This window comes from Coregonus lavaretus (assembly GCF_964263955.1).
Source record: "Coregonus lavaretus genome assembly, chromosome: 26".
Taxonomy (NCBI): domain Eukaryota; kingdom Metazoa; phylum Chordata; class Actinopteri; order Salmoniformes; family Salmonidae; genus Coregonus; species Coregonus lavaretus.
The window spans coordinates 23,409,548-23,672,272 of record NC_140013.1 but is presented as its reverse complement, the minus strand read 5'-3'; the positions used below and the strand labels follow the sequence as shown (position 1 = coordinate 23,672,272).

General features: G+C 45.3%; 4 protein-coding genes across 4 annotated transcripts; 2 read left to right on the top strand and 2 right to left on the bottom strand.

Moving 5' to 3' along the window:
* Positions 1-8,553: 8,553 nt before the first annotated feature.
* On the top strand, positions 8,554-19,325 carry LOC311101777 (Na(+)/citrate cotransporter-like; the record flags this gene model as incomplete). The annotated part of the gene is made up of 12 exons (XM_084142965.1): positions 8,554-8,655; positions 10,111-10,239; positions 10,471-10,607; positions 11,392-11,609; positions 11,834-11,990; positions 12,097-12,219; positions 12,339-12,551; positions 14,163-14,269; positions 14,386-14,507; positions 17,286-17,447; positions 18,817-18,954; positions 19,200-19,325. 12 exons carry the CDS (start codon positions 8,554-8,556, stop codon positions 19,323-19,325), a joined length of 1,734 nt encoding a protein of 577 aa, XP_083999091.1.
* A 17,409-nt stretch (positions 19,326-36,734) lies between these two features.
* Positions 36,735-38,058, top strand: LOC311101950 (multidrug and toxin extrusion protein 1-like; the record flags this gene model as incomplete). The annotated part of the gene is made up of 5 exons (XM_084143188.1): positions 36,735-36,801; positions 37,175-37,276; positions 37,498-37,566; positions 37,778-37,926; positions 38,049-38,058. The coding sequence occupies exons 1-5, from the start codon at positions 36,769-36,771 to the stop codon at positions 38,056-38,058; spliced, it is 363 nt and encodes a 120-aa protein (XP_083999314.1). The 5' UTR covers positions 36,735-36,768.
* Positions 38,059-53,255: 15,197 nt separating this feature from the next.
* Positions 53,256-66,132, bottom strand: LOC311101318 (multidrug and toxin extrusion protein 1-like; the record flags this gene model as incomplete). The annotated part of the gene is made up of 17 exons (XM_084142444.1): positions 53,256-53,558; positions 53,662-53,745; positions 53,929-54,023; positions 54,496-54,628; positions 54,885-54,954; positions 55,055-55,130; positions 55,283-55,391; positions 55,856-55,923; positions 56,056-56,169; positions 56,270-56,367; positions 56,525-56,622; positions 57,510-57,554; positions 57,744-57,786; positions 64,549-64,697; positions 64,853-64,921; positions 65,220-65,321; positions 65,965-66,132. 17 exons carry the CDS (start codon positions 66,130-66,132, stop codon positions 53,256-53,258), a joined length of 1,824 nt encoding a protein of 607 aa, XP_083998570.1.
* A 24,795-nt stretch (positions 66,133-90,927) lies between these two features.
* Positions 90,928-255,390, bottom strand: LOC311102158 (membrane-associated phosphatidylinositol transfer protein 3-like). The gene is made up of 20 exons (XM_084143397.1): positions 255,127-255,390; positions 213,075-213,170; positions 180,486-180,593; positions 153,108-153,178; positions 152,625-152,848; positions 145,019-145,208; positions 143,218-143,352; positions 141,930-142,123; positions 138,656-138,813; positions 136,855-137,025; positions 114,080-114,277; positions 113,148-113,296; positions 110,954-111,070; positions 101,325-101,441; positions 100,831-100,979; positions 100,377-100,526; positions 99,410-99,593; positions 98,660-98,788; positions 97,884-98,267; positions 90,928-93,680 (listed from the first exon to the last, which is right to left on the bottom strand). The coding sequence occupies exons 1-19, from the start codon at positions 255,149-255,151 to the stop codon at positions 97,944-97,946; spliced, it is 2,889 nt and encodes a 962-aa protein (XP_083999523.1). The 5' UTR covers positions 255,152-255,390; the 3' UTR covers positions 90,928-93,680; positions 97,884-97,943.
* Positions 255,391-262,725: the final 7,335 nt, after the last annotated feature.

Here is a 262,725-nt window from a genome sequence, read left to right as displayed (position 1 = left end):
GGCCGTGACCGGGAGACCCATGGGGCGGCGCACAATTGGTCCAGGGTAGGGGAGGGAATGGCCGGCAGGGATGTAGCTCAGTTGGTAGAGCATGGTGTTTGCAACGCCAGGGTTGTGGGTTCGATTCCCACGGGGGGCCAGTATGAAAAATGTATGCACTCACTAACTGTAAGTCGCTCTGGATAAGAGCGTCTGCTAAATGACTAAAATGTAAACATCCATATCGATCACACTATAACGGGTACATTTTTATATCTCTTGATCTGTTTGACTCAGAGTGATGACATTTGGCACACATGCTCAAGGATATGAGTCTCGCTAACCCACATGATATCTCAGAGACCACTGGCCCGATTTTGACTAAACTTGGGTCAATGACGCGTCTTGCCATAGAGATCCGTCATTTACAAAAGTACACTGATTGGCCCAAGGGGGGCGCTATAGTAATAAACTGTACATACCTTAGTCACAGGCGATTTTGACAAAGCTTAGGATGACATGCAGGGCCGGTGTTAGGGGTGGGCCTTAGGCGGGCCTTAGGGGGCCTGGCCCACCCCACCGTATCTCCTTGCCAACCAAATAAAATATAGAAATATTGATAATTTATTTGACCGAGACACATGCCGACAGAAATATGCATAAATCTCAGATAAAGCATCCGAGCGAGCGAAACAGCGCCCCTCTGTCATACTATTTCTGACCAGACAGCATCAGATACATGGGCTACATATAGTGACGACAGAGCGGCACTGTTTCGCTCACTCAGATGCTTTCTCCAGTGAGAGAGTTTCAGCAGAGAGGAAGAGGCGAAGCGAGAGGGCTCACTCTCGCCAAAATCTGTCCAGAATAAGCCCAATGTGTTTCTAGGGGCATAATATGTAGACCTAAACTTGTCGCCTGCCTTCCCGCCTTTGGGACAACGACTCCCATTGTTAGGGCGGAGACATGAGCATCTCGTCATTAGCCTATAAACAGATCTCTGGTTTCAGTCTCGCGAATTGGAAAGGAAAGTTGGTGGGTGCACTGTGCACTGTTATAATGCTGGCTTCCCCTAAAGTAAATTGATGTTTTGAAAAAATTATATAATTACTCCTGTCTAATTAAAAACATTCAAAATACTTCACCAGAGAGCATGACTTAGCCACAGAGGATCATTAGCTTCTTTAAATGTTTTTGCTGTGGATTGTTTCAAATCACGTGTGTAGGCCTATGCCTATTTGGGAATCCCGCAATTTGGGCAGCGTGCGTGGCAATATGTCTAACTGATTGAGTTGCGGCTGTCAGTAAAATGCATCTTAAATATATGTGAAGATAATGCGTCTTGAGTATAGTTTAAAAGGTTGCAACAAGAAGAAGGGGAGGGGTGTGTGGAGAAGATATGGCATGTATCTCTCCAGAATGCGCTCAGCTGTCTCGCGCCAATTCTTGCCCATTCATTGTTTCATTGTGTGAATTGTTTGCCCTTTGATGGTTTAGTTTTTTTTATCAATTCCCCATTACATGTCACCAGTAGGCCTAGTAAATGTACCGTTAATCCCTCACCATTTGGTTACATACATTTCTGTTAATGCATGTATTAATTACAGTCATTTACCATTCTCATTCTCGTAGTGGAAACGTGATTGTCTTAATGCACCACATCCACTACTAATAAACTGAGCTTCTCAGTAATTTTTTCTTCACTTCACACATTGTAAAATAAGTATATATATTTTTAAAAAAATATTACATCCATTGCAAATGATAGTTCCTCAGTATCTGAAAAGTCTTCCCAACACTCCCGGCCTCAATAATCACCAAGCCACGGTGTGAAAGAGCTAAATATCATGATCTGATGATCCCATACCTTATATCCAGTGGAAACTTCATAAAAAACAGCTGTCTGTCCCGAGCTCACTGGCAAAGAAACTTTAAGGGCCTGGAATAGGCTAGTTGATACAATGTTGCGCAAGTTCGCTAGCAACAGCTTCAGGCTGCATCCAGTTAATGATTTGATACAATGTTGCACTTCACTAGCAATAGCTCAAGTCAAGACATAGCAATGGATGCAGACAGGCGGAGTAGACAGATGAATGTGATTGAAAGAACCTGAATTTCCATCAGGATATTTTCTACTGTTGAAATTCCCCCTTAGGAGACTGAAAAGATTTGGCATGGGTCCCCAGATCCTCAAAAAGTTCTACAGCTGCACCACCGAGAGCATCCTGACCGGTTGCATCACCGCCTGGTATGGCAACTGCTCGGCATCTGACCGTAAGGCACTACAGAGGGTAGTGTGTGCGGCCCAGTACATCACTGGGGCCAAGCTTCCTGCCATCCAGGACCTATATACTAGGCGGTGTCAGATGAAGGCCCAAAAAATTGTCAAAGACTCCAGTCACCCAAGTCATAGACTGTTCTCTCTGTTACCGCACGGCAAGTGGTACCGGAGCGCCAAGTCTAGGTCCAAAAGGCTCCTTAACAGCTTCTACCCCCAAGCCATAAGACTGCTGAACAATGAATCAAATGGCTACCCAGACTATTTACATTGCCCCCCCTCCCCCTTGTTTTTACACTGCTGCTACTCACTGTTTATTATCTATGCATAGTCACTTTACCCCTACCTACATGTACAAATTACCTCGACTAACCTGTACACCCCGCACATTGACTCGGTACCGGTACCCCCTTTATATAGCCTCATTATTGTTATTTTATTGTGTTACTTTTTTAAATTGTAAATGTTTTACTTTAGTTTATTTTGTAAATGTTTTCTTAACTCTATTTTCTTAAAACTGCATTGTTGGTTAAGGGCTTGTAAGTAAGCATTTCACGGTAAGGTCTACACCTGTTGTATTCGGCGCATGTGACAAATACAATTTGATTTGATTTGACTGCCAGGTTTCTGATCTCCTCCCTATAGGCTGTCTCATCATTGTTGGTGATCAGGCCTACAATCGTTGTGTCGTCAGGAAACTTAATGATGGTGTTGGAGTCGTGCTTGGCCACGCAGTCGTGGGTGAACAGGGAGTACAGGAGGAGACTAAGTGCGCACCCCTGAGGGGCCCCGTGTTGAGGATCAGCGTGGCAGATGTGTTGTTGCCTACCCTTACCACCTGGGGGCGGCCCGTCAGAAAGTCCAGGATCCAGTTGCAGAGGGAGGTATTTAGTCCCAGGGTCCTTAGCTTAGTGATGAACTTTGTGGGCACTATGGTGTTGAACGCTGAGCTGTAGTCAATGAACAGCATTCTCACATATGTGTTCCTTTTGTCCAGGGAGGAAAGGGCAGTGTGGAGCGCAATTGAGATTGCGTCTTCTGTGGATCTGTTGGGGCAGTATGCGAATTGGAGTGGGTCTAGGGTTTTCGGAATGATGGTGTTGATGTGAGCCATGACCAGCCTTTCAAAGCACTTCATGGCTACAAACCTGAGTGCTACGGGACAGTAGTCATTTAGGCAGGTTACCTTGGCATTCTTGCGCACAGGGACTATGGTGGTCTGCTTGAAACATGTATGTATTACAGACTCGGTCAGGGAGAGGTTGAAAATGTCAGTGAAGACACTTGCCAGTTGGTCATGCTCTGAGTACACGTCCTGATAATCTGTCTGGCCCTGCGGCCTTGTGAATGTTGAACTGTTTAAAGGTCTCAATGAGCTACTCCTAAGATAAAGGAGGTTCATCTTGAAAATGGTGTGCATGGTAGTGTCCATATGGTTTAGTGTTATAAGGGTAATGACTAAACTGACTCTGACCTGGTTTACGAACTTCTGCCTGTCCTCGACTTGCCTCTTGCCTGCCAGACTCGAACCATCTGCCTTCCGTGTCTGCATCTGGGTCTCATCCTGTGTCGTTATAGTACGAACAGGCCATGACTGACCCAGGAGACTCGGACCAGCTCCGCAACACTGTCTCCCTGCATTGAGCCACCATTGGAAGACATGAGGAGCTACTCCAGAACCTTATGGAAGGACTCCATACTTTGGCGGAATGCCATGACCAGGGTTTCAAATCATTACTGGAGCAATCCCGTGGACTATCTATCAGGCAGCATGCCACTACGGAGACCTCCCGGACGCTCAGTAATCCCCCTACCAGTGGTGATTTTGTCCAGTCTACCCCGGCTTCCCGAGAACTCCGCTTACCTCCTCCGGAGCACTATGCTGGGGATCCTGGAACCTGCCGGGTGTTTCTTTCCCAGTGCTCCCTCATCTTTGAGCTGCAGCCCTCTTTGTTTCCTTTGGATCGCTGGAAGATAGCGTATCTCATAACGCTGATGTCTAGAAGGGCACTCACCTGGGCTACGGCGGTTTGGGAGTAACAATCCGCCATTTGCCTTCGTTTGGAGGATTTCGTGGCAGAGGTGAGGAAGGTGTTCGATTCTCCGGTGTCCGGGAGAGAGGCGGCCCGAAAGCTACTTCTATTTTGTCAAGACTCCCGTAGTGTGGCAGACTACGCGGTAGACTTTCGCACGTTGGCCGCCGAGAGTGCCTGGAACCCGGAGTCCTGGTAGACGTCTTTCTTCATGGATTATCGGAGGAGATTAAAGACGAGTTTTCAGCTCGGGAGTTATCCTTGGACCTCGACTCCCTCATAGCCTTAACCATAAGGATCGATGGGCGCCTACGGGAACGCAGGAGGGAGGGGAGGTCTGTTCTCACCCCCATACTCGCTCGCCCACGGCTGCTTTCTCGCCTCCCCCGACGTCTGCATCCTGAGCCTCCTCGGGAAACATCGGGGACAGGCGACTCATATACTCCAGAGCCTATGCAACTGGGCAGGGCTAGATTGTCGCTTAAGGAACGATTACGCAGGCTGAGCTCCAACAGTTGCCTGTATTGTGGTGCTACAGGGCATTACATATCCACCTGTCTAGTAAAAAGACCAGGCTCATCAGTTGGTACGAGTATGCAGGTGGGCCATACTGGGAGTCCTCTAACTCCTATTACTTGTATCCCTTTCCATGTTCTCCTGCTGTGGGGTGACCGGTCTAAATCTCTCCGGGTGCTCATTAACTCTGGGGCCGACTAGCGCTTCATGTATCTGAGCTGGGTATCTCCACTCAACTCCTCTCTGTTCCCATGGACGCCAGAGCACTGGATGGACGCTCCGTTGGCAGGGTCACTCACAGTACGGTTCCTATTAACCTGTGAGTGTTGTTCAATCACAGTCCATACAGCTTCTACTTATTGAATCTCCCCATGTTCCTGTTGTTTTGGGATGTTCATGGCTCCAGAGGCACAACCCCCTGATTGACTGGACCACTGGTTCTATCCTGGGTTGGAGCCCGTTCTGCCACTCACATTGCCTTAAGGTGGCGCAGCCTGCCCCGGGACGTCCTCCTGCGGGCTCTGGAAAAGCCTTGGATTTCTCTGCCGTTCCCAAGGAGTACCAGGACCTCCTGGAGGTTTTCAGCAAGGCTCGCGCCACCTCCCTTACTCTGCATCGTCCCTACGATTGCGCTATTGACCTCCTCCTGGGCACCACACCGCTTCGTGGTGGCTATATTCATTGTCTGTCCCTGAGACCAAGGCCATGGAGGAGTACATTGAGGACTCTCTGGCTGCTGGGAGCATTCGTCCTTCTGCCTCCCCTGCCGGCGCAGGTTTCTTCTTTGTGGAAAAGAAGGACTAGACCCTGCGTCCATGTATCGACTACCGGGGGCCTCAATGACATCACTGTTAAGAATCATTACCCTCTACCACTCCTCTCCTCGGCTTTCGAACCTCTCCAGGGGGCTACCATATTTTCTAAGTTGGACCTTCGGAACGCCTACCACCTAGTTCGGCTATGGGAAGGAGATGAGTGGAAGCCAGCCTTCAACACGGCTAACGGGCACTACCTATTCATGCCGTTTGGACTCACCAACGCTCCCGCAGTGTTCCAGGCCCTGGTCAATGATGTGCTCCGTGACATGTTGAATCGGTTTGTTTGTCTACCTGGATGACATCCTTGTTTTCTCCCGTTCTGCTCAAGAGCATGTCCTCCATGTCCGCCAAGTCCTTCAGCACCTCCTGGAGAACCAGTTGTTTGTGAAAGTAGAGAAGTGTGAATTCCATCGCTCCACTATCTCTTTTCTGGGATACGTCATCACTGAAAGGAACGTTCAGATGGATCCCGACAAGGTGAGAGCGGTGGTGGATTGGCCCCAACCCACCTCTAGAGTGCAGCTGCAAAGTTTTCTGGGATTTTCACATTTCTACCGCCGCTTCATTCGGGGCTACAGCACCCTGGCTTCTCCCCTCTCTGCACTCACCCCTCCTAAGTTGCCGTTCACATGGTCCCCAGCTGCTGACAGGGCATTTTTGGATCTTAAGCATCGTTTCACCACAGCCCCATCCTCATCCATCCGGACCCGTCCCATCAGTTCATGGTGGAGGTTGACACCTCGGACGTTGGAGTGGGGGCCGTTCTGTCCCAACGTTCGACCCAGCAACAACATTTGCACCCCTGCGCTTTCCTCTCTCATTGCCTGAATTCCGCTGAGCGGAACTATAATGTTGGTAATCGGGAACTTCTTGCGGTCAAGATGGTGCTGGAGGAGTGGAGGCACTGGCTTGAAGGCGCAGAACACCCATTATTGGTTTGGACCAACCATAAAAATCTTGAATATCTCCGCACCGCCAAATGCCTCAACAGCAGACAAGCTCGTTGGGCTCTGTTATTCACTCGGTTTAACTTCACCATCGCCTGCCACCCTGGGTCCAAGAATGTTAAGCTTGATGCTCTCTCTCTAGTCTGTATAGTTCTGCGGCTACACCATCAGACCCTGAGACCATCCTCCCTACCTCCTGTCTTGCTGCTACACTTGTCTGGGGAATCAAGAGCCTGGTCCATAAGGGGGGGGCCCGGCTAACCAGATGTTCGTCCCTGATTTGGCCCGCTCCCCGGTCCTGGAAGGGGCCCATTCCTCAAAGCTTACCTGTCATCCCGGCTCCCGCCGGACCCTGGCTTTCATCCGACAACGTTTTTGGTGGCCCACTATGGTTTCTGACGTCTCCACATTCGTCGCCGCCTGCACTGTATGCGCTCAGAACAAGACTCAGTGGCAAGCTCCAGCTGGCCTCCTTCAACCACTCCCTGTGCCTCATCGCCCCTGGTCCCATATATCCCTGGATTTTGTCACTTGTCTCCCTCCGTCTGATGGCAACACCACCATCCTTACAGTGGTGGATAGGTTTCTAAAGCCGCCCATTTCATTCCTCTCCCTAAGTTACCTTCAGCCAAGGAGACGGCCCAGCTCATGGTGCAGCATGTCTTCCGAATCCATGGACTTCCGGTCGACATGGTCTCCGATCGTGGTTCTCGTCCCGATTCTGGAAGGCCTTCTGCACCCTCATTGGGTCGTCGGCCAGCCTTTCATCCTCAGTCCAACGGGCAGTCGGAGCGTGCCAATCAGGACCTGGAGACGACTCTTCGGTGCCTCGTCTCGGCCAACCCACCACCTACAGCCAGCAACTCATGTGGGTGGAGTACGCACGGAACACCTACCCTGCTCGGCCACTGGGCTCTCGCCTTTTGAGTGTTCCCTGGGTTACCAGCCTCCGCTCTTCCCAGAGCAAGAGGAAGAGGTCCGCATCCCCTCAGCCCAGATTTCGTCCGTCGCTGTCGGCGTACCTGGAAGAGAGCCCGGTCCGCTCTTCTTTAGACCACCTCCAGGTATCGGCGACAGGCGGACCGCCACCGGACCCCGGCTCCCCGCTATCGTCTCGGGCAAAGGGTATGGCTCTCTATTCGGAATCTGTCCCTCAGAGTGGAATCCCGTAAACTTCCCCACCGCTTTATCGGCCCTTTTCCCATCTCTAAAATCCTTAGTCCCACTGCTGTTTGTCTTCTGTTGCCCCGCACCCTCTGTATACATCCCACTTTTCATGTGTCTAAGATTAAACCTTTGTCTCACAGCCCTTTGTCTCCTGTTTCCAGACTTTTACTCAAGTAGTATTTTACTGGGTGACTTTCACTTTTATTTGAGTAATTTTCTATTAAGAAATCTTTACTTTTACTCAAGTATGACAATTTGATACTTTTTCCACCACTGATTACTGCTGTCTGTGCAGGCCCAGAGGACAACACAGGGAAAGGTCAAATAACATCATTACACTAACATGTGTTGATATCTATGAGGTGTACAGCTAGTACAAGGTTTAATTTCATTTGAAAAATCTATAAGCTATAATCAAAGGTTCAATTTAATTATATAATAAATATTGAGATAATTAGTCATAGTTTACTTACATAATTGTTATCGATTGTTTAATCTCTCCGAGAGAAACAAAATCAGTCATTAATCTTAATTAATGTTAGCCTAATAATGTGATATTTAAAAAGTTGTAGTAAAGGTATTCAGGATCCCGCCACAATTAAATCTAGCTTTAGCCTTCTCTCTGTGTGTGAAAGGGGGAGGAACGGTGACTCCCATCATTATGTTCGTGAGCTCTCTTCACTCTTCTATTATCTGCTGCGGGACTCCCCGTTCCTCCCCCTTTCACTTCCTCCGCTCCCCCGACCTGCTCGAAGGTAAACGACGGTCCCTAGTACTCTAACTTTCTTTGCCACCGCATCGCCTCAAGTCAAAGGATGGCAGCATTTCTGAAATCCCTTCGGAATCTGAAGAATGAGATTGTTCTATTCTCTACCCCGTTACTTCTTCTCCCGCTGCCTTTAGTCATTGGAACGAAGGTATGTAAATTGTCACGTTTTGCACAGATTTAAACACACGTTTTTATATTGAAAATATATTGTATGTACAGTAAGCGGGTTTTATATTGTTGTTTAAATGATATTGTTTATTTGGTTAAATGCAAAAGGAGTTGGTAATTTCGGACTACTTTTCTGTATTATAATGATGTTTGTATAGTTATATTTATCATAAACCTTCAATTAGACACTGTACTGAAGCAGGTCTAACTGCAATATGTGGTTGAGAGTCATTGCATAGGTTTTGTTCAGCCTTGCACCTGTTGATGCAGCCTAAACAGTGAGTTGCAGCATTTAACCATTTTCTTAAAAATATATATATATTTAGCAGACACTCTTAACCAGAGCAACTTACAGGATCAATTAGGATTGAGTGCCTTGCTCAAGGGCACATTGACAGATTTTTCACCTAGTCAGCTCGGGGATTTAAACCGAATGTTACTGGTCCAACACTCCTAACCACTAGGCTACTTGCCACCCATCATCCCTGATCCTCAAGGCTGTCTCAAAGACAGTAGCCTAATGCTGTTGTTTTAACCGTATATGGCATGTCATATCCAGAGTGGGAACACTAGTTACACTGAATCCTCCTGTCATAGGTTCTGTCCCAAATGGCATCCTTTTCACTATAGTGCACTACTTTTGACCAGAGCCCCTAGTCAAAAGTAGTGCACTACATAGGGAATAGGGTGCCATTTGGAACGTAGACTTCACATGCTGCCAAAGCTGAGACTTTGTCCTAGTGTTGCCTCCACTGCATCACACATGGGGCTATTAGCATGTTATATTTGTCTTATCCTTGGTGTAGTTTCAGTGTATCAGAATCATTACTAACTATGTCATCACACCTAATCTGTCACACACACACACACACACATCATAGAGGACGGACTGCTGAGTGATGGTCTGAGTGGTGGTCTGATCAATGTACAGTTGAGTCTAACAGGTGCTGCAACACAGGATTACAACACAGTGATCTTTAACCCCAATCAACATATCTCAGTACCAATCAACTATAATCTCTCCCATTTATGATTATATAATGTGACTTTCCCTAACAACAGTACAGATCTGCTATCTTAATTTGATCACTCTGTTGTCGCAGAGAATATTCATGAGCAGCAGGAAATGCAAATTGTAGTGTATTCAAGGCTTGAAAAGGCTTCTAAAGTGTATAATTTCCATTTTAAAATGTCAGACTTGATTTGCCCTAAAAAAAAATGTATCCACCCCTAATTTTTTTTCTCCATTTAATTATAATTCAGACAATAATTCACATTTCCTGTTGCTGCAGGATTATTTTCCTGCAGTGAGAAGCAAGGTCAAATTAAGATATTGCATCTGTATGAGCCAGCAGTATTCATTCCCAGGTGTTGTGGTGTGTTGGATGTTCTGACCTGTTGGTGACCTTTTGGATCCTATGTATTTGTTGTGCAGGAGGCAGCATGTGCCTATGTGATCATTCTGATGGCAGTGTACTGGTGTACAGAAGCCTTACCACTGGCTGTCACTGCCCTGCTTCCCGCTGTCCTCTTCCCCATGTTTGGCATCATGCAATCCAAAGACGTAAGACAGCCTCTATTGCAAGCCGTGAAGACATCTTTCAATAACATGATCAATGAAACTACTATAAAACTGTACTAATCAAACTGTACTATAGTAGCCTACTGATATTCAATATACTTCACGGTGGTGTCTGCACATTGTTTTAGTAGATACAGTATTGGTAGATGTTTGCATGTGCATACACAAATACACTGTGGACCCATGAGTCACTTGTCTGTGGGTGTCTTCCAGGTGTGTATGCAGTACCTGAAGGACACCAACATGCTGTTTGTGGGAGGACTGATGGTGGCGGTGGCAGTGGAGCACTGGAACCTGCACAAACGCATTGCCCTCCGAGTGCTGCTCTTTGTAGGGGTGCGCCCCGCTCTGTAAGTGACCCTCAACTAACTAACTAACTAACTAACTAACTAACTAACTAACTAACTAACTAACCCATCAATACAAATCCCCTGCTATGTTTGGGACTATATCAATCTCTAGATAAGGGAAATCAGTTAATCTTTATGACTATCTATATTGTATTGACCTTGCCATTATACATGTGGAAATATTACCTAACGTTTCACTCTCTCTGTGTCAGAGGGTATTCTGCCTTTTACTTGGTCTGATCCATCTCAGTAAAGCCCTTTGAGAGACTTTGACAATTTTATGCATACCCTCTTAGAAAAAAAGGTGCTATCTAGAACCTAAAAGGGTTATTCGGCTGTCCGCATAGGAGAATCCTTTAAAGAACCCTTTTTGGTTCTAGGTAGAACCCTTTTGGTTCCAGGTAGAACCCTTTTGAGTTCCATGTAGAACAATTTCCAGAGGGTTCTACATGGAACCCAACATAGTTCTAACTGGAACCAAAAAGGTTTCTAATTGGAACCAAAAAGGGGTCTCCTATGGGGACTGCCGAAGAACCCTTTTGGAACCCTTTTTTCTAAGAGTGTAGATGAATATAACATTTTATAAGCCTTGTTATAAGACCTTCTACAAGCTCATACGTGCTTATAACAAGTTATAAAGTATTAAACCTGTATGCTATGCTTTAAGTGAAGTGTTACATAATATTCGTATTCCACATTTCTTTGCTGAGGCCTGTGTTTCCTCCATATAGGTCCTGTAATTCCTATGATTCTCTATGTCTTCTATGGTTTCCTCAATTTCCAGTCTCATGCTGGGCTTCATGGGGGTGACAGCCTTCCTGTCCATGTGGATCAGTAACACAGCCACCACAGCCATGATGGTGCCCATCGTCCAGGCTGTTCTGGAGCAGCTCAACAACTACTCAGAGACTGAGATGCCTGTGATCCTCAGCACTGAGGAGGACACCCAGCCTCAGGACACCACTGACAGCAAACAAACAGAGAAACAGACAGAGGGACATGGTGAGCACTGAGCAGAGAAGGACAAATTAATGAACAGTTCATTTGTGAGTTTATTGAAAGGGGTTATTATCCATTGAATGAACTCGGGGACCATGTAAGCTTATTAGGGAGCATATGTATGAGCAGTGTGCATTGCAAATTAGTTTTCTTTGCTTTGAGATTATTTGGGCTATGTTAATGTTCCTATTTGGACTGTGTTTGTCCAGTTGTGGTGACCTGTTTAGACCCGTTTATGGAGGCAATCCGGCGTAAGGAGGCTGCAGACAAGAAGAAGATGTGTAAGGGCATGACGCTGTGTGTCTGCTACGCTGCCAGCATTGGGGGCACCGCCACCCTCACAGGGACTGGCCCCAACCTGGTGCTCAAGGGCCAGATGAACCAGTGGGTACCTTCAGCTATGGATTGTGTCCTCAGTGTATTTCAGTATCGTTCAAATCATATTTTTCTTTATGTGCTAATGTTAATAATATTTCATGTTTCCCTCAAGGCTGTTTCCTAACAATGGAGATGTCATCAATTTTGCGTCCTGGTTCGGCTTTGCTTTCCCCAACATGATCCTGATGCTGACCCTGGCTTGGCTCTGGCTGCAGTTTGTCTTCATGGGATTCAAGTGAGTTTCAGATTAAAAGAAGATGTTTTATCTTTCAGTCAGAGATCATCCTACTGAATTCAGTTTACTACTGAAGTCACCCTTTAAGCCTTAACCCCTTTCTCTTCCTTCATTCCCAGTTTTAAGAAGACGTGGGGCTGTGGGGCAGCGAAGACAGAGAAAGAGATAGCTGTGTATAATGTGATCAAGGAGCAGCATCGTCAGCTGGGCTCCATGTCTTTTGGAGAGCTGAGTGTGCTGGGTCTGTTCAGTTGTCTTGTGGTTCTGTGGTTCACCAGAGATCCTGGCTTCGTGGCAGGCTGGGCCACATACATCTTCAACGCTGATGCAGAGTACGGCCCTCTACTGTTTATAAATACTACACTGTACATGCACAGCATATTACACAGGCCTAGTATGCTTTCCAAATGGCATCCTATTCCCTTTATAGTGCACTGCTTTGGACCAGGGCCCATTTAGCTCTGGTCTAAAGTAGTGGGCCATAAAGGGAAAAGGGTGCCATTTGAGACGCAACCCTATTAGGGAAAAGGGTGCCATTTGAGACGCAACCCTAATCAATACAAAGAAGACATGAGACTGTTACAAAAACATTAGATTGACACTATATATACAAAAGTATGTGGCACCCCTTCAAATTAGTGGATTCGGCTATTTCAGCCACACCCGTTGCTGACAAGTGTATTAAATCAAGAACACATCCATTGAATCTCCATAGATAAACATTGGCAGTAGAATGGCCATACTGAATGGCCATACACAATGACTTTCAACGTGGCACTGTCATAGGATGCCACCTTTCCAACAAGTCAGTTCGTCAAATTTCTGCCCTGCCAGAGCTGCCCTGGTCAACTGTAAGTGCTGTTATTGTGAAGTGGAAACGTCTAGGAGCAATATCGGATCAGCTGCGAAGTGGTAGGCCACACAAGCTCACAGAACGGGACCGCCGAGTGCTGAAGTGTGTAGCGCGTAAAAATTGTCTGTCCTCGGTTGCAACACTCACTACCGAGTTCCAAACTGCCTCTGGAAGCAACGTCAGCACAATAACTGTTCATTGGGAGCTTCATGAAATGTGCTTCCATGGCCGAGCAGCCGCACACAAGCATAAGATCACCATGCGCAATGGCAAGCGTAGGCTAGAGTGGTGTAAAGCTTGCTGCCATTGGACTCTGGAGCAGTGGAAACGCGTTCTCTGGAGTGATGAATCACGCTTCACCATCTGGCAGTCCGACGGACTAATCTGGGTTTGGCGGATGCCAGGAGAACGCTACCTGCTCCAATGCATAGTGCCAACTGTAACGTTTGGTGAAAGAGGAATAATGGTCTGGGGCTGTTTTTCATGGTTCGGGCTAGACCCCTTATTTTCCAGTGAAGGTAAATCTTAACGCTATAGCATACAATGACATTGTAGACGATTCTGTGCTTCCAAATTTGTGGCAACAGTTTGGGGAAGGCCCTTTCTTGTTTCAGCATGACAATGCCCCCGTGCACAAAGCGAGGTCCGTACAGAAATGGTTTGTCATGATCGGTGTGGAAGAACTTGACTGGCCTGCACAGGGCCCTGACCTCAACCCCATCAAACACCTTTGGGATGAATTAGAACGCTGACTGCGAGCCAGGCCTAATCACCCAACATCAGTGCCCGACCTCACTAATGCTCTTGTGGCTGAATGGAAGCAAATCCCCGCAGCAATGCTCCAACATCTAGTGGAAAGCCTTCCCAGAAGAGTGGAGGTTGTTATAGCAGCAAAGGGGGGACCAACTCCATATTAATGCCTATGATTTTGGAATGAGATGTTCAGATGTCCACATACTTTTGGTCATGTAGTGTATCTCACTTCCCACATACTTCAACACTTCACAAGAAAAAATAAGCAAGAAAACATCAATTGTGTGTCTGAATGTTGAAAGATAGGGTGACTATCTTTATCCGTTCTTCCCTCCAGGTATGTAACTGATGCCACAGTGGCATTGTTCATCGCTGTCCTTCTCTTTGTCCTGCCTTCCAAGGCCCCACGCTTCTGCTGCAGGAGGTCCCAAAGCTTTGACACTGGTAAACCATGTTTAGTACCTGATCTTGAGTATGCTACTTTAGTATCTAAGGATATGAAGACTTGAAGACCATTACAATGGCATGTCTGTAACAGTGATTTGTTAACCCCTCTACAGAGCACCAGCACCTGGCTGGCCCCACACCAGCTCTGCTTACCTGGAAGGTGGCCCAGAAGAAGTTACCCTGGAGCATCGTTCTCCTCTTGGGGGGAGGGTTCGCCCTGGCGAAGGGCAGCGAGGTGAGAGACAGGGCCTGTATGTACATACAGATGTAGGATTACCTTGTTACAGGAGAACTTTCCTGACATGCAGGAAATGTAAAACATGCAGTGTATTTGAGGTTTTAAAAGGCTTCTGAAGTTTGTACGAAAAATGTATCAACCCCTACAAAAAGTATTATTTCTCTGCTGTAGCAAACTGGCTCAAATTAAGATTCTATATCTGTACAGTGTAATCATTGGTTGATTTCCACAGAAACATTTTAACCAAAACAGTCAGATTCCCACTGAGAACTGAATCATCCCACATTTCATCAGGATCTTTGTGACAAATTTACATTTTTGATTTGTCAACACAGCTCCACCCTGTTCACTTCCCAAGTACGATCACACATATGGCATATCATGTGGGATCACACTGGTGACATATCAGCTGCTTACTTAGTCATGTCAGTGGAAATTAGTACACTAAAATCCACCTTTCTGTCTTTGCATACTGTACACAGTATGTACAGGTAACTGCCAAAATAAAGGAAAATGAAATACCAACATAAAGTGTCTTAATAGGGCGTTGGGCCACCACGAGCACAATGCACATTGGCATAGTTTCTACAAGTGTCTAGAACTCTATTGGTGGGATGCGACACCATTCTTCCACGAGAAATTCCATAATTTGGTGTTTTGTTGATGGTGGTGGAAAACACTGTCTATGGCGCCGCTCCAGAATCTCCCATATGTGTTCAATTGGGTTGAGATCTGGTGACTAGACACACACACACACACACACACACACACACAAATACACACACACACACACACACACACAAATACAAATACACACACACACACACACACACACACTTTGAACCCCGTATGCTCCTTTGAGACCCCTCTTTCAAAGTCACAGATCTCTTCTTCTAACCATGGTAGCCATAATAATGGGCAACTGGGCATTTTTATACATGACCCTAAGCATGATGGAATGTTAATTGCTTGTTTAACTCAGGAACCAAACCTGTGTGGAAGCACCTGCTTTCAACATACTTTATATCCCTCATTTACTCAAATGTTTCCTTTATTTTGGCAGTTGCCTGTACATCTGTAGATGTACAGTACCAGTCAAAAATATGGACACACCTACTCATTCAAGGGTTTTTCTTTATTTTTACTATTTACTACATTGTAGAATAATAGTGAAGACATCAAAACTATGAAATAACACATATGGAATCATGTAGTAACCAAAAAATTGTTAAACAAATCAAAATATATTTGATATTTTAGATTCTTCAAAGTAGCCACCCTTTGCCTTGATGAAAGCTTTGCACACTCTTGGCATTCTCTCAACCTGCTTCATGAGGTAGTCACCTGGAATGCATTTCAATTAACAGGTGTCCCTTGTTAAAAGTTAATTTGTGGAATGTCTTTCCTTCTTAATGCGTTTGAGCCAATCAGTTGTGTTGTGACAAGGTAGGGGGGGTATACAGATGATAGCCCTATTTGGTAAAAGACCAAGTCCATATTATGGCAAGAACAGCTCAAATAAGCAAAGAGAAACGACAGTCCATCATTACTTTAAGACATGAAGGTCAGTCAATACGGAACATTTCAAGATTTTGAACGTTTCTTCAAGTGCAGTCGCAAAAACCATCAAGCGCTATGATGAAACTGGCTCTCATGAGGACCGCCACAGGAATGGAAGACCCAGAGTTACCTCTGCTGCAGAGGATAAGTTCATTAGAGTTACCAGCCTCAGAAATTGCAGGCCAAATAAATGCTTCACAGAGTTCAAGTAACAGACACATCTCAACATCAACTGTTCAGAGGGGACTGTGTGAATCAGGCCATCATGGTTGAATTGCTGCAAAGAAACCACTACTAAAGGACACCAATAATAAGAAGAGACCTGCTTGGGCTAAGAAATACGAGCAATGGACATTAGACCGGTGGAAATGTGTCCTTTGGTCTGGAGTCCAAATTGGAGATTTCTGGTTCCAACCACTGTGTCTTTGTGAGACGCAGAGTAGGTGAACGGATGATCTCTGCATGTGTGGTTCCCACCATGAAGCATGGAGGAGGAGGTGTGATGGTGTGGGGGTTGCTTTGCTGGTGACACTGTCAGTAATTTATTTAGAATTCAAGGTACACTTAACCAGCATGGCTACCACAGCATTCTGCAGCGATACGCCATCCCGTCTGGTTTGGCTTAGTGGGACTATCATTTGTTTTTCAACAGGATAATAACCCAAAACACACCTCCAGGCTGTGTAAGGGCTATTTGACCAAGAAGGAGAGTGATGGAGGGCTGCATCAGATGACCTGGCCTCCACAATCACCCAACCTCAACCCAATTGAGATGGTTTGGGATGAGTTGGACCACAGAGTGAAGGAAAATCAGCCAACAAGTGCTCAGCATATGTGGGAATTCCTTCAAGACTGTTGGAAAAGCATTCCTCATGAAGCTGGTTGAGAGAATGCCAAGAGTGTGCAAAGCTGTCATCAAGGCAAAGGGTGGCTACTTTGAAGAATCTAAAATATCAAATATATTGTGATTTGTTTAACACTTTTTTGGTTACTACATGATTCCATATGTGTTATTTAATAGTTTTTGATGTCTTCACTATTATTCTACAATGTAGAAAATAGCAAAAATAAAGAAAAACCCTGGAATGAGTAGGTGTGTCCAAACTTTTGATTGGTACTGTATATGGATCTGGTAATGTATCCGACACCATAAGAAGAGTGTCATGGTTGTTTGAGACTGATTGTGTGGTTATGGTTATGTATGTGCCCCTGTAGGAGTCAGGTCTGTCTAAGTGGATGGGGGACCAGATGACTCCCCTCCACACCATCCCACCCTGGGCCATCGCTATCATCCTGTGTCTGCTGATCGCCATCTTCACAGAGTGCACCAGTAACGTAGCCACTGCCACTCTCTTCCTACCTGTCCTCGCCTCAATGGTAAGACTCAACACACAGCTCTGTAATAATAACACAATACTAGGCCCTACTACACAATACTACACTACTACACACCACTACAATACTACACAATACTACAATACTACACAATACTACAATACGACACTATGCTACACTACTACACTACAGTATTACACAACTGGAAGCAGGAATACAATAGCTGTCCAGTCTGGTAAACTGCTCTGACACTCAGACGTGTACAGTACATGCAGAAGCAGTAGTAGACTACTTGCAATGGGCTGCAACACTGTAGCTCCTTGATGTGAAGTACAGTACTTACCAATCTCCCCTATAGGAGTGCAGCATGGAAACTACTACCAGTGGAAGCTGGGCTACATGTCCTTGTTTGGCTGCCCTGGCCTGTAGTTGTTAGACAATACATTTGGTCCCCTTCCCTGGGCTCTTCCTTCTATAGCCACCCTGCCAAACACACCAATTGAGCTTCGTGGCTTGTCCTGGTGCCCACCCCCATCCACACTGACGAATGGTATCACTGTGCCCAGTGCCCAAGCACTCAGAGAGGACCCAAGCTGGGCAATGCCGGAATGTGCCAAGCTGAGGTATAGAGAGAGGGATTTATTGAGGTCAAAGCCAACAGGAGTGCATGAAGATGACATAAGTGTAGAAAAGGGTGAGTGAAAGAGGGAGAATGATACTGTAGGAAGAAAAATGGGGTTAGTGAACCAACTACTACTTACAGGGAAGTCTGGGAAAGAGAGGCTGCTAGGACGTGTGCTTTTGTTTCTAGCTGCTTGAATCCAACTAAATGATATAACATCCATTATATCCGTTGTGGAAGAGCATGACAGAGGGATGAGAATTCTGACATGAAAGATAATCTCAGCCAGTATTCATTTTCAAACTAATTACTGTCGTGTGAATTCTTTTGGGAGACTAAACAACTCTTCAGAGGCTTACATTTTAATCTTTGTTCTGCTATTACATTGTGGTTCTACACCGTTCTCGAGACATCTGTGGTGCGTTTCCATTTTGCCTGCCATGACTCAGACCCCAAACAACATAGCATGCATAAGAATTACATCTTAATTGCACACGCCTAATGGACGATTCTGAACCCTAGAATTACAAATACTAAAATCAGAGTTATGAGCAAGTAATTACGGTGCAGAAAAGCATCAGAGCAGACTAGAGTGTTGTCATTAGGTATACGTCCCAAATGGAACCCTATTCCCTATATAGTGCACTACTTTTGACTAGGGTGCATGGCCTCTGGTCAAAAGTAGTGCACTATGTAGGGAAAAGGGTGCCATTTGGGACTCACTCTAGGAGTCTCCTCCTTAGCCCAGGCTCAGACAGCTGAAGATGTGTGTCTGTGTGTTTATTTCAGTCCCAGTCCATTGGAATGAATCCTCTGTACGTCATGGTGCCTTGTACTCTCAGTGCGTCCTTTGCCTTCATGCTACCTGTGGCCACACCGCCCAATGCTATCGTCTTCTCATTTGGCTACCTCAAGGTTTCTGACATGGTGAGTTACAGTACACCATTTTACAAAGTGAATAATATCTACTGCATTGTCAATCTTATTATTAATTAACAAAAATAAATAATAACAAAAAATCCTCATCAATTTAGGAAACGTCTTATAGTGCCATTTACTAATAATTTGGTGACAGACCTATAGCTAATTTGATTGCCTTTTTTCAGTATCAATGATTGCTAACAGACCCTGAAATCACACCCAGTTGTACCTCCCCTCTCTCTCTCTCCCAGGCTAGGACAGGTATAGTGATGAACATCATCGGTATCCTGTGCATTACTCTGGCCATCAATAGCTGGGGCAGGGCCATGTTCCACCTAGACACCTTCCCTACCTGGGCCAACACTACTGGGGTGTGAGGACCTCGAGCGGCCCCGGGCCAGGCCATGGGGAACACATGGAGGGCACCTTATGTGCTAGGGATCTCTGGAGAGAAGAATGATGAAGGGTGAAAGTAGCACTACTCTACTTTTAATGCTGTAATGTGTTATACAAAGTATGTCCAGTCCCATTCAAAATGCCCAAGTATTATCTCTATCAAATGAACATGTTCTCAACTTCTCACTCTCAGGCGTAGGTTCTGACTCATATTTATTGGTCGGTTTATATCTCAAGACTCAGAGTTGCTTAAAATCCATTTGTGATTTAAGGTTTTTGCTAAACTGTTCATTTGCACAAAATAGCTTCTGAACTACACTACATGACCAAAAGTATGTGAACACCTGCTTGTCGAACATCTCATCCCAAAATCATGGGCATTAATATGGAGTTGGTCCCCCCTTTGCTGCTATAACAACCTCCACTTGTCTGGGAAGGCTTTCCACTAGATGTTGGAACATTGCTGCGAGGACTTGCTTCCATTCAGCCACAAGAACATTAGTGAGGTCGGGCACTGATGTTGGGCGATTAGGCCTGGCTCGGAGTAGGCGTTCCAATTCATCCCAAAGGTGTTCGATGGGGTTGAGGTCAGGGCTTTGTGCAGGCCAGTCAAGTTCTTCAACACCGATCTAGACAAACCATTACTGTATGGACCTCGATTTGTGCATGGGGGCATTGTCATGCTGAAACAGGAAAGGTCCTTCCCCAAACTGTTGCCACAAAGTTGGAAGCACATAATTGCATGTATGCTATAGGGTTAAGATTTCCCTTCACTGGAGCTAAGGGGGCTAGCCCAAACCATGAAAAACAGCCCCAGACCATTATTCCTCCTCCACCAAACTTTACAGTTGGCACTATGCATTCGGGCAGGTAGCGTTCTCCTGGCAATGGCCAAACCCAGATTTATCCGTCACTCCAGAGAATGCGTTTCCACTGCTCCAGAGTCCAATGGCGGTGAGCTTTACACCACTCCAGCCAACGCTTGTCATTGCGCATGGTGATCTTAGGTTTGTGTGCGGCTGCTCAGCCATGGAAACACATTTCATTAAGCTCCCGACGAACAGTTATTGTGCTGACGTTTGGTTCTAGAGGCAGTTTGGAACTCAGTAGTGAGTGTTGCAACCGAGGACAGATCATTTTTACGCGCTTCAGCACTCGGCGGTCCCGTTCTGTGAGCTTGTGTGGCCTACCACTTCGCGGCTGAGCAGTTGTTGCTCCTAGACGTTTCCACTTCAGAATAACAGCGCTTACGGTTGACCGGGGAAGCTCTAGCAGGACAGAAATTTGACGAACTGACTTGTTGGAAAGGTGGAATCCTATGACGGTGCCACGTTGAAAGCCACTGAGCTCTTCAGTAAGGCCATTCTACTGCCAATGTTTATCTATGGAAATTGCATGGCTGTGTGCTCGATTTTATACACCTGTCAGCAACAGGTGTGGCTGAAATAGCCGAATCCACTAATTTGAAGGACTGTCCACATACTTTTGTATATATAGTGTATGTTTCCATGACCAAACAATGTATGTCATCTTCTGTTTTTGCTAATCTATAGTCTTAGTCTTAGATTAACTTGTTTTGATTTTGCTAGTACTCAATGGTGAAACGTGGTGCATTGTACTTGAACTTTGAATACTGTATGACTGTACAACTAAACTTTAACCATTGGGGCTGGAAAATGTAAACATATTGAAAACTCAGATATGTGAAAATACTGTACAGTGGTTATTTACTGTGTGCTGACGTGTTGATGTTTCTACTTTGTTATATAATATAATTATTATAATATATCCGACACCATAAGAAGAGTATAAAATAATAATATGTAATTCAATAATTTTTTTATTGAATTATTGTAATATTATCTTGATCAAAGTTGAATATTTATGAGATGTAATATAGTTTATAGTGTATTGTAAATGGTGTTTGCTACTGCACACTCTGAAATGGCCAAAATGTCCAAGGAAATGTCTGGGCTGCTTGCATGTACAGTCAGAGATGGGCAAAAATTACAAGATACAATTACAAAATACCATAAAGGTCAATGTATCAAAATAAACTACAAAAGAATGGTATTTTGAAATGTATTTAATTAAAATACATGTATTTTATATTTTACAATACAGAAATAAATATGCAGGTAGCCGGCCCGAACAGCAACAACATTCTCAGTAACGGTTACAGAAACGTTTTATTTGCTATGACTGTGATATGTTGTTGTTTATCTTAGATGAATGCACTGACTGTATACACTACCAGTCAAAAGTTTGGACACACCTACTCATTCAAGGGGTTTTCTTTATTTTTACAATTTCTTACATTGTAGAATAATAGTGAAGACATCAAAACTATGAAATAACACAATGGAATCATGTAGTAACCAAAACAGTGTTAAACTTTTCAAAATATGTTTTATATTTGAGATTCTTCAAATAGCCACCCTTTGCCTTGATGACAGCTTTGCACACTCTTGGCATTCTCTCAACCAGCTTCATGAGGTAGTCACCTGGAATGCATTTCAATTAACAGGTGTGCCTTGTTAAAAGTTAATTTGTGGAATGTCTTTCCTTCTTAATGTGTTTGAGCCAATCAGTTGTGTTGTGACAAGGTAGGGGGGGGTATACAGATGATAGCCCTATTTGGTAAAAGACCAAGTCCATATTATGGCAAGAACAGCTCAAATAAGCAAAGAGAAACGACAGTCCATCATTACTTTAAGACATGAAGGTCAGTCAATACGGAACATTTCAAGAACTTTGAACGTTTCTTCAAGTGCAGTCACAAAAACCATCAAGCGCTATGATGAAACTGGCTCTCATGAGGACCGCCACAGAAATGGAAGACCCAGAGTTACCTCTGCTGCAGAGGATAAGTTCATTAGAGTTACCAGCCTCAGAAATTGCAGGCCAAATAAATGCTTCACAGAGTTCAAGTAACAGACACATCTCAACATCAACTGTTCAGAGGGGACTGTGTGAATCAGGCCATCATGGTCGAATTGCTGCAAAGAAACCACTACTAAAGGACACCAATAATAAGAAGAGACCTGCTTGGGCTAAGAAAGACGAGCAATGGACATTAGATCGGTGGAAATGTGTCCTTTGGTCTGGAGTCCAAATTGGATATTGTTATCGGCCTTGTTTCAGGGTCATGTCTAGATGGGATACAGCTTAACCTAATTCTCCTAACCTGCTACGAAAAGTCAGTTCATTTAGTTCATTTAGTAGAAGCTTTTATCACACCAAATTGCTATCAGACTTCTGATACCAATGCAAGGTGAAAGGGAGCCACAAAATGGTGAACCGCTATAAAAAAAGAAAATACAAATTACAGCTCTTGAAAGTATCTTGTTACAAAATACATTGGAGTGTAGTTCAGCCCATTGTAATACAAATTACAAAATACATTTCTGTGTACAGTGCTTTATAAGTTCATGCAATCATGTACACAGATTTCACTGGTTTGATACACTGTTACAAACTGATTGTGTGAAATAAATACATCTAAGAGGAAAATAAAATGGCCAAATATGTATTTTTTATTCATAATTACATTTACATTTACATTTACGTCATTTAGCAGACACTCTTCTCCTGAGCGACTTACAAATTGGTGCATTCAACTTATGATAGCCAGTGGGACAACCACTTTTCTTTTTTATGGGGGTGAGGGGGGGTGTAGAAGGATTACTGTTATACTATTCCAGGTATTCCTAAAAGAGGTAGGGTTTCAAGTGTCTCCGGAAGGTGGTCAGTGACTCCGCTGTCCTGGCGTCGTGGGGGAGCTTGTTCCACCATTGGGGTGCCTGAGCAGCGAATAGCTTTGACTGGGCTGAGCGGGAACTGTGCTTCCGTAGAAGTAGGGGGGCTAGCAGGCCAGAGGTGGATGAACGTAGTGCCCTCGTTTGGGTGTAGGGTCTGATCAGAGCCTGAAGGTAAGGAGGTGCCGTTCCCCTCACAGCTCCGTAGGCAAGCACCATGGTCTTGTAGTAGATGCGAGCCTCAACTGGAAGCCAGTGGAGTGTGCGGAGGAGCGGGGTGACATGAGAGAACTTGGGAAGGTTGAACACCAGACGGGCTGCAGCGTTCTGGATAAGTTGTAGGGGTTTAATGGCACAGGCAGGGAGCCCAGCCAACAGCGAGTTGCAGTAATCCAGACGGGAGATGACAAGTGCCTGGATTAGGACCTGTGCCGCTTTCTGTGTAAGGTAGGTTCGTACTCTGCGAATGTTGTAGAGCATGAACCTGCAGGATTGGGTCACCGCTTTGATGTTAGTGGAGAACGACAGGGTGTTATCCAGGGTCACGCCAAGGTTCTTTGCACTCTGGGAGGAGGACACAATGGAGTTGCCCGGGAGGAAGAGCAGCTCTGTCTTGCCGAGGTTCAGCTTGAGGCGGTGATCCGACATCCACACTGATATGTCTGCCAGACATGCAGAGATGCGATTCACTACCTGGTTTTCAGAAGGGGGAAAGGAGAAAATTAGTTGTGTGTCGTCTGTGTAGCAATGATAGGAGAGACCATGTGAGGATATGACAGTGCCAAGTGACTTGGTGTATAGAGAGAATAGGAGAGGGCCTAGAACTGAGCCCTGGGGGATACCAGTGGTGAGAGCACGTGGTGTGGAGACAGATTCTCGCCACGCCACCTGGTAGGAGCGACCTGTCAGGTAGGACGCAATCCAAGAGTGAGCAGCGCCGGAGATGCCCAACTCGGAGAGGGTGGAGAGGAGGATCTGATGGTTCACAGTATCAAAGGCAGCAGATAGGTCTAGAATGATAAGAGCAGAGGAGAGAGAGTTAGCTTTAGCAGTGCGGAGAGCCTCCGTGACACAGAGAAGAGCAGTCTCAGTTGAATGACCAGTTTTGAAACCTGACTGGTTTGGATCAAAAAGCTCATTCTGAGAGAGATAGCAGGAGAGTTGGCTAGAGACGGCACGCTCAAGAGTTTTGGAGAGAAAATAAAGAAGGGATACTGGTCTGTAGTTGTTGTGTAGGTTTTTTGAGGAGGGGTGCAACTCTCGCTCTCTTGAAGACGGAAGGGACATGGCCAGTGGTCAAGGATGAGTTGATGAGCGAGGTGAGGTAAGGGAGAAGGTCTCCGGAAATGGTCTGGAGAAGAGAGGAGGGGATAGGGTCAAGCGGGCAGGTTGTTGTGCGGCCGGCCGTCACAAGTCGCAAGATATCATCTGGAGAGAGAGGGGAGAAAGAAGTCAAAGCATAGGGTAGAGCAGTGTGAGCAGGACCAGCGGTGTCATTTGACTTAATAAATGAGGATCGGATGTCGTCAACCTTCTTTTCAAAATGGTTGACGAAGTCATCCACAGAGAGGGAGGAGGGAGGGGGAGGAGGAGGAGGATTCAGCAGGGAGGAGAAGGTGGCAAAGAGCTTCCTAGGGTTAGAGGCAGAGGCTTGACATTTAGAGTGGAATAAAGTGGCTTTAGCAGCAGAAACAGAGGAAGAGAATGTAGAGAGGAGGGAGTGAAAAGATGACAGGTCCGCAGGGAGTTATCCTCCATTTCCGCTCGGCTGCCCGGAGCCCTGTTCTGTGAGCTCGCAATGAGTCGTCAAGCCACAGAGCAGGAGGGGAGGACCGAGCCGGCCGGGAGGATAGGGGACATAGAGAGTCAAAAGATGCAGAAAGGGAGGAGAGGAGGGTTAAGGAGGCAGAATCAGGAGATCGGAGGGAGAAGGATTTACAGAGGGAAGAGATGATAGGATGGAAGAGGAGAGAGTAGCGGGAGAGAGAGAGCGAAGGTTGCGACGACACATTACCATCTGAGTAGGGGCAGAGTGAGTAGTGTTGGAGGAGAGCGAGAGAGAAAAGGATACAAAGTAGTGGTCGGAGACTTGGAGGGGAGTTGCAGTGAGATTAGTAGAAGAACAGCATCTAGTAAAGCTGAGGTCAAGCGAATTGCCTGCCTTGTGAGTAGGGGGGGACGGTGAGAGGGTGAGGTCAAAAGAGGAGAGGAGTGGAAAGAAGGAGGCAGAGAGAAATGAGTCAAAGGCAGACGTAGGGAGGTTAAAGTCACCCAGAACTGTGAGGGGTGAGCCATGCTCAGGAAAGGAACTTATCAAGGCGTCAAGCTCATTGATGAACTCTCCAAGGGAACCTGGAGGGCGATAGATGACAAGGATATTAAGCTTAAATGGGCTAGTGACTGTGACAGCATGGAATTCAAATGAGGAGATAGACAGATGGGTCAGGGGGAAAAGAGAGAATGTCCACTTGGGAGAGATGAGGATTCCTGTGCCACCACCGCGCTGACCAGATGCTCTCGGGGTATGCGAGAACACATAATCAGACGAGGAAAGAGCAGTAGGAGTAGCAGTGTTTTCTGTGGTAATCCATGTTTCCGTCAGCGCCAAGAAGTCGAGGGACTGGAGGGTAGCATAGGCTGAGATGAACTCTGCCTTGTTGGCCGCAGAACGGCAGTTCCAGAGGCTGCCGTAGACCTGGAACTCCACGTGGGTCTTGCGCACAGGGACCACCAGATGAGAGTGGCAGCAGCCACGCGGTGTGAAGCGTTTGTATGGCCTGTGCAGAGAGGAGAGAACAGGGATAGACAGACACATAGTTGACAGGCTACAGAAAAGGCTACAATAATGCAAAGGAGATCAGAATGAAATTAACTAAACGTCTGGGAAAGCGAGAGAGCGGGGCCTCCCTCACTTACGTTTCACTGAAACACTCAAATATAACTCTCTTAACTTCCACTTTAGAAATTATAATTGTTGTAAACTAATTGTTATGTGTATGTCTCTTCACTAAAAAGAACAGTACATTTTGTTAGTGTTGCCTGGGAAGCATAATATTACCTAACCTCAGTTGCTCCTAATAACTTCATTCAGCGATGTACCATTAGTTACATAATGAAATGTGAAATTGTTGGTTGTCTTGGAAAATGAATCACTAACCCAGGACAAATTCTTTCAAGGAGAATGGCACATGAAATGCTGTCCTTCCTGGAACATTGTGAAAACATACTGTACCATATCCACATTTCAGTCTGGACAGAAGCATTGTTAAATGCAGCCAAGAACACTGTGTACCTTTCTTTATATATAAAGGAATTACCTATTCTCATAAAAATAGATGAAAGACATTGCTTATCTCTACAGAGCGTGACTTACAGTGCAGTTTGAAATATATAGATGGAGGGGAGCTGTGCCAGCATGAATGCTCTTTGCATTATTTTGTTGGCTTGAGTTATGTTCTTCCCAGCAGGTCCTGGAATGTAAAGAAACCCATTGTAACCTTACATTCATTATAACCCCTATAGAATAAATAATTATATTTGTGACCTATAAACAACCATCGTAGGAATTAATGTTGTCAGTTATGGTCAAAGTAAGCCCTTTGTAAGAAATGCTGTACATTTAATCATATTCCTGACTAAATGTGGGGGAGATTCCAGGTTTCCTGATTTCCTGGTGCCTCCCTGTACGCAGATTATTTGACAGATATTATTTCAAAATAATATGAATGTACAGTTGAAGTCGGAAGTTTACATACACCTTAGCCAAATACATTTAAACTCAGTTTTTCACAATTCCTGACATTTCATCCAAGTAAAACTTCCCTGTCTTAGATCAGTTAGGATCAACACTTTATTTTAAGAATGTGAAATGTCAGAATAATAGTAGAGATAATGATTTATTTAAGCTTTTATTTATTTCATCACATTCCCAGTGGGACAGAAGTTTACATACACTCAATTAGTATTTGGTAGCATTGCCTTTAAATTGTTTAACTTGGGTAAAACGTTTCGGGTAGCCTTCCACAAGCTTCCCACAATAAGTTGGGTGAATTTTGGCCCATTCCTCCTGACAGAGTTGGTGTAACTGAGTCAAGTTTGTAGGCCTCCTTGCTCGCACAAGCTTTTTCAGTTCTGCCCACACATTTTCTATAGGATTGAGGACAGTGCTTTGTGATGGCCACTCCAATACCTTGACTTTGTTGTCCTGAAGCCATTTTGCCACAACTTTGGAAGTATGCTTTGGGTCATTGTCCATTTGGAAGACCCATTTGTGACCAAGCTTTAACTTCCTGACTGATGTCTTGAAATGTTGCTTCAATATATCCGCATAATTTTCCTTCCTCATGATGCCATCTATTTTGTGAAGTGCACCAGTCCCTCCTGCAGCAAAGCACCCCCACAGCATGATGCTGCCACCCCCGTGCTTCACGGTTGGGATGGTGTTCTTCGGTTTGCTAGTACCCCCTTTTTCCTCCAAAGATAACGATGGTCATTATAGCCAAACAGTTCTATTTTTGTTTCATCAGACCAGAGGACATTTCTCCAAAAAGTACGATCTTTGTCCTCATGTGCAGTTGCAAACCGTAGTCTGGCTTTTTTATGGCGGTTTTGGAGCAGTGGCTTCTTCCTTGCTGAGCGGCCTTTCAGGTTATGTCGATATAGGACTTGTTTTACTGTGGATATAGATACTTTTGCACCTGTTTCCTCCAGCATCTTCACAAGGTCCTTTGCTGTTGTTCTGGGATTGATTTGCACTTTTCGCACCAACGTACATTCATCTGTAGGAGACAGAACGCGTCTCCTTCCTGAGCGGTATGACGGCTGCGTGGTCCCATGGTGTTTATACTTGCGTACTATTGTTTGTACAGATGAACGTGGTACCTTCAGGCGTTTGGAAATTGCTCCCAAGGATGAACCAGACTTGTGGAGGTCTACAATTTTTTTCTGAGGTCTTGGCTGATTTCTTTTGATTTTCCCATGATGTCAAGCAACGAGGCACTGAGTTTGAAGGTAGGCCTTGAAATACATCCACAGGGACACCTCCAATTGACTCAAATGGTGTCAGTTAGCCTATCAGAAGCTTCTAAAGCCATGACATCATTTTCTGGAATTTTCCAAGCTGTTTAAAGGCACAGTCAACTTAGTGTATGTAAACATCTGACCCCACTGGAATTGTGATACAGTGAATTATAAGTGAAATAATCTGTCTGTAAACAATTGTTGGAAAGATTACTTGTGTCATGCACAAAGTAGATGTCCTAACCGACTTGCCAAAACTATAGTTTGTTAAAAATAAATGTGTGGAGTGGTTGACAAACAAGTTTTAATGACTCCAATTTAAGTGTATGTAAACTTCAGACTTCAACTGTATTTATTTTAAGACAATTATTGATGACATTAGTCAATAGTGCTACCTGTCAATGATTTTAGAGAACGGTATAATGATGATTTAAATGGTTTGACCATCCATATCTGTTTACACTTGATTGATATCCAGATACAATGAGTCCCTGACTACCTCCAGAGGTGGTCAGGAAGATCTGATTACAATCAGATCACAATGAGTCTTTAAATCATCCACACCTGTCTAAAAATGTGGACACAATCAGAATGTGGACAAGATCAAGACAAAGGATCAATGTTAGAAGCAGGTATAAACAGGGCTCTAGAGAACGTGTTTAAACAGCAAGCAGGAGATGACAAAGTTTCAGTAGCAGTCCTCTTTGGCTACTCCTTAGCTATTTCTCAATTTAATGACAAAAACATGCAGACTTTAACAGCTGACCCTGACAGTACTATTGTTTTCGTCTACTCCTTTTCTCAGTGATTTGTGGTTTGGTGCATAGGCCCACATGATCCAATAAACTTAGTGCACAGTACACCCACACAGCACAGGCTTTGGCTGAATGGCTCTAACTGGGGAGAGAGAACAGAATGTGTCACTGTCCCGTCACTGAGAGATTGCATGAACCTGGCTAGGTCAGGAGATACACTAGAAACCCTATATTGTTGTTCAGATAAAATAGTCAATTTCACAACCTCCTATTGATAGTCTCCAGGGCTATAGCTCCCATTCATTATAACACACAGTAGAGACCTGGTGAGAATATCTCACTAACATGGAAGAATCGTATAGAGATGGTATGTTTCACAGTCTAGACAAGAAAGCAGACAGTTCACAGACACTACAGGTTTTTAATGGTTGAATCCTACAAGACGATATGGCCATTGACAGCTAAAAACATCCCAAAACTGCACTTTATTGTTGCCTATAGAAACCTCAAAAGGCAGAGAGGAGACTGAGAAAGGAAATAAATAAAATATAACATATTAGCTAAGCTCTGACCTTGACCACAGAGTCTCTGGCATTTAAAATGTTAGACGCTTAAAATCTTTTAAGGATCAGACCCTTTTTTTCAATTTTCGCCTAAAATGACATACCCAAATCTAACTGCCTGTAGCTCAGGACCTGAAGCAAGGATATGCATATTCTTGATACCATTTGAAAGGAAACACTTTGAAGTTTGTGGAAATGTGAAATTAATGTAGGAGAATAAACACATTAGATCTGGTAAAAGATAATACAAACAAAAAAACATGCGTTTTCTATTTATTTTTTTGTTCCATCATCTTTGAAACGCAAGAGAAAGGCCACAAAATAATATTGTAGTTTAGGCGCAATTTAGATTTTGTCCACTAGATGGCAGTAGTGTGTGTGCAAAGTTTCAGATTGATACAGTGAAGCATTGCAATACTGGACTATTTTGTATCAAGTCTGCCCAAATGTGCCAAATTGGTCAATTGATGCAGTTGAAGTCGGAAGTTTACATACACCTTAGCCAAATACATTTAAACTCAGTTTTTCACAATTCCTGACATTTAATCCTAGTAAAAATTCCCTGTCTTAGGTCAGTTAGGATCAACACTTTATTTTAAGAATGTGAAATGTCAGAATAATAGTAGAGAGAATTATGTATTTCAGCTTTTATTTCTTTCATCACATTCCCAGTGTGTCAGACGTTTACATACACTCAATTAGTATTTGGTAGCATTGCCTTTAAATTGTTTACCTTGGGTCAAATGTTTTGGGTAGCCTTCCACAAGCTTACATTATTTTCTTTAGGAATGTAGTGAAGTAAAAGTAAAAGTTGTCAAAAATATAAATAGTAAAGTACAGATACCAAAGAAAACTACTTAAGTAGTACTTTAAAGTATTTTTACTTAAGTACTTTACACCACCGCCCAGCAGCGTTGCAGTTCTTGACACAAACCGGTGTGCCTTGTACCTACTCTTGCCCCTTCTCCCTCTGAATGGCACACATCCACAATCCACGTCTCAATTGTCTCAATGCTTTAAAATTATTCTTGTCTCCTCCCCTTCATCTACACTGATTGAAGTGGATTTAACAAGTGACATCAATAAGGGATCAAAGCTTTCACCTGGATTCACTTGGTCAGTCTATGTCATGGAAAGTGCAGGTGTTCCTAATGTTTTGTATACTCAGTTTATGTCTCCATCCCATTATAAGAGCTGTTGTGAGCATGAACATGAAACAAAACAAAGAAAAACACTGTATGTCAGCGGTGGTCGGTGGCGTTGAAGATGAGGGAGGACGAGAATTTATTTTATGAGCATGGCCTTCTTTCTATTACATCATATTGGATGACTGTCATTCATATTCCATTCACCCAGCTCAATATAACATCGATAGGTTTAGGCTACTACATGATACTACAATTTTCTAGTATCTATATCCATCATGAGGTTGCTACAACCTGGCCTATGAATGAAAGTTTACATTGTAGGTGCACAGGTCGAGAGAAATCTGAGTAATTAAGGTGACAGACATTGACACATTCAATACCGCCTTGCACACTCTTGCTTGCATCTAGCTGATCTAGGGTGTAATCATTAGTCCAACAGTTGCAAACAAGAGTTTCGACTGGACAAATTCAGGTATGTTTATCCCTGTTTCGTTCCGTTTGCTTCTGTTTAAGAAACTTTTTTCAACAGAATCAGTAGAATGAATACACCCCTGATCACACGCAAACACAGTTCACTTTCATAGCAGCCACATTAAAATAACATGATCCCTTTGATCATTGTATTCCTTCTCACATCTACACGCCCTCCTCTCACCTTTTCCCTTCGCTTGTGGACTTCAGTGCACAACACATCAGCTTTCTGTGACCAGGCAAAAAAAACTTCCCAATTCAAACCATATCATAACCGCTAACTGCTACACACAAGTCTACATCGATGTCACCATATTAACGTCATAGTCAACATAGGAACTACAACTAACGCGTTAGTAAACCCGCTACAATCATGCAGTACAGTGTACAGTCAGCAGCAAGCAGTTTAGCAGTTACACCGGTGGCAATAAATTAATAAAACCAAAAGCTTACCTTGACTTGGAAGCGTTCCAGTGTTGGATAGCTATAGCCAGCTAGCTAACATAGCACCCCTCTCTGTTTGAGCCGGGTTTTTGAGTAGGCTAAACTAGCTAGCTGCATTCACTAGCTAAGTAAGTGAAAGTGAAAGTGAAAAAAGATACAAAATATAACAAAATCTCTCTCTCGCTCTCGCTCTCTCTCTCTCGCTTCTTCATATTTGAATAAATATTTTTTTTCAAAACGATTAAACTATTGTCTTTCTCTCTCTTTTAGTCAACTACTCACCATATGTTATGCACTACAGTCCCAGCTAGCTGTAGCTTATGCTTTCAGTACTAGATTAATTCTCTGATCCTTTGATTGGGTGTACAGTACCAGTCAAAGCTTTGGACACACCTACTCATTCAAGGGTTTTTCTTAATATTTACTATTTTTTACATTGTAGAATAATAGTGAATACATCAAAACTATGAAATATCACATATGGAATCATGTAGTAACCAAAGAAGTGTTAAACAAATCAAAATATATTTTATATTTGAGATTCTTCAAATAGCCACCCTTTGCCTTGATGACAGCTTTGCACACTCTTGGCATTCTCTCAACCAGCTTCACCTGGAATGCTTTTCCAACAGTCTTGAGGGAGTTCCCACATATGCTGAGCACTTGTTGGCTGCTTTTCCTTCACTCTGCCGTCCGACTCATCCCAAACCATCTCAATTGGGTTGAGGTCGGGGGATTGGGGAGACCAGGTCATCTGATGCAGCACTCCATCATTCTCCTTCTCTGTCAAATAGCCCTTACACAGCCTGGAGGTGTGTTTTGGGTTATTGTCCTGTTGAAAAACAAATGATGGTCCCACTAAGCCCAAACCAGATGGGATGGCGTATCGCTGCAGAATGCTGTGGTAGCCATGCTGGTTAAGTGTGCCTTGAATTCTAAATAAATCACAGACAGTGTCACCAGCAAAGCCTCCCCAAATCATAACACCTTCTCCTCCATGCTTTACGGTGGGAAATACACATGCGGCGATCATCCGTTCACCCACACCCGTCTCACAAAGACACGGCTGTTTGAATCAAAAATCTCAAATTTGGACTCCAGACCAAAGGACACATTTCCACCGGTCTAATGTCCATTGCTCGTGTTTCTTGGCCCAAGCCAAGAAAGGTGTCCTTTAGTAGTGGTTTCTTTGCAGCAATTCGACCATGAAGGCCTGATTCACACAGTCCCCTCTGAACAGTTGATGTTGAGATGTGTGTTACTTGAACTCTGTGAAGCATTTATTTGGCCTGCAATTTCTGAGGCTGGTAACTCTAATGAACTTATCCTCTGCAGCAGAGGCAACTCTGGGTCTTCCATTCCTGTGGCGGTCCTCATGAGAGTCAGTTTCATCATAGCGCTTGATGGTTTTTGCGACTGCACTTGAAGAAATGTTCAAAGTTCTTGAAATGTTCCGTATTGACTGACCTTCATGTCTTAAAGTAATGATGGACTGTTGTTTCTCTTTGCTTATTTGATCTGTTCTTGCCATAATATGGACTTGGTCTTTTACCAAATAGGGCTATCTTCTGTATACAGCCCCTACCTTGTCACAACACAACTGATTGGCTCAAACGCATTAAGAAGGAAATAAATTCCACAAATTAACTTTTAAGAAGACACACCTGTTAATTGAAATGCATTCCAGGTGACTACCTCATGAAGCTGGTTGAGAGAATGCCAAGCATGTGCAAAGCTGTCATCAAGGCAAAGGGTGGCTATTTTAAGAATATAAAATACATTTTGATTTGTTTAACACTTTTTTGGTTACTACATGATTCCATATGTGTTATTTCATAGTTTTGATGTCTTCACTATTATTCTGCAATGTAAAAAATAGTAAAAATGAAGAAAAACCCTTGAATGAGTAGGTGTGTCCAAACTTTTGACTGGTAGTGTACAACATGTCAGTTCATGTTGCAAGAGCTCTGATAGGTTGGAGGACGTCCTCCGGAAGTTGTCATAATTACTGTGTAAATCTATGAAAGGGGGTGAGAGTCAATGTACCCAGAGGAGGACGGAAGCTAGCTGTCCTCCGGCAACACCATGGTGCTACCCTACAGAGTGCAGTTGAGGCTACTGTAGACCTCCATTACAAAACAGTGTGTTTTAATAAATTATTTGGTGATGTGAATATATTTAGTACAGTTTTATCTAAAAATGATAACTTTTCTAACGTTTCACTATATTTATTTTTATGAAATTCACTCTGGAGGATGGTCCTCCCCTTCCTCCTCTGATGAGCCTCCACTGCGGTACATATAGTGTCAAACAAAATGTAGGACTACAGTATACACTCTTAGAAAAAAGGGTTCCAAAAAGGTTATGTGGCTGTCCAATAGGAGAACCCTTTTTGGTTCCAGGTAGAGCCCTCTGTAAAAATGTTTTATTTTATTTTTTATTTTACCTTTATTTAACTAGGCAAGTCAGTTAAAACAAATTATTATTTGCAATGACGGCCTACACCAGCCAAACTCAGACGACGCTGGGCCAATTGTGCGCCGCCCTATTGGACTCGGCTGTGATACAGCCTGAAATAGAACCAGGGGGTCTGTAGTGACACCTCAAGCACTGAGATGCAGTGCCTTAGACCACTGCACCACTCAGGAGCCCAAATGATTCTACAAGGAACCCAAAAGGGTTCTACCTGGAACCAAAATGGTTCTTCCTGGAACCAAAATGGGTTCTTCAAAGGGTTCTCTGATGGGGACAGTCGAAGAACCTGTTTTCGTTCTAGATAGCACCTTCTAAGAGTGTATGATACCTATTGCTCATGGTTTAAGTGTGTTTTAAACATATTTGAAATTGTCTTAGAGGCCCATTAGGCTGCCAGGTCTCTGTTACATTTATACAGATACTATTATCTACTGTGTTCACTGGGCCATACGCAGAGTCTACAGTAAGGTACCAGAGGAAGTGTCACCCCTCAGATGTCTAGTGCCTCATATGTTTGATCTTTCAACTGATGGGACTGTAACCTACAGTGGGGAAAAAAAGTATTTAGTCAGCCACCAATTGTGCAAGTTCTCCCACTTAAAAAGATGAGAGAGGCCTGTAATTTTCATCATAGGCACGCGTCAACTATGACAGACAAAATGAGAAAAGAAAATCCAGAAAATCACATTGTAGGATTTTTAATGAATTTATTTGCAAATTATGGTGGAAAATAAGTATTTGGTCAATAACAAAAGTTTCTCAATACTTTGTTATATACCCTTTGTTGGCAATGACACAGGTCAAACGTTTTCTGTAAGTCTTCACAAGGTTTTCACACACTGTTGCTGGTATTTTGGCCCATTCCTCCATGCAGATCTCCTCTAGAGCAGTGATGTTTTGGGGCTGTCGCTGGGCAACACAGACTTTCAACTCCCTCCAAAGATTTACTATGGGGTTGAGATCTGGAGACTGGCTAGGCCACTCCAGGAACTTGAAATGCTTCTTACGAAGCCACTCCTTCATTGCCCGGGTGGTGTGTTTGGGATCATTGTCATGCTGAAAGACCCAGCCACGTTTCATCTTCAATGACCTTGCTGATGGAAGGAGGTTTTCACTCAAATCTCATGATACATGGCCCCATTCATTCTTTCCTTTACACGGATCAATCGTCCTGGTCCCTTTGCAGAAAAACAGCCCCAAAGCATGATGTTTCCACCCCCATGCTTCACAGTAGGTATGGTGTTCTTTGGATGCAACTCAGCATTCTTTGTCCTCCAAACACGACGAGTTGAGTTTTTACCAAAAAGTTATATTTTGGTTTCATCTGACCATATGACATTCTCCCAATCCTCTTCTGGATCATCCAAATGCACTCTAGCAAACTTCAGACGGGCCTGGACATGTACTGGCTTAAGCAGGGGGACACGTCTGGCACTGCAGGATTTGAGTCCCTGGCGGCGTAGTGTGTTACTGATGGTAGGCTTTGTTACTTTGGTCCCAGCTCTCTGCAGGTCAATCACTAGGTCCCCCCTTGTGGTTCTGGGATTTTTGCTCACCGTTCTTGTGATCATTTTGACCCCATGGGGTGAGATCTTGCGTGGAGCCCCAGATCGAGGGAGATTATCAGTGGTCTTGTATGTCTTCCATTTCCTAATAATTGCTCCCACAGTTGATTTCTTCAAACCAAGCTGCTTACCTATTGCAGATTCAGTCTTCCCAGCCTGGTGCAGGTCTACAATTTTGTTTCTGGTGTCCTTTGACAGCTCTTTGGTCTTGGCCATAGTGGAGTTTGGAGTGTGACTGTTTGAGGTTGTGGACAGGTGTCTTTTATGCTGATAACAAGTTCAAACAGGTGCCATTAATACAGGTAACAAGTGGAGGACAGAGGAGCCTCTTAAAGAAGAAGTTACAAGTCTGTGAGAGCCAGAAATCTTGCTTGTTTGTAGGTGACCAAATACTTATTTTCCACCATAATTTGCAAATAAATTCATTAAAAATCCTACAATGTGATTTTCTGGATTTTTTTCTCTCAATTCATCTGTCATAGTTGACTTGTACCTATGATGAAAATTACAGGCCTCTCTCATCTTTTTAAGTGGGAGAACTTGCGCAATTGGTGGCTGACTAAATACTTTTTTTCCCCACTGTACCATCAACTTTCTTTCAGAGGCTTTTACAGCTTTAGACCTTTGTGAATGTCATTGTTAAAAGTGCCTAGTTGTGTTTGAAATCGACTACATTGCAGTCGGTGACAAAAGACTGACTGATCTACAAATCATCCTAAATGACTACTCATTATTTGTAGATGTGCCAGTCTGCTCAGTCGTTGATCAGCTATTGAGCAAAATTGATGCTCTCAAGCATGGCCTCAGAGAAAAAATACTTTATTTTCAAACCATGTTGAAGTTTGCAGAGTTCATAAGGAAAGAGCTCCATCATCTGGTGCAGTTGCAGAATTGACAAAATACTGTGAACTTTGTCCAGCAGTGGATTGGTAATCATGTTTAACAATGCTAGTTGAGATTGCCAGTGTACAGCTAAATCAGAGACAGGAAGTGACATAGGACGTCATAAGATAGGAAGTCTCACTCTGGCAGCTGGTAGCTAGAATACCACCTTGATCTTACTTGACCATGCAGACTTTTCTGAGTGACAGTCTTTAGAAATGGATACTAATGGAATTGTAGAGAGCAGGACGAATCGGAATGAAAGTTCTTCACATTCATTGACAATATGTGGGAACTGTTTGTGATGTATTCGCAGGTTGATTCCTGTTGACTTCAAAAAAGAAATGATTGAATTAACAACAATGGCTGGGCCTTTGGTAAGAAACATCTTCATTACATTTTTTGTGTCCACAATTAGTTCAGAGTTATATGAAACCGTACATTTCTAGATTCAATTATTATTGTTAATTAGCAGTGTTGCTTATATAATACTGAATTCACTTAAAGGCTCTGGCACACTGGCTAATTATAGGTTAGCCTTGATCTGGCACACTTGATATGTTTTTTCATCACTTCATCTATCACTTGGCCTGTTTAACCTGAATTACTTTTAATGACCTCAAACCATACATTTGATGCATGTATAACACTTCAGAGTGTTAGGCCTATTCTCTACACATATTCCTGATAGTATGTACAACTACATCAACTGAACTGATTTATCAAATGTTGTGGTTGTATCGGCACCAGGTTATGGCTCAGCTCATGGTCTTTTTAGTGAGTTTCGTCAGTACAGTTTTCTGTGGCCATTTGGGGAAGACAGAACTGGCAGGGGTGGCTCTCGCCATTGCTGTAAGTATTGATTGATTACAACAATTGTGGGTAATATTATACTGGGTACCAGTCTGTTTGTGCCATAATGTGACTTCTGCCACTCCGTGTCATGCCAAACATGATGGCAAAAACAGACTGGTACCTAGTCGTGATAATATTGCATAACCGTTTAAAATACAGCACACTATGAAATTGACATTTTCAACCAATTTCTCAAAATCTCTGTTCTGGTCTTCCAGGTGATTAATGTTACAGGTATCTCCATTGGGTCTGGTTTATCATCAGCGTGTGACACACTCATATCTCAGGTAGGTATGAAACCTAGTCTGTTTCCTCCTCCTAACTCAGACCACTGTCCCAAAAATGTTTCCAAAAGCAGCGTCATCCTAGCTCTGGTCCATGGGGTCACACATGGCTTGCTATCGCTCAGCATCAGCAAGCTGCATGTAACGCACTGGACAAGAGCTACATTATCCTGCCGTGCCACTCAAAGATGAACTTGATTATTGCTCCCTGTAGACCTTTGGGAGCCGCAACCTCCTGAAAGTTGGGGTCATTCTACAGAGAGCCATCCTCATTCAACTTCTGGCCTGTTTCCCATGCTGGGCTATTCTCATCAACACAGACCCCATCCTCCTGGCTGTCAAACAGAGCCCAGAGGTCGCCTGGTAGGTCAGACCCCTCCAGTCACTGCACACAGTTACCCCAGATCTAATAGACGTCTAAAATAGGGTACCATTTGGGACGCAGACTATATCTCTGAATGTGTCTGTTTTCTGTCATTCACAAGTGACATGTAGAGATTGGTTTGTAGAATGTGATTACTGTTTTGGATCATTCTGATAGAGCTCTCTTATGTCACTTTAGGTTGTCTCAGATCTATGTGAAGATTTTTATGCCAGCACTCCCAGTGAGTACATCTATGGCGGTCTGTGTATATTTGTAAACAACAGCTGGTGCACAAAATCAAATACTAAGGAAGTCTCGAGGTTTTGCTCGCCTGAGGTAGAGTATCTTATGATAAGCTGTAGACCACACTATTTACCAAGAGAGTTTTCATCTATATTTTTCATAGCTGTCTATTTACCACCACAAACCAATGCTGGCATTAAGATTGCACTGAATGAGTTGTACAAGGCCATAAATCAACAGGAAAACGCTCATCCAGATGCAGCGCTCCAAGTGGCCGGGGACTTTAATGCAGGGAAACTTTAAATCCGTTCTACCAAATTTCTACCAGCATGTTAAATGTGCAACCAGAGGAAAAAAAACTCTAGACCACCTTTACTCCACACACAGAGACGCATACAAAGCTCTCCCTCGCCCTCCATTTGGCAAATCTGACCATAACTCTATCCTCCTGATTCCTGCTTATAAGCAAAAACTAAAGCAGGAAGCACCAGTGACTTGGTTAATAAAAAAGTGGTTAGATGACGCAGATGCTAAGCTACAGGACTGTTTTGCTAGCACAGACTGGAACATGTTCCGTGATTCTTCAGACAGCATTGAGGAGTACACCACATCAGTCACTGGCTTCATCAATAAGTGCATCAATGATGTCGTCCCCACAGTGACCGTACGTACATACCCCAACCAGAAGCCATTGTTACGAACCCCGTGGCTTTAAACGTCTAGGGTGGATGGAGAAGAGACTCGTAACATAATTCATGCAAATTAGAATGATGACATGGAACAGTGAGAACAAAAACTACACGACAACCATAAACTACCGTCAAACATAAAAGGTTTATTTTTAAACACACTGTAAAGGTTTGGGAAAAAGGGCTGAGCAGGACCCAAGAAATGAAACAATAGTGTAAAACACCCCTAAACTGATCTTGCCTGCCGCAAGAACCGCTAAGCTACTGCTAATCATACAAAGTACAGTGGGTGGTCCGCTCAGGTCTAACTTGTGTTTTTAGACAGATTTCTTCCTACGGGTAATGTACGCCCAAGGGCAACTTGCTTAAATTCCCCTTTTCCCAGAAACACACAAAGTTACCAAACAGAGTAACCAGCAAATGAGTGAGTACACAAAAACACAGGACACCACAGTATCCATACTCACATACGAAAAGTAGTCTAACAAAGTTACCAAACAGAGTAACCAGCAACTTAGTGAGTAAACAAAACACAGGACACCACAGTATCCATACTCACATACGGAAATAGTCTCTAACAACTGACCGGCTTTTAAACAATGGGATGTGTGATCGAAAAACCAGCAACAGGTGGTGCAATGCAGAGGAATGTTCACTGATTGGTCCACCTTAGCAATCAGCAGACACCCCAACGACCACCAATCAGGAACATACAGGACACCTGTGATTAGGGCAGAAGGAGAGGAAAAACACAAAAAGACACAGGATACCTGTATCCGTAACACTCCCACCCTTAAAAGAGCAAACCACAATGGTTTGCGACACACGTACCATCACAACACCCAAAATTCAAAAATCATCCTGCCGGGATAACAAAAAAAACCTAGATCATTAAACACGAGACAAAGCATCTGCCAACACATTATCCAACCCCTTTTTGTGGCGGATCTCCAAATTATAATTTTGCACGACAAGTGCCCAACGCATAAGGCGTTGGTTCTGGTTGTACATCCGGTGGAGAAAAACTAAGGGGTTATGGTCAGTATACACTATCACTGGTAATGCACTGGAACCAACATAAACTTCAAAGTACTGCAGAGCTAACAACAAAGCTAGAGCTTCTTGTTCAATGGTGGAATAGTTTCTGACATTTGTTAAATTTCCGTGAAAAATAACAGACAGGATGGTCCACTCCACTCTGGTCCTGCTGCAGTAGAACAGCACCAGCACCTCTGGCACTTGCATCTACCTCCAGTTTAAACGGTCGTTCAAAATCTGGCGCAGCAAGAACAGGAGTACTAGATAAGAGTGCTTTAGCAGTGTTGAAAGCAGTACGACAATCTTCAGACCATACACATTTTCTCGCCGGACTGAGCAAATCCGTTAATGGAGCAACTACCGCAGAGACATTTTTACAGAAACTACGGTAGTAGCCAACCATCCCTAAAAAATGGCGTAGCTCTCTTCTGGTGGTAGGTGCGGGAAATGCATTTATAGCTGAGTGCTTGGCATCTAGAGGGCGCACCTGACCATGGCCGACCTGTTTACCAAGATAAGTAACAGTGGCCTTCCCAAACTCGCACTTTGCTAAGTTCAGGGTTAGAGAAGCGGCTGCTAGACGTTCACACACTACCCTTAGAGTGTTAACATGATCAGACCACTCAGTTGAATAAATTCAAACCATCTCCGTCCACATCATTAACATGACCTCCCACTACAGCCGTAGCAGCCATAGAGACAGCCGACTCGGCCAGTTTCTCTGGACTGTCTATCTGAGTGACGGGTCTGGTGTGGTATGTCTTCAACATGTTAACGTGGCACACACGAGATTGGCGTTTTCTATCAGGAGTCTGTATCACGTAGTCAGTTTCACTTAGTTTCTTTTCAATGACATAAGGACCAGAGAAACGTGCTGACAATGACGCTCCTGGCACAGGCAACAATGCAAGAACTTGGTCACCTGGCTGCAGTGAACGAGAAACAGCCTGTGTGTCATAGTGTCGTTTCATCCGTTTCTGTGAGGAAGACAGCGCTTCCTTTGCTAGAGCACAGGCACCATGTAGGCGGTCACGAAAGCGACTAACGTAGTCCAACACATTTTCTTTCACACACAACTCTTGTGATAAAAACTGATCCTTAAGGACTTTCATAGGTCCTCTCATGGTGTGTCCAAACACCAGTTCAGCTGGGCTGAACCCTAGGGATTCCTGTACTGTCTCACGGACAGCAAACAAAACTAGAGGAACTCCCTCATCCCAATCCTTCTCAGATTCCAAGCAATATTTACGGAGCATAGACTTCAGTGTCTGATGCCAACGTTCAAGCGCACCCTGAGACTCTGGGTGATATGCGCTTGACACACGGTGTGTAACTGACAAGGATTTTAACACTTGTTTGAAAAGTTTAGAAAGGAAATTCGTACCCTGATCAGTTTGTATCACCTTAGGTCACCCAAAAGTTGAGAAGAATTTGATCAACGCTTTACTCACCACCGGAGCAGTAATCCTTCGCAGAGGAATGGCCTCTGGGTACCTGGTGGCCACACACATAATCGTCAACATAAACTGGTTACCAGATTTTGTCTTTGGTAATGGTCCAACACATGTTCGAATGGTTCACCTATGGCCGGTATGGGACAAAGAGGCGCGGGGGAAATAACCTGGTTCGGTTTCCCAATTACTTGACAGGTGTGGCAAGTCCGACAGAACTGAGCCACATCTTGATTTAAAGCAGGCCAAAAGAAATGTCGCAAAACTCGATCATAAGTCTTGGTGACTCCCAGATGTCCGGACCACTAGTGATCATGAGCGAGGGATAAAACATTTTGTCGAAAGGCTGTAGGAATCACTATTTGGTAAACAGCATTCCAATCTCCGCCAGCGTCAACATGGGATGCCCATTTACGCATGAGGAGATTACCATCAATGAAGTATGCCATGTTTTTCTTCTTTAGCTCCTCCTCTGAGACAACACTAGAAAAACATTTAGCCAGGCTAATGTCAACCTTTTGGTTAGCGATCAGCTGCTCACGAGTGACTGGTAACTGTATTGCCTCAGCAACAAGTTCCACATCCTTCTTCCTTTCTCTGGACTGTTGGTCAGACTGCACCAGCTTACCAGAGGTAGCACCCGAACTATCCTCTGGGTCACACTCTCTGAATAGAATCGTGTCCGACAAATCTATCACTTCACCCACTTGTCGTGCTTGAGCACGTGTGACAGCACAAGCAGGGAACACATCTGGATAACCCTGTGCCAGCTCCTCGGAGAGAGACTGGTCACTTTTATCCAATACCTCCAATACGGGCATTACCTTTCCTCCGGCAATATTGTTGCCCATTATAAATGTCACACCTTTTACTGGCAACATAGGACGTACGCCAACTCTGAACACTCCACTGACTAACTCAGAGTGTACGTTCACAAAGTGTAATGGCACGAATCCCATTTCAATTCCTTGTACTAACACACTGGAACCACAATATGTATTATTGGACAAGGGCAACACATCAGATAGTATGAACGACTGCGCCGCACCAGTATCTCTGAGGATTCTAACTGGACGCTGAGACGCTTCGTCATCTGATATAGAAACAAACCCCTCAAAAATGAACGGTTCATAACTGTGATCTGGGACAGGGACTTTCAAACCACATTCACTATGAGGCCTCCGTCTTGATTCCGGCCTTACAACCGTACGAATCAGCCCAACACCCATTGGCGGCCTGGCGTGCTGAGGCATCCCCTGTTTGCTTTTAGGTAGAAAGCAATCATTAACCATATGTCCCACCTTATGACAATAGAAACAGCGACGCACATCTTTTGGGCGTGCTGGATGTACTGCTGGTCGACTAGGACTAAAAGTTAAAAACTCTGCGGCCCTGCTCTCCGTACGAGCCGAAAACACGCTCTTATGCGTCAACACAAACTCGTCTGCCAATACAGACGCTTCCGACAGTGAGGAGACCTTCTGTTCATTCAGATAAACTACAATGCGTTCGGGTAAGCAATTTTTAAACTCTTCTAACAAGATTAACTCCCGTAGAGAGTTAAAATCAGTTACCTTACTAGCACTGTGCCATTTGTCAAACATATTTCCTTTGTCTCTAGCAAACTCCACATAAGTCTGAGTAGAAGCCTTTTTATGAGACCTAAATCTCTGTCGTTATGCCTCAGGAACAAGCTCATAGGCACGAAGAACAGTAGCTTTGACCACGTCATAATTAAAGCTGTCTTCAAGAGGTAGCGCTGACCAGAGCATATGAGCGGAGTGGAGCAGGAGCGAGCGTGGAGCGTGAGCGGACGGATTTTGAACAGAGCGCAGAGCGGCATTTTTAAAAGGACGGAGCGTCGCCCTATGTCCCGCTCCAATTTCGCTCGCTCACACCACGAGTCTGAAGCATGCTCAAGCCTGACCCAGAATCCATCTGTTTAATTTAATTTGTGTCGTCCATGAATTTGTATTTTATAGAGCGAGAGGAGCAGCAGCAGCAACAAGAGAAAAGGGTTGAGGAATTCAAAAGTTTATTCACTGCACGCAAAGGCCCAACCATAACAAGGGAGAGAAAAAGAGAGCTGGATGTAGCATTTTTTGAAATGATTTTCATGGACTATGAACCGCTGAGTAAAGGAGAACGCGAAGGGATGCAACACTTCGCCAGCGCAGCTCAACCGGGCTACACCCCCCCAAGAAACTATGATAAATCAGTACTTTACTTTGTCAAATTTACATCTGAGATGCCCCATTCACATGCTTTAGCTGGCGATCAAAAACGCCTTTAACGAGCACGACAACATTAATAGGCTGTTAGTGAAAGTCGGGCACCTGGTGAAAAGTGTACGCAAGAGCACAGAGGAAACCGACCAATTAGGTGTCCGCCCCACAAATGCCTGCGCCATTCGATGGAGCAGCCAGCTGCGGATGATTCAGTCGTTCATCCGGTTGTTCCAAAAATACCCGTTATGGCAAAACAAACTCAAGTCTAATGTTGCTAACATCACCCTGAATCAAGTACGGCAGCTGACGCACCTTGTCAGTGTGCTGACACCACTAGCAGATCTCACAGACAAAATGAAGAAGGAGCTGGGGAACCTGGGGATGATCCTCCCTGCTGTCACAGAAATCAAATCCCTGCTCACCGATTACACTCACGCTGCACTTCCAATGGGCATCGCTGCTTTTGCAGAAACATTGGCAAACAACGTGTCAATTCGCTATGGAATATACTATACTGATTAACATCTCATTTTAGCGTCAGTGTTAGATCCCCGTTTCAAGACAGAATGGATAATCCGAGATGAGTCTGTCTGCAACAAATTCGGGGAGATAAAGTAAGGCTGTGGTTTAAGCTAAAAGTGAAATACATGCAGATTTTGTTCCTTTTTTGGAGTGAGCGGGGGGCGATTTGAGTGGAGCGCGATGCAAACTGCGTTGAGCACTGAGCGATAATGAGCGGACTGGCCTGATGTGGCTTTGAGCGGGGGGAGCGGAGGGGTGAACAGCTCCGTGAGCGAGGAGCTGAGATTCTCACCGTTCCACTCCGCTCATATGCTCTGGCGCTGACAGAACCTCTTGGGCTTTACCTGTTAATTTACACTGAAGTAATAGGCACCATACCTCTTCGGGCCATTTCAATGCTACTGCTATACGTTCAAAAACACTGAAATAGGAATCAACCTCTGACTCCCTAAACACAGGTACCAAGGTGATCTGTCTACTAATATCAAAAGTAGCAGACGACACAGCTGGTGAGGACGGCTCACTAGAAAGCATAGTACGAGCAGAGACTAACCTCGCTGTTTCTGCCTCTAGTTCCATTTTACGCATCTCCAGTTCCATCTTACGCGTCTCCTGTTCTGCCTCTAGTTCCATCTTACGTGTCTCCAGTTCCTGATCAAGCCTACGCGTCTCCAGTTCCTGATCAAGCCTACGCGTCTCCAGTTCCATCTTACGCGTCTCCAGCTTGTCTTGCCTGATCTGTGCTCGCTCTTCCGCCTCCATTTGGAGCCGTGTCGAACGGACATCCATCCTAGCATCACTGTCAGTCAGTGGGGAGAGTGGGTCAAAACGGGGCAATGTGGCTGGAGCCTCGTCCTCAGACACCGATGGGCTTACAGGAGCAGCAACCACATCCCCTACAGGAGCAGCAGACTCAGGCGGCGGTAACTCAAGCACTCGCTCGTTCAACAATATCTCTAACACTGCTTTCCTCACTTCAGCTTTCACTAAAACCCTTGATATGGGTACAGAAAAGTGGTCAGCCAAAGCCTGTAGATCCACTCTACGGCAATTCTCAAAAACCTCCCACGTAGGGTTTTCCAAAAATGCATCCAACTCAAAAGTAGCCATCCTAAACTAGCAACACGAGCCGTCGAATACTGAACACAAAAAAAACTGGTAGTTACAGCTGCCAAGCTCAACACTGAACCAGACACTAACTAATTTGCATGAGTATCAATGAGAATCATCCCAGACGAGCCCCCACATTATGTTACGAACCCCGTGGCTTTAAACGTCTAGGGTGGATGGAGAAGAGACCCGTAACATAATTCATGCATATTAGAATGATGACATGGAACAGTGAGAACAAAAACTACACGACAACCATAAACTACCGTCAAACATAAAAGGTTTATTTTTAAACACACGGTAAAGGTTTGGGAAAAAGGGCTGAGCAGGACCCAAGAAATGAAACAATAGTGTAAAACACCCCTAAACTGATCTTGCCTGCCTCAAGAACCGCTAAGATACTACTAATCATACAAAAGTACAGTGGGTGGTCCGCTCAGGTCTAACTTGTGTTTTTAGACAGATTTATTCCTATGGGTAATGTACGCCCAAGGGCAACTTGCTTAAATTCCCCTTTTCCCAGAAACACACAAAGTTACCAAACAGAGTAACCAGCAAATGAGTGAGTACACAAAAACACAGGACACCACAGTATCCATACTCACATACATACAAAAAGTAGTCTAACAAAGTTACCAAACAGAGTAACCAGCAACTTAGTGAGTAAACAAAACACAGGACACCACAGTATCCATACTCACATACGGAAATAGTCTCTAACAACTGACCGGCTTTTAAACAATGGGATGTGTGATTGAAAAACCAGCAACAGGTGGTGCAATGCAGAGAAATGTTCACTGATTGGTCCACCTTAGCAATCAGCAGACACCCCAACGACCACCAATCAGGAACATACAGGACACCTGTGATTAGGGCAGAAGGAGAGGAAAAACACAAAAAGACACAGGATACCTGTATCCGTAACAGCCATGGATTACAGGAAACATCCGCACTGAGCTAAAGGGTAGAGCTGCCGCTTTCAAGGAACGGGACTGTAACCCGGACGCTTATAAGAAATCCCGCTATGCCCTCCGACGAACCATCAAACAGGCAAAGAGTCAATACAGGACTAAGATTGAATCGTACTACACTGGCTCTGACGCTCGTCGGATGTGGCAGGGCTTGAAAACTATTACAGACTACAAAGGGAAGCACAGCCGCGAACTGCCCAGTGACAAAAGCCTACCAGACGAGCTAAACCACTTCTATGCTCGCTTCGAGGCAAGCAACACTGAAGCATGCATGAGAGCACCAGCTGTTCCGGATGACTATGTGATCACACTCTCCGTAGCCGATGTGAGTAAGACTTTTAAGCAGGTCAACATTCACAAGGCCGCAGGGCCAGACGGATTACCAGGACGTGTACTCTGAGCATGTGCTGACCAACTGGCAAGTGTCTTCACTGACATTTTCAACATGTCCCTGACTGAGTCTGTAATACCAACATGTTTCAAGCAGACCACCATAGTCCCCGTGCCCAAGGACTCTAAGATAACCTGCCTAAATGACTACCGACCCGTAGCACTGACGTCTGTAGCCATGAAGTGCTTTGAAAGGCTGGTCATGGCTCACATCAACAGCATTATCCCAGAAACCCTAGACCCACTCCAATTTGCATACCGCCCCAACAGATCCACAGATGATGCAATCTCTATTGCACTCCACACTGCCCTTTCCCACCTGGACAAGAGGAACACCTACGTGAGAATGCTATTCATTGACTACAGCTCAGCATTCAACACCATAGTGCCCTCTAAGCTCATCACTAAGCTAAGGATCCTGGGACTAAACACCTCCCTCTGCAACTGGATCCTGGACTTCCTGACGGGCCGCCCCCAGGTGGTAAGGGTAGGTAACAACACATCTGCCACACTGATCCTCAACACGGGGGCCCCTCAGGGGTGTGTGCTCAGTCCCCTCCTGTACTCTGTTCACCCATGACTGCATGGCCAGGCACGACTCCAACACCATCATTAAGTTTGCCGACGACACAACAGTGGTAGGCCTGATCACCGACAACGATGAGACAGCCTATAGGGAGGAGGTCAGAGACCTGGCCGTGTGGTGCCAGGACAACAACCTCTCCCTCAACGTGACCAAGACAAAGGAGATGATTGTGGACTACAGGAAAAAAAAGAGGACTGAGCACGCCCCCATTCTCATCGACGGGACTGTAGTGGAACAGGTTGAGAGCTTCAAGTTCCTTGGTGTCCACATCACCAACAAACTATCATGGTCCAAACACACCAAGACAGTCGTGAAGAGGGCACGACAAAGCCTATTCCCCCTCAGGAGACTGAAAAGATTTGGCATGGGTCCTCAGATCCTCAAAAAATTCTACAGCTGCACCATCGAGAGCATCCTGATTGGTTGCATCACCGCCTGGTATGGCAACTGCTTGACCTCCGACCGCAAGGCACTACAGAGGGTAGTGCGTACGGCCCAGTACATCACTGGGGCCAAGCTTCCTGCCATCCAGGACCTCTATACCAGGCGGTGTCAGAGGAAGGCCCTCAAAATTGTCAAAGACTCCAGCCACCCTAGTCATAGACTGTTCTCTCTGCTACCGCACGGCAAGCGGTACCGGAGTGGCAAGTCTAGGTCCAAAAGACTTCTCAACAGCTTCTACCCCCAAGCCATAAGACTCCTGAACAGCTAATCATGGCTACCCGGACTATTTGCACTGCCCCCCCACCCCATTCTTTTTACGCTGCTGCTACTATGTTAATTATTTATGCATAGTCACTTTAACTCTACCCACATGTACATATTACTTCAACTACCTCAACTAGCCGGTGCCCCCGCACATTGACTCTGCACCGGTACTCCCCTGTATATATAGCCTCCCTACTGTTATTTTATTTGACTTCTGCTCTTTTTTTTCTCAACACTTTTTTTGTTGTTGTTTTATTTTTACATTTTTTGTTAAAAATAAATGCACTGTTGGTTAAGGGCTGTAAGTAAGCATTTCACTGTAATGTCTGCACCTGTTGTATTCGGCGCATGTGACCAATAAAATTTGATTTGATTTGATCTATCTACCCAGACACACGTGCACACAGTCGATTAAGCAGTGGTGTAAATTAAAAATACTTAAAAGTACTACTTAAGTAGTTTTTTGGGGTATCTGTACTTTACTATTTATATTTTTGACTACTTTTACTTCACTACGTTCCTAATGAAAATAATGTACTTTATACTCCATACATTTTCCTGACAACCAAAAGTACTCGTTACATTTTGAATGCTTAGCAGGTCAGGAAAATGGTCCAATTCACGCACTTATCAAGAGAACATCCTTGGTCATCCCTACTGCCTCTGATTTGGTGGAATCACTAAACACAAATTCTTCATTTGTGTTGGAGTGTGCCCCTGGTTATCTATAAATTACAAAAACCAAGAAAATTGTGCCTTCTGGTTTGCGTAATATAAGCAATTTGAAATGATTTATACTTTTACATTTGATACTTAATTATATTTTTGCAATTACATTTACTTTTGATACTTACAGTGGGGAGAACAAGTATTTGATGCACTGCCGATTTTGCAGGTTTTCCTACTTACAAAGCATGTAGATGTCTGTAATTTTTATCATAGGTACACTTCAACTGTGAGAGACGGACAATCACATTGTATGATTTTTAAGTAATTAATTTGCATTTTATTGCATGACATAAGTATTTGATCACCTACCAACCAGTAAGAATTCCGGCTCTCACAGACCTGTTAGTTTTTCTTTAAGAAGCCCTCCTGTTCTCCACTCATTACCTGTATTAACTGCACCTGTTTGAACTCATTACCTGTATAAAAGACACCTGTCCACACACTCAATCAAACAGACTCCAACCTCTCCACAATGGCCAAGACCAGAGAGCTGTGTAAGGACATCAGGGATACAATTGTAGACCTGCACAAGGCTGGGATGGGCTACAGGACAATAGGCAAGCAGCTTGGTGAGAACGCAACAACTGTTGGCGCAATTATTAGAAAATGGAAGAAGTTCAAGATGACGGTCAATCACCCTCGGTCTGGGGCTCCATGCAAGATCTCACCTCGTGGGGCATCAATGATCATGAGGAAGGTGAGGGATCAGCCCAGAACTACACGGCAGGACCTGGTCAATGACCTGAAGAGAGCTGGGACCACAGTCTAAAAAAATAACATTAGTAACACATTACGCCGTCATGGATTAAAATCCTGCTCAAGCCAGCGCATGTCCAGGCCCATCTGAAGTTTGCCAATGACCATCTGGATGATCCAGAGGAGGAATGGGAGAAGGTCATGTGGTCTGATGAGACAAAAATAGAGCTTTTTGGTCTAAACTCCACTCGCCGTGTTTGGAGGAAGAAGAAGGATGAGTACAACCCCAAGAACACCCTCCCAACCGTGAAGCATGGAGATGGAAACATCATTCTTTGGGGATGCTTTTCTGTAAAGGGGACAAGACGACTGCACCGTATTGAGGGGAGGATGAATGGGGCCATGTATCGCGAGATCTTGGCCAACAACCTCCTTCCCTTACTAAGAGCATTGAAGATGGGTCATGGCTGGGTCTTCCAGCATGACAACGACCCGAAACACACAGCCAGGGCAACTAAGGAGTGGCTCCGTAAGAAGCATCTCAAGGTCCTGGAGTGGCCTAGCCAGTCTCCAGACCTGAACCCAATAGAAAATCTTTGGAGGGGGCTGAAAGTCCGTATTGCCCAGCGACAGCCCCGAAACCTGAAGGATCTGGAGAAGGTCTGTATGGAGGAGTGGGCCAAAATCCCTGCTGCAAAAAAAGTGTTTGCCCCCTTCCTGATTTCTTATTTGTTTGCATGTTTGTCACACATGTTTCAGATCAAACACATTTTAATATTAGTCAAAGATAACAAGTAAACACAAAATGCAGTTTTGAAATGAAGGTTGTTATTATTAAGGGAAAACAAAATCCAAACCCACATGGCCCTGTGTGAAAAAGTGATTGCCCCCTACAACCTAATAACTGGTTGGCCCACCCTTAGCAGCAACAACTGCAATCAAGCGTTTGCAATAACTTGCAATGAGTCTTTTACAGCGCTGTGGAGGAATTTTGGCCCACTCATCTTTGCAGAATTGTTGTAATTCAGCCACATTGGAGGGTTTTCGAGCATGAACTGCCTTTTTAAGGTCATGCCACAGCATCTCAATAGGATTCAGGTCAGGACTTTGACTAGGCCACTCCAAAGTCTTCATTTTGTTTTTCTTCAGCCATTCAGAGGTGGACTTGCTGGTGTGTTTTGGATCATTGTCCTGCTGCAGAACCCAAGTTCGTTTCAGCTTCTTTTTCAACATTCTCCTTCAGGATTTTTTGGTAGACAACAGAATTCATGGTTCCATTTATCACAGCAAGTCTTCCAGCTCCTGAAGCAGCAAAACAGGCCCAGACCATCACACTACCACCACCATATTTTACTGTTTGTATGATGTTATTTTTCTGAAATGCGGTGTTACTTTTACGCCAGATGTAATGGGACACACACCTTCCAAAAAGTTCAACTTTTGTCTCGTCAGTCCACAGAGTATTTTCCCAAAGGTCTTGGGGATCATCAAGATGTTTTCTGGCAAAAATGAGACAAGCCTTAATGTTATTTTTGCTCAGCAGTGGTTTTCGTCTTGGAACTCTGCCATGCAGGCCATTTTTATCCAGTCTATTTCTTATGGTGGAGTCATGAACACTGACATTAACTGAGGCAAGTGAGGCCTGCAGCTCTTTGGATGTTGTTGTGGGGTCTTTTGTGACCTCTTGGATGAGTCGTCGCTGCGCTCTTGGGGTAATTTTGGTCGGCCGGCCACTCCTGGGAAGGTTCACCACTGTTCCATGTTTTCGCCATTTGTGGATAATGGCTCTCACTGTGGTTCGCTGGAGTCCCAAAGCTTTAGAAATGGCTTTATAACCTTTTCCAGACTGATGGATCTCAATTACTTTCTTTCTCAATTGTTCCTGAATTTCTTAAATTCCATTCCTTACTAGATTTGTGTGTATTGGGAATATGTTGTGAAATTGTTAGATATTACTTGTTAGATATTACTGCACTGTCGGAGCTAGAAGCACAAGAATTTCGCTACACCCGCAATAACATCTGCTAAACACATGTATGTGACAAATAACATTTTATTTTATTTTATGTAGTCTATGGTAATTTTCCACTCCAGATTTGTTTCTGTGGCTTTGGCTTTGGGATCTGTTGATCGTCGCCATGACTTTGCAGTTTGTTGTGTTTTACTACAATCCTGGTGTGTTGTAATGTATTGTTAACACCAGATCTGTGTATGAGCGTGAACATTGACAACCTTTCTCTATGATATAGCTAAGTCTGTCACTTTAATACAGAAGTACACAGTCATGAACTTTGCTTACATATTCCTTCACACTTTAACTATGGTGAGATGTCTCTGTCATTGATTCTACATAACTGAATGTATTTCATCCCCCTGAATATCTACCAACAGGCAGATCAGAGAGAGGGTTGCTCAAGTTATGGCTTTCTACGCTGCTTTTCTTCTGTTAGACGCAATATCAGTAAGGAGTCAATGCTGCTACTGTATCACAACGTATAACTCCCTTTACTTATCACAATATGGATCCACGCTTTGTAATATCAAAGGTATTATTGGAACATGTACAGTGCATTCGGAAAGTATTCAGAGCCCTTGACTTTTTCCACATTTTGTTACATTACAGGAAAGGAGCCAAGGGATTATTTATTCTGGGGCTTTTCATTTCTCATCTGAATGAAACTGTATCACACTGTCTGAGCTAATTACACAAACCAATCAAACCTAATGTTTTCTCACGGTAGTATGATATATTGCAAACCAAAAAGTAAAGATAGACTCACACTGTACAATCCCAAATATTTGTATTCCATTCTATTAATTAATTCCAAAAACAGTGGTGTTATACAGATTTCTCCTGTTTTTAAATTTTTCTGATAAAACAATTAAAATGAACTACTTAACATAATTATTTATAACAAGATCTATCAGAGGTATTTTGCGGAGGGGGCACACTGACTGGACCAGTACCCCTCCCCCATTCTTCCTAGTAAGTGGTTCCTTCCAAGGTGCACAGAGCAAAGAGATGCCTGAGCAAGAAGCTAGATACCCTAGTGCGTGCAGTATCATCAGTGGAGGAGGAGAGAGTGTAGAGTGACACACACATCGTTTGATTTGATTTTGCTGCCGGTGATAGGCAGAAGGGTATGTTTGTAAATTAATTTGATCAAGCTGTGTAGCCTATTGATTCCTTCTTGATGAATAAATAAAATGAAAATGTTTTGTTGTTTCTCTGTAATAATAGCCACCTAGCAATTTTATGAAGTTGGCATTAGCCAGCTAGATAGGTTCCCAATCTCCCAACCTCATAACTACACTCAAAGAAAAAAGGGTTCCAAAACGGTTCTGCGGCTGTCCGCATAGGAGAACCCTTTTTGCCATTTTTGGTTCCAGGTAGAACTCTTTTCGGTTCCATGTGGAACCCTCTGTGGAAAGGGTTCTACATGGAACTCAAAAGGGTTCTACCTGGAACTAAAAAGGGTTCTACCTGGAACCAAAAAAGGTTCTTCAAAGGGTTCTCCTTTGGAGACAGCCGAAGAAGCCTTTTTGGTTCTAGATAACACCTTTTTTTCTAAGAGTGTAGCTACCAAGCCATTTCAGGCTATCAATCAAGTTAGAGTATCTTGTCTAACTACGCATCTTAGCTGGCATGCCTGCTGACAAGGTTGCTGGACTTTAGAAAAGCAAGCAATTGCTAAATGTACTAAAGGCATAAACGTTTTTAAAGAATCAATGTGCATCAATAATTAAAATGACAATTGAACAGGTAAAGAGGAATGCTTAGAAAACCTATGCAGAAAAAATAATATATTTTTTACATAGAATTAGGCATAATGATTATGGCTCTAGATTGAAGGAAAAAGCTGTTTCAGGTGTAATAATTTGTGTAATAACAGATTCACTGACACAGCACGTCTATGACTTAATTGCCTTGCTACAGGGTCTGTTCTGGTTCCCCCAGGTATTATTCTTAGATGAGAACTGTTGACGGGACCAATTCAGGGGGGGAGGTAGTGGTAAAGGTAGTATTGCTCCAGTCTACACTCAGATTGCTCCATGAGCTGATTGGTAGAGGCAGGAGAAGATGGACACTGGTCCCCACAGCCAGGATGACAATGGCAGCCAGTAGAGTGAGACCTCTCCTCAGGACCAGCTGGGTGGTGGAAAGCAGTCCACTGGGGCTCCCATCCTCCCTCTGCACCTCTGGGGTCCTATTGCTTCCCCTGAGGTGACCCTGGCCCTCAGCACTCACTAAAATGTATCCATTCACTGTCTGGGTGTGGAAGCAGGCACAATCTGGGTTAGAACAATGTTATTCGAAAGAGTATAGTATAAATAATATAAAACATAGGACTGAGCAACATGTTTCTACTCACCCTCCCATTGTTCTCTGTGTGGTCAGGTGCAACTATACTCCTCATTGACACCATATGTCCAGCCTTTCCAGCTCGTTTCACAGCCTGTCACAAACAGATCAACTCCATGATGCTTTCAATTGACAGCAAACAATTTCCTTCACCCGCCCCAGGCGACTACTATGCTTCATAGAAACCATAAAGATAGAGGTGTGTGCTGTCAGTCTCTCAATCACCTGAGCCCCTGTATGTTCCAGATAGGGAAGTGAAAAGCCATTGGTGACCTACCTTCTCTGTCATTCTCTTCCAGTTGAGCCTGAAGATGACAGTGATGAAGAAGGTGGACTGTAGAATGACACAGATGAACAGGCCTAACCAGAACCCTGTGTAGAGGGAGGAGAGGAGAACAGAGAATATGCGAGGAGAAGAGAGAAAAGAAAAGAGAAGAGAAGAGAAGAGGAGAGGAGAGGAGAGGAGAGGAGAGGAGAGGAGAGGAGAGGAGAGGAGAGGAGAGGAGAGGAGAGGAGAGAAGAACAGAATAGGAGAGGAGAACAGAGAATAGGAGAGGGGAGGAGAACAGAGAATAGGAGAGGGCAGGAGAGGAGAAGAGAGAAGAGGAGAGGAGAGGAGAGGAGAGGAGGTTAGACTGGCTTTGACCAAAGACACAGAACATTGTGTCATCTTCAATACAGAATACCCCCGCTATTCATGTTCTTGATTGCTAGTGAAAGCAATTTGATCATGACCATACTTCTGTTGCAAGTATGTGGCAAGGCAGTAAGCATGAGCAAAGACCTCTGGTCTTCAAAAGGAAGTCTAAAATTATGTTTGGTTTTCATAAAAATGAGTACATACCTAGGACCCTAAGGCCAGCTGCGAACATCAAAGAGATGCCCAGTGGAAGGCCCACACAGTAGTAGGTGATGAGATTAGCCATTGCTGCTATCTTCTGTTTGCCCGTGCCCAGGATGATGCCCATGCACACACACTGGGACAGACAGACAAATCTCAGATTAGTGGGTGTTTACAGAGAGAGACAAACAGTGTTGGCTGTCACCACGTTTCATGTCTTATAACTCATTCAACCAGTGTTCCCGGGTCCTGGAAAATTACACAGACTATCTCCCTTATTCCGCTGTATATTAATGATTTAGCAGTACTATTAATGATTTAACTGTAGCAGTACTATTGTATAAAATGTTATTCCTTTTTTCAATGGTTACAAACCACTTGAGTGCACTTACCACTAGCCCATCAAAGAACTGAAGGACACAGTACACGTTGAGAAGTTGAGCGACCAGATCTATTATCTGCCTGAAAAGGAAAGACATAATCGTTATTGAGATGGTCAAGTTCCAATTTGTGACTGTCTTGATTTGATTTATTATGTTGACTATATGTACACTCTACTTACTCATCAGAAGTAAACATGAAGGCGATCACTGTTTTAGTAGAGATCAGCACGATTCCCTGAATTACTGCCATTGAACCTAGAGCATGAGATGGAGGAAAATACATGCACTACTGCAAAATAAGTACTAGTTTGTCAACGTAATTATTATCATTTTAGTTCACCATAGTTTACTGTAGTTGTGATGGTTGAAATAAGGGCCATATGAGCTAGAGTGAGTGTGTGACTGACCTGCGAGGGCGAGGGACACCTTGCTGGTGAGGATGGCCCCGGCTGTGTCTCCGGCCCCTAGGGCATTCCCCACACGAACACATGCTGCAGCCTGGATCCCCAGGGGGAACTTTACCCACACAACACAACACGTTAACGAGATGCCTCATAAACAGCTTGCTGTCTTAGTCTAACCATGCCTCAAACAAAGTTAATGTGTGCTTTTGCGTCAGATTTTACTTTGACCTGTAGCCTACATTTACAGTACATTTTGGGTTATTCTTCAACCTATTAGAATTTGGACTGCATAGCCAGGGCATGCTCAAACAAAGTTAATGTCTGCTTTTGACTCAGATTTAATGTTGATCTGTAGCCTATATGTACAGTACATATACAAAAAAAAAATATGTATGCACGCATGACTGTAAGTCGCTTTGGATAAAACCGTCTGCTAAATGGCATATTATTATTATTATTATTTTGGGTTATTCTTCAACTTATTTGGACTGGATAACCAGGGCATTGGGTTTCGTTTGGTTTCCATGATAGGACTAAATGTTAGAGTGGGTGTGTAAAGAGGTCTGTACACAGTACCATGTAGTTGATGAAAGCCAGCATTATGACCACATGTTGAGCAGCCAGGTCCACTTCACTCAGCATGCCTGAGAAAGAGAGAAGGAAAGAGAGAGGGGGAAGAATGCAGAGATGGATGTTACATAGATATGGTTGTTTTGGCCTTTTCAATGTGACTGCTCATTGGTTCATTGGTGTTAACCTTAAGAGCTGAAGTGTACCTGCAAGGAATCCCCCAAGCTCATAGATCCACCATTCGAAACATAACATCAGTGTACTTGGGATGGCCAGTTTCATATAAGAGCCCCACTCCTGCAGTGCTTCTGTGGTCCAACCTGTAGGGGGAGACAAAGGCCTGTTCATCCCAACACAAACCGGTCTATTTCAATGGGTCACATTCATCAGGCACAATCAGAGGGATGGACTTTCTCTTACCTCCCCATGTTTTCACATGTAGCTTCTTCCAACAAATGTAAGCAAACAAGAAAGAACATATGTAGAGCTGGGAAAGCGTATTAGCTGCTGCAGACCCTCTATAAAACAAACACACAAACAAAAACACACACTCCATGAATTGATAATGAGCATTGCATAATTACAGTAGTTGGTACATAATTGATACTCTAACTACATTACTGACTGTTAAGAATATGGCACTGTTATCAATGTTTCTTGTGTGAGCACACCTACATAACTCCCAGGTCCATCCAGTAGAGCAGGATATAGTTTGTCACCACATTGGCGATGTTGGCCGCGGCTGCTGTGTACATCTGAGGCAGTATTATCCCCTGAGCACAGAAACACACTAGTTGATATGATCATAGACATCAGATTCCCACCTAACCTAGATTACTGCACTCCTAGATGGCTGTTTTACTCCTTAACTCAGATGACACAAGAGACTGGGATGAGGATGCTATCATAGAAATAAGAATGAATAGAAAGGACATCTCCATTCAAGTCAATGATGGCATAATGGGTGGACTGGCAGCCATGTTGAGTGTACCCATGCCAGGAAGTAAAATCAGGAAGTGTACCCTTCAATCTGTGCTGTGATTTGTTGAGTCAACTCAACTGACATTACAAAAAATACATTCCATTGCATGAGCCACATCAGTTAGCATCATTAGTCTCCTGTAGCTATAATATAATAATAATATGCCATTTAGCAGACGCTTTTATCCAAAGCGACTTACAGTCATGCGTGCATACATTTTTGTGTATGGGTGGTCCCGGGGATCGAACCCACTACCTTGGCGTTACAAGCGCCGTGCTCTACCAGCTGAGCTACAGAGGACCAGTTGGTAGAGCATGGCGCTTGCAACGCCAGGGTTGTGGGTTCGTTTCCCACGGGGGGCCAGTAGGAAAATGTATGCACTCACTAACTGTAAGTTGCTCTGGATAAGAGCGTCTGCTAAATGACTACAATGTAAAATGAATGAATATTCTACATTACCATGGCAATCCAGCATCACTTGATAGAACATTCCAAAATACCATGAAAATTATTGCATCACAATACCAGGCAGCCATTGCGAGTGTACCTATGAGTTTACCAGTCAATTGCCAGGGTTAGAGCTTCCAAGGCTGTTCTATTCATTCTCATTTCTAGGGATGCGATGAGGTGTGAGGAACAAAACAAGTCATTTGTAGCACAGCAGCACGGTCAGTGTACCTGGTTCTGGAGATAAGAAGCCTGAAGTTGATGTAGGAAAATAGCCTGAAAGAAAGAGATACAGAGTAAATTAGAAAGACAGGGAGAAGAGTATGTTTTATGCAATTTAATGAGAAAACACTAAATGTACTATTCATCTGATAAGAATAGGTTAGTGGAGCCAGCGAGTTGAAAACTCAGACAAAATTGAAGCCACTCTAAACAAGTGGGTGTTAGATAAAACAGATGACTCACTGGCACTGCAGGTAGGTAGGCGATGACATACAGCTGTGCTATTCTGAAATACAGAGCATGTATTCGCTGTTAAATCACACACTATTACTACACCTGTTTCCATGTCTTTACCCTATACACACCACATACTGCTACACTCTATCCATTTACCATGATGTTGTCCGTAAAAATCACCTATTCAGGCAGCAGTGTCAGAATGTTTAATGTGTAACAAACTAACAGCAATCTGTACATCTCATTGAGTAGGTCAATTGGCTATGAAAACATTGCTGTCGTTTCCACTGAATGGAGTGTTTGGGGAATTGCCAGGGGCCACATTTGATGCCGAGACCAGCCAGAGATGGTGTTATTGCAGCTAAGAGAATGAGGAGTTCTGTTCTCCCCAATTAGCATACAAACAACCACATTATCTTTTTCCAGCATCAGAGGTACAATACTGTGCATCGGCTGTATCTGTGCTGTGCTCAGGTCTGAGTCATACAGTGTGAGTAGGGCCTCATATTTTTCCTGAGAATGTGACCTGATCAGGAACCAGGAATACGACTTTCCCGAAGCAGATCCTTTGTTTGCTCTCCCCAGGGCAATTGAACTGATTCCAGCGGCTGACCCAAAACATCGCCGGCGGAGGAGAGGCACTCGGAGCGGCCTGCTGGTTCGATTTAGGAGGCGCACACACCATCCACCGCTTTCAAGTATACTACTCGCTAATGTTCAGTCTTTGGATAACAAGATCGACGAGCTCAGGCAACGATTTCTTTACAGAGAGACATCAGGGCCTGTAACATACTTTGTTTCACGGAAAAATGGCTCTCTGGAGATATTCTGTCGAAATCGGTCCAGCCAGATGGGTTCTCAGATCATCGCGCAGACAGAAATAAATATCTCTCCGGGAAGCAGATGGGCGGAGGTGTGTGTTACATGATTAACGACTCATGGTGTAATTGTAGTAACATACAGGAACTCAAGTCCTTTTGTTCACCCAACCTAGAATACCTCACAATCAAATGCCGACCGTATTATCTCCCAAGAGAATTTTCTTCGGTTATAGTCACGGCCGTGTATATCCCCCCTCAAGCCGTACCACTGGACTTTATGCAAACTGGAAACCACATATCCTGAGGCTGCATTTATTGTACCCGGGGATTTTAACAAAGCAAATTTGAGGACTAGACTGCCGAAGTTCTATCAACATATCGACTGTTGTACTCGGGCTGCTAAAGTCCTCGACCATTGCTATTCAAACTTCCGAGATGGTTATAGGGCCCTCCCCCGCCCTCCTTTCAGCAAATCTGACCACGACTCAATTTTGCTAGGCAAGGATCATATCACCTCTACCTTACCTGTCAGCCTAGACCCACTTCAATTTGCTTACCACCCCAATAGATCCACAGACGATGCAATTACCATCACACTGCACACTGCCCTATCCCATCTGGACAAGAGGAATACCTATGTAAGAATGCTGTTCATTGACTATAGCTCAGCATTCAACACCATAGTACCCTCCAAGCTCATCATTAAGCTCGAGGCCCTGGGTCTGAACCCCGCCCTGTGCAACTGGGTCCTGGACTTCATGACGGGCCGCCCCCAGGTGGTGAAGGTAGGAAACAACATCTTCACTTCGCAGATCCTCAACACAAGGGTGCGTGCTCAGCCCCCTCCTGTACGCCCTGTTCACCCCATGACTGCGTGGCCAAACACGTCTCCAACTCAATCATCAAGTTTGCAGACGACACAACAGTAGTAGGCTTGATTACCAACAATGACGAGACAGCCTACAGGGAGGAGGTGAGGGCTCTGGGAGTGTGGTGGCAGGAAAATAACCTCTCACTCAACGTCAACTAAACAAAGGAGATGATCGTGGACTTCAGGAAACAGCAGAGGGTGCACCCCCCTATCCACATCGACGGGACCGCAGTAGAGAAGGTAGAAAGCTTCAAGTTCCTTGGCGTACACATCACTGACAAACTGAAATGGTCCAACCAGGCAGACAGTGTGGTGAAGAAGGCGCAACAGAGCCTCTTCAACCTCAGGAGGCTGAAGAAATTTGGCTTGGCACCTAAAAACCTCACAAACTTTTACAGATGCACAATTGAGAGCATCCTGTCGGGCTGTATCACCGCCTGGTACGGCAACTGCACCGCCCCGCCTGCAACCGCAGGGCTCTCCAGAGAGTGGTGCGGTCTGCCGAACACATTACCGGGAGCAAACTACCCGCCCTCCAGGACACCTACAGCACCCGATGTCACAGGAAGGCCAAAAAGATCATCAAGGACATCAACCACCCGCGCCACTGCCTGTTCACCCCGCTATCATCCAGAAGGCGAGGTCAGTACAGGTGCATCAAAATTGGGACTGAGAGAATGAAAAACAGTTTCTATCTCAAGGCCATCAGACCATTAAATAGCCATCACTAGCACATTAGAGGCTGCTGCTGCCTATTGAAATCACTGGCCACTTTAAGAAATTGAACACTAGTCACTTGAATAATGTTTTCATATCTTGCACTACTCATCTCATACAGTGCCTTGCAAAAGTATTCATCCCCCTTGGCGTTTTTCCTATTTTGTTGCATTACAACCTGTAATTGAAATTGATTTTTATTTGGATTTCATGTAATGGACATACACAAAATAGTCCAAATTGGTGAAGTGAAATGAAAAAAATAACTTGTTTCTAAAAAACTCAAAAAAATAAATAACGGAAAAGTGGTGCGTGCATATGTATTCACCCCCTTTGCGATGAAGCCCCTAAATAAGATCTGGTGCAATCAATTACTTTCAGAAGTCACATAATTAGTTAAATAAAGTCCACCTGTGTTCAATCTAAGTGTCACATGATCTGTCACATGATCTCAGTATATACAGTAGGGAGAACAACCTACAGTTGTTGCCTTCTCACCAAGCTGCTTGCCTATTGTCCTGTAGCCCATCCCAGCCTTGTGCAGGTCTACAATTTTATCCCTGATGTCCTTAGACAGCTCTCTGGTCTTGGCCATTGTAGAGAGGTTGGTGTCTGTTTGATTGAGTGTGTGGACAGGTGTCTTTTATACAGGTAACGAGTTCAAACAGGTGCAGTTAATACAGGTAATGAGTGGAGAACAGGAGGGCTTCTTAAAGAAAAACTAACAGGTCTGTGAGAGCCGGAATTCTTACTGGTTGGTAGGTGATCAAATACTTATGTCATACAATAAAATGCAAATTAATTACTTAAAAATCATACAATGTGATTTTCTGGATTTTTGTTTTAGATTCTGTCTCTCACAGTTGAAGTGTACATATGATAAAAAATTACAGACCTCTACATGCTTTGTAAGTAGGAAAACCTGCAAAATCGGCAGTGTATCAAATACTTGCTCTCCCCACTGTATACACCTGTTCTAAAAGGCCCCAGAGTCTGCAACACCACTAAGCAAGGGGCCCCACCAAGCAATCGGCACCATGAAGACCAAGGAGTTCTCCAAACAGGTCAGGGACAAAGTTGTGGAGAAGTACAGATCAGGGTTGGGTTATAAAAAAATATCAGAAACTTTGAACATCCCACGGAACACCATTAAATCCATTATTAAAAAATTGAAAGAATATGGCACCACAACAAACCTGCCAAGAGAGGGCCGCCCACCAAAACTCACGGACCAGACAAGGAGGGCATTAATCAGAGAGGCAACAAAGAGACCAAAGATAACCCTGAAGGAGCTGCAAAGCTCCACAGCGAAGATTGGAGAATCTGTCCATAGGACCACTTTAAGCCGTACACTCCGCAGAGCTGGGCTTTACGGAAGAGTGGCCAGAAAAAAGCCATTGCTTAAAGATAAAAATAAGCAAACACGTTTGGTGTTCGCCAAAAGGCATGTGGGAGACTCCCCAAACATATGGAAGAAGATACTCTTGTCAGATTAGACTAAAATTGAGCTTTTTGGCCATCAAGGAAAACGCTATGTCTGGCGTAAACCCAACACCTCTCATCACCCAGAGGACACCATCCCCACAGTGAAGCATGGTGGTGGCAGCATCATGCTGTGGGGATGTTTTTAATTGGCATGGACTGGGAAACTTGTCAGAACAGTTATGCATGCCCAAGTTTTCTGTTTTTTTGTGTTATTTCTTGTTTGTTTCACATTTATTTTTATTTTGCATCTTCAAAGTGGTAGGCATGTTTAAATCAAATGATACAAACCCCCCAAAAATTCATTTAAATTCCAGGTTGTAAGGCAACAAAATAGGAAAAATGCCAAGGGGGGTGAATACTTTCGCAAGCCACTGTATGTATATACTGTATTCTATAATATTCTACTGTATCTTAGTCCATGCCGCTCTGTCGTTGCTTGTCCATATACAGTGGGGGAAAAAAGTATTTAGTCAGCCACCAATTGTGCAAGTTCTCCCACTTAAAAAGATGAGAGAGGCCTGTAATTTTCATCATAGGTACACGTCAACTATGACAGACAAATTGAGAATTTTTTTTCCAGAAAATCACATTGTAGGATTTTTAATGATTTTTTTTGCAAATTATGGTGGAAAATAAGTATTTGGTCACCTACAAACAAGCAAGATTTCTGTCTCTCACAGACCTGTAACTTCTTCTTTAAGAGGCTCCTCTGTCCTCCACTCATTACCTGTATTAATGGCACCTGTTTGAACTTGTTATCAGTATAAAAGACACCTGTCCACAACCTCAAACAGTCACACTCCAAACTCCACTATGGCCAAGACCAAAGAGCTGTCAAAGGACACCAGAAACAAAATTGTAGACCTGCACCAGGCTGGGAAGACTGAATCTGCAATAGGTAAGCAGCTTGGTTTGAAGAAATCAACTGTGGGAGCAATTATTAGGAAATGGAAGACATACAAGACCACTGATAATCTCCCTCGATCTGGGGCTCCACGCAAGATCTCACCCCGTGGGGTCAAAATGATCACAAGAACGGTGAGCAAAAATCCCAGAACCACACGGGGGGACCTAGTGAATGACCTGCAGAGAGCTGGGACCAAAGTAACAAAGCCTACCAATAGTAACACACTACGCCGCCAGGGACTCAAATCCTGCAGTGCCAGACGTGTCCCCCTGCTTAAGCCAGTACATGTCCAGGCCCGTCTGAAGTTTGCTAGAGTGCATGTGGATGATCCAGAAGAGGATTGGGAGAATGTCATATGGTCAGATGAAACCAAAATAGAACTTTTTGGTAAAAACTCAACTCGTCGTGTTTGGAGGACAAAGAATGCTGAGTTGCATCCAAAGAACACCATACCTACTGTGAAGCATGGGGGTTGAAACATCATGCTTTGGGGCTGTTTTTCTGCAAAGGGACCAGGACGACTGATCTGTGTAAAGGAAAGAATGAATGGGGCCATGTATCGTGAGATTTTGAGTGAAAACCTCCTTCCATCAGCAAGGGCATTGAAGATGAAACGTGGCTGGGTCTTTCAGCATGACAATGACCCCAAACACACCGCCCAGGCAACAAAGGAGTGGCTTCGTAAGAAGCATTTCAAGGTCCTGGAGTGGCCTAGCCAGTCTCCAGATCTCAACCCCATAGAAAATCTTTGGAGGGAGTTGAAAGTCTGTGTTGCCCAGCGACAGCCCCAAAACATCACTGCTCTAGAGGAGATCTGCATGGAGGAATGGGCCAAAATACCAGCAACAGTGTGTGAAAACCTTGTGAAGACTTACAGAAAACGTTTGACCTGTGTCATTGCCAACAAAGGGTATATAACAAAGTATTGAGAAATGTTTGTTATTGACCAAATACTTATTTTCCACCATAATTTGCAAATAAATTCATTAAAAATCCTACAATGTGATTTTTCTTGAAAGAAAATTCTCATTTTGTCTGTCATAGTTGAAGTGTACCTATGATGAAAATTACAGGCCTCTCTCATCTTTTTAATTTGGAGAACTTGCACAATTGGTGGCTGACTAAATACTTTTTTTCCCCACTGTATGTATATATTCTTAAATTCCATTCCTTACTTAGATTTGTGTGTATTGGGTATATGTTGTGAAATAGTTAGATATTACTTGTTAGATATTACTGCATTGTCAGAGCTAGAAGCACAAGCATTTCGCTACACCCGCAATAACATCTGCTAAACACGTGTATGTGATAAATACAATTTGATTTGATTTGATTTGAGTCAGGAACAACTCTGTAGCTAGTCATAGGGTATAACCAGGGTCAGGAACAACTCTGGAGCTAGTTATAGGGTATAACCAGGGCCCAGAGTTTTCTCTAGTCAGGAAAAACTCCTGGCCCTAATATAAGTGGTATTGTACGATAGTGTGAGTCAGACTCCAGGCCATCAGACTGTAATAGTCACCACTAGCCAGCCTTCCAGTACCCTGCCCTGAACTTAGTCACTGTTACTAGCCGACTACCACCCGGTACTCTACCCTTCACCTTAGAGACTGCTGCCCTATGTAGCCTACATAGTCATTGAACACTGGTCACTTTAATCATGTTTACATAGAGTCCTTTTTTACCCACTTCATATGTATGTAGTGTATTCTAGTCAAGGCTCATCCTATATAACTACTGCTGTACACACCTTTTCTATTCATATACTGTCCATACAGCCTATACACACCATCATATACATATATATTTATATTCCGGACTCTGACATTGCTTGTTCTGATATTTCTTAATTCCTTTCTTAAAATGTGTGTGTATTGTTTTGTATAGTTAGGTATTACTGCACTGTTGGAGCTAGAAGCATAAGCATTTCGCTGCACCTGCAATAACATCTGCAAAATATGTGTACGCGACCAATAACATTTGATTTGATTTTGACAGTTTAGTTGATACCTGGCCACCTCAGGCTCCTGGCCCAGAGCCAGCAGGATAGACTGGGTGTTGAGGAGCATGGCCCAGCAGGGCAGACAGAAGAGCAGTAGGATCAACACACTCCTCTGCAGGATCACCCCCACACGCTGCAGGTTCCTACCACCAAATGTCTGCTCAGACACACACACACACACACACACACACACACACACACACAGCATGAATGATATGAGACATTATCGCTAGGGTCACATACTGTGACAGTTGCATATATTTGAACTGGAACATATACTTCAACTGCATGTTTCAAAATATATTTACGTACCTGAGATACCAAAGTGTCACATGCTAAGGCAAGTCCACCTCCTGTTGCTGCAGTCGTAACATTAATAGTCTGAAGAAGATGATCATCAAACACATTTACAGCACACGATTACATAAAGATTTACATTCTTACGGTATGTCTGTACATTTTATTTTTTAATTTTTTTTATGAGAATTGATTAAATCATTGCTATCCCCTCCCTTGTGGTTCTTCAAAGGAACACCAGAATCTGTGGGGACCTGAGGTGATGTTGTAATCTTTCTTTCCATTCTCCCTCTCCTCTCTAACCACATGCAGACGAGCCATTTTCTTATCTAAGCTGATAGACCCTAGCAGATTACACAACATAGCCAGAGGACTGACTCACCGCGCAGGCCAGGCCGTAGCCAGCTAATACTGCATTCCCCAGGCGACCACAGAACATAGTGATGACAAACGGAAGCAGGTAGTTTAGGATTCGAGACAGCAGCTAGGGGAAGAAGACGTGCATAAACAATAACAAACCCCCCACTGGGCAAAAACTGGTTGAATCAACATTGTTTCCACATAATTTCAACCCCAAAAATCTATGATTCTTTGAAAACTCATTGGATTTGCAAAAAGTCATCAATGTAAGGACATTTTACCTCACTTTGCACCTAAATCCAATGACATGGTGACATTTTTTGTTGATTTCACACAGAATTCACAATATTTGACAACTCAACCAAATGTAAATCAAAACTAGACGCTGAACTGACGTCTGTGCCCAATGGGACAGACATTACTTCTAAGTCAATAAAGATAAATATACTTGAAACACTAGTTCTGATGGGCTTTAGTGGCCCTCGGAGTGTACTTTAAAGAAATCATAGAGCCATTAGTATGCACTGCACAGTTCATCCTTTAGCCTAGTATTTCACTCTCACAGAGTAGTCTACCTATAACCCTAGCAACAGAGCTATCCACTTCCAAACAGGGCCACACAATAGTTGTGTCCCTAATGGCACCCTATATTCCCTATATAGTGCACAACCTGGTCAAAAGTAGTGTTCTATATAGAGAATATATGGTGCCATTTGGGAAACACACAATAACGCACAACAGGTTAGGTGGGCAGTGCCAGTCCTTACCAAGGGTCCAGTCATCCGAAGAATGTGGTAGAGCTCCTCTCTGAGTGCCAGGGGGATTCTGTGCCTTACCCAGCGGCAGCAGAACAGTTTTGCACTAGACTCCTCCATTATGGGTGGATTAGAATTAGAAGTGGTCCCAGATGCCAGCGTAGGCCCAGAGTCTTCCATCCCAGCCTCTGTGTCTGTGTGTGCCCCCTCTCAGTCCTCTGTCGTGTTACTGTTGGTACAGTGCTGTAACTCCACTGTCACTGTCAGACAGACAGCTCCTCTGCAGCTGTGTAAGCACTGCTCTGGTCAGCAGGTCACCAATGCAAAGTTTCAACATCCCAAAAGGCTTACTCATTAAATACAAGTGTGAGACATCTCAAGTGCCTTGGCATTGCATAATAGAAGGACTCAGGTAAATTCTACCCAAAATACATCAACAAGGACCAAGCTGTAAGAGATACAGACCAATAAATACCACTATTTCTTTATATAAACCCTATGACAGGTCTTTTAACGGAATGGCTAATACTTGTTGGGTATTTATGCTTTGTTTGTATCTCAGGGATGAGGGGGGTGGAGTTGAGTGAATCATTATGTGTGTGCCAGAGAGCAACATAATGACTTACAAAGTGGTATAGATGCAATTAACCTTATCCTCTTCCTCTGTACTCAATGTGAATAGAAATTAGATAGGTGATTAAAAGCATACAATGGTTGTGGATAATATTTTTATGACAACAAACTTAGCTTCTGACCAAGCAATCAACCTCAACCCCAAAGTCAATTTCAGACTATTCAACCAGATGTGTGTTTATCATTGGGAAGGATGTAGCATCAAACATTAACGTGTCTGACAATCTCCCTCATCAGAGCATCAAAGATCACCCAGTCAGTACACTGGCCTATTGCAACAGAAGATGCAGCCTGTGGTATTGGCAGGGGAAAGCTTCATTTACCTGGCCATCTGTAACACTGCGACAGCAGACGGTAATGCAGATGGGAAAAAGAATACTGTATCTTACGGATGGAATATATCCTTATATTCTCATAAAAACTTCATGGAAATGTGACTGTTGTCTGAAGTTCGTTTTTGGAGGAGAATTAGAAACCAAAACCAGTAGACACACCCACAAACTATAAAGACACCTATCAGGTAGAGAGAACTGATGACAGTGACAGGGAGATGTAGTATCTATCTGCACTCCCACTCTCTCAGCACTGGAGGGGGCAACAGGGCTGTAAATACCTGGAGGGATGAAAGCTGTCTAAAATCTCAACAGCTATCAAAAGGTTCCAAAAGGGTTCTTCGGCTGTCCCCATAGGAGAACCCTTTTTGATTCCAGGTAGAACCAATTTGGGTTCCATGTACCATGTAGAACCCTTCTACATGGAACCCAAAATGGGGTTCTTCAAAGGGCTCTGCTATGGGGACAGCCGAAGAACCCTTTGGTTCTAGATAGCACCTTTTTTTTCTAAGCTTGTACTGTGTCAGTCTCTGGACCGTCCCAGGCTCTAGCCTGACTAAATCAATCAGGCTACATCAGACATCATGTGCTGTGTCACTTGTCATCTTGTTGTTTTCCCTCTGATGCCCATCTGTTATCGTGTTGTTCACAAACTGCTGGACTGATGGCACTTCATATCCCTGCTCGCCTTGCCTCTCTCTCTCTGCCTCTCTCTTGTTTGGACAGCTTAGAAACACAGGGACATGTGAAGAGGAGACACAGTGGGAAGAATGGATGCAGCGCGGGGATCTAACCCTCTGGTCTCCGTTGTCGTTATATAACTGATGTGCTAAGAGCTGGCAGTGTTACCACTTGACCACAGACACTGCAGAGGGAAGCTATTTCTGTCAGCTATGACATATTATTGTCCCCTGGTTTCCTCCTCTAGCTCTCCAGCCTTCAAGATGAAAATGAACCCCCTGATAAGAGCCCTTCATTCCAAAAAAACACTACCAATATCTACCTTTCCGCCATGAAAACTATCCCCTTTCATCACTAAGATAATGTTTTTCCAGCACAGTGAGTACCAGAGCTTGGTGTATAATTAATTGACCCTATTATAGATGGGTATGTGTCATGTCTGAGGTGTGAGTATATACAGTGTGAAACAGGACACACTTCAACAAAATAGAACAGAAGAATAAAAGCCTTGGAGGAAAGCCAACACGAGTCACCCAACCTAATTATAGGATTTCCATAAATGATATTGTCTTTCATGCGGCATGTCACAGTCAGATGGCACAAATTACACACAGAAAGAAATAGCTACTGTAAGTACATTACAAACACCCATGTACTGTAATCATGTCTGGTGTTTTTATAATGGTACTATAACTAATCCCATTGTTCTCGTCTTGGATGTGCTGTAGGGACCCAATTCCGACATAGGAAATGTAGTTGGTATTCAGACTTACCTTATGCAGGTGCATAACGGGCATAGCCACGGGAAGATGTTTGGAGGTGGGGGTGCTGCGATTTCTTCTCAGAGGGGGGTGCAGAATATATATATATATATATATATATATATATATATATATATATATATATATATACATTGAGGGAAAAAAGTATTTGATCCCCTGCTGATTTTGTACGTTTGCCCACTGACAAAGAAATTATCAGTCTATAATTTTAATGGTAGGTTTATTTGAACAGTGAGAGACAGAACAACAACAAAAAAATCCAGAAAAACGCATGTCACAAATGTTATAAATTGATTTGCATTTTAATGAGAAAGAATTCTGGCTCCCAGGTGTTTTTTATACAGGTAACGAGCTGAGATTAGGAGCACACTCTTAAAGGGAGTGCTCCTAATCTCAGCTTGTTACCTGTATAAAAAAAACACCTGTCCACAGAAGCAATCAATCAATCAGATTCCAAACTCTCCACCATGGCCAAGACCAAAGAGCTCTCCAAGGATGTCAGGGACAAGATTGTAGACCTACACAAGGCTGGAATGGGCTACAAGACCATCGCCAAGCAGCTTGGTGAGAAGGTGACAACAGTTGGTGCGATTATTCGCAAATGGAAGAAACATAAAAGAACTGTCAATCTCCCTCGGCCTGTGGCTCCATGCAAGATCTCACCTCATGGAGTTGCAATGATCATGAGAACGGTGAGGAATCAGCCCAGAACTACACGGGAGGATCTTGCCAATGATCTCAAGGCAGCTGGGACCATAGTCACCAAGAAAACAATTAGTAACACACTACGCCGTGTAGGACTGAAATCCTGCAGCACCCACAAGGTCCCCCTGCTCAAGAAAGCACATATACATGCCCGTCTGAAGTTTGCCAATGAACATCTGAGTGATTCAGAGGAGAACTGGGTGAAAGTGTTGTGGTCCAAAATCGAGCTCTTTGGCATTTTTTGGAGGAGGAGGAATGCTGCCTATGACCCCAAGATCACCATCCCCACCGTCAAACATGGAGGTGGAAACATTATGCTTTGGGGGTGTTTTTCTGCTAAGGGGACAGGACAACTTCACCGTATCAAAGGGACGATGGACGGGGCCATGTACCGTCAAATCTTGGGTGAGACCCTCCTTCCCTCAGCCAGGGCATTGAAAATGGGTCGTTGATGTGTATTCCAGCATGATAATGACCCAAAACACACGGCCAAGGCAAAAAAGGAGTGGCTCAAGAAGAAGCACATTAAGGTCCTGGAGTGGCCTAGCCAGTCTCCAGACCTTAATCCCATAGAAAATCTGTGGAGGGAGCTGAAGGTTCGAGTTGTCAAACGTCAGCCTCGAAACCTTAATGACTTGGAGAAGATCTGCAAAGAGGAGTGGAACAAAATCCCTCCTGAGATGTGTGCAAACCTGGTGGCCAACTACAAGAAACATCTGACCTCTGTGATTGCCAACAAGGGTTTTGCCACCAAGTACTAAGTCATGTTTTGCAGAGGGGTCAAATACTTATTTCCCTCATTAAAATGCAAATCAATGTATAACATTTTTGACATGCGTTTTTCTGGATTTTTGTTGTTGTTATTCTGTCTCTCACTGTTCAAATAAACCCACCATTAAAATTATAGACTGACCATGTCTTTGTCAGTGGGCAAATGTACAAAATCAACAGGGGATCAAATACTTTTTTCCCTCACTGTATATATTTTGCTCTACATCGGTCCCCTAATACAGGACTAGTAAAGGCCCAGTGCACTATTTTTGTGAAGAAAAACTAAAAAAATAAATTATCATTTGTATTAATATTTTGGGTTTAATTCAGATTTTCCTGTGGCTATGTTAATGAATTTTGCAGGCGTGGTTCCCTTGCACACGTTGAATACATTTAATTCAACCACTGGAAACCCTCCCACTTGCTAGCAACAGATTTTCTCGTGGAGTTTTCATTCAATGGGGTTTTCAGTACATTTATCTTAAGCCATCCCTTAAAATATGGTGTACCTGTAATTAGAATTTTGTTGACAAACTAGAATATATAGGGAGAACTGGCTCAGAATATACTGTAGGTATCAATTAAAGAAAGCCATGTAAATATATGCATATTTGTCTCAGTTTAAGCACCAACTGTTAGATTTAAAAATACTGTGATCTTGTAGATTATTTAGGCAAATGTTAGGGTTAGGAAAGTATGTATGGATCATCAAAAAAATACAGGTTTGGAGATCATTTGCGCATAAAATATATTGATGAATCAAAAATTCAGTGGTTTGATTCATCCTGAAAGTTGTCATATTCAAGTTCAATCCATTAAATATTGGAAGGTGGAAAAAAGTGTACAATAAGGGTTGAACAATAGTCCTATACATCTACCCTAATACTCACTAGTAATGTAACTATATGACGCTTGAGTCATTGTGAACCATGTGCCAGGCTCCAGGTTTAACCTGCTATGTGTGGTCTGAGTTCCATAATGATTCAAATAGGCTATTTGTCCCAAATTATTGCACAATGTTAGCGACCCTCAGGAACAACTACACAGACGTGAAAAAGTGAGAATAGAATACCCACATAAATGTATGTGGGTATTACTGATGGTGGATCCTGATAGTGGCTAATAATTCACATGATACAAATTGTAAAATAAAATGGAAAAAAGCCCTGGTATATAATAAAACAATTCTAAAGCGCATACATCAACTCTGCAGGTTCAGCCCTACAGAAGCCTATAGCTTGGGTCTCCAAATTTCATCCACGCAAATTATGAGGGCACACAATTAAAATTCGGAATAACAGCACAGCTATTTATAGCCTACTGTCATGTTGATATGATTTTCAGTTTGCTTCCATATGACTGGTTTCACATTCGTCTCCAGGGATCATAAGGAAAAATAATCTAAAACAATTGCTATGTGTATTTACAATCCCCTTCCAAACGGATTACTAATTTACCTAGCTGTTATCAATAGCTCCTATCAATTTATAAATTACAGTGCATGGAGAATGGTGTTATTTCTATCTGAAAAAAATATTTAGATGCTTTTCCCACTTGGAACCGGCAGGTTCGCTCAACCTTATTCATGGTTTCCTTGCGTGTGAATGTGGTGGAATTAAGTCAAGGTCAGAATACGGGGTATCGGTAGACACCTCCGCCTCACATTCATTTCTTAGATCTCCACCCGAACGAATAGCGGGTGAATAGCATTCTATTGTCATACTTAAGTTCAAGGTCAGAATACAGATAGAGAGAAGTGCATAAAAAGGGAATTGTCTTCCACTTACACGTGCTTAACTTGGGTCAGAATCAGCCCCTAGGAGTGGTGAAGGTGCTGATAGGCCCGGCGGGTGATGTGGGGCACGGAGACCGGGACGTGGGGTGGATACACTCCAATCTGGAGGGTACGGTGTCTCTGAGCAGCCAGGTGGAGAGGGCGTGGACAGGGGGAGGAGGATCTGCAGTGGTACCAGTCAGGGCTGCAGGTTAGTCTCAGTAAAGGAAGGGAACATGCTCAACTCTAAATCTTCTTCTGTTAAAAAGTAATAAGGGTGCTTGGAACCAGAAATCTTTCACATGAAAAACAAAAAGAGCCAGCACAAACTATGATTTGCGATTTAAGCTTTGTGTTTATTTTCTTTAACTCATAGAAGCAACATGTGTTATTAAACCACACGCATAGGTTTGGACTTATGCCTTCCTCAGGTTAACCTGGCCCAGGGGAACAGGGTGAACGTCAGCAGTCTGTGTGTACAGGACGTGTATCAGGCCAACCACCAGGTCACCTTCACCTGCCAGCTAAAGAGAGACCCCAGCATCAAAGCCTCTGTGATGCTGATTGTCCACTGTGAGTACTGATGGACAGACATATGTCATACTCCGAGTTCTCATTCACAGGAAGAACCAACAGCATGGATAAGAATATGAGAGAATTAAGCATGAGTGCTCACTCATACAGTTGAAGTTGGAAGTTTACATACACCTTAGCCAAATACATTTAAACTCAGTTTTTCACAATTCCTGACATTTAATCCTAGTAAAAATTCCCTGTCTTAGGTCAGTTAGGATCACCACTATACTTTAAGAATGTCAAATGTCAGAATAATAGTAGAGAGAATGATTTATTTCAGCTTTTATTTCTTTCATCACATTCCCAGTGGGTCAGAAGTTGACATACACTCAATCCCCCTTCCCCTCTCTCCTCCCTCTCTGTGGATGACTTCGTCAACCATTTTGAAAAGAAGGTTGACGACATCCGATCCTCGTTTGTTAAGTCAAATGACACTACTGGTCCTGCTCACACTGCCCTACCCTATGCTTTGACTTCTTTCTCCCCTCTCTCTCCAGATAAAATCTTGCGACTTGTGATGACCGGACGCCCAACAACCTGCCCGCTTGACCCTATCCCCTCCTCTCTTCTCCAGACCATCTCCGGTGACCTTCTCCCTTACATCACCTCGCTCATCAACTCATCCTTGACCGCTGGCTATGTCCCTTCCGTCTTCAAGAGAGCGAGAGTTGCACCCCTTCTCAAAAAACCAACACTCAATCCCTCTGATGTCAACAACTACAGACCAGTATCCCTTCTTTCTTTTCTCTCCAAAACTCTTGAGCGTGCCGTCTCTAGCCAACTCTGTTGCTATCTCTCTCAGAATGACCTTCTTGATCCAAACCAGTCAGGTCTCAAGACTGGTCATTCAACTGAGACTGCTCTTCTCTGTGTCACAGAGGCTCTCCGCACTGCTAAAGCTAACTCTCTCTCCTCTGCTCTTGTCCTTCTAGACCTGTCTGCTGCCTTTGATACTGTGAACCATCAGATCCTCCTCTCCACCCTCTCCACCCTCTCCGAGTTGGGCATCTCCGGCGCGGCTCACTCTTGGATTGCGTCCTACCTGACCGGTCGCTCCTACCAAGTGGCGTGGCGAGAATCTGTCTCCGCACCACGTGCTCTCACCACTGGTGTCCCCCTATTCCTATTCTCGCTATACACCAAGTCAAATCAAATCAAATCAAATTTTATTGGCCACATGCGCCGAATACAACAGGTGCAGACGTTACAGTGAAATGCTTACTTACAGCCCTTAACCAACAGTGCATTTAATAAAACAACAACAAAAAAAGTGTTGAGAAAAAAAGAGCAGCAGTAAAATAAAATAACAGTAGGGAGGCTACATATACAGTGGGGTACCGGTACAGAGTCAATGTGCGGGGGCACCGGCTAGTTGAGGTAGTTGAAGTAATATGTACATGTGGGTAGAGCTAAAGTGACTATGCATAAATAATTAACAGAGTAGCAGCAGCGTAAAAGGATGGGGTGGGGGGGCAATGCAAATTGTACGGATAGCCATGATTAGCTGTTCAGGAGTCTTATGGCTTGGGGGTAGAAGCTGTTGAGAAGTCTCTTGGACCTAGACTTGGCACTCCGGTACCGCTTGCCGTGCGGTAGCAGAGAGAACAGTCTATGACTAGGGTGGCTGGAGTCTTTGACAATTTTGAGGGCCTTCCTCTGACACCGCCTGGTATAGAGGTCCTGGATGGCAGGAAGCTTGGCCCCAGTGATGTACTGGGCCGTACGCACTACCCTCTGTAGTGCCTTGCGGTCGGAGGCCAAGCAGTTACCATACCAGGCGGTGATGCAACCAGTCAGGATGCTCTCGATGGTGCAGCTGTAGAATTTTTTGAGGATCTGAGGACCCATGCCAAATCTTTTCAGTCTCCTGAGGGGGAATAGGCTTTGTCGTGCCCTCTTCACGACTGTCTTGATGTGTTTGGACCATGATAGTTTGTTGGTGATGTGGACACCAAGGAACTTGAAGCTCTCAACCTGTTCCACTACAGCCCCGTCGATGAGAATGGGGGCGTGCTCAGTCCTCTTTTTTTTCCTGTAGTCCACAATCATCTCCTTTGTCTTGGTCACGTTGAGGGAGAGGTTGTTGTCCTGGCACCACACGGCCAGGTCTCTGACCTCCTCCCTATAGGCTGTCTCATCGTTGTCGGTGATCAGGCCTACCACTGTTGTGTCGTCGGCAAACTTAATGATGGTGTTGGAGTCGTGCCTGGCCATGCAGTCATGGGTGAACAGGGAGTACAGGAGGGGACTGAGTACGCACCCCTGAGGGGCCCCCGTGTTGAGGATCAGTGTGGCAGATGTGTTGTTACCTACCCTTACCACCTGGGGGCGGCCCGTCAGGAAGTCCAGGATCCAGTTGCAGAGGGAGGTGTTTAGTCCCAGGATCCTTAGCTTAGTGATGAGCTTTGAGGGCACAATGGTGTTGAATGCTGAGCTGTAGTCAATTAATAGCATTCTCACGTAGGTGTTCCTCTTGTCCAGGTGGGAAAGGGCAGTGTGGAGTGCAATAGAGATTGCATCATCTGTGGAATTGTTGGGGCGGTATGCAAATTGGAGTGGGTCTAGGGTTTCTGGAATAATGCTGTTGATGTGAGTCATGACCAGCCTTTCAAAGCACTTCATGGCTACAGACGTCAGTGCTACGGGTCGGTAGTCATTTAAACAGGTTATCTTAGAGTCCTTGGGCACGGGGACTATGGTGGTCTGCTTGAAACATGTTCGTATTACAGACTCAGTCAGGGACATGTTGAAAATGTCAGGGAAGACACTTGCCAGTTGGTCAGCACATGCTCACTTGTCACAAGTCACTTGGCTCTGTCATATCCTCACATGGCCTCTCCTATCATTGCTACGCAGACGACACACAACTAATCTTCTCCTTTCCCCCTTCTGATAACCAGGTGGCGAATCGCATCTCTGCATGCCTGGCAGACATATCAGTGTGGATGACGGATCACCACCTCAAGCTGAACCTCGGCAAGGCGGAGCTGCTCTTCCTCCCGGGGAAGGACTGCCCGTTCCATGATCTCGCCATCACGGTTGACAACTCCGTTGTGTCCTCCTCCCAGAGTGCGAAGAGCCTTGGCGTGACCCTGGACAACACCCACTCCCGTCTGGATTACTGCAACTCGCTGTTGGCTGGGCTCCCTGCCTGTGCCATTAAACCCCTACAACTCATCCAGAATGCCGCAGCCCGTCTGGTGTTCAACCTTCCCAAGTTCTCTCACGTCACCCCACTCCTCCGCACACCCCACTGGCTTCCAGTTGAAGCTCGCATCTGCTACAAGACCATGGTGCTTGCCTACGGAGCTGTGAGGGGAACGGCACCTCCGTACCTTCAGGCTCTGATCAGTCCCTACACCCAAACGAGGGCATTGCGTTCATCCACATCTGGCCTGCTGGCCCCCTTACCTCTGCGGAAATACAGTTCCCGCTCAGCCCAGTCAAAACTGTTCGCTGCTCTGGCACCCCAATGGTGGAACAAGCTCCCTCACGACGCTAGGACAGCGGAGTCACTCACCACCTTCCGGAGACACTTGAAACCCCACCTCTTTAAGGAATACCTGGGATAGGATAAAGTAATCATTCTACCCCCCTTTACCCCACCAAAAAAAAAAAAAAAAAACATTTTGTAAAGTTGTTATCCCACTGGCTATAAGGTGAATGCACCAATTTGTAAGTCGCTCTGGATAAGAGCATCTGCTAAATGACGTAAATGTAAATGTAAATATTTGGTAGCATTGCATGTAGCCTTCCACAAGCTTCCACAATAAGTTGGGTGAATTTTGGCCCATTTCTCCTGACAGACCTGGTGTAACTGAGTCAGGTTTGTAGGCCTCCTTGCTCGCACATGCTTTTTCAGTTCTGCCCACAAATGTTCTATAGGATTGAGGTCAGGGCTTTGTGATGGCCACTCCAATACCTTGACTTTGTTGTCCTTAAGCCATTTTGCCACAACTTTGGAAGTATGCTTGGGGTCATTGTCCATTTGGAAGACCCATTTGCGACCAAGCTTTAACTTCCTGACTGATGTCTTGAGATGTTGCTTCAATATATCCACATCATTTTCCTTCCTCATGATGCCATCTATTTTGTGAAGTGCACCAGTCCCTCCTGCAGCAAAGCACCCCCACAGCATGATGCTGCCACCCCCGTGCTTCACGGTTGGGATGGTGTTCTTCGGCTTGCAAACCCCTCACAATTGACTCAAATGATGTCAATTAGCCTATCAGAAGCTTCTAAAACCATGACATCATTTTCTGGAATTTTCCAAGCTGTTTAAAGGCACAGTCAACTTAGTGTATGTAAACTTCTGACCCACTGGAATTGTGATACAGTGAATTATAAGTGAAATAATCTATCTGTAAACAATTGTTGGAAAAATTAATTGTGTCATGCACAAAGTACATGTCCAAACCGATTTGCCAAAACTATAGTTTTTTTACAAGACATTTGTGGAGTGGTTGAAAAACGAGTTTTAATGATTCCAACCTAAGTGTATGTAAACTTCCGACTTCAACTGTATGTTCTACATTTATATTTTTACATTTAAGTCATTTAGCAGACGTTCTTATCCAGAGCGACTTACAGTTAGTGCATTCATCTTAAGATAGCTAGGTGGGACTACCACATCAAATCAAATCAAATCAAATTTTATTGGTCACATGCGCCGAATACAACAGGTGCAGACATTACAGTGAAATGCTTACTTACAGCCCTTAACCAACAGTGCATTTATTTTAAACAAAAAAGTAAGAATAAAACATCAACAAAAAAGTGTTGAGAAAAAAAGAGCAGAAGTAAAATAAAGTGACAGTAGGGAGGCTATATATACAGTAAAATAAAGTGACAGTAGGGAGGCTATATATACAGGGGGGTACCGTTGCATAGTCAATGTGCGGGGGCACCGGCTAGTTGAGGTAGTTGAGGTAATATGTACATGTGGGTAGAGTTAAAGTGACTATGCATAAATACTTAACAGAGTAGCAGCAGCGTAAAAAGGATGGGGTGGGGGGGCAGTGCAAATAGTCCGGGTAGCCATGATTAGCTGTTCAGGAGTCTTATGGCTTGGGGGTAGAAGCTGTTGAGAAGTCTTTTGGACCTAGACTTGGCACTCCGGTACCGCTTGCCGTGCGGTAGCAGAGAGAACAGTCTATGACTAGGGTGGCTGGAGTCTTTGACAATTTTGAGGGCCTTCCTCTGACACCGCCTGGTATAGAGGTCCTGGATGGCAGGGAGCTTTGCCCCAGTGATGTACTGGGCCGTACGCACTACCCTCTGTAGTGCCTTGCGGTCAGAGGCCAAGCAGTTGCCATACCAGGCGGTGATGCAACCAGTCAGGATGCTCTCGATGGTGCAGCTGTAGAATTTTTTGAGGATCTGAGGACCCATGCCAAATCTTTTTAGTCTCCTGAGGGGGAATAGGCTTTGTCGTGCCCTCTTCACGACTGTCTTGGTGTGTTTGGACCATGATAGTTCGTTGGTGATGTGGACACCAAGGAACTTGAAGCTCTCAACCTGTTCCACTACAGCCCCGTCGATGAGAATGGGGGCGTGCTCAGTCCTCTTTTTTTTCCTGTAGTCCACAATCATCTCCTTTGTCTTGGTCACGTTGAGGGAGAGGTTGTTGTCCTGGCACCACACGGCCAGATCTCTGACCTCCTCCCTATAGGCTGTCTCATCGTTGTCGGTGATCAGGCCTACCACTGTTGTGTCGTCGGCAAACTTAATGATGGTGTTGGAGTCGTGCCTGGCCATGCAGTCATGGGTGAACAGAGAGTACAGGAGGGGACTGAGCACGCACCCCTGAGGGGCCCCCGTGTTGAGGATCAGTGTGGCAGATGTGTTGTTACCTACCCTTACCACCTGGGGGCGGCCCGTCAGGAAGTCCAGGATCCAGTTGCAGAGGGAGGTGTTTAGTCCCAGGATCCACATATCTCAGTCATAGTAAGACATTTTTCCTCAATAAAGTAGCTATCAGCAAAGTCAGTGCTAGTGTTAGTTCACAAAAGGCTTTGGGGGAGGGGGAGGAGGGGGTGTGAGGGGGCTGCTGTGGGATTATTTAAGATACTTTTTGAAGAGGTAGGGTTTCAGATGTTTTCAGAAGATGGGCAGGGACTCTGCTGTCCTAGCTTCAGGGGGAACTGGTTTCACCATTGGGGTGCCAGGACAGGGAAGAGCTTGGACTGGGCTGAGTGAGAACTGCCCTCCTGTAGGGGTGGGAGGGCCAAGATACCAGGGGTGGCAGAACGGAGTACTCGAGTTGGAGTGTAGGGTTTGAGCATAGCCTGAAGGTAGGGAGGGGCAGTTCCTCTTGCTGCTTCGTAGACAAGCACCATGGTCTTGTAGTGGATGCGAGCTTCGACTGGAAGCCAGTGAAGTGTGAGGAGGAGCGGGGTGACATGGGAGAACATGAGAAGGTTGAACACCCGGCAGGCTGCAGCGTCAGGGATAAGTGCAAGGGTTTGACGGCACAAGCGGGGAGCCCAGCCGACAGCGTGTTGCAGTAGTCCAGACGGGAGACGACAAGTGCCTGGATTAGGACTTGCGCCACTTCCTGTGTGAGGTAGGGTCGTACTCTACGGATGTTGTAGAGCATGAACCTGCAGGAGCAAGCCACTGCTTTGATGTTTGCAGGTTGTTGTGCAGGGTCACGCCAAGGTTCTTTGGAGCGGGCAGGCCTTCCCTGGGAGGAAGTGTCCTGACTCGCTGCGGTATCACTAAAGATCCCATGACACTTATCGTAAGAGTAGGGGTGTTAACCCTGGTGTCCTGGCTAAATTCCCCTAATTATCCCCAGCTTCCAATTGGCTCATTCATCCCCCCTCCTCTCCCCTGTAACTTTTCAAATAAAATAAAATAAAATTGTATTTGACACAAGCGCCGAATACAAAAGGTGTAGACCTTACCGTGAAATGCTTACTTACAAGCCCAGGTTGTTGCTGTAAATTAGAAGGTGTTCTCAGCAGTGGCGACCCATCATTCAGGGCAAGTGGGGCAGAGCCACATTTGTTTTGAGCCCCACGTGTTTAGCTAAAAAAATTAATATATAGAGTACCAGTCAAAAGTTTGGACACACCTACTCATTTATTTATTTTTACTATTTTCTACATTGTAGAATAATAGTGAAGACATCAAAACTATGAAATAACATGTAGTCACCAAAAAAGTGTTAAACAAATCAAAATGTTTTTTTATATTTGAGATTCTTCAAATAGCCACCCTTTGCCTTGATGACAGTTTTGCACACACTTGGCATTCTCTCAACCAGCTTCAGGAGGTAGTCACCTGCAATGCATTTCAATTAACAGGTGTGCCTTGTTAAAAGTTAATTTGTGGAATTTCTTTCCATCTTAATGCGTTTGAGCCAATCGGTTGTGTTGTGACAAGGTAGGGGGGTATACAGAAGATAGCCCTATTTGGTAAAATACCAAGTCCATATTATGGCAAGAACAGCTCAAATAAGCAAAGAGAAATGACAGTCCATCATTACTTTAAGACATGAAGGTCAGTCAATACGGAACATTTCAAGAACTTTTAAAGTTTCTTCAAGTGCAGTCGCAAAAAACATCAAGCGCTATGATGAAATTGACTCTCATGAGGACCGCCACAGGAATGGAAGACCCAGAGTTACCTCTGCTGCAGAGGATAAGTTCATTAGAGTTAACTGCACCTCAGATTGCAGCCCAGATAAATGCTTCACAGAGTTCAAGTAACAGACACATCTCAACATCAACTGTTCAGAGGAGACTGCGTGAATCAGGCCTTCATGGTTGAATTATTGCAAAGAAACCCCTACTAAAGGACACTAATAAGAAGAAGAGACTTGCTTGGGCCAAGAAACACGAGCAATGGACATTAGACCGGTGGAAATCTGTCCTTTGGTCTGATGAGTCCAAATCTGAGATTTATGGTTCCAACCGCCGTGTCTTTGTGAGACGCAGATAGGTGAACGGATGATCTCTGCATGTGTGGTTACCACTGTGAAGAATGGAGGAGGAGGTTATACTATTATTCTACTATTATTCTACAGTGTAGAAAATAGTAAAAATAGAGAAAAACCCTGGAATGAGTCCTGTAGCTTAGCATCTGCTTCATCTGACCCCTTTTTTATTGACCGAGTCACTGGTGCTTCCTGATTTCGTTTTTGCTTGTAAACAGGAATCAGGAGCATAGAATTATGGTCAGATTTGCCAAATGGAGGGCGAGGGAGAGCTTTGTACGCGTCTCTGTGTGTGGAGTAAAGGTGGTCTAGAGTTGTTTTCCCTCTGGTTGCACATTTAACACGCTGGTAGAAATTAGGTAAAACGGATTTAAGTTTCCCTGCATTGAAGTCCCCAGCCACTAGGAGCGCCGCCTCTGGATGAGCGTTTTCCTGTTTGCTTATGGCCGTATACAGTTCATTGAGTGCAGTCTTAGTGCCAGCATTTGTGGTGGTAAATAGACAGCTACGAAGAATATAGATGAAAACTCTCTTGGTAGATAGTGTGGTCTACAGCTTATCATGAGATACTCTATTTCAGGCAAGCAAAACCTAGAGACTTCCTTAGATATCGTGCACCAGCTGTTGTTTACAAATATACATAGACCGCCACCCCTTGTCTTACCAGAGGCTGCTGTTCTATCCTGCCGATACAGTGTATAACCCACCGGCTGCATGTTATTCATGTCTTAGTTCAGCCATGACTCTGTGAAACATAAGATATTACCATTTTTAATGTCCCGTTGGTAGGATATACGTGCTTGTAGTTCATCCACTTTATTATCGAGCGATTGTAAATTGGCCAATAGTATCGATGGTAAAGGCAGATTAGCCACTCGTCGCCGGCTGCTGCATAAATGATGTAATATGCCAGGGAGATATGTATACTGTAGCTAAGAAAGCAGTACTAAGTGTATGTAGTGTAGTAAGCTGTTAGTAGCCCATGTGCCTCACCCTAATAATTTCTCCCTTTTGCCCTAATAACTTAGCCTACTGATCTGACTTGGTGGTGCACATTTAGCCTATAGCCTGTTTTAGAGAAATGTCATCATCGAATATTGCAAGAGCTTTCATTGTCTGCTTATATGCCCCCTTTATTTATCCTACGGTTCTGACTTGCTGTACAGGGAGAATACTGTAAGAACGGCCCATGTTCTGAATTCTGTCGCTGTACAGTCGTATTCAAAAGTTTTGAGAATGACACAAGTATTGGTCTTCACAAAGTTTGCTGCTTCAGTGTTTTTAGATATTTTTGTCAGATGTTACTATGGTATACTGAAGTATAATTACAAGCATTCCATAAGTGTCAAAGGCTTTTATTGACAATTACATTAAGTTTATGCAAAGAGTCAATATTTGCAGTGTTGACCCTTCTTTTTCAAGACCTCTGCAATCCGCCCTGGCATGCTGTCAATTAACTTCTGGGCCACATCCTGACTGATGGCAGCCCATTCTTGCATAATCAATGCTTGGTGTTTGTCAGAATTTGTGGGTTTTTGTTTGTCCACCTGCCTCTTGAGGATTGACCACAAGTTCTCAATGGGATTAAGGTCTGGGGAGTTTCCTGGCCATTGACCCAAAATGTTGATGTTTTGTTCCCCGAGCCACTTAGTTATCGCTTTTGCCTTATGGCAAGGTGCTCCATCATGCTGGAAAAGGCATTGGTCGTCACCAAACTGTTCTTGGATGGTTTGGAGAAGTTGCTCTCAGAGGATGTGTTGGTACCATTCTTTATTCATGGCTGTGTTCTTAGCCAAAATTGTGAGTGAGCCCACTCCCTTGGCTAAGAAGCAACCCCACACATGAATGGTCTCAGGATACTTTACTGTTGGCATGACACAGGACTGATGGTAGCACTCACCTTGTCTTCTCCGGACAAACGTTTTTCCGGATGCCGCAAACAATCGGAAAGGGGATTCATCAGAGAAAATGACTTTACCCCAATCCTCAGCAGTCCAATCCCTGTACCTTTTGCAGAGTATCAGTCTGTCCCTGATGTTTTATCCTGGAGATAAGTGGCTTCCTCGCTGCCCTTCTTGACACCAGGCCATCCTCCAAAAGTCTTTGCCTCACTGTGCATGCAGATGCACTCACACCTGCCTGCTGCCATTCCTGAGCAAGCTCTGCACTGGTGGTGCCCCGATCTCGCAGCTGAATCAACTTTAGGAGACGGTCCTGGCGCTTGCTGGACTTGCTTGGGCGCCCTGAAGCCTTCTTCACAACAATTGAAACTCTCTCCTTGAAGTTCTTGATGATCCGATAAATGGTTGATTTAGGTGCAATCTTACTAGCAGCAATATCCTTGCCTGTGAAGCCCTTTTTGTGCAAAGCAATGATGATGGCACGTGTTTCCTTGCAGATAACCATGGTTAACAGAGGAAGAACAATGATTTCAAGCACTACCCTCCTTTTAAAGCTTCCAGTCTGTTATTCTAACTCAATCATCACGACAGAGTGATCTCCAGCCTTGTCCTTGTCAACACTCTCACCTGTGTTAACGAGAGAATCACTGACATGATGTCAGCTGGTCATTTTGTGGCAGGGCTGAAATGCAGTGGAAAAGTTTTTTGGGGATTAAGTTCATTTTCATGGCAAAGAGGGACTTTGCAATTAATTACAATTCATCTGATCACTCTTCATAACATTCTGGAGTATATGCAAATTGCCATCATAAAAACTGAGGCAGCAGATTTTGTGAAAATTAATATTTGTGTCATTCTCAAAACTTTTGACCACGACTGTACATGTCAAAGGTGCTGAACAAATATTTATATTGACAACGTCCGTCCTCGCTCGCTCATTAATGTCTTAATCGAAATTACGGATTGCCTCTTATCTGCTTGTTGTCCCCTTATGCCATAGTTTGTAAATCTCAATTGCCAGTAGAAACCACATTTGTTTAAGAAAGTCAGCCATATCAGCTATGTTTTTTTTAAGCAGTAAATGAGGCTGAATTAACTGTTTCGCTGCCAGACAAGGCTCCGCTGATAGCCAGGTGTAGCAGCGGTAAGGTGTTGGGACTGCTTTATGTAGGCCCTAACTGTTTATGGGCACCGTTTGTCACCGTTATAGTGCAATTAATGTTTGTTTAGTGTTGGGCTTTGTTGGCATGAATATTTATATATTTATTTTTTTGAATTTGCCCAACCAAGATTTACATGCTAGAATCGCTACTTGTTCTCAGTCAACTTATTGGGTAAAAAAATAAAAACGTTTCTGTCTTTCACAGTGCTGGAAGTAAGAGATGTGCTCTACAACGGTACCTACACAGTTACGGAAATGTTGCAATTATTTTTTTTATTTTGTCTAACACCCTGCCGGTAAGAAACATCATGTATTTCCGAGCGGAAATGGAGGAAAACTAGACTCCCTGGGAACCTGGCATCTTTTCACTCCCTCCTCTCTACATTTTCTTCATCTGTTTCTGCTGCCAAGGCCACTTTCTACCACTCTAAATTCCAAGCATCTGCCTCTTACCCTAGGAAGCTCTTTGCCACCTTCTCCTCCCTGCTGAATCCTCCTTCCCCCCCCCCCCCCTCCCTCTCTGTGGATGACTTCGTCAACCATTTTGAAAAGAAGGTTGACGGCATCCGATCCTCGTTTGTTAAGTCAAATGACACTGCTGGTCCTGCTCACACTGCCCTACCCTATGCTTTGACTTCTTTCTCCCCTCGCTCTCCAGATAAAATCTTGCGACTTGTGACGGCCGGCCGCCCAACAACCTGCCCGCTTGACCCTATCCCCTCCTCTCTTCTCCAGACCATCTCCGGTGACCTTCTCCCTTACCTCACCTCGCTGATCAACTCATCCTTGACCGCTGGCTATGTCCCTTCCGTCTTCAAGAGAGCGAGAGTTGCACCCCTTCTCAAAAAACCAACACTCAATCCCTCTGATGTCAACAACTACAGACCAGTATCCCTTCTTTCTTTTCTCTCCAAAACTATTGAGCGTGCCGTCTCTAGCCAACTCTCTTGCTATCTCTCTCAGAATGACCTTGTTGATCCAAACCAGTCAGGTTTCAAGACTGGTCATTCAACTGAGACTGCTCTTCTCTGTTATCACGGAGGCTCTCCGCACTGCTAAAGCTAACTCTCTCTCCTCTGCTTGCATGTCTGGCAGACATATCAGTATGGATGACGGATCACCACCTCAAGCTGAACCTTGGCAAGACGGAGCTGCTCTTCCTCCCGGGGAAGGACTGCCCGTTCCATGATCTCGCCATCACGGTTGACAACTCCGTTGTGTCCTCCTCCCAGAGTGCGAAGAGCCTTGGCGTGACCCTGGACAACACCCTGTCGTTCTCCGCTAACATCAAGGCGGTGACCCGATCCTGTAGGTTCATGCTCTACAACATTCGGAGAGTACGACCCTGCCTTACACAGGAAGCGGCACAGGTCCTAATCCAGGCACTTGTCATCTCCCGTCTGGATTACTGCAACTCGCTGTTGGCTGGGCTCCCTGCCTGTGCCATTAAACCCCTACAACTCATCCAGAATGCCGCAGCCCGTCTGGTGTTCAACCTTCCCAAGTTCTCTCACGTCACCCCGCTCCTCCGCACACTACTCTGGCTTCCAGTTGAAGCTCGCATCTGCTACAAGACCATGGTGCTTGCCTACGGAGCTGTGAGGGGAACGGCACCTCCGTACCTTCAGGCTCTGATCAGTCCCTACACCCAAACGAGGGCATTGCATTCATCCACCTCTGGCCTGCTGGCTCCCCTACCTCTGCTGAAGCACAGTTCCCGCTCAGCCCAGTCAAAACTGTTCGCTGCTCTGGCACCCCAATGGTGGAACAAGCTCCCTCATGACGCCAGGACAGCGGAGTCACTCACCACCTTCCGGAGACATTTGAAACCCCACCTCTTTAAGGAACACCTGGGATAGGATAAAGTAATCCTTCTACCCCCCCTTACCCCACCCCAAAGAAAGAAAGAAAGAAAAAAAAAACATATTGTAAAGTGGTTATCCCACTGGCTATAAGGTGAATGCACCAATTTGTAAGTCGCTCTGGATAAGAGCGTCTGCTAAATGACGTAAATGTAAATGTAAATGTATTTGACCTGAGTAATAAAGAACTGAAGCCTAACAATACTTTGATTTCTGGTCGATTATAAAATGATTATGTGACTGAAGGAACTTATTTTCTATTATATTCTTTGCTTATTAAAAACTTGTCACCTTGCCAGGTCTTACCATGCCTGGGCTCTGGCAGACAAAGAGAATGATTCAGCTACATTCTCATGAATGTGATTCTATAAAGTTACATATTCATGGCCTGCATGCATAGTGAAAAGACAAGGGCTCCTCCTGCAGCTCTCCTATTGAGATCCAGGGGAATAAAACCATTAAAGTCAGTTAAATATTGATGGTTTTTGGTCAATAGCTCAAATCAGATCAGATGAGACCATGCAAACTGGCTGTCGAATCCAAAGACATAGCCAGTGTGGGAATCGTCTGATAAATGATAGGGACAGTTTTGTGGTTCCGGGTGCGTGACCTTTTTTTCTAAAGGGCATTTATTCAAATCCATTTTAAGGCAATTTATTTTTTGTCCACTGAGTTTAAATAGAAAGCAGAGACCAAATTAATTATATTTAAAGTGGTCCTCTGTAGCTCAGCTGGTAGAGCACGGAGCTTGTAACGCCAGGGTAGTGGGTTTGTCACGTTTGTTTAATGACGGGACAGACCAAGGCGCAGTGTGATATATGTACATGTTTATTTACTGATAAACACAACGACAAAACAACAAATGAAACGAAACGTGAAGTCCAAGGTAGCACACACAACATACCTTACACGGAACAAGATCCCACAACTCAGTAGTGCCCATAGGCTGCCTAAGTATGATCCCCAATCAGAGACAACGAGCGACAGCTGCCTCTGATTGGGAACCACACCGGCCAACATAGAAATACACATACCAGATAATAAACATAGAAAACACACAACAAAGAATATACACACCCTGACTCAACATTTAAGCGTCCCCTGAGTCAGGGCGTGACAGGGTTCGATCCCCGGGACCACCCATACACAAAAAAATGTGTGCACGCATGACTGTAAGTTGCTTTGGATAAAAGCGTCTGCTAAATGGCATATTATTAAAAATATAACATTTCCATTTAGAAAGTATTGTGATGGAAAACACTATATAAGAGTAAGTAATGAATACATAAAGTAATCTAAAGAATGAATTGCCAATATTATGCCCTTCTACAGTGTTGGAAACTAATAGTAGCCTCTGTAAAGAAAGCACAGCAGTATAGGTTTCCCACGCTGGATTGTCAGGGGAAACTTTATCTGTATGACCTTGCTGGGTTGGGGAATGTGCTTCAGCGGAGTGTGTGGTGTGTGAGAGAGAGAGTCTGGCTGGCCCTCAGAGGAATCTCTTTCTCTATCTCTCTCTCTGGGCTGCACTGGGCTGTTTATCTAAGCAGAGTTTAAAGCATGTCATCCTTGTTGTGGCATCACAGGACAAATTAAGCCTTGGATTGGTGTCCAGGAATAACAATTCCACTGATTCAGCACTTGCATGTGGTGACATGCTCTGTAACTACCTGACATAGAGAGGTTTAGTAGAGAGTTCTGCTGGTGCTAAATCATTCTGGCAATGTATGAGCTGTAATGTTACTGCTGTGCAAGTAGACCTACAGTTTATGTCCTGTAAATAACAATTCTGATATACTAGCCAATAATATTTTGCATGACTCACAATGAACAAAACATGATCTGCTGCTGCACGCCATCTGAGTTCTCCAATTCCCTGTTTGGCTGCTTTATTCTTCTGTTTCATAACCAAGACATGCAGACTGATATTTCTTCAGTCTTTATGAGCACTGAAGTGCTGTGCTGCTAGGGGCTATTTCAGTTCACATTCTACAAATCATAACAACCGCTTTCAGTGGGACTCCATAGGTGTCTTGAGACCACTTTCAATCAAATACATGGATTACCTAGCGTGTTACAAGGGTCACCTATTGTATCATACACTACATGACCAAAAGTATGTGGACACCTGCTCATCGAACATCTCATTCCAAAATCATGAGCATTAATATGGAGTTGGTCCCCCCTTTGCTGCTATAACAGCCTCCATTTTTCTGGAAAGGCATTCCACTAGATGTTGGAACATTGCTGCGGGGACTTGCTTCCATTTAGCCACAAGAGCATTAGTGAGGTCGGGCACTGATGTTGGGCGATTAGGCCTGGCTCACAGTCGGCATGCCAATTCATCCCAAAGTTGTTCGATAGGGGTTGAGGTCAGGGCTCTATGCAGGCCAGTCAAGTTCTTCCACACCGATCTCGACAAACCATTTCTGTATGGACCTCACTTTGTGCACAGGGAATTATCATGCTGAAACAGGAAAGGGCCTCCCCCAACCTGTTGCCACAAAGTTGGAAGCACAGAATCGTCTAGAATGTCATTGTAAGCTGTAGCGTTAAGATTTCCCTTCACTGGAACAAAGGGTCATAGCCCGAACCATGATAAACAGCCCCAGACCATTATTCCTCATCCACCAAACTTTACAGTAGCCATTATGCATTGGGGCAGGTAGCGTTCTCCTGGCATCCGCCAAACCCAGATTAGTCTGTCAGACTGCCAGATGGTGAAGCGTGATTTATGACTGCAGAGAACGAGTTTCCACTGCTCCAGCGTCCAATGGTGGCAAGCTTTACACCACTCCAGCCGACGCTTGGCATTGCGCATGGTGATTGTGTGTGGTTGCTTGGCCATGGAAATCCATTTCATGAAGCTCCCGATGAACAGTTCTTGTGCTGACATAAGGCCATTCTACTGTCATGTTTGTCTATGGAGATTGCATGGCTGTGTGCTCGATTTTATACACCTGTCAGCAATGGATGTGGCTGAAATAGCCAAATCCACTAATTTGAAGGGGTGTCCACATACTTCTGTATATATAGTTTATGTGCTGTGATGAGTGTGTGTGTTGAGTATGTTGTTCTCTTTCCAGTCCCCTCTCTCCCGCTGTGTGAGCCATATTTCAAAGTGATTGCATGATGGCCCTCTGCTGTGTTGTCGACCATTTAAGTGAATAGCTTTGCAGCCAAAGAATTCAAGAGCAGTTAATCAAACTGAATGAGATGGAAGTCACGACTCCTATCAAAGGCCAAAGGAACAACCCTGCCAGGTTTCAAAAAGCCTTTACAACTAAGGGAATTCTTTATGTGGCTAGAAGAGAGGTAATGGTGGAACTCTAATAAACTATTAGAAAGAACAATAGTTACTACATACTGTTAACTGTGAATGAGGATACATATAGTTGCAGTGATCACAATCCCTATACAATAAAGTCTAAAAAGCTTTTTGTATTTGATGGATAGGTCAATGTTTTGTTTGACTTTGGCATTACCAGTGACAATGAGTACATGAGTCTTATAGGGAAACTGCCTTGATTCCAGATATTGATCGGCCAGAGGGGGTTGGCAGTATGACAAATGGTGTCTAAAAGTAGGCACTGTTTTCTATAGACTTCCTGTGACCAAACTTTTCTCCCTATTTATATATCAAGGACAAATGAGATGCATAACACCAAGGATAAGGATACAGGAAGTCAAAATAAGAGTGTGATGGGGGAATTGGTTGCCTAGTTTTAAAAACCTCATTCAGCATTCAGGGTTACGTTTCACAATGCGGGCTATCTGGTGAAGCTTTCCAAATAGCTGTGGATTATCATAAATATTAAGAAGAGGTCTGCACAAAGATGTGTGATAATGGATAAGAGCGTCTGCTAAATGACTAAAATGTAAATGTAAATGCTTGATGGAGTCATTAGAATGATGGGATGAAGTGCCCAGGACTGATTATTAGAGCTGGAGAATAAACTGGAGGAGACAACTCAGACAACTCAGTTTATCACAGGCATCTCAGGTCACAGTACCAAACATATTTCGCTCAACTGTATAGTGTATTTAGCAGCTAGCTTTTCACTACAGGAATCAAGTCCCGAGGGTCTATAAGAGTAGCTTTGAAGGTGGTCCTCTGTAGCTCAGCTGGTAGAGCACGGCGCTTGTAACGCCAAGGTAGTGGGTTCGATCCCTGGGACCACCCATACACAAAAAATAAATAATGTATGCACGCATGACTGTAAGTCGCTTTGGATAAAAGCGTCTGCTAAATGGCATATTATTATTATTATAAGATAACTAAGAAACAAAAGCCAATGGAGTTTTAAAACCAAATTGAACCTTTGTCTGTGCTCTATCAGATCAGAGTAGCAAATGAATATACTTGTAGTTCATAGGTATTTGGCAGCTAGTACTTCACTACAGGGATTAGGTAGCTCTGATTGTCTCTGAATGGTAGCTTACTAGCTTTGAATGTTATTAATACAGACCAGTGGCGGTCGGTGCCGTTTAAGATGAGGACAATATTTATTTTAATGAGCATGGCCTTATTTCTATTACAGCATATTGGATGACTGTCATTCATATTCCATTCACCCAGTTCAATGTAACATCGATAGGTTTAGGCTACTATATAATACTATAATTTTCCCTGTACCCATCATGAGGTTGCTACAACCTAGCCTATGAATGAAAGTTTACAACGTATGTGCACACAGGTCAAGAGAAAGATTTGAGGTGACAGACAGACACATGGACAGACAGTGACACATTCAATACTGCCTAGCACAGTCTTGCCTGCATCTAGCTGATCTAGGATGTAATTATTAGTCCAACAGTTGCAAATGAGAGTTTCTATTGGACAAATTCAAGTATGTTTATCCCCGTTCTGTTCCGTTTGCGAAAAGTTTTTCAACAGAATCGGCGGAATGAATACACCTCTGATCACATGCAAACAGTTAACTTTCATAACCATATACAAACAACTCGTTGTGTTCCTTCTCGCATCTATGCGCTCTACTCCGAACACCTTTTCCTTTCGCTTGTGGACTTCAATGCACAACACATCAGCTGTCTGTGACCAGGCGAAAAAACCTTTCCAGGCCAAACCTTCATATCATAATCGCTACACACAGCCTACATTGTTGTCACCATATTAGCTAAAGTAACAACATAGCTAATAGAACTAACGCGTTAGTAAACCGCTACAATCATACAGTACAGTGTACAGTCAGTAAGCAGTTTAGCAGTTACACCGACAATAAATTAGTAAAACCAAAAGCTTACCTTGACTTGGAAGAGTTCCAGTGTTGGATAGTCATTGCCAGCTAGCTAACATAGCATCCCTCTGTTTGAGCCGGGTGTTTGAGTAGGCTAAACTAGCTAGCTGCATTTGCTAGCCAAGTAAGTGAAAGTTTAAAATAAATATAGCTAGCTCTTTCTCTCTCTCTGTTTCTTGCTCCTCCTTCATTTTTGAAGAAATGAATTTGTTCAAAACTGTTCAACCATTGTCTTTCTCTTTGTGTCTACTACTCACCATATTTTATGCACTGCAGTGCTAGCTAGCTGTAGCTTATGCTTTCAGTACTAGATTAATTATCTGATCCTTTGATTGGGTGGAAAACATGTCAGTTCATGTTGCAAGAGCTCTGATAGGTTGGAGGATGTCCTCCGGATGTTGTCATAATTACTGTGTAAGTCTAAGGAAGAGGGTGAGAACCACTTTTTTAATGTTTCTCTATTTCTATTTTTATGAAATTCACTGAGGAGGATGGTCCTTCCGTTCCTTCTCTGAGGAGCCTCCACTGATACAGACACAAGAGCACTGGAGTTTTAAAACCAAATTGAGCATCTGCCTGTGCTCTATTTCTTTTATTACTGACAGGATAGTGAGAGATGGTTGAAGTCCAATAACACAAATACAGGAAACCATATCATATAAACAAATGTTTACACTACATTAAATCTGTACAAAATGCTCAATAGGATTTCTGCAGCAGTGCAACTCTGACCATATAGTTTACATCAAGATAAAATAGCATGACAATAAATAAACAAATATCACTTCAATTACATAGATTATGTAAGATATTTAATGGCATTTTTTTTTGCCCTTCCCACCACATGTTATAGGAATTGGAATCACTGTAAATGTCTTACTGTACAACACCTATGGTAGTGTTGCTGAAAATACAGTGATTATCCTACAGTGTACAACACATTATATTGACAGGAATTATCAGTTAGACATTGCCATGATCAAGATACAAATCACAAGTCAAACTGTATATCATCCTTTCAACAGTATTCACCCAGACCAGGACATTGTTGCTGGTATGTTATTGACATGGAGATACTGGGACTTTTTGTTTTACATTCACATGTTTTAAATATAGCTACTGTTCTGTCATTAGTTTAGTAAGCTTAGATACTGGCCCAAAGGTGTGTTACTCTAGGTGGTTCAATAAAAGAGGAAAGCAAATAACTCTCTCTCTCTCTCTCTCTCTCTCTCTCTCTCTCTTTCGCTAAGCTTCTGATTTCAACCAACAGAGAGGATTCTTCTCCAGTCAATGGGTTTGAAACTAAACCCTGAGGTAACTCTAAAGCTCTTGCTCTTTCTTGACAGTTATAAACAACTTGCCAGTATAATCCTTGGTGAGACACTCATCTTGAATCTGAACCATATGACAACACACTACTCCTGCTTTTAACAACAGGCAACACTGAACAACCTTCGACTTTTCCTTCCAGAATACATGGTCTTTACTTACATGTTCAGGAGCATGTTGGAGCTCCAAGTATTTACACCATAAATACTTGACTATACAGGAACTTAATACTTGAATATACAGACATTTACACATAAGCACATACACACACACACTCCTGGTGCATGCATGATGCATGACTCCATTCTAGAATATACTTAAAATGTATACAAGACAAAATATCAAGTAGATACAATGTACTTTCTCATGAATGTCAAACTCATACTTTGGTCAAGCAATAAGGTTAATAATGTCATTTTCATAATTCTACACAACAACAAAATACATATTAAGGCAAAAGTAACTATCAGTCACGTTAAACAACAAAGTTTAAAAAACACACTTTTAAAATATTTCTGTACACAGTATTTCATCATAGAAAAATATGTGTGTTGCACAGAGTGGTGAGATCTTTTCCTAACCCACCATAGTACAATGTATGATAAGGTGACATGGTATCTCATATCAATAGACATACCCCTTCATTAGTCCCAATGACCCTCACAGTTCAAGATGTAGCTTTCCTAAAATGGATGCTAGCTATTGCATTCTGAATGATGTTATTTCACCTGAAAGGAAAGTTAGGATCTATTGCAAGATATAACATTAATAGGACTTATTCTCTTCCAATTGTCAGTTCCATGTCTTAGACTTTTGACCATAACAATATCAAATCATTTGTTTCATCAATCCTCATGGGAGGTTGTCATGACTACTCTGATGTCTGTGTCTATCTCATCACAAACCTGTAAACAATTTAGGTCAAATCAGTACAAGCATTCCCTCAAACAGCTATACAAAGCATATCATACTCAGCCCATCCATACAAGCCCAGAAACTCGACAGAGAAGGAGTAAAACATGTAGTTCAACATCTGGGGTCAGATATAAGATCACAACAGTAAGCAAATCCTGCTATTGTATCTGAGCCAGCAGGAGCAACAGCATTCCACAGGCATTGTCACAGTCTGCAGCGAGTGTGCTGAGATACAACGCAAGCTTTAGGATTGAGAAATACAGCCCTCCAAGCACCACAGTATACTGTAGTACTTAGATAGTGCAAGTCAGAGCAACCAGTGGCCATGGACCCCCTACCAGGCTGCTGTCTGAAGCCATGTTCTGCCTCACTGACTGACTGAATGAGAGAGGGAGAGATGTATGGATGGCTATAGGGCTGAGGCTTTAGTGGGGTTAGTTCAGGTCAGCCAGGCTGAGGAACATAAGGTTAATGTCCCCAGCTTGAAGCAGCCAGAGGCCCCACAGCGCTCCTGGGGACACAGACCATTGAGAGGGACAAGATGTCTGCCCTATTTACATAGAGGATAATTGCAGGAGTCAGTCAGTGTAGCTCTGCCACCTGTCAACACCGCAGGTCAATGAACACACTGTCTGGAGCAGCTCCTGATGGTGTATTGCTTGGGCTAGAACATTCCTCCATAGGTTTCAACAGGAGCTTCTCTGTTACTATTCCCAGTGGGGGACGAGAGGGAGTCTTCTGGCATACGACTGTGGTTGCGTCTGTGTGTTGATCTCCTGTTCTGCAGCAAGTGTTTCTGCACCATTATACAAATGACCAAAGTGTCTCTCTCTCTCTGCTTGACAAAAGATAACACATTGTTTCATTAGCACTGCCACTGAAAAAACTTTTGCCACATTGGACATAATTTGAGTTTGAGAGACAGCATTACGATTAATCCATGGCTGTTTCAAGCATTAGGCGAAAGCTTGAGGAATATTAGACATAATCTACTGAGTCCTGGGAGTTGAGAAGGCCTGCTGTTGAAGAAGTGTAGAGGGCCAAGCAGCCAAGCAGGAGGTTAACACAACTGATACCAGCAGAAGATCCAATATAGGTGACGACACTGCCAAAAAAAGAAAGATTCAGTTAGTATAGTGGTTCAAATTCCAATCAAAGCCCAAAGCCATATATATATATATACAGTGAGGGAAAAAAGTATTTGATCCCCTGCTGATTTTGTACGTTTGCCCACTGACAAAGAAATGATCAGTCTATAATTTTAATGGTAGGTTTATTTGAACAGTGAGAGACAGAATAACAACAAAATAATCTAGAAAAACGCATGTCAAAAATGTTATACATTGATTTGCATTTTAATGAGGGAAATAAGTATTTGACCCCCTCTCAATCAGAAAGATTTCTGGCTCCCAGGTGTCTTTTATACAGATAACGAGCTGAGATTAGGAGCACACTCGTAAAGGGAGTGCTCCTAATCTCAGCTTGTTACCTGTATAAAAGACACCTGTCCACAGAAGCAATTAATCAGATTCCAAACTTTCCACCATGGCCAAGACCAAAGAGCTCTCCAAGGATGTCAGGGACAAGATTGTAGACCTACACAAGGCTGGAATGAGCTACAAGACCATCGCCAGTCAGCTTGGTGAGAAGGTGACAACAGTTGGTGCGATTATTCGCAAATGGAAGAAACATAAAAGAACTGTCAATCTCCCTCGGCCTGTGGGTCCATGCAAGATCTCACCTCGTGGAGTTGCAATGATCATGAGAACGGTGAGGAATCAGCCCAGAACTACACGGGAGGATCTTGCCAATGATCTCAAGGCAGCTGGGACCATAGTCACCAAGAAAACAATTAGTAACACACTACGCCGTGTAGGACTGAAATCCTGCAGCACCCACAAGGTCCCCCTGCTCAAGAAAGCACATATACATGCCCGTCTGAAGTTTGCCAATGAACATCTGAATGATTCAGAGGAGAACTGGGTGAAAGTGTTGTGGTCAGATGAGACCAAAATCGAGCTCTTTGGCATCATCTCAACTCGCCGTGTTTGGAGGAGGAGGAATGCTGCCTATGACCCCAAGAACACCATCCCCACCGTCAAACATGGAGGTGGAAACATTATGCTTTGAGGGTGTTTTACTGCTAAGGGGACAGGACAACTTCACCGCATCAAAGGGATGATGGACCGGGCCATGTACCGTCAAATCTTGGGTGAGAACCTCCTTCCCTCAGCCAGGGCATTGAAAATGGGTCGTGGATGGGTATTCCAGCATGACAATGACCCAAAACACACGGCCAAGGCAACAAAGGAGTGGCTCAATAAGAAGCACATTAAGGTCCTGGAGTGGCCTAGCCAGTCTCCAGACCTTAATCCCATAGAAAATATGTGGAGAGAGCGGAAGGTTCGAATTGCCAAACGTCAGGCTCGAAACCTTAATGACTTGGAGAAGATCTGCAAAGAGGAGTGGGACAAAATCCCTCCTGAGATGTGTGCAAACCTGGTGGCCAACTACAAGAAACGTCTGACCTCTGTGATTGCCAACAAGGGTTTTGCCACCAAGTACTAAATCATGTTTTGCAGAGGGGTCAAATACTTATTTCCCTCATTAAAATGCAAATCAATGTATAACATTTTTGACATGCGTTTTTTTGGATTTTTTTGTTGTTATTCTGTCTCTCACTGTTCAAATAAACCTACCATTAAAATTATAGACTGATCATTTATTTGTCAGTGGGCAAACGTACAAAATCAGCAGGGGATCAAATACTTTTTTCCCTCACTGTATATACACAGTGCATTCGGAAAGTATTCAGACCCCATGACTTTTTCCAAATGTTGTTACGTTACAGTCTTATTCTAAAATTGAATAGGTTTTTTCCCTCACCAGTCTACACACAATACCCCATAATGACAAAGGTTTTCAGAAAATGTTGCAAATGTATAAAATAAAATAAATCTGAAATATCACATTTACATAAGTACTCAGTACTTTGTTGAAGCACCTTTGGCAGCGATTACAGCCTTGAGTCTTCTTGGGTATGACGCTACAAGCTTGGCACCTGTATTTGGGGAGTTTCTCCCATTCTTCTCTACAGATCCTCTCAAGATCTGTCAGGTTGGATGGGGAGTGTTGTTGCACAGCTATTTTCAGGTCTCTCCAGAGATGTTCGATCGGGTTCAAATCCGGGCTCTGGCTGGGCCACTCAAGGACATTCAGAGACTTGTCTCAAAGCCACTCCTGCGTTGTCTTGGCTGTGTGCTTAGGGTCGTTGTCCTGTTGGAAGGTGAACCTTCGCCCCAGTCTGAGGTCCTGAGCGCTCTGGAGCAGGTTTTCATCAAGGATCTCTCTGTACTTTGCTCCGTTCATCTTTCTCTCGATCCTGATTAGTCTCCCAGTCCCTGCCGCTGAAAAACATCCCCACAGCATGATGCTGCCACCACCATGCTTTACCATAGGGATGGTGCCAGGTTTCCTCCAGAAGTGATACTTGGCATTTAGGCCAAAGAGTTCAATCTTGGTTTCATCAGACCAGAGAATCTTGTTTCTCATGGTCTGAGAGTCCTTTAGGTGCCTTTTGGCAAACTCCAAGCGGGCTGTCATGTGCCTTTTACTGAGGAGGGGCTTCTGTCTGGCCACTCTACCATAAACGCCTGATTGGTGGAGTGCTTCGGAGATGTTTGTCCTTCTGGAAGGTTCTCCCATCTACACAGAGGAACTCTGGAGCTCTGTCAGAGTGACCATTGGGTTCTTGGTCACCTCCCTGACCAAGGCCCTTCTCCCCCGATTGCTCAGTTTGGCCGGGCGGCCAGCTCTAGGAGGAGTCTTGTTGGTTTCAAACTTCTTCCATTTAAGAATGATGGAGGCCACTGTGTACTTTGGGACCTTCAACGCTGCAGAATTTTTGGGGGGACAATTCCTTCGACCTCATGGCTTAGTTTTTGCTCTGACATGCACTGTTAACTGTGGGACCTTATATAGACAGGTGTGTGTCTTTCCAAATCATGTCCAATCAATTGAATTTACCACAGGTGGACTCCAATCAAGTTGTAGAAACATCTCAAGGATGAAAAATGGAAACAGGATGCACCTGAGCTCAATTTTGAGTCTCATACCAAAGGGTCTGAATACTTTTGTAAATAAGTTATTTCTGTTTTTCATTTTTAATACATTTGCAAAAATTTCTAAAAACCTGTTTTCGCTTTGTAATTATGGATTGTGTAGATTGATGAGGAAAAAAATTCATTTAATACATTTTAGAATAAGGCTGTAACTTAACAAAATGTGGAAAAAGGGAAGGGCCTGAATACTTTACGAATGCACTGTAAGTGAACAGTGAATTCTCCCATACACCTGGGCATTATCATGACCAACAAAAGCCAACTATACTGAACAAAAATATAAACGCAACATGCAACAATTTCTAAGATTTTGCCGCGTTACAGTTCATATAAGGAAATCAGTAAATATAAATAAATTAGGCCCTAATCTCCTTAATTGCAGAAACACTATTCCCAAATCTAGAAATGAGTGGATTTCGTGCTTGACTGGACACTCCAGTTGTAGCTCATCAGGCCCTCTGTTAAATCGGAAAATAGGAGGCATTGGGCTTTGAAAATAAAGGAGCTGTTCCTAATAATAGCACAGCTACCTCAGGTTCCTGCATGAATATTTATGAGGGAGTATACAGACTGATCTCTGCTCTCTCTCCATTTATCTCTGTCTGCTCACCCCCCTCTCTCTATTTCTTCCTGTCTGCTTTTTTTCTCCATCCCTCGCTCTCTTTCTTTCTATCTTTCATCTCTCTCCATCTTTCTGACTGCAGTCTCTCTCTCCATGTTTCACTCTTCTCTCACTCTCCTCTCTGCCCCTCTCTCCTTCTCTCAGACAGTAGCTGTGATGACCCTTGTGTATCACACCACAAAACATAACAAAATCAAGGTGAACATTTATTGAATGCACCAGAGTACAATAGGAGCAAAGCAAATCAATCTGTGTTGGAGTCAAAGCTTTCCAAAGCCTTGTGTTCTCAAAGGCAGGACACAATGCTGAAGAGCCAAAAGTGAATGTCTAAATGATTCAAAATGAATTAATTTATTCACATTACATAATTACCAATATGCTGCAGTAAAGTCTACACAAATTACACAATGGAAGAGGGAACAAGGTATTTTCACAGCCTCAAGTACACCAACACAGAAACAGGTTCTGGGGGGGATATTTTTCAGTTTGTTGCAATTTAGAGAGACAGTATGATCATAGGAGTATAATATAAGGAAACCTAAACCATTTAAGTGTGAATGCTAACCTTGACACTGAGACCCCTGTCCTCCTCCTCTTCCATCCTCCCTCCATCTCTCTCTGTCCGTCAGGGTGTGGTGTCTCCACGGTGCATGGAGGCCCGCCCCCAGACACCATGGCCGCCACTCCCTCCTCCTCCCCCAGGGTCCTGGTCAGACTCTGGTTGGCTCTGGGCCCGCTCAGGCTTGGGGTTAGGTGTGCAGGGAGGGTCAGGGTGCTGGACAGACATGGTCCTCCTCAGGTGGGTGCGTTTACACAGGAAGTCAGGCTTGGCAGAGAGGCCGAAGGAGCCTTTCTTCAGGACCATGCGGACTGAGGGGGTCTTCTTTGGTCTGGCCCGGTGGCCAAACTGCAGTGAGGAGAGATGCACTGCATAGCCATCACTTAGGAACTATGAGAGAGAGAGAGAGAGAGAGAGAGAGAGAGAGAGAGAGAGAGAGAGAGAGAGAGAGAGAGAGAGAGAGAGAGAGAGAGAGAGAGAGAGAGAGAGAGAGAGAGAGAGAGAGAGAGAGAGAGAGAGAGAGAGACAGTTAGTGAGAGAGAGAGAGAGAGAGAGAGAGAGAGACAGTTAGTGAGAGAGACAGTTAGTGAGAGTGGCCATGTTTGATAAAATAATAGAAGACTAAACAGGTAGATAGAGATGGAGAGTGACAGGAAAGAACAAAAGCCACAGACAGACCGGAATAGATACATCAAAACACGATCGATAGCTATTAGTGAATCAATGCCATTAGCTTGAACGTTAAAGAAAAGTAGAAGAGTGTACAGTTCCCTGATGTCTACCTGGCATTGAGTCTGGTACTTCTTGGAAGGCCTGCCCACAATATAAATCTGGGAAGGACTCAGACCCAGCATGTTGTACACGGAGATGTCCTTCATGGAGCCATAGGCTGAGTTGATCTTAATGTGACACTGGCAGAGAGAGAGAAAAGAGAGAGAGACAGAGAGGGAGGGTGAAAGAGAGAGAGAAAGAGGGAGAGAGACAGAGAGAGACAGAGAGAGACAGAGAGAGAGAGAGAGAGAGAGAGAGAGAGAGAGAGAGAGAGAGAGAGAGAGAGAGAGAGAGAGAGAGAGAGAGAGAGAGAGAGAGAGAGAGAGAGAGAGAGAGAGAGAGAGAGGGTGAAAGAGAGAGAGAAAGAGAGAGAGAGACAGAGAGAGAGAGACAGAGAGAGAGAGACAGAGAGAGAGAGACAGAGAGAGAGAGAGAGAGAGAGAGAGAGAGAGAGAGAGAGAGAGAAGGGAAGTAACACTTGATGATGGGTTTGGCACTTTTATGCAGTGCGACCAGAGGTTATACTGCTGTGCCTACAAAGTCAATGTCAATGTGAGAACCAAAGAAGTGTGCGTGAGAAATAGGGGAGGAAGGGAGAGAGAGAAAAAGAGAGAGAGAGAAAGGGAGAGAAAAAATAGAATGAGAGACATATAGAGGGGAGAGAGAGAAAGAAAGAGAGAAAGAGACATACACAAAGAGAAGGAGTCGAGATAGAGAGAAAGAAAGAAAAAGAGATCCACTGTATTATGAATGTATTGTACCTCCTGCACTAGGTTCCTGAGGAAGATGGTTTTCTGTCTCAGTGGGTCGTGGACCAAGCCCTCAGAGAAGAAGATCATGCCCTGGGGGAAGTTGTGTTGGGACAGCCATGACACCACGCGCTGCTTCTGCATGTCTGGCCTCCCTGTGATGTAGATGATAAGATAGCCCAGGTCCTGCCAGTGTCTGGACACAAAGATAAATAGATACATTCCTCTGAGAATTACCGTTTTCACTGAACATAAACACAGACTGACATCAATAATATTCCTCTGAGATTTATAGTATATTTTCTTATTTTTCTCAGTCATCTTTTTAGTGTTTGTTTTCTCCCTTCATGTATGGTCCTCTGTAGCTCAGCTGGTAGAGCACGGCGCTTGTAACGCCAAGGTAGTGGGTTCGATCCCCGGGACCACCCATACACAAAAATGTATGCACTCATGACTGTAAGTCGCTTTGGATAAAAGCGTCTGCTAAATGGCATATTATTATCATTATTATTTTATATTATATTATTAAAGGGATACTTCAGGATTGTTGACAATGAAGCCCTTTATCTACTTCCCCAGAGTCAGATGAACTCGTGGATACATTTTCTATGTATCTGTGTCCAGTATGAAGGACGTTAGAGGTAGTCTTGCGAACCAGTGCTAACTAGCGTTAGTGCAATGACTGGAAGTCTACAGCTGTTCAGGTAGACTTCCAGTTATTGCGCTAATGCTAGTTAGCAATTGCTCTAACGCTAGTTAGCAACTTCCTTCAACCTCCCTTTAATGTGACAAAATAAAAGGATAATATTCTGAGCTGAACAGATTACTTGTTGGCATTGCAATTTAGTTATAATTTTCATTCCATTAATAAGTTATCTCTGCTTGAACTGCTCCTTAATCAAACAAAAGCTGGAAGGCACATTCACAAACACACACATTCACAAACACTCGCACACACACACTTGGAGGCATCAGTTACCTGACGACGTCCACAGCTCCGGGGCGGACTTTAGGGTCGCTGCCCATGATGGAGACGCTAGCAGCGAAGGAGCCATCGATGCTGAACACCACACACTCCATCCCCCTGGGCAGCACCGTCAGGTAGGCCTCCGCACTCGTCTGATCTCCCCTGGGGAGAGAGAGGTAAAGAGGGGGAGAGGAGGGAGGATGATTGCTAGGTATGGTGGTAATTCACAGCAGCAGTACCTCTTGGGCTCATTGTTATTCAACAACCTGTGAGTACACTGTTAGAGCTTCACAGTACTTTAGCTCCATCACTGATATGGGCTGAAATGTAATGCAGTACTCCTCCACTTTCATGGGAACTCATCCCAACCCACATCCTTTTCATTATTGATACAACCTCTAACATACTGTAACAAACATGCTGTGGTTACATCTCAATAAGAAATAAAATGGAGCTGTTTGCTTACTTGACCACCATTTTGATAGGGTAGACCCCGGTGGCCAGCTTCTTGCTCTTGGGGATGGTGTAGACCACTCTACCACTACTGGTGGTCACCTCTGTGTCAAAGTGGACCCAGCGGCCGGACTGGGGCTGGGTCATCAGGAGAATGTCCACCTGGGAGAGGACAAGATAGATTCATGATAAGATGATAAGATAACGAACGGTTCAGGGCAGCAATTGAATTCCCTTCAATAAACTTTAGTGTTGACGTCTGTCAAAGCAAATTCCTTTGTCAGACCACTATAAGAGAAGTATCAATTTCACTTTATTGACACGCAGACACTTTTAAAAGTGTTGCAACTATAGTGTTGTAAATAGTGCAACTAGTGTTTGCAAATTATGCAAAAAGGTTCAGGAGCAAGATCCTTCGTCAGAGCACTATGGGTTTATCTTTATTGACACGTAGACACGTTTAATGAATAATGTTTATTGCTGAGGCATGTTGTGTCATGTCGTCACCTTCTCTCCAGTCAGAGTCACCATGTCCAGGGGGCCGTACATGAACCGACCAACCAGAGTCTGTGGTCCCTCCTCTGTGGCGATGACATCATTCACCCTGTGGTTGCCAGTCACGTTCTGCATGAGGAAAGCGATTTATTGTCACTTCTCTTTGGCTTTGTGTGCATCCCAAATGGCACCCTACACTCTTAGAAAAAAAGATGCTATCTAGAACCTAAAAGGAGAACCCTTTCAATAACCATTTTTGGTTCCAAGTAGAACTCCTTTGGTTCCAGGTAGAACCCTTTTGGGTTCCATGTAGAACCCTTTCCACAGACGGTTCTACATTGAACCGAAAAGGGTTGTACCTGGAACCAAAAAGGGTTATCCTATGGGGACAGCAGAAGAACCCTTTTGGAACCCTTTTTTCTAAGAGTGTATTACCCATATAGTGCACTACTTTTGACCAGAGACCATGATCCCTGGTCAAATGTAATGCACTATAAAGGGAATAGGGTGCCATTTGGGACTACGCATTTGTCTTTCATTACTTTCTGCATCACTCCTCCTCAGATGTAGTGTTTACATCGGCAGGAGGAAATGGGATGTCAAAGAAAGGATGACAAATAGCCCTACTTTTTCCCTGTTTTGATGCGATGCATCACATTTGAGACGTGTGGCGAATGAGTCTCAGAAGAAGGCTGTCAAATCTCCATGAACCCTGGTTACAGTAGGAGTGTTGTTCTGGTTCCCCTTCACTACATCTCATTTCAAATGGCAGTATGAATAACTCTAACTGAGCTGAGCTAAGGAGAAATCCTCTAACTCTATGATTACGTCCCAAATGGCACCCTATTCAATATGTAGTGCACACTACTTTTGACCAGGGCCCATATGGCTCTAGTCAAAAGTAGTGCACTACATAGGGAATAGCATGCCATTTGGGACATAAACCAACTTTATTGCTGAGCTGGTGGGATTTAAATAGGAAATGAAAGCAGAGGAGTTTGCAGATGTAATTCCCTGGCTCTGTTACAGTGATGCCATGCTGCATTACCTCAGTCATAACCACAGGTGGTTGGTGATAGAGTGATTGGGTTTGACTGAAGGAAACTTTCAGGAACACTTGAAGGGCAATTTATAAGGGTTGTGGTGCAGTAGCGTCTGTACTTTAAGGCCTCTATTTTAACAAACCTAACCCAATGGTAAATGTTTGCGCTGGCGGTAGCATTATAGGTTCGGGGGTGTTTGAGAAATATTTTAGCTATTTTCACAACCGGAATTATGGGAGCAGTAGTTGGCAGTGGCGCGAAAGGGCTGGGTTTTGATGAATGAACAAGTTGTGGGTGTGTCGAGGCTTGACACCTCACTGGACAATCAGAACGTGGTCCATGGCTAAATATGTGGTTGCTTCAAGTTGTGTATTTACGTATTGTGTTGTCATCAACTCCAATTTGAATGTTAGTCCGTTATAGCCTAGCTCGTAAATAGCCTGCCCCATATTTGCTAAATATTTTGAACATGTTTGCCGGCCACATTGTTCTAATTGCATTGCTTCAATATGGAATTACATTGTTAAACATAGGCTATAGCATTCACACTGATATAAGGGCTAGGCCTACTGTTAATTGCAGTCTGGACATGGACATGCCAAATGTAGTCAATAAGCAAGATGAAATTCACTAGGCTATTGATAAGGCCTAAAAAGTGTATAATTCTAATAAAATAAAAAAACTTGTTTTAAATAGGCTATGTTTAAATAAAGTTACAGGTACCATACTTGCTCCTCGTGGGCTTATAATACAGACAAGGCCATTTAGACTATGGAGGGTTTTACGCACATCCAAACTTTTCACAGGAGCTGGATAAAGATCCAATATAAAGAGAAATGTCCACTCACTGTTATACTGCTCCCAAATATAATGTTTTATAAACATCATGAAACCATCAAACAGATCATAATTGCCCTTCTTCAGAAATAGCAGATGAAATTGCATTGCATTCGAGCCATGTACGTTTTCTTAACATAAACTCATGGATGGTGAATCTTTCTAGTAAGTTAGATTTTTAATCAAATTAAATGGAAAACAATCAATCTGTTTTTTAAAACAACAACAATATTTCTAAATAGGATCGGGTCAGAAGCGTGATATCATAAATCGCATCACTCGTTCCATGAGCATAAGGCAATGTGTGCACATGTAGGCCTATGGTCTCTTCGGGCACGAGGCATGGATGTTTGTCTTATCCATTGAAGATAGTTTATTAAACACTATACAGTAGCCCTCCAATAGGCCTAGTTATAACAAACATGTAGCCAATCTAGTTTTTTTATTGGCTTCAACATGGACATTTTTGACTACACACATTGCATTCGCTTTTCGTAAATGCACCGCATTCGAGCCATGGACAATTGGACATTGCCCAAACGTTATAATATGATAAGATTACCATCACCATTGATATGGCCTGTTACTGACTTACTAAGGTAAACAAATGAACAGGCAAATAGTCTAGGCTACAAGTGGATACAGCACCAAGGACAGTAATCGGAATTCCTGCGATTTGACTGATAGGTCCAACAGATGAAAGTGGAAGATGCAATTTCTTTACAAAATGATAAAGGAAAAACAATAAGCAGTCTATTGTAATAACTTGATGTTCCTAAACAGACTTCCTACAGTCACTAAAACCTTTTATTCAATGGGCATCGTACATATGCCTAATGAAGAACAAGCTGCATGGACATAAATAATGTCCAATATGAAGAAAGGAATGCCTGTTGACTGTTTTGCTGCTAGTGATATAATAAAACATTGGTTATAGGCTACTGTTTAGGTTACTGTGCGCTTCCGCTGGCAAAATCGATGTCATAACCAATTGCACCAGGGTTGGAAAATAGCAGAACGCTGGCTTTTACAAGTCAAAATTGCCAAAGAGAGGGCATTAGACACTAGCGCCGCCTTAACGGCAGCCAAAAATAGAGCCCTAACTATCTAATGAAACCTGACGTGCTTTTTGGGGCATTTCTGAGCATAATCGATGTCACAGAAATACACAGTGTTCCCAAATGGTACATCGTTTATTGTACATGAACTACCACATCATATGCAGCGGAACTGTATCAAGGTCTCCATAATACTTGTCACGGTTTCGGCCGAGGCGGCTCCTCCTCCTTGTTCGGGCAGGTTTCGCCGGTCGTCGTCTCCGGAGTTCTAGCTGCCACCGCTCGATGTTTCTTGTTTGTTTGGTTTTGTCTGTTAGTCACACCTGTTTTGTGTTAGGTCTCATTTAGCACCCTATTTAGTTTCCTTGTTGTTAGGTTTGTGTTGTGTGTAATTGTTCGTGTCGTGGTTGCGCTACCCGTGTCGGTACGCTATTTTTCCTGAGCTTCCTCCTTGTTGTGTGAGGAGAGATTTACGCACCTGTGTGTGGGCTTGTAGTTACGCTTGTGTGCGTCTTTTTGCCTCCGGGCTGTTTTGGATTAATTTTCGTGCTCAGTAAAGTCTTGTTGGACTTACCCTCTGCTGCCTGCGCCTGATTCTACACCACACCCATACACAGCACCGTGACAGAATTACACACCATAGAATGGAATCAGCAGGAGCACCCGTCGACCCCATGGAGGAGCGTCTCCTTGGACACGAGCACCGGATCAACCGTATCGGGCACGCCTTGGAGGGCGTCATGGACACCCTTCGTCGATGGGAGACCAGCGGGGTTCCCATAGCCCCACCTATCGCACCATCACCTTCACCACCGGACAACCAGCCCGTCCATCGACCGGAACCCAGTGGGATTCGGCTCTCGCTCCCGAGGGCGTACGACGGCACCGCTGCCGGGTGTCAGGGGTTCCTCCTACAAGTGGAGCTCTACATTGCCACCATACACCCGGCGCCCTCGGGATACGAGAGCGTTTCCGCCCTCATCTCCTGTCTCACCGGCAAGGCGTTGGAGTGGGCCAACGCCGAGTGGAGGGGAATAGACGCCGCCACAGTCACCTATGCGGAGTTCTCCCGTCGCTTCCGTGCGGTCTTCGACCATCCACCAGAGGGGAGAGCGGCGGGGGAACGTCTATTCCACCTCCGACAGGGGATGAGGAGCGCTCAGGCGTTTGCGCTGGAGTTCCGGACTCTAGCGGCTGATGCGGGGTGGAATGAGAGGGCCCTCATAGACCACTTCAGATGTAGCCTTCGGGAGGACGTCCACAGGGAGTTAGCCTGCAGGGACACTACACTAACATTTGACCAGCTGGTGGACATGGCCATTCGACTGGACAACCTGCTGGCGACCCGCGGACGTCCCAGGTGGGGGCCCCCCATTCCACCCTCCAGCGCCTCCGAGCAGTGTCCGATGGAGCTTGGAGGTGCTGGCGCTAGAGGGAGAAGAGGTAGGAGCCCGAGGGGGGCAGTCTCCTGCACCAAGTGTGGGCGCGGAGGGCACACCGCGGCTAGGTGCTGGGGAGGGTCCCCTGTGAGGGAGAGAGCAGGTCATACAGTGGGGAGTCCACCCAGGTGAGTAGGCGCCCTACTTACCCAGAGCTTTCTGTCGTTCACATTACCTTACCTGTTTGTTTCCCACAGGTTGCACCTCGGTCCCAGCATAAGGCGCTAGTCGATTCAGGCGCAGCTGGGAATTTTGTAGACCGGAGATTCTGTGTTAAGTTAGGGATTCCCCTCCTTCCAGTCGAAAAACCCTTTCCTGTACATGCCCTAGATAGTCGTCCGTTAGGATCTGGGTTGATTGGGGAGGTCACAGCGCCACTTAGGATGATGACGCAGGGGGGTCATGAGGAGACGATTCAACTCTATCTTATCGACTCTCCTGCGTATCCGGTGGTACTGGGGCTTCCCTGGTTGATGACCCATGATCCTACTATTTCGTGGCGAGAGAAAGCTCTTAAAGGGTGGTCTGCTCAGTGTGAGGGGTTATGTCTGGGTGTTTCCGTAGGGGCGACCTCGGTGGAGAGTCCGAACCAGATGCCAGCACTGCACATTCCTCCTGAGTATGAGGATTTGGCGCTCGTGTTCAGTAAGACCAGAGCGGCACAGTTGCCACCTCATAGACAAGGGGATTGTGCGATAGACCTCCAGACAGGAGCAGCGCTTCCGCGGAGCCATGCGTATCCTTTGTCACAGGAGGAGAAAAGGGCAATGGAGACTTACATTGCCGAGTCTCTGAGACAGGGATACATACGGGCCTCCACTTCTCCCGCGTCCTCGAGCTTCTTTTTTGTGAAGAAAAAGGATGGAGGTTTGCGTCCGTGTATTGATTACCGCGGTCTCAATCAGGTGACGGTGAAGTACAGCTATCCACTTCCTCTGATTGGGACCATGACGGAGTCCTTACACGGGGCAAGGTTCTTCACAAAATTGGATCTCAGGAGCGCATATAACTTGGTGCGCATTAGGGAGGGCGATGAGTGGAAGACAGCATTTAGTACTACATCCGGCCATTACGAGTATCTCGTCATGCCATATGGGTTAATGAATGCTCCATCAGTCTTCCAATCGTTTGTAGACAAACTTTTCCGGGACATGCAGGCGCAGGGAGTAGTGGTGTACATAGATGATATTCTTGTGTACAGTGCTACTCGGGCCGAGCATGTAGCCCTGGTGCGCAGGGTATTGAGGAGACTGTTGGAGCATGACCTGTATGTCAAAGCTGAGAAATGTCTGTTCTTCCAGGAGTCAGTTTCCTTTTTGGGTTACCAGTTGTCTGCGTCGGGGGTGAGAATGGAGGTGGACCGAGTGTCCGCCGTGCGTAATTGGCAAACCCCAACTACGGTTAAAGAGGTGCAGCGGTTCTTGGGTTTTGCGAATTACTACCGGAGGTTTATCCGGGGTTTTGGACAGGTGGCAGCTCCCATAACGTCTCTTCTGAAGGGGGGTCCGGTGCGCTTGCAGTGGTCAGCTGAGGCGGACAGGGCCTTTGGGAGACTGAAGGACCTGTTTACCTCGGCCCCGGTGTTGGCGCACCCGGATCCCACTTTACCCTTCCAAGTTGAGGTGGACGCGTCTGAGGCCGGTATCGGGGCAGTTCTTTCTCAACGATCCGGTACACCACCTAAGCTCCGCCCCTGTGCTTTTTATTCTAAGAAGCTCAGTCCGGCGGAGCGGAATTATGACGTAGGGGACAGGGAGCTGTTAGCCGTAGTACAGGCCCTAAAGGTGTGGAGGCATTGGCTTGAGGGGGCTCAGCACCCTTTCCTCATTCTGACCGACCATCGTAACCTGGAGTACATTCGGGCAGCTAGGAGACTGAATCCTCGCCAGGCTCGATGGACTATGTTTCTCGCCCGGTTTGTGTTCAAGATCACTTACATCCCTGGGTCCCAGAACGGGAAGGCAGATGCTCTGTCCCGTCGGTATGACACGGAGGAGAGGTGCGTGGAGTCCATTCCCATACTACCGGAGTCTTGTCTGGTGGCACCGGTGGTGTGGGAGGTCAATGCGGAGATCGAGCGGGCGTTACGCACCGAGCCTAGTCCTCCACAGTGTCCGGTGGGTCGGGTGTACGTCCCGCTCGAGGTCCGGGATCGGCTGATTTATTGGGCTCACACGTCCCCCTCCTCTGGACATCCGGGTATTGGCCGGACGGTGCACTGCCTTAGTACGAAGTACTGGTGGCCAACGTTAGCCAGGGATGTGAGGGTTTATGTCTCCTCCTGCTCAGTGTGTGCCCAGTGTAAGGCGCCCAGACACTTGCCCAGGGGTAAATTACAGCCCCTGCCCGTTCCACAACGACCCTGGTCTCACCTCTCGGTGGATTTTGTTACCGATCTTCCCTCCTCACAGGGGAATACCACCATCCTGGTCGTTGTGGATCGGTTCTCGAAGGCCTGTCGTCTCCTTCCCATGCCGGGGCTTCCTACGGCCCTACAGACCGCTGAGGCTCTATTTACTCACGTCTTCCGGCATTACGGGGTGCCCGAGGATATAGTGTCCGATCGAGGCCCCCAGTTTACCTCCAGAGTCTGGAGAGCATTTATGGAACGTTTGGGGGTCTCGGTGAGCCTTACCTCGGGTTACCACCCGGAGAGTAATGGGCAGGTTGAACGAGTCAACCAGGATGTGGGTAGGTGTCTGAGGTCATATTGTCAGGGCCGGCCGGAGGAGTGGGCGAGATATGTGCCCTGGGCCGAGATGGCACAGAACTCTCTCCGCCACTCCTCCACCCAACTAACCCCTTTTCAGTGTGTATTAGGGTACCAGCCGGTTCTGGCACCATGGCATGAGAGCCAGATCGAGGCCCCCGCTGTGGATGAGTGGGTGCGGCGCTCGGAGGAGACGTGGGACGCTGCACACGTCCATCTGCATCGTGCCATACGTCGACAGAAGACGAGCGCCGACCTACACCGCAGTGAGGGGCCAGTGTACGCACCTGGAGATCGAGTCTGGCTCTCAACCAGAAACCTGCCCCTCCGCCTGCCCTGCCGGAAGCTGGGTCGGCGGTTTGTGGGGCCTTTTAAAGTCCTGAGGAGATTGAACGAGGTGAGTTACAGGTTAGAACTACCTATTGATTACAAGAATATTAACCCCTCGTTCCATGTGTCTCTCCTCAGGCCAGTGGTAGCTGGTCCACTCCAGGACTTTGAGATTGAGGAGACTCCTCCGCCCCCGTTGGACATCGAGGGGGCTCCGGCGTACACGGTTCGGACCATCCTGGATTCGAGACGCCGGATGGGGGGTCTCCAATATCTCGTGGAGTGGGAGGGGTACGGTCCGGAGGAGCGGTGCTGGGTGCCAAGGAGGGACATTCTGGATCCGTCCCTGATGACCGAATTCCATCGTGGTCATCCTACGCGCCCTGCTCCGCGTCCCCCTGGTCGTCCCCGAGGCGGCGCGCGGCTGGAGCCGCGCGTCAAGGGGGGGGGGGGTACTGTCACGGTTTCGGCCGAGGCGGCTCCTCCTCCTTGTTCGGGCAGGTTTCGCCGGTCGTCGTCTCCGGAGTTCTAGCTGCCACCGCTCGATGTTTCTTGTTTGTTTGGTTTTGTCTGTTAGTCACACCTGTTTTGTGTTAGGTCTCATTTAGCACCCTATTTAGTTTCCTTGTTGTTAGGTTTGTGTTGTGTGTAATTGTTCGTGACGTGGTTGCGCTACCCGTGTCGGTACGCTATTTTTCCTGAGCTTCCTCCTTGTTGTGTGAGGAGAGATTTACGCACCTGTGTGTGCGCTTGTAGTTACGCCTGTGTGCGTCTTTTTGCCTCCGGGCTGTTTTGGATTAATTTTCGTGCTCAGTAAAGTCTTGTTGGACTTACCCTCTGCTGCCTGCGCCTGATTCTACACCACACCCATACACAGCACCGTGACAATACTCTTAAAACATAGCTCCATGAGCCTAGTTTGAGCTCACTAACCAATGTTGTAGACTGATGTGATGTGTTAGTCTCTGTATCATGAATAGTGGGACCTCAGCTAATGTCATCTAATGACGCAGGTAAACATTTTGCATATTGATTAAGTTTGTCAATTAATCCTCGCTAGTACCGAGCCATGCTGAAGCTGTGGCACACACACACATACACACACACACTGGAAATACACACACAGAGTTCTACACACTGGCATGTCTGCAGCTCTATCACTATCCCCTGGATGAGCTGGCAAAGCCCAGATGAAGTATATACATGTTACCAGGAGACTGTATAGCAATACAGCAATAACAGATATCATATTCAGGTCATGTTCTCCAAGCTGCTCCTCCTCCAGCTGTTGCTCCTCTACCACTTACACAAGAGACAAAGATCACAGGCTTAGAGGCTGGAGCAGTGCATGTAAGACACAGTCCAAAAATAAAACCTACGGCCAGTTTCCTTAAACATAGATATGTTCCAGTGGGCCACGCAGTACATAATATAACAGGACAAAAGCCCATTGTTATTGAATTATTTCCTTTGAATATACTGTGACTAAAAGATGGCCCAGAAATAGACTGGGCTGACCTTTCAGCCTGGCAGTAGTCATGTTGTCTTTTATGGTGGAGTATCAGTTCATTTTTTTGTTGTGCTAGCATCAATGATCCAAGGTGAAACAATGGGTCTTCTTTCTGACATTTAGGTCTCAGCCCACAGATTGACACACAAGAAACAATTGCACAAGATTGCAGAAGATCTTCGCCCATTCAGTGTTGGTGTATTTGTTTGCTCAACTAAAAGAGACCAAAGCTATTGAGGCAGAAATTACTACAGCTGTGAAAAGATGTGTGAAGCTGATGGTAAGAGTGCGTGTGTACCCGTGTGTGTGCGTACGTGTGTGCTCGCGTGACTTAGTGTGTACGCGCACACATCCTTATCGCTTTATCTCTGACTGAGATTCAATTAGAAAAAGTTTGATTGTCTCGAGCAGATTTCAGCTAAAGATTATTCAATATTTATTGGAATTTCTTCATACAGGGATTGAACAGAATATAATCTGCTTCTTTCTCCAATACACACAGTAGGGTGTGTCCAAAATGCCACCCTTTTCTCTATATAGCGCACTTCTTTTATCCAGGGCCCTGGTCAAAAGTAGTATTGTACACTATATAGGGAATAGGGTGCCATTTTGGACACAGCCATAGAATCCACAGTGTGGGGATAAAGGTGATATTGACACTTCCTACCGAACTGTCCTTTATCTTCCATGAAAAACTCATGTTGGTTTCCTCACCCTCAGTTTGACAGGCGTCCTCCTGCGAAGCCACTTCTCCCGTGGGCTAGATGGAGAGAAGGGGGCTGAGTCCTTGCTGTCAGCTTCCTGGGTCTTCACACTGTCGCATCGCATGAGCTGCATGGACACACGCATGCACACAAGCATGCACACACACACACACACATACACACACGGTTCATTAATCCACCGCCGGCCTAGTCCACTCAGTATGACGGCACTTCTCAAACAGAATCCCTAGTCTACATTTAGGCACCTGATGCATATTTATCAGTGGAGTGGCATACATATACTAGACAGTCACATGACCTACAGACAAAACAATGACATGGAATTTTCATCCTCTGGTGCTCTAACACAATTGAGAGAGAATGAAACTAGGACTGTCATTATCTTGAGGCGTACACTGTCACAGCTGCTAACAGGAGCTCATTTGTCAAGAGGAAGATTGAGGCACATTAAGCTAGAGGATGATCCGTTATGAAGTGGACTACATGTACATAAAATCTCAGAAGTTGAGAGAAAATAACTTGTCTATCTTTAGCCTAATCAATGTGTAGCCAGGTAAATGAAACAGCCGGGCTAATGAAACAGCCGGGCTAATGAAACAGCCGGGCTAATGAAACAGCCGGGCTAATGAAACAGCCGGGCAAATGAAACAGCCGGGTAAATGAAACAGCCGGGCAAATGAAACAGCCGGGCAAATGAAACAGCCGGGCTAATGAAACAGCCGGGCTAATTATGTGTTTTCAAAGAGGAGGAGAGGAAAGGACAGGTCGCAGTGAGGGAAGGAGCTTTACTCCATGACTGCATTAACGAGATCCTAGTTTAAGGTTCAACCTCTTATTACACAGCAATTGTGGTCCTCTGTAGCTTAATTGGTAGAGCATGGCACTTGTAACGCCAGGGTAGTGGGTTCAATCCCCGGGAAAACCCATACGTAAAAATGTATGCACACATGACTGTAAGTCGCTTTGGATAAAAGCGTTTATAAATGGCATATTATTATATTATATTATAAAGAATAGGTCATTGATTTTACTTAATTCAAACTTGACCAGCCGTTAGGTATGGTACAGTAAGTAAATAAAAAGGGCAGTAAGTTTGTGCGAACCACTGGGAGTAAGTTTGTGCGAACCACTGGGAGTAAGTTTGTGCGAACCACTGGGAGTAAGTTTGTGCGAACCACTGGGAGTAAGTTTGTGCGAACCACTGGGAGTAAGTTTGTGCGAACCACTGGGAGTAAGTTTGTGCGAACCACTGGGAGTAAGTTTGTGCGAACCACTGGGAGTAAGTTTGTGTGAACCACTGGGAGTAAGTTTGTGTGAACCACTGGGAGTAAGTTTGTGTGAACCATAAGTTCCATATGTATCCATTTCCCTGATGTAATATCGATGGGAGCTGAAACCCACTGATCCAAGATAAGAATCAGTTTTCACGGCAGAGATAGATAACACTTCTTTATTTCCTGTGTACTCTCTGATTCCCCTCACGTCACTCTCCCACACAAAAGACTGCGGCACCGCAGCAGCAGCAGCCAACACCATGGCTGCATCCCAAATGGAACTTTATTCCCTATAAAGTGCACTTCTTTTGGGCCCTGGTCAAAATAAGTGCACTATATAGGGAATAGGGTGCCATTTGAGACACAACCCCTTACTGTAGTGGGAGGCTGCTCTTGTCTCTTCTCATTGCTCTCTAATTACCAAGTTAAAAGGATGTCAGTGGTCAGGAGGGGTTTTAATAGGAAACGACACACTGGCTGGTTTTACTCACTTTGTGAGGGTCTGAGGATACCAGTAGCAGACCCACACACACCTCCTACATACACATAATACAAGCACACACAAACCCTCACACACACGTATCTACATTTGACATTTTAGTCAATTAGCAGATGCTCTTATCCAGAGCGACTTACAGGAGCAATTAGGATTAAGTGCCTTGCTCAAGGGCACATCAACATATTTTTCACCTAGTCAGCTCTGGGATTTGAACCAGCAACCTTTCGGTTACTGGCCCAACCTCTTAATTGCTAGGCTACCTGCCGCTCATATGCATGCACGTATGCATGCAAGCACACACAACCACAATCCACAGCACAAATAATGACTGTTGATGATCTGAATTCCAGTCCCAAAAGTCAGGACACACACACAGACACACATAAATATGGGGGGGGGGGGTGTCTTACCTGTCGGAGCACAAACGCAGCTACATCAGTGGACTCCCAGTAGGAGGCATGGAAGAGATGAGGCAGTGCCACGGTGGGGAAGGAGGTCAACACGTCTGGACAGTACAGAGCATAGTCCAACCTCTTAGAGCCCCACCAGCTACTGGAAACTGAGGTACACACACAGACACACACACAGACACACCCGCACACACACACACACCGACAGACAAACATACAGAAGGGAGAGAATTAACACAGGCATATCAAGATAAGGTTTTCTTGGAGTTATTTGAAGTGATTTGTGGCTACTAATGGTATTATTCATCCGGTCTTTTAGCCACCACAGTATTAGCAACAGAAGTAGGTTAATCTGATGTAAAATCTGGGGAGGCACAGTTGGGTCTCATGAGTCTGGCTATATCTACCCACCATAGATAATTGATAACATTTTGTTACATTTTAGCAGACGCTCTTATCCAGAGAGACATACAGTTAGTGAGTGCATACATTATTTGTTATACTGGCCCCCCGTGGGAATCGAACCCACAACCCTGGCATTGCAAACGCCATGCTCTACCAATTTAGATACATCCCTGCTGACCATTCCCTCCCCTACCCTGGACGACACTGGGCCAATTGTGCGCCGCCCCATGGGTCTCCCGGTCGCGGCCGGCTACGACAGAGCCTGGATTCAAACCAGGATCTCTAGTGGCACAGCGATGCAGTGCCTTAGAACACTGCGCCACTCGGGATAAATTAATAATGTATAAAGCGTAGCCCGAATGTGCCCTTTTGTTCTAATTGCTAATGAGCAGTCTCCCCACCCCCACCCCCCCCCCTCTCTCTCTCTCTCTCTCGCTCTCTCTCTTCCTATCTCAGTCTTTCTCTTTCTCTTGCCTCTCTCTCTCTCCCTCTCTGTCTGTCTCTCTTTCGTTCTCTTTCCCACTCACTGTTGGTGATGGTGCTACTCATCCGGCCCACAGAGCAGAAGGACGTCTCACTGTCCACGCTGGTCACACTGGCCCTGCGCCCTCCTCCTCCTCCTCCCCTCCCACTGCTGTCTGTTTCAGGGGAGGGGGGCACGGTCGGGGCACCAGGACTGGGCTCTGCCTCCAGGAACACCTCTGGGTGGCTCTGGATACCGTCAGCTAGAGAGAGAGAGGGAGAGAGGGAGAGAGAGAGAGAGGGAGAGAGATAGATAGGAAGAAAGAATGAGAGAGAGGGAGAGGGAGGGAGAATTCAATTATATAACAATGGACTAGTAACGTTCTCTGTGAATCAATGCTGTTACATGGTCTAATAGGAGAGTATGTGTTATTGGCTTGTTTTGTGTGTTCCAGAGGAAGGCCTTGGACACACACAGTGTCAGGTAATTAGGTTGGGCTTGTAATGATTCAGGGATTGTGACCGATGGTGACGACCAATCAACACACCCAACCCCAGGAGCTGGGAGAGAAGTCAGTGAGGGAAACTGTAAACAACTACACTACAGCCCAGATGGACCTAGTTCCTCATCACCTTTAACCCTGTATGTTTGGATGGATGTGTTTGTTTTGTACCCCCTCTGTACAGGCATTGTTTGCTCTGTAGACCTGTAGATGGAAGGAGGAAACTTTTATTTCCCCTGTGATATATATGGTTGTATCAGAGAACATGGATCTGAAGAATAGTCTCTAAGAGACATGGCATAGTAGAAGCAGATTGCATCAATAATATAATTATTAGAGAGACAAGTGACCGCTCCCTCTGTTCAATGATACATTTATGTTGAACTTCACAAGAGCCTCTCTGGAATAAAGAAGGAGAGTGGGAGGGAGGGAGGGAGGGAGGGAGCAAGAGAAAGAGTGATGAAGAGAAAAGAGAGAGACAGATAGACAACAAGGGAAATGTGTAATTTCCTAGACATGTTGAGGCCAATGTATTTTATCTTAATCCATTTCAACTCAACTGTTCATTCTACTTGTTCCGTTGCCCTTATTTTAGCAATAATTGTAATTCCCCCCTTCTATTTTCTTTCCATTCCATATGTCTGTAACAGGTTGACAATATACTCTCTTTCTCTGGCAGTACGATAACTAGGGCTCAGGTCTGGTTGGCATGGTTACAGTTTAGTGTGACAGTACAGTATTGTTGTTTATTGTAATGAAAGGCTGTAGTAAAGGCTATCTGTAGTATAGGCTACAGTGGAGATTTTGCAGGTTTTCCTACTTACAAAGAATGTAGAGGTCTGTAATTTTTATCATAGGTACACTTCAACTGTGAGAGACGGAATCTAAAACAAAAATCCAGAAAATCACATTGTATGATTTTTAAGTAATTAATTTGCATTTTATTGCATGACATAAGTATTTGATACACCAGAAAAGCAGAACTTAATATTTGGTACAGAAACCTTTGTTTGCAATTACAGAGATCATACGTTTCCTGTAGGTCTTGACCAGGTTTGCACACACTGCAGCAGGGATTTTGGCCCACTCCTCCATACAGACCTTCTCCAGATCCTTCAGGTTTCGGGGCTGTCGCTGGGCAATACGGACTTTCAGCTCCCTCCAAACATTTTCTATTGGGTTCAGGTCTGGAGACTGGCTAGGCCACTCCAGGACCTTGAGATGCTTCTTACGGAGCCACTCCTTAGTTGCCCTGGCTGTGTGTTTCGGGTCGTTGTCATGCTGGAAGACCCAGCCACGACCCATCTTCAATGCTCTTACTGAGGGAAGGAGGTTGTTGGCCAAGATCTCGCGATACATGGCCTCATCCATCCTCCCCTCAATACGGTGCAGTCGTCTTGTCCCCTTTTCAGAAAAGCATCCCCAAAGAATGATGTTTCCACCTCCATGCTTCATGGTTGGGATGGTGTTCTTGGGGTTGTACTCATCCTTCTTCTTCCTCCAAACACGGCAAGTGGAGTTTAGACCAAAAAGCTCTATTTTTGTCTCATCAGACCACATGACCTTCTCCCATTCCTCCTCTGGATCATCCAGATGGTCATTGGCAAACTTCAGACGGGCCTGGACATGCGCTGGCTTGAGCAGGGGGACCTTGCGTGCGCTGCAGGATTTTAATCCATGACGGCATAGTGTGTTACTAATAGTTTTCTTTGAGACTGTGGTCCCAGCTCTCTTCAGGTCATTGACCAGGTCCTGCCGTGTAGTTCTGGGCTGATCCCTCACCTTCATCTTGAACTTCTTCCATTTTCTAATAATTGCGCCAACAGTTGTTGCCTTCTCACCAAGCTGCTTGCCTATTGTCCTGTAGCCCATCCCAGCCTTGTGCAGGTCTATAATTGTATCCCTGATGTCCTTACACAGCTCTCTGGTCTTGGCCATTGTGGAGAGGTTGGAGTCTGTTTGATTGAGTGTGTGGACAGGTGTCTTTTATACAGGTAACAAGTTCAAACAGGTGCAGTTAATACAGGTAATGAGTGGAGAACAGGAGGGCTTCTTAAAGAAAAACTAACAGGTCTGTGAGAGCCGGAATTCTTACTGGTTGGTAGGTGATCAAATACTTATGTCATGCAATAAAATGCAAATTAATTACTTAAAAATCATACAATGTGATTTTCTGGATTTTTGTTTTAGATTCCGTCTCTCACAGTTGAAGTGTACCTATGATAAAAATTACAGACCTCTACATGCTTTGTAAGTAGGAAAACCTGCAAAATCGGCAGTGTATCAAATACTTGTTCTCCCCACTGTATCTGAGTGCATCCATATTGTTCCAATCAATTATCCAGCTCTGGCAACACTATCTGAGCCTGCCTGTCAGGGTTGGTCCTACAAAGCCAGAGCCCCCTGATGGGAGAGCATAATATACAAGGAAATTCTCAAAGCTGCTAATGAGAACCTTGATGACCTTGTACCTAGCCGGTGGCGATTCCGGTGGGGTACCCCCACCCAGGTAGTGGCAGTGCTGGCAACACTGGCTGCAGTAACCCATGGGGAGGGGGTCACACTCGGACAATCAGAGAGGGGGCTTATTATTGTGGCCCAAGTGGCACAAAATAATCAAAGGTCTGACTGCACGGAGATGCTTGGGGAAAATGGTTACAACGGGGTACCAGAGTGTTTGTGTCTCAGGTGAAGAGGGTGGATCTGAACTCCATCACCTAGGACTTGACATAGATTAAATAGATTAATCAAATCTCACATTGTTGTCCATTTTTGCTCAATCTTGCATGCTTTCTCAAACAGCTGTAACTGTATATGCATTCGTAAATCAGGTCCTTTCTTGAGTTGGGCTCTGGGATATAACAACCGTTGAGCATCTGATCTTATGGTTGATTGTGGAGGAAAGGGGTTGAGTGTGTTAGAGTATGTGCGTGTATGTTTATCCCACATCTGTTGCAAGGGGGTAAGGATGTTAGGGAGAATATAGGATGAACCACAATAATTGTTTGCTAAAATAATAATTGCTTGTCAAAAATGTAATGGAATACAACGGCAATCTGGGTTATAGGTTAAAATCCTACGCATGAACTGCCGACATTATTACGCATATTAATCGATAATGATGGAAAATAAGATATGCAAGATATTTGAATGGATATATTTTTTCAAATAGCTATATATACAGTGAGGGAAAAAAGTATTTGATCCCCTGCTGATTTTGCACATTTGCCCACTGACAAAGAAATGATCAGTCTATAATTGTAATGGTAGGTTTATTTGAACAGTGAGAGACAGAATAACAACAAAAAAATCCAGAAAAAAATGAGGGAAATAAGTATTTGACCCCCTCTCAATCAGAAAGATTTCTGGCTCCCAGGTGTCTTTTATACAGGTAACGAGCTGAGATTAGCAGCACACTCTTAAAGGGAGTGCTCCTAATCTCAGCTTGTTACCTGTATAAAAGACACCTGTCCACAGAAGCAATCAATCAATCAGATTCCAAACTCTCCACCATGGCCAAGACCAAAGAGCTCTCCAAGGATGTCAGGGACAAGATTGTAGACCTACACAAGGCTGGAATGGGCTACAAGACCATCGCAAAGCAGCTTGGTGAGAAGGTGACAACAGTTGGTGCGATTATTCACAAATGGAAGAAACACAAAATAACTGTCAATCTCCCTCGGCCTGGGGCTCCATGCAAGGTCTCACCTCGTGGAGTTGCAATGATCATGAGAACGGTGAGGAATCAGCCCAGAACTACACGGGAGGATCTTGTCAATGATCTCAAGGCAGCTGGGACCATAGTCACCAATAAAACAATTGGTAACACACTGGCCTAGCCAGTCTCCAGACCTTAATCCCATAGAAAATCTGTGGAGGGAGCTGAAGGTTCGAGTTGCCAAACGTCAGCCTCGAAACCTTAATGACTTGGAGAAGATCTGCAAAGAGGAGTGGAACAAAATCCCTCCTGAGATGTGGGCAAACCTGGTGGCCAACTACAAGAAACGTCTGACCTCTGTGATTGCCAACAAGGGTTTTGCCACCAAGTACTAAGTCATGTTTTGCAGAGGGGTCAAATACTTATTTCCCTCATTAAAATGCAAATCAATTTATAACATTTTTGACATGCATTTTTCTGGATTTTGTTGTTGTTATTCTGTCTCTCACTGTTCAAATAAACCTACCATTAAAATTATAGACTGATCATGTCTTTGTCAGTGGGCAAATGTACAAAATCAGCAGCGGATCAAATACTTTTTTCCCTCACTGTATATATATTGAGGTGAGAGCATTGGAAATGCTTTTGGCGGTTGACCTGCTTCTGTTTTGTGGGTGGCACTGTGTGCTGTTTTCAATGGATGGGTCCTGGCCTCTCGGGGGCCTAGGGATTCGGGGGGACAGGGGTGGTATGCTGATCACTGGGATGACGGCCCAACTTGGGATGGTGAGGGCCTTTAGCGGGGAATTAGTGGAGAACAATTGGAGGGTTACTTAGTAGCAATGCAAATATCATGGTACAGCTATATGGACAGTCAATCGCTATGGTATTTTTTATTGGTAAATTTACAAACATATATATTGATAAATAGATTTGAAACTTGTATCCCATTATGGTATGTGGTGAAATAAGTATAGCCAGTTATAATTGTAATGGCTTAGCAGATAATAACAAAAGAAGAACAATATTTACATGGCTCCAAGAGAAGGAATATAATATCTATTGTTTACAGGAAACTCATTCAACATGAAGTTGCGTGGAAAAAGGAATGGGGGGGGGAAATATACTTCTCCCATGGGCAAAGAAACTCAAAAGGGGTGATGATATTAATTAACAGTAATTTCGATCCGAATGTGCAAATTGTCCAAACAGATAAGCAAGGTAGATGGATTATTTTAAATATGTTATTGGACCATAAACAGATATGGCTCATTAACCTTTACGGACCAAATAATGATGATCCACACTTCTTTGACAATATATATAATAAATTATCAACTCTGCAAGCAATTCAAGACTCTATTATTATGGTGGGAGATTATAATACCGTTTTAAATAGCTCAATGGACCGTAAAGGAAATCACACTACAAACAATCACCCTCATGCTCTTAAGGAAATCGTGAATGTCATGGATACATTAGAACTAGTAGATATCTGGAGGCTTAAATATCCTGATCTAGTGAGATATACATGGCGGAGACTCAATCAAGCTAGTCGTCTTGAATTCTTTCAAATGTCATTCTCGTTGGCACCAAAAGTTTAAAAAGTGTTGATAGGGGACAGAATGCGGTCGGACCATCATATAATTGGCATATACATTACTCTTACTGAATTTCCACGTGGGCGAGGATATTGGAAATTTAATCAAAGCCTATTGGATGATAACTTGTTTTTAACTAGGACAGAGGAATTTATAACCGACATAACATAGGTACAGCAAATCCCCTTATTGTATGGGACACCTTTAAATGTGCCTTTAGAGGCCATGCAATTCAGTACTCATCTCCAAAACAAAAGCTATTTAGGTCAAAAGAGTCCACTCTAACAAAGGAAATAGAAGGTCTAACAGAACAGATAGATAGCAATAAAAACTGTAACACAGAGGCTCAGAATAAATTAGAGGAAAAACAAAAAGAAATTGAGAAACTTTTTCAAGAAAGATCAAGTGTAATATATTATAAAAATAAAGCAAACTGGATGGAATATGGGGAAAAATGCATCAAATTCTTTTTTAATCTTCAACATAGGAATGCTACCAAAAATGATGTATTGAAACTGGTTACAAATGACGGAGTCACCCATGATTCACCAAATGATATTTTGAAGGAGGAAACAAAGTACTTTAAGCATATGTTTTCGTTTCAGTCGCCTCCATCTCCTCTAACTGAAGCAAATTGTAGAGATTTTTTTCTATTGATAATGTAATAATGTAAAGGTGAAATTACAGAGGAGGAACTTCTGGATGCAATTAAATACTTTAAGTCCGGGAAAACTCCAGGGTTGGATGGCATACCAGTCGAGGTATACCAAACCTTTTTTGATATACTCAGAGGACCGTTATTAGCATTACCACTCCTATGTAAATGGTAGATTATCAGACACTCAAGAAGAAGGTCTGATTTCATTATTACTGAAACAGGATACAAGTGGAAAATATAAAGATCCAGTCCATTTAAAAAATTGGAGGCCCCTTACACTTCAGTGTTGTGATGCAAAAATTCTAGCAAAATGTATGGCGCATAGAATTAAAAAGGTATTGTCGGACATTATTCATTCTAATTAGACTGGTTTTTTACATGGGCGATACATTGGAGATAATATAAGGCAAGTACTGGATACAATAGAACACTATGAAAAATCTGGGAAACCAGGCCTACTATTCATAGCAGACTTCGAAAAGGCATTTGATAAAGTACGACGGGTTTATATATAAATGCCTGGAGCATTTCAATTTTGGACAATCTCTTATAAATTGGGTTAAAATCATGTATAGTAACCCTAAGTGTTAAATAGTAAATAATGGCTATTTCTCAGAAAGTTTTAAACTGTCAAGAGGAGTGAAACAAGGTTGTCCACTATCGGCATATCTATTTATTATTGCCATCGAGATGTTAGCTATTAAAATCAGATCCAACAATAATATCAAGGGATTAGAAATCCAGGGCTTAAAAACAAAGGTGTCATTGTACGCTGATGATTCATGTTTTCTTTTAAATCCACAACTTGAATCCCTCCACAGCCTCATAGAGGATCTAGATACATTTTCTAACCTCTCTGGATTACAACCAAATTATGATAAATGTACTATATTACGTATTGGATCACTAAAAAATAAAAATTTTACATTACCATGTAGTTTACCAATAAAATGGTCTGATGGTGATGTGGATATACTCGGAATACATATCCCAAATGAAATAAATGATCTCACTCCAATACATTTTAATAGAAAGTTAGCAAAAATAGATAAGATCTTGCCACCCTGATTAACTCTTTAGTATTATCCCAGTTTACCTATTTGCTTATGGTCTTGCCTACGCCTAGCGAACAGTTTTTTAAATTATATGAGACATAAATATTCCATTTTATTTGGAACGGCAAGCCAGACAAAATTAAACGGGCCTATTTATATAATGAATATTAATTTGGAGGACAGAAATTATTAAATATTAAAGCATTAGACCTATCACTAAAAGCTTCAGTCATACAAAAGTTATACTTAAATCCGAACTGGTTCTCTAGCAAATTAGTAAGATTGTCTCACCCAATGTTCAAGAATGGCCTTTTCCCCTTTATTCAGATTACAACCTCTCACTTTAAGTTATTTGAAAAGGAAATAATCTCCCAAATATCACTATTTCTAAAACAAGTCATACATTTCAATTTAATCCTCCAGAAACGACAGAACAAATAATGCAACAAATACTATATTGTGGTTTAACTCAAATATACTAATTGATAAAAATCCCTTTAAAAAAAAAAAAAAAAAAAAAAAAGGTATAATCTTCGTAAATGATATTATCGGTAGGACTGGTGGAGTTATGTCGCACATGCAGCTAACAAAAACATATGGAAATGTCTGCTCTACCCAAAATTACAACCAAATAATTGCAGCATTACCGCAAAAATGGAAAAGGAAAGTGGAAGGGGGAAGACATTTTTGACGTACCGATTCCATGGCATAGTGTTTATGAATTGATACGCAAAACGATGCCGGATTCAAAACTTAGAATTTTTCAATTTAAATTATTATATACAATTTTTGCTCCCAATAGAATGTTATTTATATGGGGGATACAATCTTCCCAGCTCTGCAGATTTTGCTGCGAAGAGACAGAATCATTAGATCATTTGTTTTGGTACTGTCCATTTGTAGCTTGTTTTTGGACACAGGTCCAGGAATGACTAAAGGATTGCAAAATTTACCTGGAGCTAACCCTGCAGATAGTCCTCTGTAGCTCAATTGGTAGAGCATGGCGCGTGTAACGCCAGGGTAGTGGGTTCGATGCCCGGGACCACCCATATGTAAAAATGTATGCACACATGACTTTAAGTCGCTTTGGATAAAAGGGTCTGCTAAATGGCATATTATTATTATTATAGCACTACTGGGTGATCTGAAAAGTCATAGTCAATCGATCAATAATATAATAATACTTTTAGCAAAAATGTTTATTTTCAATTTACGATCTGTAGAAACAATGAGAATAGAAAGGTTCTGAATTTTTGTAAAACATCACAGTACAGTTGAAAAATATATGGCAAATAGAAATCCAATATGGATGGTGTTAAGAGATAGATGGGAGGTGTTGAATGGAGCTGAAGGATGGGAGTAATAACAACAACCAACTAGTTTTTCCCAATTGCTAAAACACAATTTTGCAAACTAGGCTGGTTTTATCAAAACACTTAACACAATTCACAAAACCACACACCCAAACTGCAAAATGCCTCATATATCCTGCAAAATGAAGCACTGCAACCAAAACTACATATAACATTATCAAAATCAAACGTTTGCACAAAATGGCACACACTTCATTCATATTACCAGATTTTTGTCTAACCAACTACACACGGTTGGGCATAATGAAAAGCACTCTCATCTTTAGTATGCTTTGCCATAATACTAAAATAGTTCAAATTGTATAAAATTCTTCAGATTGTTCACATGCACAGAAATATTTGCAGATACACACACATGCTGTTGAAACATTATTATTTTATTTTTTTCACCAAACAAGTCAGTGCAACATATGCACAGCAGATATACAGTGGGGAGAACAAGTATTTGATACACTGCCGATTTTGCAGGTTTTCCTACTTACAAAGCATGTAGAGGTCTGTTATTTTTATCATAGGTACACTTCAACTGTGAGAGACGGAATCTAAAACAAAAATCCAGAAAATCACATTGTATAATTTTTAAGTAATTAATTTGCATTTTATTGCATGACATAAGTGGTCCTCTGTAGCTCAGCTGGTAGAGCACGGCGCTTGTAACGCCAAGGTAGTGGGTTCGAGCCCCAGGACCACCCATACACAAAAAAAAAAAAATAATAATAATGTATGCACGCATGACTGTAAGTCGCTTTGGATAAAAGCGTCTGCTAAATGTTTGAACTCGTTACCTGTATAAAAGACACCTGTCCACACACTCAATCAAACAGACTCAAACCTCTCCACAATGGCCAAGACCAGAGAGCTGTGTAAGGACATCAGGGATACGATTATAGACCTGCACAAGGCTGGGATGGGCTACAGGACAATAGGCAAGCAGCCTGGTGAGAAGGCAACAACTGTTGGCGCAATTATTAGAAAATGGAAGAAGTTCAAGATGACGGTCAATCACCCTCGGTCTGGGGCTCCATGCAAGATCTCACCTCGTGGGGCATCAATGATCATGAGGAAGGTGAGGGATCAGCCCAGAACTACACGGCAGGACCTGGTCAATGACCTGAAGAGAGCTGGGACCACAGTCTCAAAGAAAACCATTAGTAACACACTACGCCGTCATGGATTAAAATCCTGCAGTGCACGCAAGGTCCCCCTGCTCAAGCCAGCGCATGTCCAGGCTCGTCTGAAGTTTGCCAATGACCATCTGGATGATCCAGAGGAGGAATGGGAGAAGGTCATGTGGTCTGATGAGACAAAAATAGAGCTTTTTGGTCTAAACTCCACTCGCTGTGTTTGGAGGAAGAAGAAGGATGAGTACAACCCCAAGAACACCATCCCAACCGTGAAGCATGGAGGTGGAAACATCATTCTTTGGGGATGCTTTTCTGCAAAGGGGACAGGACAACTGCACCGTATTGAGGGGAGGATGGATGGGGCCATGTATCGCGAGATCTTGGCCAACAACCTCCTTCCTCAGTAAGAGCATTGAAGATGGGTCGTGGCTGGGTCTTCCAGCATGACAACGACCCGAAACACACAGCCAGGGCAACTAAGGAGTGGCTCCGTAAGAAGCATCTCAAGGTCCTGGAGTGGCCTAGCCAGTCTCCAGACCTGAACCCAATAGAAAATCTTTGGAGGGAGCTGAAAGTCCGTATTGCCCAGCGACAGCCCCGAAACCTGAAGGATCTGGAGAAGGTCTGTATGGAGGAGTGGGCCAAAATCCCTGCTGCAGTGTGTGCAAACCTGGTCAAGACCTACAGGGAACGTATGATCTCTGTAATTGCAAACAAAGGTTTCTGTACCAAATATTAAGTTCTGCTTTTCTGATGTATCAAATACTTATGTCATGCAATAAAATGCAAATTAATTACTTAAAAATCATACAATGTGATTTTCTGGATTTTTGTTTTAGATTCCATCTCTCACAATTTACCTATGTAGTGTACCTATGATAAAAATTACAGACCTCTACATGCTTTGTAAGTAGGAAAACCTGCAAAATCAGCAGTGTATGAAATACTTGTTCTCCCCACTGTATTTACATTGGACTGAACAAGAATATGCTCACAAAAAACAGTAAACTGAAAAGAAAATTGCAGAAAAAATTTGCAGAAAAAATATAAAGAAAAAAAAAGAGGCAAGAAAAATAATTAGGCAGCATCTTGCCACACAGCTGGGTCTGGCCACAACGCCTCGTCCACATCACAGGCAATATCTTCCCTTGCCAGACATCGAGGGAAGAAGCGCCTTGAGTGCCTTATCCATCCCTGAATCGCACCCACATCAATCTCATCACATGCCTCTACCATAGTGATAGATTAATTTGTATTTTAAGAATAATGACTAAAGGATTTCACCCCAAATACAGTATAAATGTGTGAACGGTGTTAGAGTTATAATGTAGTGTCAACCCACTAACAGAGGGGGAGGAGTTAGAAACTGCTGAGAAAGCATTCCAGAGTGAAGGGGACTGAGGAGCTGTTTAAAGGTGGGCGGAGCAAAGTGCCTTTGTGTGTCAGGGGGTATAAAGGCTGTGTATGTATTTTTTGGCACCAGAGCTCTCAATGAATAAAAATATAGATCATTCTTGCTGGTTACGGACCTTTGTTTAATTCATGATTAAACCAGAGAATTTACACCCACTGGGAATTATTCAGAGCATTAAGTTTGATTAATTAGAGATAGAAATTCTCGTGACACATAGCCTGCACAAGAGGCATGCGCACAAAGGGCTGCCAGTCGTATATCTTCCACCGCCATGCCGAAAATAACTCTTCTATAGGGTTCAGAAATGGTGAGTATGGTGGGAGGTATTGCACGAGAAATGGTGAGTGGTCAGCAAACCAGTTTTGGACTGGGGCTGCACGATGAAAGCTCACGTTGTCCCATACTACAACGGACCGGGTTTTTTATGGTCTGCATCATTCAAACGCTCTGGTGGTATGAGAATGTTGTGGAGTCTGTCCAGAAATGTGAGAATATGGGCTGTGTTGTATGGTCCAAGGTTGGCATGACGGTGGAGGACACCATGCGTATTGGAGATGGCAGCACACATTGTGATGTTCCCACCACGTTGGCCAGGAATATCTATAATGGCTCTGTGGCCAATGACGTTTCTCCCCCTTCTTCTGGTCTTTGCTAGGTTGAACCTAGCCTCATCTATAAAGGTGAACTCATGTGGGATTGCATGAGCATCCATTTCCAGTACTCCCTGAAAACAAAGAACAAAAGCAGTCAATATGGTGTTATCCAGTACACTGGGAAACAATGTTGCGTGTAGTGTACTGCAGTCAATATTGTACTTACATCCACATATGCTCATCTGACCTCTGTTTCTTTGAGAGTTTCTCTCAAACGGCACCTTATAAAGTTGTTTCATTCTGATTTGGTTTCGCTTGAGAATGCGAGCCAATGTGGACAGACTGACTCGTTGAATGTTGTTGAATATGGTGTGGCTTTGAATTTCTCGTAATCTGATTTCATTATTTTCCAAAACCAAGTTTACAATGGCAGCTTCCTGTACCCCGGTGAACATTTGGCCCCTTCCTCCACCATGGTTGCGTCTCTCAGTCCTTTAGAAAAACAAAAAAAACAAAAATATAGGGCTTGGACAATGTAGCCTAAAGATATTTCCCCCACAGTAGAGTAAATTGTACAGGAAACTTGTGCAGTTAGTGTATGATATCAGCCATTCATGAAGTAAACAGGTGTCACCCAACTGATACACTATGACATGGGGTGTACTACATAGTGTTAAATACATTTTGGTTACATACCTGTACTCCAGTCTAAATGTCCGGATGACACAGGCGACAGTAAAACGGCTCAAGTTGGGCTGCACTCTCTGTCCAGCCTCTCGCTTTGTCAGCCCATGGTTGATGACATGATCAACTAAGGTTGCTCTGATTTCATTTGAAAGTTGATGTCTTCTTTGGCCATGAACTCCTCTACCAGCTCTACTCCTACCTCTCACTCTTCCTCCCCCTCTCATTCTCATTCTCACCCTCCCTCTTCCTCTTCCTCTCTCTGCAATGTCTTCCATTGTTGTTGTAAAACAAAAGGTGCTCACCTGTGGTCTTTAAATAGTGCTTACTTCCTGATTGAAGTGGTAACAATTAACCATTGAGGTGTTTGGCCAGGTGGCACATGTATTGGCCAATTAGCTCATGTAGTGTCATTTTGAATGGCAGTGTTTTGAAATGGCAAACATGTGACTTTATGTCAGATTGTTGTGTCTTATGCAGAGAACCGTGGGCAGTGCATTTAAAAAGTGCCATTTTGAATTGCAAAATGTGTGTAAAGCAGAAAATGTGTATAGACTTTTGGAGGTTTTGCTCTCTGTGTGTCAGTTTAAATAATTGTGCTGTGCATGTCATTTTAGTGTGTTAGCAATTGGAAAAAACTGTAACAACAAGATAACTAATGTAAAGCATACTGTATCCATAATAAGTTGAGAGCTTTTGTGAAAGAGCACAGTTAGAAAAATATGGCATATAGAAGCAAACCAGATGGACATCATGAAAATGATCGGAGGAAGTTCAGGAGGAAAAACAAACAAAATATAATTATTGTAGAATTTGACTGTGTCCATAAAATTTATATAGTATGTATGGGCTGGAAGTAGAGGCCTAAGCGTTGTTGTTCACTAGTTTACTCCAATTGGGGAAGGGGTGGTGGAAAGTAATGAAGGGAAATATAATTTAAAAAAGGATATGTGTGTGTGTGTATGGATGTATGTATATATGTATGTATGTGTATGTATGTGTATATGTGTATGTGTATGAGTGTATATATATATATATATATGTGTGCATGTACAGTGGGGAAAAAAAGTATTTAGTCAGCCACCAATTGTGCAAGTTCTCCCACTTAAAAAGATGAGAGAGGCCTGTAATTTTCATCATAGGTACACGTCAACTATGACAGACAAATTGAGAAAAAAATATCCAGAAAATCACATTGTAGGATTTTTAATGAATTTATTTGCAAATTATGGTGGAAAATAAGTATTTGGTCACCTACAAACAAGCAAGATTTCTGGCTCTCACAGACCTGTAACTTCTTCTTTAAGAGGCTCCTCTGTCCTCCACTCGTTACCTGTATTAATGGCACCTGTTTGAACTTGTTATCAGTATAAAAGACACCTGTCCACAACCTCAAACAGTCACACTCCAAACTCCACTATGGCCAAGACCAAAGAGCTGTCAAAGGACACCAGAAACAAAATTGTAGACCTGCACCAGGCTGGGAAGACTGAATCTGCAATAGGTAAGCAGCTTGGTTTGAAGAAATCAACTGTGGGAGCAATTATTAGGAAATGGAAGACATACAAGACCACTGATAATCTCCCTCGATCTGGGGCTCCACGCAAGATCTCACCCCGTGGGGTCAAAATGATCACAAGAACGGTGAGCAAAAATCCCAGAACTACATGGGGGGAGCTAGTGAATGACCTGCAGAGAGCTGGGACCAAAGTAACAAAGCCTACCATCAGTAACACACTACGCCGCCAGGGACTCAAATCCTGCAGTGCAGACGTGTCCCCCTGCTTAAGCCAGTACATGTCCAGGCCCGTCTGAAGTTTGCTAGAGTACATTTGGATGATCCAGAAGAGGATTGGGAGAATGTCATATGGTCAGATGAAACCAAAATAGAACTTTTTGGTAAAAACTCAACTCGTCGTGTTTGGAGGACAAAGAATGCTGAGTTGCATCCAAAGAACACCATACCTACTGTGAAGCATGGGGGTGGAAACATCATGCTTTGGGGCTGTTTTTCTGCAAAGGGACCAGGACGACTGATCCGTGTAAAGGAAAGAATGAATGGGGCCATGTATCGTTAGATTTTGAGTGAAAACCTCCTTCCATCAGCAAGGGCATTGAAGATGAAACATGGCTGGGTCTTTCAGCATGACAATGATCCCAAACACACCGCCCGGGCAACGAATGAGTGGCTTCGTAAGAAGCATTTCAAGGTCCTGGAGTATTCTAGCCAGTCTCCAGATCTCAACCCCATAGAAAATCTTTGGAGGGAGTTGAAAGTCCGTGTTGCCCAGCGACAGCCCCAAAACATCACTGCTCTAGAGGAGATCTGCATGGAGGAATGGGCCAAAATACCAGCAACAGTGTGTGAAAACCTTGTGAAGACTTACAGAAAACGTTTGACCTGTGTCATTGCCAACAAAGGATTTATAACAAAGTATTGAGAAACTTTTGTTATTGACCAAATACTTGTTTTCCACCATAATTTGCAAATAAATTCATTAAAAATCCTACAATGTGATTTTCTGGAAAAAAAAATCTCATTTTGTCTGTCATAGTTGACGTGTACCTATGAGGAAAATTACAGGCCTCTCTCATCTTTTTAAGTGGGAGAACTTGCACAATTGGTGGCTGACTAAATACTTTTTTCCCCCACTGTATATGTATATATGTATGTATATATATATATAATAAAAATAAAAAATAAATATATATATATATATATATATATATTTGCGAGAAAAAAAAACATATGGGGGATTGGAAGTGATGCAGACAATTACATTGATGGAAGTTACAATCTATCTGAAATATTAGAGCTGATTTACCCCCTAAAAAAATGTAAAAAAATTAATAAAATAAAAACACTATCATTAGCCTTCTGTAACAACTTTGCTATGGTGTACTGTACTGTAGACAGAAAGAGGGAGGGGAAGGACAAAGCCAGTGATTTGAGTGAGAAAAAAAAAAGCATTGACATACCAATATCCATAAAAGCAACCCAATAACAATATCCAATATCCTACTGGGTGTCTCCCAAACGGCCCTGGTCAAAAGTAGTGCACTATAGGGAATAGGGAACCATTTGGGATGCAGCCACAGTCTGTTGTCGGTCTGTCCTCTGTCTCAATTATATGTAAGGCACTTGCGTATAGCATGGTAATCTCTCTCATTACATTTAACATTGACTGACTGTTCCTCTGAAAGGAACAGACAGTCTGAGTGTCTGCCTGGGGAACATTCCATTGCGTGTCTGCCTGAATGTCTGCCTGGAGAACTTTCCATTAAGCACAGCCATATTTAAGGGCAGGTCTTTGTGTGTATGATGTACGTGTGTGTGTGTGTGTGTGTGTGTGTGTGTGTGTGTGTCAACAGGTGCATGCATGCGTGCATGCATTTGTCATACATGTATGTGTATGTGTGGGTGATTACTGGTTACCGAGCGGTGAATTACTGGATGCCACAGATGTAGAGGTTGGACCAGACCCTGTTTGATGACATGTTTCTCAACAGGCTATGGCCTCTCCATGTTGAGCCAGTGGGTCCATCAGTAGCCAGGTATTTCGTTTTTACATTATGACAGGGGCAGTAGAACACAGAAAGGCTGGATGATTTCTATTATGGGGAGCAGTGGGGAGGGGATGCGGGGCGAACAGTTTGAGAGAGCAACATGGATGGAGATATGGAGATATACAATGAGAGCATGTGCCTGTATCAGAATGCTAAACAGGGAGCAGTGCATCTCCACCTCTACTGGTCATCTGTTAGAGGACTCCCATTTGTATCCTCTATATAATCAGCTATCTATGGAGAGGGAATGTGTGTGCTGGATGTTTGTTTTGATGATGCTTGATGTGTTTATGTGTGTGTGCGTGCGTGTGTATGTATGTATAAGTGTGTATTTACTGTATGTAACTATATTCCTGTGTGTTTGCATGTCTGCATATCAAAATATGTTATTGTGAGCCATCATCTATCAGCTCAGTCCTTAAAGGATGTCTACTTTCAATATGCAATCCATTCCAGTTAGGTTAACTCTTCGTGTGTTGCTGGTGCTGTGACCTTTAGCGGGGCATTTAAACAAAGCATCGGATGCTCCTCCACGCTATCCGTTTGTCAGTCTAATTTCCCCCGTCTGTAAGAGACTGGCAGCTGCAGCGGAATACCAATTCCAGGCCGCTTTCCCAGGCAGGCGTGTGGGGGAATCAGGTGGCGCTAATACAGGCTTGCGGTGATGGTGGCCAAGAAAAACCAACAGTTTGGACTGTTCTTTTTATAGGCATGGGGAAAGGTGTCATAGATGGTCACATACATATTGACAGTGTCACACATGGCTAAGTAAATGTTGGAATGTAAACAATCCGCATACTAGAGTGTATGTCTATGATAGAGTGAAATTAGGATTCTGTTGTATGGCAATTAGTGTAAAGAATGTGACTGGGTGTGACAGACATTTTCCTTCATCTGTTGTATCCTTTCACACGCATGTACGCAAGCACATGCATGGGCACACGTGTGCACACACCAGGGTTTCCGTTAGCTTGTCCAAAAAATGAAAAGCTGATAAATAAAACTGCCGCTGGCCAATTGTCCGGTAGATTAAAATAAATCCCATTGTAACATAATGCTTTTCATCCTATTCATTGTTGGAAATACCAGTCGATGGAAATACATTTGACCGGTCATCCTTATCTATAGGTTCATTTGCATAATTTAGTTGAATTAAATTGGCGCGTGTGTATTTTTGTTAGTCGTTATGTTTATCACACGAGCACAGCATACAGATACAGAGCCTACAGTTTCAGCGGAGATCTGTCAGCTAGCGTGAGAGCTGCTGCTACATCTCCTCAAACAGCTCATGTTGCTGCTGGGGTGAAACATGTGCTTTTATAGCCCAATCATTGCTTAACAATTCTAAATGCAATTGCGTGTTAAAAACGGTTTTGATGGCCATGATTAAAAAGAGCTACTAAAAATAGATTTATTTCGCAATTGAAGCGCACTTACCATTTGCCATTCAAGTGCACATAGGAAACAGTAGGGAGGCTTCAGCGCACACACACACACACACACACACACACACACACACACACACACACACACACAATCATCTGCTATCTTTAATGAGCCCCGTTCCTTCTACTCTCAGTGGAGCCCTCATCCTCTGTCACTTTAGTGTTAGTGGAGACGTTGTCTTTCACAGCACACTGCACACAGACAGGGGATGCTGACTGTGATGCACTCTCTGTTGAGAGAAAGAAACACCACCAGGATTTTAACGATGTGTGCTGGAGGAGAAACAGAGGTTGAGAGAGTGACTGAGAGAGAGAGAGAGAGAGAAATGAGAGGGAGAGAGAGAGAGAGAGAGAGAGAGAGAGAGAGAGAGAGAGAGAGAGAGAGAGAGAGAGAGAGAGAGAGAGAGAGAGAGAGAGAGAGAGAGAGAGAGAGAGAGAGAGAGAGAGAGAGAGAGAGAGAGAGAGACTAAATCTTCTGAATGTTGGTGGCTGTCATATAATGCAAAATATAAAATAAAATGTTTGAAAGAAAGAGAGGAATAAAGAGGGTAGGAAAGAGAGACAAGATGCAGAGAGAGATAGAGAGAGAGAGAATTACAGAAAGAGAGAGTGAGAGAGAGAGGCAAGAGGTAGAGAGAGAGCGAGAGAGATAGAGAAATAGAAATTGGGAGCGAGATGACAGTATCTGAGGGGGAGGTAATGACAGGGAGGTAGGTGATGGGTGAGAGCAGAGGGCAGTGAGGTTGGAGAGGGGTGAGAGCAGAGGGCAGTGAGGTAGGAGAGAGGAGAGGGCAGGGAGGTTGGAGAGGGGTGAGAGCAGAGGGCAGTGAGGTAGGAGAGAGGAGAGGGCAGGGAGGTTGGAGAGGGGTGAGAGCAGAGGGCAGTGAGGTAGGAGAGAGGTGAGAGGAGAGGGCAAGGAGGTTGGAGAGGGGTGAGAGCAGAGGCCAGTGAGGTAGGAGAGGGGTGAGAGGAGAGGGCAGGGGAGGCACCAGGAGAACCAGGAGATAGATAGGGACCACAACACCCCTATCAGTATGGAAATAGAGGGGCTGAGCTATAAGTAGGGATTAAGGAGAATAAAAGCACCAAGGTTGTGATGGACAGCGGACAGAAGGAGGAGATTTTCATGATTATACTGTGGCCTTGAAACGTCTCTTCACTACAGCTTCAAAGGCATACTGTTCTCTCTCTGTGTGTGTATGTGTGTGTGTGTGTGTGTGTGTGTGTGTGTGTGTGTGTGTGTGTGTGTGTGTGTGTGTGTGTAGAATTTTGCTGCAGTGCAATGCAAGGACTGAACTCTCCCTGTGCGATATGAAAGACATAACTCCATACAAACTCAGAAGTTGACAGTTCCAAAGCATTAGATGTTTGTCTATTACAGTTTCAGATTATCATCATTCACATCCAGCAGTTCAGTCAACAGAAACACAACCAAACAGAAAGCTATTTTTCTCTCTATTACTGCCCTTCATCACAATAAAGCCTCCACAACGTGGATGAGTATTGATGGTAGATCCTTCCCCATAGGAGTAGGATTTGATCGCTACTACATGTCACCATCACTTTAACTAATTACAATATTATAGCACCAAAGGAAATGAGTGGGGTGTTTCAGTGTGTGTGTGTTTGTGTGTACGTGTGTGCGTGCGTCTGCATGGGTGTGTTTTCATTTAACTCATCATTTGACAGCCTCTGAGCCTGATCAATGGATTTAGTGGTGTAATTAAAACTCAGTAGAGCTGTGAGAGACCGTGGCTGTGTCCCAAATGTGTCCCAAATGGCATCCTACTACCTAGTAGTGCTCTATATAAGGAATAGGGTGCCATTTGGGAGGCAGACTGTGAGAGTGTGAAAGTGTCTCCCTTTACCCTCCGCCCCCTTGCTCAACACCAGTCTCTCAAACTACTGATGCACCATGAGATTCCTCCCCTCTAATTAAACATAACGTTTTCTAACTGACAGGGAACTTCTGAATAGGATGATAAATATTGTGAGTAAGCAGTTTCCTAATATGGGGAGTTGCTAACAGCTAATTTGCTGTTGTTGATGTTGTTGTGAAATTATTATAATTATTTGCGGTTACTTCATGTAACCGCATGAAGTAGGTTTCTTTTAGCATTTTAGGTCCCTTATGAACTACAGGAAGCAGTTTCCGAGCCAGAATGGTCCATAGGGCAGGAGCATTTCTCCTGTTTCTGTAGAGTGAAGCAGCTTGATGTACAGGTTCACCCTATTGACAGAACCAGAACGGCTGTAGGTTGCAGTGTACTGTACAGCCTTCGTACTACTTCCTCCCAATGATTTACCTTGAGAGAGGCAGGGGCAGAGGCAAAGTGTTTACATCTCAATGTCCCAAAAGGAGGCTAGAAACATTCTTTAAATAAATCAGGGCTCCATTAGAGTGTTGATGCCAGCCCTCCTGTCCCCAGTGGGATTATTGTGCTACCTAGTACCTACCTACCCTGACACATCTAGCCCAGTAATACCACACACACACACACACACACACATACACAGGTCTGAGTCTTATCCTCAGAGAGGTACAGTTGAAGTCGGAAGTTTACATCCACCTTAGCCAAATACATTTAAACTCAGTTTTTCACAATTCCTGACATTTAATCCTAGTAAAAATTCCATGTTTTAGGTCAGTTAGGATCACCACTTTATTTTAAGAATGTGAAATGTCAGAATAATAGTAGAGAGAATTATTTATTTCAGCTTTTATTTCTTTCATCACATTCCCAGTGGGTCAGAAGTTTACATACACTCAATTAGTATTTGGTAGCGTTGCCTTTAAATTGTTTAACTTGGGTCAAATGTTTCGGGTAGCCTTCCACAAGCTTCCCACAATAAGTTGGATGAATTTTGGCCCATTCCTCCTGACAGAGCTGGTGTAACTGAGTCAGGTTTGTAGGCCTCCTTACTCGCACACGCTTTTTCAGTTCTGCCCACAAATGTTCTATAGGATTGAGGTCAGGGCTTTGTGATGGCCACTCCAATACCTTGACTTTGTTGTCCTTAAGCAATTTTGCCACAACTTTGGAAGTATGCTTGGGGTCATTGTCCATTTGGAAGACCCATTTGCGACCAAGCTTTAACTTCCTGACTGATGTCTTGAGATGTTGCTTTAATATATCCACATAATTTTCTTTCCTCATGATGCCATCTATTTTGTGAAGTGCACCAGTCCCTCCTGCAGCAAAGCACCCCCACAGCATGATGCTGCCACCCCCGTGCTTCACGGTTGGGATGGTGTTCTTCGGCTTGAAAGCACCCCCCTTTTCCTCCAAACATAACGATGGTCATTATGGCCAAACAGTTCTATTTTTGTTTCATCAGACCAGAGGACATTTCTCCAAAAAGTACGATCTTTGTCCCCATGTGCAGTTACAGCCTTTCAGGTTATGTCGATATAGGACTTGTTTTACTGTGGATATAGATACTTTTGTACCTGTTTCCTTCAGCATCTTCACAAGGTCCTTTGCTGTTGTTCTGGGATTTATTTGCACTTTTTGCACCAAAGTGCGTTCATCTCTAGGAGACAGAAGGCGTCTCCTTCCTGAGCGGTATGACGGTTGCGTGGTCCCATGGTGTTTCTACTTGCGTACTATTGTTTGTACAGATGAACGTGGTACCTTCAGGCGTATGGAAATTGCTCCCAAGGATGAACCAGACTTGTGGAGGTCTACAATTTATTTTCTGTGGTCTTGGCTGATTTATTTTGATTTTCCCATGATGTCAAGCAAAGAGGCACTGAGTTTGAAGGTAGGCCTTGAAATACATCCACAGGTACACCTCCAATTGACTCAAATGATGTCAATTAGCCTATCAGAAGCTTCTAAAGCCATGACATCATTTTCTGGAATTTTCCAAGCTGTTTGAAGGCACAGTCAACTTAGTGTATGTAAACTTCTGACCCACTGGAATTGTGATACAGTGAATTATATGTGAAATAATCTGTCTGTAAACAATTGTTGGAAAAATTACTTGTGTCATGCACAAAGTAGATGTCCTAACCAACTTGCCAAAACTATAGTTTGTTAACAAGACATTTGTGGAGTGGTTGAAAACTAGTTTTAATGACTCCAACCTAAGTGTATGTAAACTTCCAACTTCAACTGTATGTGTGCAGTCTAAGGGTAACGTACCACACCAGAGGATTAATTATAATGACTTTGAAACGCAAGGCTTCGGGCAAGACTTGCCTATGTTTCTGTAAGGCAAACAGACAGTGAGAGCCTCAGTTCCACCACTGTGTGTGTGTGAGAGTGTGTATGTGCACGTATTCGTGTGCGTTCTCACTACAAACCAAATCAAATGTATTTGTCACATGCGCCGAATACAACAGGTGTAGACTTTACTGTGAAATGCTTACTTACGAGCCCTTTCCCAACAATGCAGTTAAAAAGAAAGAACATTTTGATAAATAAAAAAAGGAAATAGTAACACAATAAAATAACAAAAATGAGGCTATATACAAGGAGTACAGGTACCGAGTCAATGTGCAGGGGTACGAGGTAGTTGAGGTAATTTACGTAAAATGTACATGTAGGTAGGGGTAAAAGTGACTAGGCAATCACGATAGAAAATAAACAGAGTAGCAGCAGCGTATGGGAAGAGTGTGAAGGAGTGTGAAAGTGTGTCTATGTGTGAGTGTGTGTGGCGTCAATATGCATATGTGTGTGTGTGTGTGTTTTGTGTGTGTGAGCGTATGTAGTGTGTGTGTGTGGGTGTGTGTTGTGTGTGTGTATGTCTGTGTTGGAGTGTCAGTGTAGTATGTGTGAGTGTGTGGGTAGAGTCCAGTGAGTGTGGAAAGAGAAAAACTCAAATGCAAATAGTACAGGTAGCCATTTGATTAACTGTTCAGCAGTCTTATGGCTTGGGGGTAGAAGCTGTTCAGGAGCCTTTTGGTCCCAGACTTGGTGCTCCGGTACCACTTGCTGTGCGGTAGCAGAAAGAACAGTCTAAGTCAAGATGCTCTTAATGGTGCAGCTGTAGAACCAACCTACTGTACCTAGATTTCTCCAAATATTTCACACTGCCTTTGAAATGCAAAACCCAAAACCTGATGAATACATTCCGGCGATACAATTATAACAGAGAATACGCTGCTATCTCCTCCATAGTTTAATTGATTTTCTATTAACACTTTCCCACTGACTCACCTATGAGTGTGCAGCGTCCGTCCCCCAAGGGGTAGCGCTGGTAGCGCGGCATGGGCAAGGGGGGCAGCTTGTGGAAGAGGGGCTCCAGCAGGGGCTCTAGTCTGGAGGCAGAGGGGTCCGACGGGTAGAACAGGTTGAAGATCTGGGTGCAGGCAGGACGGATTTGGCTCACTGAGGGACACAGGGATTAGGGAGTGCTTAGTCTGTGAACTTATACATTGTAAGGCTTGTGTGTGCAAATGTGTAATGTGATGTGTGGGAAAGGCAGCCCTCTACATACAGTGCCTTCGGAAACTATTCAGACCTCTTGACTATTTCCACATTTTGTTACGTTATAGCCTTATTCTAAAATGGATTAAATAAATAAACATCCTCAGCAATCTACACACAATACCGCATAATGACCAAGCAAAAACTATAAAAAAACTGTGAAAAATAAGTATTCAGACCCTTTGTTATGAGGCTCGAAATTGAGCTCAGGTGCATCCTGTTTCCATTGATCATCCTCGAGATGTTTCTACAACTTGATTGGAGTCCACCTGTGGTAAAGTCAATTGATTGGACGTGATTTGGAAAGGCATTGAAGGTCCCCAAGAACACAAGAAGTTTGGAACCACCAAGACTCTTCCTAGAGCTGACCACCCGGCCAAACTGAGCAATCGGGGGAGAAGGGCCTTGGTCAGGGAGGTGACCAAGAACCCGATGGTCACTCTGACAGAGCTCTAGAGTTCCTCTGTGGAGATGGGAGAACTTTCCAGAAGGACAACCACCTCTGCAGCACTCCACCAATCAGGCCTTTATGGTAGAGTGGCCAGACGGAAGCCACTCCTCAGTAAAAGGCACATGACAGCCCGCTTGGAGTTTGCCAAAAGGCACCTAAAGACTCTCAGACCATGAGAAACAAGATTCTCTGGTCTGATGAAACCAAGATTAAACCTGCCACCATCCCTACGGTGAAGCATGGTGGTGGCAGCATCATGCTGTGGGGATGTTTTTCAGCAGCAGGGACTGGGAGACTAGTCAGGATCGAGGGAAAGATGAACGGAGCAAAGTACAGAGATCCTTGATGAAAACCTGCTCCAGAGTGCTGAGGACCTCAGACTGGGGCAAAGGTTCACCTTCCAACAGGACAATGACCCTAAGCACACAGCCAAGACAACGCAGGAGTGGCTTCGGGACAAGTCTCTGAATGTCCTTGAGTTGCCCAGCCAGAGCCTTGACTTGAACCCGATCGAACGTCTCTGGAGAGACCTGAAAATAGCTGTGCAGCAACGCTGACAGAGCTTGAGAGGATCTGCAGAGAAGAATGGGAGAAACTCCCCAAATACAGGCGTGCCAAGCTTGTAGCTTCATACTCAAGAAGACTTGAGGCTGTAATCGCTGCTAAAGATGCTTCAACAAAGTACTGAGTAAAGGGTCCGAATACTTATGTAAATATGATATTTCTGTTTTTTATTTTTAATAAATTAGCAGTTTTGTCATTATGGGGTATTGTGTGTAGATTGATGAGGGGGAAAATTACATTTTAGAATAAGGCTGTAACCTATCAAAATGTGGAAAAAGTAAAGGGGTCTGAATACTTTCCGAAGGCACTTTCTAGGCATTTCTAGTCTAAAAAGGCTCTAAAAAGCTGCATCTGATGTATGTAGTAGAAATAGTGGTGTATTCAAGCAAAAGAAGTATGATGATCGATCTGGTCCATCAGCGAGGTAGCTAAACATTTTGGGGAAGGCGTTGCATCAGGGTCTGCCTAGACACAGAGGTGTGTGAGAAGTCTGTGTGTTTCTCTAACAACACCTACCCTGGACAGCAGGCAGTACGGTGCGTCTCATGGCCAGCACCAGGCCCAGTGGACAGCCCAGCAGGAAACATTCAGAGACCTCAAAGTCAAACCTCCCTGGGTTCAAAATCAGACTACTGCTGCTGCCGGGACGCAGGTCCACCCCCTCCTGCATCAGACTGGGAGAAGGGGAAGGAGGGAGGGAGGTGCAGAGGGAGGGATTGAAAGAGGGAGATTAAAGAGAAGAGGGAAGTAGACAGAATTTGTGTTTTATTTTTTATAAACCAAATCTACAAATGTTGCAATCCTTGTAGAAAAACAGGAAAATGGATGGGTATACCAAACAACAAGTCTACTACCTCGTTCTTAGTGGAACTATCATTTGTTTTTCAATAGGACAATGACCCAACACACCTCCAGGCTGTATAAGGGCTATTTTACCAAGCAGGAGAGTGATGGAGTGCTGCATCAGATGACCTGGCCTCCACAATCCCCCGACCTCAAATTGAGATGGTTTGGGATGAGTCGTACTGCAGAGTGAAGGAAAAGCAGCCAACAATGCTCAGCATATGTGGGAACTCTTCAAGACTGTTGGAAAAGCATTCCAGGTGAAGCTGGTTGAGACATTGCCAAGAGTGTGCAAAGCTGTCATCATGGCAAAGGGTGGCTATTTGAAGAATCTCAAATCCAGGCGATTACAGGCTACACTGAATAGGGAATAGGGTGCCATTTAGGATGTAGCCTAGGTTGCCAGGGATCTGGCTACTGTAGCCATATAAATAAAATGCTATTTCTATGACTGTAACTACGTGAGCCTCACTGGAGCATGTGATTTGGAATGGGAACACAGGTTGCTTGGTGCTGGTTAATTGGTAGCATGGTAGCGAGCTGGGACCTCCCCATCCACCCAGCTATAGCTACATTCACCTGCAGTAGTCAGTCTCCTACAGTATGCACACTGGCACTGCCACAAATAGGCTATTTATAGCCCACAGCAGGCCGACAGGCAGGCAGGGAGGCCGGCAAGGTAGACAGGCAGGCAGGCATATAGATAGACAGACAGAAAGGCAGGCAGGCAGACAAGCAGGCAGGTAGACAGGCAGGCAGGCAGACAGGCAAGCAGGCAGGTAGACAGGCAGGCAGGCAGGCAGGCAGACAAGCAGACAAGCAGGCAGGTAGACAGGCAGGCAGGCAGACAGACAAGCAGGCAGGTAGACAGGCAGGTAGACAGGCAGGCAGGCAGACAAGCAGACAAGCAGGCAGGTAGACAGGCAGGCAGGCAGAACAGGCCATTTTGCAGCAAATATTGATGACAGAGTGACACACATAGAAAGAGAACATCCCATGACAACCTGGCTAAGGGCTAGATAGCTACAGTACATCTGGGTTATCTCATCACACCACAGAGAACATAGCTAGATGGATAGACGTGCACTCATACACACATCATAAAAAATGTCACTAGAAATGTCTGCAATAAACATTGGGTATAGAACTGCTCTTGTCCTTCTAGACCTGTCTGCTGCCTTTGATACTGTGAACCATCAGATCCTCCTCTCCACCCTCTCCGAGCTGGGCATCTCCGGCGCGGCTCACTCCTGGATTGCATCCTACCTGACTGGTCGCTCCTACCAAGTGGCGTGGCGAGAAGCTGTCTCCGCACCACGTGCTCTCACCACTGGTGTCCCCCAGGGCTCAGTTCTAGGCCCTCTCCTTTTCTCCCTATACACCAAGTCACTTGGCTCTGTCATATCCTCACATGGCCTCTCCTATCATTGCTACGCTGACGATACACAACTAATCTTCTCCTTTCCCCCTTCTGATAACCAGGTGGCGAATCGCATCTCTGCATGTCTGGCAGACATATCAGTATGGATGACGGATCACCACCTCAAGCTGAACCCTGGCAAGACGGAGCTGCTCTTCCTCCCGGGGAAGGACTGCCCGTTCCATGATCTCGCCATCACGGTTGACAACTCCGTTGTGTCCTCCTCCCAGAGTGCGAAGAGCCTTGGCGTGACCCTGGACAACACCCTGTCGTTCTCCGCTAACATCAAGGCGGTGACCCGATCCTGCAGGTTCATGCTCTACAACATTCGGAGAGTACAACCCTGCCTTACACAGGAAGCGGCACAGGTCCTAATCCAGGCACTTGTCATCTCCCGTCTGGATTACTGCAACTCGCTGTTGGCTGGGCTCCCTGCCTGTGCCATTAAACCCCTACAACTCATCCAGAATGCCGCAGCCCGTCTGGTGTTCAACCTTCCCAAGTTCTCTCACGTCACCCCCCTCCTCCGCACACTCCACTGGCTTCCAGTTGAAGCTCGCATCCGTTACAAGACCATGGTGCTTGCCTATGGAGCAGTGAGGGGAACGGCACCTCCGTACCTTCAGGCTCTGATCAGTCCCTACACCCAAACGAGGGCATTGCGTTCATCCACCTCTGGCCTGCTGGCTCCCCTTCCTCTGCGGAAGCATAGTTCCCGCTCAGCCCAGTCAAAACTGTTCGCTGCTCTGGCACCCCAATGGTGGAACAAGCTCCCTCACGACGCCAGGACAGCGGAGTCACTCACCACCTTCCGGAGACATTTGAAACCCCACCTCTTTAAGGAATACCTGGGATAGGATAAAGTAATCCTTCTACCCCCCCCCCCCCAAAAAAAAAAAAATAAATAATAATAAATAAATTGTAAAGTGGTTATCCCACTGGCTATAGGGTGAATGCACCAATTTGTAAGTCGCTCTGGATAAGAGCGTCTGCTAAATGACGTAAATGTAATAAGAAAACATGTATTCAGATATGAATCTAATGACAGTGGTATATGCCAAGAATGTGATGGTAGGAGTATACTCTTACAGGATTTTCCCTAAGTCTGAGTATCTACAGTTTTTAACCTTTATCTTCATTCAATCGGAATGTCAACAGAGTGCTTGCCAAGAGAGGTAAAAGGCAAAATAATCCCCACTGTGTCTGAGGTGAGCAAAGGGAAAGTATACTGTTACTACCGCCTCATAATCCAACCACGGTGCATGAATTGCGCTCTTGGAGGTATTGTCCCCCCCTTTTGGAGGACAACAGAAATTGAAATTAGAGTTAGGGTTGAGCCGGGGTATGGAAGCTAGGGTTAGGGTTATGCCTAGGGTTGAACAGGGTGTGGACATGAAGCTACAGTATAGGGTTAGGGTTGTGGTTAAGGCTAGGTTTAGGGTTCAACAGGGGTGTGGACATGAAGCTTGGGTTAGGGTTGTGGTTAGAGTTAGCTTCCATCAGGGTGCTGTTCTCTGTCTACAGTACCTGCTGAAGAAGCTGTGTTGTCCAGTAGATGTGTCTCCATCATACGAGTCGCTCTGTTTCCTGCTGAAGGGCTGTCTGCCCTGGCTGTGTCCATCGCTGGGCAGGGCCGAGATATCAATGTTGCTCTTACTCAGCCTCTTACTGGAGCTGAGGCCCAGGCTGGGGCTGTGACAGGGGCTGTCCTCAGGGTTATCCTGTGTGGGAGGAAGACAGCGCGGGACACAAGCCTTCACGGTTCACTCACACTCAAATACCATAACTGTACACAAATGAGCAGCTCATTGCTAATCCCTCTCTCTCAGCACACATGAGAATGTGGGAGCTGGCTAGCTCCAGACCTGGGTTTAAATACATGTGTATTTGAGTATTTCTATTTGAAATATTTATTTTCTGTGTATGAGTATTTTTCAAATAATGTGGCCGAATCAACTACTTCTATTTGAAGTATTTGAAAGTATCTGCAAATAATTTCCTATAAATAGCCTATAATTTCAAACTACAGTATGTTCAATTACTTGTTTCTAAATACATTATTTCAAATACCCCTAGGACCAAACAGACCCAGGTTTAAATGCATGGAGTATTTAAATATTGGTATTTGAAAATACACTTGTCTGTGTATCTGAGTATTTTTCAAATACATACCAATACTTTCCATGTGTATTTCCAAATACATTCTAATATTCAACTACTTACTTTTAAATGTCTCTGAAAGTAATTGAAATACCATCAAAAGTATTTCAACCCACGTCTGCTAACTACAGAGAGACATTTATCCTGTTTTATGTTTGAGGTTACAGGAGAGTAGAAGTGGGAAAAGTAGATTTGAGGTTAGAGAGAGGAAATAGGAGAACAGACAGAGAGAGAGAGAGAGAGAGAGAGAGAGAGAGAGAGAGAGAGAGAGAGAGAGCAGAGAGGGGAGAGGGGAGAGAGGAGGGGCTTGGACAGAGAGAGCAGCCCAGGGGATCATGCAGTGCTAACTGGGTGTAAACAAACAGGAAAAGATAGGCCAGCTCAGGACGGAGAAAGAGAACACCAAGTAATTTCAAGGTCTTGGCCGGGATAGCATGGAATAGGAGAGATTGTCTGAGAGGAAAGCTTTCTGAACAGAGAAGACCTTAACACAATTCTAGATACACGCCATGGGGAGATAGTTGAATAGCACAGAAAGCACAAACTGAAATTGTAATGCCTCAATTCAAAATTCTCTTAGGGGCATCCAAAAGTGCAGTTTTACAGAACATGTTAGAGAGCTTGTTGATTGAGTTGTAATGTGTCATGCTCCTACCTTGAGGCTCTCAGTGCTGTTGTTCCTGCTGCTGCTGTGGCTGCTGTGCTGCCTCTGGCTGCTACTACTGCTGCTGCTGAAACACAGGGCGTCGAAGCACAGCACACCTCCCACACAGTCGCCCATCACACACACCTGGACAGGAACAGACACACACATGCACGCACACACAGATGCACATACAATACACACACACCGTTTTAGAAGACCTCGCTCCACTCAATCAATGTAGGCAGCCAAGCCTGCCCAGCCGGCAGATTTGGGCCCCGTGCCTGTTCAGATCCACAGTGGAATCTGAATGTCAATAACACACTTCATTAGGACTTACTCAGCCTGAGGGAACAACACATTTCTCCTTAATTGGTTTGACGTGCCACCATTGTACTTGGCTTCCTGACTTAGAATTGCATTATGACCACAAATCTTGTCAAAGTTGTGCAAGGAGAGGACGTTCAATTTAATAGAGTTTATACATTGTATGGTTCTGCCAAAAATGCGCTCTTGAAAATTACAGCGCTTAATTAGACCACAGGTCCTCATCAAATCAAATCAAATCAAATTGTATTTGCCACATGCGCCGAATACAACAGGTGTAGACATTACCGTGACATGCTTACTTACAGCCCTTAACCAACAATGCATTTATTTTTTAATTAAAAAGTAAAATAAAACAACAAAAAAGTGTTGAGAAAAAAAGAGCAGAAGTCAAATAAAATAACAGTAGGGAGGCTATATACAGGGGGGTACCGGTGCAGAGTCAATGTGCGGGGGCATCGGCTAGTTGAGGTAGTTGAGGTAGTTGAGGTAATATGTACATGTGGGTAGAGTTAAAGTGACAGTGCATAAATAATTAACAGAGTAGCAGCAGCGTAAAAAGATGTGGTGGGGATGGGGGGGCAGTGCAAATAGTCTGGGTAGCCATGATTAGCTGTTCAGGAGTCTTATGGTTTGGGGGTAGAAGCTGTTGAGAAGCCTTTTGGACCTAAACTTGGCGCTCCGGTACTGCTTGCCGTGCGGTAGCAGAGAGAACAGTCTATGACTAGGGTGGCTGGAGTCAATTTTGAGGTCCTTCCTCTGACATTGCCTGGTATAGAGGTCCTGGATGGCAGTGATGTACTGGGCCGTACGCACTATCCTCTGTAGTGCCTTGCGGTCGGAGGCCGAGTAGTTGCCATACCAGGCGGTGATGCAACTAGTCAGGATGCTCTCGATGGTGCAGCTGTAGAACTTTTTGAGGATCTGAGGACCCATGCCAAATCTTTTCAGTCTCCTGAGGGGGAATAGGCTTTGTCGTGCCATCTTCACGACTGTCTTGGTGTGTTTGGGAGGGGATTGTCCACAGGTGTGTGAAAGTGAATGGGGTCTGCAGACGGCATGTTAAAGCTGCAGGCCTCTGGCGACACTAGTCCCCACAGTGAACACAGAGGATTACCCAGCCCTCTCTATCCCAATCATCACTTCCTCTGGAAATCATTGGCTTCCATTAAATGGACTGCAGCACATTATTGGATTTGGCATGAGAGATTAGAGAGAATGAGATCTTCCTTTCTCTCGCTCTTCTTCTCCTCCCTTGTTCCTTACAGTATGACTCATCTCTAGTGAGTCAGTGTGATCTTGTGGGAGCCAGGGGGACACTTTAGAGGATGGACCCACCTGGCCAGTGAAGCCCTATATTGGGGGACACTTCAGGGGGACAGACCCACCTGGCCAGTGAAGCCCTATATTGGGCACACTTTAGAGGACGGACCCACCTGGCCAGTGAGGCCCTGTCTGGGGGGGACACTTTAGAGGATGGACCTACCTGGCCAGTGAAGCCCTGTCCGTCCTGGGACGCGAGGAAGCTGTGATAGACCTGGTTGGCGCGGGTGATGAGAGTTGCCACGGCGTCCTGATAGTGTGGCGCTGCGATGGCGAGGAGCGGGAGGGCTGCCAGGGGCAGGTGGTCAACGCTGCTGGACACACAGCTCTCGTCATAGCTGTACGGGTTCAGACTGGAGGGGACAGGAAGGAGGGGGACACACAAGAGGAAGTGAGTCATTTGTGTGCCTTGAACAACAATCAATTCAATTCAAAACGTTATTTATCCCAAAAGAATGACTTGTGTTGCCATAGTTTCGTGTCTTACATGGAGAATGGAATGTACCTATATGGTGAATGGAAATCCCTTTATCAACAGGCATTCATTCATCAAGCGTTTCCACAGCACAAAAATGTCATGGGAAATGGAATTTGGAAAAAGTATTGTAATTGTCTGCTTCTGATAATCCAAGGTTATTTTGGGAAAAAGAGCCAACAAAATGATTTGTTACCCTGGAATGTATAAACATGATGAATGAGACTGTGGTTATTCATATCTCTCTCTCGTTCTCTCGTTCTCTCGCTCTCTCATTCTCTCTCTCTCTTTCTTTTTCTCTCTCTCTCCCACTCTCTCTCGCTCCCACTCTCTCTCTCTCCCACTCTCTCTACAGGTGCAGGCCGGCAGACTCTCCCCTGCTGGCACAACCTCGCCTGTCTGATAGCACCCTACACTCTGTTTATCTGATGTGTGTGCATGTGTTCGTGCAAACGCACGCGTGTGTCTTTTTTCTGTGTGTGTGAATCACAGAGAGTGACAGTGCCCACGCCACAGTGTCCAAGACCCATTATCCAACAGTGTGGGGAACCAGTGAAGGATAGCCTTGCCCCTGCCAGCACTCCTTGAACAGCTGTATATATCGCCATCCATCAGCAGCTCAGATTATAGGAACTGGCCAACGCCGCTCCAAGGCTGAAATATGGGTGCAGTCATGGACAGGATGGGGTCTGTGTGGTATGAAGACTCCATCTGTAGAGGAGATGCCCTACCCAGCAGTATCTCTGTAGGACACACTACCAAAAGGAGCTTTCTCTCTCTCTCTCTCTCTCTCTCTCTCTCTCTCTCTCTCTCTCTCTCTCTCTCTCTCTCTCTCTCTCTCTCTCTCTCTCTCTCTCTCTCTCTCTCTCTCTCTCTCTCTCTCTCTCTCTCTCTCTCTCTCTCTCTCTCTCTCTCTCTCTCTCTCTCTCTCTCTCTCTCTCTCTCTCTCTCTCTCTCTCTCTCTCTCTCTCTCTCTCTCTCTCTCTCTCTCTCTCTCTCTCTCTCTCTCTCAACAGATCCCCTGTGTCTGTGGTGGGGAACATGGAGCATGAAACTGTGACACCACTATAATAACACACCTACAGTATACAGGTGATATGAACAGTATATAGGTTATCCATCGGTAGTCACTCTAAAGGGCCTGTGTAATGTACTGCTATAGCTGTGCTGTGTCCTGTCGTGTTAACAGAGCCCTGTAGAGCCCCCTGTTGCTGGCACAGGACACAGATATTACCTTAACACTGCTGGCCAGGACACACACATTACCATAACACCCCTGGACAGGCAGTTACATGGCCAGGACCAAGGTCAAAGAGCACCTAGACACAACACAACAAGACAACACAAAGCCACCCACCCAGCTTCTCTCGTCAGCCTGTTCTTTATTTATTTCTAGAGATGGATGATTAGTAATCTACTTATGCAAACACCTGCTGTTGGTATTGCTGTGGGATGTTTATTCTTCACCTGATATAGTGTCCAGGTAATGCTTTGTTACTGAGTTTTACTGTAATTGGATGTTGAATATACAGCTATGTTGTTGTTGGTTGAGTTAAAGTTGGGCTGGGAATCTAATTTCTTAGAAGAATGCAGAATGTGCTGTTTGTTTTGTAGAGAATCAATACAATTAATTAGAAGTAGAGAGACAGCAACATGTTCTTCCAGGTGTAAAATGATTACTCAACCAGGGGCTTCTTAATTAAGATCTTAATTGCAATAGGAATCAGGTTGGATTCTCCATATTCTCTCCAGATTCTCAATTAAGGGAACATGTTCAGCCCTAAAGATGCTCAAAAGAGGCAAAAGAGGCAAAAGAGGCAAAAAAGCCAATGAGGTTGACATAGCAACATCAATACATCAAACATTGTAAACACAATACCTGTCGCAGGAGGCTGACACTACTACTATCTTTCTCAGTATGCCACATCAACACCACAGAGCCTAATTAGAGCACAGTGGGTTTCAAGTCACTATGAGTGAGATGAGACATTCACACACACACACACACACACACACACACACACACACACAGTCACACACTGCCACGACTTCCTCCGAAGCTGCCCCCTCTCCTTGTTCGGGCAGGCTTCGGCGTTCGTCGTCACCGGCCTTCTAGCCACTGCCACTCCTCTTCTCATCATTCCATTTGTTTTGTCTTGTCTATGACACACACCTAGTTCATATCCCCTCATTAGTACATGTATAAGTATTCCCTCTGCCCCCCTTGTCATTGTGGGTGATTGTTGAATATGAGATGAGAGTAGCTCGGTTGAGCTACGTGTACTTTGTATTGCAATTCTGCGTAACTCTGTATTCCGGAATAAACTCTGTATTCTGTGATTTATCCTCCTGCGCCTGACTCCTTCAAATCACCTCATACACACACACAGTCATGCGCACGCACGCACACACACGTTCTCATTAGGAGAGTGTTCATGCTAGCCGGGGTAGAAGCAGAGGATATACTGTGGTATACCATCAAAGCAGAACAGACCTTCAGAGAGCCTATTTGTAAGAAGACAAGGGCTCCTTGGCTACTCGCTCTCTGCCTCTGTGTAACATGTCTAACAAAAGCAGGCTTACAGTTGTGTTCAACCTACAGCGAGCCTGTCAGCCTATTCCTACAGTACATGAATGAACCTCTTCAATAATACAACTTAGAGAATTGTATCAAGGCCATTTACAAAGCTCTTATCAATGCATTGATGTCTGCTGTTTAAAAACAAAAAACTGTTAGAATCAGATTTGGGTTCCATCCCAAATGGCACCGTATTCCCTTTATATTGCGTTACTTTTGACCAGAGCTCTATGGGCCCAAGCAGTGCACTACATTGGGAATAGGGTGCCATTTGGGACAGAATGTCTATCATCCTTTCTCCCATCCATTTCTGTAGTGTCTGATTCTCCTCTACAGATGGAGTCTTCATACCACACAGACCCCATCCTGTCCATGACTGCACCCATATTTCAGCCTTGGAGCGGGAGAGACAGAGGGAGAGGGAGAGGAAGAGACAGAGGGAGAGACAGAGACAGAGACAGAGGGAGAGACAGAGGAAGACAGAGAGACAGAGGGAGAGACAGAGACAGAGACAGAGGGAGAGACAGAGGGAGAGGGAGAGGGAGAGACAGAGGGAGAGGGAGAGACAAAGGGAGACAAAGGGAGAGGGAGAGAGAGGGAGAGGGAGAGACAGAGGGAGAGACAGAGGGAGAGGGAGAGACAGAGGGAGACACAGAGGGAGAGACACAGGGAGAGGGAGAGACAGAGGGAGAGACAGAGGGAGAGAGAGGGAGGGGCAGAGGGAGAGACAGAGGGAGAGACAGAGGGAGAGACAGAGGGAGAGGGAGAGGGAGAGGGAGAGGGAGAGGGAGAGGGAGAGGGAGAGGGAGAGACAGAGGGAGAGGGAGAGACAGAGGGAGAGGGAGAGACAGAGGGAGGGGCAGAGGGAGAGACAGAGGGAGAGACAGAGGGAGAGGGAGAGACAAAGGGAGAGACAGAGGGAGAGACAGAGACAGAGGGAGAGGGAGAGACAGAGGGAGAGGGAGAGACAGAGGGAGAGACAGAGGGAGAGGGAGAGACAGAGGGAGAGGGAGAGACAGAGGGAGAGGGAGAGACAGAAGGAGAGACAGAGGGAGAGACAGAGGGAGAGGGAGAGACAGAGGGAGAGGGAGAGACAGAGGGAGAGGGAGAGACAGAGGGAGAGACAGAGGGAGAGGGAGAGACAGAGGGAGAGACAGAGGGAGAGACAGAGGGAGAGACAGAGGGAGGGGCAGAGGGAGAGACAGAGGGAGAGACAGAGGGAGAGGGAGAGACAGAGGGAGAGACAGAGGGAGAGAGAGAGGGAGGGGCAGAGGGAGAGGCAGGGGGAGATGCAGAGGCACACCTCACGGTGAGCTTAATTAGGCAGAGATGTGCGGAGTAGACTGAGAACTGCTGCTCCCTGACTGTGTGTGCTGTGAATGGACAGAATAATGAGTGGTCTCCATCTCCTTGTCCTCAAGTCACTGTCAGGTCAAACACCAGGCAGACCAAACTCCCTGTCTGTCCCTGTCCTCAGCTAAAGGAATACAAGACTAACACCATCAGGAAAGCCATTTTAAGACATCACTTGAGATTGAGTTGTTTATTAGTTTAACTGTAGACACTGTTTTGAATATCTTCAACTGTCACAGAGGAAATGTGTTGTGTCGCAGGAAAATAAATACATTGAGGCGCTTTATTTGTTGTAACTTGTTAATTGGATGTGCGATGGTGAGGAGTCAGACTGACTGGTTGACATCCTCTTTTCTGTGTGTGTGTGTGTGTGTGTGTGTGTGTGTGTGTGTGTGTGTGTGTGTGTGTGTGTGTGTGTGTGTGTGTGTGTGTATGTGTATGTGTGTGTGTGTGTGTGTGTGTGTGTGTGTGTGTGTGTGTGTGTTTGTGTGTGTGTGTGTGTGTGTGCGTGCGTGCGTGCATGAGAGCACTTCTGTGTTTGTGTGCATGTGTATCTGTGTGGGTGTGTGTGTGTTAGGTGTGTGTGTTCCCCCACTCAAGCCTCTCATTACAGCTCTCCTCCTGACACCTAGCAGCTCGCCAGCGGCGGCTGGTCCCTTCATTAGAAGAAAAAGCACATAATGCGCTCTCAAGGCCACTCAGGATCACCATGGGCCTCGCACAGACACCAAGGTGGTGTTCCAAATGGCACCCTATTCCCTCATAGTGCACCACATTTAACGCTATGGGCACTATGTAGGGAATAGGGTTCCATTGGGTATGCAACCCAAGAGAACAGCACCAGTTAGCAGGAGAAAAACACACAACACAAACTCGCTAGCTTATTCTGTTCTACACACAGGGAATCACACCCTGACCTCCACAGAGGCGTGTTTGGACTGGAGCCGCTCTTTGACGCGCTAAGAGAGTAGAGCCCATTCACTCCCTAGTGAGATTTCCCACAGAGCTGGCAAATCCCAGCAGGAGATTGAATTAGCGGCGCAGCAGCAATCTCTTTTGCCACCATCGCCTCTGCATCGTATTCCTCTGATGTTGTTGTGGCTGATGTTTACACTGGCATGCCTAAATAAATTAGCCCACACACACCCACCAGTCTTGCACTGTCATTAGTTCACTCACCATTTAATGGCAGTGGCATCAATTAATATGTGCCTGTGTGTGTGTATGAGCATGTGTCTGTGTCTGTGTGTGTACATGGGCATGCACAGTGCACACTTGTATATGTGTGGGTGTGTTTAGGCGGTCACACACATGTATTTGTCTGTGACCCCCCCAGGCATACACTCTTAGATAAAAGGGTTCCAAAAGGGTTCTTCGGCTGTCCCCATAGGATAATCATTTTTGGTTCCAGTTAGAAGAAACCTTTTGGGTTCCATGTAGAACCCTGTGGAAAGCTTCTACATGAAACCCAAAAGGGCTCTACCTGGAACCAAAAAGGGTTCTTCAAAGCGTTCTCTTATGGGGACAGCTGAAGAACCCTTTTGGAACCCTTTTATCTAAGAGTGTATGTTTTTTTTTAGGTTCTAGATAGCACTTTTCTTTCAAAGAGTGTACATGGATCAGCAATTGAGAAATGTGGCAATAACTCACACACACCCAGTGGAGACCCATGGGATGTTGTTCCTTTCAATATTTCATCCCTGGCCGTAGCTGTGCCGTGCAGGGAGGCAGGCAGGAAGATGTCGAGCTAGCTGCTGAGGCAACAATACAGCCCTCACATCTATTTAAGTTCTCGCCTTCAGTCACCAACGGCAATCACCGCACCAGACAGACAGACGGATGGAAGACTCAGGGTGCGTCCCAAAAGGCATCCTATTCCCTACTGATCAAAAGTTGTGCACTATCTGGGGAATAAGGTGCCATTTGGGACGCAGCCTCAGAACCCAGTCTCCCAGCTCCCAGTCCACACATACTCATTAGTGGAAATATAGACACAAACATTCTCACTGTCATATCAATGGAAAAGAGCTGTGCAAAACAAAGTGACATTCTACCAAAGACAATATATGTAGGGAGCTGAAAAATGTGTGCATATCCCGGAAAGACTGGCAGCTTTAAATGCGACATGAAAAGATTAGACTCTGCACAGCCAGCAGCCTGGCACATACTGTCGCCAATCACCCGAACAGAACAGAACAGAGAGATGCTGCTTCTGGCTCCTCCTCAAAACGGGGGAAAAACTGAAGATAGTCTGCAGAGTCCTCTGGTTGTCACCTCCCCAAGGTCTTCATTACTTAACGGAGATGATTTAAAGAAGAACTAGAGGATCCAAAGAGAGAGAAAGTCTTTTAAAGCTCATGTGTGGTTGAAGACTTGCAGGCAGCCATCATCATCTGCTTTCAAGGCAGCCAGCTACAGTAACTACTGTAACTGTAGATGATTTATTGAATGGGGAACCATTGACAGGCGGGCAGCAGCTTATTCTTGAGGTAACAGCTTCCTCATACGTCTCATCTTCAATTCAGTTCCCTCTATTCCACAACCCGATAAAGGCACAGGAGCCCAATAATAAACACGGCCGTTAATTAGGTAAAGAGATCATAGTGAGTCATCAAAAATCATTTTCCTTTCCACAATGGCCCCCAAATAGCACCGGAACACTAATGCATTTCAAACCAGTCATTTCAAATCACTCTGGCATTCTGTTTCATCTTTCTTTCTCTGTCCACTGAATAGAGCTAGGGGCTTCAGGGGGCTTCGGGGGGAGATCAATTAAAAACAGTGAGCAGGTTATGTGTTTAATATTCCACATGCCTCGAAAAGCTGGGAAATGTCAGTGGCATGCTAATTAACATCGCAACATCTGTTTAAAGGCTGCCTGCTCAATATATTTTCCAATTTAACCTTCAACAGAATTGGCAGCCTGGTATCTCTGGCCCGACGTCGCTGTTGACTCATTTGACTCCCGAGACCGAGTTCTGTGAATTGGAAATGGTCACTTGGGTATTGTGCCATGCCTTTTTAAAAATGACAAACATGCTTAAACAGTGCAGTGTCATTCTGACTGTCAGACTAAATCGCTGTCAAATCGCTCCTGGGTGGTGAATTCACCTCAATAGAAATGCTATCAAATAAAGCCCACATATCACAGGCTACTATTGCTTGTGATATGACTCTCCACTCTGCTTCAGCTATACAGCTCAGCAACATGAGGTAGAGCTGAGGCAATCTGAAAGGGATGAAAGGACAATACAAACTGCTCTTCAATGCCATACAGAAAGCAAAAATCATAATCAGAAAAATAAAAAAATGTAAGAATTTCAAGATTTTTTCCTCCCTTGACGTGTCGTGTGATTGACTCACTTGGAGACGAGGGAGAAGGCCTCGGCGCACACAGCCGGACAGGCCACTAGCTTGATCATCACATGTTCTGCGGCGGACTGGAAGTGGGCCCGAGCCACCTTCTCCAGCACGGAGGACAGCGTGGTGGCATCTCCAGCCTTGGTGCCAGGGTCTCCCCCTGCCGTATCCAGGATGTTCCCACCATGCATCACCAGCAGCAACACGTGGGTCTTACACTGGGTCTTCTGTAGAGCGAAGGAGAGGAAGGAATGACCAAAGAAGGGTAGGGAGGAAGAAGTAACCAATGAGGGGTAGGGAGGAAGAAAAGAGGTAAGGATGAGGAGGATGTGAGGGGAGAGGAGGGAGAAGTGGGTTAGTGGTATAAGGCAAGAGTCCTGGACCTGCATTCATATATACTATAGATAACAGAGACACAACTCATGAGCAGCCAGAGTAGTTATGCTGGTCATTTATTTATCAGAGTTTATATTGTGATTCTCCTACCTCCATGTCCTCTAACCCGTCAATGCTGCTTTGAGGGACACAGCGAAGACGCCCCAGGCGATACAGGCTCTCTACAGATTTAAGATAGGAGAGATGGGGAGAGAGAGAGAGAGAGAGAGAGAGAGAGAGAGAGAGAGAGAGAGAGAGAGAGAGAGAGAGAGAGAGAGAGAGAGAGGGAGAGAGAGAGAGAGAGGGGGAATGAAAGAGAGAAAGAGAGAATTATAGATACAGAAAGAAGAGATAGAGGGAGGAAGAGAGAGAGAAAGGAGGGAGAGACGATGGAGAGAGAGAGAAAAGTCATTACATGAGCCACTTCACACAGATGCACTGATAACGGAATGATTATTGATCCCAGGAGCTAACCAATTTCACTATTACTATTATTCCTTCCATAACTGGGAGATGGCCCCAAATCCTGTATGCCCTTAAGCTCAAATCTCATAAGCACATACTCCAGAAAAGTCAATAGTCACACATCACACAGAATCCTGTCATACAGGCATATGGTTCTGTCACGCCCACCGTAGCTGCCTGGCACTGTCATATTTTGGATCTTGGCTTGTCAGAAACAGTCAAAACAATCCAAATACACGTTGGGATGAAGAGGAAGGACGAAGGAGAGTATTTTTTCTAACCACCTGTATGGTGTGTCTATCTGCATTCCTGTGTGAAGTGTGGCAAGTCATTGGCTCCTGGCCAAACTCATTATCCTCCCTGAAGCCTCTGCATACTCTGTCATCTTATTCCTGAGCTCTTCTCTCTCTTTCTCTCTCTCGGCTCTGTGATTTACTCACTGCTTGTTTATCTGTTCTCCCCCGGCTGGTAATGTTTGCCAGGGGAGGCTTTCATACACTCACAGGCTGTCAGCTCCCAGCCCACAGCCTGTCCTACCCTGCCTGCCTGACATTCTTGCCTGTCTGTCTGCTAGCCTGCCAGCCACTCTGTCTGTGGCCACCTCTTGGCTCCTGCCTGCCTCTCCCTCCAACTCAACACTCAGGAGACCCACTGCACTATTCTGGTCAAAAAGTTAGCTACAGCAAATCAATCGAGAAGTTTCTTTGTAAGAATAACAATGAGAGGTAGCGTTTTTTATTTTTATTGGACCGGTACAGGGAGCACAGTACAAGATTAGTCATACATTTAAAATGAATGTGTGATCAGAGGTTCTCTGCATATTTACAAAGAAGTAAATTAATTGCAACCAATACAAACCTCTCAATTATTCAGTTGCAACATGGAGTAAAATAATGGGTTGAGTGAATCCAACTCACAGTCCCTAGTGATCTTCAATTTGCTTTTAAATTGGTGAACAAATTTTCAATTAGGTACAACCCTGAAAGCTATGTTAAAATATAGCCATTGTAGACAGGAGAGCCTTGCGTGTAAGCGTCATTGAAAGCTGCATACATTACAAGCACAGCTGGAGGACAGCTGGAGGACAGCGTGGTGGCATCTCCAGCCTGGGCTCCTGAGTGGCGCAGTGGTCTAAGGCACTGCATCGCAGTGCTAACTGTGCCACTAGAGATCCTGGTTCGAATCCAGGCTCTGTCGCAGCCGGCCGCGACTGGGAGACTCATGGGCGGTGCACAATTTGTCCAGGGTAGGGGAGGGAATGGCCGGCAGGGATGTAGCTCAGTTGATAGAGCATGGCGTTTGCAACGCCAGGGTTGTGGGTTCAATTCCCACGGGGGGCCAGTATAACAAAATATGTATTCACTAACTGTAAGTCGCTCTGGATAAGAGCATCTGCTAAATTACTAAAATGTAGACAGACAGAAGCCTACTTTACTATAAATAAGAAATGTTTGTTTAATTTTGAAGTGCATTGACGTAATCCTATTTGTGACAGGGAAGCTGAGTGGTGAAAAGCAGTCTCCCGTGGCCCTCTGTAAGCCTCTCCTGCAGCCTGGCAGCCTAGCTAGCGGCAGGGGATCCATTTAGGTTACCAAGGGAGTCTAACTTTCCCTCCCTCTTTCTTATACTTTTTACCTTTATTTTTATCGCTCCCTCACTCTCTCTCACAGCGACATCCCTCTCACGTGTTCTGCCAATCAATGTGTGCATTACAAGGCTCAGAGGTACATAGGGTCACTGGCTGCCTCTCTCACTACACTAATTAATTTACCCAGAAAGCCCAGTCTAGACTCCTCCAAGTCAGGAGCTAAGGGTGCCAGGACTCAGAAGCAACATGTCTGTTGTCACCACCATATCTCAACCACACTCTCAAAGCCGTCACATTCACTTCAGTTTCAGACCCTTGAGTAATTTAATAGTGCAGTAAAAATTTGAAATTTGGTTTGTTTGCTAGTACTAAATGTGGAAATTTTGCATTCAGTAAAATGCTGTATAATAAATTGAATCATGGAAATTGTGTTTTATAGGATAACCATAACCAATCCTAGTTTAATATCTAATAGTGTGAGTAAACTATAAACAAATAAGAATATTCTGGATAATTGAATATCTAAGAGATTTAGAGAGAGCGAGAGAGAGAGAGAGAGAGAGAGAAAGAGAGAGAAAGACAGACAGACAGACAGACAGACAGACAGACAGACAGACAGGGGAGAGAGGAAGCAGTACGGAGAGAGATCAGAAGAGAGAAAGTGGGCGAGAGAGAGAAGCAACGGGAGGAAGGATATTGGCAGTATGTCAGTGCTAGCTAGTGGAGGAAGAATGAACTATTGATTTGCATCCTGAACCCTCGGTGTTGTTCTGTCTTGGCCACTGTGTCTTAGAATGTCATTCCTCCATAAATTCAATGAAACCATTTTGTTGTCCTTCCATGTCTCCTGTCTCTGCCAATTGCAGAGTTCTCGCTCTCTATCCCCTGGTCCCTACAACTACTGCCACAATGACAGATTTCTATCAGCTTAGAGGCAGCAGAGAGAGACTGAGAGAGAGAGAGAGAGAGAGAGAGAGAGAGAGAGAGAGAGAGAGAGAGAGAGAGAGAGAGAGAGAGAGAGAGAGAGAGAGAGAGAGAGAGAGAGAGAGAGAGAGAGAGAGAGAGAGAGAGAGAGAGAGCGAGAGAGAGAGAGAGAGAGAGAAAGAAAGAGCGAGAGAGAGAGAGCCTACTAACATTGCCAAGTTGTTGTGAGGCCACAGACAGAAAGAGTGAGTTTACAGAATACAGATTTCCAATAAAAAGGTTGTACACACTCCAAAATATATTTCCCAAAATATGACACGCAGGGCTATGTAATGTCAGCTCCACTTAGACTGGAGCTGTGAACTGTGAGGCTAACTCTTAGTGAGGCCTCACTGGAGAGGTAGACCCGAGAGAACCTACCCAGAACAACAGTTAACCTCTACGGGATCGGTGTCCCGTATACGGGACGGTTGAGCTAACGTGCGCTAATGTGATTAGCACGACTGTTGTAAGTAACAGAAAACCTTCCAGGACATAGACATGTCTTATATGGGCAGAAAGCTTAAAGTCTTGTTAATCTAACTGCACTGTCCAAATTACAGTAGCTATTACAGTGAAAATATACCATGCTATTGTTTGAGGAGAGTGCACAACAATAGAAAACTTATCACGGCAACTGGTTTGATACATTCACCTTTGCAGGTAAATAATGAACTTACATTCAGTAATCTTGCTCTGATTTGTCATCCTAAGCTTCCCAGAGATAAAATGTAGCATAGTTTTGTTTGATAAAATCCATTTTTATATTCAAATGTAGGAACTGGGTTCTACAGTTTGAAGCCCTGCTGTCTCAAGCTCCACACCCACCCTAGATGTGTGAAAGTTAATGTATAAGCTAATGATCCATCATGTATGACATTCCTGGGAGTGTGTAAACTTACATTTTGTATTACCATATCATTTTTGTATGTTCTCTATAGTTATGTACTTGAAAATGTATCAATTGACCAATTTGGCACATTTGGGCAGACTTGATACAAAATAGTCCAGTATTGCAATGCTTCACTGGATCAATCTGAAAATTTGCACACACACTGCTGCCATCTAGTGGCCAAAATCTAAATTGTGCCTAAACTGCAATATTATATTGTGGCCTTTCTCTTGCATTTGAAAGATGATGGAACAAAAAAATTATCTTTTACCAGATCTAATGTGTTTTATTCTCCTACATTAATTTCACATTTCCACAAACTTCAAATTGTTTCCTTTCAAATGGTATCAAGAATATGCATAACTGCTCCAGGCAGTTAGATTTGGGTATGTCATTTTAGGCGAAATTTTTTTTAAAGGGTCCGATCCTTAAGACGTTAAAGGTGAGCCTTGTTTGACGAATAAGGCCCCCTGTACACTTACTGCTGGAGGGAATGTATTCATTCAATGTGACAACTCACTCACTGCATGTCAACACTGTTTTGCGTAGAGCACTAAGCAGCTTAACTACTTTCACTTAGCTTGGTCCAGCCAGTGAATGCTAGCTATGTACTAGCCTCCCAATACCACAGACAGACACCACAATAGAATCACAATCAATTATAACAAAGTTAGATCCCTCAACGTGATTGCCAGTTTGCCACAGTCAATGAACTGGGTTACGGAGTACATTTTCCAGAGCATGTCGTTGGTAATTACATTTACGTCATTTAGCAGACGCTCTTATCCAGAGCGACTTACAGTTAGTTAGTGCATACATAATTTTTTTTTTTTTTCATACCCCCTGTGGGAATCAAACCCACAACCCTGGCGTTGCAAACGCCATGCTCTATCAACTGAGCTACATCCCTGCCGGCCATTCCCTCCCCTCCCCTGGGCCAATTGTGCACCACCCCATGGGTCTCCCGGTCGCGGCCGGCTACAGCAGAGCCTGGATTCGAACCAGGATCTCTAGTGGCACAGCTAGCACTGCGATGCACTGCCTTAGACCACTGCGCCACTCGGGAGACTAGACTTCAAACGAGTTTACATCAGAAAAATGGGTGATGGATAGAAACTGTTAGGAGCCAGTCTGAGTCTGCATCAGAAATGTCACCCTATATGCACTGTCTACTTTTGACTAGGGCCCGCATAGGACTCTGGTCAAAAGTAGTGCACTATCTGAAAAAGGGTGCCATTTCGGACGCTAATCCTAATGAAAAAGTTTTTAGTATGATCTGACATGGAGCTGTGACCTCTGTGACCTGGCCCTGGAACAGTGGAGGTACGCTTACATCCAGCTTCGTCTGTTCATTAGGGCTGGGAATCAGTCATGGAAATAAAAAGTGCTGAAAACAAATTGGCTCCCTATTTAAAAGGAAGATGGAGAACAAGCTATGAAGGAAATATACTGGAGTTTTGGTACAGGTACAGCCAACTAGCGCAAAAATAATATTGCAATATTGCCAAAACGATACGATATGAAGTATCGTAAAAAATAATATCCCGATATGTAAGTGTATCGCAGGGATGTTGGAAATGTTCAGAAACGTTCCACAGGGAACTTTCCACAAGGCTGTTGGTCCATGCTGCTACTTACGCCAAATCCTGACTCTGCCATCAGCATGACGCTACAGGAACTGGGATTCGTCGGACCAGGCAATGTTTTTCCACTCCTCAATTTTCCAGTGTTTTCCAGTGCCCACTGGAGCTGCTATTTCTTGTTTTTAGCTGATAGGAGTGGAACCCGGTGTAGTCGTCTGCTGCAATAGCCCATCCGTGACAAGGATCGACCAGTTGTGCGTTCTGAGATGCTGTTCAGCACACCACTGTTGTACTGCACCATTATTTGTCTGTTTGTGGCCCGCGTGTTAGCTTGCACAATTCTTACCATTCTCCGTCGACCTCTCTCATCAACAAGCTGTTTTTGTCCACAGGACTGCCGCTGACTGGATGTTTTTTGTTTGTCGCCCCATTCTCAGGAAACCCTAGACACTGTCGTGCGTGAAAAGCCCAGGAGGGCGGACGTTTCTGAGATACTGGATCCGGCGTACCTAGCACCGACGATCAAACCATGCTCAAAGTCGCTTAGGTCACTCGTTTTGCCCAATCTTTTTTGCATTTTTCTACCCCTTTTTCTCCTCAATTGGTAGTTACAGTCCTGTCCCATCCCTGCAACTCCTGGACGGACTCAGGAGAGGCAAAGGTCGATGAGCCATGCGTCCTCCGAAACACGACCGCCAAGCCGCACTGCTTCTTGACTCACTGCCCGCTTAACCCGGAAACCAACCGCACCAATGTGTTGGAGGAAACACCGTACAGCTGGCGACTGAAGTCAGCGTGCATGCGCCTGGCCGCCACAAGGAGTTGCTAGAGCGCGATGGGACAAGAAATCCCAGCCGGCAATACCCTCCCGAATCCGGACGACGCTGGGCCAATTGTGCGCCTCATGGGTCTCCCGGTCGCGGCCGGCTGCATCACAGACCGGGATCGAACCCGGATCTGTAGTGACGCCTCTAGCACTGCGATGCAGTGCCTTAGACAGCTGCACCACTCGGGAGGCCCCGTTTTGCCCATTCTAACGTTCAATTGAACAGTAACTGAATACCTTGACGCCTGTCTGCCTGCTTTATATAGCAAGCCACAGCCACGTGACTCATTGTCTATTGGAGCAAACCATTTTCATGAATGGGGTGGTGTACCTAACAAAAGTGCCTGGAGCTGAGAACATACACACGCATTCACGTGAGCATGCACACGCACGCCCACAGAGAGACACACACACACACGGCAAAGCACAAGCATACTGTATGTTTATTTAGAGCTGTGAACACACACATTCCCACCCCAATCTGTGTCCCTGATTGCTAAAGCTGCTTCCAACCCATGTGCTGCTGCTGCTGCTCTGTGTGCAGACCTATCTGTGTTGTGTCCAGCAGGGCAGAGGAGGAGAGACGCAAAGTCTCAGGCTGCATCCCATAGGGCTCTGATCAAATGTAGTGCACTACTGTATGTAGGGAATAGGGTGCCATTTGGGACGCCGCCTCTATCTGCCAGCCTCACTGGCACTAGTGCCTCAATAGTTGCCCGCCTCTGCTGTGACTTCACACCCACACCGCTGCTATACAGTATATTTAAATCAATATGCACACCACGCTCCCTCACAACAACAGTAAACATATATAACACATCTATAACCAGTCATAAAGCTGTTAACCAGCACCAGTCACGTTTATCTGCAGTTTAAATGCATATTTTGATTTCATATCCTGTTCCTTTACCTGGAGTTGAACAACAAAATAAGTGCTGTTTAGGTGTGATTATCTGCTCACATTGTTATCACACTATATTTCCCACTACACATCCTGTCAGACATACATACACACACACACTTACACACACACACTCACACGCACGCACACACATACACACGAACGCACATAAACACACTCACACACACACGTACACACCCACACCCACACACACAGGAGAGCGTTATCAACAAACACGCCATCCTAGCAGATAGATGTATAGTGTAAGTCCAATAGCCCAGACAGCCTAGGCTATTGTTGTCTCATTCATAAACTCTATCACTTGTTATCATTATCTCTTCTCTTCTCTTCTCTGCTCTGCTCTGCTCTGCCTTTCTTTTTTGACACCCTTTTATTATTCCAGACAGAGAAGGTCTTTGTCTCCCAAGCTCTCATGCTTTGGGTATTTTCTGTTAAAAGAGGGAAATAGCAATAAGGCAAAAATTGAAAAAAGTAATTAAACCGGAATTAACGTATGAGGGAGATTGTGCCTGCTAGGCTAGCAGCGTGTTTAAAAAAGGACTTGGCTGGCTGGGGGCGAGAATGAGGCAATAGGGAGAATACAGATGAGGATGGGGAAGATGCTATTCCCTCTACATTTGTGCATGTCTGAGAGCAGCTAGCTTCAGGGTGTAGGTAGGGCTGGAGAGAGCAGCTAGCTACAGTAGAGAGCAGCTAGCTACAGTAGGCAGGGCTAGAGAGAGGAGCTAGCTACAGTAGAGAGCAGCTAGCTACAGTAGCCAGGGATAGAAAGAGCAGCTAGCTACAGGGTGTAGGTTGGGCTAGAGAGAGCAGCTAGCTACAGTATGCAGGGCTAGAGAGAGCAGCTAGCTAAGGTAGACAGGGTTAGAGCGAGGAGCTAGCTACAGTAGAGAGCAGCTAGCTACAGTAGGCAGGGCTAGAGAGAGGAGCTAGCTACAGTATGCAGGGCTAGAGAGGGCAGCTAGCTACATTAGGCAGGGCTAGAGAGAGGAGCTAGCTACAGTATGCAAGGCTAGAAAGAGCAGCTACGTACAGGGTGCAGGGCTAGAGAGAGGAGCTAGCTACAAGGTGAAGGCAGGGCTAGAGAGAGAAGCTAGCTACAGTAGAGAGCAGCTAGCTACAGCAGGCAGGGCTAGAGAGAGGAGCTAGCTACAGTATGCAGGGCTAGAGAGAGCAGCTAGCTACATTAGGCAGGGCTAGAGAGAGGAGCTAGCTACAGTATGCAAGGCTAGAAAGAGCAGCTACGTACAGGGTGCAGGGCTAGAGAGAGCAGCTAGCTACAGTAGGATGGGCTAGAAAGAGCAGCTAGCTACAGTAGAGAGCAGCTAGCTACAGTAGGCAGGGCTAGAAAGAGCAGCTAGCTAGAGAGAGCAGGTTGGGCTAGAGAGAGCAGCTAGCTACAGTATGCAGGGCTAGAGAGAGCAGCTAGCTAAGGTAGACAGGGTTAGAGCGAGGAGATAGCTACAGTAGAGAGCAGCTAGCTACAGTAGGCAGGGCTAGAGAGAGGAGCTAGCTACAGTAGAGAGCAGCTATCTACAGTAGACAGGGCTAGAAAGAGCAGCTAGCTACAGGGTGTAGGTTGGGCTAGAGAGAGCAGCTAGCTACAGTATGCAGGGCTAGAGAGAGCAGCTAACTAAGGTAGACAGGGTTAGAGCGAGGAGCTAGCTACAGTAGAGAGCAGCTAGCTACAGTAGGCAGGGCTAGAGAGAGGAGCTAGCTACAGTATGCAGGGCTAGAGAGAGGAGCTAGCTTCAGTATGCAAGGCTAGAAAGAGCAGCTACGTACAGTGTGCAGGGCTAGAGAGAGCAGCTAGCTAAGGTAGACAGGGTTAGAGCGAGGAGCTAGCTACAGTATAGAGCAGCTAGCTACAGTAGGCAGGGCTAGAGAGAGCAGCTAGCTACAGTATGCAGGGCTAGAAAGAGGAGCTAGCTTCAGTATGCAAGGCTAGAAAGAGCAGCTACGTACAGTGTGCAGGGCTAGAGAGAGGAGCTAGCTACAAGGTGAAGGCAGGGCTAGAGAGAGGAGCTAGCTACAGTAGAGAGCAGCTAGCTACAGTAGGCTGGGCTAGAGAGAGGAGCTAGCTACAGTATGCAGGGCTAGAGAGAGCAGCTAGCTACATTAGGCAGGGCTAGAGAGAGCAGCTAGCTACATTAGGCAGGGCTAGAGAGAGGAGCTAGCTACAGTATGTAATGCTAGAAAGAGCAGCTACGTACAGGGTGCAGGGCTAGAAAGAGCAGCTACGTACAGGGTGCAGGGCTAGAGAGAGGAGCTAGCCACAAGGTGAAGGCAGGGCTAGAGAGGGGAGCTAGCTACAGTAGAGAGCAGCTAGCTACAGTAGGCAGGGGTAGAGAGAGGAGATAGCAACAGTAGAGAGCAGCTAGCTACAGTACGCAGGGCTAGAGAGAGGAGCTAGCTACAGTAGGCAGGACTAGAGAGAGGAGATAGCTACAGTAGAGAGCAGCTAGCTACAGTAGGCAGGGCTAGAGAGAGGAGATATCTACAGTAGACAGGGCTAGAGAGAGGAGCTAGATACAGTATGCAAGGCTAGAAAGAGCAGCTACGTACAGGGTGCAGGGCTAGAGAGAGCAGCAAGCTACAGTAGGCAGGGTTAGAAAGAGCAGCTACGTACAGGGTGCAGGGCTAGAGAGAGGAGCTAGCTACAAGGTGAAGGCAGGGCTAGAGAGGGGGGCTAGCTACAGTAGAGAGCAGCTAGCTACAGTAGGCAGGGCTAGATGGAGCAGCTAGCTACAGTAGAGAGCAGCTAGCTTAAGTAGGCAGAGCTAGAGAGAGGAGATTGCTACAGTATGCAGGGCTAGAGAGAGCAGCTAGCTACATTAGGCAGGGCTAGAGAGAGGAGCTAGCTACAGTATGCAATGCTAGAAAGAGCAGCTACGTACAGGGTGCAGGGCTAGAGAGAGCAGCTAGCTACAAGGTGAAGGCAGGGCTAGAGAGGGGAGCTAGCTACAGTAGAGAGCAACTAGCTACAGTAGGCAGGGCTAGATGGAGCAGCTAGCTTCAGTAGAGAGCAGCTAGCTTAAGTAGGCAGAGCTAGAGAGAGGAGATTGCAACAGTATGCAGGGCTAGAGAGAGCAGCAAGCTACATTAGGCAGGGCTAGAGAGAGGAGCTAGCTACAGTATGCAATGCTAGAAAGAGCAGCTACGTACAGGGTGCAGAGCTAGAGAGAGCAGCTAGCTAAGTAGGCAGGGCTAGAAAGAGCAGCTATGTAGAGGGTGCAGGGCTAGAGAGAGGAGCTAGCCACAAGGTGAAGGCAGGGCTAGAGAGGGGAGCTAGCTACAGTAGAGAGCAGCTAGCTACAGTAGGCAGGGCTAGAGAGAGGAGATAGCTACAGTAGACATGCTAGAGAGAGGAGCTAGCTACAGTAGGCAGGACTAGAGAGAGGAGATAGCTACAAGGTGAAGGCTGGGCTAGAGAGAGGAGCTAGCTACAGTATGCAGGGCTAGAGAGAGCAGCTAGCTACATTAGGCAGGGCTAGAGAGAGGAGTTAGCTACAGTATGCAATGCTAGAAAGAGCAGCTACATACAGGGTGCAGGGCTAGAGAGAGGAGCTAGTTACAGTAGTCAGGGCTAGAAAGAGCAGCTACGTACAGGGTGCAGGGCTAGAGAGAGGAGCTAGCCACAAGGTGAAGGCAGGGCTAGAGAGGGGAGCTAGCTACAGTAGAGAGCAGCTAGCTACAGTAGGCAGGGCTAGATGGAGCAGCTAGCTAAAGTGGAGAGCAGCTAGCTACAGTAGGAAGGACTAGAGAGAGAGGAGATAGCTACAGTAGAGAGCAGCTAGCTACAGTAGGCAGGGCTAGAGAGAGGAGCTAGCTACAGTAGAGAGCAGCTAGCTACAGTAGGCAGGGCTAGAAAGAGCAGCTAGCTACAGGGTGTAGGTTGTGCTAGAGAAAGCAGCTAGCTACAGTATGCAGGGCTAGAGAGAGCAGCTAGCTAAGGTAGACAGGGTTAGAGCGAGGAGCTAGCTACAGTATAGAGCAGCTAGCTACAGTAGGCAGGGCTAGAGAGAGCAGCTAGCTACAGTATGCAGGGCTAGAGAGAGGAGCTAGCTTCAGTATGCAAGGCTAGAAAGAGCAGCTACGTACAGTGTGCAGGGCTAGAGAGAGCAGCTAGCTAAGGTAGACAGGGTTAGAGCGAGGAGCTAGCTACAGTATAGAGCAGCTAGCTACAGTAGGCAGGGCTAGAGAGAGCAGCTAGCTACAGTATGCAGGGCTAGAGAGAGGAGCTAGCTTCAGTATGCAAGGCTAGAAAGAGCAGCTACGTACAGTGTGCAGGGCTAGAGAGAGGAGCTAGCTACAAGGTGAAGGCAGGGCTAGAGAGAGGAGCTAGCTACAGTAGAGAGCAGCTAGCTACAGTAGGCTGGGCTAGAGAGAGGAGCTAGCTACAGTATGCAGGGCTAGAGAGAGCAGCTAGCTACATTAGGCAGGGCTAGAGAGAGCAGCTAGCTACATTAGGCAGGGCTAGAGAGAGGAGCTAGCTACAGTATGCAATGCTAGAAAGAGCAGCTACGTACAGGGTGCAGGGCTAGAAAGAGCAGCTACGTACAGGGTGCAGGGCTAGAGAGAGGAGCTAGCCACAAGGTGAAGGCAGGGCTAGAGAGGGGAGCTAGCTACAGTAGAGAGCAGCTAGCTACAGTAGGCAGGGGTAGAGAGAGGAGATAGCAACAGTAGAGAGCAGCTAGCTACAGTACGCAGGGCTAGAGAGAGGAGCTAGCTACAGTAGGCAGGACTAGAGAGAGGAGATAGCTACAGTAGAGAGCAGCTAGCTACAGTAGGCAGGGCTAGAGAGAGGAGATATCTACAGTAGACAGGGCTAGAGAGAGGAGCTAGATACAGTATGCAAGGCTAGAAAGAGCAGCTACGTACAGGGTGCAGGGCTAGAGAGAGCAGCAAGCTACAGTAGGCAGGGTTAGAAAGAGCAGCTACGTACAGGGTGCAGGGCTAGAGAGAGGAGCTAGCTACAAGGTGAAGGCAGGGCTAGAGAGGGGGGCTAGCTACAGTAGAGAGCAGCTAGCTACAGTAGGCAGGGCTAGATGGAGCAGCTAGCTACAGTAGAGAGCAGCTAGCTTAAGTAGGCAGAGCTAGAGAGAGGAGATTGCTAAAGTATGCAGGGCTAGAGAGAGCAGCTAGCTACATTAGGCAGGGCTAGAGAGAGGAGCTAGCTACAGTATGCAATGCTAGAAAGAGCAGCTACGTACAGGGTGCAGGGCTAGAGAGAGCAGCTAGCTACAAGGTGAAGGCAGGGCTAGAGAGGGGAGCTAGCTACAGTAGAGAGCAACTAGCTACAGTAGGCAGGGCTAGATGGAGCAGCTAGCTTCAGTAGAGAGCAGCTAGCTTAAGTAGGCAGAGCTAGAGAGAGGAGATTGCAACAGTATGCAGGGCTAGAGAGAGCAGCAAGCTACATTAGGCAGGGCTAGAGAGAGGAGCTAGCTACAGTATGCAATGCTAGAAAGAGCAGCTACGTACAGGGTGCAGAGCTAGAGAGAGCAGCTAGCTAAGTAGGCAGGGCTAGAAAGAGCAGCTATGTAGAGGGTGCAGGGCTAGAGAGAGGAGCTAGCCACAAGGTGAAGGCAGGGCTAGAGAGGAGAGCTAGCTACAGTAGAGAGCAGCTAGCTACAGTAGGCAGGGCTAGAGAGAGGAGATAGCTACAGTAGACATGCTAGAGAGAGGAGCTAGCTACAGTAGGCAGGACTAGAGAGAGGAGATAGCTACAAGGTGAAGGCTGGGCTAGAGAGAGGAGCTAGCTACAGTATGCAGGGCTAGAGAGAGCAGCTAGCTACATTAGGCAGGGATAGAGAGAGGAGCTAGCTACAGTATGCAAGAATAGAAAGAGCAGCTACGTACAGGGTGCAGGGCTAGAGAGATTAGCTAGCTACAGTAGCCAGGGCTAGAAAGAGCAGCTACGTACAGGGTGCAGGGCTAGAGAGAGGAGCTAGCTACAGTAGAGAGCAGCTAGCTACAGTAGGCAGGGCTAGATGGAGCAGCTAGCTACAGTAGAGAGCAGCTAGCTACAGTAGGCAGGGCTAGAGACAGGAGCTAGCTACAGTAGGCAGGACTAGAGAGAGGAGATAGCTACAGTAGAGAGCAGCTAGCTACAGTAGGCAGGGCTAGAGAGAGGAGATAGCTAGAAAGAGCAGCTATCTAAAGCAGGGCTAGAAAGAGCAGCTACCTACAGTAGGCTGGGCTCGAGAGAGCAGCTAGCACAGTGGGCAGGGCTAGAGAGAGCAGCTAGCTACAGTAGGCAGGGCTAGAAAGAGGAGCTAGCTAAAGTAGGCAGGGCTAGCGAGAGAAGCTAGCTACAGGGTGAAGGCAGGGCTAGAGAGAGGAGCTAGCTACAGTAGAGAGCAGCTAGCTACAGTAGGCAGGGCTAGATGGAGCAGCTAGCTAGAAAGAGCAGTTACCTACAGCAGGGCTAGAAAGAGCAGCTACCTACAGGGTGCAGGGCTAGAGAGAGCAGCTAGCTACAGTAGGCAGGGCTAGAAAAAGCAGCTACCTACAGGGTGCAGGGCTAGAGAGAGCAGCTAGCTACATTAGGCAGGGCTAGAAAAAGCAGCTACCTACAGGGTGCAGGGCTAGAGAGAGGAGCTAGCTACAGTAGGCAGGGCTAGAAAGAGCAGCTAGCTACAGCGTGCAGGGCTAGAGAGAGCAGCTAGTTACAGTAGGCTGGGCTAGAAAAAGCAGCTACCTACAGGGTGCAGGGCTAGAGAGAGGAGCTAGCTACAGTATGCAGGGCTAGAGAGAGCAGCTAGCTACATTAGGCAGGGCTAGAGAGAGGAGTTAGCTACAGTATGCAATGCTAGAAAGAGCAGCTACATACAGGGTGCAGGGCTAGAGAGAGGAGCTAGTTACAGTAGTCAGGGCTAGAAAGAGCAGCTACGTACAGGGTGCAGGGCTAGAGAGAGGAGCTAGCCACAAGGTGAAGGCAGGGCTAGAGAGGGGAGCTAGCTACAGTAGAGAGCAGCTAGCTACAGTAGGCAGGGCTAGATGGAGCAGCTAGCTAAAGTGGAGAGCAGCTAGCTACAGTAGGAAGGACTAGAGAGAGAGGAGATAGCTACAGTAGAGAGCAGCTAGCTACAGTAGGCAGGGCTAGAGAGAGGAGCTAGCTACAGTAGAGAGCAGCTAGCTACAGTAGGCAGGGCTAGAAAGAGCAGCTAGCTACAGGGTGTAGGTTGTGCTAGAGAAAGCAGCTAGCTACAGTATGCAGGGCTAGAGAGAGCAGCTAGCTAAGGTAGACAGGGTTAGAGCGAGGAGCTAGCTACAGTATAGAGCAGCTAGCTACAGTAGGCAGGGCTAGAGAGAGCAGCTAGCTACAGTATGCAGGGCTAGAGAGAGGAGCTAGCTTCAGTATGCAAGGCTAGAAAGAGCAGCTACGTACAGTGTGCAGGGCTAGAGAGAGCAGCTAGCTAAGGTAGACAGGGTTAGAGCGAGGAGCTAGCTACAGTATAGAGCAGCTAGCTACAGTAGGCAGGGCTAGAGAGAGCAGCTAGCTACAGTATGCAGGGCTAGAGAGAGGAGCTAGCTTCAGTATGCAAGGCTAGAAAGAGCAGCTACGTACAGTGTGCAGGGCTAGAGAGAGGAGCTAGCTACAAGGTGAAGGCAGGGCTAGAGAGAGGAGCTAGCTACAGTAGAGAGCAGCTAGCTACAGTAGGCTGGGCTAGAGAGAGGAGCTAGCTACAGTATGCAGGGCTAGAGAGAGCAGCTAGCTACATTAGGCAGGGCTAGAGAGAGCAGCTAGCTACATTAGGCAGGGCTAGAGAGAGGAGCTAGCTACAGTATGCAATGCTAGAAAGAGCAGCTACGTACAGGGTGCAGGGCTAGAAAGAGCAGCTACGTACAGGGTGCAGGGCTAGAGAGAGGAGCTAGCCACAAGGTGAAGGCAGGGCTAGAGAGGGGAGCTAGCTACAGTAGAGAGCAGCTAGCTACAGTAGGCAGGGGTAGAGAGAGGAGATAGCAACAGTAGAGAGCAGCTAGCTACAGTACGCAGGGCTAGAGAGAGGAGCTAGCTACAGTAGGCAGGACTAGAGAGAGGAGATAGCTACAGTAGAGAGCAGCTAGCTACAGTAGGCAGGGCTAGAGAGAGGAGATATCTACAGTAGACAGGGCTAGAGAGAGGAGCTAGATACAGTATGCAAGGCTAGAAAGAGCAGCTACGTACAGGGTGCAGGGCTAGAGAGAGCATCAAGCTACAGTAGGCAGGGTTAGAAAGAGCAGCTACGTACAGGGTGCAGGGCTAGAGAGAGGAGCTAGCTACAAGGTGAAGGCAGGGCTAGAGAGGGGGGCTAGCTACAGTAGAGAGCAGCTAGCTACAGTAGGCAGGGCTAGATGGAGCAGCTAGCTACAGTAGAGAGCAGCTAGCTTAAGTAGGCAGAGCTAGAGAGAGGAGATTGCTAAAGTATGCAGGGCTAGAGAGAGCAGCTAGCTACATTAGGCAGGGCTAGAGAGAGGAGCTAGCTACAGTATGCAATGCTAGAAAGAGCAGCTACGTACAGGGTGCAGGGCTAGAGAGAGCAGCTAGCTACAAGGTGAAGGCAGGGCTAGAGAGGAGAGCTAGCTACAGTAGAGAGCAGCTAGCTACAGTAGGCAGGGCTAGAGAGAGGAGATAGCTACAGTAGACATGCTAGAGAGAGGAGCTAGCTACAGTAGGCAGGACTAGAGAGAGGAGATAGCTACAAGGTGAAGGCTGGGCTAGAGAGAGGAGCTAGCTACAGTATGCAGGGCTAGAGAGAGCAGCTAGCTACATTAGGCAGGGATAGAGAGAGGAGCTAGCTACAGTATGCAAGAATAGAAAGAGCAGCTACGTACAGGGTGCAGGGCTAGAGAGATTAGCTAGCTACAGTAGCCAGGGCTAGAAAGAGCAGCTACGTACAGGGTGCAGGGCTAGAGAGAGGAGCTAGCTACAGTAGAGAGCGGCTAGCTACAGTAGGCAGGGCTAGATGGAGCAGCTAGCTACAGTAGAGAGCAGCTAGCTACAGTAGGCAGGGCTAGAGACAGGAGCTAGCTACAGTAGGCAGGACTAGAGAGAGGAGATAGCTACAGTAGAGAGCAGCTAGCTACAGTAGGCAGGGCTAGAGAGAGGAGATAGCTAGAAAGAGCAGCTATCTAAAGCAGGGCTAGAAAGAGCAGCTACCTACAGTAGGCTGGGCTCGAGAGAGCAGCTAGCACAGTGGGCAGGGCTAGAGAGAGCAGCTAGCTACAGTAGGCAGGGCTAGAAAGAGGAGCTAGCTAAAGTAGGCAGGGCTAGCGAGAGAAGCTAGCTACAGGGTGAAGGCAGGGCTAGAGAGAGGAGCTAGCTACAGTAGAGAGCAGCTAGCTACAGTAGGCAGGGCTAGATGGAGCAGCTAGCTAGAAAGAGCAGTTACCTACAGCAGGGCTAGAAAGAGCAGCTACCTACAGGGTGCAGGGCTAGAGAGAGCAGCTAGCTACAGTAGGCAGGGCTAGAAAAAGCAGCTACCTACAGGGTGCAGGGCTAGAGAGAGCAGCTAGCTACATTAGGCAGGGCTAGAAAAAGCAGCTACCTACAGGGTGCAGGGCTAGAGAGAGGAGCTAGCTACAGTAGGCAGGGCTAGAAAGAGCAGCTAGCTACAGCGTGCAGGGCTAGAGAGAGCAGCTAGTTACAGTAGGCTGGGCTAGAAAAAGCAGCTACCTACAGGGTGCAGGGCTAGAGAGAGGAGCTAGCTACAGTATGCAGGGCTAGAGAGAGCAGCTAGCTACATTAGGCAGGGCTAGAGAGAGGAGTTAGCTACAGTATGCAATGCTAGAAAGAGCAGCTACATACAGGGTGCAGGGCTAGAGAGAGGAGCTAGTTACAGTAGTCAGGGCTAGAAAGAGCAGCTACGTACAGGGTGCAGGGCTAGAGAGAGGAGCTAGCCACAAGGTGAAGGCAGGGCTAGAGAGGGGAGCTAGCTACAGTAGAGAGCAGCTAGCTACAGTAGGCAGGGCTAGATGGAGCAGCTAGCTAAAGTGGAGAGCAGCTAGCTACAGTAGGAAGGACTAGAGAGAGAGGAGATAGCTACAGTAGAGAGCAGCTAGCTACAGTAGGCAGGGCTAGAGAGAGGAGCTAGCTACAGTAGAGAGCAGCTAGCTACAGTAGGCAGGGCTAGAAAGAGCAGCTAGCTACAGGGTGTAGGTTGTGCTAGAGAAAGCAGCTAGCTACAGTATGCAGGGCTAGAGAGAGCAGCTAGCTAAGGTAGACAGGGTTAGAGCGAGGAGCTAGCTACAGTATAGAGCAGCTAGCTACAGTAGGCAGGGCTAGAGAGAGCAGCTAGCTACAGTATGCAGGGCTAGAGAGAGGAGCTAGCTTCAGTATGCAAGGCTAGAAAGAGCAGCTACGTACAGTGTGCAGGGCTAGAGAGAGCAGCTAGCTAAGGTAGACAGGGTTAGAGCGAGGAGCTAGCTACAGTATAGAGCAGCTAGCTACAGTAGGCAGGGCTAGAGAGAGCAGCTAGCTACAGTATGCAGGGCTAGAGAGAGGAGCTAGCTTCAGTATGCAAGGCTAGAAAGAGCAGCTACGTACAGTGTGCAGGGCTAGAGAGAGGAGCTAGCTACAAGGTGAAGGCAGGGCTAGAGAGAGGAGCTAGCTACAGTAGAGAGCAGCTAGCTACAGTAGGCTGGGCTAGAGAGAGGAGCTAGCTACAGTATGCAGGGCTAGAGAGAGCAGCTAGCTACATTAGGCAGGGCTAGAGAGAGCAGCTAGCTACATTAGGCAGGGCTAGAGAGAGGAGCTAGCTACAGTATGCAATGCTAGAAAGAGCAGCTACGTACAGGGTGCAGGGCTAGAAAGAGCAGCTACGTACAGGGTGCAGGGCTAGAGAGAGGAGCTAGCCACAAGGTGAAGGCAGGGCTAGAGAGGGGAGCTAGCTACAGTAGAGAGCAGCTAGCTACAGTAGGCAGGGGTAGAGAGAGGAGATAGCAACAGTAGAGAGCAGCTAGCTACAGTACGCAGGGCTAGAGAGAGGAGCTAGCTACAGTAGGCAGGACTAGAGAGAGGAGATAGCTACAGTAGAGAGCAGCTAGCTACAGTAGGCAGGGCTAGAGAGAGGAGATATCTACAGTAGACAGGGCTAGAGAGAGGAGCTAGATACAGTATGCAAGGCTAGAAAGAGCAGCTACGTACAGGGTGCAGGGCTAGAGAGAGCAGCAAGCTACAGTAGGCAGGGTTAGAAAGAGCAGCTACGTACAGGGTGCAGGGCTAGAGAGAGGAGCTAGCTACAAGGTGAAGGCAGGGCTAGAGAGGGGGGCTAGCTACAGTAGAGAGCAGCTAGCTACAGTAGGCAGGGCTAGATGGAGCAGCTAGCTACAGTAGAGAGCAGCTAGCTTAAGTAGGCAGAGCTAGAGAGAGGAGATTGCTAAAGTATGCAGGGCTAGAGAGAGCAGCTAGCTACATTAGGCAGGGCTAGAGAGAGGAGCTAGCTACAGTATGCAATGCTAGAAAGAGCAGCTACGTACAGGGTGCAGGGCTAGAGAGAGCAGCTAGCTACAAGGTGAAGGCAGGGCTAGAGAGGGGAGCTAGCTACAGTAGAGAGCAACTAGCTACAGTAGGCAGGGCTAGATGGAGCAGCTAGCTTCAGTAGAGAGCAGCTAGCTTAAGTAGGCAGAGCTAGAGAGAGGAGATTGCAACAGTATGCAGGGCTAGAGAGAGCAGCAAGCTACATTAGGCAGGGCTAGAGAGAGGAGCTAGCTACAGTATGCAATGCTAGAAAGAGCAGCTACGTACAGGGTGCAGAGCTAGAGAGAGCAGCTAGCTAAGTAGGCAGGGCTAGAAAGAGCAGCTATGTAGAGGGTGCAGGGCTAGAGAGAGGAGCTAGCCACAAGGTGAAGGCAGGGCTAGAGAGGAGAGCTAGCTACAGTAGAGAGCAGCTAGCTACAGTAGGCAGGGCTAGAGAGAGGAGATAGCTACAGTAGACATGCTAGAGAGAGGAGCTAGCTACAGTAGGCAGGACTAGAGAGAGGAGATAGCTACAAGGTGAAGGCTGGGCTAGAGAGAGGAGCTAGCTACAGTATGCAGGGCTAGAGAGAGCAGCTAGCTACATTAGGCAGGGATAGAGAGAGGAGCTAGCTACAGTATGCAAGAATAGAAAGAGCAGCTACGTACAGGGTGCAGGGCTAGAGAGATTAGCTAGCTACAGTAGCCAGGGCTAGAAAGAGCAGCTACGTACAGGGTGCAGGGCTAGAGAGAGGAGCTAGCTACAGTAGAGAGCAGCTAGCTACAGTAGGCAGGGCTAGATGGAGCAGCTAGCTACAGTAGAGAGCAGCTAGCTACAGTAGGCAGGGCTAGAGACAGGAGCTAGCTACAGTAGGCAGGACTAGAGAGAGGAGATAGCTACAGTAGAGAGCAGCTAGCTACAGTAGGCAGGGCTAGAGAGAGGAGATAGCTAGAAAGAGCAGCTATCTAAAGCAGGGCTAGAAAGAGCAGCTACCTACAGTAGGCTGGGCTCGAGAGAGCAGCTAGCACAGTGGGCAGGGCTAGAGAGAGCAGCTAGCTACAGTAGGCAGGGCTAGAAAGAGGAGCTAGCTAAAGTAGGCAGGGCTAGCGAGAGAAGCTAGCTATAGGGTGAAGGCAGGGCTAGAGAGAGGAGCTAGCTACAGTAGAGAGCAGCTAGCTACAGTAGGCAGGGCTAGATGGAGCAGCTAGCTAGAAAGAGCAGTTACCTACAGCAGGGCTAGAAAGAGCAGCTACCTACAGGGTGCAGGGCTAGAGAGAGCAGCTAGCTACAGTAGGCAGGGCTAGAAAAAGCAGCTACCTACAGGGTGCAGGGCTAGAGAGAGCAGCTAGCTACATTAGGCAGGGCTAGAAAAAGCAGCTACCTACAGGGTGCAGGGCTAGAGAGAGGAGCTAGCTACAGTAGGCAGGGCTAGAAAGAGCAGCTAGCTACAGCGTGCAGGGCTAGAGAGAGCAGCTAGTTACAGTAGGCTGGGCTAGAAAAAGCAGCTACCTACAGGGTGCAGGGCTAAAGAGAGGAGCTAGCTACAGTGAGGGGAAAAAGTATTTGATCCCCTGCTGATTTTGTACGTTTGCCCACTGACAAAGAAATGATCAGTCTATAATTTTAATGGTAGGTTTATAGGTAGGTCAGTGGGCAAACGTACAAAATCAGCAGGGGATCAAATACTTTTTTCCCTCACTGTACATGGTGAAGGCAGGGCAGAGCTAGATGCTTGTTGGCAACACTCCTCTCTCAGTCCCATCCCAGAACCTCAAATTGGCTGGGGTGTTAAATAACATGTGTGGTGCCATAAGGAGAAGGGTGTGGACTCTCTGTGGACCATTCAGCTTGCACTCTTAGACTATTCCTTTCATTTAGGTTTTTCTTTCTTTTTCCTATTTTCTACATTGTAGAATAATAGTGAAGACATCAAAACTATGAAATAACACATTTGGAATCATGTAGTAACCAAAAAAGTGTTAAACAATTCTAAATATATTTTATATTTGAGATTCCTCAAATAGCCAGCCTTTGCCTTGATGACAGCTTTGCACACTCTTGTTTTCTTGTTTTCCCTACACACCATAATTCACAAAATATCAGTTATGTAATTAAGCTATTTTAGGCTGAGACTATATTATACCACATCAATCACAGAGTGAAGTGGAAAAACATAGCGATCTAAAATAGTCACAATGGCGTTACATAAATATGCTGATAAGACTGTTTGTTTATCCATGCAGTGCGCAGGCAGGTGGAGAGGCCTAAAGACATGAGACATATCTATAATAGAAAGATAGGAGGGCTCTGTTTGTGGCTTCACTGGGCAGGCTGTGGAAGAGGGACAGAGGACTGCTATAGTACATTAGAAGCAGGGATGCTGCAGGGAAGCCTGTCAGGGCTGCTATCCATCGCTGTGACTCTCTGTCATGGTAGAGAGCTGAGTGCTTATAGTGAAGGGGGTTTAGGATGGCTTTATTAATGTAGGAACAGATAGAGAGAGAAGATTGAGAAAGCAAGAAAGAGGGAGAAGGAGAGAAAAAGAGATAGAGACAGAACATGATTAAGAGAGGGTGAGTTAGTGAAAGAGAAATTGAGAGACAGAGACTTTGACAGAGGGAGTGAAAGAGAGATAGAGACAGAACATGACTAAGAGAGGGTGAGTTAGTGAAAGAGAAATTGAGAGACAGAGACTTTGACAGAGGGAGTGAAAGAGAGATAGAGACAGAACGTGACTAAGAGAGGGTGAGTTAGTGAAAGAGAAATTGAGAGACAGAGACAAAGTAAAGTCAATACGTTAGAAACTGGAGAGAAGGGAGGTGCCAGTGCTGGCTGCAGGGCCTGAGAATACTCTACAGCCTCTTGTCTCTCAGGGAGGTTACTCAGGCTGAGTTTGTGTGGCATAAAGCCTCTGGACTTATATTAAGGGAATGGAGTGTATATTAGGGTAATGGAGGCTGTTGTATTGGATTTACCATTTGTCCACCATGTCTCCTAAAGGTCTGAACCAAGAGTTTGATATCCGACCATTTCTTACATGAATATGTTACGTTGATTTCTCCTGCCATCCAGGTCTCCACTAGGTCATTTTGTGCATATGTATATGTTAGATTTTCTGTGACTACTACATGTGCCCATCTCATTGATATCAATTTATTAGAGGCACTAAAGTTGTTTTTGAAATAGGTCACTGTAATTATATCTACGGCCACTGCATTTCCTGCGCGTAATGGTTTTATGGGTGGGTATTCCAACAGTTTCCAGCGTAAGCTTTGTTACTGTTTCCTAGGTTTTAACTATGTACCTCTGTGATTAATTATGATTGACTATACGTAAAAGTGAATTGAATTGAATTGTTTTCACACCCACCATGCGTCATGTGTGTAATGGTCATGTGAGGTGTGTCACGCCCTGACTTATGGGACTCTAGTATGTTGAGTCAGGGTGTGGAGTTCTATGTTGTATTTTCTATGTTCTCTTTCTAGGTGTTGTATTTCTATGTTTGGCCGGGTGTGATTCCCAATCAGAGACAGCTGTCGCTCGTTGTCTCTGATTGGGGATCATACTTAAGTAGCCTGTTTGCTATCATTAGTTGTGGGATCTTGTTCCGTGTAGAGGTTTGTATTGTGTTTAGCCTGAGGACTTCACGTTACGTTGTTTTGTTCGTGTGTTTATTCTTTAAATAAACATGTATGCATTTCACGCTGCGCCTTGGTCTGACCCGTCCTTCAACAAGCGTGACAAGGTGAAATGTGTATATTTTGGGATGTATCGGTTTGACCTGACGAAGATCCGTTTGGGATTGAAACGTTGTCAATAAAGCGGTGAATTGGGAGCGTAAACAGTGTGCGGGCCTTCCTGTTCTTTACGGGAATGGAGGCTGTGACAGATCTTAACTGTTGCACATTACTAGCCCAGGGTAACCACTGTTTTCTCCAACACCATACTCCAATCTGGTCTGGTGAATGCACTTAAGCACTTAGCTATCCCTGTTCAGCTCAGCTCCTCATCCCTGCATTGGTAACCAGAATGATCAGCCATTGACACCAATAAAACAGTAATCAAGTGATTAAGTAAAAGAGCAGAGAGGAGCAGCCGTAGAGCTGCATGGTGTTGGTCTCTCAGCCATGGGCCTAGCTGTCTGGCTGACAGTTTCCAGAGACTATCCATTAAATCATGGAGATGAATGCCGCCATGACAGAACTGGGATTCCCAACTGACTGGGGCTGCTCCAGCTGTCAGTCATGAGTGTTATACTGGCATTCTCAACACTCAAATCAAATCAAATCAATTGGTCGCATACTCATATTTAGCAGATGTTATTGCAGGTGTAGCGAAATGCTTGTGTTCCTAGCTCGAATAGTGCAGTAATATCTAACAATATACAACAATACACACAAATCTAAAAGAAAATATTAGGACGAGCAATGTCGGAGTCTGGAGTATAAATATATATATATATATATACAGCATTACAGTATGTGATGGGATGTATAGACATTATGGACAGTATGTGGATATAATACGTATATGAACAGCAATAGTTGAATAGGATGGACTTGACTTGAATACAGTATATACATATGAAATGGGTAAAAGAGTATGTAAACATTATTAAAGTGACCAGTGTTCCATGTCTATGTACATAGGGCAGCAGCCTCTAAGGTGCAGGGTTGAGTAACCGTGTGGTAGCCGGCTAGTGACTAAGTTCAGTTCTGGATGGAGGTCGGCTAATGATTGTTATTTAACAGTCAGATGGCCTTGAGATAGAAGCTGTTTTTCAGTCTCTCGGTCCCAGCTTTGACGCACATGTACTGACCTCGCCTTCTGGATGATAGCGGGGTGAACAGGCCGTGGCTCGGGTGGCTGAGGTCCTTGATGATCTTACATTTACATTACATTTTAGTAATTTAGCAGACGCTCTTATAGTTAGTGAGTGCATAAATTTTTCATACTGGCCCCCCGTGGGAATCGAACCCACAACCCTGGCGTTGCAAGCGTCATGCTCTACCAACTGAGCTACAGGAGGGCTTATGCGGTTTGAATGATTTTCAGAGTCTGCATCCCAAATAAAACCCTATGCCAAGGGTCAAATCTTCTTGGCCTTCCTGTGACAACGGGTGGTGTAGATGTCCTGGAGGGCAGGCAGTGTGCCCACGTTGAGGAGTTGGGCAGACCGCACCACCCTCTGGAGAGCACTGCGGATGCTCGACAGGATGCTCTCAATGGTGCTTCTGCAAAAGTTTGTGAGGGTGTTAGGGGCCAAGCCGAATTTCTTTAGCCTCTTGAGGTTGAAGAGGCGCTGTTGCGCCTTCTTTACCACACTGTCTGTGTGGGTGGACCATTTCAGATTGTCAGTGATGTGTACGCCGAAGAACTTGACGCTTTTCACCTTTTCCACTGAAGCCCGTCGATGTGGATGGGGTGTGCTTCCTCTGCTGTCTCCTGAAGTCTACGATCAGCTCCTTCGTTTGGTTGACGTTGAGGGAGAGGTTATTTTCCTGGCACCACTCCACCAGGGCCCTCACCTCCTCCCTGTAGGCTGTCTCGTCATTGTTGGTAATCAGGCCTACCACTGTTGTGTTGTCTGCAAACTTGATGATTGAGTTGGAGGCTTGCGTGGCCACGCAGTCATGGGTGAACAGGGAGTACAGGAGGGGGCAGGGCACGCACCCTTGTGAGGCCCCCGTGTTGAGAATCAGCGTAGTGGAGGTGTTGTTGCCTACCTACACCACCTGGGGGCAGCCCGTCAGGAAGTCCAGGACCCAATTGCACAGGGTGGGGTTCAGATCCAGGGCCCCAAGCTTAATGATGAGCTTGGAAGGTACTATGGTGTTGAAGTCTGAGCTGTAGTCAATGAACAGCATTCTTACATAGGTATTCCTCTTGTCCAGATGGGATAGGGCAGTGTGCAGTGCGATGGCATCATCCGTGGATCTATTGGGGCGGTATGCAAATTGCAGTGGGTCTAAGGTGTCGTGTAAGGTGGAGGTGATATGATCCTTAACTAGCCTCTCAAAGCACTTCATGATGACAGAAGTGAGTGCTACAGGACGATAGTCATTTAGTTCAGTTACCTTCGCTTTCTTGGGTACAGGAACAATGGTGGACATCTTGAAGCAAGTGGGGACAGCAGACTGGGATAGGGAGAGATTGAAAATGTCCGTAAACACTCCAGCCAGCTGGTCTGCGCATGCTCTGAGGACGCGGCTAGGGAGCAAGATGTCGGTGTCCGCGACGTGGCTGGCTTTCCCTTTGTAATCCGTGACTGTCTGGAGTCCCTGCCACGCAAACAACACACATGCACAGTTCTACCCAACTAACATACAATTAGCCTCAAAAACAATTAAATTAGCGTAAATTATAAGTCGTGAGGGACCAGCCATCAAATTCACTGAGGGGGCTGAGTGTGTAACACAATATCACAGGGATAATTACATGGAGTGGTTTCAGCCATTACTGTACAGCCATTGATGGCTATGACAGCACCTGTTGCTTTCCTATCAAAGTCACGGCGGCAACCCAAATGGCACCCTATTCCCTATAGAGTGCACTACTTTTGACCAGAGCCATGGGCTTTATAGGGAATAGGGTGCCACTTTGGGATGCAACCCACCGTCCAGTATATGGACAAAGGCATGTTGTTTGTCAAATGGTTGAGGAGGGAAATTGGATGCTGAGTACTCTAGATTACCTGCAGGCTTTTAAAGCCACACTACAGTACTACAGAATGTACAGTGACCTTTCAAACCGCTTTTATAATGGAAAAGCTGAGATGGGTTCCATTCTAGAATGATCTTATGTGATGACCTAACCATGAGTACACTCTGGTGCTGTACATATCACTACAGTACAGTGCCACCAGCAGAGCCAGTGACATTTCACACCCACTTTATGTAACAGTCTTTGATTAAACATCTTTATATGAAGGTATTTTATCTCCACAGGTGGGCATTCCCTCACCATCTCTCAGACCCCAGAAACCCAGCAATTAAAACCATCTAATTCAATCTGTAAGACCTCATGCATGATCCTTACCTGATAAGCTACTGTACCACACTGCTGTAGATCACAAAAAAGGAAAGATATGTTCTCCTGCATGGTATTGCATTTTATGATGTTATAGCCAGCCAATAAATAGTATCTGAGTACAATACAGTCAGAGAGCTCAATCAGTAAACCTTGAGCTGGCAATGAACGGTTTCTCAGTGAAGCCGTAGAGAAGAGAAAACGAATGAAGAGATCATTCCTCAGACTTCAAAGCTCACTCACTAACTTCAGCTGACAAGATTCACATCCTTTGATTTATCATGTTTAGTTAATGTGGTGTAATTAGTGTTAGTGATGGTTGTATGTCTCGAAAAACTCTCAGAAAGTATAACAATGTCTGTATTTAGCAGGAAAAAACAATCCCCAAATAGTTGATAACGTTGATAACCCTCATCCCTTCTTCATCTTACAAATGTTTTGGAGATGTTTGATGTGTATATTTTGGCATGTGAAGTCCCCCCCCCTTCCCGCCTGCAAAGTGGGCACAGGGACTGGGGCCAGCCAGAAATGAGGTGATTTCTATAGGGTGGCATGGGAGAAAGAGAGGGAGACGCTAGCAGGCATGATGCATGGCCCAGTGATTGCTTTTTCATCACTCTGTCAGGCCTGTTTAAGACCCCCTGTTCTTAATTCCCCATTGTCTTGTCCAATAGAAAAGTTCAGTTGGGTTTGCATTGGCTGTTGGGGTAAACACTTGAGCTGTTTCCCAAAAAGCAATAGGGCTCTGGTCAAAAGTAGTGCACTACATAGGGAATAGGGTGCCATATGGGATGCAGCCTCAGACTAGAGACAGGGCTGAGTAACTTGGTGGCTCAGTGTTGTTGTTGCACAGTCTCTAAACTGAGAAACCCCCCCTCCCCCGGTTCAGTCAAAATGTTCTGATGTTCTACCTGTGCTGAGACTATATAAAACATGAATCTACATTACAGAGAGTCATTTGCGTGTGTCTGCAGTACACTGAAGTAGCTAATTAGGGAAATCACTTGTCTGTATAAGATCAATTTGAAAAACATTTGAAAAACACTCCATTCCATTCAACACTAACCAATATTTCATGAATGTGATTTAAGATTAAATACAGCTTTGATACAGTTGATGTGAGTTGACAAACATTGTCAGTCTGAATAATGGGAAGCAGAGTGATTGAGAGGGAATTTTCAGAGAAGGTAATTGGATTACAGTAGCTGCTTCAACTAGGCATGCATGGATCTGCCTCTGGAAAAGGGCATGTCAATCTTCAAAGACCAAAAAATAACCAAGAGAGAGGGAGTTACTTAAAACCAAATAAATCCTTGGCGTTTGCAAATCAGAGCACTGAGATTAAAATAAAAAATAAATACAAAAAATATATATATAAACCATAACAACAAACTAACGTTTGTGGGAGATTGTATTGACCGATAAGAAGGAGGGAAATTCTAACTTTACAAATCAATACATGCAGCAGAGCATCAAGCCCTGTCTGATTTCTGTTCAACTAACCTAATGTACAAACACATAAATGGATGTTTGAATTTGTTTGAATTTTGATGTTTCAAAGGCCTCATTTGTGATTTGTTGTGTGAAATTCTTTGTTCAACTGCACAAAACAGTGTGAATGTGTGCGAGTGAGCGTGCGTTTTTTTTATGTTTGAGCGTGCACGTATGTCTTCGAGAGCGAGCAGCTCCGCAGTACTACAATAGGAGATGGAGAGAGTTGAACAGATGTTCAGGGGGCATTAGAGCCCTCACATGCCCCCGGTGTACCCTGTGTGTAACATACCTTGTGATTGGTCCATGTGTCCCAGTGTCTCGATCTGCTCCACCAGGTCGTTGGAGTTCCACTGGCTCATCCCCAGGAGGATGGCACTCTTCCCCTCCAGCACATCTGCTGGGACACACACAGACACACAGGGAGGAGGGTTACAATCTGTCTGTTGTGACACACACAGACACACAGGGAGGAAGATTTATATTTACATTTCATTTTAGTCATTTAGCAGACACTCTCATCCAGAGTAACTTACAGGAGCAATTAGGGTTAAGTGCCTTGCTCAAGGGCACATCGGCAGACTTTTCACCTAGTCGGCTCGAGGATTCAAACCAGCGACCTTTCAGTTACTGGCCCACCATTACATTAACTTTCGGTTAATGGCTACCTGCCACCCACCATTAGATTATCATAGAACCCAATCACATAGAAACAAATCACATAGTTGATGCTGAGAACTGAACAGATTATCTGGTTGGTTAACAAAGAGGAGGGGGGGAATCCAGACAGACGCAGGAATAGACCCAGGGACACTGGGACACTGGGACACACACACACACCCACACACACACACACACACACACAGGGACAGCAGTTAAAATCTGCTGGGACTCAGACACACAGAGAGCGGGGTTAGATTAATGGTTGCCACAAAATAATCCATATTTAGTTCTGTCAATACAGACATTTCCAAACAGTTTATTTCTGTCCTTGTCACGGTTTCGGCCGAGACTGCTCCTCCTCCTGGTTCGGGCAGGCTTCGGCGTTCGCCGTCCCCGGAGTACTAGCTGCCACCGTTGAATGTTTCGTGGTGTGATTGCTTTGGTCTGTCTTGTACACCTGTGTCTGTTTGTGTTCTGATTACGTGTCCTATAAGTTCCCTGTTTGGTATTGGTTAGATTGTGTGTTGTTGTCTGCCTGTATTTTCGGAGCTGCGTTTTGACGCTCTGTTTGTTTGTTTAGTGTTTACGCATGGTTTACGTATTCACTCGCCTCTGTTTGTTTTCGAGGCCGTGTATTGTAATTTAGCACTTTTGACTAGTAAAGTCTGTTGGACGAAGCCTCTGTGTCCTGCGCCTGACTCCTCCACCACATCCACATCGGTTCTACTGACAGAACAACACACCAACCATGGAGTCAGCAGGAGCAGCTGCGACACCCAAGTCGCTGGAGGAACGGATCAGCTATCAGGACACCATGATCCGGCAACTTGGGTCCGCCATGGACGAGGTGTCCAACACTCTGCGCCGGTTGGTTACTGGGGAGGTGCCCACGTCTTCTTACACCATCCCATCACCAACGGCCAGTCCTCCTCTCTCAGCACCGGAACCCAGGGGCATTCGGCTCTCGCTCCCGAGGGCATATGACGGTTCTGCAGCCGGGTGTCAGGGGTTCCTCCTGCAGGTGGAACTTTACCTGGCTACCCTACACCCAGCGCCCTCGGGATACGAGAGCGTCTCCGCCCTCATCTCCTGTCTATCCGGCAAGGCGTTGGAGTGGGCCAACGCCGAATGGAGGGGAATAGACGCCGCTACCATCACCTACGCGGAGTTCTCCCGCCGCTTCAGGGCTGTCTTCGATCACCCACCTGAGGGAAAGGCGGCGGGGGAGCGTCTGTTCCACCTCCGACAGGGGAAGAGGAGCGCACAGGAGTTCGCCCTGGAGTTCCGGACTCTAGCGGCGGATGCGGGGTGGAATGAGAGGGCCCTCATCGACCATTACCGGTGTAGCCTACGAGAGGACGTTCGTCGTGAGCTGGCCTGCAGGGACACCAACCTATCCTTCGACCAGTTGGTGGACATCTCCATCCGTCTCGACACCCTGCTGGCTACCCGCGGACGTCCCGAGTGGGGGTCGTCCATTTCACCCTCCAGCACCTCCGAGCCGATTCCCATGGAGCTCGGTGGTGCTGGCGCTAGAGAGAGGAGGAGAGAGAACCCGAGGGGGGCCATCCCCTGCACCAACTGTGGCCGTGGAGGACACACCGCGGCCAGGTGCTGGGGAGGGTCTCCTGGGAGAGGGGACAACAGGTCACGCACTGGGGAGTCATTTCAGGTGAGTAGGCGCCCCACTTACCCAGAGCTCTCTGTTGGTCACATGAGTATTCCTGTGAGATTTCCACAGGTGGCACCTCATTCCCAGCATAAGGCGCTAGTAGATTCAGGCGCAGCTGGGAATTTTATTGATCGTGCATTTTGTCATAGGTTAGGAATTCCCCTTCGGCCGGTAGAAGCCCCCTTTTCTGTCCACGCCCTAGACAGCCGGCCGTTGGGGTCGGGGCTGATCAGAGAAGTCACAGCACCACTTAAGATGACGACGCAGGGGGGTCATGAGGAGATCATTCAGTTTTATCTGATTGACTCTCCTGCGTACCCCGTGGTGCTGGGGCTTCCCTGGTTAAGCGCCCATGATCCTACCATTGCGTGGCAACAGAGGGCTCTTATGGAGTGGTCTGCCCAGTGTGTAGGGAAATGTCTAGGTGTTTCCTTAGGGGCGACCTCGGTAGAGAGTCCGAACCAAGTGCCCGCAATGCGCATTCCCCCTGAATATGAGGACTTAGCACTTGTGTTCAGCAAAACGAGGGCAACACGGCTACCACCTCATAGAGAGGGGGACTGTGCGATAAATCTCCAAACAGGAGCGGCACTTCCGCGGAGCCGTGTGTATCCCCTGTCTCAAGAGGAGACTGCGGCTATGGAGACTTACATAGCCGAGTCCTTGGCACAGGGATACATTCGGTCCTCCACTTCCCCGGTTTCCTCGAGTTTCTTCTTTGTGAAGAAGAAGGACGGGGGTTTGCGCCCGTGTATTGATTACCGTAGTCTCAATCAGATCACGGTTAAGTACAGTTACCCTCTTCCACTGATTGCGACTATGACGGAGTCATTACGCGGAGCGCAGTTCTTCACAAAGTTGGATCTCAGGAGCGCGTACAATCTGGTGCGCATTAGGGAGGGGGATGAATGGAAAACAGCATTTAGTACCACCTCGGGTCATTACGAGTATCTCGTCATGCCATACGGGTTAATGAATGCTCCTTCAGTCTTCCAATCCTTTGTTGACGAGATTTTCTGGGACATGCATGGGCAGGGTGTGGTAGTGTACATCGACGACATCCTAGTGTACTCTTCTACACGAGCCGAGCATGTAGCCCTGGTGCGCCGAGTGTTGAGAAGACTGTTGGAGCATGACTTGTATGTCAAGGCAGAGAAATGCCTGTTCTTCCAGGAGTCCGTCTCCTTTTTGGGTTATCGGTTGTCCGCGTCTGGTGTGGAGATAGAGGTAGACCGTGTGTCGGCCGTGCGTAATTGGCAAACTCCAACCACTGTAAAAGAGGTGCAGCAGTTCTTGGGTTTTGCTAATTACTACCGGAGGTTTATCCGGGGCTTTGGACAGGTTGCAGCTCCCATTACGTCCCTGCTAAAGGGGGGTCCGGTTCGTTTGCAGTGGTCAGCTGAGGCGGACAGGGCATTTGTCAAACTGAAGAACCTGTTCACCTCGGCCCCGGTGCTGGCGCATCCGGATCCCTCTTTACCATTCCAAGTAGAGGTAGACGCGTCCGAGACCGGTATTGGGGCAGTCCTGTCACAACGGTCCGGCACGCCACCTAAGCTCCGCCCCTGTGCGTTCTACTCCAAGAAGCTCAGCTCGGCGGAGCGCAATTATGACGTTGGGGACAGGGAGTTGTTAGCTGTAGTCCAGGCCCTAAAGGTGTGGAGGCATTGGCTTGAGGGGGCTCAACATCCTTTCCTCATTCTGACTGATCACCGTAACCTGGAGTACATCCGGGCAGCTAGGAGACTGAACCCTCGTCAGGCTAGGTGGAACATGTTCCTGACCCGGTTTGTTTTTAAGATCACATACATCCCAGGGTCCCAGAACGGTAAGGCAGACGCCCTGTCCCGGCGGTATGACACAGAGGAGAGGGCCATTGAGCCTACTTCCATACTGCCAGAGTCTTGTCTGGTGGCTCCGGTGGTATGGGAGGTCGATGCGGAAATCGAGCGGGCACTGCGTACCGACCCTACTCCCCCCGAGTGTCCTGTGGGGCGGACGTACGTTCCGCTCGAGGTTCGTGATCGTCTTATTTATTGGGCTCATACATCACCCTCCTCTGGACATCCAGGTATTGGCCGGACAGTGCACTGCCTTAGCGTGAAATACTGGTGGCCAACGTTAGCTAAGGATGTGAGGGTTTATGTCTCCTCCTGCTCGGTGTGTGCCCAGTGTAAGGCGCCTAGATATTTGCCCAGGGGTAAGTTACATCCCCTGCCCGTTCCACAACGACCATGGTCCCACCTCTCGGTGGATTTTGTAACCGACCTACCCGCTTCCCAGGGGAATACCACCATTTTGGTCGTTGTGGATCGGTTCTCCAAGGCCTGTCGTCTCCTCCCAATGCCGGGTCTCCCTACTGCCCTACAGACCGCCGAGGCCCTATTTACCCACGTGTTCCGGCACTATGGGGTCCCCGAGGATATTGTGTCTGACCGAGGTCCCCAGCTCACCTCCAGAGTCTGGGGGGCGTTCATGGAACGCTTGGGGGTCTCGGTGAGCCTTACCTCGGGGTACCACCCAGAGAGCAATGGGCAGGTTGAACGAGTCAACCAGGATGTGGGTAGGTTTCTGAGGTCCTATTGCCGGGACCGGCCGGAGGAGTGGTCTAGGTATATCCCCTGGGCAGAGATGGCCCAGAACTCTCTCCGCCACTCCTCCACCAACTTAACACCTTTCCAGTGTGTTTTAGGGTATCAGCCGGTCCTGGCACCGTGGCACGAGAGCCAGATCAAGGCCCCTGCGGTGGACGAGTGGATTCGGCGCTCGGAGGAGACGTGGGACGCTGCCCATGTCCATCTGCAGCGGGCCATCCGTCAACAAAAGGCGAGCGCCGATCGCCACCGCAGTGAGGGACCGGTGTACGCACCGGGAGATCGAGTCTGGCTCTCGACTCGAAACCTGCCCCTCCGCCTGCCCTGCCGGAAGCTGGGTCAGCGGTTTGTGAGGCCCTTTAAAGTCCTGAGAAGATTGAACGAGGTGTGTTACAGGTTACAACTGCCTATTGAGTACAAGAATATTAACCCCTCGTTCCATGTGTCTCTTCTCAGGCCGGTGGTAGCTGGCCCACTCCAAGAAGATGAGATAGGAGAGACCCCTCCGCCCCCTTTGGACATCGAGGGGGCCCCGGCATACAAGGTCCGGACCATCTTGGACTCGAGGCGCCGGATGAGTGGTCTCCAGTATCTCGTGGAGTGGGGGGGGTACGGTCCGGAGGAACGGTGCTGGGTGCCTAGGAGGGACATCCTAGATCCATCCCTCCTGACTGAGTTCCACCGTGGGCATCCCACGCGCCCGGGTCCGCGTCCTCCTGGCCGTCCCCGAGGCCGGGGTCGGCGCACGGCTGGGGCCGCGCGTCAAGGGGGGGGTACTGTCACGGTTTCGGCCGAGACTGCTCCTCCTCCTGGTTCGGGCAGGCTTCGGCGTTCGCCGTCCCCGGAGTACTAGCTGCCACCGTTGAATGTTTCGTGGTGTGATTGCTTTGGTCTGTCTTGTACACCTGTGTCTGTTTGTGTTCTGATTACGTGTCCTATAAGTTCCCTGTTTGGTATTGGTTAGATTGTGTGTTGTTGTCTGCCTGTATTTTCGGAGCTGCGTTTTGACGCTCTGTTTGTTTGTTTAGTGTTTACGCATGGTTTACGTATTCACTCGCCTCTGTTTGTTTTCGAGGCCGTGTATTGTAATTTAGCACTTTTGACTAGTAAAGTCTGTTGGACGAAGCCTCTGTGTCCTGCGCCTGACTCCTCCACCACATCCACATCGGTTCTACTGACAGTCCTTTGCTACATTTCCCCTAGTTTAGCCAACCCCAGACACAGCAGTTGTGGAAAGAGACTACATCAGTGACACATGGCATGTAACTACCAATCAGAGGATACTCCCATTTGACCGTCATCAGAGCCAGGTAAAGCGACAGCGTGATGTGCTAATGATGAGCATGAGCCATGGTCAGAGTGGTTGTCTGCTGTGATGGTCGCTCTGGGCTGCTGCAGTCACAGTACCATGGTCAGATGGTAGTCCTTGATGGTCCGGCTCATAGAGACAGAGTGACACACCATGTCCAATACACTGCTTTCTCTCTCGCTCTCTCACACACACCCACGCCTGCCTGGCATCTCAGAGTGTCTGTGACACTGTTCCGCCAGGCCTGTCGACTACGATCACACTGGCAGGCCTACTGGTCACTGTCTGTCTCTATAGCCCTTTACCTCCCTTCTCTTCCTCTCTTTCTGTCTGTCTCTGTCGATGCCAACACACACACACATGCAAATACACAAAAATGTGTAGATGCATTTCAAACAAATATAAAAAGGTATGCAAATACTGTGCATTAATATGTGTAGATGCAGACAACACACACACGTGCGGGCACGCGCACACACGCACACACGCACACACGCACACACGCACACACGCACACACACACACACACACACACACACACACACACACACACACACACAAACTTCAGCATCCAGATCCCAACAACATCCTGCAGGAGTTGAGAAAGGCCAGAGTTAAGACAGGCATGCATGCAGGTTTTAACCAAGCACTGAAAATGCACTGAGTCATCTCCCAGAGAGCAGCGCTGATTAGAGCAGCTTACAGCCACAACGGAAGAACACAACGCCTGTGAGGTGTGAAACATGTTTAAAGGAGAGAGAAGAACACAACAGAAAGCCTGGCGCTCCGAGCAGAGGAAAGGAGATTTCATCTATGCAAACAGATCAAATATACAAGCAGCCAGAACCAGATAACACAGACTAAATAAAAAACCTCCACCGCCCTAGCCCAGCGCCAAGAGGAGCAGAAGGAAAGCCAAAATAAAGCAACATCTGATTCAGATTCAGAGAGGGAAGAAATGAATGAAGGATGAGATTGGCCTACAACTGACAGCCCTAGATGAGAAAGAAGAGAGTGGGAGGGATGCAGGAACGTCGTTCAACCTGACAGCACGGAGAGCGAGGGAGAGGGAAAGAGGGAGAGAAGAAAAGGAAGACTGTATAGAGCAGGAGGTATACAGTCAGAACGGATGTACACTCTGGATGACAATGATCACTATGTCAACAACATCATCATGGTTCCAAACAGGACAGCACAAAAATACCCACTGTAGACTAGCTACAGCGTATGACAATGAATATTTGTTTATTTAGTTTAAACAATTTAGGGGGTAGATCAGCTTTAATATTGCAGATAGATTGTGGCTTCCATCAATGTAATTGTCTGCATCATTTCCAATCCCCCATGTATGTTTTGGTAAATACATATATAAAATATACATATATTTTTTGAATATATTTTCCTTTATTATGTTCCCCTAACCCTACCATCCCTCCCCTAATTGGAGTAAACTAATGAACAACAACTCTTAGGCTTCTACTTCCAGCTTATACAGTGCATTTGGAAAGTATTCAGACCCCTTGACTTTTTCTACATTTTGTTACGTTACAGCCTTATTCTAAAATTGATTAAATAAATAAAAGTCCTCATCAATCTACACACAATACCCCATAATGACAAAGCGAAAACAGGTTTTTTTTAGAATTTTTAGCAAGTTTATTAAAAATCAAAAACAGAAATACCTTATTTACATAAGTATTCAGACCCTTTGCTATGAGACTCGAAATAGAGCTCAGGTGCATCCTGTTTTCATTGATCATCCTTGAGATGTTTCTACAACTTGATTGGAGTCCACCTGTGGTAAATTCAATTAATTAGACATGATTTGGAAAGGCACACACCTGTCTATATAAGGTCCCACAGTTGACAGTGCATGTCAGAGCAAAAACCAAGCCATGAGGTCGAAGGAATTGTCTGTAGAGCTCCAAGACAGGATTGTGTTGAGGTACAGAAAAATGTCTGCAGCATTGAAGGTCCCCAAGAACACAGTGGCCTCCATCATTCTTAAATGGAAGAAGTTTGGAACCACCAAGACACTTCCTTGAGCTGGCCGCCCGGCCAAACTGAGGAATCGGGAGAGAAGGGCCTTGGTCAGGGAGGTGACCAAGAACCCGATGTAAATGTAGTATTTCTGTTTTTTATTTTTTATAAATTTGCACACATTTCTAAAAACCTGTTTTTGCTTTGTGTAGATTGATGATGAAAAACAACAACAATTTAATCAATTTTAGAATAAGGTTATGACGTAAGAAAATGTGGAAAAAGTCAAGGGGTCTGAATACTTTCCGAATGCACTATATACATTTTACGGACACAGTATATGTTACGATAGTTATCTTTTGTTTGTTTTTAGTCCCATCCTTCAGCTCCACTCAACCCCTCCCATCTATCTTTGAACACCATCCAGTTTTGATTTCTATTTGCCATATATTTTTCAACTGTGCTGTGATGTTTCACAAAAGTTCTGAAGCTTTCTATTCTCTTAGATTCTACATATTGTAAATTAAAGATAAACATTTTTGCTAAGAGTATTATTATATTATTGATCGATTGACTATGACTTATTCAATCACCCAGCAGTGCTATTTGCAGAGTTAGCTCCAGGTACAGTGGCTTGCGAAAGTATTCACCCCCCTTGGCATTTTTCCTATTTTGTTGCCTTACAACCTGGAATTAAAATGGATTTTTTGGGGGTTTGTTTCATTTGATTTACACAACATGCCTACCACTTTGAATATGCGAAATATATTTTTTTGTGAAATAAACAAGAAATAAGACAAAAAAACTGAAAACTTGAGCATGCATATACTTTGTAGAGCCACCTTTTGCAGCAATTACAGCTGCAAGTCTCTTGGGGTATGTCTCTGTAAGCTTGGCACATCTAGCCACTGGGATTTTTGCCCATTCTTCAAGGCAAAACTGCTCCAGCTCCTTCAAGTTGGATGGGTTCCGCTGGTGTACAGCAATCTTTAAGTCATACCACAGATTCTCAATTGGATTGAGGTCTAGGCTTTGACTAGGCCATTCCAAGACATTTAAATGTTTCCCCTTGAACCACTTGAGTGTTGCTTTAGCAGTATGCTTAGGGTCATTGTCCTGCTGTAAGGTGAACCTCCGTCCCAGTCTGAAATCTCTGGAAGACTGAAACAAGTTTCCCTCAAGAATTTCCCTGTATTTAGCGCCATCCATCATTCCTTCAATTCTGACCAGTTTCCCAGTCCTGCCAATGAAAAACATTGTTCTCGGGGTGATGAGAGGTGTTGGGTTTGCGCCAGACATAGCGTTTTCCTTGATGGCCAAAAAGCCATCTCATCTGACTAGAGTACCTTCTTCCTTATACAGTGGGGAAAAAAAGTATTTAGTCAGCCACCAATTGTGCAAGTTCTCCCTCTTAAAAAGATGAGAGAGGCCTGTAATTTTCATCATAGGAACACGTCAACTATGACAGACAAAATGAGAAACAAATTCCAGAAAATCACATTGTAGGATTTTTTATGAATTTATTTGCAAATTATGGTGGAAAATAAGTATTTGGTCACCTACAAACAAGCAATATTTCTGGCTCTCACAGACCTGTAACTTCTTCTTTAAGAGGCTCCTCTGTCCTCCACTCGTTACCTGTATTAATGGCACCTGTTTGAACTTGTTATCAGTATAAAAGACACCTGTCCACAACCTCAAACAGTCACACTCCAAACTCCACTATGGCCAAGACCAAAGAGCTGTCAAAGGACACCAGAAACAAAATTGTAGACCTGCACCAGGCTAGGAAGACTGAATCTGCAATAGGTAAGCAGCTTGGTTTGAAGAAATCAACTGTGGGAGCAATTATTAGGAAATGGAAGACATACAAGACCACTGATAATCTCCCTCGATCTGGGGCTCCACGCAAGATCTCACCCCGTGGGGTCAAAATGATCACAAGAACGGTGAGCAAAAATCCCAGAACCACACGGGGGGACCTAGTGAATGACCTGCAGAGAGCTGGGACCAAAGTAACAAAGCCTACCATCAGTAACACACTACGCCGCCAGGGACTCAAATCCTGCAGTGCCAGACGTGTCCCCCTGCTTAAGCCAGTACATGTCCAGGCCTGTCTGAAGTTTGCTAGAGTGCATTTGGATGATCCAGAAGAGAATTGGGAGAATGTCATATGGTCAGATGAAACCAAAATAGAACTTTTAGGTAAAAACTCAACTCGTCGTGTTTGGAGGACAAAGAATGCTGAGTTGCATCCAAAGAACACCATACCTACTGTGAAGCATGGGGGTGGAAACATCATGCTTTGGGGCTGTTTTTCTGCAAAGGGACCAGGACGACTGATCCGTGTAAAGGAAAGAATGAATGGGGCCATGTATCGTGAGATTTTGAGTGAAAACCTCCTTCCATCAGCAAGGGCATTGAAGATGAAACATGGCTGGGTCTTTCAGCATGACAATGATCCCAAACACACCGTCCGGGCAACGAAGGAGTGGCTTTGTAAGAAGCATTTCAAGGTCCTGGAGTGGCCTAGCCAGTCTCCAGATCTCAACCCCATAGAAAATCTTTGGAAGGAGTTGAAAGTCTGTGTTGCCCAGCGACAGCCCCAAAACATCACTGCTCTAGAGGAGATCTGCATGGAGGAATGGGCCAAAATACCAGCAACAGTGTGTGAAAACCTTGTGAAGACTTACAGAAAACTTTTGACCTGTGTCATTGCCAACAAAGGGTATATAACAAAGTATTGAGAAACTTTTGTTATTGACCAAATACTTATTTTCCACCATAATTTGCAACTAAATTCATTTTTAAAAATGTGATTTTCTGGAAAAAAAATTCTCATTTTGTCTGTCATAGTTGACGTGTACCTATGATGAAAATTACAGGCCTCTCTCGTCTTTTTAAGTGGGAGAACTTGCACAATTGGTGGCTGACTAAATATTTTTTTCCCCCACTGTAACAGTAATCCTTCTACACCCCCCCTCCCCCACCCCCCCCATAAAAAAAGGGTAGTTGTCCCACTGGCTATCCTAAGTTGAATGCACCAATTTGTAAGTCACTCTGGATAAGAGCGTCTGCTAAATGACTTAAATGTAAAATATGTTTGGGGAGTCTCCCACATGCCTTTTGGCGAACACCAAACGTGTTTGCTTATTTTTTTCTTTAAGCAATGCCTTTTTTCTGGCCACTCTTCCGTAAAGCCCAGCTCTGTGGGATGTTCAAAGTTTCGCATATTTTTTTATAACCCAACCCTGATCTTTACTTCTCTACAACTTTGTCCCTGACCTGTTTGGGGAGCTCCTTGGTCTTCATGGTGCCGCTTGCTTGTTGGTGCCCCTTGCTTAGTGGTGTTGCAGACTCTGGGGCCTTTCAGAACAGATGTATATATACTAAGTTGACATTTAGATTGCACACAGGTGGACTTTATTTAACTAATTATGTGACTTCTGAAGGTAATTGGTTGCACCATATCTTATTTAGTGGCTTCATAGCAAAGGGGGTGAATACATATGCATGCACCACTTTTCCGTTATTTATTTTTTAGAATTTTCTGAAAAAAAGTATTTTTTTCATTTCACTTCACCAATTTGGACTATTTTGTGTATGTCCATTACATGAAATCCAAATAAAAATCCATTTAAATTGCAGATTGTAATGCAACAAAATAGGAAAAACGCCAAGGGGGATGAATACTTTTGCAAGGCACTGTAAATGTTGCAATTCTTCAGTCATTCCTGAACCTGCTACCAAAAACAAGCTACATATGGAGAGTACCAAAACAAATTATTCTAATGTTTCTGTCTCTTCGCAGCAAAATCTGCAGAGCTGGAATGGTTGTATCCACAATATACACTACCAGTCAAAGGTTTGGACACACCTACTCATTCAAGGGTTTTTCTTTATTTTACAATTTTTTTACATTGTAGAATAATAGTGAAGACATCAAAACTATGAAATAACATATATGGAATCATGTAGTAACCAAAAAAGTGTTAAACAAATCTAAATATATTTTATATTTGAGATTCTTCAAATAGCCACCCTTTACCTTGATGACAGCTTTGCACACTCTTGGCATTCTCTCAACTTAATATACAGCAAAATAGTTGAATGAGTTTCCTGTAAACAATAGATATTATAATCCTTCTCTTTTAGCCAAGTAAATACTGATCTTATTATTATCTGCTAAGCCATTAAAATTATAACTGGCTATACTTATTTCACCATTTACCATAATGAGATACAAGTTTGAATTCTATTTATCATAATATATGTTTGTAAACTTACCATTAAAAAGTACCATAATGATTAAGTGTCCAAATAGCTATACCATGGTATTCGCACAGCTGCTGAGTAAACCTCATATTGTTCTCCATTATTCCACCCGCTAAAACCTCCCCCCATCCCAAGTTGGATTGTCGTCCCAGTGACTGGCAGAACACCCCTGTCCACCTGTACCCTAGGGCCTTTGAGAGATTGGGACTCATCCTTTAAAAAGAGCACATAGTGCCACCCACAGAACAGAAGCAGATTAACAGCCAAAAGCATTTCCAACACACTCACCTCGATTTTATTGTATACAGTTATAAAATATATATATATAAAGATCTTGCATATCTTAATTTATTTCCACAATTAACTAATAATATGTGTAATAATGTTGGCAGTTCATCAAAGGATTGTTACCTATAACCAGGACTGGCATTACATTTTTGGCAAGCAATTATTATTTTGACAAACAATTACTATGATTCATCCTGTTTTGTCCCTAACATCATTACCCCATGGCAACAGTTGTGGGATACACACACACACACACACACACACACACACACACACACACACACACACACACACACACACTCATTTCCCACCACAAACAACCACAAGCTCAGATGTAAAACAGTTGTTCCATCCCCGAGACAAACTCAAGAGAAGACTTGATGTAGCTGTTTGAGAAGGCATGCGAAATTGAGCAAGAATGGGTCCTAGCTGATGGAGCTCAGATACACCCCACTACCCTGAAGCACACACACACTGTGACCATTTCCCCAAGCATCTCTGTGCAGTCAGACCTTTTGATTATTTTGTGCCACCAGGGCCACAATAATTTGCCCCCTCTCTGATTGTCTGTGTGTGACCTTCTTCCCATGGGTTACTGCAGCTAGTATTTCCAGTACTGCCACTACATGGGTGGGGGCACCCCACCGGAATTCCCACCGGCTAGGTACAAGGTCGTCAAGGTTCTCATTAACAGCTTTGAGAAATTCCTTGTATATTATGCTCACCCGTCCGGGGGCTTTGGCTTTGTTGGACCAACCCTGCCAGGCAGACTCTTGAGGGGGCAGAGCTGCTTTAGTGGGTCTCTGACCGCATTTATCTTTCTGACTTGGCTGCATATAGGCTACTTGCAGTAGGCCTATAAAACAGATAAGGATTTCTCCTTAGTGTGTGAGTCACTCAGGTGGGTGTCTAGGGTACACCGTTGGGGACCGCTCTATCATGATAAGACAATAAATAAATCAACTATATTTATAATCTATTTTTAAATGTATATCCCATATCTGCACAAAATTGAAAGTTCTCTCTGTCACAACTCCTGCTCGCAGATAATGGTTATTACATAACTTTGAGATAATGAAAGATTATGATTTGCTAGTATAAGTGAATAAGGGTGTCAAATTAGAGCTAGACATGACATTATAAAGGCTGTGGAAGATGGAGAGCATAACGGAGGAGTGAAAGTAGCCCACTGGCATGAATAGAGGAGCAGGTGTTTGGGGAGGAAGAGATAATAAATAGGTAGAAGGGAAAGGAAGAGGGATACTTTAGTTTAAGTCACTAACCAACTAAACATACCTAGAACAATGACTCACACAGGCTCAATTCAATAAACAAACCTTATCTACATTTACATTTAAGTCATTTAGCAGACGCTCTTATCCAGAGCGACTTACAAATTGGTGCATTCAACTTAGGATAGCCAGTGGGACAACCACCACTGGGGGAGGGGGGGTGTAGAAGGATTACTGTTATACTATTCCAGGTATTCCTTAAAGAGGTAGGGTTTCAAGTGTCTCCGGAAGGTGGTCAGTGACTCCGCTGTCCTGGCGTCGTGGGGGAGCTTGTTCCACCATTGGGGTGCCAGAGCAGTGAATAGCTTTGACTAGGCTGAGCGGGAACTGTGCTTCCGTAGAAGTAGGGGGGCTAGTAGGCCAGAGGTGGATGAATGTAGTGCCCTCGTTTGGGTGTAGGGCAGTGGCGGCTCCTGAAAAAATTCTCAGGAGGGGCAATTTTTCTGATGATTTAGGTGACCTACACACATTTAAAAAAAGATATGTCCAGCAACAACATGAAGACAGGGGCAGCATATAAGTCAATACCAGAAGCATTTATTGACTGATCTCAAAAGTGTTGGCTTACCAGGGTTGGTGGAGCCCTCAGTTTCATCTTTGCCTCGCAAAGCTAACTCAAACACTCCGCAAAACTTCACACACTGGATTAGCCGGCTGAGGATGTGGCGGTTCTTGCTAATGTCGTAGTAAATATATTTGTTATAGTGAATATGGAATATGATATGTTGAGTAAAATGTTGTGCTAAGATCTATTTAGGTCAGGAGCTGGTTATAAGTTCTGTTCCTATCCAATAACAATGGACAAAAGGGTCCTATCTTGTCAGCCTTGTCAGCAGGTGGCCAAGGACAACACCCACGCCATAGGCCTCTCAGTTCTTCCAACTCACGAGTTCTTGCTCTGAGGACACACACACACACAAACACACACACACACACATCATCACTGTTAAACACACACACACACACACATCATCACTGTTAAACACACACACACACACACACACACACACACACAAAAATCCCCTCTCTTAGGCTGAACATTTGAAGACAGAGAACCCGACTCAGAGCCAATGCAACAGTGACAGTAGCCTGGAGGTGACCTCGCCCAACTCATCAGGACCAATCAGAAGATCAGAACTACTAGATTGAACCTACTTCATTTATTGCATAAAATGTCTGCACACAATGTTTCGGGGCTCTCTTCAGATAATAATAATAATAATAATAATAATATGCCATTTAGCAGACGCTTTTATCCAAAGCGACTTACAGTCATGCGTGCATACATTTTTGTGCATGGGTGGTCCCGGGGATCGAACCCACTACCTTGGCGTTACAAGCACCATGCTCTACCAGCTGAGCTACAGAAAGTGGATACTCATGGATGCGCATTGCAATTGTAAAATGTCAACACAATTGGAGACACCACGTCATTTTTGGAGACATGTTATTGACAGTAAACTATTGTAGATGCGACTGCTAACTAAATAAAACATTTTAGCTGGCTAGCTAATCATCTTAGCTAAATGTGGGGCAAACAATTCAGTTATTTACCGTTAATTTGAGGGATTGGGGTGAAAGAAATCGAGTTACATAGTGATACTTTACGATATACTGTATTGACAATATCGCAATATTTTAGCGCTAGTTGGCTGTACCTGCACCAAAACACCATTATTGTTCCTTCATAGCTTGTTCTCAATCTTTTCACATTGGGAGCCAATTTGTTTTCAGCACTTTTATTTCCATGACTGATCAAAACTCGTTCTCATGGCTTTCTGATCCCTCTGCAACAGACATATGGTGCGCAATAAAATCACAGTATCGAATCGCAATACGTATAGAATCATGAGACTCGCAATGCTGATGCATATATCTTATCGTGAGGTTCCTGGCAATTCCCAGCCCAAGTTCATTTGCCACAACAAATCTCTTCGCTAGCAAACGCGATGTCTTCTCCAAAACGGCAATGTGTCTCCAGCAATGTTTACTTTTTTGACGTTCTATGGCATCTCCACTTTCCAAGCATATATGACCACATGTAATATTTTGGTAAGTGATGCAAATAGTGAACTATGTAGGGCCAGGATGTAAAATATATGTAGCTGCAGCAATTTCTCTTATCTGATATGGTAAGTAATGGGGCTTAATTTATAGCTCCCTAAGAGTTTGACGAACGGGTCCGTGAACGCGATTCCAGATATATTTACCTCTGAATAAACTGCCTTTATTACACCATATCCACCCTGTCCAAAGTCTCTACTTGGTCTCAGTTGGTTCTCCAGTAAACTTGTGATTATCAACACTAACCTCATCGTTGTGGCGGCGGACAGCTAGCCTGTATCCCTCGTCATCCAGTTGAGTGAGTGGCAATGTCTTTTTTCGTTCGTACCAATTTTTGGAAAATCCTCGGGTGTAGGACTTTCCGCCTTTAGTAGAAACCTGTTGAATTATTAAATTTGGTCTGGGAGGTCCTAATTGTTTCGTTGCCAATTTATCTTCATTTGTTCGCCGACAAAAAGGAACTTCTTTCAAACAATCCACTCTTTTCTCAGTTACGTTCATGGTTACGTAACGTATGACGAAAGCGCGTAAGTGCAAGCCCACAGACACCCATTGAGATTGTATTGAAGGCTCTGAAATTTGAAAAAAATAGATTTTACATGGGAGTCTATGACAGACTTCTGGGCGATTTTCAACCTGACTGAAATCGCCCCAAAAGGGGGGGGGGGGGGCATTTGAAGCACGACTTTAGCCTGATTCGACATTTAGTGGCAGTGTGGCACTGTGGCAGATCAGACGTATAGATTACAACACTGATAACTACTGTTGCCGTGATATAATTGATTAGAAAAAAAATCCCTTCCTTTTCCCGTTTGGCAGTGCGTCGCCCATATCGCCCTATTGAACAGGCCGCCCCTGGTGTAGGGTCTGATGAGGTAAGGAGGTGCCGTTCCCCTCACAGCTCTGTAGGCAAGCACCATAGTTTTGTAGTAGATGCGAGCTCCAACTGGAAGCCAGTGGAGTGTGCGGAGGAGCGGGGTGACATGAGAGAACTTGGGAAGATTGAACACCAGACGGGCTGCAGCGTTCTGGATAAGTTTCCCTTACATCCACAACACAATGAATTACTCAATGTCAAGTGAGTCTTTGCAGCACAAAATATAGTGTGGAGAACACAGCAGACTATTTACAAGACCAAGGCTGTAAGACATTGCAAAAGTATTCATCTGTTTAAAACATAGCAAAAACCACCTTAGCCTACACCTGCTGTGACAAAGCCTGGAGCAACAGAGAAGACATTCATAATGGAAGAATATATGCTGATGTCACGATCGTCGACTGAAGACACGGACCAAGGCGCAGCGTGATAAGCGTACATTTTATTTGTAGTACACCACACGAACAAAACAACAAACCAAACGATACGTGAAGTCCTAGGTTAATACAAAACAAACCTTACGGAACAAGATCCCACAAATACTAGTGCAACACCGGACCGGGCTGACGACGCGCACCACTGGCTTGGTGCGGGGAGCAGGAACGGGCCGGACCGGGCTGACGACGCGCACCACTGGCTTGGTGCGGGGAGCAGGAACAGGCCGGACCGGGCTGGCGAAGCGCACCACAGGCTTGGTGCGAGGGACAGGAACAGGCCGGACCGGGCTGGCGACGCGCACCACTGGTTTGGTGCGAGGGGCAGGAACAGGCCGGACCGGGCTGGCGACGCGCACCACAGGCTTGGTGCGAGGGACAGGAACAGGCCGGACCGGGCTGGCGACGCGCACCACTGGTTTGGTGCGAGGGGCAGGAACAGGCCGGATCGGGCTGGCGACGCGCACCATTGGCTTGGTGCGTGGGACAGGAACAGGCCGGACCGGGCTGGCGACACGCACCACTGGCTTGGTGCGAGGGGCAGGAACAGGCCGGACCGGGCTGGCGACGCGCACCACTGGCTTGGTGCGGGGAGCAGGAACAGGCCGGGCTGGACTGGGAACACGCACCATTGGCTTGGTGCGGGGAGCTGGAACGGGCCGGGCCAGACTGTGGAGGCGGACTGGAGGTCTGGAGCGGAGAGCTGACACAACCCGTCCTGGCTGAATGCCTATTTCCGCACAATATGTGTGAGGCATCAGCACAGGACGTACAGGGCTGTGCACTCGTACTGGCGCTACAGCACGTGGCACTGGCGCAGGATATCCGGGACCAAGGAGGGGTACTTCCTAGCCTGAGTACGGGGAGTTGGCTCTGCTCTACCTCTAGGCTCCGCCAACCACCCTTTTAGCCCCCCCAAATGTTTTTATTGGGGCTGTCTCTCGGGCTTCCTCCTCGGCCGGTACCCTCTGCGTTGTCGCTGCTCGTCTCTGTAGCGTGCCTCCACAGTCTCCTCTCCTGCCTGGGCATTCAACTTTGATCATGGCCCTTTGCCCGCGAATATCTCCTCCCAAGACCACCATTTGCCCACCTGGGACATCGCCATCTTCTCCTCCTGGGCACGCTGCTTGGTCCTCTTATGGTGGGATCTTCTGTCACGATCGTCGACTGAAGACACGGACCAAGGCGCAGCGTGATAAGCGTACATTTTATTTGTAGTACACCACACGAACAAAACAACAAACCAAACGATACGTGAAGTCCTAGGTTAATACAAAACAAACCTTACGGAACAAGATCCCACAAATACTAGTGCAACACAGGCTGCCTAATTATGGTCCCCATTCAGAGACAACGAGCTACAGCTGCCTCTGATTGGGAACCACCCTGGCCAACATAGATCTAAACGATCTAGAACGAAAACATAGAAAAACTAAACAAAGCAAATCCACACCCTGGCTCAACATTTAAGAGTCCCCAGAACCAGGGCGTGACAGCTGAACAAAAATATAAACGCAACATGCAACAACGTCAATGATTTTACTGAGTTACAGTTCATATAAGGAAATCAGTAAATTGAAATAAATTCATTAGTCTCTAATCAATGTCTTTCACATGACTGGGCAGGGGCGCAGCCATGGGTGGGCCTGGGAGGGCATAGGCCCACCCACTGGGGAGCAAGGCCCAGCCAATTATAATGAGTCTTTCCCCACAAAAGGGCTTTATTACATACAGAAATACTCTTCGGTTTCATCAGCTGTCCGGGTGGCTGGTCTCAGACATTCCCGCAGGTGAAGAAGCCAGATGTAGAGGTCCTGGGCTGGCGTGGTTACACGTGGTCTGCGGTTGTGGGGCCGGTTGGACATACTGTCAAATTCTCTAAAACAACGTTGGGGGCAGCTCATGGTAGAGAAATGAACATTAAATTATCTGGCAACAGCTATGGTGGACATTCCTGCAGTCAGCATGCCAATTGCACGCTCCCTCAAAACCTGAGTTATCTGTGGCATTGTGTTGTGTGTCAAAACTGCACATTTTAGAGTGGCCTGTTATTGTCCCCAGCACAAGGTGCACATGTGTAATGATCATGCTGTTTAATCAGCTTCTTAATATGCCACACCTGTCAGGTGGATGGGTTATCTTGGCAAATAAGAAATGCTCACTAACAGGGATGTAAACAAATTTGTGCACAAAATTTGAGAGAAATAAGCTTTTTGTGCGTATGGAAAATTTCTGGGATCTTTTATTTCAGCTCATGAAACATGGGACTAACATGAGGAATGGATCCTGATAAAAACATATCTTTCTACAGATGACACCGTGTGTACTCAGGGCACATCTATTTGACATCCACAATTCATATTTTTTTATCCCACTTTAAAGGCATGCTTGTCAAGCAGGAGAGAGATATGAGACGTGAAAGATTGGAAGTGAGGACAGTCAGCCAAATCACTATGCAGGCTGAAAAACCTATTTCCCTGTTGGATCCAATCTAAACACACGAGAGACCAAATGGCTGCCCTCTCTAATAGCAGGCTACACTGCACTACTAGGTAAATGTGTAAACAGCATGTGAGGTAGGTAAGGAGTTTTAAATAGAATGTTCCAATCAGGGAGTGTGAGCCTCAGTGTAGCACCGGTCTAGCTTGCTTACGCTTGTTTTCCATTTTCAGCAATGTGTGACTCCAGTCAGTAACTACCATAGCATGGGTCACGAGAAAACAAAGAATTACATGGAAAACCAGTGGCATGGTGCCTGTTGGCTGTATTTAAATTTCAAGTAAATACAGCAAGATACATTCTGAAAGCCCAAGCTTCCCTTCACCAATGCTGTTACAATATATTCTGACAAATTCCAGCCACATTTATTTTAAAGTACAAGAAGTGTTTGTGTACAGTGCCATGGTAATAAATTAGTAAATGGGTCTACAATGAGTGGCTGTGGTGGTGGCCTGCGATAATGGGAAAAGCAATCTGTCTCCAGCAGCCATTTATTACCACTTTAAATCAGGGGAGCAGCTTAAACCCAACAGTAAATATGATCTGAATAAGGCTCACTCCAACAAATTCAACTCATTTTTCAAATTCATGTCATCAGATAACAAATCAGGATTAACACAGAAGAAATTTGTCAACAGCACAACGTCAATAAGCATGGTGATAGTTGAGCTGGCATAGGCTTGCCTGCATGGGCCTGGAATGGAGAGCACTCATTCAGAATGATGGGAGATTTTCATGGCTTGTGAAATATACAGGAGTCATTGGTAAAAGGGGCGGGGGTTGTATGGAGATAGAAGCTGTCTGGTGTGCAAAGGGTGAAAAGGGTGCATCTCTCTATCGATCAGAGTGAAGTCTATTACTCCAATCCATCTCCATAAAGCTGAGAGCCAAGCACAGAGCCTCTGAGCCTTTGTTGATTCCTTTAGATACTTTAAAGGGATGAAGTGAGACCTAGTGAGCATGAACAGCACGTTAAGCCACAACAGTGGCAGACACAGCCATGCAGAGGCAAAGCATTACCTGGGAGAATCCATATCCTATTGAAGGTACAGCAAATGAGACAGCCCCATAATAATTGATGTATATCATAGGACAAGTTGATTTACACTATCTTGGTTTGACATAATCTAACACACTGTTATTATAAAAATTCATGCTATGTCCTATCAAAGCTGCTGTAAGGTTCTGTATTTATTTTCTTAGTTCACCTTGTGTTCTTGAACGTAGCCCTGTCTTTCATTTTTGTTCATGGATTTTTATATTAACGTCATTTAGCAGACGCTCTTATCCAGAGCGATTTACAGTTAGTGCATACATTATTCTTTTTTATTTTCATACTGGCCCCCCGTGGGAATCGAACCCACAACCCTGGCGTTGCAAACGCCATGCTCTAACAACTGAGCTACCTCCCTGCCGGCCATTCCCTCCCCTACCCTGGGCCAATTGTGCGCCGCCCCATTGGTCTCCCGGTTGCGGCCGGCTACAGCAGAGCCTGGATTCGAACCAGGATCTCTAGTGGCACAGCTAGCACTGCGATGCAGTGCCTTAGACCACTGCGCCACTCGGGAGGTTACCTGTGTTAGTTACTCACCTGGTCTCATCAGCTCCTTATTTAGTTCAGTTCATTCTGTTTGTGCCTTGTGAGGTATTGTTCGTTTTGACTCTACTAAGCCTTTTCCTAGCTCGTTTGTGAGAACCATTTATAGTCTTCAGTCCTAGTTTTGCTTCACCTGCCTGTTTGCCTACCTGTATATGACCATTGCCTGCCTGTGACCATGATTCCTGCCTTCTGCGAAGGCGAAATAAACAACTGCCACGCTCTGCGTGTGAATCTACACCTTTTTCTCCCTGAGTATTCATTACAGAATACCTTACCAAAAAAAATACGGAATGGATTCAGCGGAGCTACAGCGGAGCTACAGCGGCGCCTAACCCAGCAAGAGGAGCGTATGGAGGAAATCTGCCATCTTCTCCGCAAGCCTATCCCTACTCCTCCGATGCCAGGTATCGTATCCCATAGCCGTCGTTCATTCATATCCATGCCGGGAAAATATGACGGTTCACCTGGGAAATGTCAGCGATTTCTGATGCAATGCAGCAAATACATTGAGCACAACCCCAATAAATTGTCGCAACCCCTATTACTAGCCTGTTCAACCTCTCTTTCGCAACGTCTGAGATCCCCAGAGATTGGAAAGCTGCCGCGGTCATCCCCCTCTTCAAAGGGGGTGACACTCTAGATCCAAACTGTTACAGACCTATATCCATCCTGCCCTGCCTTTCGAAAGTATTTGAAAGCCAAGTTAACAAACAGATCACCGACCATTTCGAATCCCACCGTACCTTCTCCGCTATGCAATCCGGTTTCCGAGCTGGTCATGGGTGCACTTCAGCCACGCTCAAGGTCCTAAACGATATTATAACCGCGATCGATAATAGACAGTACTGTGCAGCCGTCTTCATCGACCTGGCCAAGGCTTTCGACTCTGTCAACCACCGCATTCTTATTGGCATACTAAATAGCCTTGGTTTCTCAAATGACTGCCTCGCCTGGTTCACCAACTACTTCTCAGATAGAGTTCAATGTGTCAAATCGGAGGGCCTGTTGTCTGGACCTATGGCAGTCTCTATGGGGGTGCCACATGGTTCAATTCTTGGGCCGACTCTTTTCTCTGTGTATATCAATGATGTCGCTCTTGCTGCTGGTGACTCTCAGATCCACCTCTACGCAGACGACACCATTTTGTATACATCTGGCCCTTCATTGGACACTGTGTTAACAAACCTCCAAACGAGCTTCAATGCCATACAACACTCCTTCAGTAGCCTCCAACTGCTCTTAAACACTAGTAAAACTAAATGCATGCTCTTCAATCGAACGCTGCTGGCACCCGCCCACCGGACTAGAATCACTACTCTCGACGGGTCTGACCTAGAGCATGTGGACAACTACAAATACCTAGGTGTCTGGTTAGACTGTAAACTCTCCTTCCAGACTCACGTTAAGAATCTCCAATCCAAAGTTAAATCTAGAATCGGCTTCCTATTTCGCAACAAAGCCTCCTTCACTCATGCTGCCAAACATGCCCTCGTAAAACTGACTATCCTACCGATCCTTGACTTCAGCGATGTCATTTACAAAATAGCCTCCAACACTCTACTCAGCAAATTGGATGTAGTCTATCACAGTGCCATCCGTTTTGTCTCCAAAGCCCCATACACTACCCACCACTGTGACCTGTACGCTCTTGTTGGCTGGTCCTCACTACATGTTCGTCGTCAAACCCACTGGCTCTAGGCCATCTATAAATCACTGCTAGGCAAATCCCTGCCTTATCTTAGCTCATTGGTCACCATAGCAGCACCCACCCGTAGTCTGTGCTCCAGCAGGTATATCTCACTGGTCCTCCCCAAAGCCAACACCTCCTTTGGCCGCCATTCCTTCCAGTACTCTGCTGCCAATGACTGGAACGAATTGCAAAAATCTCTGAAGCTGGAGACTCTTATCTCCCTCACTAACTTTAAGCATCAGTTGTCAGAGCACCTTACCGATCACTGCACCTGTACACAGCCCATCTGAAATTAGCCCACCCAACTACCTCATCCCTATATTGTTATTTTGCTCTTTTGCACCCCAGTATCTCTATTTGCACATAATCTCTTGCACATCTAGCATTCCAGTGTTAATAATTGTAATTATTTTGCACTATAGCCTATTTATTGCCTTACCTCCATTACTTGCTACATTAGCACACACTGTATATATATTTTCTGTTGTATTTTTTGACTTTATGTTTTTTTACCCCATATGTAACTGTTGTTGTTGTTTTTAATCGCACTGCTTTGCTTTATCTTGGCCAGGTCGCAGTTGTAAATGAGAACTTGTTCTCAACTGGCTTACCTGGTTAAATTAAAGGTGAAATAAATAAATAAATTAACTAACTTTGCCACCGACCAGAGCAGGGTGGATTTTGTTGTGTCTCTACTCACAGGCAAAGCCCTGGATTGGGCCGCCGCCATATGGACTGCCAACAGCACAGAACTCTGATCCGAGACCCATTTCCACACCCTCTTCAAAGAGGTATCTGATCACGCTCCTTCCGATCGTCCTATAGGAGACCTCCTCATAGAACTTCAACAAGGACACAATTCAGCTCCCGAGTATGCCCTCGAGTTCCGCACCATGGCTGCAGGGAGTGGATGGAGTGAGGCTGCTTTACTTAACGTCTACCGAAGAGGGCTCAACAGGGAACTTCAGGCGGAGCTGGCCTGTAGAGGTGACCTTCAGGATTTAAATCAATACATACGTATGTCCATCTCCATCGACCACCTCATCGCCGACCGCGAAGAACTCTGCCACCCAGGAACCCGAAAACGTATCTTTCCATGATTCTGTCATCCCGTCCGAGTCTTCCAGAGCCCATGCAGTTGGGTCATGCTCCTCTCCCGCGTATCGAACGTCAAAGGCGGATTCAAGAAGGGCTCTGCCTATACTGCGGAGGGAAAGATCATCTACTCAGCCATTGCCCTGTTCGCCCCCCATGGAAAGATGAGAAGGGTCCCTCCGCTGCCATGCAGGTAGGCGTGTCCTTTTTGCTAAATATCTCCCAGAAGCAATTCTCCATCCCAGTATTGATAACCGTGAAGGGTGTTACTAAGTACGTAGAAGGCTTGATAGATTTGGGAGCAGCAGGTAATTTTTATCAACCACCAGCTAGTACAAGAGCTTGACATTGATCTAACACCTGTCACCCCTCCCTTAAGGATTAACACCCTGGACGGGCAGCCATTGGGCTCAGGCTTCATTACGCACCTGACACAGAGCGTCACCCTCTAGATTGGAGTCTTCCACACTGAAACCATTCAACTCATGGGACTCTCATCCTCCAAACAGCCACTCATCCTCGTTATGGTCAAAAGTAGTGTACTATATAGTGAATAGGGTTCCATTTTGGACATAGCCTATGGGTCATCTCTTTAGCATATCAGAGATGATATTTCGGACAGTTTAATACTGTCTCTCGAGTGGCGCAGCGGTCTAAGGCACTGCATCTCAGTGCTAGAGGTGTCACGACCGACCCTGGTTCGATTCCAGGCTGTATCACAATGCGGCCTTAATGATTGGGAGTCCCATAGGATGGCGCACAATTGGTCCAGGTTTGACCGGGGTAGGCCGTCATTGTAAATAAGAATTTGTTCTTAACAGACTTGCCTAGTTAAATACAAGATCATGGTTTTACTGGCCTGGAGGTTTATGGCGTGAGTGACGGCATTAATCTGAAATAAATACAACTCCCAAGAGCTGATCGTGATGACTTGAGTGGTATAATACAGTACACTCCCACTCTCGCTCTCTTACTCACTCAATCCCTCTCTCCCTCTTCATTTCTCTCTCAAACGTTCTCTTCCCCCATTTCTCTCTCTCTCTCCCTCTCTCAAAGTAGTACTATTAGCTTGCTCTGGTTTCTTTTTTTAAAGATCCCATCCCCACGAGGGCTTCTCTGCAGGACCAAGTCTACATTATCCAGGAGATCACGAGATTTTATTAACAATCCCAAAAAAAAGTGTCATCCTGTCTCCCTCTTAATATTTTCATGAATATACTACACTGATAACGCTGTTATGAACATAAAATATGTTTCAAAATTGTTTTCTGTGTAAGAGGTTTCATTTTTTCATTGATTGAGATAAGGAAGCTTTCATGTAAGCTTGAAAGGTTTCTCCAAGGTTTTTCCTACCACACTTTAATGCTTCAAAAACACCAGGCGGGTGGCCACAAAGCTATTCCAATATTATGCATCAATCAAAGACTACCGGATGAGGCGTGATTGGTGAGCCGCAATCCTGCAAAGCACAGACCAATCAAAATACTTTAATGACATCCAGAGATGAAAAGCCTCAGAGAACAACTGGCTGGCACTTTCCCCAATTCAGCTGAGAGCGGGCGCTAACATCTGGACTTTTAATTTAAATCCCCTGTGGTGTGGTGGGCCAGAAACCCCTAATTACATATGAATGAGAAATGTGTCTCATGAAAGATTGATGTGGAAACATGCAGGTAGCTGAGTATTGCCATTTCATTCTGCAACAACAATAACATCATACTCATTCTGTTTGCAGAAGGGAAGGGACACAACACAACGCGGTACAACACATTTGAATAATGCAGTGTAAGCTTGTCTGTTTAGCTGTGGAGCTTTGTTCAAAACCTTTTATACTTCCCATGGTGACAATATTAAACACTGTGTCACTGAAAGAATGGACCCCCATAATAAGAGAGAAAATTGCTTCAAAATACATATTGGTCCATTTTATCTGCTGCCATCTTGTGTCACGCCCTGGCTCTGGGGACTCTAGTATGTTGAGCCAGGGTGTGAGTTTTCATGTGTGTTGGTTCTAGTTGTTGTATATCTAAGTTGGCCAGGGTGGCTCCCAATCAGAGACGGCTGTAGCTCGTTGTCTCTGATTGGGAGTCATACTTAGGTAGCCGTTAGGCATTCATTCATTGTGGTTTCTTGTTCGTGTTGGTTTGTGTTTGACCATTGACTGTCACGTCATCGTTTTGTTGTTTTTGATCGTGTGATCATTATATAAATAAATATGTTCGCATTCAACGCTGCGCCTTGGTCCTCCTCTCTCACCGACGATCGTGACAGAAGAAACCACCAAGACTGGACCAAGCAGCGTGTCCAGGAGCCATCGCCAGGGAGATCTCTAGCAGATCTCCTTCGCCTCCTCGACTGGGTCAAGCCGGGTGAGGAAGAGAAGGGCTTGACATGGAAGCAGAAGGGCGAAAGGCTGGCGAGGGACATGGAGACCTGGTCCACGGGTAGGAGAGACGCCCAGAAACTTTTTAGGGGGGGGCTAATGCCGTGGACGACGGGCCAGCAGGAGACTGCGGCAGAGCGGCCCAGCGGGTTGGCAGAGGAGGCCGCCAGGTTACGGGGGCCACTGGTCGAAGAGGGGATGGAAGGTGTAGAGGCACGGCGAGAGGTACTGGGGTGTGTTACCAGTCCGGTCCGGCCCATTCCAGATCCCTGCGTAGGACCAGTGGTGTGTGTCCCCAGTACGGTCCGGCCTGTTCCTGCTCCCCGCACCAGGCCAATGATGCGCGTCGTCAGCCCGGCTCGGCCCGTTCCTGCTCCCCGCACCAAGTCAGTGGTGCGCTTCGTCAGCCCGGCTCGGCCCGTTCCTGCTCCCCGCACCAAGTCAGTGGTGCGCTTCGTCAGCCCGGCTCGGCCCGTTCCTGCTCCCCGCACCAAGTCAGTGGTGCGCTTCGTCAGCCCGGCTCGGCCCGTTCCTGCTCCCCGCACCAAGTCAGTGGTGCGCTTCGTCAGCCCGGCTCGGCCCGTTCCTGCTCCCCGCACCAAGTCAGTGGTGCGCTTCGTCAGCCCGGCTCGGCCCGTTCCTGCTCCCCGCACCAAGTCAGTGGTGCGCTTCGTCAGCCCGGCTCGGCCCGTTCCTGCTCCCCGCAACCAAGTCAGTGGTGCGTTTCGTCAGCCCGGTTCGGCCCGCTCCTGCTCCCCGCACCAAGTCAGGGGTGCGTTTCGTCAGCCCGGCTCGGGCCGTTCCTGCTCCCCACACCAAGCCAGTGGTGTGCGTCGTTAGTCCGGCACAGCCCGTGCCTGTTCCACTGGTGCCTGGTTTAGCACGGGTCAGCTGCTTCACGCCGGAGCTAGAGCAATCCGCTCCACCAGTGTGAAGTCCAGCTCCGGTCAGCAGGGCCAGACCGGACCAGGGGTACCTTGGGGGGTTAGAGAGCGAGTGGGGATCATGCCCGGAGCCGGATCCGCTGCCAAGGCGGAGTGCCCACCCGGTCCCTCCCCTGTGGTATTTGGTTGGCGCGGTCGGAGTCCGCGCCTTTAGGGGGGGGTACTGTCACGCCCTGGCTCTGGGGACTCTAGTATGTTGAGCCAGGGTGTGAGTTTTCATGTGTGTTGGTTCTAGTTGTTGTATATCTATGTTGGCCAGGGTGGCTCCCAATCAGAGACGGCTGTAGCTCGTTGTCTCTGATTGGGAGTCATACTTAGGTAGCCGTTAGGCATTCATTCATTGTGGTTTCTTGTTGGTTTGTGTTTGACCATTGACTGTCACGTCATCGTTTTGTTGTTTTTGATCGTGTGATCATTATATAAATAAATATGTTCGCATTCAACGCTGCGCCTTGGTCCTCCTCTCTCACCGACGATCGTGACATCTTGCAAATGGAGCCTCCCCCTTCCCTCTTCCCACTGTTTACTCTTCATGTTATGCAGTAATTAAGCGTCTCTCTAAGCATGGGTATTTCATGCTGCAGTGAGAAATAGTGTGCAGGAGAGATATGGGGGTGCCAGGGTAAATCTGTTACACTTTATAGGCCACATGCTATCTTTCCTCTGGTGACTCTGCCAGTCAGATGTAATATATTTTGCAGTCAGCTCTGCTCTGTGTGACAGCACAGTGATAAGGGATGCACAGCAAGCCTCATACATGACAACTAAATATGTGTGGAGATGTGTGTGTGTCTGTCTATGTGTGGAGATGTGTGTGGGTGTGTATAAATGTGTATATGTGCATGTATACAAGCTGCATACTCCAGTGCACTATTCATTATTGTCAGTCAGACTTGTTCATGGTTTGTCAGCGAATTTTGTTTAATTACTCAGGGTGAATTCACACTGCTTAGGTGATAACACACACAAACACACACAGACACACACACAAACACACACAGACACACACACATACACACATAGACACACAAACACAGATACAAACAAACACACACACACAGACACACACACACACACATAGACACACAGACACAAACACACACACACATATACATACACATAGACACACACACACACAGACACATAGACACACACACACACACACACACATAGACATACACACACTCATAGAAACACACACATATACACACACACACATATATACACAGACACCCACACACATAAACACACACACGCACAAACAACCACACAGACACACACATAGGCCTTCACAGACGCACACACGCACACATGCACAAAAATGTGAAAAATCAGTATAAATAAGCAGGCCATTAATCACATTACCAGTCAACACAAACATGTGACGTAGGTACAAGCAGAGACTTAACATTTGTTTCTGCAACCACTGGCATTTACTAAAACTTCCACTCTCAGCAGGGGAGAAGAGAGAGGAAGACTAGGAGTGAGATATGGTCTCTGTTCTCTGTCACTGAGGCAAGCTATGCAGTGTCCACCAGGAGAAGTAGAACTATGTTGAGGCTAGATAAATCTGAAGTGTTTATTCGAATAATGTGCTGCTATTTTGGTCATTGTGTTACACAAGATGCCAGAAATTTGACTGGGTTAATAATACATTTGGATGAAATGTGTTAAGATACTGTATAATTGGTTTGACGTTATCTCCCTTATCCATCTCTCCAAATGAAAAGCGCTTGAAACAAATAATCTGTGTGATTAACATTTTCAGTTACCCCAGTGGGCGTGATGGCTTATCTATTCTCCCTGGGAACATAGAATCCTTTATAGCAGGGGTGTCAAACGTACGGCCCGCGGGCCGGATTAGGCCCGCAAACGGGTTTAATCCGGCCCGCGAGATGATTAAAAAAATAAATAATAATAATTTTATTTTTATTTTTTAAGTATAAAAATGCGCTGCAATTTTTCAATAAAATAAACTGCTGTTCCAATTGCGTCCACTGGATGGCGCAATAGCAATTGTGTTAAGCAAGCAAACTGTTTATACCGGGGCAGAGCAAGTAGGTCAAGCACGTGCAGCCAATGAGCTACTTTGTTTTGCCCGCGATATTTATTACGGCTTCTACTTTTAACATTATGTGCTTTGGCACCCTCATTGCCCCAATATGTCTCTGTCAAAAAAGAGAAAAGTGGACGCAGAGTGCAGAGTGTTCCAAGAAAAATGGTCATCCCATTTAATCACGGAATTGAATGGGAAAGCTGTATGTTTGGTGTGTTCAGAGCATGTTGCAGTGCTGAAAGAATATAACCTTCGTCGCCACTATGTGAGTCTTCATGCCGACAAATATGACAACTTTCAAGGACAGCGGAGATGAGAGAAGGTGAATGAACTGTTGGCGGGTCTGAAGAAACAGCAGTCTGTGTTTACTCACAGCCGAGACATCAGTGACGCTGCAGTGAAAGCTAGCTACCTCATTGCTAATGAAATCGCAGTGGCTTCAAAACCATTTAGTGAGGGTGAACATGCATGATGAAGGCAGCGGAGATTGTGTGCCCTGAAAAGCAGCAGGCTTTTGCAAATATCAGCCTGACAAGAAACACAGTTGCAGACAGGATTTCCGATCTTTCAGTGGATTTGGACAGCCAGTTGAAGCAAAAAGTAAAGTCATTTATTGCGTTTTCGGTTGAAAGCACGGACATTACAGATGTTGCACAACTGGCCATTTTTTCATCCGCGGAGTTGATGACACATTGACCGTCACCGAGGAGTTCGTGGAGTTGGTGCCGATGACAGATACAACGACAGCAGCTGATATTTTTACCGCACTCGTCGGCGCGCTGGACAGGGTCGGAGTGGACTGGTCCCGCGCTGTCAGCCTGGCTACAGATGGTGCGCCCTCAATGATCGGGAAAAAAGCAGGCGTTGTGACAAAGTTCAGAGAGAAAGTGCAATCTGCAAATGGAGGACGTGATTTTTTGACTTTTCACTGTATTTTGCACCAGGAGGCTTTGTGTTGCAAGTCATTAAAGATGGATAACGTCATGAAGGTGGTCATCCAAACTGTTAATTTCATCCGATCCAGAAGCCTGAATCACCGTCAGTTTGACAGCCTTCTCAGAGAGAAAGACCACATCTATGGCCTGCCATACCACACTGAGGTAAGATGGTTAAGCCGAGGTGCTGTGCTGAGGCGTTTCTTTGATTTACGAGAAGAAATTGAACAGTTCATGGAAGAAAAGGGCAAACCAGTGTTAGAATTTCATTCCGCAGAATGGATGCCGGACCTTGCATTTATGGTGGATGTTACAGAGCACCTGAATAACTTGAACAAACAGCTGCAAGGGCGCAACAAAGTTGTCACGCAGTATTATGACAGCATACGTTCTTTCAAGTTGAAGCTGTCATTGTGGGAGACGCAACTTGCCGGTGGTGATGCAGCTCACTTCCCCTGTCTGAAAAATGTGTGCGCGACCCAACATGTGGCAGACATGAAGCGGTTCAAAGATAAAATAACTGGACTGTTACGGGAGTTTGAGCAACGCTTTCAGATTTATGTTTATATGTTTTTATGTTGATGTGCTATTGTTTTTAATTGATTTTATTTTATTTGTATATTTAACCTATTCTTGACTCTGTGGTTCTTGCACTTGTTTGGGGAACAGGATTTCATTATTTTTATCTACATTTCTGCCTGAGAAATGACACCCTGATATAGTTCTGTGATCTGTGAAACAGTTCTGTTAATCACTGAGGCATTGTGTGTTTGTGTGTTCTTTTTCTTTAGAATTTTCAAATAAACTTGACGTGTTTTATGATTAATAGTGATGTTGTGCTTGTACTATTTTGGACACACTGTCCTCAGGCTCCAGCTTTATGTTGTATGTTGATCGTATTAAAACAAAGAAAACAATCTGAAGTTGTTGTTTTTAAGTTATATATATACCATGATTTTTCCGGTCCGGCCCACTTGGGAATAGATTTTCCTCCATGTGGCCCCTGAGCTAAAATGAGTTTGACACCTCTGCTTTATAGGAACAAACCAACTTAAACCTGCCGAATCATGCTACCACTATTCATTAAACGACAGATATAACCATATAAATGATTGATCATAAACACGACATGCATGATGATGCATTTCCCTGGCTGTTATATCAACATGCAGGCGATGGCCCATACTACTGATGTGATGCCTCAGTGCTCCGTGTGTGTGTGTGTGTTAATGTGTGTGTGTTATGCTCCATGAGGATTTCCCTCACCTGGAAAGCCTCTCCCCTACAAAGCGTTTATAATCTTTCACACTTTTAACTACCACCTCTAATGATGATTATCTGCTTCATCACAGTGCTATTCTTAGACTAGAGACACAGCGCATGGAGACTGCCAGGATGACATCACTGATAGAAATACCCTCTGTGCTTTAGAAAAAAAAAGAAAAAGGAGAAGAAATTTGAAGTTTTTTTTATTCTACCGGCATAAGCACTGATTAAATTTGTCCCTAGCGTTTCCACATGAGGTATAGAGAGGGTTGTGGGTCACATCCAGGACAGGATTTATCTTCCTCAGGTTCCATGGATGCATCTCAAATGGCACCCTATTCTCTATATAGTGCACTACTTTTGACCAGAGCCCTATTTTGACCAGAGCCCTATGTGCCTCACCATGAGCCTACTGTGTGAAAGCCTGGTGTTAAGAGCAACAACACACCTTTTACTACGGTGTTCCCATAGGGAATCCACTCAACAGTGATCAGCAAGCCTTACTGTTATACAACTGAGTCACCTTCCTTTGCCTCTATCTTCCCACCGGGGGTCTAGCATTAGCAATCAGCCTCTCTCCTAGCCTGGAGATAGATCTCTCTCCAATCAATCAAAACAGCAATCATGGACCCACGTTAAATAGCTCCCCTGACCACATCCCAAACTGCATGCAAATTCCCTGATAAATGGTGATTCTAACATTACAGTTGGCTTCAAATGATTTCCCCGTTCACCGTTCAAAAGACCTGTAAAAAAAAAAATTACTCCCATGTGAGGATGCCTGTGGATATATCAGCCTGGCAGGCATATAAGCCCGACCTGACCCATGTGACGGGATATGGCACTTTTCAGGGTGCTCTCAAAGGAAGAGAGATAAGGGGAAGATGAGAGAGGAATAAAGACAGGAAAGAGAGAGAGTTGAACTAAGCTCTTCGGGTGTTATCAAGGGAAAAAATGAAACTAACCTCTGGCATCGAAAAACTCCTCATCTGAGCTGTCAACAGACTCCTGTGCAATGTCCTGCATCCGCCAGTGGGAGACGCTGTGCTTGCGGGAAGCGGCTGAGGGGTAGAAAGAGAAAAACAGATCAATTTCTACGTCAGGAGAAACGGCTATGTACGTCATCATGTCATTATTCAGAGTATTCAAGGACAAATGAATTATGTGAATCTATATTTTTTCCTTTCAGCTTCAAGTGCATTGTCTGTCTATAAATGGCAGCAGAACAATTGCATTGGCTTTTAGGGCCTTGGGCAGAGAGGCTCCATTGGTCCCCAGTGTCACAGAGCACAAATCAAACAAACCAGAGCCCTAGATTGAGAAATGTAAGGAGGCTCATATAAAGAAATGTAAGGCTCTGAAGCAAACCAATTGAGCTCAGAGGTTAGCCAGCTCATCTTCTCTATGAACCATGAAACATTGAAGATGGTGGCTCCATATCTAGGTAGCGCTACTGTCCCTCACAACACTCAACAACACCCAATACCTGAGATATTGAATCAATCTTTAGTATTACACAGATATGACGTGAAAAGTATGAAGGCCAGTGAGTTCCTCAAATTCACATTCTTCAGGACTAGAATGATGGAGTATTTAGAGAGATCCCTCAAGCTCTATTCTTCTAAGATAATGTAATGCCAGATAAAGGTTTATAAATTATAAATGACTTTCAGACAACCAACGATTCTTCCTTTAAGTACTATTGAATTCAAACAAGATCAATTACAAGTGAAAGTGACAAAGCAGATCGTTCCCTTGCTCTAACCTCCAGAAAACTGCAATGGGAGAGAGAAAAATGTCACCTAATTGAGTTGTGTGAGCTTTCCCGACTCCACACACCAGTGTCTGAGAATCTAAGAGCCTTTCCTCCACAACACAACAACACCAGGCTGCTTGTGTTTGATCTCAGCTCATTTAATCCATTCATCCCTCTATCCCTTCCTCCATTATCCACTTCCAAAGGCATCTGCAGAGTGCCATACCGGACGTTGAAATGCTGAGTTCATGGCTTCCATTACCATGGCACCTTCACTGCCCCCACTGTTTTCACTCTCTCCATCTCTTTCTCTCTCTCCTACGGCTCTGCTTCTCCTCATCACTATATAGGAATTAATGAGCTTTTCATTTCTTACAGGACCATCCGTTCAAATGTTTTCACTATTAATATCTCATTGAGGGATGGGTGTCTCAACCTTTGGAGTTTTCAATTAGAGTCATGAAATGGAGGATAGGATAGTCCATGAACACCAGATGTGTTACAAGGCATTGCTCAACCACAGCCTAAGGGGTAGGCCAGCACCTTTCAGGACAGGACCCTTGTATTTATTTTTGCACTGTCCCTATGCACACTCACAGGACACTACAAACTCAGCACACTGACACTCCAACACACCCACAAACACCCACTTCATTACTTGCTCACACACACATAATATGCATATACATGTATACTGACTCCACACACCCACTCACATTCAATCATCATATACGCTGCTGCTACTCTGTTTATCATATATCCTGATGCCTAGTCACCTTACCCCTATACATATCTACCTCTACCACTCCAGTATCCCTGCACATTGTAAATATGGTACTGGAACTGACTGACCCTGTATATAGAATGCTTATTTATTTGAGGGGAAACCCAACACCCCTGAGGGATAATGTCCGGACCCTCTGCATCTGGGCTACTCAGAACCCATAGATATACTGTAAATCCCTATTAATCAGGAACATACAGTAATCTCCTTAAAATAAAATGCAGCTCTCTTCAAGAAATCTGCTCACCCTCTGCCTGGTCCTCCATCTCTCTCTGTTTGTCTCTCCACTGTCCTGGGCCCTTACTGTGATCTGGCTCTTCAAGCAGCTCCGTCACCATATTGATATTCACAAAGGTTGCACAGAACATTCCCACAATGTTGCACAATGTTCCACAATTTCTAAATAAGTCTGCTTTTATGACGTTCATAGCATATTTGTTTAAGTTTAAACATAATATTTTTGTGTTTTGGGAACATATCTTTTGTGATGTCCCCACAATGTTCTCACCAGACTGTTCCCACAACCTAATGAAACATTCTGGGAACCTTTAAATAACACATTAAAATGCTTTCTAGGAACGTTTCTACAACATCAGGCAAATGTTTTATACAAACATTCTATACTCATCAGCACGACTGGACAGTTTTTGTGTTATGAGGACGTTGGCTGCGACCTAACGAACATTCTGTATGAGGGTGCCCTGACTGTGATTTGTGACTGTGATTTGTGGAGGGGGGAATTGTCAATTGGCATGACAATTCCATAAGGAGTTGGCAAGACAGCAGAGACAGACTTGCAACCAGGCGTGGGTGGACGGGACAAAGGTAAATAATGAGGAGAACCAGAGAAGAAGAGGGTCTTCTGTGGATTGGACATACTCATTAATATCCTCTAACGTATTAAATCCCATTTTAACACAATAAAAATGTCCACAGCCAAAGAAAAATAGCGCAAAAGAGACGTCTGGGGAACAGGGGAGGAGAATGTGCTCAGTGTGCTAAATGTGCTAAATCTCTCAATGATCACCTTCCACATGGAATTCCCACACACCCCCAAGACGTCATCCATGTAGATATTTTTGTTTTAATAATAGTTTGCTTTGCAGCTCCAGGCAGGCAGTGTTACAAGAGGGGGTCACAGTTCCGGAGCGACCAACTAGGTGTCATCCTCCGACAACCTTAGGCACCTCCTCACTCACAGTCTGGACTAATCATTATCCTATTGGTGTCACCTGTATCTACCTGTTCACCTGTGTATTTATGCCCTCACTTCCCTGTGTTCCCTTGCTCTGTTTTCTCTGCTAGTTCTCGAGGCCAAACAGTACTAATCAGTGTCTGATCGTAAGACATACAGTGGGGGAAAAAAGTATTTAGTCAGCCACCAATTGTGCAAGTTCTCCCACTTAAAAAGATGAGAGAGGCCTGTAATTTTCATCATAGGTACATGTCAAGTATGACAGACAAAATGAGAAAAAAAAATCCAGAAAATCACATTGTAGGATTTTTAATGAATTTATTTGCAAATTATGGTGGAAAATAAGTATTTGGTCAATAACAAAAGTTTCTCAATACTTTGTTATATACCCTTTGTTGGCAATGACACAGGTCAAACGTTTTCTGTAAGTCTTCACAAGGTTTTCACACACTGTTGCTGGTATTTTGGCCCATTCCTCCATGCAGATCTCCTCTAGAGCAGTGATGTTTTGGGGCTGTCGCTGGGCAACACGGACTTTCAACTCCCTCCAAAGATTTTCTATGGGGTTGAGATCTGGAGACTGGCTTGGCCACTCCAGGACCTTGAAATGCTTCTTACGAAGCCACTCCTTCGTTGCCCGGGCGGTGTGTTTGGGGTCATTGTCATGCTGAAAGACCCAGCCACGTTTCATCTTCAATGCCCTTGCTGATGGAAGGAGGTTTTCACTCAAAATCTCACGATACATGGCCCCATTCATTCTTTCCTTTACACGGATCAGTCGTCCTGGTCCCTTTGCAGAAAAACAGCCCCAAAGCATGATGTTTCCACCCCCATGCTTCACAGTAGGTATGGTGTTCTTTGGATGCAACTCAGCATTCTTTGTCCTCCAAACACGATGAGTTGAGTTTTTACCAAAAAATTCTATTTTGGTTTCATCTGACCATATGACATTCTCCCAATCCTCTTCTGGATCATCCAAATGCACTCTAGCAAACTTCAGACGGGCCTGGACATGTACTGGCTTAAGCAGGGGGACACGTCTGGCACTGCAGGATTTGAGTCCCTGGCGGCGTAGTGTGTTACTGATGGTAGGCTTTGTTACTTTGGTCCCAACTCTCTGCAGGTCATTCACTAGGTCCCCCCGTGTGGTTCTGGGATTTTTGCTCACCGTTCTTGTGATCATTTTGACCCCACGGGGTGAGATCTTGCGTGGAGCCCCAGATCGAGGGAGATTATCAGTGGTCTTGTTTGTCTTCCATTTCCTAATAATTGCTCCCACAGTTGATTTCTTCAAACCAAGCTGCTTACCTATTGCAGATTCAGTCTTCCCAGCCTGGTGCAGGTCTACAATTTTGTTTCTGGTGTCCTTTGACAGCTCTTTGGTCTTGGCCATAGTGAAGTTTGGAGTGTGACTGTTTGAGGTTGTGGACAGGTGTCTTTTATACTGATAACAAGTTCAAACAGGTGCCATTAATACAGGTAACGAGTGGAGGACAGAGGAGCCTCTTAAAGAAGAAGTTACAGGTCTGTGAGAGCCAGAAATCTTGCTTGTTTGTAGGTGACCAAATACTTATTTTCCACCATAATTTGCAAATAAATTCATAAAAAATCCTACAATGTGATTTTCTGGAGAAAAAAATTCTCATTTTGTCTGTCATAGTTGACGTGTACCTATGATGAAAATTACAGGCCTTTCTCATCTTTTTAAGTGGGAGAACTTGCACAATTGGTGGCTGACTAAATACTTTTTTTCCCCACTGTATGTACATGTACTTGAGAAGTGTTCTCCCTGTTTCATTGTTGTTTTCAGTCGTAGTTAGTATTTCGTATGTTTGCTGTCAGCCTGTTTTTGGAGACCAATTTGCTCCTCCTTTATTTTTTCGTGACAAGTCCGCTATTTTATATCCTGGTTTTGGGTCCACCAGTAAAGATCTTTGTTTCACCATCTCTACCTACTGTCTATCCTACACCGGACCTGGGTCACACCTCACACCAACCCTTACAAGGCAGCAGAATGCACACGTCTTTATATAGTAACCTGCTTAATCTGCCATTTGATTTAACATCTCACTCAACACCTACAGTATACTGCCCCAACTTCTCTCTACCCAGCAACGTCACATACGTTGGTGCTGAGGTTCACTACAGACATAGGCAGGGTCAGTGGTGGTGAGTTTTACATTGACAAATTACAACCCATTGAGGGGCAGAGAGGGTGCAGGGGTCTGCTCTATAACTTAGTTCTGACAACAGACCTTGCATTGAGCTCAGTGAGGAGGAAGGTTATCAGGCCTCCTCTCCTGCTTTAGCATGATGCCTCATGGCCACAGCTAATGGGGGAGGAGGGGATGTGAAGTGTAAAATATGCCACAGGATTATGGCACAGGACCAGGATTCCAACATGGTCCTCTGATGACGCACATCAATAATGAGAGGGGGGGGGGGGACTGCTCAAGTAGTTTTTAAACAAAATAAATAGCCAAAAGAGTGGCATTAGTGTGTTTATGTAGGCGATGAAGTAATCAAAAAGAGATAACAACCAGCTTAAATCACTCTAAAGCATATTCCCATATCGGTAAGTAACTACCAGAATTTGTGGTCAATATTGAAGTCATTTTGAAGATATTTGAGAGAGACTAATATGGGACTGATAAAAACCCTTCCTCTAAAATGTTACTAAAAAAGCCTTGTCTATCCCATCTGTAGTTTGTTGCAAAGAACTGCTACTGTATAAAATATTCTCTCTCTCTCTCTCTCTCTCTCTCTCTCTCTCTCTCTCTCTCTCTCTCTCTCTCTCTCTCTCTCTCTCTCTCTCTCTCTCTCTCTCTCTCTCTCTCTCTCTCTCTCTCTCTCTCTCTCTCTCTCTCTCTCTCTCTCTCTCTCTCTCTCTCTCTCTCTCTCTCTCTCTCTCTCTCTCTACTAGCTAGCCTGGCTTCTGGCTCCCGGTTAGGTATACAGGCAGCGCTCGCCAACCCAGTGCCCATGTGCTTCCTTATGACAAACAGCCATTCAATTCTAATTAACACTATTTTGCATGCTTCAATAAATAACTGAGGTCAGGAAATGTATTTGGCATTGTAATTTGTCGGTTGTAATTTGTCGGTAGAGAGTCAGCCAGGCATATCTATCATTTTTCTGGCAACAATTAATGTAGTGATTGAATGAGCAAACATGAGTGGTTGTGAGACTGACTGAGCTTTCCCTGTGAGGAATGAGAGAGAGAGAGAGAGAGAGAGAGAGAGAGAGAGAGAGAGAGAGAGAGAGAGAGAGAGAGAGAGAGAGAGAGAGAGAGAGAGAGCGAATCTGCTGTCTGTCACTGCCTCCTCTCATACAGGGCTATTTTTAGTTCGGTGCTGAATCCCAATCATTGTGCAAATCAGGAAGGACACAATCATTTGGGCAGAAACTGAAAAATCTTATTGGAGTGGGCCAATTTGAGACTAATTCAAGTTACATGTCACAGCAGCTGCACATTACATGTACAGTGCCTTGCAAAAGTATTCATCCCTGTCACGACTTCCTCCAAAGCTGCCTCCTCTCCTTGTTCGGGCAGGCTTCGGCGTTCGTCGTCACCGGCATTCTAGCCACTGATGCTCCTCATATCTTTATTCCATTTGTTTTGTCTTGTTTATTACACACACCTAGTTCATATCCCCTCATCAGTACCTGTATAAGTGTTCCCTCTGCCCCCTTATCTTTGTGTGTGTGTCACGCTCTGGCTCCGGGACTGTGTTGTTTGAGCCAGGGTGTATTCATTTGGGTGTGTTGGGTATAGGGTGTGTTCATTTGTTGTGTTTGGTTTTGGTTTTGTTTCCGTGTTTGGTCAGTGACTCCCAATCGGAGGTAACGAGTGTCAGCTGTCGGCTCGTTATCTCTGATTGGGAGCCATATTTATACTGTCTGTTTTCACCTTGTGTTTGTGGGTTTTTGTTCCAGGTTCAGTATTTTGTCACTGTTGGACTTCACTATCGTCTTTTGTTTTGTAGTTACGTGCTTTCTTTATTAAAGTCATCATGTTCACTCAACGCGCTGCGTATTGGTCTGCTCCTTTTATAGACGATCGTGACAGAAAAACCCACCATAAGAGGACCAAGCAGCGTGTCAAGCGGCAACAGGACCCAGCTCCAAAGGTCTGGACATGGGAGGAGATGTTGGACGGAAAAGGGTCCTGGACTTGGGAGGAAATCCTGGAGGGGATGGATCGCCGTCCATGGAGCGAGACAGTGGAGAGGCGACGGAGAGAGGAACAACGGCGTCGGCAGGGCCATCGTCGGAGGGACGAGAGGCAACCCCAAAAAGTTTTTGGGGGGGGGCACATGGCTTGGGCGGCTGGGCAGCAGGAGGCTGCCACAGAGAGACGTGGAGAGAAGGCTATCGGATTACGGGAGCCATTGGCGAGTAGAGGAAGGGAAGTTGTTGCGGCACGGCGTGAGAGACTGATGTGTGTTACCAGTCCGGTCCGGCCCGTTCCTGATCCCCAGTTAAAGCCAGTGGTGTGTGTTCCCAGTACGGACCGGCCTGTTCCTACTCCACGCATCAGGCCCACGGTGTGCGTCGCCAGCCCGGTCCGGCCTGTTCCTGCCACCCGCACCAAGTCTACGGTGCGCGTCGCCAGCCCGGTCCGGCCTGTTCCTGCCACCCGCACCAAGTCTACGGTGTGCGTCGCCAGCCCGACCCGGCCTGTTCCTGCCACTCGCACCAAACCTACGGTGCGCGTCGCCAGCCCGGTCCGGCCTGTTCCTGCCACCCGCACCAAGTCTACGGTGTGCGTCGCCAGCCCGGTCCGGCCTGTTCCTGCCACCCGCACCAAGTCTACGGTGTGCGTCGCCAGCCCAGCCCGGCCTGTTCCTGCCACCCGCACCAAGCCTACGATGCGCGTCGCCAGCCCGACCCGGCCTGTTCCTGCCACTCGCACCAAACCTACGGTGCGCGTCGCCAGCCCGGTCCGGCCTGTTGCTGCTCCCCGCACTAGCCCTGAGATGCGTGTCCTCAGCCCGGGACCACCAGTTCCGGCACCACGCACTAGGCCTTATGTGCGTCCCCAGGGTCCAGCATGCCCTGTTGCTACTCCCCGCACTAGCCCTGAGATGCGTGTCCTCAGCCCGGGACCACCAGTTCCGGCACCACGCACCAGGCCTATAGTGCGTCTCGGCCGGCCAGAGTCGGCCGTCTGCCCAACGGCGCCTGAACTGCCCGTCTGCCCAACGGCGCCTGAACTGCCCGTCTGCCCAACGGCGCTTGAACTGCCCGTCTGCCCAACGGCGCCTGAACTGCCTGTCTGCCCAACGCCGTCTGAACTGTCCGTCTGCCAAGCGCTGCATAAGCCGCCCGTCTGCCATGAGCCTTCAGAGCCGTCCGCCAGACCGGAGCCGCTAAAGCCTTCCGCCAGACAGGAGCCGCTAGAGCCTTCCGCCAGACAGGATCAGCCAGAGCCTTCCGCCAGACAGGATCAGCCAGAGCCTTCCGCCAGACAGGATCGGCCAGAGCCTTCCGCCAGACAGGATCAGCCAGAGCCTTCCGCCAGACAGGATCAGCCAGAGCCTTCGGCCAGACAGGATCAGCCAGATCCGTCAGCCAGCCATGAGCAGCCAGATCCGTCGGCCAGCCATGAGCAGCCAGATCCGTCGGCCAGCCATGAGCAGCCAGATCCGTCAGCCAGCCATGAGCAGCCAGATCCGTCAGCCAGCCATGAGCAGCCAGATCCTTCAGCCAGCCATGAGCAGCCAGATCCGTCGGCCAGCCATGAGCAGCCAGATCCGTCGGCCAGCCATGAGCAGCCAGATCCGTCAGCCAGCCATGAGCAGCCAGATCCGTCAGCCAGCCATGAGCAGCCAGATCCTTCAGCCAGCCATGAGCCGTCCAGCCAGGATCCGCCAGAGCCAGCCAGCCAGGACCTGCCATTGAGTCCGGTGCTGCCCCTTATCCTGGTGCTGCCCCTTAGTCCGGTACTGCCCCTTAGTCCGGTGCTGCCCCTTAGTCTGGTGCTGCCCCTTAGTCCGGTGCTGCCCCTTAGTCCGGTGCTGCCCCTTAGTCCGGTGCTGCCTCTTAGTCCGGTGCTGCCCCTTAATCCGGTGGGGGTCAGTTGGAGGAGGCTACGAAAGCGGGTAGTGACTATGGTGGGGTGGGGACCACGACCAGAGCCAGAACCACCGCCGAAGAGGTATGCCCGCCCAGCCCTCCCTTGTTTAGCCCGTATTGAGGCGCGGTCGCAGTCCGCGCCTTTAGGGGGGGGTACTGTCACGCTCTGGCTCCGGGACTGTGTTGTTTGAGCCAGGGTGTGTTCATTTGTTGTGTTTGGTTTTGGTTTTGTTTCCGTGTTTGGTCAGTGACTCCCAATCGGAGGTAACGAGTGTCAGCTGTCGGCTCGTTATCTCTGATTGGGAGCCATATTTATACTGTCTGTTTTCACCTTGTGTTTGTGGGTTTTTGTTCCAGGTTCAGTATTTTGTCACTGTTGGACTTCACTATCGTCTTTTGTTTTGTAGTTACGTGCTTTCTTTATTAAAGTCATCATGTTCACTCAACGCGCTGCGTATTGGTCTGCTCCTTTTATAGACGATCGTGACAGTGTGATTGTTTATTGTAGAGGAGATTATAGTTCGGTGGAGCTGGATTCTTTTGTGTATCGCTGGGTTATTCACCTGTGTGCCTTTATTTCCCCAGTGCGCTGTTTGTCCGCACTGGTGTGTATTACGCATTGCTGCGTACCTCTGTTTATTGATTAAACCATTTATTCCGTGACTTCCTCTCCTGCGTCTGACTCCGTCCAACATCAGCCGCTACAGAATCACACACCCGAATACATGGAGTCAGCAGGAACCGGGAATATGTCTGGAGTCGTTGACTGGGTCCGGGAGCATTCTAATATGTTAGCCAGCTTGGGCGAAGCGATGGATCGGGTTCTCCAGGTCGTCCAATGCCTGGAGGGGAGAGGATCTGATCCTTCGGGACCAGCTGCGCTACCAGATCCAGCCACCCACACCCCAGCACCCAGAGGGATTCACCTGTCCCGACCGAGGGAGTACAACAGGAGAGCGGCCCGGTGCCAGGGTTTCCTCCTGCAGCTGGACCTCTATTTCACCACCATCAGCCCGGATCCCTCGGAGTAGAAGAAGGTGTCCACCCTCATCTCCTGCCTCTCGGGCAAAGCCCTGGAGTGGGCCAACGCGGTCTGGAGTAAAGGGGGAGCCGCGTTGGGCAACTACGGGGAGTTCGCTCGCCTCTTCCGGGCCGTCTCCAATCTGCGCAGGACTTTGCCCTGGAGTTCAGGACTATAGCGGCTGGGTCCGGGTGGAACGAGCGGGCCCTCATCGACCACCTCCGGTGCCACCTGCGAGAGGACGTCCGAAGGGAGCTAGCCTGCCGGGACACCACGTTATCCTTCTCCTTCAATCAACTGGTGGACATGGCCATCCGGTTGGACAACCTGCTAGCTTCTAGACGACGTCCTGGAAGGGGCCTGCCCGTTCCACCCCCCCCCCCCTCCCCCCGGTGAGCCGGGAGAGCGGAGGATGACAGAGCCAGTGTCACACTTGTGGCACGAGAGGACATTATACTGCACGCTGTCGTCTTCATTCTTTTTGGTCTGGAGGCGGCAGGCAGGACACTCTCGCGTCACCCCAGGTATCGAACACCCACACTCGTTCAGAGCCCTCTGCTGCACACTGTACCCTACGCATCCACTTCCCTGATTACACGGTAGTTCCCCAGTGTAAGGCGCTGGTCGATTCAGGCGCAGCTGGGAACTTTATGGACAGGTCGTTAGCACATAGTCTAGGTATTACATTGGTTCCCCTATCCATTCCACTGCCCATCCAAGCACTTGACAGTCGACCATTAGGGCCAGGGTTCGTTAGGGAGGTTACAGCACCAGTCACGATGGTTACACAAGAGACCCATAGAGAGCAAGTCACTTTTTTATTATTATTGAGTCTCCTGATTTCCCTGTTGTGTTGGGTCTTCCCTGGTTAGCACTACACATCCCCACCTTTTCATTGCCGCAGAGGGTTCTCACGGGGTGGTCGCGAGAGTGTCAGGGTAGGTGTCTGGCTGTTTCTGTTGGTGCAACCACGGTGGAAAGTCCAGACACTACCTCCACCATGCACATTCCCCCCGAATACCTCGATTTGGCGCACACGTTTTCCAAAACGCAGGCGACCAAATTACCACCTCATCGGGCGGGGCCTCCCAGGAGTCATGTATATCCCCTGGGTCAGGGGTTTATACATCCCTCCACTTCACCCGCCTCCTCAAGTGTCTTTTTTGTGAAGAAGAAGGAGGGAGGTCTGCGCCCTTGCATTGATTACCGAGCACTGAACAAGGGGACTATTCGTTATAGTTATCCTCTACCCCTCATTCCATCTGTGATCGAATCAATGCACAGGGCGCGTTTCTTCACAAAATTAGATCTCCGGAGTGCGTACAACCTAGTACGTGTCCGAGAGGGGGACGAGTGGAAGACAGCATTCAGCACAACCACGGGGCATTACGAATACCTGGTGATGCCGTACGGTTTGATGAATGCTCCATCAGTCTTCCAGTCCTTTGTGAACTAGTTGTTTCGGGACATGCTTGGTCGCGGTGTGGTGGTCTACATTGATGACATTCTGGTGTATTCCACTACACGCGCCGAGTATCTGGCCCTGGTTCGCAAAGTGCTGGCCCGACTGTTGGAAAATGACCTTTATGCCAAGGCAGAAAAGTGTCTGTTTTTCCAGCAGTCCGTCTCCTTCCTCGGATACTGCATTACCACCTCAGGTGTGGAAATGGAGGGAGACCGCATTTCAGCCATGCATGATTGGCAGACTCCAACCACGGTCAAGGAGGTGCAGTGCTTTATTGGCTTTGCCAATTACTATCGGAGGTTTATCCGGGGCTTTGGCAAGGTTGCAGCTCCCATCACCTCTCTGTTGAAGGGTGGGCCATCCCGGCTCCGCTGGTCTGCTGAGGCTGACATGGCTTTCAGTAACCTGAGGGCTCTGTTCACCTCAGCCCGGTACTGGCCCATCCCGATCCATCACTACTGTTCGTAGTGGAGGTGGATGCGTCCGAGGTACGGATAGACGCTGTCCTATCTCAACGCTCGGGCACGCCACCCAAGCTCTGCCCCTGTGCTTTCTTCTCCAAGAAGCTCAGCCCGGCGGAGCAGAACTACGATGTTGGTGATCGGGAGCTGTTGGCTGTTGTCAGAGCCCTGACTGTGTGGAGGCACTGGCTTGAGGGGCGAACACCCTTTCCTCGTCTGGACTGACCACCGTAACCTGGAGTACATCCGGGCAGCGAGGAGGCTGAACCCTCGCCAGGCCAGGTGGGCCTTGTTCTTCACCCGGTTTGATTTTACACTATCCTTCATACCGGGAGTGACGAGTACTGAGGATACGAAGAGGCAGGACGCAGACGCTGCAATCAACAATGTAAAGGTTTACTTAACACTGAGCAAGAGAACAACAAAGAGCAAGTACACGACAAGACACTAACAATCTCACATACCACAACACTGAACAGTCCAAGGCTATATAGGGCTGGTGATGAAATGATGAGGTGCAGGTGCGCTGGAGGTGATTAGGGTGTGTTGGGTTTCCATTCCGGTGTTGCCGAGGTGGTGCACACAGACCGGTGGCTCAGTAGACCGGTGAATCAGAGCGCCGGAGGGGAGCAATGGGAGGAGACGTGACAGTACTCCCCCCCTAACAGATGCACAGCTCCCGCCGCAGGACGTCGCCAGCCAGGAGGAAGACCCCGAGGACGAGGAGCGGGCCGGTCAGGGCGAGGAAGGTGGAGTAGGGAAGCGCCGCGGCATCACCTCCTTCCCAGACTGCCGTGGCCCAATCCAGCGCCTTTCCCTTCAGTAGCGAAATCACCAGCGCTATCCTGGCTTGGTCCGATGGAGATGCCCCATGCTGACGCGCCAGATACAGTGAAACCTGTAGCAGGAAGCCTCTACATTTCGTCATTTTCCCGTCATAGCGCTCCGGCAGGGCGAGGGGTCCCTCAGACGTTGGTGAGGGGAACGGCACCTCCATACCTTCAGGCTCTGATCAGTCCTTACACCCAAACGAGGGCATTGTGTTCATCCACCTCTGGCCTGCTGGCCCCCCTACCTCTGCGGAAGCACAGTTCCCGCTCAGCCCAGTCAAAACTGTTCGCTGCTCTGGCACCCCAATGGTGGAACAAGCTCCCTCATGACGCCAGGATAGCGGAGTCACTCACCACCTTCCGGAGACACTTGAAACCCCACCTCTTTAAGGAATACCTGGGATAGGATAAAGTAATCCTTCTAGCCCTCCAGGGTTGCCGAGGTGGCACGCTCAGACCGGTGGCTCAGTAGACCGGCGAATCGCCGGAGGGGAGCAACGGGAGGACACGTGACACCGGGTACTAAGAACGTGAAGGCAGACGCATTGTCACGGCTGTACGACACAGAGGAGAGGCCCATAGACCACACCCCCATACTCCCGCCCTCCTGCATTGTGGTGCCGGTAGTGTGAGCGATGGACGCGGACATAGAGCAGGCGTTATGCACAGAGTCATCTCCACCTCAGTGTCGAGCTGGGCTGCGGTATGTGCCGTCTCGTCCATGACCGTCTGATCTATTGGGCACACACGTCCCGCTCCTCTGGTCACCCAGGTATCGGTCGTAGAGTGCGCTGCCTGACCGGAAAGTACTGGTGGCCTACCTTGGCTAAGGACTTGAGGTGTATGTCTCCTCCTGCTCGGTGTGCGCTCAGAGTCTCACCTAGGCACCTCCCAGCGGGTAAGTTACAGCCCTTACCAATTCCACAACGGCCATGGTCCCACCTGTGTATTGACTTTCTCACTGATCTTCCCCTCAGGGTAGCACCACCATCCTGGTCGTTGTGGACCGCTTTTCAAAAGCCTGCCACCTCCTTCCTCTGCCCGGTCTCCCTACGGCCCTGCAGACTGTGGAGGCCCTGTTTACTCACGTCTTCCGGCACTATGGGGTGCCAGAGGACATAGTGTCTGACCAGGGTCCCCAGTTTACATCCAGGGTCTGGAAGGCGTCATGGAACTTCTGGGGATCTCGGTCAGCCTGACCTCTGGGTTTCACCCCAAGAGTAATGGGCAGGTGGAACGGGTGAATCAGGATGTGGGTAGGTTACTGCGGTCCTACTGCCAGGACCGGCTGGGGGAGTGGTCAGTGTTCTTGCCATGGGCCGAATATGCCCAGAACTCTCTCCGCCACTCCTCCACTAACCTATCACCATTCCAATGTGTTTTAGGTTATCAGCCGGTTCTGGCACCGTGGCATCAGAGCCAGACCGAAGCTCCGGCAGTGGATGACTGGTTTCGGCGCACGGAGGAGACGTGGAACGCTGCTCACGTCCACCTCCAGCGGGCCGTGCGTCGCCAGAAGGCCAACGCTGACCGCCACCGCAGTGAGGCCCCGGTCTTTGTACCGGGTGATCGGGTCTGGCTCTCAACCCGGAATCTGCCCCTCCGCCTGCCCTGCCGGAAGCTGAGGCTGCGGTTTGTGGGGCCGTTCAAAGTCCTGAGGAGAATAAACAAGGTTACCAATAGGTTACTACTCCCTCCAGATTACCGTATTAACCCCTCGTTTCATGTGTCTCTCCTCAGGCTAAATACAGGGACATTTTTGAGGGAAACCTGTTTCAGTCTTCCAGAGATTTGAGACTGGGACGGAGGTTCACCTTCCAGCAGGATAATGACCCTAAGCATACTGCTAAAGCAACACTTGAGTGGTTTAAGGGGAAACATTTAAATGTCTTGGAATGGCCTAGTCAAAGCCCAGACCTCAATCCAATTGAGAATCTGTGGTATGACTTAAAGATTGCTGTACACCAGCGGAACCCATCCAAGTTGAAGGAGCTGGAGCAGTTTTGCCTTGAATAGTTAGGCACGCTCAAGTTCTGTTTTTTTTGTCTTATTTGTTGTTTGTTTTACACACAAAAATATTTTGCATCTTCAAAGTGGTAGGCATGTTGTGTAAATCAAATGATACAAACTATTTTAATTTCAGGTTATAAGGCAACAAAATAGGAAAAATGCAAAGGGGGGTGAATACGTTCGCAAGCCACTGTATAAATAAATAATCTATACTCAATGAGGACATGATTCCAGCTCCAGGAATGAAGATGATTACAATACAAAGATTATTATAACATCAATTGATCAGCTGCAAGAGGATCACCGGCCATAGCCTACAACACCTAACTTGCTTTGAAGTATACAGCTAATTAAAATACCAAAAGCTTGCCTACTGTTGATGGTCATAAGCACCGCAGCGCAAAGGTCATTTACTTTCCTTGAGTCTTAGTTTCAAACGCAGTCCAGACTTAAAAGAGAGAATATTGAGGCTTCATTTTCTTCCTTGTTTCAGTCCCCTGTCAGCCAGTCAGGTGGCAGCTGGTAGTTGTTTGAGAAACGGAAGACAGAGGGATCTCACTAAAATTATTCAGCCCACCACACAGCAAAGCTGCCAGAGAAGATATACAGAATTAACCAAGTCATTACTTTGTTAATTACATTTATTCAACTGCAATCATTGGTCTTGAGTATTCTTCTGCAGCATTCAATTTGGATCTTATCAATAAGCAGTTTATTATGTTTAGTATGCCTGAAAATAAATGAAGGAACAAAACTATTAGACAATTACAGTAACGATGCCAGCCGAAGCCATTAATGCAGAAAACAATGTTATATTATATATATTTGATTCATTTAGCAGACGCTCTTATCCAGAGCGACTTACAGTTAGTGAGTGCATTATTATTATTTTTTCATACTGGCCCCCTGTGGGAATCAAACCCACAACCCTGGCGTTGCAAGCAACACGCTCTACCAACTGAGCTACAGGGGACCTAGGGAATGTGTTTGTCTGGGTTATTGATTGCACTGCTTACTTTTTCAAATGAATTCTGAGGACAAAAGCTGCTTGTCTGTTCAACTCTCATACTGTATCTGTGATAATCACCATCTCTCCTCTTGAACTTGTCTTTAACAGTGAAATGGTCTTTCTGAGTTGTGTTATAAACAGGAATCACAGATGACAAGGACTGTCTGGTGTCTCCGTGCTTATTTGTCTTCAGACTGACATAATATGAGATCCAGACATAATAATCAAATGAAAATGTAAACAATTCAACTGTGACCAGTTCAATTTACAATATCACTTTTGAAATTCAATACATTTCGCCTATTAAAGAAAATTACACCCCCAAAACTATCTTTGGTATTTGTTTCATTAGTCCATTGTTGATATAGTCCCAATTGTTTTTGCTGTATTTCTGTATTTAGAAAGGTATATATCTTGAAAACTTGATTGCTGACATGCAAAACATTTGTATTAAAGTAGTCAAAAGTTTAGTATTTGGAACAATTTTCGTAGCACGCAACGATTACATCAAGTTTATGACTCTACAAACTTGTTGGATGCATTTGCTGTTTGTTTTGGTTGTGTTTCAGATTATTTTGTACCCATTCAAAATGAATGGTAAATAATGTATTGTATCATTTTGGAGTAACTTTTATTGTAAATAAGAATAGAATATGTTTCTAAACACTACTACATTAATGTGGATGTTACTATAATTACAGATAGTCCTGAATGAATCATGAATAATGATGACTGAGAAAGTTACAGATGCACAAATATCATACCCCCCCAAAAATGCTAACCTCCCCTGTTTTTTATTTATTTTATTTTATTTCACCTTTATTTAACCAGGTAAGCCAGTTGAGAACAAGTTCTCATTTACAACTGCGACCTGGCCAAGATAAAGCATAGCAGTGCGATAAAAACAACAACACAGAGTTACATATGGGGTAAAAAAACATAAAGTCAAAAAATACAACAGAAAATATATATACAATGTGTGCAAATGTAGCAAGTTATGGAGGTAAGGCAATAAATAGGCTATAGTGCAAAATAATTACAATTAGTATTAACACTGGAATGCTAGATGTGCAAGAGATTATGTGCAAATAGAGATACTGGGGTGCAAAAGAGAAAAATAAATAACAATATAGGGATGAGGTAGTTGGGTGGGCTAATTTCAGATGGGCTGTGTACAGGTGCAGTGATCGGTAAGGTGCTCTGACAACTGATGCTTAAAGTTAGTGAGGGAGATAAGAGTCTCCAGCTTCAGAGATTTTTGCAATTCGTTCCAGTCATTGGCAGCAGAGAACTGGAAGGAATGGCGGCCAAAGGAGGTGTTGGCTTTGGGAATGACCAGTGAGATATACCTGCTGGTGCGCAGACTACGGGTGGGTGCTGCTATGGTGACCAATGAGCTAAGATAAGGCGGGGATTTGCCTAGCAGTGATTTATAGATGGCCTGGAGCCAGTGGGTTTGACGACAAACATGTAGTGAGGACCAGCCAATAAGAGCGTACAGGTCACAGTGGTGGGTAGTGTATGGGGCTTTGGAGACAAAACGGATGGCACTGTGATAGACTACATCCAATTTGCTGAGTAGAGTGTTGGAGGCTATTTTGTAAATGACATCGCCGAAGTCAAGGATCGGTAGGATAGTCAGTTTTACGAGGGCATGTTTGGCAGCATGAGTGAAGGAGGCTTTGTTGCGAAATAGGAAGCCGATTCTAGATTTAACTTTGGATTGGAGATTCTTAATGTGAGTCTGGAAGGAGAGTTTACAGTCTAACCAGACACCTAGGTATTTGTAGTTGTCCACATTCTCTAGGTCAGACCTGTCGAGAGTGGTGATTCTAGTCGGGTGGGCGGGTGCCAGCAGCGTTCGATTGAAGAGCATGCATTTAGTTTTACTAGTGTTTAAGAGCAGTTGGAGGCTACTGAAGGAGTGTTGTATGGCATTGAAGCTCGTTTGGAGGTTTGTTAACACAGTGTCCAATGAAGGGCCAGATGTATACAAAATGGTGTCGTCTGCGTAGAGGTGGATCTGAGAGTCACCAGCAGCAAGAGCGACATCATTGATATACACGGAGAAAAGAGTCGGCCCAAGAATTGAACCCTGTGGACCCCCATAGAGACTGCCATAGGTCCAGACAACAGGCCCTCCGATTTGACACACTGAACTCTATCTGAGAAGTAGTTGGTGAACCAGGCGAGGCAGTCATTTGAGAAACCAAGGCTATTTAGTCTGCCAATAAGAATGCGGTGGTTGACAGAGTCGAAAGCCTTGGCCAGGTCGATGAAGACGGCTGCACAGTACTGTCTATTATCGATCGCAGTTATAATATCGTTTAGGACCTTGAGCGTGGCTGAAGTGCACCCATGACCAGCTCGGAAACCGGATTGCATAGCGGAGAAGGTACGGTGGGATTCGAAATGGTCGGTGATCTGTTTGTTAACTTGGCTTTCAAATACTTTCGAAAGGCAGGGCAGGATGGATATAGGTCTGTAACAGTTTGGATCTAGAGTGTCACCCCCTTTGAAGAGGGGGATGACCGCGGCAGCTTTCCAATCTCTGGGGATCTCAGACGTTACGAAAGAGAGGTTGAACAGACTAGTAATAGGGGTTGCAACAATTTCGGCGGCTAGTTTTAGAAAGAAAGGGTCCAGATTGTCTAGCCCAGATGATTTGTAGGGGTCCAGATTTAGCAGCTCTTTCAGAACATCAGCTGTCTGAATTTGTGTGAAGGAGAAGCGGGGGGGGGCATGGGCAAGTTGCAGCGGAGGGTGCAGAGTTGGTGGCCGGGGTAGTGGTAGCCAGGTGGAAAGCATGGCCAGCCGTAGCAAAATGCTTGTTGAAATTCTTGATTATTGTAGATTTATCGGTGGTGATAGTGTTTCCTAGCCTCAGTGCAGTGGGCAGCTGGGAGGATGTGCTCTTATTCTCCATGGACTTTACAGTGTCCCAAAACTTTTTGGAGTTCGTGCTACAGGATGCACATTTCTGTTTGAAAAAGTTAGCCTTTGCTTTCCTGACTGCTTGTGTTTATTGGTTCCTAACTTCCCTGAAAAGTTGCATATCGCGGGGGCTATTTGATGCTAATGCAGTACGCCACAGGATGTTTTTGTGCTGGTCAAGGGCAGTCAAGTCTGAGGAGAACCAGGGGCTATATCTGTTCTTAGTTCTGTATTTTTTGAATGGGGCATATTTATTTAAGATTGAGAGGAAATTACTTTTAAAGAACAACCAGGCATCCTCTACTGACGGAATGAGATCTATATCCATCCAGGATACCTGGGCCAGGTCAATTAGGAAGGCCTGCTCGCTAAAGTGTTTTAGGGAGCGTTTGACAGTGATGAGGGGTGGTCGTTTGACCGCGGACCCGTTACGGACGCAGGCAATAAGGCAGTGATCGCTGAGATCCTGGTTGAAGACAGCGGAGGTGTATTTAGAGGGTAAGTTAGTCAGGATGATATCTATGAGGGTACCCATGTTTACGGATTTAGGGTTGTACCTGGTAGGTTCGTTGATAATTTGCGTGAGATTGAGGGCATCTAGTTTGGATTGTAGGATGGCCGGGTTATTAAGCATATCCCAATTTAGGTCACCAAGCAGTACGAACTCTGAGGATAAATGGGGTGCAATCAATTCACATATGGTGTCCAGGGCACAGCTGGGGGCTGAGGGGGGTCTGTAGCAAGCAGCAACAGTGAGATACTTATTTCTGGAAAGGTGGATTTTTAGAAGTAGAAGCTCAAATTGTTTGGGCACAGACCTGGATAGTATGATAGAGCTCTGCAGGCTATCTCTACAGTAGATTGCAACTCCACCCCCTTTGGGAGTTCTATCTAGACGGAAAATGTTATAGTTGGGGATGGAAATTTCAGAATTTTTGGTGGCCTTCCTAAGCCAGGATTCAGACACTGCTAGAACATCAGGGTTGGCGGAGTGTGCTAACGCAGTGAATAACTCAAACTTAGGAAGTAGACTTCTGATATTTACATGCAGGAAACCAAGGCTTTTGCGATTACAGAAGTCAGCAAATGATAGCGCCTGGGGAGTAGGAGTGATACTGAGGGCTGCAGGGCCTGGGTTAGCCTCTACATCACCGGAGGAACAGAGGAGGACTAGAATAAGGATACGGCTAAAGGCTTTAAGAACTGGTCTTCTAGTGCGTTGGGTACATAGAATAAAGGGGGCAGATGTCCGGGCGTTGTAGAAAAGATTCAGGGCATTATGTACAGACAACGATATGGAAGGATATGAGTAAAGTGGAGGTAAACCTAAGCGTTGGGTAACAATGAAAGAGATAGCATCACTGGAGGCACCAATTGAGTCGGTCTCCGCGTGTATGGGGGGTGGGACAAAGGAGCTACAGTGGGGGAAAAAAGTATTTAGTCAGCCACCAATTGTGCAAGTTCTCCCACTTAAAAAGATGAGAGAGGCCTGTAATTTTCATCATAGGTACACGTCAACTATGACAGACAAATTGAGAAAAAGAAATCCAGAAAATCACATTGTAGGATTTGTAATGAATTTATTTGCAAATTATGGTGGAAAATAAGTATTTGGTCACCTACAAACAAGCAAGATTTCTGGCTCTCACAGACCTGTAACTTCTTCTTTAAGAGGCTCCTCTGTCCTCCACTCGTTACCTGTATTAATGGCACCTGTTTGAACTTGTTATCAGTATAAAAGACACCTGTCCACAACCTCAAACAGTCACACTCCAAACTCCACTATGGCCAAGACCAAAGAGCTGTCAAAGGACACCAGAAACAAAATTGTAGACCTGCACCAGGCTGGGAAGACTGAATCTGCAATAGGTAAGCAGCTTGGTTTGAAGAAATCAACTGTGGGAGCAATTATTAGGAAATGGAAGACATACAAGACCACTGATAATCTCCCTCGATCTGGGGCTCCACGCAAGATCTCACCCCGTGGGGTCAAAATGATCACAAGAACGGTGAGCAAAAATCCCAGAACCACACGGGGGGACCTAGTGAATGACCTGCAGAGAGCTGGAACCAAAGTAACAAAGCCTACCATCAGTAACACACTACGCCGCCAGGGACTCAAATCGTGCAGTGGCAGACGTGTCCCCCTGCTTAAGCCAGTACATGTCCAGGCCCGTCTGAAGTTTGCTAGAGTGCATTTGGATGATCCAGAAGAGGATTGGGAGAATGTCATATGAAACCAAAATATAACTTTTTGGTAAAAACTCAACTCGTCGTGTTTGGAGGACAAAGAATGCTGAGTTGCATCCAAAGAACACCATACCTACTGTGAAGCATGGGGGTGGAAACATCATGCTTTGGGGCTGTTTTTCTGCAAAGGGACCAGGACGACTGATCCGTGTAAAGGGAAGAATGAATGGGGCCATGTATCGTGAGATTTTGAGTGAAAACCTCCTTCCATCAGCAAGGGCATTGAAGATGAAACGTGGCTGGGTCTTTCAGCATGACAATGATCCCAAACACACCGCCTGGGCAACGAAGGAGTGGCTTCGTAAGAAGCATTTCAAGGTCCTGGAGTGGCCTAGCCAGTCTACAGATCTCAACCCCATAGAAAATCTTTGGAGGGAGTTGAAAGTCCGTGTTGCCCAGCGACAGCCCCAAAACATCACTGCTCTAGAGGAGATCTGCATGGAGGAATGGGCCAAAATACCAGCAACAGTGTGTGAAAACCTTGTGAAGACTTACAGAAAACGTTTGACCTGTGTCATTGCCAACAAAGGGTATATAACAAAGTATTGAGAAACTTTTGTTATTGACCAAATACTTATTTTCCACCATAATTTGCAAATAAATTCATAAAAAATCCTACAATGTGATTTTCAGGATTTTTTTTCCTAATTTTGTCTGTCATAGTTGACGTGTACCTATGATGAAAATTACAGGCCTCTCTCATCTTTTTAAGTGGGAGAACTTGCACAATTGGTGGCTGACTAAATACTTTTTTTCCCCACTGTATCTAAGGCAGGTTTAGCTGGGCTGGGGGATCTACAGTGAAATAGTACAATTAGAAATAACCGAATCAACAATAAGCTAACCATATTGAGATGGGAGAGAGGGAAAAAGCAATACACAGGTGTAATTTGAGAGAGCTAAGACAACAGCTGGTAATGACGACACAGTTTGGGCTGAGGCTAAACATAAACAGGATGCGGTACCGTAAAAAGGAACAGTCCAGCAGACATCAGCTGTATAGCTGAGTTATCATAAGGTCCGGTGAACAGCAGTAGGATCGTTCGGAGGTAGTTCGGGGGCTGCTAAAGCACTAGCGAGCAAGAGGCCACGGCGAGCGTGTGCTAGCGTGCCGGGGCTAGCAGATGGAATCTTCGTGGTCGACGTCGTAACGAGAAGCCTGTTGTAACCACATCAGACGATTTCGTCGGCAGACCAGTCGTGTAGGATCGGCGGGGCTCCGTGTCAACACTAGGTGGTCCCGTCCGGTTGACAGAGAGGTAGATAGCCGGGAGATGGGCCTAGCTCAGGATGATTAGCCAGACCACAACGTCCATTTTGTTGCAGCTAGCTGGTAGCGATGAATCCGGAGTTAAAGGTCCAGTGATTCAGTGATTCCGGCAGAAAAACTGATATGTTCTGGGTCGATAACGCGCTGTGCAGACAGTGCAGACTGGCCGAATAATAGTCCAGACTAGAGCTGGCTGGTGGGTGGTGCAGGCCACGGACAATGGTGAAAAACCGCTAACGGTAGCTGATAGCAAGTAGCTAGTTAGCTGGCTACTCCCGTCCGGTAGACCTAGAGGTAGATATGAGCCTGGCTTTTGGCTAGCTCGATGCTAACTGGTGCTTGCATCGGGGGCAGTGGTGATTAGCCAGACAGCAACATCCATTCGGTTGCGGCTAGCTAGTTGCGATCCGGTGATTAATGTCCAGTGATTAAATTATTCCCGCAGAAAAATCCAATGTTCTGGGTGAAATACCGCTAACTGTGGCTAATAGCAAGTAGCTAGTTAGCTGGCTAGCTAGTTTCAACTGGAGATTCTAGATAAAAGGTAAGTCAATAATAGAATCCGTTCCACATTGAGTGAGGCGGGTTGCAGGAAAGTATATTTTGTAGAAGGATGAAAAGTCTGATAGGGAAATATGGGTATTTACAGGCTATTTACAGACACACGGCAAAAACAGGACTGCACTACTACGCCATCTTGTTATTGTAATGGTGAGAGGTTAGCATGTCTTGGGGTTTATGCGTCTTCAGTTCAAATCCAAACTGCTGGAGTACAAAGCCAAAACAAAAACAAAAATGCACTTTCCCAATAATTACAGAGGACACTGTACCTGCCTGAAGTGTACTTCTATCTCCAACCTAGGGTTTTGTTCAAGTGGAAATTGAAGAGTAAAAGACTGCATGTAAACCCTAAACCCCTGATGCTCTTCACTTCAATGATGAGATAATGTTTTAAGGAGAAGCTGAAACAGAAATACTGTATCATCATGTCCCAAGTACATATGATATGGCATGTTTGGTAGAGCCTCTGCTAAAAACTAAACAGATGTTCCCATCTCCTCTTGTCAAAAATGCAATTTCCTTACTGATCCCCAGCTGCGTTTTGGTAATGAAAGGCTTGCTATAGAGAAAATAGGAAAAGGGCATATGGCAGAATCCTAAGAGACCAACTAAAAAAAGCTACAGATCCACTCAGAGCTGATCTCAAGTGACGATGAAGCAGATAAGAAGAAGAAAGTGTGTGAATGTAAGAAAGATTAAAATAAAGTCTATATCTATAAAGTAATCTCTGTGCCAGTTGTTTACTGTAAGAAAAGTCAAAGTAGAACAAATATCCTATCTACAAACCACAATGGTCCTCTGTAGCTCAATTGGTAGAGCATGGCGCTTGTAACGCCAGGGTAGTGGGTTCGAACCCCGGGACCACCCATAAGTAAAATGTATGCACACATGACTGTAAGTCGCTTTGGATAAAAGCGTCTGCTAAATGGCATATTATTATTATTATTACACACTACAGTCAAAGGTGCAACAATATTGAATGAAAATAGATCATGGAGATATGGAGGTAGGAACAGTAACCCCTACATATTGCAGTTTGCCATCAATCTTGTACCAGTGTGTTCAAGCATTGCAGGGTTCAAATTATCTTCATGAGCAGAACAGCGAGCATGGCTGGAATGATGGCTGTGGCCATAGATTTGCCATTAGCTCAGTGAGGGATAAGCACTAACATCATATTGTGACTATTATGACAAACGGAAAAAAGGACTCCAGTTACAGCTACTTACAATACAATTAGTCTGTTATAGTTTCAAGGAAATCTATTGTCGATTATAAACTGGGGAGCAATGCTTTCCTCTCAATCATATTACAGCATACCATGCATAATCTGCACTGCACAACTAGTGACAGAGTGAAAAGCATCCTGCTAAAATGTACTGAGGACTCTACTAACCTTCTACGAACAAGTTTCCCACTGGGCACATACGTCATTTCAACGTCTAGTTTTGATTTAATTCAATTCAACGTGAAATCAACAAAACATTTCACCATGTCATTGGATTTAGGTTCAGAGTTGGGCTGGAAAAATACAAAATTACATTACGTTGATGGCTTGTTGCAAATTCAATCAGTTTTCTACTTTGATGCAACAACATCACATGAAAGTTTTTTGTTGAAATGACGTGGAAACAACGTTGATTCAGTCAGTTTTTGCCCAGTGGGTTTTGAGCTACAGTGGGGAAAAAAAGTATTTAGTCAGCCACCAATTGTGCAAGTTCTCCCACTTAAAAAGATGAGAGAGGCCTGTAATTTTCATCATAGGTACACGTCAACTATGACAGACAAATTGAGAATTTTTTTTCCAGAAAATCACATTGTAGGATTTTTAATGAATTTATTTGCAAATTATGGTGGAAAATAAGTATTTGGTCACCTACAAACAAGCAAGATTTCTGGCTCTCACAGACCTGTAACTTCTTCTTTAAGAGGCTCCTCTGTCCTCCACTCGTTACCTGTATTAATGGCACCTGTTTGAACTTGTTATCAGTATAAAAGACACCTGTCCACAACCTCAAACAGTCACACTCCAAACTCCACTATGGCCAAGACCAAAGAGCTGTCAAAGGACACCAGAAACAAAATTGTAGACCTGCACCAGGCTGGGAAGACTGAATCTGCAATAGGTAAGCAGCTTGGTTTGAAGAAATCAACTGTGGGAGCAATTATTAGGAAATGGAAGACATACAAGACCACTGATAATCTCCCTCGATCTGGGGCTCCACGCAAGATCTCACCCCGTGGGGTCAAAATGATCACAAGAACGGTGAGCAAAAATCCCAGAACCACACGGGGGGACCTAGTGAATGACCTGCAGAGAGCTGGGACCAAAGTAACAAAGCCTACCATCAGTAACACACTACGCCGCAAGGGACTCAAATCCTGCAGTGCCAGATGTGTCCCCCTGCTTAAGACAGTACATGTCCAGGCCCGTCTGAAGTTTGCTAGAGTGCATTTGGATGATCCAGAAGAGGATTGAGAGAATGTCATATGGTCAGATGAAACCAAAATAGAAATTTTTGGTAAAAACTCAACTCGTCGTGTTTGGAGGACAAAGAATGCTGAGCTGCATCCAAAGAACACCATACCTACTGTGAAGCATGGGGGTGGAAACATCATGCTTTGGGGCTGTTTTTCTGCAAAGGGACCAGGACGACTGATCCGTGTAAAGGAAAGAGTGAATGGGGCCATGTATCGTGAGATTTTGAGTGAAAACCTCCTTCCATCAGCAAGGGTATTGAAGATGAAACATGGCTGGGTCTTTCAGCATGACAATAATCCCAAACACACCGCCTGGGCAACGAAGGAGTGGCTTCGTAAGAAGCATTTCAAGGTCCTGGAGTGGCCTAGCCAGTCTCCAGATCTCAACCCCATAGAAAATCTTTGGAGGGAGTTGAAAGTCCGTGTTGCCCAGCGACAGCCCCAAAACATCACTGCTCTAGAGGAGATCTGCATGGAGGAATGGGCCAAAATACCAGCAAAAGTGTGTGAAAACCTTGTGAAGACTTACAGAAAACGTTTGACCTATGTCATTGCCAACAAAGGGTATATAACAAAGTATTGAGAAACTTTTGTTATTGACCAAATACTTATTTTCCACCATAATTTGCAAATAAATTCATTAAAAATCCTACAATGTGATTTTCTGGAAAAAAAATTCTCATTGTGTCTGTCATAGTTGACGTGTACCTATGATGAAAATTATAGGCTTCTCTCATCTTTTTAAGTGGGAGAACTTGCACAATTGGTGGCTGACTAAATACTTTTTTCCCCCACTGTATCTATCTATCTATCTATCTATCTATCTATCTATCTATCTATCTATCTATCTATCTATCTATCTATCTCTCTATCTGTCTCTCTCCCTTCTGTTGCGTCGCTCTTTACTCATTGAATCAACTGCTAATTGAGCTGATTCAGTAAATTAGCAGATGCAATTGCGACATGGCTGGCATGTGATCTGGATCGGTTTCTACTATACAGAGCTGAGATCCCTCTCCTAACACCTGGGCTGGTTCAAAACATACTGTTACTGTGCATGTGTCCCCAATGGCACCCTACTCTTTTGGTCAGAGCCCTGGTCAAAGGTAGTGCACTATAAAGGGAACAGAGTGTCATTTGTGACATACACACACTGTGTTTCAGTCAGCAGCCGGTGGCATAAGTGCATGTTACTCTAGCAAAAAATTTGATTCAAGTGCATTGGGTAGTCTCCCTACATGTTTTTTGTTGTTGTTGGTATTCATAGGATCACATCTCATAGCCGTTGTGTACTTATTGTACCCCCCTGGTAGGATATTAGCCTCCCTCCTGAAAGGCAGGTGGTGGGGGAGATTCTTAAAATTGTATTGTTTGCATTATCAAACTAATTTCAGTTCTATCTAAATGACATTATCGGAAAGCCTGGTAAAAAGTAACCTCGTCCCCAGACTCAATTGCGAAAGAGAGCTTCATGAGCAGAACAGCGAGCATGGCTGGAATGATGGCTGTGGCCATAGATTTGCCATTAGCTCAGTGAGGGATAAGCACTAACATCATATTGTGACTATTATGACAAACGGAAAAAAGGACTCCAGTTACAGCTACTTACAATACAATTAGTCTGTTATAGTTTCAAGGAAATCTATTGTCGATTATAAACTGGGGAGCAATGCTTTCCTCTCAATCATATTACAGCATACCATGCATAATCTGCACTGCACAACTAGTGACAGAGTGAAAAGCATCCTGCTAAAATGTACTGAGGACTCTATTAACCTTCTACGAACAAGTTTCCCACTGGGCACATACGTCATTTCAACGTCTAGTTTTGATTTAATTCAATTCAACGTGAAATCAACAAAACATTTCACCATGTCATTGAATTTAGGTTCAGAGTTGGGCTGGAAAAATACAAAATTACATTACGTTGATGGCTTGTTGCAAATTCAATCAGTTTTCTACTTTGATGCAACAACATCACATGAAAGTTTTTTGTTGAAATGACGTGGAAACAACGTTGATTCAGTCAGTTTTTGCCCAGTGGGTTTTGAGCTACAGTGGGGAAAAAAAGTATTTAGTCAGCCACCAATTGTGCAAGTTCTCCCACTTAAAAAGATGAGAGAGGCCTGTAATTTTCATCATAGGTACACGTCAACTATGACAGACAAATTGAGAATTTTTTTTCCAGAAAATCACATTGTAGGATTTTTAATGAATTTATTTGCAAATTATGGTGGAAAATAAGTATTTGGTCACCTACAAACAAGCAAGATTTCTGGCTCTCACAGACCTGTAACTTCTTCTTTAAGAGGCTCCTCTGTCCTCCACTCGTTACCTGTATTAATGGCACCTGTTTGAACTTGTTATCAGTATAAAAGACACCTGTCCACAACCTCAAACAGTCACACTCCAAACTCCACTATGGCCAAGACCAAAGAGCTGTCAAAGGACACCAGAAACAAAATTGTAGACCTGCACCAGGCTGGGAAGACTGAATCTGCAATAGGTAAGCAGCTTGGTTTGAAGAAATCAACTGTGGGAGCAATTATTAGGAAATGGAAGACATACAAGACCACTGATAATCTCCCTCGATCTGGGGCTCCACGCAAGATCTCACCCCGTGGGGTCAAAATGATCACAAGAACGGTGAGCAAAAATCCCAGAACCACACGGGGGGACCTAGTGAATGACCTGCAGAGAGCTGGGACCAAAGTAACAAAGCCTACCATCAGTAACACACTACGCCGCCAGGGACTCAAATCCTGCAGTGCCAGATGTGTCCCCCTGCTTAAGCCAGTACATGTCCAGGCCCGTCTGAAGTTTGCTAGAGTGCATTTGGATGATCCAGAAGAGGATTGAGAGAATGTCATATGGTCAGATGAAACCAAAATAGAAATTTTTGGTAAAAACTCAACTCGTCGTGTTTGGAGGACAAAGAATGCTGAGCTGCATCCAAAGAACACCATACCTACTGGGGGTGGAAACATCATGCTTTGGGGCTGTTTTTCTGCAAAGGGACCAGGACGACTGATCCGTGTAAAGGAAAGAGTGAATGGGGCCATGTATCGTGAGATTTTGAGTGAAAACCTCCTTCCATCAGCAAGGGTATTGAAGATGAAACATGGCTGGGTCTTTCAGCATGACAATAATCCCAAACACACCGCCTGGGCAACGAAGGAGTGGCTTCGTAAGAAGCATTTCAAGGTCCTGGAGTGGCCTAGCCAGTCTCCAGATCTCAACCCCATAGAAAATCTTTGGAGGGAGTTGAAAGTCCGTGTTGCCCAGCGACAGCCCCAAAACATCACTGCTCTAGAGGAGATCTGCATGGAGGAATGGGCCAAAATACCAGCAAAAGTGTGTGAAAACCTTGTGAAGACTTACAGAAAACGTTTGACCTATGTCATTGCCAACAAAGGGTATATAACAAAGTATTGAGAAACTTTAGTTATTGACCAAATACTTATTTTCCACCATAATTTGCAAATAAATTCATTAAAAATCCTACAATGTGATTTTCTGGTAAAAAAATTCTCATTGTGTCTGTCATAGTTGACGTGTACCTATGATGAAAATTATAGGCTTCTCTCATCTTTTTAAGTGGGAGAACTTGCACAATTGGTGGCTGACTAAATACTTTTTTCCCCCACTGTATCTATCTATCTATCTATCTATCTATCTATCTATCTATCTATCTATTTATCTATCTATCTATCTATCTCTCTATCTGTCTCTCTCCCTTCTGTTGCGTCGCTCTTTACTCATTGAATCAACTGCTAATTGAGCTGATTCAGTAAATTAGCAGATGCAATTGCGACATGGCTGGCATGTGATCTGGATCGGTTTCTACTATACAGAGCTGAGATCCCTCTCCTAACACCTGGGCTGGTTCAAAACATACTGTTACTGTGCATGTGTCCCCAATGGCACCCTACTCTTTTGGTCAGAGCCCTGGTCAAAGGTAGTGCACTATAAAGGGAACAGAGTGTCATTTGTGACATACACACACTGTGTTTCAGTCAGCAGCCGGTGGCATAAGTGCATGTTACTCTAGCAAAATTTTTGATTCAAGTGCATTGGGTAGTCTCCCTACATGTTTTTTGTTGTTGTTGGTATTCATAGGATCACATCTCATAGCCGTTGTGTACTTATTGTACCCCCCTGGTAGGATATTAGCCTCCCTCCTGAAAGGCAGGTGGTGGGGGAGATTCTTAAAATTGTATTGTTTGCATTATCAAACTAATTTCAGTTCTATCTAAATGACATTATCGGAAAGCCTGGTAAAAAGTAACCTCGTCCCCAGACTCAATTGCGAAAGAGAGCTTCATGAGCAGAACAGCGAGCATGGCTGGAATGATGGCTGTGGCCATAGATTTGCCATTAGCTCAGTGAGGGATAAGCACTAACATCATATTGTGACTATTATGACAAACGGAAAAAAGGACTCCAGTTACAGCTACTTAAAATACAATTAGTCTGTTATAGTTTCAAGGAAATCTATTGTCGATTATAAACTGGGGAGCAATGCTTTCCTCTCAATCATATTACAGCATACCATGCATAATCTGCACTGCACAACTAGTGACAGAGTGAAAAGCATCCTGCTAAAATGTACTGAGGACTCTACTAACCTTCTACGAACAAGTTTCCCACTGGGCACATACGTCATTTCAACGTCTAGTTTTGATTTAATTCAATTCAACGTGAAATCAACAAAACATTTCACCATGTCATTGGATTTAGGTTCAGAGTTGGGCTGGAAAAATACAAAATTACATTACGTTGATGGCTTGTTGCAAATTCAATCAGTTTTCTACTTTGATGCAACAACATCACATGAAAGTTTTTTGTTGAAATGACGTGGAAACAACATTGATTCAGTCAGTTTTTGCCCAGTGGGTTTTGAGCTACAGTGGGGAAAAAAAGTATTTAGTCAGCCACCAATTGTGCAAGTTCTCCCACTTAAAAAGATGAGAGAGGCCTGTAATTTTCATCATAGGTACACGTCAACTATGACAGACAAATTGAGAATTTTTTTCTCCAGCAAATCACATTGTAGGATTTTTAATGAATTTATTTGCAAATTATGGTGGAAAATAAGTATTTGGTCACCTACAAACAAGCAAGATTTCTGGCTCTCACAGACCTGTAACTTCTTCTTTAAGAGGCTCCTCTGTCCTCCACTCGTTACCTGTATTAATGGCACCTGTTTGAACTTGTTATCAGTATAAAAGACACCTGTCCACAACCTCAAACAGTCACACTCCAAACTCCACTATGGCCAAGACCAAAGAGCTGTCAAAGGACACCAGAAACAAAATTGTAGACCTGCACCAGGCTGGGAAGACTGCATCTGCAATAGGTAAGCAGCTTGGTTTGAAGAAATCAACTGTGGGAGCAATTATTAGGAAATGGAAGACATACAAGACCACTGATAATCTCCCTCGATCTGGGGCTCCACGCAAGATCTCATCCCGTGGGGTCAAAATGATCACAAGAACGGTGAGCAAAAATCCCAGAACCACACGGGGGGACCTAGTGAATGACCTGCAGAGAGCTGGGACCAAAGTAACAAAGCCTACCATCAGTAACACACTACACCGCCAGGGACTCAAATCCTGCAGTGCCAGACGTGTCCCCCTGCTTAAGCCAGTACATGTCCAGGCCCGTCTGAAGTTTGCTAGAGTGCATTTGGATGATCCAGAAGAGGATTGAGAGAATGTCATATGGTCAGATGAAACCAAAATAGAAATTTTTGGTAAAAACTCAACTCGTCGTGTTTGGAGGACAAAGAATGCTGAGCTGCATCCAAAGAACACCATACCTACTGTGAAGCATGGGGGTGGAAACATCATGCTTTGGGGCTGTTTTTCTGCAAAGGGACCAGGACGACTGATCCGTGTAAAGGAAAGAGTGAATGGGGCCATGTATCGTGAGATTTTGAGTGAAAACCTCCTTCCATCAGCAAGGGTATTGAAGATGAAACATGGCTGGGTCTTTCAGCATGACAATAATCCCAAACACACCGCCTGGGCAACGAAGGAGTGGCTTCGTAAGAAGCATTTCAAGGTCCTGGAGTGGCCTAGCCAGTCTCCAGATCTCAACCCCATAGAAAATCTTTGGAGGGAGTTGAAAGTCCGTGTTGCCCAGCGACAGCCCCAAAACATCACTGCTCTAGAGGAGATCTGCATGGAGGAATGGGCCAAAATACCAGCAAAAGTGTGTGAAAACCTTGTGAAGACTTACAGAAAACGTTTGACCTGTGTCATTGCCAACAAAGGGTATATAACAAAGTATTGAGAAACTTTTGTTATTGACCAAATACTTATTTTCCACCATAATTTGCAAATAAATTCATTAAAAATCCTACAATGTGATTTTCTGGAAAAAAAATTCTCATTGTGTCTGTCATAGTTGACGTGTACCTATGATGAAAATTACAGGCTTCTCTCATCTTTTTAAGTGGGAGAACTTGCACAATTGGTGGCTGACTAAATACTTCTTTCCCCCACTGTATCTATCTATCTATCTATCTATCTATCTATCTATCTATCTATCTATCTATCTATCTATCTATCTATCTATCTATCTATCTCTCTATCTGTCTCTCTCCCTTCTGTTGCGTCGCTCTTTACTCATTGAATCAACTGCTAATTGAGCTGATTCAGTAAATTAGCAGATGCAATTGCGACATGGCTGGCATGTGATCTGGATCGGTTTCTACTATACAGAGCTGAGATCCCTCTCCTAACACCTGGGCTGGTTCAAAACATACTGTTACTGTGCATGTGTCCCCAATGGCACCCTACTCTTTTGGTCAGAGCCCTGGTCAAAGGTAGTGCACTATAAAGGGAATAGAGTGTCATTTGTGACATACACACACTGTGTTTCAGTCAGCAGCCGGTGGCATAAGTGCATGTTACTCTAGCAAAATATTTGATTCAAGTGCATTGGGTAGTCTCCCTACATGTTTTTTGTTGTTGTTGGTATTCATAGGATCACATCTCATAGCCGTTGTGTACTTATTGTACCCCCCTGGTAGGATATTAGCCTCCCTCCTGAAAGGCAGGTGGTGGGGGAGATTCTTAAAATTGTATTGTTTGCATTATCAAACTAATTTCAGTTCTATCTAAATGACATTATCGGAAAGCCTGGTAAAAAGTAACCTCGTCCCCAGACTCAATTGCGAAAGAGAGCTTCATGAGCAGAACAGCGAGCATGGCTGGAATGATGGCTGTGGCCATAGATTTGCCATTAGCTCAGTGAGGGATAAGCACTAACATCATATTGTGACTATTATGACAAACGGAAAAAAGGACTCCAGTTACAGCTACTTACAATACAATTAGTCTGTTATAGTTTCAAGGAAATCTATTGTCGATTATAAACTGGGGAGCAATGCTTTCCTCTCAATCATATTACAGCATACCATGCATAATCTGCACTGCACAACTAGTGACAGAGTGAAAAGCATCCTGCTAAAATGTACTGAGGACTCTACTAACCTTCTACGAACAAGTTTCCCACTGGGCACATACGTCATTTCAACGTCTAGTTTTGATTTAATTCAATTCAACGTGAAATCAACAAAACATTTCACCATGTCATTGGATTTAGGTTCAGAGTTGGGCTGGAAAAATACAAAATTACATTACGTTGATGGCTTGTTGCAAATTCAATCAGTTTTCTACTTTGATGCAACAACATCACATGAAAGTTTTTTGTTGAAATGACGTGGAAACAACATTGATTCAGTCAGTTTTTGCCCAGTGGGTTTTGAGCTACAGTGGGGAAAAAAAGTATTTAGTCAGCCACCAATTGTGCAAGTTCTCCCACTTAAAAAGATGAGAGAGGCCTGTAATTTTCATCATAGGTACACGTCAACTATGACAGACAAATTGAGAATTTTTTTCTCCAGCAAATCACATTGTAGGATTTTTAATGAATTTATTTGCAAATTATGGTGGAAAATAAGTATTTGGTCACCTACAAACAAGCAAGATTTCTGGCTCTCACAGACCTGTAACTTCTTCTTTAAGAGGCTCCTCTGTCCTCCACTCGTTACCTGTATTAATGGCACCTGTTTGAACTTGTTATCAGTATAAAAGACACCTGTCCACAACCTCAAACAGTCACACTCCAAACTCCACTATGGCCAAGACCAAAGAGCTGTCAAAGGACACCAGAAACAAAATTGTAGACCTGCACCAGGCTGGGAAGACTGCATCTGCAATAGGTAAGCAGCTTGGTTTGAAGAAATCAACTGTGGGAGCAATTATTAGGAAATGGAAGACATACAAGACCACTGATAATCTCCCTCGATCTGGGGCTCCACGCAAGATCTCATCCCGTGGGGTCAAAATGATCACAAGAACGGTGAGCAAAAATCCCAGAACCACACGGGGGGACCTAGTGAATGACCTGCAGAGAGCTGGGACCAAAGTAACAAAGCCTACCATCAGTAACACACTACACCGCCAGGGACTCAAATCCTGCAGTGCCAGACGTGTCCCCCTGCTTAAGCCAGTACATGTCCAGGCCCGTCTGAAGTTTGCTAGAGTGCATTTGGATGATCCAGAAGAGGATTGAGAGAATGTCATATGGTCAGATGAAACCAAAATAGAAATTTTTGGTAAAAACTCAACTCGTCGTGTTTGGAGGACAAAGAATGCTGAGCTGCATCCAAAGAACACCATACCTACTGTGAAGCATGGGGGTGGAAACATCATGCTTTGGGGCTGTTTTTCTGCAAAGGGACCAGGACGACTGATCCGTGTAAAGGAAAGAGTGAATGGGGCCATGTATCGTGAGATTTTGAGTGAAAACCTCCTTCCATCAGCAAGGGTATTGAAGATGAAACATGGCTGGGTCTTTCAGCATGACAATAATCCCAAACACACCGCCTGGGCAACGAAGGAGTGGCTTCGTAAGAAGCATTTCAAGGTCCTGGAGTGGCCTAGCCAGTCTCCAGATCTCAACCCCATAGAAAATCTTTGGAGGGAGTTGAAAGTCCGTGTTGCCCAGCGACAGCCCCAAAACATCACTGCTCTAGAGGAGATCTGCATGGAGGAATGGGCCAAAATACCAGCAAAAGTGTGTGAAAACCTTGTGAAGACTTACAGAAAACGTTTGACCTGTGTCATTGCCAACAAAGGGTATATAACAAAGTATTGAGAAACTTTTGTTATTGACCAAATACTTATTTTCCACCATAATTTGCAAATAAATTCATTAAAAATCCTACAATGTGATTTTCTGGAAAAAAAATTCTCATTGTGTCTGTCATAGTTGACGTGTACCTATGATGAAAATTACAGGCTTCTCTCATCTTTTTAAGTGGGAGAACTTGCACAATTGGTGGCTGACTAAATACTTCTTTCCCCCACTGTATCTATCTATCTATCTATCTATCTATCTATCTATCTATCTATCTGTCTCTCTCCCTTCTGTTGCGTCGCTCTTTACTCATTGAATCAACTGCTAATTGAGCTGATTCAGTAAATTAGCAGATGCAATTGCGACATGGCTGGCATGTGATCTGGATCGGTTTCTACTATACAGAGCTGAGATCCCTCTCCTAACACCTGGGCTGGTTCAAAACATACTGTTACTGTGCATGTGTCCCCAATGGCACCCTACTCTTTTGGTCAGAGCCCTGGTCAAAGGTAGTGCACTATAAAGGGAACAGAGTGTCATTTGTGACATACACACACTGTGTTTCAGTCAGCAGCCGGTGGCATAAGTGCATGTTACTCTAGCAAAATATTTGATTCAAGTGCATTGGGTAGTCTCCCTACATGTTTTTTGTTGTTGTTGGTATTCATAGGATCACATCTCATAGCCGTTGTGTACTTATTGTACCCCCCTGGTAGGATATTAGCCTCCCTCCTGAAAGGCAGGTGGTGGGGGAGATTCTTAAAATTGTATTGTTTGCATTATCAAACTAATTTCAGTTCTATCTAAATGACATTATCGGAAAGCCTGGTAAAAAGTAACCTCGTCCCCAGACTCAATTGCGAAAGAGAGCTTCATGAGCAGAACAGCGAGCATGGCTGGAATGATGGCTGTGGCCATAGATTTGCCATTAGCTCAGTGAGGGATAAGCACTAACATCATATTGTGACTATTATGACAAACGGAAAAAAGGACTCCAGTTACAGCTACTTACAATACAATTAGTCTGTTATAGTTTCAAGGAAATCTATTGTCGATTATAAACTGGGGAGCAATGCTTTCCTCTCAATCATATTACAGCATACCATGCATAATCTGCACTGCACAACTAGTGACAGAGTGAAAAGCATCCTGCTAAAATGTACTGAGGACTCTACTAACCTTCTACGAACAAGTTTCCCACTGGGCACATACGTCATTTCAACGTCTAGTTTTGATTTAATTCAATTCAACGTGAAATCAACAAAACATTTCACCATGTCATTGGATTTAGGTTCAGAGTTGGGCTGGAAAAATACAAAATTACATTACGTTGATGGCTTGTTGCAAATTCAATCAGTTTTCTACTTTGATGCAACAACATCACATGAAAGTTTTTTGTTGAAATGACGTGGAAACAACGTTGATTCAGTCAGTTTTTGCCCAGTGGGTTTTGAGCTCTCAAAGTGAATCTATCTATCTATCTATCTATCTATCTATCTATCTATCTGTCTGTCTCCCTTCTGTTGCGTCGCTCTTTACTCATTGAATCAACTGCTAATTGAGCTGATTCAGTAAATTAGCAGATGCAATTGCGACATGGCTGGCATGTGATCTGGATTGGTTTCTACTATACAGAGCTGAGATCCCTCTCCTAACACCTGGGCTGGTTCAAAACATACTGTCACTGTGCATGTGTCCCCAATGGCACCCTACTCTTTTGGTCAGAGCCCTGGTCAAAGGTAGTGCACTATAAAGGGAATAGAGTGTCATTTGTGACATACACACACTGTGTTTCAGTCAGCAGCCGGTGGCATAAGTGCATGTTACTCTAGCAAAATATTTGATTCAAGTGCATTGGGTAGTCTCCCTACATGTTTTTTGTTGTTGTTGGTATTCATAGGATCACATCTCATAGCCGTTGTGTACTTATTGTACCCCCCTGGTAGGATATTAGCCTCCCTCCTGAAAGGCAGGTGGTGGGGGAGATTCTTAAAATGGTATTGTTTGCATTATCAAACTAATTTCAGTTCTATCTAAATGACATTATCAGAAAGCCTGGTAGAAAGTAACCTCGTCCCCAGGCTCAATTGCGAGAGAGAGCCGGCTGGGTGAACGAGACTAGGTAGTAAGACCATAACTTGGCCTTATTGTATTCACTTTAATTCTGTCTCTGGTGTTCAGTTCCTGAGATCACGGTCCAATCAGCTGCCGACCAGCATTGACTGTTTCAGACAAATGAGACTAACCTCAATAACTTATGTGACCTTGACTTCATGGTTTTAATTACCTCCATAACAAATCATTGCACCCCTATAACAAAATCATCGTTGTTGGGCACAGCGAAAAGAGACGTTGGGCACCACCAAGAGTCATGTATAATTTGAATACTGCATGACTTCCTGAAACTGGATGGTAAAGGCTTATAATGGGTATTTTATTATAATTCATCCCACGAAAAGGACCAATTTACGTCACGTCTCCAGAGTCGAGTCAAGGTTAAATATATAATGGAACAGTCATTACATTTTTTACATTTTAGTCATTTAGCAGACGCTCTTATCCAGAGTGCATACAACCTTTTTTTTCCCTCTTTTTTTTCATACTGGCCCCCCGTGGGAATCGAACCCACAACCCTGGCGTTGCAAGCGTGAAATATTAAATCAATTCAAAAAGCATAGCTAATGCTGTCAGAGAAAGCGTTATGATGAATACAAAACTAGGATGGGTCACTCTAAAGAGAACTCATCAGTCGCTCATCAATATTTTATCACTCTACTTTCAGGAAAGTTGGACAAAATCAGACAGGGTCTACATCCCAAATGGCACCCTATATTCCCTACATAGTGCACTACTTTTGATCAGATCCCCAGTGGCCCTGGTCAAAAGTAGTGCACTATATAGGGTGCCATTTGTGACGCACGACCCATGCTGTCCAAAGCCCATTGCTTCATGTGTTGTAGTTGAGGAAGTCACTATAGCGCTGGACAGCACACAATCTGTCATGTGATTGTTATGTAATTACATTAATTAGACCTAAGATTGGCCCAACTATTTCACACAGTCATGTATTCAAGATACTTTCTTGTGTTTTTACCTATACCTCAAACACATTCATTCAACAGCAACATTTATTTAGCATTCCACCGTCTCAATCACCTTCCATTGCCCCTTGCCACCTTCTTCATCACCTACAATAAGGCTTATCAAGGTGCAATGGAAGGTGATTTAGAGGGTGGAATGCTGAATTTCATTATAAAGGTCAACCAAATGTAATCTACATTGAACTTTTCATATTTCATTAAATGCACTGAATCAAGAAGAATAGGCTATCAATTTCCATAATCAACAGAACACATATCCCTGCCCTGGGGAATGCTACAGTGGGGGAAAAAAGTATTTAGTCAGCCACCAATTGTGCAAGTTCTCCCACTTAAAAAGATGAGAGAGGCCTGTAATTTTCATCATAGGTACACGTCAACTATGACAGACAAATTGAGAAAATAAAATCCAGAAAATCACATTGTAGGATTTTTAATGAATTTATTTGCAAATTATGGTGGAAAATAAGTATTTGGTCACCTACAAACAAGCAAGATTTCTGGCTCTCACAGACCTGTAACTTCTTCTTTAAGAGGCTCCTCTGTCCTCCACTCGTTACCTGTATTAATGGCACCTGTTTGAACTTGTTATCAGTATAAAAGACACCTGTCCACAACCTCAAACAGTCACACTCCAAACTCCACTATGGCCAAGACCAAAGAGCTGTCAAAGGACATCAGAAACAAAATTGTAGACCTGCACCAGGCTGGGAAGACTGAATCTGCAATAGGTAAGCAGCTTGGTTTGAAGAAATCAACTGTGGGAGCAATTATTAGGAAATGGAAGACATACAAGACCACTGATAATCTCCCTCGATCTGGGGCTCCACGCAAGATCTCACCCCGTGGGGTCAAAATCATCACAAGAACGGTGAGCAAAAATCCCAGAACCACACAGGGGGACCTAGTGAATGACCTGCAGAGAGCTGGGACCAAAGTAACAAAGCCTACCATCAGTAACACACTACGCCGCCAGGGACTCAAATCCTGCAGTGACAGACGTGTCCCCCTGCTTAAGCCAGTACATGTCCAGGCCCTTCTGAAGTTTGCTAGAGTGCATTTGGATGATCCAGAAGAGCATTGGGAGAATGTCATATGGTCAGATGAAACCAAAATATAACTTTTTGGTAAAAACTCAACTCGTCGTGTTTGGAGGACAAAGAATGCTGAGTTGCATCCAAAGAACACCATACCTACTGTGAAGCATGGGGGTGGAAACATCCTGCATTGGGGCTGTTTTTCTGCAAAGGGACCAGGACGACTGATCCATGTAAAGGAAAGAATGAATGGGGCCATGTATCGTGAGATTTTGAGTGAAAGCCTCCTTCCATCAGCAAGGGCATTGAAGATAAAACGTGGCTGGGTCTTTCAGCATGACAATGATCCCAAACACACCGCCCGGGCAACGAAGGAGTGGCTTCGTAAGAAGCATTTCAAGGTCCTGGAGTGGCCTAGCCAGTCTCCAGATCTCAACCCCATAGAAAATCTTTGGAGGGAGTTGAAAGTCCGTGTTGCCCAGCGACAGCCCCAAAACATCACTGCTCTAGAGGAGATCTGCATGGAGGAATGGGCCAAAATACCAGCAACAGTGTGTGAAAACCTTGTGAAGACTTACAGAAAACGTTTGACCTGTGTCATTGCCAACAAAGGGTATATAACAAAGTATTGAGAAACTTTTGTTATTGACCAAATACTTATTTTCCACCATAATTTGCAAATAAATTCATAAAAAATCCTACAATGTGATTTTCTGGAGAGAAAAAAATCTCATTTTGTCTGTCATAGTTGACGTGTACCTATGATGAAAATTACAGGCCTCTCTCATCTTTTTAAGTGGGAGAACTTGCACAATTGGTGGCTGACTAAATACTTTTTTCCCCACTGTATATAGTAGCCATGATACATTGTATTCCTTTCAATTGTATCAATGTGCATTGGTGTTTTAGTAAGCAGGGCTGGACTGGCCATCTGGCATTTCAGGCATTTCTTTGTGCAAAATTATCATTATTTGGTTAATAATAGGGGCCTCAAGGAAAGAATGGGGTGGTGTGGGAGCCTAGAAAAAAAAAATGGGCTGGTGTGGGGGCCTCAAGGAATGAAATGGGTCAGTGTGTTAGAAATGCAAGGGTCGATTTCTGGTCCATGGTGATCAACTGGATATCAAACAGGTATGATGAAAATATGCAGTTAAAACAGTTATAACACGTTCATTACAACATTAATTTAACTGTATCACTTGCATGTTAGCGTTTTTCATCATGAATCTTGTTCAGGAGGCAGCACTGCAGAGTGGTCACTAGCTGGCACAGCCATAAAGTCATAAAATCTTATTTTAAACCTAACCACACTGCTAACCCTAATGCCTAACCTTATTTTTTGTTTTCATAAATTTTTGCAATATAGCCAATTTTGACTTTGCAGCTGGTCTATCTAAGGGGAAATCGCTCAGTTCTGCTTCCAAGACAAGACTCATGACAATAAACGTCAACCTGCGTATCACCTCGTGTGTCCAGTTTTACTTGTGGAAAGTCCAGTTTTACTTTTAGACCACACAAATCCATACTGTTAAATACTTGTTAGGACAACAAGAGTCCAACAAATAGCCTACTAGGCTACTAATGATAGTCTATCCACTAACAACGTAATTTTTCCTTGAATGCATGCTTGTCAACAAAGATTGATGAGCGTTTGAGTCTCTCAGGAAATGAGAAGGGTTTGCCCAAATAATTTGATATGCATTCGGAAAATATTCAGACCCCTTTACTTTTTCCACATTTTGTTACGTTACAGCCTTATTCTAAAATTGATTAGAATTTAGCCCCCTCATCAATCTACACACAATACCCCATAATGAAAAAGCAAAAACAGGTTTTTATAAATGTTTGCAAATTTATAAAACATAAAAAAGGGAAATATCACATTTACATAAGTATTCAGACCCTTCACTCAGTACTTTGTTGAAGCACCTCGAGTCTTCTTGGGTATGATGCTACAAGCTTGGCACCTGTATTTGGAGAGTTTCTCCCATTCTTCTCTGCAGATCCTCTCAAGCTCTGTCAGGTTGGATGGGGAGCGTCACTGCACAGCTATTTTCAGGTCTCTCCAGAGATGTTAGATCAGGTTCAAGTCCAGGCTCTGGCTGGGCCACTCAAGGACATTCAGAGACTTGTCCCGAAGCCACTCCTGCGTTGTCTTGGCTGTGTGCTTAGGGTCGTTGTCCTGTTGGAAGGTGTACCTTTGCCCCAGTCTGAGGTCCTGAGCGCTCTGGAGCAGGTTTTCATCAAGGATATCTCTGTACTTTGCTCCGTTCATCTTTCCATCAATCCTGACTAGTCTCCAAGTCCCTGCCGCTGAAAAACATCCCCACAGCATGATGCTGCCACCACCATGCTTCACCGTAGGGATGGTGCCAGGTTTCCTCCAGACGTGACACTTGGCATTCAGGCCAAAGAGTTCAATCTTGGTTTCATCAGACCAGACTCCAAGCGGGCTATCATGTGCCTTTTTACTGAGGAGTGTCTTCCGTCTGGCCACTCTACCATAAAGAACTGTTTGGTGGAGTGGTGCAGAGATGGTTGTCCTTCTGGAAGGTTCTCCCATCTCCACAGAGTAAATCTGGAGCTCTGTCAGAGTGACCATCGGGTTCTTGGTCACCTCCCTGACCAAGGCCCTTCTCCCCCGATTGCTCAGTTTAGCCGAGCGCCCAGCTCTAGCAATAGTCTTGGTGGTTCCAAACTTCTTCCATTTAAGAATGATGGAGGCCACTGTGTTCTTGGGGACCTTCAATGCTGCAGAATTTTTTTGAGTACCCCTTCACCAGATCTGTGCCTCGACACAATCCCGTCTCGTAGCTCTACGGACAATTCCTTCAACCTCATGGCTTGGTTTTTGCTCTGACATGCACTGTCAACTGTGGGACCTTATATAGACAGGTGTGTGCCTTTCCAAATCATGTCCAATGAATTGAATTTACCACAAGTGGACTCCAATCAAGTTGTAGAAACATCTCAAGGATGATCAATAGAAACAGGATGCACCTGAGCTCAATTTCGAGTCTCATAGCAAAGGGTCCGAATACTTATGTAAATATGTCTGTTTTTATTTTATGTTTTATATACATTTGCAAAAATGTCTAAAAACCTGTTTTCACTTTGTCATTATGGTGTATTGTGTGTAGAATGATGAGGAAAATGTTTTATTTGATCCATTTTAGATTAAGGCTGTAACGTAACAAAATGTGGAAAAAGTCAATGGGTCTGAATACTTTCCGAATGCACTGTATGTGTGATTTACGAGGTCCAAATCTAAGTTTGGCGCGCGCTTTTTCCCGTCGCTAACGGTAAGGATGACGGTTTCACACCTTAAATGTGTCAAAATAATTTACATTAAACGTACTCAGTCAACATCGACAAAAATTACCTTCACACACCGTTTGACAAACATCTCAGAGGACACGGGCTGCTTTTTATTCGGATAGCCTACTGAACGGTAACATCACGCATTCCAACAGATTGTTTAAAGCCAACGGGCTATTGCGCACAGGCATCCTTTTACATGATTTAGATCGAGACGTTGACTCATGCGACCTGTTAACCTCATAGGCTTTGACACTGGATTAGACGTGGTAGGCTATATAAAAGGTATTGAACCGAACACCTTACCTTTCCCTCTCGTTTCCTTCGCCATCCCAACCTCTGTGTCTCTACCAAGGAAGGTGCGGAGTCACCGGGGTGTAATTTTGTCAGATAGTTTAACCAAGTGCGCACTCCGACCTTGTCCCCGCACCTTGACGCCAGCCAGGCGGAAGATAGGTAGCCCTGAGGGAGTGAGGCTGCGCTTTTTGTCTCGTCTTGAATTCTACAGCTGAGCTCCTCTGGTTAATCGGTGACAAGATCCACATCCAGCGGACCTACCTCTTGTACTGAACACACTTTCAGTATTTGTATCTGTGCAGACTTCGCTAAAGCACTCTCTCCGCTACTGTCACATCAGTAGAACTGTTTCAAGGATCAGTGTTAGACTGCCTCCAGTGGCTCGCCGGTCTGCCACACAAGGGCGTCCGTTGTATGAATTGGCTCTGCCTCCTGCACAGTTGGGATTCCAATAAAATAAGTCAGTCGACAGTGACACATTGATGCAAACTGAATTGCAGGGGATGCATTTCTAAACATTGAAATGAGGATTAGAAACAATTATAAACTGGGTGGTTCGAGTCCTGAATGTTGATTGGCTGACAGCCGTGGTATATCAGACCATATACAATGGGTATGACAAAACATTTATTTTAACTGCTCTAATTACGTTGGTAACTAGTTTATAATAGCAATAAGGCACCCTTGGACTTGTGACTCCGCGTTGCGTCGTGCCTAAGAACAGCCCTTAGCCGTGGTATATTTGGCCATATACCACACCCCCTCAGGCCTTATTGCTTAAATATAGCAATATTGGAAAACCGCCTATTGGAAAATGACACATCTACAAAATCTCACTTCTGCCTATTCAATCAGGTAGTTACAACTGTATGATTGTAGAGTAAAATAATAAAGATAAGATAACCTATAAGCCTATAAAAACAGACTGAGGTTAATGTTTCAGTATTTTGAACCATAAGTAGGCTGCATGCAGCAGACATAACAAATAGTTTAACAAAGGCTCTTTATTGACCTAAAAGACATGATGATGATAATGACTGTCTCCAAGCCACAGATGGGGGCCTAAAGGGCAAGAACTGAATCTCACCTTGTCATCACTAGCTTTATTTCCTGCGGACTTGGCTCCTCCACAATGTTAGGTCAGTGACCCAGCTATAAAATATGCTGGAACCAGAGTTCCACAGCATAGCATTGCAGCACATTCCTCATGGTCCACAGACGGCTCACATCACATTTTAGGCTTTGTGCGGAGTGGACTGTTGCTTTTGAGAGAAACTGTTATTAGCCACATGGATCAGATGCATGCATTAATAGACTGCATGATGATGAGGGATGTAGGCTGAGTCCCAAATGGCACTCCATTCCCTACAAAGTGCACTATAGTGTGCACCATAGTGCAATTTTGCCCTAGTCTGGTCAAAAGTAGTGCACTATAAAGGCAAAGGGTGCCATTAAGGACACTCTCAAACTGTTATTAGACAGATGGATAATCAGATAAGTTAATGGCTGCATTACCATTAGGGATGTAGCCTATTGTATGTGATCTGTAGAAACACAGTACAGGGGAGTAAGGCTGGCTGGCTTGCTTCAGACATTCAGTGCCTAATCTATGATGTTTTATAGATTTCCCTGCTCGGACATTGTCAAAACTCTTGGGCTCACTCTCACAACATGCTGTCATACAGTGAGGGGAAAAAGTATTTGATCCCCTGCTGATTTTGCACGTTTGCCCACTGACAAAGAAATGATCAGTCTATAATTTTAATGGTAGGTTTATTTGAACAGTGAGAGACAGAATAACAACAAAAAAATCCAGAAGAACGCATGTACACATTTTTATAAATTGATTTGCATTTTAATGAGGGAAATAAGTATTTGATCCCCTCTCAATCAGAAAGATTTCTGGCTCCCAGGTGTCTTTTATACAGGTAACGAGCTGAGATTAGGAGCACACTCTTAAAGGGAGTGCTCCTAATCTCAGCTTGTTACCTGTATAAAAGACACCTGTCCACAGAAGCAATCAATCAATCAGATTCCAAACTCTCCACCATGTCCAAGACCAAAGAGCTCTCCAAGGATGTCAGGGACAAGATTGTAGACCTACACAAGGCTGGAATGGGCTACATGACCATCGCCAAGCAGCTTGGTGAGAAGGTGACAACAGTTGGTGCGATTATTCGCAAATGGAAGAAACACAAAATAACTGTCAATCTCCCTCGGCCTGGGGCTCCATGCAAAATCTCACCTCGTGGAGTTGCAATGATCATGAGAACGGTGAGGAATCAGCCCAGAACTACACGGGAGGATCTTGTCAATGATCTCAAGGCAGCTGGGACCATAGTCACCAAGAAAACAATTGGTAACACACTACGCCGTGAAGGACTGAAATCCTGCAGCGCCCGCAAGGTCCCCCTGCTCAAGAAAGCACATATACAGGGCCGTCTGAAGTTTGCCAATAAACATCTGAATGATTCAGAGGAGAACTGGGTGAAAGTGTTGTGGTCAGATGAGACCAAAATGGAGCTCTTTGGCATCAACTCAACTCGCCGTGTTTGGAGGAGGAGGAATGCTGCCTATGACCCCAAGAACACCATCCCCACCGTCAAACATGGAGGTGGAAACATTATGCTTTGGGGGTGTTTTTCTGCTAAGGGGACAGGATAACTTCACTGCATCAAAGGGACGATGGACGGGGCCATGTACCGTCAAATCTTGGGTGAGAACCTCCTTCCCTCAGCCAGGGCATTGAAAATGGGTCGTGGATGGGTATTCCAGCATGACAATGACCCAAAACACACGGTCAAGGCAACAAAGGAGTGGCTCAAGAAGAAGCACATTAAGGTCCTGGAGTGGCCTAGCCAGTCTCCAGACCTTAATCCCATAGAAAATCTGTGGAGGGAGCTAAAGGTTTGCGTTGCCAAACGTCAGCCTCGAAACCTTAATGACTTGGAGAAGATCTGCAAAGAGGAGTGGAACAAAATCGCTCCTGAGATGTGTGCAAACCTGGTGGCCAACTACAAGAAACGTCTGACCTCTGTGATTGCCAAAAAGGGTTTTGCCACCAAGTACTAAGTCATGTTTTGCAGAGGGGTCAAATACTTATTTCCCTCATTAAAATGCAAATCAATTTATAACATTTTTCACATGCGTTTTTCTGGATTTTTTTGTTGTTATTCTGTCTCTCACTGTTCAAATAAATCTACCATTAAAATTATAGACTGATCATGTCTTTGTCAGTGGGCAAACGTACAAAATCAGCAGGGGATCAAATACTTTTTTCCCTCACTGTATCTATCAAATAATACGCTATATTAAGTTAGATCACTGTCATATCTATCAAATAATGAGATATATTAATTTAGATCACTGCCATATTAAGCTCGCATCTACTACAAAACCATGGTGCTTGCCTATGGAGCTGTGAGGGGAACGGCACCTCCTTACCGTCAGGCTCTGATCAGACCCTACACCCAAACGAGGGCACTACGTTCATCCACCTCTGGCCTGCTAGCCCCCCTACTTCTACGGAAGCACAGTTCCCGCTCAGCCCAGTCAAAGCTATTCGCTGCTCTGACACCCCAATGGTGGAACAAGCTCCCCCACGACGCCAGGACAGCGGAGTCACTGACCACCTTCCCGGAGACACTTCCTCTTTAAGGAATACCTGGAATAGTATAACAGTAATCAGTTGTCCCACTGGCTATCCTAAGTTGAATGCACCAATTTGTAAGTCGCTCTGGATAAGAGCGTCTGCTAAATTACTTAAATGTAAATATCTATAAAATAATCCGCTATATTAATTTAGATCACTGTCATATCTATCAAATAATATGCTATATTAATTTAGATCACTGTCATATCTATCAAACCAAATCTATTAATTTAGAGTAGACCACTTTGAATATGCTGAAACTATGACACCGGCTGTCTATATGTGAAGAGCCCATTCAGATAAACATACTATCATATTCACCCCTACATGTATAGAAATCGTATTACCAAAGGACACCCATGTTCCCGACCCCAACAGAAAACAAGATAGTGTACTCATAGTAGATTCCCAACCTGAATATAACCTGAAAAAGTCATTGTAGACTCCCAACTGAATTCAACCTGAAAAACTCATGATAGATTCCCAACCTGAACCATCTACCAAGCGCAGTGGGAAACATGGGAGAGCAGTGATTGTCTGTTGTTGTGCACAGCAGTGCAACAACAGATATATAGTTATACCCTAGTTCTATCCTCTAGCTAGCACATGACCACACAAGAGGTCATAGCCTGGGATCAGAGCAGCACCAGCATCACTCTATCTGCAGCTCTGCACCCTGGTGCCATTTAATGACTATTGATGGAGCCAAATGCCTGAGGCTGAGCCATCTCCCTCCAATCTGTGTACCGGCCACGCTATATTACCCAACCCCATGAGGGCCCAGGCTAGTTGTACCAGTCAGGATGACCAATGACAAAATACTTCTGGCTCAAGACACTGTATTGTGATTCTAGCAGTAGAGAGTAAAAGGAAACAGCCTGCAGGGCCAGGAAGACAGCGAGAGCGATAGCATCGATTACGCCCAATCGCCTCACTCACAAGAAAAAAAAAGCTAATTCAATTTAGGTAGAATTACTTTTTTGTTTAGAAGCGATCTCATCCTATGCCAAGGCAGTGTGCCAAGTCTACAGCAGGCTCTGCTTTGAGCTGCCCCACCTCCCCCCTACCATATTTTTCATTACCATGACTGAGGACACAGTATTGGTTGATCATAAAAAACGGTTTATTCAAAAAAATATATAAATACATGGTTTATTTTTTTTATCAAACACAATAAGCATTTTTAAAAAGTATGTGGACACCCCTTCAAATTTGTGGATTCGGCTATTTCAGCCACACCCGTTGCTGACAGGTGTATAAAATCGAGCACACATCCAAGCAATCTCCATAGACAAACATTGACAGTAGAATGGCCTAAATGAAGAGGGGCGGTAGGTAGCTTAGTGGTTAAGAGCGTTGTGCCAGTAACCGAAAGGTCGCTGGTTCTAAATCCCCAAGCCGACTAGGTAAAAAATCTGTCGATGTGCCCTTGAGCAAGGCACTTAACCCTAATTGCTCCTGTAAGCCGCTCTGGATAAGAGCGTCTGCTAAATGACCTATTTATTTAATTTAAGAGGTCAGTGACCTTCAACGTGGCACCGTCATAGGATGCCACCTTTCCAACAAGTCAGTTCGTCAAATTTCTGCCCTGCTAGAGCTGCCCCGGTCAACTGTACATGCTGTTATTGTGAAGTGGAAATGTCTAGGAGCAACAACGGCTCAGCCTCAAAGTGGTAGGCTACACAAACTCACAGAATGTGACCGCCGAGTGCTGAAGCGCGTAAAAATCGTCTGTCCTCGGTTTCAACACTCATTACCTAGTTCCAAACTGCCTCTGGAAGCAACGTCAGCCCAATAACTGTTTGTCGGGAGCTTCATGAAATGGGTTTCAATGGCCGAGCAGCCGCACACAAGCCTAAGATCACCATGCACAATGCCAAGCGTCGGCTGGAGTGGTGTAAAGCTTGCCGCCATTGGACTCTGGAGCAGTGGAAGCGTGTTCTCTGGAGTGAGGAATCACGCTTCACCATCTGGCAGTCTGACGGACGAATCTGAGAACGCTACCTGCGGATGCCAGGAGAAAGCTACCTGCCCCACTGCATAGTGCCAACTGTAACGTTTGGTGAAGGAGGAATAATGGTCTGGGGCTGTTTTTCATGGTTCGGGCTAGGCCCCTTAGTTCCAGTGAAGGGAAATTTAAAAGCTACAGTATACAATGACATTCTAGACGATTCCGTGCTTCCAACTTTGTGGCAACAATTTGGGGAAGGCCCTTTCCTGTTTCAGCATAACAATGCCCATGTGCACAAAGCGAGGTCCATACAGAAATAGTGAGGTTGGGCGATTAGGCCTGGCTCGCAGTCAGCGTTCCAATTCATCCCAAAGGTGTTCAATGGAGTTGAGGTCAGGGCTCTGTGCAGGCCAGTCAAGTTCTGGATTTCAGTCCTTCACAGCGTAGTGTGTTACCAATTGTTTTCTTGGTGACTATGGTCCCAGCTGCCTTGAGATCATTGACAAGATCCTCCCGTGTAGTTCTGGGCTGATTCCTCACCGTTCTCATGATCATTGCAACTCCATGAGGGAGATCTTACATGGAGCCCCAGGCCGAGGGAGATTGAGTTATTTTGTGTTTCTTCCATTTGCGAATAATCGCACCAACTGTTGTCACCTTCTCACCAAGCTGCTTGGCGATGGTCTTGTAGCCCATTCCAGCCTTGTGTAGGTCTACTAACTTGTCCCTGACATCCTTGGAGAGCTCTTTGGTCTTGGCCATGGTGGAGAGTTTGGAATCTGATTGATTGCTTTTGTGGACAGGTGTATTTTATACAGGTAACAAGCTGAGATTAGGAGCACTCCCTTTAAGAGTGTGCTCCCAATCTCAGCTCGTTACCTGTATAAAAGACACCTGGGAGCCAGAAATCTTTCTGATTGAGAGGGGGTCAAATACATATTTCCCTCATTAAAATGCAAATCAATTTATAACATTTTTGACAAGCGTTTTTCTGGATTTTTTTGTTGTTATTCTGTCTCTCACTGTTCAAATAAACCTACCATTAAAATTATAGACTGATCATTTCTTTGTCAGTGGGCAAACATATAAAATCAGCAGGGGATCAAATACTTTTTTCCCTCACTGTACGTGAGAAAGCACCTGATCTCAGCACTTAGAACCAATTGTCTTTCTGCACTACTGGATTTGTCCCATTTCTGTACCAGTCTGTCACAAGAGACATGGGGCTGCTCCAGCGTGAGGGTCAGTGGGTTCTAGCAGAAAAGCTGCCTAGAGATGACCCCATGTGCAGATCGTCTACTACCAACAATGAACTTTGCACCTCAAGTCTGAAATAAGACTCTGGACCTTTTGCCTTTTAGCCATCCACACAAAGACCTAGCTTTCAATACATCTTAATTCTACTAACCATGCCTCATGAGTCATGACACAGCAAGGATAAGTGTTTCACATTTGATAGCTGCCAATGCTATAAGATTACCCACAGCGTTCTATTGTGGGGGAAACAAGGTTGTTTCTCTCTCGTTTCTGAAGCAGAGATTTTATAGGTCAGACTTTCTGATGACATCAGGGAGATTACTGCCCAGGGAGGGCACATACTGTGCTGATCAATTTCTCAACTGCAGCAGCTGCAATCCTCTTCCATATCCTCGCCCAGAGCATGGATCTAACTACTACAATCTCTTCAGTAGTTAATTAAATATGTCCATATGGGTACTATAGAGAGAACATTTGTCTCACTTGCTTGAAGATCATATCCAATTTACTAAGAATTGTGAAAAGTGCCAGCCATCAGCTGAACTGTCCCTGAGTGAAACCTAAAATGATTCTATCCACCATGAATGGATATCATTGCCTCAAAATGTGTCACTGTGTGTACCACAGAATTCATATTATCATGACTAGTCAATATTCATGGTCATATGAATTATGTCTTTGACAAGGATAATTATGCTGGCTAACATACTGTAGGGACAGGCCATTTTCACCATTAGAACAGTGGAAA

What these genes read in the sequence shown, in the direction of transcription:
- LOC311102158 (XM_084143397.1), bottom strand. Translation starts at nt 255,151, where the DNA reads ATGGCGAAGGAAACGAGAGGGAAAG. An exon ending in CGGACGCTGCACACTCATAG is followed by an intron (nt 114,278 to 136,854) that starts GTGAGTCAGTGG and finishes CTCTCTCTCTAG; the next exon opens with CTGACGGTATCCAGAGCCAC. An exon ending in GAGTAGCACCATCACCAACA is followed by an intron (nt 113,297 to 114,079) that starts GTGAGTGGGAAA and finishes TGTGTACCTCAG; the next exon opens with TTTCCAGTAGCTGGTGGGGC.